General features: G+C 46.6%; 3 protein-coding genes, 1 long non-coding RNA gene and 1 pseudogene across 4 annotated transcripts; 1 reads left to right on the top strand and 4 right to left on the bottom strand.

Annotated features, from left to right (window-relative positions):
• Nucleotides 1-59,019: 59,019 nt before the first annotated feature.
• On the bottom strand, nt 59,020-59,430 carry LOC126001067 (40S ribosomal protein S25-like; annotated as a pseudogene).
• A 4,001-nt stretch (nt 59,431-63,431) lies between these two features.
• On the top strand, nt 63,432-137,632 carry MARCHF10 (membrane associated ring-CH-type finger 10). The gene is made up of 11 exons (XM_049779090.1): nt 63,432-63,598; nt 69,601-69,707; nt 80,085-80,204; nt 100,075-100,249; nt 112,392-112,544; nt 117,992-119,387; nt 123,929-124,095; nt 126,828-126,937; nt 132,263-132,376; nt 134,950-134,992; nt 137,405-137,632. Exons 2-11 carry the CDS (start codon nt 69,618-69,620, stop codon nt 137,461-137,463), a joined length of 2,427 nt encoding a protein of 808 aa, XP_049635047.1. The 5' UTR covers nt 63,432-63,598; nt 69,601-69,617; the 3' UTR covers nt 137,464-137,632.
• A 7,745-nt stretch (nt 137,633-145,377) lies between these two features.
• MRC2 (mannose receptor C type 2) lies at nt 145,378-198,287 on the bottom strand. Its single transcript, XM_049781626.1, has 29 exons — nt 198,183-198,287; nt 169,169-169,570; nt 167,568-167,741; nt 167,295-167,459; nt 167,091-167,204; nt 166,585-166,728; nt 163,495-163,683; nt 163,240-163,394; nt 161,196-161,303; nt 158,419-158,534; nt 157,956-158,104; nt 157,160-157,377; nt 155,948-156,090; nt 154,993-155,095; nt 154,581-154,719; nt 154,437-154,475; nt 153,611-153,771; nt 153,426-153,493; nt 152,828-152,928; nt 152,500-152,642; nt 148,748-148,862; nt 148,495-148,658; nt 148,226-148,334; nt 147,641-147,879; nt 147,351-147,519; nt 147,110-147,259; nt 146,791-146,910; nt 146,476-146,661; nt 145,378-145,825 (listed from the first exon to the last, which is right to left on the bottom strand). Exons 1-29 carry the CDS (start codon nt 198,271-198,273, stop codon nt 145,578-145,580), a joined length of 4,422 nt encoding a protein of 1,473 aa, XP_049637583.1. The 5' UTR covers nt 198,274-198,287; the 3' UTR covers nt 145,378-145,577.
• A 9,927-nt stretch (nt 198,288-208,214) lies between these two features.
• On the bottom strand, nt 208,215-266,548 carry TLK2 (tousled like kinase 2). The gene is made up of 16 exons (XM_049780377.1): nt 266,474-266,548; nt 257,291-257,386; nt 255,205-255,297; nt 253,753-253,863; nt 250,993-251,129; nt 243,838-243,990; nt 240,815-240,881; nt 239,484-239,581; nt 236,547-236,628; nt 232,791-232,882; nt 225,557-225,646; nt 221,851-222,020; nt 219,671-219,809; nt 212,913-213,024; nt 210,943-211,050; nt 208,215-209,317 (listed from the first exon to the last, which is right to left on the bottom strand). Exons 1-16 carry the CDS (start codon nt 266,546-266,548, stop codon nt 209,144-209,146), a joined length of 1,797 nt encoding a protein of 598 aa, XP_049636334.1. The 3' UTR covers nt 208,215-209,143.
• A 22-nt stretch (nt 266,549-266,570) lies between these two features.
• Nucleotides 266,571-282,485, bottom strand: LOC126020478 (uncharacterized). Its single transcript, XR_007499597.1, has 5 exons — nt 282,412-282,485; nt 281,607-281,676; nt 280,429-280,472; nt 279,598-279,693; nt 266,571-266,644 (listed from the first exon to the last, which is right to left on the bottom strand). It is a non-coding gene; the product is annotated as an uncharacterized LOC126020478 (long non-coding RNA).
• Nucleotides 282,486-288,358: the final 5,873 nt, after the last annotated feature.

Raw genomic sequence — 288,358 nt, 5'->3', positions numbered from 1 at the left:
GTTTGTCTGTTTGTCTGTGACGTGGGAAGGCTAACTCTGAAGCCTGTATCTGTAGGGCTGCAAAAACCCCACAGTTTGGGTAAAAAGAATGCAGTAGTTTGGCTCTGGGCGCTCCCTGTAGATAATATCATGTCTACTGATCAAAGACTATTCGAGGGCCAATGTCACCTGTAAGGGAACAAAACTTAAGGAACTGTATTCTGGTTTGATTTGGCCTTCTGTATCCAAGGTTCACTTTTGTTTGCTTGATTGGTTTTGGTTTTGGTTTTGGGCCACACCTGGTGATGCTCAGGGGTTACTCTTGGCTATGTATGCAGGAATTACTCCTGGCAGTACTATGGAGAAAATATGAGATGCCAGTGACTGAACCTAGGGTGTCTTAACTGATGTACTATATCTCTAGCCTTCTCCAAGGTTTAATTTTATTTATTTATTTATTTTTGGTTTTTGGTTTTTGATTTTTGGCCATACCCAGCGGTGCTCAGGGTATGGCTCTGCTCTCAGAAGTTACTCCTTGAAGGCCCCCGACTGTATGGGATGGGATTGAACCTATGTTGGCCGTGTTCAAGGCAAACGCCCTATCTGTTGTGTTATCACTCCTGCCCCAAGGTTATTTTTAAGATAAAGGATTTTTATCTTGATTAAAGTTCTGGGGAAAGAAACTACATTTTAAGTCTGATTCCTGGCAATGAAACTTACAATATTACAATTGTATTACCGGAAGTACCCAAGAGCCACTTCTGGTAACACACAGTCAATAGGACCAAATAGTTCAATGTTTGGGCCCAGCAGGGAAAAAGCCACTAAAGTCACTTAAGTAAAACTTGAGGAACCATGTAGCTCTTTCTGGAACATGTTACACGTGCTCTTGATCCATACGTGCCCTGAGCCACAGATTCTTGTTGAGATGTAAACTGCTAATAGGAGAAAGTTGTCTACCCAGAGCAAACTAACTCAACTTCTTGCAATAGGCACCAAAGCTGAAGAGGGACCTAATCGAACCTTTGCACATTTTTTCCAGGCATGAAATAGCAGCTAACACATGGTCTTTAGGAAAACAAATGTCTTGCTTATTCTGGCAAGATAAAATCAAGTTGTAATAAAATCACTTCTTTCAAGAGGAAACTCTGCTTTTATTGCCATTGTTAAAAGGCTATCCAAGAAATACTATTAAGGCTAATTTTGATGCCCTTTTGAGGAAACTATTTTTTTTTTAATGAATGTACAAGAAAAAAAAAAAAAAGACTAAAGCTGAAGTGGAATTGGAGCCTCCCAGGCAGTGCATGTTAAATTATCTTGGATACACGAAGCTTGGGATCTTTGGGGCCGCCACCCCTTTCCTTGACAACCACTATCCCATATTAACAATAAATGAAGCTGACAGGCTACTTGGCCAGCTTGGGAACATGCCTGAACTTCTGCAGAACGACAGCACTGGAGTTCATTTCCCTGGAGGCCAGGCTACTGCAGCACCTAATGAAAACAATGATGGGCACATATTTATTCCCAAGGCCTGCGTGCTGGGTCCACTGTGACTGCAGAACCAAGATCAATTTTCAAGTCTTTTCACTAAATGGATGGAATGTGAAATGACTCCCATCGACAATAAGCATTCTCCAGGGCTCTGGTAATTGTGGAGCTCAGCTCTGCAGAAAAGGGGCGCAAACAAAAGCACACAGACAATTGGTCACCATCAATTTCCTCCTGTGCTCGCACATGTAACTGCAGTTTAATAAAAAAAATTATGTTTTGGGTAAAGCCTTTTCCTGTCCAATTCCAACTAGCAGAACTCAGGTCATGTATGATTTCTTCTTCAGCAACCTTCAGAAAGTTCTAAGTAGCCAGATCTAATTATGGGCAGGATTTGTACGCTGGGAGTCCTAGAGGCTAACCACTTATGTGCCTGGTAATTTCTGCATGGCCTCATCTCCCTCCCCCATTTGACACCGCTCCTCCCATCTTTTCTTTCCATTTGCGGGATGAGTGCCAAATGACCTCTCTCACAACGGACTGGAGGGGACAGCTTCATTTTCATTTGCATCTTTAAAAGCTTGACCTATGCACGATACTTAGCTTGGAGACAGTTTCTTGCTGCTGCCTTCTGAGCGGTTTTGTTTCAAATCACTGGTCTGTCTAATAGGGACAAAGCGTGACAGTAAAAGGAAGCTACTGCCGAGGTGAATCAGGGTCCAGGCAAAGAGAGTACAGATGTGGGCACCACTGCTACAGGGGCCCAGACCACAAACTGTCCTAGAGCCCCCAAAGGCTGATTCCACACTCCTGAACCATCATTCTCAGTAAAGGGGCCTGTCGGGTCAACTTCCTCGCTCCTATAAGAATGATTTATTTCCTCTAAAAGATTCCATCTAATTCCACCAAACGTAAATTTAATAAAAGGCACTTTATATGCTTGTATAAATAGAGCTTAAGTAGGAAGCTGCTATTTTGACAGTTTGACAGGAAAGGTATAGGCCATGGGAAAAACAATTCTCTTGAAATACACAGGAAATCGGAGGAAAATTGTTATAAGATCAGCTTCACCTTAGGAAATTCTGACCCAGCTTGGGATCTAAACTGCCAGCCAATCAGCAGGAGAATATAGTCTGTCTTTCCTTTGCCTTACTAAAGTTAGGGGAAATTTTTCATTTGAAGTGAGGATGAAAGTGATTCTGAATAAAAAATCAGATTTAAAGCTATATGTTTCCTAGCTATGTTTGCTCGCAGAGAATTCCCTTTTTTGCAGTCCCATAAAACCCAAAAGAAGAAAACCACCAACGTTGACTGCAAAACAGAGATTGTGTTAGATGCTTTGTCTACAGTATATATTTCATAAATGCAATCTAATTCAATCTCTCACAACATTAAAGACTGATTAAACCCCAGGGGGGCCTGTTTCCTGTGCATGGCTCTTCCCTCTCTATGCCATTATGGCACATGGTTTGCCAATTTTCATAGAAATAAAATATAATGAAATTTACTTGACAGTAAAATCATAATAAAAATAATTTAATCTTGTGACCAAAAAGGCACTTTATCCATTTCTCTTTCTAAACAACAACTATCTTGACTTAGTTTCAGCTTTTTTGTATCCCTTGTTGCTAAAAATAGGTTAGGCTGACTCTATCCTGCGCATTCCAGGATTACATTATTTTTTTTAACTGCCTTTTCTAAGAAAAATGAGAAGGCAGAAAAATTAGTTATTTGAACTTGGGGGTTCTGTATAGCTTTTGGTAATATTGACTTGACCTTGCGCTTGCAATGGATCTCTCACAATTTGGGGGCCTTGGAAACTTTAAATAAAAACAATTTCAGACCTAAATTCTAAGAGACATTTCATTCTTTAATAGATCACATTCAACTAAGAAGGGTTCAAGAAAGGTTGAGAAAAGTGTGTGGATCTCACTTTGAGGCATCTAAACCCCCACACTCCAATTCAGAAATAGATATGCATATCTATGTTGATTACAGCACTTAATGCAACTGGTACCCTACTTATTGTCCTATAGAACCAATCCTAAGATCCAATGACACATGACTAGAAAAAGAATTTGTAGCATCTAAATCCACAATGGAAAACTGAAATTATATCATTTGCTTTAACCTGGATGGAACTAGAGAGCATCATAGTCAGCAAATTGAGTCAGGGGAGGACAAACACTGGGAGATCTCACTCATCTGTGAAATAAGAAACAAGTGAGAGAACAGACAATATCAAACAATGACAAACCTTCAACCTTGGATTACAAAATGATGTTTGGGAGCTGGAAAGTATAGCAGGGAAGGTACTTACCTTGCATGCAGCAGACCCAGGTTCGATCCCTAGTACCACATATGGTCCTCCAAACACAACCACTAGGAGTGATCCCTGAACATAGAGTCAGAAATAAGCCCTAAGCATAGTCACACATGACCCCCAAAACCAAACCAAAAATCAACAAACAAAATAATGAACAAACACAAAACGGATTACCAAGAAGTCAGGAGAGAGTTGTGGGGAATGAAGTTGAGAGAAGACATGACACAGGAACAGTAGGGGTTGGTCTTGGGCCCTTTGGTGGTGGTAAAGGTGCAGTGACTTTGTACATCAAAACCATAAACATTAACACTATTGTGCCCATGTACCATAACTCTGTGTGTGTGCGCACGCGCGTGCACAAGGGCACCTTAGCTGCCTCATGGATTGACAAGAATGATGGGATTTAGCCCTACATCCCTGACTTTTGAGAGCAATGTCATGGAAACCACTATTCCTCTTTATAAAACATTATCTGTAGAACATAAGATAACAATTACATTTAAATCCCTTTTTTGAGGAAGGGGGCCACACCAGTGACACTCAGGGATTACTCCTGGCTATGTGCTCAGAAATCATCCCTGGTTCAGGGGACCATAAGGATGCCAGGGATCAAACACCATGGTCCGTCCTAGGTTAGCGCGTGCAAGGCAAACACCCTACTGCTTGCACCATGGCTCTGAACCTAAATGCATTTTTAAGCTTATTTCTATCATGTTTTCTTCAGAAGTCATTTTGATTCATAACTTTCCCCACTTTTTGTAAGTTTTATCATGATTTCTAAGTCTCCCAAAATAAAAAGATTAGAATAGTATTTTCCAAAATAAGCTCTATAAAATAGTTTGGTAAAACACTTGTACAAAATTATCTAATAGAGAATCTTCTCAGGGTATGAGAAATTAATGGAAATTATATATAAATTAAAAGAAAGTAGGGCTGGAGCAATAGCATACAGTAGGGCATTTTGCCTTGCACACGGACGACCTGGGAGAGACCTGCGTTTGATCCCCGGCATCCCATATGGTGCCAGGAACAATTCCTGAGTGCAGAGCCAGGAGTAACCCCTGAGCATTTCAGGGTGCGATCCAAAAACAAAAAGAGAGGGATAGATTTGACAGGTTCCATTGCTGGTGATGCCAGGTAACTCATATTAGAATAACTCTCCACAGTTAAAAAATAAATAGCAAAGAAACTTGAGGGACAAAGTAAATGTGCATGTGTTTTGCTTAAAAAAAAAAAAAAGAATCTTTAAAAATTCTCAAAATATAAATAACTACTTGAAAGCACTGCAGAATAACCACCCCCATCCCCAAATAAAAGCAAGCAGCCATTGACAGAGGGACAACATGGTGGAGAGTGACTTTGGATGAATTTTCTTATTTTTACAACTTTGACCCTTTGTTTTTATTTTGGGGACACAACCAGAGATTCTCAAGGATTACTCCTGGCTCTGCACTCAGGAATCACTCCTGGCAGTGCTCAGGGTATTATAGGGGATTTTGAAGATTGAACCAGGGTCAGCTTTATTCAAGGCAAGCGCCCTACCTGCTGTACTTTATCTTTCCTGCCTGGCCCTTTTAATTTTTATTTTATTATTATTATTTATTTAAGCACCATGATTACAAACTTGTTTGTTGTTGGGTTTTATTGCCTGCCCTTATTTTTTTAAATGGCACAACAGGTCCCAAAGAGCATTGTGCTAGGCAGAGTGGCTAAACCTCCAGCAGAAACTCATGATTACTAATTTGATGAATTACAATACACTGTGGTCCTGGTGACCCAGAGAATGCCAAATCAGAAGGTTCTAGTTTCTGTGTCTAGTTTCTGTGTCTAGTTTTTGTTCCACATTCTGTGTATAAACTCCACACAGTCCAGCTAAACTCAAACACAGTCAGCTGAGATTACAGCTGATGCCCGGCTCAGAGAAGATAAATTGTAGATTGAGTTCAGCCAAGTTCTCTTTCTGCTAAAGTAAAACTGAAAATGGGGCTGGAGAGATAATACAGCAGGTAGGACCATTTGCTTTGCACATCACTGACCTGGGTTTAATCCCCAACATTTCATTTGGTTCCTTGAACATTTGCCAGGGTGCAGCATCAGGAATAAGGCCTGAACATTGCAAGGGTGGTTCAGAAACAAACAAAACAAAGAAAACAAAACTGGAAAATTCCTCAAAGAAATGGAAGTTTCGAGTTTTTTCAGTTCATAATTTATAATGTCCAGAATGCGATCAAAAATGAACCATGAAACTAATCAGGAAATGTGACTCATACAGGACCAAAAAAGACAACAGTGGCCCCAGATAGTAGAATTAAAAGACAAGGATTTAAAGTCATCATTATAAAAATGGTAGAAAATATGAAAAGACATAAAATCTCAGACAAAAAAAATAGAAATTAAAATGGAAATTCTCAACATGAAAAATATCTTCAAGAAAACCACACAGATTTCTTTAATATAGAGCTTTAAAATATGTCCATGTGTTTATTGAATTTCAAAGAGAAAAATGAACGATGATTTTTCCCCACACACACACTTCTGATCACAGAACACTAAAGAATAGCTCCATGAATCAGAGTTTGAGAAATTTTGCCTTAGAGATGTTAGCTAAGATAATGGTAATAAAACTATGAACCGAGACAGACCCTAGAGTTTTGGCTTTAGTATTCAGAAGTTATTCTGTAGAGAAGATCTAATTCTGAGTTAGAAGGCAGAAACTTATGTATTCTTGCTTTGTGGCAAGCAGTATTATTTTCATGTCAAGTGCTGGGAAATTGAATCTAGGTTGGCTATCTGCAAGGCAAAATGTCCTAACTGCTATATTATCACCTTATCCCCAGTATAGACTCTATTCTGCCTGACTTAAAAACCTGTTGTCTTCAGTTTGTACCCTTGTAACCCAAAATGTAATGTGTGCCTAGTGTAGAAGGAAGACTATGCAGTTTGTAAGAATTAGAAGCCCAAGACAGGAGCAATAATACAGTGAATGGCATAGGATACTTGCCTTGCAATCAATTCAGCCAAGTTCAAAACCCAGCATCCCCTCTTGTCCCCTGAGCACTGGTAGGAGTGATTCCTGAGTGCAGAGCCAGGAGTAAGCCCTGAGCACTACCAAGTGTGGCCCCAAAACAAACAACTAAGAAGAATCAGTCCCTCGGGCTCTGGTGAAGGCCTACAGAATTAGAACCTTCACTTAACATGATGCTGGGGCAATTTGTGTGTATCCTAAAGCTTGGAAAATATTAGTTTATACCAAAGTATGTTCCCTGCAGCAAGAGCATCGCTGAGGGATTTATTAGAAATGCTAATTTGGGAGTCTAATACCATAACTACCAAACCAGAACATCTGCAATTGAACAAACTCTTTGGGTGATTCGTCTGCACACTAGAGTTTGGGAACTACTGGTCTATAGCAAACAGCTGACAGCAATTGGTATTGCCTAGAAGAGGGAGTGAGCACAAGCTGAGGGTGACTGAGTTGGATCCTGGTGAAGATAAACTAAGATCCATCAGGATCAAGTTTCCAGGATGAAGAGACAGGAATAAAAGCAATTTAGGGACCAGAGAGATAGCACAGTGGTAGGGTGTTTGTCCTTGCATGCAGCCAATCCAGGACAGATAGGGTTCGGATATTCTAGCATCCCATAGGTTCCTCATGCCTACCAGGAATGATTCTGAGTGCAGATCTAGAGTAACAAAACGCACAAAGTGCCACCCAAGTGTGACCTAGAAACCAAAAAACAAAAAGAAAGAAACAATTTAGACCTACATAGATACTTGATAAGCATAACTATAAAGAGAATAATCCTCAAAGCTTTACAAATTAGCATTTCAATTTAGAAGAACCTAGAATGAATAAATAACTTAGTGAGAAATAACTTGGTAAAGGGAAATTTTAAGTTGATATAAAAGAATAAGTATTCAAAGAGTCAGTAAATATCTGACAAAAAAAATAAAAAAAATAAAAAAAATAAAAGGGAGGGCCGGAGAGATAGCATGGAGGTAAGGTGTATGCCTTTCTTGCAGAAAGTCATTAGTTTTGACTCCCAGCATCCCTTATGGTTTCCCTGAGCCTGCCAGGAGTGATTTCTGAGTGTGGAACCAGAGAGAACCCCTGAGCACTGCCGGGTGTGACCCCAAAACCAAAAACATAAAAAAATAAAAAATAAAATAAATAAAAAGGATAAATGAGGAGACTACTAGAATGAAAGCATATGACTACACTACAATAAGCAAGTCACAAGAATGAATTACTTAACTGAAATCCACTTTGGATTAATTTTTGTAAGTAATATAAGGTAGGATTTTAGTTTCATTCTTTTACTGGTAAGTATTCCATTTCTTCAAGCTATTTGTTGAAGAGACTATCTCTGCTTCAGCAAATATCTTTTTTTTTCTTTTCTTTTTCTTTTTTATTTGTTTTGGGGGCCACACCCTAGCAGCAGTACTCAAGGGTTACTCCTGGCTCTGGTGCTCAAAAATTACTTCTGTCAGGGCTTAAAGGGATCATATAAAATGCAAAGGATCGAATCCAGGTCAATGTCCTATCCACTGTGTTAGCCCTACCCATGTCTGGCCCCTTCATCAGATGTTCTTGATGTGCTCCTTTCACAAACATTACTTGACCATATGCAGAGTTTTACTATCTATATTCTTGATTCCATTCCTTTCGTCTCTGTAGATGCTTTTATGCCAATGCCTTGCTGGCTTGATTATAAAATATGGCTTTATAATATGAAGTCTAGGAACATGATTACTTCTCCTTTGTGTTTTTTCAGCATTACTTTGGCTATTTGGGGTCTTTATGTTTCCCAATATTTTTAGGATTGCATTTCTTACTTCTGTAAAAAGTGTCATTACAAATCCTATAAGTGATTTCATTTAGCTTAATAATTCCTTTAGACTAATACTATCAATATGGAAATTTTTTTTTTTGGTTTTTGGGTCACACCCGGCATCGCTCAGGGGTTACTCCTGGCTCTATGCTCAGAAATTGCTCCTGGCAGGCTCGGGGGACCATATGGGATGCCGGGATTTGAACCGATGACCTTCTGCATGAAAGGCAAACGCTCTTACCCTCCATGCTATCTCTCCGGCCCTGATATGGAAATTTTTACACTTTACATTTGTTTGCATCTTCTTTGACTTTTGCTAGTAATGCTTTCTAGTTTTTTATTTATAGAGATTTTTCATTTCCACATTTGTTTTTATTCTTAATTTTAAAAAGTAGAGCTAATTTGGAGTTTTGTTTGTTTGGGGACCATACCCAGAAGTTCTCAGGACTTACTCTTAGCTATGTGCCCTGGGATTATTCCTGGGAAAGCTTGGGAGACCTTAAGAGGTGCCAAAGATTGAACCCAAGTTAGCCGTGTGGAAGGTACTTTATCTACTGCACTATTATCTCTGACAATATACCCATTTTTAAGTGTGAAAAACTGAGGTTTATAAGTAACAGGAACAAACCAAGATGTAGTCAACTTCCCAAACAGAAACAAACACAGAAAGGGCTGAGGTGAGAATTCAAGTTTGTATTTTCTCTTTTTTTTTTCCCGCTCCCCCCAACTTCAAGTTTGTAGTTTTTCTATGCATTTAAACACACATATTGCTTTGTCCCTCTACCATAGTAATATTTAGAAATTACAAAAACTATTATGTGAATTTTAATATAGTCCTATAATAAAATAATTATAAAATTATGGCAATATATTTCATGCAAATATATACCTTCATTTCATCTATGGCAATTACCCAACTTGAAAACCTAAGAACAGGAAAATGGTTAGTAATTAGGTATTTACATCGCAAATATTCACATTTTATTCCAAGAAACATAGTCCATCAATTACTTGCATTTGATAACATACTAATCACATAATCAGCCCTGAGACTGGAGAGGAGCATGGAAGTGTGGTGAATACTTGTGCTAATGGTTCATCTCTGTTATGAAGTTCCCGATCTGAAGTGCGGAGAGGCCCCATAATCTGCTTGTAAAACCCTTTTAACTGTAGAAAAATTCAACTCAGAAATGAGAAGTCAACTTCCTCTGTCAATCCAACATGAAAGCACAGGTTGAAATGCTGGGAAGAGCATTGGGGGGGGGGGGGGGGGGCTGACAGAAATGCCCATTTGATTGCTACAAGTGAGAGTGTAGGCTGGTTGCAAGGGGAGCTAAATAGTGTTGTTCTCTGGCCTGAGATGAAGCTTCATGTACAGAAAAATGCCCTTCAAAGGGGCAGAGCAAAGCACTGGCCCTCCCGCTGCCTTCCCCAGGTGGGCAGACACACATTATGTCCGGGGTGAGCCCCTCAAGGACTCTCTCCTACTGAGAAAGCCATCTCAGGTCTTACACAAATTAAAAGTGCCAAGTGCTCCAAAAGTAATAGAGATCAGAGGAAAGAAAGGACTATTTATAGTAGCAGGGAGGGGACAGGGCACAGAGATGGAGCCAATATCCTTATTAAATTGGACCTTAAAGGACTTCTAGAAATGGAATGGGGATGGGGCATGACAAAGACTGGGATTTCCTTCCAGATTTTGCAGAGGCAAAATTCTTGCTGAAACAAGAAGTGAAACCTCCAGGGGTGATCTACAGCTGGGGGAGTGGGTGAGGGCGGAAGAATGGGGAAGGGGGGGAAGGGAGACAAGTATAAAACTGGGGAACAAGGGCAGGTTCAGGAGCACTGGATTAAGAATGTACTAGCTGGGGCCGGCAGCCGACCCAGGATAGATGATGGTTCAAATCCCTGCATCCCATATGGTCCCCCGAGCCTGCCAGGAGCAATTTCTGAGCACATTGCCAGGAGTAACTCCTGAGCGCCACTGGGTGTGACCTCAAAACAAAACAAAACAAAAGAATGTACTAGAATCATGTCTCTCCAGGTGTGGTCACAGACTTCAAAAGGAGCCTATTTGGAGGTGACCAAAGGAGCCTGTGGTCTGTGGTTTAGAAGATGGAGAATCATCTAATTAAAAACATAAACTTATTTCTAGACCTCAAAAGTTTTCCATCACAAAAGTCTCAAACTCGGTAATCATAGACAAGCTTTTCTTGCTGTTGCCCACGAAATGGATGCTATGAAGGAACCTTCTGAAGGGAGGGAACAGGCACAGACTGCCTTAGTGTCTGGTGATGGAGAAATTGCTTGCTCTTGGGAGCAGGAACCTGGAGAAAATTGGTCTGTCCCCTAGAAGGCCCCAACAGAGGCTCTCACTGTTTCCCCTTAGGGTCATTGCAAGGATTTGCCTCCAACTCTGACCCCTTTGGCCCCTTTTAAGCCAGGTCCCATTGTATTGCTCTGACCCTGCCTGCCCCAGCTTGGTTCCTGCCCTAACAAAAGCTTTGCCTTGTGTCAAGTTGCTGAAGTGTCATTCTGGTTTCAGAGGTGCTGCCTATTGGGCCCTTGGCTGTCTTGGGAACCTTTTCACTCTTCCACAGACCTGCCTAACCCCTCCTTGGTCACTGTTCAGACCTGACCCCTACATACATCAAGTGTTTCTGTTTATGGTCAACCTTGAGGGGTTTCATCTCCTGCTGTTCTGGGGAGCAACTTCAGCTCTTTATTCAAAGAATATGTTCCTGTGTGCCACATTCTGGGGCACTGGGCTCAGGCATGTCCAATAAACACTTCTCTGTCCCCTTTCTTAGATTTCCAGTTTAGATTCTGTAGTTCTGCTTGGGAAGGACAAACTAAAACTGCCTCTAATCTGATCTTTATTTAATCATTCCTAGGAGTGACTTGCCTGGAGCTACTGCTGTATGATTGTGCACCATTGGGCCATTCCTTGTCAAATTGTGGTATGTGAACCCAGGTAGGGTTGTAAAAAAGTGAGACAACAGCAGAAGGTTTCCTGAATGTGTCATGACTAAAAATTGGTTCAGTCTGGAGTATCAAATCTGGGGGTATTCCTGGCAGTGCTTGTCCATGTTGCCTTTCTTCCTCGGTGGAAAGAGGCACTTGTGCAAAAATATCTAAGAAGCATTGCCAGAGGAAGTGAAATCTTTGCACTCTTAAGACCCCAGGCTTCATGACACTGTACAACTAACTATATGATGAATGAAACCAGGCAGAGGGCAAACACCATGCTCATGAGAATGACCCTGATAGGAACAGGGGGTGGGGGAGAAAAAGAACAAACTTTAAGGAGGCACCCTCCCTATGTAAACTCCCACCTCCTTTTCAGAAAGAAAAAATTGCTCAGAACCCCCAGTTGCATCCAAGGCCATCATTGCAGAGGTCCCCATTGTAGTGTGGGGTGGTACCAGCCACTTTGGGAAATTCTGCAAGAGAGTGAAACACTGCCAGGAGAAACCAGTTCTTGTCACAAAGAGAAGCACCCAGGACACCCTGTGGTGCTCTCCAGAGGTCGATCAACTATTTTTGTTGTTGTTTGTTTTTTGGGTCACGCCCGGTGGCACTCAGGGGTTACTCCTGGATCTGCATTCAGAAATCACTCCTGGCAGGCTCGGGGGACCATATGGGATGCCAGAAATCAAACCATGGTCTGTCCTGAATCAGCCATGTACAAGAAAAATACCCTATTGTTGTGCTATCATTGACCAACTGTCAGAAACTAGAGTTTTGGTTCTTCACTCTTCCCAGCCAAGAAAACACTACTTGGGTTTCAAACAAATGGGATGTGCAGCTCTGGTGAGTGCTTTTCCAGAGAGCAATAAGGGGGTTCACATGAGATGAAACGGGGAGTTGTGTTTGACGTTGGGGTGGGAGGATGCTGACAGATGCGTTGCCAAGAGGAAAAAGCACTGATCGTAGTGTCAGAGACCAAACCCAGCTCATTGGTTACGCCACGAAATGATTCTGAGATATTCTTGAGAAATCCAGCAAGTGAAAAATGGTTACACAATGTATAGAATTCGTTACCCCCGTGAGGGAGCACGGGCTGAAAATAGAAATGACTTTAAAACTGCTTACATAATGTCACGGCCACTGGATCTATCTCAGGTCAGGGAGGGAGAGGTGAGGGTTGGAGGCGAGCTTGTCTCTCCACTCTCGTGGGAAGAGGACAGACTTGAGCCACACTGACTCATCTGTCCCAGTGGCACAAAGTTGCGTCTGTGAGTGCCTGTACTGTGGTGACCAGCTGCCTACCCAGATCCAGGACTTTGGGATTTTTTAAGGCATTTTGATACATATTATCTTTATTGCTTATCATGCTACAAGAGACAATAATTATCCTTGTTTCAGAGGTGAACTACTCAAGGTCACACACATTAGGACCTGAAGTCCTTCCATCCTATCTATTTCTTCCCCCATCCCTTCCCACTCTGTTGCTGTCGGGACAGGGGTTCTCCACATGCCTGTTTCTGGGGCTCACAGATCTTTAGCTAGAGTGCACAGCCCTGCCTGAACCCGTCCTTGGTCACACTATTCAGACCTGATCCCCACAGACATCAAGTGCTTCTGTTCATAGTAAATCTTGAGGGATCCCATCTCCTGCTGCTCTGGGGTACAACTCTAGCCCTATGTTCAAAAAGGATGTTCTTATGTGCCCATATTCTGAGGCACTGGGCTCAGGCATGTCCAATAAAAACCTCTTTGTCCCCTTTTCTAGATTCTAGGTTAGCACATTAGGTTTTGTCACTCCCTGGGAGCATGCACACACGTGCTAAGGTTGCATACTTAGTTGAGGGTCACAAGTTAGAGTCGTGGTGCTCAGTGGGAGGCAGCTACAGTGCTCGCACATGATGTGACTTTTGAGTTGTGGTGATTAGCAGGCCACACCCCATGTTTGCTACTCACACACCCCTGGCTATGGTAGAATCAGAAACACCTGTGGTGCCAGGATGGCAGAGAGCTTGGTACATGTGGCTTTGAACTCATGACCAAACACTGTCAAGAAAGGTGCACTTGGGGTCCATATGCTTTTTCTCTGGGCATCTCTCTGCCTCTCACTGCACTTGTCTCAGATGCTTCTGCTCTACTGCAGAGACTTATTCTGGGATCACCAGCCCCAATTCCCAGAAAAGGCCCTTGCCCTTTGCCTAGCACATTGGCTCATATTCCTCAGACTTCAGAGCTCTCAGCAGGAGAGAGAGAGAGAAGAGAATTAGTGCCTTGGTCTGAGACAAAAAGGGAAGTAGGAATAAGGGAAGACATGGGAGGTAAGTCTTTCTGGGGTTCTTCCTCACCACACCCATTTTAGTGTCTACTGCCCCAGAGGTGGGGTGAAAGTATAATATAATAACATGCAAGTGGGAGTGAAAGGCAGACCCCTGAAGGGGGGGCATCTGTGGCTCCATTCCCTCTCCCCAGAAGCCCACACACAGAGCTTAGATCCACTGATCACCTACACCAGCAGTCTTTGCTCTTTAGTTTGGTCTGAAAGTGCTTTTTTGTTGTTTGTTTGTTTTGTTTGTCATTATTTGGGAGGTGCACTCAGCAATATTCAAGCTTACTTCTGGCTCTGAAGGGAGTGGGGGACCATATGGGATGCCAGGGATTGAACTCAGGTTGGCTGTGTACCAGGCAAGTGCCTTTCCCTCTATATTATCACTTCAGTGCTTATAGGATAGAGACATTCCTCTTCAGACATGAATGGAGGACAATGGCATCTGTTGAATGGATCTAGGCAATGTAAGTCAGTCCTCATTTACCTTTTCAGCATATTTCTTCATCAGCCCTGGAACAGATTTCTAGCAGATGGATTTTCCTATTCTTCTAACGCCAGGTTTTCTAGCCTTGAACTTACCATTGACATCAAGGGCAGGAGATATCTTTGGTATTGGGGGGCTGTTCTTCATACAGGAGGCTGATTAGCAGCATCCTTGGGCTTACCCCTACTTGATATCAGCAACAGCCCTCCCTCATCTGTTGTAACACCCCAAAACATCTTCAGACCTTGCCAGAAGCCCCTTAGAAGGGGAAGAGGTATGCTCTGAATCATCTCTTATTGAAAAATCATTTAATCTCAGGGACTGGAGCAATAGTGCAGTGGGTAGTTTGCTTGTCTGACATACAGCCAACCTGGGTTCAATTCCCTGTACCCAATATGGTTCTTGAGCTGGGCAAAGCTGATCCCTGAGCACAGAGTAGGCATTGAGCATAGCCAGGGGTGACAAGAAAAGAAAGAAAGAAAGAAAGAAAGAAAGAAAGAAGAAAGAAAGAAAGAAAGAAGAGAGAAAGAAAGAAAGAATGAATGAAAGAAAGAAAGAAGAAAGAAAGAAAGAAAGAAGAGAGAAAGAAAGAAAGAATGAATGAAAGAAAGAAAGAAAGAAAGAAAGAAAGAAAGAAAGAAAGAAAGAAAGAAAGAAAGAAAGAAAGAAAGAAAGAAAGAAAGAAAGAAAGAAAGGTCACTAGAACTCAAAGGAGCTGCATGGCTTCCTGTCATTTCTACCTAAACCCCAAGACACCAACTTGCTTTTTGCCCTCCAGGTAAACAAGGAGGCTGGGGGGACAGTGAAGCCTGTGGGGCAGGGGTGGGAACATGGCACACAGGTTGCTGGCCGGGTACTTACTACCTGCTCCTGTGAACTGTGAGCAACGCCAAGCATCCACGTACAGATGGCACTGGCTTCACTGCCAGCCCAAAGCCTGCTTGCATTTCCCCTCTGCCTTCTGCACCAACCGCAGGAGCTGGGGAAACATGAAGCATGGGGAGCGATTGCCCTTTCCTGCATCCTTATCGCACACTAATTATTTTATTCTAAGGAGACAAAGTAGAGAGAATGCAACATATGATTCTGACGACAAACACTCAGGGAAAAAAAAAAAAAAAAGACCTGTCTATGCTTCCTGGTGACTAGAGCATAGGAGCTTGTTGCTAAGCAACTGGGAAACTGCAGACTTGGTACTGGCCATGCTGGTTTCGGAAATGAGCCATAAAAGGAATTCCCCAGCGAGATGGGATCCCATCCCATCGCCTGGTTGCCATGGACACCATACAGCAGTGATGGAGCCCAGGTTAGAGGACCCAGGTTGGAGGGGGAAAAGGCACAGGGGTGAGGAAGGTGTGCATCCTCCTTCCCTGTCACCTCCTTTCCACCAGCTGCCCCTGAAAGTGAGGTTGGAGATCTGAGCAGCTGAGGCATTCCAGGCGATTTCGGCTCTGCTTTTCTTTTATTTTAATATGTTCCAGTCTTCGCTGGAATTGGAAGGGAGTCTGCAATCTGGAAAGCAAATTCTTAAGCAAGAAAAGATGCCTTGGTGGCAGGCTGGCAGGCTGGCTGCGGGAGGCCATGCAACCCCGAGATCAGGCTCAAGGACAACTCTCTAGGATGTTCACACGTCCAGTTGGAATTTTGTGACTTGAGAGAGATTAGGGGAGGGAGAGGACAACGGCCGTGAAGCCCAGATGAAACTGGCATGTCTTGCAGAGCCAGGCGCAATAGGCCACTCAATCCTGCCAGAAATTAGAAACAGACTCCAGAGATGGGAATGAGCTCTGGGAGGCTACATGAGATGCGCAGGTCTGTGCTATCCTGCCAGGCTGGGAAGAGGCCTCTCTAGGTCTTGCTGCTGCAGCCTCCGTCCTCCTGGAAGGGAGAATGGAGTGCAAGACTTCCTCTTTACTTCCTTCTTCCCTCCCTCCCTCCCTTCCTTCTTCCCTCCCTCCCTCCCTCCCTTCTGCCCTCCCTCCCTCTCTCCCTCCCTCCCTCCCTTCCTTCCTTCCTTCCTTCCTTCCTTCCTTCCTTCCTTCCTTCCTTCCTTCCTTCCTTCCCTCCTTCCTCTGTCCCACTTCCCTCCCTCCACTCATCTTCTTCATCCCTCCCTTCCTTTTTATCCCTCTCTTCCTTAATTCTTTCCTTTTATTTTGTTCTCTTCTCTCTTCTTCTCCTTCCTCTTCTTTTTTCTTCCTTTTCTTTTTCTCTTCTCTTCTGTTCCTTCACCTCCTTTCTCTTCTCTCCTCTCCTCTCCTCACTCTCTTCTCTCCCTCCCTTTCTTCTTCTTCTTCTTCTTCTTCTTCTTCTTCTTCTTCTTCTTCTTCTTCTTCTTCTTCTTCTTCTTCTTCTTCTTCTCTTCTTCTTCTTCTTCTTCTTCTTCTTCTTCTTCTTCTTCTTCTTCTTCTTCTTCTTCTTCTTCTTCTTCTTCTTCTTCTTCTTCTTCTTCTTCTTCTCCTCCTCCTCCTCCTCCTCCTCCTCCTCTATTTCTCCTCTTTGTTTCCTGTCTCTCTCTCTCTCCCTCCCTCCCATGCCTGTCTCACTAGCATGGCAGATCCTGGAACCCAGAGAGTCACGTGGTTTCCAGGTCAGGATTCCTCTAGCACATGACCCAGTGCTACGGATTTGGGGTGCCTGACAAGCTACCATCAAGAGGGGTTGCAGTAATCTTAGGGATCATCTGGAGGAGAATTATTCATAGTGAGGGTGGGGGACCTCCACACTCCCTGATGTGAACCAGAGATTTCTGCTCCTGTACCATGGGGCTGCTTATTTTTATTTATTTATTTATTTATTTATTTATTTATTTATTTATTTATTTAGCTTTTGGGGCCACATAGGGGTTACTCCTGGCTATGCGCTCAGATATCACTCCTGCCTTGAGGGACCATATGGGATGCCGGGGGATCAAACTGTGGTCCATCATAGGCTAGCGCAGGCAAGGCTGTTGCATTAAATAATTAACGATGGTGGTGGATTGAGGTGGATGGATGAAGGGATTTTTCTCTGCCATCCCAGGCCACGTGGCTCTGCAACCCCCATTCAGCTGGCGGGTCCCAGGTATAGGTGAACAGCGGAATTAGATTCATCCAGAGACAGGCATCAGGAAGCATCAACTTTATTCATGCCCTATCCACCACATGTGTGTCCTATATCATAACCTTTTAAGCATTCAGCCATTCTTAGCTAGCCCTGCATCTTAACTCCTGTCAGCCATCTTCCCTTTGACCTCCATGCTGGCAAAAGACCAAAAGGCTAAAAAGCGCCCCCATCCCCTCTGGTCAAAACCTTATCTACCCTTTCCAAGATCCCTCCCAGGAAATGGGCGGGGTCTTGCAGGTAAGGTCAAGTTACCTAGGAAGAATGGGTGGGGGATGAGGCTTCACAAGGCAAATGCCCTACTGCTTGCGCCACCCCACCACTCCGGCCCCCTGAGGCTGTTTATGACACGGCCTCTGCCATCTCCCTCAGAGCCTGAGAGTGGTGAAATTTCTGAGTCTCCACTGAAGCCTTGTTAGGAGACATCCCATCTTTCTTTTCCTATTTACACACTTGCTTGGAGGTTCAAGTTCCAACACAAGAAGAAGGGGACCTGGGATCTGTAGAGAGATCTTGAGGAGGTGGTAGCATCCCTTTTTGGTACTTCAGAGACTCGAGAGGCTTCTCTGGCTAAGTTGGTGTAACATAGGGGCAAGTGGGGTGGGAAAAATCTTCAGAGCAGATACAGAACTTGAAAAACAAACAGGGGCTTGGGACAGAGCTGGGGAGGGGCAAGAGAGTTGGGGAGCTAGGGTGAAGATCAGACATTGGAAGAAATTCCAGAAAAATGAATGTAGATGGAGGTGAATGGAAGTACCAGAAATAATATAAAGGTGGGAAAAGCCCAGGCAGGAAGAGTTCAGGGGGATAGAGCACATGCCTGGCATGAGCCAGAGCCCAAGTGCAATTCCTGGGACCAGAGTGGTAACACAGCGATAGGGTGTTGCCTTGCATGCACTGACCTAGGAGAGGACACAGGTTGGATCCCCAGCATCCCATACATACAGTCCCCTGAGCCAGGAGCAATTTCTGAGTGCAGTGCCAGGAGTAATCCCTGAAAGATAAGGTGTGGCCAAAAAAACCAAAAAAACAAAAAAAACACCAAGTTCAATCCCTGACACCTCAAGTTTCCAATTACTACCACAGGGAGTGGCTCCTCAAAGAATAAGGGGGGAAGAAGGGAAGGGAAACTGGGAACAGGGAGAAAACTAAGAAGCAAGAAGGTTTGAGAGTGTAAGAGAATGAGAGAGGAAGTGTCAGGAGGAAGAGAATTTGGAGAATGCTAAGAAAGCATGATGGAAGGAACAAAAGTCTCTGTGGTGACCTCATGGTAGCAACTTGGGGACACCGCAATGTCTAATGCTAAGAATTTGAAGTGTGTTCGTGTTGTGTATGTAAACATTTTTATGGGATTATTATGTTACTTGACCCTACCCTGATTGTGCTTTACCTAGGGTGTGACCTGGCATTCTGCTCCCACCCTAGGGTGGTACCTGATTCTGCTCCCACCATTGGGTGGTACCTGATTCTGGGCATAAAAGCAAGGCTCTGTGGAAGTTGAGGGGCTTTTTTCCTGGGGTCTATTCTTAGGTCTTTTGGCTTCGGGCTCTTCACGGAATAAAGAGCTGTTTTCTTCAAAAGCCTGAATGCCTGTTGGCTTTCTTCCTGCCGCATTCACCTCAGAACCACCGGCTGAACAGGACAACAGACGCATGGTCCAAGCTGGAGGAGAAAGGCCTCACCCTCCATCCCTACATCAGTCAACCTCATCAGGGGTTGATTTGCAACATGTTCGTTCTTCACTCACTGCCTGCCCATTGATGCCCAACCAGGCAGTGACTGTGGGGGGCGGGGGGAGGGCTGGCAGTGGGGCTGGAGTTCCTCCCCCACCCCGGGGTCCTCAGACAATTTTGCATGGGCTGAAGGGGGTATTAATTGGCTTCTCCTGGATGTTGCTGTCAGGTCCTGTTCCTTCAGCTACCCTTCTTCGGAAGTTCTGGATTCCAGCACAGGCTCCCAAGGCTGGTTCCTTGCCAGCAGCAACAAGGTATATGCTTTCCTTTCTGCCATATCCCACTCATTACAATAAAACTACTGGCCTGTCCCCCCACCAGCATCATAGGGGCCAGGAGGGCATTGTGTCTTGCTCTTCAAGATAAGACAGTGCCCCCCCCCCATGTCCAGTACTGTTTTAAATGGGGATTAAAAAAATAAACAAACCTAAGGCTGGAGAGATAGCACAGCAAGTTGGGTGCTTGCCTTGTCTGTGGCCAAACTGGCTTTGATTCCTGGCACCCCATATGGTCCCCCAAGGACTGCCAAGAGTGATTCCTGAGTACTACCAGGTGTGGCTCAAAAAAACAAGACCAAAATCTTTAAGAAGCCAAATATTTACTCTACAGAATCCAAGAGAAAGGGAATTGTGTGGCGTACGTGCTGCACAGGAAGTGGGGGAAGACTGGTTCTCCCCAGGTCTAGCTCAGCTATGACTCTGGGCGAATGATGACTTAAGCATACTGGAACGTGGCAACCTTATCAAGAGAACAGACAAGTCGGGTCTGGAGACACAAATCACATGTGACCAGGGTAAAAGAGGAACAAGAAACGATTAGTGGGTCCAGTCAAGAGATAGGCAGTTGGAGGACTGTTCTGTATTCCATTTTGCCAAGATGCCAAAACATCAGTAGTTCTCTGGATGAGAAAAGGGACATTCTACTGTTAAAGAGATTCTCTGGACTCTAGATTCTGTCAACAGTGAGATTCATCTAGGACGCAAGCTTAAGAACTTAGACTAAGTGATAGCATAGGCATTTGCTTTGCATGCAGACAGCCTGGGACAGTCCCGGGTTTGAGCTTCTGCATCTCATAAGGTCCCCTGATCCTGCCTGCCAGGAGTGACTTCTGAGTGCAAAAGCCAGGAGTAACCCCTGAGCACCACAGGGTGTGGTCCCAAAACAAACAAAACAAACATAAAGAGATCTTAGACTAGAGGTCTCTCATGACACTGGATCAGCCCAAACCCAAAAAGCTCCTCTGCCAGAAAATCCCTGGGATAAAAGAACCTCAGATTTTTGGAGTCCAGGACCCCTAAGAGAAGGCAGGAGATTAGGGGGACTGGTTTACCTATTCTCTAGTAATCAGTATTTTTTTTTTTTGAGCAGGAATAACAGACAACAAAGTGCCCTACCTACTGGAGCACTTTCCACCTGGTCCACCACATGGTCCAGAATGTCACAGAGACGACACTCCTCAAGCATGAAGGGGTAAGATGCATTACAGACCTGTGCAGTTGTGGCCTAGAATTGCCAGCATATTGTGCTGCATCTCCTGGATGAGAGGCTTTCTGTGCATGGTTAGAAGATGATTGGGCCACTTCGGAGCAGTATTCCCTGTTTCTGTATCCTAGTATTTCTATAGAAAGGAATTGAGGGAATGTCTCGAACTTTCCTCATCAGGAGACTCTAACCCCTTTTCCTGACTTAGAGAACATGCACACAGCAGAGTGAGGTTTTCATCTGCACTGTGGTCCTTTTCTCTTCCATGTTGGGAAACCATGGTCTGTGCTAATAGGATTCCCTCCACCCAGCCCATGCAGTCAGTAAGCGACCCCTCCCAGAAAGCACCTCTCCATGAGCTGGGGTATAAATTACTAGATTTCCCTCCTCTGCTGGCATCAATGTGAGTTGTCTCATCCACACTACCTCCTGTGGTACCCCCATGCAACAGAGCCCACTTTTCTGCAGTGCTAATTTGCTCCCTTTGACATCCATTTTGGAATTTCCATCATATCCCCTTCCCTCTGCTGTGTGCTGGCTTTATCTCCCTTATAAAATGAAACTTCATGGCCAGCTGCTAGGAAACCCAAACTTTTGGTAGGGCAATGAGAGGGGAGAAGGGAAAGGGTGTTTCTTTCAAAGAAGGATTTCTGCCAGCCACGTGCTCCCATAAATGCCATACAGAGTGATTTGCAGAAGGCTCATGCCTGCAGAGAGCTGAAGTAAGGGCAAGTGTCTCTGAAACAGTCACGGTTTCTGAAGACGGGGGAGAAACATCAACTGGGGTCATAGAACTATCTTTAGAAGGTGCTTCCAAGCAGTGCACAGGATACTAGGTGCCTCTCCAGCTGGGAAGTTCAAAGCTCAGCCCTGCAATATGACCCAACAATGCTGGGGGTTGGGCAGGGCATGCAGTTCTGAGTATCACTGAGACCTTATGTATATAAGAGCCTCTGAGGGTTCTCCTAAGTCCTCAAAAGGCTTCATGCCTCAAGTGAGAGCCAGTCCCAGCATTATTTGGGACTCAGCCATGGAGTCATGGGGACACCCACTGCCCGAGGACAAGAGCCTGTTGAGAGCAGCTGGTGCAGTAGTTGGTGGTACTGGCTGAATCATCTGGTTTGCTGTTCCCAGGAACAGGTGGTCCTAGGGGACAGGGAGCAGAGACATCCCAACTTGAAGGGCAGCTGGATGGGAAGCAGTTTCCAGCATGTGGGCTCAATTTTCCTCCAAAAGCTCATAATATAACTGTCAAAAGTGGCACCATGAACCCCAATTATAAGATAATTATGTTCAGCCTCAGATCCAACACAATAAAGGTTATTCGCTCTCCTGCCCTAGCAACCATCTCATAGAGGGGGGAAAAATACCATACAAGACAAATGTGAACTCACAAAGCAGTAATAAAACTAGCGCACAACTATTCATTTCAAGTCTATTTTGAAAAGCCTTTGATAATACCAGTAATTCCCCATAAATCTTCTATTCTCTTGCCACAATTTCCTTCTGGGCATTAAAAAAATTGCTGTTCTATGGTCAATCCTTGTAGGGAGATAAAGTCCATTTTAGTTTTCAATTTGAAATTTGTATCATTATTTTTTTTAAAAAAATGAATCCCTATTTTTAGCTGAACATACCACAAAGGCAGGTAGAATGACCTTTTTCACATGAGACCTCCATGCATTGCAAAATTGACTTAATGGTCTTGACAAGGTATTTGGAACTTTATCCAAAAGCTGCTGAAAAGTTTCAGTAAAAGTTGGAAATGCAGGCCTGAGAGCTAACATGATGGGTAGGACTTTGTTCTTAGATGCAGTTGACCTGAGTTCCATCGTCAGTTCACCCATATTGTTCCCTGAGCCCTTCTAGTAGTTATCCTTGAGCACAGAGCCCAAGTCAAAACAAAACCCAAGCTGAAAACACAACTAACCTTCTCTCCATTTCTAAATGTTCTGATGCTTCATTATACAAAGACAAGTCAATAGCAGTAGCCTTCTTATGTCCTGAGTAACATAGGGAGACTGAGCAATTTCTTGGGGTGCCATAATAGGGCGCCTGTAAATAGAAGTGAGACAAGGGCTTGAGACTTCTTGGCTAGGATTCTACTTAGATGAGCCTCAATCAGAGGGCAATGACCCTAAGGTCACCTAGATTCCAAGAGCAGTCAAACCTGGAGGAGCAGCAGTTGACAACAGTGGCTGTGAGGGTGTGCTAAGAAGTGGGTGGGATGGGCATATAGCTATGTGTAGCTGTCTCTATCATGGAGTTAACATGGGGCAGTTACTTTCGTATTTAAAAGAAATATGAAAGGAAAACAAAGTATAGAGGAATGGGAAAGAAAGAAAATAAGAGGCAAAGTGGACAGGAAGCTAAGTGTAAATGGGGAGATGAAAGGTCAACACTTCAGCCCCAGTTACACACCAGAGTAGTCAAGTGGTGCTCCTTGCACCCCCAGAACCCAGCCTACAGCATATACAGAGAGATGTGGTGAGACTGGAATTGCATCCTCAGTTACAGAGTTGTCAGTCTACTTCAGGCAGGGGTCTTCAAACTACAGCCCGAGGGCCACATATTGTATTTATTCCCATTTTGTTTCTTCACTTCTAAATAAGATATATGCAGTGTGCATAGAAATTTGTTCATAATTTTTGTTTTTACTATAATCTGGCCCTCCAACAGTCTGAAGGACAGTGAACTGGCCCCCTGTTTAAAAAGTTTGAGGACCCCTGAATTCAGGCAACTGATGTATGTTTAGGGCCCAGTTTTTAAAAAGAGAGAATTGTAAAAAAAAAAAAAAAAAAAAAAGAAAAGAGAGAGAATTGTATACTAAGAATATGTACCTGATCTTAAGGAGATCTGTGTGTTTTGTGTGTGTGTGTGTGTGTGTGTGTGTGTGTGTGTGTGTGGTTTTTGGGTCACACCCAGCAGTGCTCAGGAGTTAGGGGTTATTCCTGGCTCCATGCTCAGAAATTGCTCCTGGCAGGCACAGGGGACCATATGGGACGCCGGGATTTGAACTGATGACCTTCATGAAAGGTAAATGCCTTACCTCCATGCTATCTCTCCGGCCCCGCAAGATCTGTGTATTTTTAACACATTTTAAAGATGTAGTTCTGTGTGTGTGTGTGTGTGTGTGTGTGTGTGTGTGTGTGTGTTTTAGGGCCCATCACTCTATCAAAAAGCCTTCAGCTGATGCTAGTTATAGTTAATGGGAATTTCACTTTCCTTCATCTGATTGACTTTTGTAGATACTTTTTGTAGATACTCTGTCCCAAGATGACTCCTAACCTCTAAATAAATTGGTATTTAATTTCCACTTCCACCTTTATCAAAAACATTTCCTGAATCCCTCTGATGGTCAAGACTGGGCTGTATCGTTTGATGGTACAAAGCTGCAGAAGACAATAGCCCTGCCTTCCTGGATCCGATCATTGGAGGAGGAGCATGGCAAGAGAGTTAGACATAATCAGACATATTCCCAGTACCCAGGAGGCAGTAAACACCATTCCCTGGTTCAGCAAGAGCTTTAACCCCTGAAGTCTCTGGGGGTGGTGGTGAGGATTGACCACTCCTCATCTCTTAAGCCTCCTCCATTCCTTTCTATCTCTGTTCCCCTCATACTTTTATCCTGTTCTTCTTGTGAGCACACAGTCCTGTCAAATTATGCTGAAGTTTGTGATCTCAGCACCTTGCGGCTTCCATTTGTTCCACTGCTGTGATGGATATTATTACTGAGACATCATCTCCTCTTGTCTTTAAGATGCCCTGAGCTGCAGGGGCCAGAGCAATAGAATAGCAAGGTGCTTTTGCCTTGTAAATGGCCAACCTGGGTTTGATCCCTGGCACCCCATCCGGTCCCCTGTGCCTCCCAGGAGTAATCCCTGAGTACAGTGCCAGGAGTGTTCAGGATCACTTGACCAGATTCTAAGTCTCATTTCAATATAAGATGCTGATAATAATTTTGCACAGGGAGAAAGAAGCTCAGGGACTGAATAGAACTGGACAATAGAGCTGGATCCCTCAAATGCTGCCTCTCTCAACCAAACCTTCCTATGTAGCCATCAGAAGAATCTATACTCATTGAGGACAGTGTCAGCAAAGAGACATGTTTAGCTGGTCCTTTGGTACATCTCTGTCGTGGAATTTCAGTGACTGGCCTGGATGCTGAAAGGATTTCCTCCTGCTTGAGTTACAGCCAAAGTGTAGACCCAACCCCAAGATCAAATCACACCAATGCAAGAAAAAGCCAAGGCACAAGAGTCACTGTGAGCAGAGACAGAGGTGAAGACAGAGCACACAAGGTAGAGAGAACCCAAGAGGTAGAGTCAGTCTGACTGCTGGAGCAAAACCCTCTTATCCCACAGCCCCCCTGGAATCACAGGCATCCCAAAGAGACAGTGGTGGGTCTTTAGGACATGATTAATTCTTCTGAAATTCTCCTAGGTTCATTCAATAGAGAAAATAACATGGGCTCTTAGATTAGAGGCCAGTTTGTTTCTAGTGTTGCATTAAGATGGCCTCATCTGATCAATTCATCAGGTTAGTCTTCTAACCTGTGGGCCCCCTTGTGATGGAGGATGTGATGAGTAAACTGGGTGGGGCTGTTGGGCAAGAGCTTGGAGTTTTCTTAAAAGCTGCCTGTGCCTGGCCAGAGCTGAAAATCATGGCTCAGTTCCCTGATTCTTTTTCCCCTGATTGGACTAACCTTCTAGGAATGAGCTCTTTTACAGTTTTCTGAACCCCTCCATCTCACCCTCTCCTCGTCTGTCTCATATACACACTTTCTCTGAATGCCATCTGAGACAGTAGAGTTTGGGCAAAAGGAAAATACTGTCCTTTCTGCTCAAACTATTGACATTCTGTACTTCACCAGGGTATTTTGTTTTTGCTTTTTAGCATAGTTTGCAGTGTTTAAAGGATTGCATATAAATGTTAATCCATGGGGCAGGAGAGACTATACAGGAGGGTTTGGGCACTTGGTCTTACACACTTGTCAAGCAAAGTTTGATCCCCACACCCCATAGAATTCTCCTAAACCTGCCAGGAGTGATTGATAAGTGGAGAGCCAGGAGTAAATTTGGAGCACCGCCAGGCAGGGTCTCAAAAACACATAAACAAGAAAAATCCATCCTGGTTTCTGAGTTTTGGAGCCCCTTACATTGTATGCCCAAAACATGTGCCTGCCACCTTTAGTTCAAACCTGCATGTGTAAAGCGTAAGAGAAGATGGGGGTGCAGCTCAACAGAGACACTGTCCCCACATTTGACAAAGTGCCTGTTGCCAGCCGAATACCTGTCTAACCCACCTATGATTTCAAGGCGTTTCTCTTGCCCCAAACTAAAAATTATTTGACTTTTTCGGACCCTCCTGACTGTGTTCTCTTCCCCTTCAGTCTCCAAACTCACATGCCCAGTACCCAGGTGAGCACTATGCTCTGGAATTGAAGCCCCAGGACCTGCCTGAACTCAGCCCTCACCTCACCCTCTGCCTCTGCTCAGACAGCAACTGACCATTCACTATCCTCAGAGAGTCCTGACAATAGAAACTCAGTGGCTGGAAAAGCCAGCAAAGGAGAGCAGCTGTGGGGTCACAGTGTGACCAGATCTTGACAAGGAAATTTGGGGTTTCCTTCCTGTTCTTCCCTTTCTGTGCCCGGAAGAGCAGGGGGAGGTGTGTGGCAGACAGAGAAGCTAAAAGAATTCGAGGAGCATGTTTTAAAAACCTCTACAATTAAAGCAAAGCCTGACTAAGTCTAAATTTACCAATAAATAAAGATAAAGTATGCCTTCCTTAATGGTCTTTGTATTCCTTGGTGAAAAGAAATTAGCTTTACAGGTAAGTGTGTAAATACAATTACAAGAAAATGCTTCAAAATACAATCGCAGGGTTAACCCTAGCATCGTGGATGATTTGACTTTTTTTTAGTGTCCTAAAATTTATATAATGTTGACGTGTTATAGTCTGAAAAGCACATGACAGTAAAACAAACAAAATCATCCTAAAATTAGATTGAAGAGCTTTACAAAATCAGGGGCTGAGGCAGTGATGACCAGGGAAGGATCTGGAGCTTCTGAGTGTCCTACTGTCTAGTTCAGGGGTCCTCAAACTATAGCCCGCCGGTCACATGCGATCCACCGAGGACAATTATCTGGCCCATCAGGTGTTTTTACCACTGCTACCTGTCCTGCTTAGCTGCCAACTCATCCTGGGCCACAGTGCACATGTGTGGAGTGGACGTCACATTCGTCCAACTCTCCTCCTTTTCTCTGTCTTTCGACTCCTCTCAGTCTCTGGCAGGCATCCTCAAACTATGTCTTGCAGGCCACTATTGTTCATAGTTGTTTTTTTTTTTTTTAACTATAGTCCAGTCCTCCAATGGTCTGAGAAACAGTGAACTGGTCCCCTGTTTAAAAGTTTGAGGACCCGGGGCCAGAGAGATAGCATAGAGGTAAGGCGTTTGCCTTTCATGCAGAAGGTCATTAGTTCGAATCTCAACATCCCATATGGTCTCCGACCCTACCAGGAGCGATTTCTGAGCATAGAGCCAGGAGTAACCCCTGAGCGCTGCCAGGTGTGACCCCCCCCCTCAAAAAAAATGTTTGAGGACCCCTGTCAATCCTGAACAGGATTTTTCTCCTAACAATCACCTGAGTCAGGGTTCAAACTGGCTTGGGATGGTCAGTAAAGAGTCTGCACTCGTTGGCATTTCTGAAACATTCTGTTTCTTTGCATTGGATGCATTAAAGTCTACCAGCTTTAAAAATGAACCAGAGCTGAAGAGATAGTAGAGTAGATGGGGCACTTGCTTTACACACACCAACCCGGATTGGATCCCTGGCAACCCATATACTCTCCTGAGACCACTAGGAGTGATTCCTCAGTGCAGAGACCATAGTAACCCCTGAGTACCACCAGTGTGGCCCCAAAACAAAAAGCCAACAACAAAAACTAGAAATGCACTGCCAGATTTTTTTGGAGTACACAAGACATCTATCCCTGGTGTTTAGTTTTCAGGGAGGATGGCACTTGGTCTCTTAGCTGACCACTGGCTGTGTGTCCTGAAGCAGCAAATCACTCCTCTTCTCTCTTTCATTTGCTTCCTCTGCCATGAAGGTGCTCGTTGGTCCAGCTGTAGCCAACGTCCCTTGCACCTCTGACATTAGAGCATAGGGAGGTGGGGTTGTTTGTTAAACATTCCCTTCTGCTGCCTTTCTGCCCTCTTGGCCTTTTTTCAGCGTGAGTGTCAAGATTCTTAATGACTAGGTTTCAAACTACGCAGAAGGCAAAGCTTTGCTCTGGGAAGAAAGATACCTTTGAAAAGCAGAGAAATTCTGAGCTTGACCTGAAGCAAGCAAGCCCCGCCCCCTCAAGACTAAAAGCAAGTGGGAGGAATTGTGAAAATCTCCAGCTTGTGCAACCCAAGAACAAGAACATGTTGGTCTTTTTAAAAAGATTTTCATTCCATTTGCAGCACCTTTGTGCTTCCTTTGTGGATTCCTCCATCTTTTTCAGCTCTACAATGAGCTATTTTAAGACTGTTTTCCTTCCCTACAGTAACACTGTTCAGGGAGGCAATTTAATTGTCATCATACTTTGTTCTTAGTCTTCCAAGACCCTTTGTTATGGTGAAATAATTTTAGGCGCACCAAGCACAAACCCATTAAATACTTTCCTTATTTCACTAATGAACTATTGTGGGCGGTAGAAATTAATTTTATTCCACCCATGATACTCACATATCTGTTCAATTTTTAGAGTTGAGACATAAAGGTTGCAAATAACCTAAGTCAAATGCGAATCTCCCCTTAAAATGTGAAGTCTGTTGTTGCATTAATGCCAAGTACATACCTGAAGAAAAATCTAGAAAAATATTTCACAGGGTAAAAATGGTCCAACAGGTCCCATCCCAAGGTTAACATTACAGAGGTATTTTCAGGTAGGGGTCAATGTAGAGACCAAGATCCCCTATGTCAGTGAGCTGGAGGAGAATGTAGTAGATAGTTTCAGCTCCATCCCATGGCACTCTGGACATCAGCAGGCTGGCTTAAAGCATGGCGTGGAATGTATCAGTGACCTGGATGGAATCAGACACAGTCCGGCCACTGTGGCTCAGTTCTGTAGCCCAGGCCATAGCTCTGTCTCCCTCCCTCTGCAGCATCAAAAGGGACAGGCTACAGGGGACTAATCTTTGATGATGGGGAACAACTCTTGATAACCAGGATTGAGAAAGGAGAACATTCCTCACAGAATTACAGGCGACAATAAGGCACACATTGGTAAGAGGGGTGGAAGGGGTTGGGAGGGGGCATACCTTCAAAGAAAAAGGACAAAGCCTGCATCCCTCCAGGAGCAGCCCCTGGATATCACTGCATGTGTCTGACAAGGCCCAACCCCAAATCCCAGAACTACCAAGGACCTGCGGAATGTGAAGTTGGGATTAACTAGAAAGTGCTTCCTTATTTATAACCAGCCCCTCCAGAGTCAGCTGTAATTTACTGCAGCTCATAGCAGGGTTGAGGGGAGGCAGACCTTCCTGTCAGCAGATTTGACTCCAGTTTCTGTCCTGCGTGTGTGTAGACTCTTCCAAAGGGTCCCTGGAGCCCAAGACTTTTACCCTTCCTCATTCCCTCTCCATCTCTTTTCTTGATTCCTTTTTCATCTCTTTGCTTCTCTCTAAGCCCCAAAGGGTAGACTGATATATGAACAGAATCACCAAGAGTAGAAAGAAACCAGACAAGTCCCCACCCACCACCAAATTTCTGAACCTCAGCCTTGAGGTCCAGTAAATTCAGGACTTATCAACAGAGCAATGAAGATCAGTGACATCTTTAAAGGAAAAAATATGAAGAAAAGGGGAAATGAGAAAGCAATGGTCTGTTTTTCCAGTCTGCAAAAGTAATCATTTTATTGTTCTTCTATATACACACACCTTTATTATTTTTTTAATATTAAATGGCAGTGAGCCATGGAAGACTGCAGAGAATTATAAGTAGAATCTGACTCAAGGAAAGAAAAAAAATAGATTTCTCTCCTCAAGTGACAGTAAATTGGATAAATACTATTTTTAGATAAAATGTATCTAACTAATGTCCAGATGTGATTCTACCACATGAAGAAAAAAAAAAACATACACAAATCTATCTAAAGCACCGAGCTGTACTTGAAAACGTTAAAAATAAATTGTCTGGTAATAATGATTTACAGTGGAAAGACTCAGATGTGTGTACTGTTCAGTGGTCTGTGTAGTGGTCCCCATGGGGGTGACATGCACACATGGCCTCAACATGTAGCTGATCCTAACATGTAACTGATTTCACTAACTCTGGGCTTGCAATTTATCAGCAGTTGGACTCCATGTGCACTCCATGAAGAAATAAGGAGAGAGGAATAAGCATATCAGCATTTCTGGCTATGCTGTTGAGATTGGTTGCTCTGATGGTGTCCCTTCTGCTCTGGCCCTTCTTGGAAGTCCTCCTGATTGTTCCACACATATATGAAGCTCCAATGATTTTCCAAGTCCTCTTCTTGGTGCCAAACATAAATCAACAATTAGAACAAGCAGAGCCCCTGTCTTAGTGCTCAGAGTCAAGCAGAATTTCTTTGGGAGCCTAATTTGCCAAGTACAAAAAAGAAAATCAATCTATCACTCAAGAGACACAAAGGAAGGAGTCCGGTCTGATCTCAGGCCTCATTATTGCGCATGACCCTGGATAACATCTGGTCATTTGGGAGAAAAAACATCAATCCCTGGAATATAGGCATTGAAGAATTTCAAAATAGCGTGACAGAGGCTTTTGGAGAAGAATAACAAAGAAATTAGTAGGTAATCGTCACCGGTACAACTTTGGAGAAGGTATGACTTCTCCAAGTGACTCTGCCCTTTATGGCTTTGCAGAAGGAAAATGGGCAGAGAAGGTGCCTATCCCTCAGGGGCTCAGACCAGCCCCCAGGAACACAAAGCAGAGCGAAGCCCATAGGATAGTGATGTCAATTCTGTTGATCTCCCAGCAGCCATTGAAACAAGTTCCTGGATTGAGAGTTGGAAGAGGAAAAGGTTGGCCCCAGGGACTATATACTCAAATCACCTGGAAGAAAAGGAGCATAAATGTTCCCTCCTTGTGGGGCTGTACCAATAGTACAGTGTGAAAGGTGCTTGCTTTGCATGTGGCAGGTCTAAGTTTTGAACCCTGAGTTCCTTTATGGTCCCCCAAGCTTGCCTAAGAACCACAGGGTGTGGGTCAAAATGAGCAAAACACAAACAAGTTTCCCAGTCTCCAAGAATCAACCAGATCCAGGATTCAGCTGGTCTGTAGCAGGGACGCCCAAGGTCTTGCTTGTCCCTGAGGCTGGGGAAAGGAATACAAACTGATTCTCCTTCTTCTCCCACGCCCAGCACAGCCTGTCGCTGTGGCTACATTTATCACAATGCCTTATCATTAAGCAACACACAGGACATGCCGATGGGACAACTTGCACAGAGCATCAAGGTTATGCTAAGGAGTTTCAGCTGTAATTGAAGGCAAAGGGCACCGATCGAAGGGTTCTCAGGAAAAGTGGTGGCAAGAAGGAATGTGTCGCTTTGGAAGGTTGCTGGGTTTTTGTCCTTGTGATATCCTTTAGTGTTTCTCACCCTTTTGTGTCTGTCTTCTACCCCATTTACCAGTTGGCTCCCTAGTCTCATACTATGGCCCCAATTTGATGCAACCTTTGACCTGCTTGGAATATACTGTGGGTCTATAGAGAGACACTGCTTTAGTGCATAATGAAATCCAGGCACCTTTCTATTTTGTTTTGTTTTGTTCTGGGGCCACACCCAGAAGTGCTCAGGGGTTACTACAGGCTCTGTACTCAGAAATTATACCTGGCACGTTCAGGGAACCATATGGATGCTGAGGATCGAACCTGGATTGGCTGCATGCATAGCAAACACCTGACCTGCTGTGCTATTGCTCCAGCACCACTCCAGGCACCTTTATTTTAAAAATTATTCTAAGTGATTTCATTGATTTTTATGAACTTGGTATTTTGGCAGGATCTGGTCAGCTATTTTGCAAAATGGCTCTTAATTTCCTTTGTGGTGTTTCATTGCATGATACTCAGGTTTTGCATTGCCAGCTAGTCACTCCCAGGGCAGCCTGAGTCATTCCAGCACAGATGGCTGCAATAGGCCCATTCACTGTGGTACTACTTTAGAGCCTTATATTGAGGGTTGCTACCCCCACTGGGGCACATAACAAAATTTTTTTCTCACAAATAATAATGTTAATTTATGATTTTTTTTTAATTTTGGGGTCACACCTGGCATCACTCAGGGGTTACTCCTGGCTCTGCACTCAGAATTTGCTCCTGGCAGGCTTGGGGGACCATCTGGAAAGCCAGGATTCAAACCAGGGTCTGTCCTTTGTTGGTCATGTACACAGCCTTATTGCTGTGCTATCGCTCTGGTCCCAATTTATGATTTTTTTAAATCAGCAAATGTTTGAGTTGTATCCCAGGGTCACCAGGGTCACATAAAAATAACTTGGATGAAAAGGAAATTTGAATGAAAACTGTTTAAGAAGCCCAGAACTAGATTACCTGACTATGGGCATATCTGTTATGTGTCCTCACTGAAAAAGTTCTTTTCCCCTTTTGCAATGTATATTGCAAAATTTTACTTTGAAGTGAAAGTTGGATTAAAAAAAAGATGAAGAGAGCTGATAGCACAGTGATAGGGTGTTTGCCTTGCACACAGTTGATCTAGGATGGACTGTGGTTCGAATCCCGACATCCCATATGGTTCCCCATGCCTGCCAGGAGTGATTTTCGAGCACTGCCAGGTGTGACTCAAAAACAAAAACAAGAAAGATAAAGATACTATTACTACTCAAGTTTTTAGCCCCTTGTTTTAATAATAAGTCCTATTTGGGTTGGGAAGATAGTATATCATGGCCTCCACATGGCCTTCCCTAAACCCTCCAGGAATGCCAATAGCCACACAGGGCTTGGCACCCAGTTCCTATGCAACACAGCATCCTGGATCTAGGAATGGCCAGAAATAGGCCCTAGACCAGGAGGTCTAGGTTGGGAGTCCTCCCCCAAATTAATGATTGCATGCATCAGTCATTACTGTGATGGTTGCCAAAGGGTCATTTATAATTTTCTTTATTCTTCCCATATGTATTAGCTAGCCAAGCAAAGATTTCTCTTCTCTGTCTTAATTTAAACACACACACACACATATACACATTTACACACACTTATTTTGTTCAATAACTCCCTTGACTTTTCACTTCTGCACCTGTTTGTTTTTGACTTTTAAATATTTTATTGGGGCTGGCGTGTAAGCCTTACAAACTGGAGGTCCCAAGTTTGATCCGCTGGACCCCATATGCCACCCCAGGTATCCCAGGAGTTGACCCTGTATAGGGGCTCTTCAAAATAACCTATTCTCCCTCTTTTTCTCTCGTTGTTGTGATGACTGGGGATTGCACACTTGGATGTGGCGCTCATGGGATTGGCCCTTTAACTGCAGCACTCTCTACACACTTGGCCATGGTGTGCTACAGATTGTACATGTGTAGTGTGCAGGTCCCTATGAAAGTGCTGCTGGGATCACATCTGAAGATGTTATATATGGTTCCAGGACCAAACTCATAGTATCAAGCTTCAACACAGGAGCTCTCCCATAGCCTCACAATTGACTCGCTAACCTGTAAATGGTTTTATTTGCATGAATTATAAAAATAGTATAAGCAGTTTTTCCTCCACAAAAATAGCTGTAGAATTACATGGGATTGATGTAGAAAATTGTCCGAGATTGGTTTTAAGAGAAAAAGTGGATGGTAGAAAAGCCATAGTATGAGGGCTGGAGAGGTGGCGCAGTGGTAAGGGCCTTTGCCTTGCACACAGCTGAACACAGGACAGACCTGGAGTCGATCCCCGGTGTCCCATATGGTCCCTCAAACCAGGAGCGATTCTGAGCATCACTGAGTGTGGCCCAAAACATCATGTGACCCTGAGCGTCACTGGGTGTGGCCCAAAAACAAAACAAAACAAGAAAAATAATCTTATGAACCTATTTGCTAGGGGCAAGAATATATGTTCATGTGTTTACATAGTTAGAAAACTTTCTGGAAGATTCACAAAAAGTGATTGGTGGCTATATACTTAGTAAAACCTTAGTATACTGGTAACTTCCAAGGAGCAGAGCTGGTCGTAGGAGTCTATTTTAGTACATGTTATTTGTGGGTTTGTTTGTTTTTGGTGTTTGGGGAAAAACCTGATGGTCCTGGGGGTATTTTTGGGAGTATTTTCAATAGTAACCTCTCACATGCAAAGCATGCTTTCGGCCTATAGAACTATCTCTCCAGTCCCATAGTGTACCCTCTTTGAATTTAACATGTATGAACAGGTATTACTAAAACACTTCAAAGGTCCAGCATCTTTTTCTAGAAGCTCACAGCACAGGACAGAGACATATGAGCACTCACGTCCATTGACTAGGATGTTAAGGACATCCCATACCATAGGAACAGGCAAGACAAGGGACGAGATGAGGCCTCTGGGAGAATGCAGCATCTGGGAATCTGAGGAGAAGGCTCTTGACTTCCTGCATGACTGTGGACTCTGGAACTAGGCAGGCCCTGGTTAGAGTCTCCATTTAGGTACTCATTAGCTGCATTAACTCCAACATATTTTGTGAATTCCATGGGATCATTGAGAAGATTAGAAATTACAGTACCCAAAACAATGCCAGCATAAACATTCCATCTATTTCTGAAGAGTGAGATGGTAAGCAAAAGAAGAAAGGTAGCCAAGAGAGGGAAGCCATCATTCAGAGGAAGAAAACCTGGTTTGCTTGAGACCAGTCTTTGGTGCTGGCCTGGGAGAGGAAAAGATCCTTTAAGGAAAGCTCTAAATTCTGTGCTAATGAGTTTCTAACTGTATTTGAACTCAAATCATTCTGTTGAAGAATAGTCACAACATTCAATATGAAATTCTGAAAGGTCATTGGCAGCAGATGGTGGGGCCGGGCATTGACTCTGGAAGGTTAGAAAAATTTGTTAGGTTGCTGCAGTCAATCAGCAGGAAAAAGGAGAAAGAGCTGAGTTGAACTAAAGGGCTTAACTATGAAGGAGCTGGAACGCTCAGGATCTTAACCTCTCTTGGATGAGAGCAGAGAAGGGAGAAGTTAAAATATTTGTGTTGGGTGCTGTGTTCAGTGGCAAAGTCAGAGAGAAAGGATGGATCTGGAGCAGAAAATAATTCACCTCTAAGCTTCTTGCGTTTCAGTTGTCTTTGAGGCACAGGAATGTTGCTCATATGAAATCCACTGGATATGTGTGACAGTGGAACTTGTATAGAAATATCTGGGCTGGAATTAACCCTACATGATGCAAGAGAAGGTGAATTGGCTTCAGAGAGATAGGGGTTAAGGCACTTGCCTTGCATATGGTTGACCCTTGTTTCATCCCTGACACCCACTAATGTTCCCACCAAGAGTGACTCCTAGAATACAGGGGCCAGGGGCCAGAGCAATGGTGCAGCGGTAGAATTTGCCTTGCACACTGCTGACTCAGGACAGACCACAGTTGGATCCCCGGCATCCCATTTGGTCCCAAGCCAGGAGTGATTTCTGAGAGCATAGTCAGGAGTAACCCCTGAGCATCACCAGATGTAACCCAAAAAAAGGCGGAAAAAAAATAATAAAGTGTCAGAGCTAACTCCTGAAACTTCTAAGAGTGACCCTCAAAATAAAAAAATAAATAAGTAGATGGTGAGTGACCAGAGAGACCTTTAGCTGGGGGTGATGATCAGAATGCCAGAGCTATGAAACCTGGTGGTTTAGGGTTCTGAATGAAGACTGATTAATGGCTGATACCAATAATAATCAAAGCCTCAGAGACAAGAGGTTTGAGGACATCAGGAGATTATGGCTGTTAATAGAGCTTAATAAATTTGGATCCCTCTAGCAAAAATCTCCGTAGCTTTTGTGCTATGTCCAGAGGAGACCCACTAACAGTGCAGAAGTTGAACCATATCAGCATGATATGTCCCATGAAAGACAATGACATTATTTCTTCAGATAGGAGCTAAAGATATAGCTTGGAGAACAGTACAGAAAAGCTATCAAAGAAGGACAAGGAGTAAATAAATCAAATAGGTGAGTAAGAAGAGGCAACTAGAAGTAATGAGTGGGGTGTAGGGGCTCAGGTACACTGGTGAGGTAGAAGGTATGGTCTGTTTACCTCTCTAAATGATGGAACCAACAACACTGTAACTAGGAGACCCAAACTATGACTAAACTTAAAAATGTGTCTGCCCAGGTGGATGGTACCAGGGGCGAAGCAGTCTCATGAGCATTGAGTAAAAATAAAAAATGATCAGACTTAAATACCTGACTCAAAGCTAATGACAATAGAATCAAGAGACCCAAACCACAGTAAGCTATACACAAAAGAGACCCTGTTACACTAGCAATCCAGGGGACTAAGGGTGGACATATGGGATGCATCCTGAGAATGGTGGCAGAGAGAGATTATCACTAGTGGTGGAAATTGCCCTAATTCAATGTCACTATGTACTTTAAATATAACTGTGATAGGGTCAGAGCTATAGCCCGCAGCCAACACAGGATGGACCATGGTTCAAATCCCTGCATCCCATATGGTCCTCTGAGCCAGGAGCGACTTCTGAGTGCAGAGCCAGGAGTAACCACTGAGCACTGCTAGGTGTGACCAAAACAAAACAAAACAAAACAAAAACTATGAAAGACTTGTCATTCACGTTGGTCTCAATAAAAATTAAAAAAAAAGTGTCTGTCAAGGAAAGTGGGTTGAGGGGTGGGTGGAAAGTTAAGGACAGAGGAGGGAAGTTGAGATTGGTGGTGGGATTCATGCTGGAACATTTTATGTTCTATCTTTGATTAACTCTGTAAACCACAGTGCCTTCATAAAAATAAAAGTAAAGCAACAAAAGTAATAAAATCTGAGCCAGAGAGACGGTACAATGGATAAGACATTTTTCTTGCATGGGGCTGACTCAAATTCAATTCCTGGTACTCCATATAGTCCTCTAAGCACTACTAGGAGTGATCCCTGAGCAGAGTTGAGAGTAAGCACTGAACATAGCTGGATGTGGCCCCAAATACAAACAAAAATTGATAAAACCTTGGGGTAAAGAAAAAACTATTAAATTATATCCAAATTCTGAGTAAACTATTTGAAAGCTCATGTTCCAAACTTTGGGTACAATTCATAAAAGCAGAAGGGGACTAGGGACACCACCAGAGCTGCATTCAAGAAAAACTAAGAATGCCTCTATTTGCCTTATTTATCTGTTCAGGTCCTCTCACAACAAGACTTAATCCCTTGACCTCATTAGAACTCTACTTCTACATCTATGGGTTATTTACAGATCTTTAGGGGGACCCTGTATGTGGGTCTGTTTTCTAGAGTCAGCCCCCAACACTACTATGGACATTCATTCTTTTCCATTCTCTGACTTTACCTTCTCTTACTATTTCCATTTCCCCTCCTTGTCTACATTTGGGCTCAACAGGCCATGAGCAGACTTGGCTTACCCTATTATCTATCCCTGTCTATTCCATTTTTAGTTTAAATGAAAAGCCTCTCACCATCTTTTAAAATATAAATATATATATATTTTTTATTTGATTCTTTTATCTAAAACAAAATCTTGCATAGAGACCAGTTTAGAAAACTGATTTAAAAATAAAAAGGTATAGGTGCCCAAGTGGGGATGTCTGGATCAGAATGTCCTACTGATATAGATTTGAGCTCTAGTTGAAAACACTGGTGCAAGGCAGGAGCTTGGGCTTTGGGGGTCCAGAGAAAAACTCCAGAGAGTCCCCACAGGAACTAGCATGATCCAAGGTATCAAGGAGCATTAGGCAAGTATATGAATGATCTGCCAGGCTTAAAAGATCATGCTGGATGGGGAAGTTTTTTTTTTTTTTGGCTTTTGGGTCACACCCGGCAGTGCTCAGGGGTTACTCTTGGTTCTACACTCTACACCTGGCAGGCTTGGGGGACCATATGGGATGCCGGGATTTGAACCATCATTCTTCTGCATGCAAGGCAAATGCCTTACCGCCATGCTATCTCTCTGGCCCGGATTGGGTAGTTCTTAAGGAACCCAACTCTAGCACTTCTGGCTGTAGAGCATAATGTGGTGAAAGTGATACTGCCCAGCCAATGGCATCATCAGTTTGTTCATCTGTTTCCCACCTACAAAAAGTACTGTGGGCAGCAGACTTCTCCCAAAGAGGGCTATTCGTGAGAGATTTCGTGTAGGAGAATTAATGGAGTTCCATGAATGGGGTTAAGCATGAATGCTGAAACGTGAAAACGTCAAAGCAGAATATCTTGTTTGTCAGTTATGGAAAGAAGATCCTTTTGTATGTCTGCATCTTCAAATGGTCTGTGGATATCTAAGCATCATTAAGAATTAATATCAGGAGCCAAAGATAGCATGGAGGTAAGACATTTGCCTTGCATGTAGAAGGATGGTGGTTCGAATCCCGGCGTCTCATATGGTCCCCCGTTCCTGCCAGAAGTGATTTCTGAGCGTAGAGCCAGGAATAATCCCTGAGTGCCACCCAGTGTGACTCAAAAGCCAACCAAGGGGCCAGTGAGGTGGCACTAGAGGTAAGGTGTCTGCATTGCCAGTGCTAGCCAAGGAAGGACCACGGTTTGATCCCCCGGTGTCCCATATGGTCCCCACAAGCCAGGGGTAATTTCTGAGCGCTTAGCCAGGCGTAACCCCTAAGCATCAAATTGGTGTGCCCCCCAAAAAACCAAAAAGCCTAACAAAAAAAATTAATATCAAAGTCATTAGTTAATATTAGTGCTTTAAGGAGGTACATCCCACACCTCACTGACTGCCAAAACATGTATTTAACTACGCTTCATTGTCTTTGTCTTTTTCTTGGGACTAAGGTGGGATCAACCAGTCTTGAAGGTTTTACACAGTGGTGGGTAATTTCATCAAAAGTCAAAGTACTGACACTAGGCCCTTCTTTCCCTGATCCTAGGTGATTCCCCCCTCTTGCCAATTATGTCTCAGTCAAGTTGTTCAAGAGAACAAGAATTTATATTCCTCTGGCTACTGCACCCAGCTTCCAGACCTAGTCTCTGCTCTTGGACTGGAGATTCTCCAATTCTTGGCCAAGAGCCTTCCATCAGAGCTTCAACTCGGCTGAGGCTGCCATCTCTGGAGGCTTCTCTCTGTCACAGAAGTTCCGTTTCCTCCTCTAGCCAGGGATTTGTATTACCTGCTTGGACTGTGCTACTAATTCTCTGCCTCCTCCCTCCTCCCATTGTGTCCTCATAACCACTTTGCAGCTGTCCTTGAGGTTATGTGTGTAATAGACTCATCTCAAGGTAGACCAATGAACAGCAGGTTCTGTACTGCACCAGAGGCTTGGGCTTATGGAGGATCAAAGCAAGAATCTCCTGGAGGGGCCGGAGAGATAGCATGGAGGTAAAGCGTTTGCCTTTCATGCAGGAGGTCATCGGTTCAAATCCGGCGTCCCATATGGTCCCCCGTGCCTGCCAGGAGCAATTTCTGAGCCTGGAGCCAGGAATAACCCCTGAGCACTGCCTGGTGTGACCCAAAAACCAAAAAAAAAAAAAAAGAATCTCCTGGAAAGGAACACCAGAAAGGCCTCCTGAAGGGCTTAGCCATCAAACCAGGGTGGGCTTCACAGCTCAGTCTCAGAACTGAGCTTACTCTTACTTGATATACGGCTTCTAAATGCATCTCTACCACTTTGCCCACAGTAATTACCATGGAATTGGCATTTGAGAGCATGATTTTGAGAATCTGTGAGCAGTGGGCTGGGCCTCTGGGGCCTCCTCAGAGGACTGGGCTGCAACCGGAGATAACACAGAGCTCGGAAGGCAGCAGTGTGACAGTTGCTCTGAGGCGGGTGTGAAGCAGAGCAAAGCTGAAGGGCTCTTTCCTAAGACATCTGTGAGCTCCTCATCCTAGCTGCAAGATGTTTTCTAACTCCTCTGAATTAAATGCTTGGTTTGGAGGCCACTGTAGATTCCTAGGTTAGTTAGAAGAACTGCAGGCAATCTCCTCTACCTTGTAGCCAGTTTCTCTAGTGCTAATATCTGACGAAACCAAAGCTCAGTGTCACCACCAAGAAACTGACAGTGAGTGACATAGTCAAAATATAGAATATTTCCTTCACACAAGGATTTCCCACATTGCCCTTTATAACTACATCCTCCTCCCTCCTACTCCGGTCCCTTCTTAATTCCTGAAAACCACTCATTATCTCTAATTTTGTCATTTCAAGCCTGTCTCATAAATGGAAACATATTATACATAACCTTCAGAAGTTGATTTTATTCACTCTGGAAAGTCATGTAGTGCAGTTATGCTTAGTAACTGTTCATTCTTTACTGTCATTTGCTAGTATTTAGAACGTACCAGTTTGTTCCGCCATTCACCTGTTGAAATACATCTGAATTGATTCCCAATTTTGGCCGAATTCAGTAACACTAAAATTAACATTTATGTTTAGGTTTTTGTGTAAGTAAAATAGATTTTTTGGAGGGTGCATACCCAGGGATGTTCAGGACTTACTGCTGGCTCTGCCCTCTGGAATCACTACTGGCACTGCTTGGAGAACCACATGGGATGCCAGGATTGAACTGGCCAAATACAAGGCAAGTAACCTACCCACTGTATATCTTACAGCCCCTAAGTATTTTAATTAAAAATTTAATGTCGATTGTAGGGTTAATTTTATTTTATAAAGGCCGCACTGAGTAATACTTGGAAAATCTTGGGGCCACTCCTGGTGACAATTGACAGTTCATGAAAATAAGTGCTTGGGGGCCACCAAGGCCAATCCAGCAATGATATGTGTTGATTTGGAAGGGTTTTGTTTTTTGTTTTTGAAACTGCATATTTTCCAGAGTGACTGTACCCTTTACGATCCTACTCATAGCATATGAGAGATGAAGTTTCTCTGAACCCAGTCAGCATTTGGTGACCTTAAAATTTAGTTATTCATCATATAGTCAACTACAGTGTTTTTGGACCTCTTAAGTCTCAGATCAGCCCCTGTTCCGCAGAACCAACACAGCAGACCAGTAGTTTTCAATCTTTCTACATCTGCAGGCCTGCACCAATCAGCAGACCAGTAGTTGAAGACCATTGATCTAGTTAGTACTACTCATTGCTCAGAGTTGCTTTCATCTGAATTTGCCAGCTGGTCAAATTCAGTTAGTTTTGCCAGTTAGAGCCAAAATATTTTTATGGGCAGAGTTACCATCTTTCATGCCTTCTTTATGTTTCTTGACAATCTCTAATAAGACGTTTGCTCATGTCATTGACTTTTGCTCATGTCATTGAATGCTTTATGTATTCTAGATACTAATCCTTCTTGGGTATGTGCCTTGCAAATATTACTTACATATACCACACTGCCCTCTTTATCCTCTTCTGTCTTTTTTAGTGAAAAAAAATGTAACTTAAAGTTTAACTTACCAATTTTTACATTTTTACGAACATTGGTTTTGGTGTCAAGTATGAGAAAGTATGAGAGCTCTTTGTCTGATCCTAGCTCAGGTTGGTTTTGTCGCTTTTTCTGTTTTCAAAAAGACTCACATTTACATTTCATGTTTAAGTCTGATTTGGGAGGAGGACCTAGGGCCACACCCAGTGGTGCTCAGGGGGAACTTGACGTCAAATCCAGGAGTCTTGTGTGTGAAACTTGCTCGCCACCTTATTAAGCAATCTCGCTAGCCCTAAGTTTGATCTTCTTAAACTTAATTATTGGGGGGCAACAGTCCTTGGGGACCATTTGTTGTCAGGGATCAAAACTGGGTCTTCTGCATACAAACAATATGCTCTTTGTTTATTGTTTGTTTGTTGTTTGGGGGGAGAGTTAGGATCATACCCAGTAGTTCTCTCAGCTCTGTTCTCAGAGGTTGCTCCTGGCATTACTCGAGTGACCTTGCCATGCCAGGGCTTGAACCCCTGCTTCAGCATGCAAAGCATGTGTTTCAGCTCTTGAGTCATCTCTCCTACCCTTGTTTGTTTTTCCCAAGGACACAATTGATTCAGCACCTTTACTTGAAAAGTCTTTTCTTCACAGAATTGTTTTTATAATGCCAAAAGTCATTGAGCACATTTGCATGGATTTATTTCTAGATTCTCTATTTTCTTTGTTAATCTATCTGTGCAATATGTCTGTGAATACCGTGAGATCCTAATTATGAGAGCTATAATCCTGGAAATGAGGTATACAGTAACTTCCACTTCACTCTTTTTCAATATGTTTATTTTTTGTTTGATTTTTCCCTGTAACATTTAGAATAATCCTGTCTTGAGCTGCAATTTTGGTCAAAATTACAGTAAACTTTTATATTCAGTTGGAGGGAATTAACAACTATGTTGAATCTTCTAAGACAGAAACATGGAATCGCTTCCAATGAGGCCTTCTTCATTATCTTTCATCAGATTTATTATCTTTCATTATATTATATAGTTACCACACATGTACAGCATGCAAATCTTGGGTTAGTTTTGTTAGGCTTATAAATAAGCATTTTAAAATGATTGTAACTATTTATATAATATAGATGTGGTAGGAGAGGTTCCCAGATGGTGCCTAGGAGGCCTGGGAGCCCTTCCCACAATTCTCATGCCAGCGAGGCCAATTAAAGAACCCCAGGATGTGATGCTGCAATGCCAGGGATTCCCTTGGTCACCTCAAGTAATTAGGGGTCTCCAGGTCTACACCTAGCAATTTAGAGGATTGTAAGGCACCAGAAGTTGGAACTGGGCCAGCCACATGCAAAACATATGCCTTAACCTTTGTATTATCACCCTGGCCTCACTAATATTTTTAATATGGATATATATACATATACATATGTTCATTGCTTATATAAAGACATGGCAAGTTTTATATGTTGATTTTATATCACACAACCTTGTGGGATTTATTAGCTCCATGGGTTTCTTTATATCATTGACTAGACCTTTTAGCATCAATTTGGGGGTGGGGTGGGCCTCACCTGGCAGTGCTCAGGGGTCACTCCTGGCTCTGCACTCATGGGTCACTTCCGGTTTCTTTTATGCTCAACGAGGATCTCAATCCTCAATGCTCAGAGGACCATATGGGATGCCAGGAATCAAACCCAAGTTAGCCATGTACAAGATAAACTCCCTACCCACGGTGCTATTGCTCTGGCCATTAGCACTATTTTTAATTTTAGCTACATCAATTTGCAGTGCTGCCTAGCTATGGTACCCAAGCCTGTGGATCCTTCTCCAGGCCCTGATACCAGCACATTCTCAGTGGAAGAGCTCACACATTCCTGGTTATACCTGAGGCTTAAGTACAGTTGCTGCTCAGGCCTCAGAAAACAGCTGCCAGAACCAAGTTTGGTGCATGAGAACAGTACCAGGGATTGAGCTCATGGTCTCATGTATACCTGTAGGTGGCACATTTTGCCCCTGAACTTCTAACTTAATTTTTTTTTACCTAGAGTACCTATTCTCCAAAGATTTCTATCATTTCTTTTTTTTATTTTTTTGGTTTTGTTTTGTTTTCAGGTCACACCCAGCAGCGCTCAGGGGTTACTCCTGGCTCTACACTCAGGAATCACTCCTGGCAGGTTTGGGGGATCATATGGGGTGCCGGGATTCGAACCACTGACCTTCTGCAATCAAGGCAAACACCTTACCTCCACGCTATCTCTCCAGCCCCAGATTGCTATCATTTCAAGAGCACTTACAAACCTCAACAATTAGAATAAATCTTGACTAAAATTTAACTTACCAATGAATAAAGATGAAATATGCCTTCCTCGTTGGTAGTTTGTTACTTGGTGGGAAAAAAATAACCATAGCTTTTCAGGTAGGTATGCAAATATGATTACAAATAAATAATTTAAAACAAAATTCTAGGAATAACACTAGCATTAAGGGGGATTTAAATTTCTTCGGTGTCCTAAATTTTTTATAATGCTCACATGATATCTCTGAAAAGAGCAAAGCAATAAAAATTGCGACCCTCCGTACAACATTTTGTGGCCCTGCCCTAGAGGAATCTTTTTTTATTTTGTTCTTTTTTAGTTGTTTGGGTAACACTCCCCAATGTTCAAGGCTTACTACTAACTTTGCACTCAAGGATCACCCCGACTTTGCCTCCTGCAGCCCCAGGTAAATTGAGTTTGAGACCCCTGGATTAGATAGAAGAGCTTCACAAATTTAGTGAGTGGCCTGTGACAGTGATGACTAGGTCAGATCTGAAGTCTGAATTTCCTGCTGTCTAGTTATTGCTAACCTGATCCTGATCAACTTAGAAAGAAAATGGGAGCCTAAGACTGATGTATTGTATCTCTCACTAGAAATACCAGTGCTTGAGGGCAGGAGTGATAGCACAACGGGAGTATTTGCCTTGCATGCTGCTGGCCTAAGTTCAGTCCCTGGCATCCCATAAACTCCCCTGAGCCTAGTAGGAGCAATTTCTGAGTGCAGAGCTAAGAATAACCTTTGAGTGCCACAGCATATGGACCCAAAATAAAATCAACAAATCATAATAATGGTAATAATAACACCAGAGCTACTGATATGAGAGAGGTCAGCCTTTATGTGAATGCAAGCTTTACAGCTGGACTCACGTTGGTCCAACGAGCCAGCAGCATGGAATAGAGGTGGTCAAAGGTACATCCATCCAACCCTTACCTGCACCCTGTTCATTCAGATGCTTTCCAGAATGTGCTTCTCCAAGTAACACATGGCTCCTCTTCCAGATGAGAAGGCAGAGTAAAAACTGGCACTGGCAATTGTCCTAACCACACGGATCAGACAGAGAGCTAATCTTCAACTGCACAAGTAATGGGACCCCAAAATCCAATATCTAATGGGGCAAGAGTCAAGAAGTACTCTGCTGCTCTTTTGACTATCTTCTGAAATGTGTTGTCAAAAACAGCAAAGAGGATGAAGGAAGAGAAGTTGCAGCCAATCTTGTTCATTGGAGTCTATCCAGGCAAATGTCTTTCTGTGATATTTACCTGGTGACTTAGCCCTAATTTTCTCCTCCTATTACTTCTGGAACATATACATTATGATCTGTTCTCATTCCATCTTTTTATCATAAAATTTTTTGAGGGGGTAGAGCCTGAGATCATCACACCCAGGGCAGTGGTACATACAAAACATGTGCTCTTTCACTGGGCTGCATACTCAGCCTTCCCCTTTACTTTGGACCATTACTAGAGCTTTGCTTAGGAACAGGTCCCAGACCTTCCATCAATGTATATCACACTCCTGATGGGGCCTCAGTCTCGGGTTCAGTTCTACCTGCTTCTCATGTTTATTCACCTCCTCATACTATGGATCTTTTTTTCTCTCTCAAATTTTGATCCCTGTGAAAACAAAGTAATGTGGGAGGGTATATTGAATCTGATTGGCATTTTTTGTCAGTAAACTCACTAAGACCTAAGTTCCCAAAGTAGAAAATAAGAACAGACTATAAACCTGCTAGAAATGGGGGAAATTTTTTTATGATGTTGGTTATAATAGTTGATGATGATGACGTAACTTGTAAAGTTCTAGACCCTTCACAAACATTGCCATATACATGTGTGTATATATATACACACACAGAATATATATGTGTAGATATGTGTATGAATATATATAAAATCTTCACAGCCTTGCTTGTGAAATTATATCATTTCCCGTGAACAGATGGAGAATGCAAGACTCAGAAGATAAATTAGATTACATTGCCAAGATTCAAATACAGCTCTCTGGTTTGCAAAGCTAGAATTGTTTTTCCACTTCTATGCTTATTGCACACTGATGAAAGAGAAGGATGAAAGAAAATGATTGGGGACCCTTATATTGTCGATAAATACAAATATATTTGTAAAAGCTCTAACTTCAACTGAAATATTTATTCATATATTTTTCTTGACAACAATTGCAGGGAACAAAATAGACTGGTCGATAAATTAGAACATTAACTTTGGCACAAAATATTTTTTCTTATGCCTTTTAAGTCCTTTTCACAAGAAACTGTCAGCATCTCACATTTAGAAAACTCAGATTTCTAATTACATTTGGACTTTCTAATTCTTGAGCTCAAGAATGGTATATATTATAATGTTTGCTCTAGGCTAGTAGTTCTCCAACAGGGGTCTAGGGCCCTGAGACTTTTATCAAAAAACAAAACAAAACAAAACAAACAAACAAAACACAACACTTTCTCAGTACTACTAATATGCTCTTTGTATTTTCTGTGTTGAAATTTGCACTGGTGTTACACGGTTATGAAGGGTAAGATTGCTGGTGTCTTGGCAATGAGACTGAAAAGACAAAGACTTGAAGAAATATTTACAAAACACAGCTAACAGTGATGATGCTTCTTGGCACCTCTCCCCAAAACACAAAAACATTAATTTAAAAGGATATTATGTATATATACATACCTATGTTCATCACAGAACAGGGTACAACAGTCAAGATATGGAAGCAAGATAAGGAACAGTAGTCATAATGTAGAAAGAATCCAAATGCAATTTGCAGTAACATGGATGGAACTAGAGGATATTAAGCTGAGAAAAGCTCGTCAGAAGAAAACAGATAGATACAGAACGATCTCTCTTGGGTGTGGAACTTCAAGGCAAAAAGACTCAAAGACAATATATTGGGAGAATTGATCTACACAACTGAGTTGGGGGAGGAGAAATTGAGAGTTGGGGTCCCTGAGAGAGACTGGTAGAAGAGTGTGGTGTTGGAATTAGGTATATGGAAACCATTATCAATAGTATTGTAAATCAAAAAATCTCAATAAAAAATTTTAAATCATAACTGACAAAGTATTATATCCAAACTCTACAAAGAATTTTCAGAACCCAACCATAACAGAATTCTCTTCTTTACTGTGACAAAGCATGTGTAGCTAGGTATATAATTCCTGCTTCACACATATCAAAATCATAAGGCAATAGAATACCAGTTCAAATGATGAAGCAACTCAGTTTTGAAATCGACAGAAGATCTCAATAGCACCTTAGCAAAGAAGATACATAGAGAGCAAATACGCCACTTGGAAAGATGCTCAACATTACATGCCATCAGAGTTGCAAATGTAAATGAGATTTTACTACACACCTATTAGAATGGCTAATATCCAAAAAAAAAAAAAAAAAGATCAACACTACCCAATATCAGATAAGGATATGGAGCAACAAGATTTCATTCATTGTTGATAAGAATGTAGAATAGTGCAACCACGTTGGAAGCAGTCTGGCGATTTCTCACATAGCTAAAAATAGTATTACTAAAGAATTCAGCCATCATACTCCCTAGTATTTATCCATATGAGTTGAACACTACATCTACACAAAAGTTTCCACACAGATCTTTATAGAGGATTTTCTCTTAATTTCTCCAAACTGAAAGCTGCCTTCAAAAGGTGAATGACTTGTGAAATGTTCATCATAAGATTTTTATCAAAGGAATATTATTCAACTATAAAAAGAAACTATTAGGCCATGAAAAGACAATGGTTCATTGAATGAATTTCTTAGTGAAAGTAGCATTAGTTGTATATATTCCAACTATATATATATATATCTATGCATATATATATATGCAAAGTATAACACTGGAAAGAAGAGAAAAAGATAAAAGTTTCCAAAAGTTGAGGGAAGAGTAGGCAAGACTCAATGATTTTCAGGACAGGAAAACTCATTTAAGGAACATGTAGTCATGGTGGACAGACATTTGGAAAAATTCATACAAGTATACAGTACAAGAATGAACCCTAACGTAAGCCATGAACTCTAGTCAATAATAATTCAATATTGACTCATCAGTCAAAAAAAAAGTACCACACTAACACAAGATTTTAATACCGAGAAAATGTGGGGATAAAGAGTATGTGGGAGTGCTGCAATATTTTTTTTACCATCCTTCAATGGATTAAAAAGAAATCTGTCCATTGTATCTTTCAAAAGTCCACTGATGCCTCATTGCAACTAACCTTTAAGAAACTACCATTTGTCAATTTTTGGTTTGGGATTAGAGAAGAATATTCATAATTATTTAAAAAGCTGTTAAAATACTCCCCTTTCCTACTACAGATCTGTGGAATATCAGATTTTTTTTTTCAACCAAAGCAACATATCACAACAGATTGAGTGAAGAGGCAGATAAAAAGCACCTTCTTTTAAGGCACAGAAACTCCGAAACAATCCCTCTTCTCAGACTTCCTTTTAGGTTAGAGATAGAGTTAATGTGTGTGTATGTCTAATGATGTAAAGGACACTTGGGTGGTGGGCAAACTCAGTGCTTTGCACATGTACTCTATCACTTGGCCCATACCCTATTCAAACACTAACCCTAACCTTATACTTACCTGGTCCAAACCATAAATCAGCTGCCTGAATTCAGCTGCCTAAGTATTAAAACCTATCTAACATGCTTATAATTTCTCAGGGCTGGAGAGATAGTACAGTGGGTATGGTGCTTGCTTGCCTTGTACTTTTCCAACTCTATTTCAATCCCCTGCATCCCATATGGTTTCCTGAGCACCTCAGGAGTTTTTATTGAGTTCAGATCCAGTATTATAATCCTTGAACATTGTCAAGTATGGTCCAAAAACAACAAAAACAGCAAAACTAAAAGAAAATATATGACTTACTTTTTATATAGTAAATATTAATAGATATAATACACACAAGTAAAAGCTCTTTGAGTGTTTCAAAAACCCCCTAAGAATATAAAGGGATCCTGAGACAAAAAGTTAGTTCTGTCCTGAGCCTATGCAGGCTGTTTAGACTTTAATTTTCAGGCTATTTTCTAGCCCGTTTACCAAGAGATATATTAATAGCAACCGACTCTAATAGTTAGTTGCAAGCAAGCTGCCGTTACTCAGAAAGTGGCCATCAGGATGGTCCGGGAGTATGTTTTCCGGGGTAAATGTGTATGTTAAGCCTCACTCTTTTTTCTAAGCAAGAATTTGGAATTTGTTCAACTTTCATTCTTCTGTTATCTTTCTTTAAAATGAAACATTTTAAGGCACATAATAAAACACAGGGGTAAATAAAAAAAAAACAGTGCAAGTCAAATTTATGGTGTGGGAACATAAGGCTTGCTATTACAGCTTCTAATGGCAGATAGTTTACAATAAACATTGGGCTTAGCCTGGTAGAAAATAGTCGCAGACAGGAGGTAATTACTTGTCCATCTCCAAGCATCAGAAACTCTGGCATCCCTCCAGCCAAATAACCCAAATCTGCCAACTGTCACTCAGTTGGACTAACGTGCCATTTTTGGGGGGGTGGTTGTTATTTTAATTAAATTGGAGGGTGTGGGGGAATGAACACAGCTAAGCCTTTCCCTGAAAGTGCTAGAATTCTACGGATGGACAAATCTAGAGGCCATCCTGCTCCCCGCTGTCTGTATTGGTCTCATGTAAATCACATTGTTTTCCATAAATAAAGTGTATGAGGTGGGGGTTGTGGAATGTATATACTGTATTTGACAGGGCCTGCTGCCAGTTAATCAGAATATTGCAGTGAGGGTTCTATAAACAGTAAGAGAAAAAAACCCAGCTAGATCTCCATGCAGATAATAAGAATATAAACGGACTTTTCAGTGAGCTGTGCATCATCACATATGAAATAATAATAAATACACCCAAACAGAGATAAAAAGAGGAAGAGCCAAATTATGCAAAAAAATCTGTCATTAAGATATGTGGGCAGCAGGTCTCCAAATAGAAACTGAGCAGCTTTCCAAAGAATCAAAGGTTTTAGATAAAGAAAATATAATTGCTCTAATTCCTGCCTAATCCTGTTCCCTTCAGTGTCTTTGAGAGAGGCTACCCTCCCTTTCAGGTACTTGAGGACAGTGGAGCTGTTCACAGAAAAACCTGGAATAGATTCTTACATGTACATATTCTAATTTAAGAATTCTACATTAGGGGCTAGAGAGATAGTGCAGCAGTAGGGCTTTTGCCTTGCATGTTGCCAACCCAGGATGGACCGGTTCAATTCCCAGCATCCATATGGTCCCCCAGCCTGCCAGGAGCAATTTTTGAGTGCAGAGCCAGTAGTAACCACAGAATATCACTGGGTTTTGCCCAAAAACCAACCAACCAATCAATCAATAAAAATAAAGTTTAAAAAAAGAATTCTACATTAAAAACACAAAAAACAGGCAAAATAGATGAAGAATAACCAAGATACAAATGATATACCCAGTTCATATTAATCTCTAGTGGGTTTCAGAGAGCTTACCTTTATTTTTTCTGTCTGAATACTGGAAATGAAAGGGGGCAATTTAGCATCAACTTCTAAAGTGCTAGTGAAAAAAGTGTCACCTGTTTTTATTTAAAGCCTCGGATTATTTCAATCAAGGGCTCTCAATGTCATGCTGAGTACTTATCCAGAGTGTTTTCTTCTTGAAATGAAGAACACGGGCAAGAGCGATTTTGATTTTTATTTGGGTTATCATATCCCTGGCCAGGAGGCTGCCCCGCACTGCAATGGAAACTTCCATCTCATTTTACAGTGAATGCAAACATTTTCTCCTAATACAGCTGTGCGAGCAGAACAGGTCCAGCCACCCCATCACCTGACTCTTTCTATGTTCAAAGAGAGTTTCAGAAGAAATGTTGCAATGATATAGATGGAATTTGAGGTGGTTGTGCTCAGGGAAGTCAATCAGAAAGTGAATGATGTTTTCCAGATGATTTCTCTCTATTTGGAATAAAAATAACCAAAGCAAACAAGTGAACACATCACAACAAAAATAACTCTGAGACTCTTGAAAAAGCTGTTGGCTCAGAGAGCTGGAAGGAGAGAGGAGCAAGAAGTGAGAAGGTTCATCTGATCATAAAAATGACCCTAAAACTTTAGGATATGTAGGATGAACCCTATGCAGAGAAAGGGGTGAAGCTGGGCTACTAAAATGTAGACAACACTCAAACGTGATCTCATCTTAATTTAAAAAATTTAAAAACTCGATGCATCTTATAAACCATAATGATTTCACTTCCAAGAAATAATCTCCTGGCCAGTGAGACAATGAAGAAGGCACAAAGAGAACTGGGATTGACTTTCTAATGGACACCCATTGGGCTGACCCTTTATCAGCCTCACAAGGTGAGGGCAAGAAGTTGCTCCCTGGTATCAGACCAACTCTTTGCAAGCCAACGAAACTCAAGATGGAACCTGGAGAAATCTAGGAGTGACCTAAAGGCAGCATGCAGAAGCTTACAAAGAGATAGTGAGCTTGACGAAATCCTTATTTCTAATAATCAAATGAGCCACAAGCATTCACAAATCAAGATATTTCACAACAGAAATGAACACAAACATGAATGGCATCTACCTGGAGCAAGTGATTAGTCGGCAATACAGCCCCTGGGTCTCTGTGTCTTGGCAATGAGAGGTTGAGCCAGGCAGAGGTGGGTCCCCCTCCATAGCCTCTCATCAAGAGGAATTTCTTGATATATGTATGTGTATGTGTATATATATATATGCAAGCAAGGCCCTGTGCCTGAGCCACCTCTGTTTCAGCTGTGGTCAGTGAATGAAAGAGAAATCAGATTCAGATGTTCCCACCTCAGTGGTTTTATTCCTCGTAAAGCAAAGGGTTTAGGATCCCAACTGGACCTAAATAGGGAAGCACTTAAGGTCATTGGATGAGTTCAGACTCACTTCAAACTTATCATTGTTCTGAAGATTGCCTGGGAAATCAGCTTCAGATTCTTTCTTGAAGTCTTTGACTGAAGTTGAATGGGGTCAGTAGCTCCATTCCCACTGAGAGCAGCTCAGAACCAAAAAGGAAAAAAAGACCCAGAATGGAGGTGCTGGGTAAAGCACCGATTCTGGGGCCCACACAAACTTGGGACCTTCAGACAGTCACTTATGCCTGACTCTATTTCCTGATGAATAAAAGAGAGAAACTGTGGAGAGGCTCCAAGGGCTTAGATGAGCACAGCCTGGAGTAAATCCCCCTCCCCAGCACAGTCAAACCGATCCCCCCCCCCAAAAAAAAAACTAACAAACCCAAATCGCGGAGCTCTTTCTGTGTCAGTGCCCAAGTCAGACGTTACAGGCACCAAGGGCCTTTAAGAATCGATGACAACCAGGCTCCACTCCACCCAATGGGACCTGACTATCTATAACAGAGACACTCTGGAGTTACTCTTCTCCCTGTTCCTCTGTGAATCTGCAGCACCCCTCTTTTTATTTTATTTTATGTATGGCTCCTTTGAGCTTCTTTTCAGTTTCTCCGTCCCTTTTATGGATAGAGTGTTTTGTTTGTTATTATTTAGTTTGGGGACCATACTCAGTGGTGCTCAGAGTTTACTCCTAGCTCTGCATTCAAGGATCACTCCTGGCAGATCATGGGACACCCTACATATCAGTTGTGTATAAGGAATAATACACTATCTGTACTATCTCTCTGACCCCTAAATTCCTTTCATATCTCTTTCTTGCCTAATTGTTGCAGCTGGACCTCCCCAAACCATGCTAAATAACTGTAGTGAGAGTGGACATCCCTATCTCATGCTTGATCTTAAAGAAAAAACTCCATATTTTGCTATTGAGTAAGATGTTAGCTATTAGTCTGTGATATAAGGCCAATGACCATATTGAGGAAAGGTCCTTTCATCTGCATACTGATGAGCATAAATGAGGGTTGGATCTTATCAGATGCTTGAGTGAAATACTTTTAAAAAAATAATCACTAAAAAAATAATAAATTTTATTTAGTAATTTTAGTGAACTAACAATTATTCATGGTTGGGTTTCAGGCATGAAATGTTTCAGTGCCCATCTTTTCAGCAGTGTCCACTTCCCCCCACTTCCTTGCCACCCCGATTTGCCTCCCACGCATAAGTCTGCTTCTACAAGAGGCACTTTAAATATATATATAAACTTATAAATATATATATATATATATATATATATATATATATATATATATATATTTGCACCGTGGCTTGCAGTACTAATGCTGATAGGCTTTCATAATAACACTTCAGCACCTTTCAGCACCACCGAGTGCTAAATATTTCCCCCCACCATAGGCATCGCCCCCTTCCTGTCATCCCCGCCCCCTTAAGCTGCATATTTCCTATGAGGACTGTGTTTTGGATGTACCTACTTCTTCCTGCTCTTTACCCCATGTGCACACTCTGTGCCAGCTCCCATCAACAACAGGTAACCCCCACATGGCCAAGGAAGGAAGGAAAGGAGTGAACATTTTGGGGGCCAACACCCTCTACATGCCCCTCACTGCAAGGCCTCTTCCATCTGGGCTGCCTCACAAGCCTCAAAGCAGTTTCTGCAGCCTCCTGGGATTTCCAGCCCCAAAGTCTAAGATTAGCAGTTGCCAGTCACCACCCCCGCCTTATCAAGCCTTATCAAACAGCCACAATAGAGGCTGAGAGGGAAAAACATGAGAGGGGGAGTGTTTGGAAATGGAGAAGAGGCAGCTGTCTGCAAGGTGTGAAATCAGAAGGCAGAGGGTCCTTCCTGGTGAATGCCCACGCTCTGCATGTCCCAACCGTGGTCACTCATACCTGATCCCTGATCGTGTGAACTTTTAAGACCATTACCCCAGAATAAAAGCATTACTGGGGCTAGATAGATAAATAACTCTTTAGTAAGGAATAAGCATTGCCTTAATTAAAGCAGCATGCTAGGAGTTGACCTAACAGAGGGAAAAGAAAGGAAAAGGAGGGAGGTCCAGAGCAGCTGTGGGCACTGATGAAAATGGTCCAGAAGGGCCGAAAAGATAGCATGGAGGTAAGGCGTTTGACTTGCATGCAGAAGGTCATATGGTCCCCTGAGCCTGCCAGGAGCCATTTCTGAGCATAGAGCCAGGAGTAACCCCTGAGCACTGCCAGGTGTGACCCCAAAACAAAAACAAAATAAAACAAAAACAAAAACAAACAAAAAGAAAATGGTCCAGAAGGGCCGGAGTGGTAGCACATTGGTAGGGCGTTTGCCTTGCATGCAACTGACCCAGGAGAGATGGGGGTTCGATCCCCAGCATCCCATATTTTCCCCCAAACCAGGAGTGATTTCTCAGAGCAGAGCCAGGAATATAACCCTGATCACCACTGGGCACGGGCCAAAAAAACAAAACAAAACAAAAAACCAAAAAAACAACAACAAAACTGTCCAGAGCATAAGACCCAGCCTGAGCCCAGTAGAGCAGCTCTTCTCCCCTCCTCCCCGTGAGAACCTTCCTCCCGGCTCCTCATTCCCCTCTCCAGCCCACACCTCCCTCTGCTGCAGAACTTACTCCTCATGCTTCCTCTCCCTCCTTCCGCTTCCACCCACAGGCACCAAGGCCCCCTCCTTTCTCCAGCACCCCAGATTCCCACACAGTACCCAGCACCCTAGTAGTATGCCCGAAGCCTTTAAGGCATGAACAGAGGCATCCACCTCCTTCTCTCTCCGAGACACCCAAGAAAGAGTCCATCTTGGTTCCAAAGCTCAGCACCAGGCCACACCCGTGTTTCCACTCTCTGGACACCACCTCCTAAAACCAAGCGGAAGCGGAGAAGGTGCGGACAGGTTGGGGCATGAAGTTTGGGCCTGCACAATCCAACTCAGTCACTGCTAAGCTGTCCCTCTGCCCTGGGGGCCACAGCACACAGGCCCATGTCACTGCTCTTCCCATCCCTACCCGACCGAGGGAGGTTCCTCTGAGACCTTCCTTATGAATGGTCTTGTTCTCTTTCGTATCAAAAGAAATAGAGGATATCAAAACGGTGCCCCAACTCCCCTCCCCAACCCCTGCAGATTAGTCTACATTTGCACAAACTGGCCGGCCACTGGTTTCTAGCACTGGGGATTCGTTGCCAGGAAGTGCCTGGCACGCTGCGAGCTCAAGGTTCCAGCTCTGGTTGTGTGGCCTTGACAAGGAACACAGGGAGACGCTTTGTACGCTGGTCTCCTCGGGGTGTTAAAGGGAGATAATGGGATATTCAGTGGGTATGAAGAAAGCTTAACATGCGTCTCATGGAGGCTCTTTGAAATGCACTGAGGGCAGCGGCGCAGTGTCTAAATTTAACACTCACCCTAGTGTTCACACAGAACCCTTGTCGGAACATTTATCAAACCTTTGTGTGGGGGTATGCTCGCCCCCCTTCAGCCCCCCCCTCCACATGTGCACACAGGCATATATTTAAAATGGCTTAATTGCTTTTCAAGTTTTTTAAGTAAACACACTGAAATGATTAGAAGGCATCTGTCTAGTGTAGCCAATGCCACTCTGCGACAAGAAGAGCTATTTGGGAAACTAAATCATATCAATGAAAGAATAGCAATGAGTGAATTGATGAAATATTGCATTAGTGGCGGCCTCTGACCCCGATGATGCCAACCAAATGCTTTTTCCTCTCTTTGTAATTGAATCAGCTTCAGTTAAATTAATTTCTTAAAATCTACTCAGATAAATCACTTGAATCGTATGTGTGTGCACGCAGATACTCTCTCTTTCTCACACACACACACACACACACACACACACACACACACACACACACACACATTCTCTCTAGATGTAGGTGAAATAAAGGATAAACTGAAGGTGTTCTGACTCTACCTCTGCTTTATTCTGGAAGCAGACAATATCCTGTCTCTGACCAGAATTTTCCATCACGACTTCCTGCTAACGTGTGATGTCAAGGATCCCCCAAAACTCCAAGATGCAGCCACCACAATATGCAACAATGAAAAGGCAGCCAGGAGAGGGAGGTCCGCAGTGCCAGGCTAGTGGACTGACTTTTAAAAATATATCGTTGAAACGTTCTGAAATACAAACTAAGTAGCTCAAGTGGGCGTGGTAAAGGTGGCAGAGTAAGAGGAGCTCTCTGGGCCCCCGCATGTCTGTGCTCAGGCTTGCTGGGAGAGCGTGTTCCACACACATCCAGGAATTTGTTTGAGGCCTGAGCATGGTTAAGTCATGTTTGAAGAATGTTCTCTCATTATCCTGGCTCAGAGGGTGCAGGGAGCCACGCATGGGAGGCTGCACAGGGCCACCTCTGTCTGTCTAGTTTTCCAGCCCGGCCTTCCACTGTACCCACAAATGGACTGATGTCACGGAGGATGATTCCTCCACGGGGCTAGAGCAAAGGTGTGGGACTTTTGTTTTTTCTTTTCCTGTTGACAGTTTTTAAACTGCTGCAGCCTACATACAAGTAATGCTTGATGAGGAAGGGGGGCGTGGGGAGCAGAAGGTCTGGGAGGGGTGAGTGGAACCAGAGGCTGGATGAGCGTGGCAGGAACATGGGACAAGAGGAGAGAATCAAGGACCAAAAAGACCAGCCAAGAAATTTGTTTGGGAAAATAGAAATCTAAGAGCTGTGGTTTGGCAAGAGACTCTGCCCCTTAATGAGAAAGGCAGAGAGGAGAGAGGGGATGTGGGGTAATGAGGGGAGGGGAGCAGAGAGAGAAGAAGGGAGGGAGAAGAAAGGAGGCAAGGAAGCCAGATGGGGGTGGGGTGACAGATTCATCTGTAAGGGACATCAGAAGGAAATGCACGTAGGGAGGAGACTGAAGTTCAAAATTAGGATAGGGGCTGGAGAAACAGTACAAGAATAAGGTACTTGCCTTACATGTGGCTGCCCCCAATTCAATCCTCAGTATTACATAATCCCCTGAGCCCTCTAAGAGTGGCCCCTGAATACAGAGCCAGGAGTAAGCCCTTAGCACAATCAAAACACGACTCCCTAAACCTGTATGGGTTATTGTTGTTTCCTGGCCCACTGAATAAGAAAGGACTATTTTTCTGTCTGGTCTGAGCAAATAGCTCTCCAGAAACATGTTTAAGGCTCATGTGGAATTCCACACACTGTCCGAGGCTTGCTCGGAGCTCCATGGTCAGTCCACAAATTAAACTCTGGGCCAAACATGTGTGCCCTGAGTTTATCCAAAGTCCAAACAAAACAGATACTTCTTCTGGACAGAAGTCAAATTCTTTCCTTTGGTAATAATTTCTCAGAAATTTAGAAAAGCAATGGGCTTTTTTTACTCAATTTTTTTTTTTTTTTACCATCACCTCCAATCTTGTATCAGAAGCAGCAAATTGCCATAATGGAGGGTTTTGAAAAGTGTGAGGTTTCTAAAATGAATCAAGAAATCAGAGTCTATTTAAACTTTTGAGGAAAAACCTCCACCCTGCAGGATCCCAAACCTTTAATGAGGTTTGTCCTCACTCTATGAAACTGCATAAGAAAACCAGCTATGACTCCAAATGAAGAAAAGTCTTAAAGGACCCCCCCCCATAGACATGCTTTTTAAAATTAACTTCAGGTTGTTTGCCAATTTCTCTATTCCACAAGAAAATCAGATCTTGAATATTTGACCCAAGAAAGTCCAGGAGGCGTTACTAAATTTCATATAGTTCATGGACCATTGCTAGGTCCAAATTGGATACACCTTCACAATTAGGGATAAGGAGATAAAATGTCACACTCGGGGCTGGAGAGATAGCATGGAGGTAAGGCGTTTGCCTTTCATGCAGAAGGTCATTGGTTCGAATCCCGGCATCCCATATGGTCCCCCGTGCCTGCCAGGAGCAATTTCTGAGCCTGGAGCCAGGAATAACCCCTGAGCACTGCTGGGTGTGACCCAAAAACCACAAAAAAAAAAAAAAAAAAAAAAAAAGTCACACTCAGAAATTCAGGACAGGGGCCGGCCAGCGAGGTGGCGCTAGAGGTAAGATGTCTGCCTTGCAAGCGCTAGCCAAGGAAGGACCGCGGTTCAATTCCCCGGCATCCCAAGTGGTCCCCCCAAGCCAGTGGCAATTTCTGAGCGCTTAGCCAGAAGTAACCCCTGAGCATCAAACGAATGTGGCCTCAAAAACCAAAAAAAAAAAAAAAAAAAAAAAAAAAATTCAGGACAAAAAAAAAAAAGCATCAATATAAAATGAAGCACCAGGATATCAGTAACACAAGACTAACATTTTAAATAAGTAAGTTTTTTGAAAGATGTTTTGTGCCTGAGGTAGCTTGAGATATCCTCTGATCTTAGCAAGGGGAATTGAGTCTACATAATGCAAAGGATAATGTCAATATTTGTCAAGCAGCTATGATGTCTCGGGGAACAATACAGAAACTGGGTACTTGCTGTTTCCACCCACCTCCATGGCTAATGAGGAAGTCTGGACTCATTCCCCCTTCAACTCTGAGTATGCTCAGTTGCTAAGGATGTCAAATTTTCTCATTTTTGAGGGTCTGGAACAATAGCACAGCAGTAGGGCATTTGCCTTGCATGTGGCCGACCTGGGACAGGCCTGGGTTCGATCCCCGGCATCCCATATGATCCTCTGAGCCTGCCAAGAGTGATTTCTGAGCACAGAGCTAGGAGGAACTCCTGAGCACTGCCAGGTGTGGTCCAAAAGCCTGATGATGATGATGATGATGATGATGATGATGATGATGATGACAATTATAATAATTCTCAGCTTCATCCTAATCAGTACTACTGTGAGAATTCTGACACAGGTCCCAAAAATGTTAATAACAGTACAAATAGAAGAGAATGGGACCCAAACATGAGCAAAATGACACAAAACTTGAAACAAGTTCCTAAATGCTTTGAGGTGACTAATCCCATTCTTTTTTGTGTGTTTGTCTGTTTGTTTTGTTTTTGTTATTGTGTCACACCTGGCAGTGCTCATGGGTTACTCCTGGCTCTATGCTCAGAAATTGCTCCAGGCAAGCTTGGGGGGGACCATATGGGACACCGGGATTCGAACCACCATCCTTCTGCATGCAAGGCAAACACTCTACCTCCATGCTATCTCTCCGGCCCAATTCTTTATCTGCATGGAAACATCTCTGACAGGAAGGAAGGTTATTCCTTAAGGGCTCCTCAACCTGCTAGAAATATCCCTCAAGAACACTCAATTCCCTTTGATCTAATTCAATATTTGCCAAACCCTCTGATCTTTAATTCTATCTCCTGGGAATGCTGTTCCCCTAGGAGGAAATGCCTCGTAAGCATCCCTAGGAGGGAGTATCTGTAACCCAGGCATCTAGCACTGTGTTGTATGATAAAATAGCTTGCTAAGTGGGAGACAGCAGGCCTCTGCTGCATGAGATTGTTGCTGTTTGGGTACTGGGGATCAAACCTAGGGCCTCAAATATGCTCTACATTTGTAGCTGAGCTATATCCCCTACTGAGTGGTATCATTGGCAATCAATTCCTAGAATGATAAGCTCCATACTATCTAACATGGCATTATTTTTGTTTGTTTTTGACAATAAAGTGTTATTTTTCAAAATGTACAGTTGGGACCTTCTCACACATCTTTCCAGCAGCTGGGGCATCTCCGCCCTCAGTGTTTCTGGTGTAAATCACTTGAGCTTTGTGCTTGCACATGAGTTTAAAAGCCCTTTACTCAGGAGCTCCTGAAGGGCTGACTGCCTAATTAGAGACCCCTGAATCTTTAGCCTCTCAGAGACAACAGCAGAAGTTATGAGCTTATAGTCAGGGATTTCCTTGAAGAGCTTGTCATAGATGGTTCTATCAAACAACACTAAGTTATTGAGCTTGTCCCGAACTCCGCCTTTGGACCACTTCTTTTTGGCCTTGCCCCCAGACCAGACTTGTTGACTGGGTCCTTGTCTTCCTTGGCCGACTTTTTGGCATCTTTCTTTTCTTGTCATCCTTGGGAGGCATTGTGAAGCTCGGAAGATAGCAGCTACCACTACAGCCCCACTAAGATATCAGACGAAAAGGACTAGCATGGGGCCGGAGCGGTGGCACTAGTGGTAAGGCGTCTGCCTTGCAAGTGCTAACCTAGGACGGACCACAGTTTGATCCCCTGGCATCCCATATGGTTCCCCAAGCCAGGGACGATTTCTGAGCACATAGCCAGGAGTAGCCCCTGAGCGGCACGAGATGTGGCCCAAAAAACAAAAGAAAAGGACTAACATGGCATTTCTGATGCTACAAAACCAAGAGTTCAATACCAGGTCCTCATTTATAGTCCAAAGGACTCACCCTGCCACACTTACCAAACTATCTCACCACCTCAATCACCTCAGTGTGAGAGCTCTCTTGGTGGGTGCCAAAGATAATGCTGCATCCCATGTAACAGCCTGGCCCAAATGTCACTGCAACCCCTGGCATATTCAATAAGCCAGGAGGCACTAATTGAAACAAGTCAGGTAAAGCCCTGCACAGGAGGACCCATGAAGGGCTAAAGGGCTCCCACGCCACGTTTCCCTCCTCAGGAAAGCCACTCCTAGGGGTGTTTCCGGGAGACTTACATCCTCTCATGGAATACAGTCTGCATCACCACCCTGGTGTGCACTGATTAGAACAGAGCCTGTTAGTCGTGGTGAGGTCCAAGGTAAAATACTATCTAGAAAGGAGGCTGCCTGCTTGGACCACTTGGCATGAAGCGCTCTGCTGTTTGGAGGAGCTCCTGGTTAAAGCAACAGTCACATTGTTAGACTCTCCTCGGAAGGGGGACTATTAGGGAAGTTGGAGTGTCTCAAATCAATAGGTCATCTCCATGGATAAGGGGGGCATCAGGCCCCCAGAAGCTAGGAATGCTTAGAATACACAGATGCCCCTCTAGAGAGAGAGAGAGCTTCCTCTTTGCACTGAATTAAATATTTCCCCTCAGAAATGCTATTTCTGAAACTTAACACATGGTCTACTTCTGAAATTTTATTCTTGAAGCTGCCCTTTATAGAGCTCTTAAAAGGAAGAAATCCTTGATGCTTATTTGCAAACACCAAATAGCTCAGTCGTTAGATTTCACTCTCTAGAGTATGTTAATTTTTTTTTCTTCATGTATTTGTCTTCTACCAGGAACACTCTACAAAGAACAAGGGAAGAATCCTTTCCTTAACCAGGAATTGTGTTACCCTGTAATATTTCTCTTTTCTAACACTGTGCTTTTGAACATTAGAACTTATCTGGGACTTATACACCAAGCATCCATTTACTCATTAGACAATAACCTTGTTCCATAGCTTTGGGCAAAGCTGGCCTCTGGCACCCCTAAGGGAATTATACTTCTTTCAAGAGAAATTTTATTCTTTTCATAGTGTTTACTTTCCAGAAACATATGCAACATAAAAGGATTTTAAACATAGAGGACAAGATGTTTCCAAACCTGTTAAAATTCTTAAATATTTCTGGTGTACATTCATGAAAGTTAAATAAAATATTGAACTAGGTCTCAAAATATAAAGCAACTAGTTTTCTCTTGTTTGTTTGGGGGTTGGGGACACACCTGGCTGTGCTCAGGGTATATTCCTGACTCTGCACTCAAGGATCACTCCTAGAAGTGCTCAGCAGACCATATGTGGTGTCAGGGATCAAGCCCAGGTAAATTATGTGCAAGATATTATTTCTCCCATCCCAGTAAAGCAACCAGTTCATTCATATTGAGTATATACCAAATGTTTGATATTGTTTGTCCTTTTCTAATCTGAAGGCCATTTTTGTGGTAGATACTGGTTTTGGGTTGTTGGGTTTTTTGGGGGGGTTATTTATTTATTTATTTTTTGGTTTTTTATTTTTGGGCCAGACCTGGTGATGCTCAGGGATCACTCCTGGCCATGCACTCAGAAATCCCTCCTGGTTTGGGGGACCATATAGGGCGACAGAGGATTGAACCTCAGTCTGTCCTAGGTTAGTGCATGCACGGCAGATGTCCTACCACTTGCGGCACCACTCTGGCACCAGATACTGTTATGTTATACAAATCATTGGAGGGGCACGCCTAGGGATGTTCAGGAGTCATTCTCTATGATGCAGGGGTCTGTGCAGGACTGAAAATAGAACTTTGGCTTCCTTCATGCAAAACCTGTGCTTCAGACCTTTGACTCTCTTCCCAGTGTTATCCACAGGTTTTAAAGTGGAACGAGAAGACTCTAGGTCCAACTACCTTACTAGCCGACAATATGAGAAGGCTGGGAACAGAAAGCCCCTTTTAAGCCCTATCTACTACTTGTCACTTCTCTCTACTACCTCTCGCCTTCCATGTTCTTTCTATACATCATTAAAATTAAAATTATTCTGATTATAACTGCTTTTGAGGGAGATCCTCACTCCACTAGACTAAATTCTCAGCTATCCCTATTCTAGTTTCAATCTGGTGTATTTTAAAGATCTTCTCTAAGAATCTCCTTTAGAAAAGCAAATAATCAAAAACTCCAGGATAGGGAGAGGAATTGTCAGTGATGGCAAGGGGGAATGCCCCAGTCTGTTGCAGCTGAAGCATGAGTGAAAACATACCAACAGAGGGAAAAATCAAGAAAGCGAGTCTGGGTGAAGGAGAGGGAAAGGCTTGACTCCATTCCACAGACAGTGTCTGGGCCTTTTTTCCTTAGCAGGGAACCAGCCACAAGAGACCTGTGTTGGTTACAGAATAGGATTATGATTGCAGAGAGGGTGTAGAAGACTGGAACCCTGGGTGTGGTTAAGAGACCTTCAAACAATCCACTTATGCAGCAAGGAGCCCCAAGCCAGGGTGGTGATGAATAGCACTTTCTAGAAGAGTGCCAAGCTGCTTGAGACAAGTCTACCCAATGGAGACACCCCAAACCTGGAGACACTTAAGACATTCTATGCACGGATAAAAGAGCCAAGAGTTTCTATCCTGCATTTCTTTCTGTGCTCTCCCCAAATAAAACCTTCCTGACGTTTGTCAGTTAATTTCTGACAAAAATAAATGCACAAATAAATGGAAGAGCCCTTTCTGCCTGTGAAAACTGGACAGAAGTAAACCTGGCAGCGAGAGGGCGAGGCAGGCATGGATTCTAAGCCTGTCTTCCAAACCTGGATAGAGTCTAACCCTCCTTGTCAGTCAGGAAAGGCAGCCTAGAGTGCAAAAAAGCAGGGGCGGGGGAATCATGGGCTCTGGATTGGTTCTGTCTCCCCTTTGGGAGAGGCATTTCTGTCTTCCTTTTTATTGTTATCATCAGCAGCATTATCGTTATTGTTATTTGGAAAGGGCCCACACAGGGCGGTGCTCAGGGTTTATTTACCCTTTAGGGTGCTCCAGGGACCATCCAGGATTATCAAGGATGAAACCCGGGTCAGCTATGCAATCAAAATGTCTTAACCCATGCATTATGTTTCTTTACTCCCAGATAACCAGCACAGCTCCCACCACTCAGTAGCAGCACTCTCCTTTCTCAGTACCCAGCTAGTATCCTGAATTCCTTTTTTAAAAAAAAATTTATGCCCTTAACATATCTTTCTCCTCTCATTTCCTAACCTCAGCCTTTAGGAGGCACAGCATAGATGCGGGGTTCAGAGGAGGAAGGCCTGGATGCGGCCCTGCGGCCCACCCAGGCCTCCACCTCCGAGCAACTGCGCGCCTCCAGCTCGCAGCGCTCGCACTTCCGCCCCGAGGCGCGACGCGTTCCCATGGCAACCGGCGCGGCGCCCACGTGCGCGCCTAGGATCCCGGGCCGCGGCCCCGCCCCCGAGTCGCGTTCTCGCGGCTCAGAGCGCGCGAGAGTTGGGAGGAGGCCGCGTTGCCCGGGCAACGGGAGGACGCCCAGCAGCCGCCCCCTCCGCCTCCGCCCTGAGGAAGCCGGGCTCGGGCGCCGCGGAAAGCAGAGCCTCCGGGGAGGAGGAGAAGGAGGAGGAGGAGGAGGAGGAGGAGGAGGAGGAGGAGGAGGAGGAGGAGGAGGAGGAAAGCAGGAGGAAGAGGGGCTGGCTAGAGGGAGGGGAACAGTCAAAGGAGGAGGAGGAGGAGGAGGAGCAAGAGGAGACCAGGCATTGATGGGCGGTTCCTGCGCCCCGCGCTTGCCCGCCGGCCCCGCCCCTCGGCCCCTTTAGCCCCCGCCGGGGAGAAAGGCCTGGACAGACTCGCCAGGTAACGGCCGGCCCGGGTGACCTGGTGTCCGGATGCCCTTGTCTTGCCCCCACACACTGGACGGCTCCACAAGGGGACGGTTGCCCCCTTGTCTGCTGTCAGTGGGAGGCAGGTTGGGGATGCTGGAGAGGAGCCAGTGGACCCCACCCCATTTCATCACACACACACACACACACACACACACACACACACACACACGAGGAGCCAGGGCCCCCCATTTCATCACACATACACACACGAAGAGTCAGTGGCCTCCACCCCATTTCATCGCACGCACACACAGAAAGAGCTAGTGGCCCCATTTCATCATACACAAACACACACACACACACACACACACACACACGAGGAGCCAGTCCCCCCATTTCATCACACACACACACACACAAGGAGTCAGCGGCCTCCACCCCATTTCATCACACACACACACACACACACACACACACACACACACACACACACACACACACACACGAGGAGCCAGGGCCCCCCATTTCATCACACATACACACACGAAGAGTCAGTGGCCTCCACCCCATTTCATCGCACGCACACACAGAAAGAGCTAGTGGCCCCATTTCATCATACACAAACACACACACACACACACACACACACACACACGAGGAGCCAGTCCCCCCATTTCATCACACACACACACACAAGGAGTCAGCGGCCTCCACCCCATTTCATCACACACACACACACACACACACACACACACACACACAAGGAGCCAGTGGACCCCACCCCATTTCATCTCACAGACACACACACACACATACATACATACACAATGAGCCAGTGCCCCCATTTCATCACACACACACACACACACACACACACACACGAAGAGCTAGTGGCCCCCACCCCATTTCATCATACACAAACACACACACAAGGAGCCAGGGCCCCCCCATTTCATCACACATACACACACAAGGAGTCAGTGGCCTCCACCCCATTTCATCACACACACACACAGAAAGAGCTAGTGGCCCCCACCCCATTTCATCATACACAAACACACACACGAGGAGCCAGTCCCCCCCCATTTCATCACACACACACACACACACACAAGGAGCCAGCGGCCCCACCCCATTTCATCACATACACACACATACACACACAATGAGCCAGTGGACCCCACCCCATTTCATCTCACACACATACACACACAAGAAGCCAGCGGCCCCCACCCATCTCATCACACACACACACACACACACACACACAAGGAGCCAGTGGACCCCACCCCATTTCAACACACACACACACACACACACAAGGAGCCAGCGGCCCCCACCCCATTTCATCACACACACAGACACACACACACACACACACAGACACACACACACCATCACCACCGCTCACTCAGGTTTACCCCAGTTACACTCTGAGTCTCTCCTTTGGGTTCCACGGACAGTGTGTGGTTCACAATTGAAGTCCTTGCACAAGAGCTGTCCTGCTCAGCAAGTTCTTATGCCAACAGAAGGACTAAAGGGACTTCTGACCCCCTTACCCCACACCTCCAGGCCCTCCTAGTTCCCTCTACCTGAGAAGTGCTAGGGCAGTTTTAAAACTGCCTCTTATTTGTTTATTCATTTGTTTATAGTTTGGGGGTCACACTCAAGGGTTACTCCTAACTCTGCCCTCAGAAATCACTCCTGGTAGGCTTCTGAGACCATATGGGATGCCCAGATCGAACCTAGGTCCATCCTGGGTCAACTGCGTGCAAGGCAAATGCCCTACCGCTGTGCTATCTAAAGCTGCCCCTCAAGCTGTCTTTTAAACAGTTCCTGTGACCTCTGTGATTACTAATTAATTATATATAATAGGATCTTCCTGAAATCCCTCATCCAAGCCCCCAGATGTGAAAAATGTGGGGGGGGTGTGGATATATAATATGTAATACCTGAAAGAAACATCCCTTTTGATTCAAAAGGACTTTGAACCTAAAGAGGGCTTTATATCTTTTTTATTGCTATATCAAATAGTCACCTTAATTGGTCTATTAGGAACAGACGAAAGAAAACAGTAGAACAACTTGATTGCTATTAAATAGAACTCTCATCTAATCAGTTCTTTGACTGCTGTGGCCATTGAAGAGAAAACCTGTGTAATACAAATATGAAGTTAATTTTAGAGAACTGAGAAAATCTGTCATAAGATTCTGTCCTCTTTAAGGAATTTTAATCTTATATCATTGGAAATTTATAGGCAAGGGATGTATATGTCACAAAATTCTTAAAATAGTCCTCATTGAATGTGCAGATACTAGAATTTTGAGGCTAAAAGCCAGTCTCTCTTGTTTTCAGCAAACCTTTCTTCCTTCTCCACAGGCATTTTCTTTGGTCCCCTTTTCCTTCTCCCTCTCCAAATTCAACTGGACTCCTTCTGTTGGTTTCTAAAGCCCAAAGTTAGCTCAATAAATTATCACCAAAGACTTAAAACAGAAACATGCAAAGACCATGAGGCAATTTTAAATGGAGCAGTTCAAAGGTGAAGAGAACCCAGGATGCTATTTTAGAAACACTGAGCTCGCCTACATTTTACCACCATTCTCCCTCACCCTTTACCCCCTTCCACCTGTCTGTTTGCTGTAGAAAATTTTCTGACTTCAAATGGCCATCTGGTTGAGTAGGCCCACAAAGCAAAAATTCACAAATTAAGCACGATCTTGTGCCGATTGTATTTCAATGCAGCAATTTCTGTTTCATGTTTGCCTTGATCCGTTTATCAAACCAGAATTGCAGCATGAAGCTCAAGTGACCCTTCAGAAACATGAAGACTGTTTGCCTAAACTGTAGGACCTACCCAACATCTTGATTTCATTCTTCTAGATCAAGCTTAGCTTCCTTGGTGCCCATGGTATGTGCTTAATCTCACAACGAATCAATGGGCCTTCATGAGAAATTACATGTGGCACTAGCAAGCTTCGAAAGAATCATTTATATAGTCAAGTACAGTTTTAGCCCATAGGAGGGAAGAGATTGTTGGCAGCTTTCAAATCTTTTATTTGCTAGGTGATTGTGAAGTCGGAGGTGGCCTAGCAAATATTTCAAATGGTTATTTCCTACCCACTGGGACAAAGCTGTTTCATGCCTCATGATTGAGATCCCTGAAAAATAACACTGTTTGATAATTAGTTGGCATTTCTCTGTTAACTTTGTGAACAAATTGCGTCACCTACATGGACTCCTGTTAGTGACCACTGATGTATTTTCTTTCTGAATTCTTCTGTTCTTGCCTGATTAATATTCAGACACTTCTTTCCAACAGTAACACTGGGGGTTCTTTTGTCTGTCTTTGTCTGTCTCTGTTCCTCTTTTACCAATACCTGGGAATATTAACTTCATTCTACATTGGTACAGATTCTTGGGGAAATTACTCTTTGAAAATCAAGTTCAGGAAGGACATTGAAATACTCAGGGTCAAAATCTAGATTTGTGCTTGCCAATCTCCCAGACTGGAGTTTCAGATTCCAGTTCTCAAAACCACTTTCTAGAGCAAAGGGAAAATAATCCCTGAGGGACTTGAGTTTGAGTTCTTCCCTTTGGCTTCAGGGCTCACCAGTAATGCTCTCAAGATTTTACAGGAGCCTGGTCAGATGAAGGGTGATCTCAAGGCAGGCCCAGCCTCCACCAGTGCAGCAGTAGGGTGTTTGCCTTGCACGGCTGACCTAAGACAGACCACGGTTCAATCCCCGGGTGTCCCATATGGTCCCCCAAGCCAGGAGTAGCCCCAGAGCATCAATGGGTGTGGTTCAAAAACAAAAACAAAAACAAAAAAAGAAGCAGAAAAGAGAGTGAAAAGCAGAGCTAGGGTAGGGAGGGACTTTGTCTTGTCTGCTGTTTCCCAAGCCTTGACACCACCAAAAATATACCAGAATGTTTGGAAGTGCTGCCCTTCCAGAGAGAACAGGAGTGGTGTGGCCTGGGATGGCCTGAGAGAAATGATCTTGAATACTTGTATAATTATTCAGTGAACCCCAATATTCGCTCAGACAAAGCAGCTTGTGAACATTGTCCTATTCCCTCTGATTCTATCTTCAATTCCATTGCCCTGCTCAGTGCTCTTAGCAGAGCAACCTCCACGAGGATATACTGTCTTCTTTGCCTCCAGGAATATCCCATATTCTGGGGCTTATCTAGCTCTCTAGTTCCCTCTTAGTCCCTCAGAGTTTTATGCTGGGCTTGCCTCCTTCCTCAGTGCCCTTTCTGTCATCACCAGTCATCACCAAAATGCCAACAGTGTCATCTCTCAGACAATCTGCTTCTCAACGGTTTCATTAGCCAGACCCCAGTCATCTCAATTTCCTCCATTTCTCTCCAACTGGCTCTTCTGGGGCCAGAGAGATGGCACAGTGGGCTCTCCTGCCTTATAGGCAGTCAACCTAGGTTCAATCCCCAGTATTCCATATGATTCCCTGAGTACCACCAGGAGTGATTACTAAGTGTAGCAGCAGGAGTAAGCCCTGACCATTGCTGAGCAAATCCAAAACCTTCAGAGTTTTCTACAAGGAATGTCAACACCTACCAGCCTTCCTGGAGGTCTATGGGTTCTCTCCTGAGAGTGTATATTCTGGCTGAGGGCTGGGCACAGCTGGTTAGCTCTCTGCAATCTCTGGAACCTCAGCAAGTTATGCAGCCCCCTTGGTCTCAGTTTCTTAGTTCCCTTTCCTGCACAATAGAGCCCCCCCCCCCCCCATTGTGGTGAAGATAGAATGAGTCGCTGTATAAATGCTTGGTACAATGCCTCAGTTGCTTAGATTACATTTCATCACCCCTACTTAGGACCCTGATTAGTTAAGTCAGCTTGACTATATTCACTTTCCTCCAGGGTCTCAATGTACATTTAAAAATGTATAAATTCTGGAACCAGAGCAATAGCACAGTGGTAGGGCATTTGCCTTGCTGGTAGGGCATTTGCCTTGCACACGGCTGACCCTGGACAGACCCAGGTTTGATTCCAGCCATCTCATATGATCCCCTGTCAAGGGATATGAGCCTGCCAAGGGAGATTTCTGAGCACAGAGCCAGGAATAACCTGAGTGCTACCTGTTATGGCCCACACACCCCAAATAAAAATGTATAGATTCCACCCCTTTTATATGCCAAAGGGCCTTTGTAAATGTGCAAAACTAATCATTACCCCTGCCCCCACACCCCTCGCACACAGTTTGAAACCTTCCCCAAAAGTTAGAAGGTACCTCAAAATCAGGGTACGTATGTGCAGAAGTAGGAGGCTGTCCCTGGAAGTAGGAGGCTGCTGTGGTGCTGCTCTGACTCCCCTAACCCCACTCACACCAGCCCCTCACTTCCCCTCCTGAGTAAAGCCTCCTCACTCTGCCGGGGTCCTTGTCAAACCTTGTGAGGTTAATTCCCTACAGAAACCAGTGCTTCCCTTGCCAGGGGTTCCCTTCCCTACTAATTCCCTCAGAGCCAACCTCACATCTCCAGAGCACTTACCAACCCCATTTGGGTCCCCTCAGCCCATATTGGTCTCTCATGCTACACGGTGAGCAACAGTAGGCCTGGGGTCACGTTCATTTTGCTGCCTGCTCCATCCCAGGCCCTGGCATAGCGCCTGGGCTGGAACAGGAGCTCATTCATTATTGAATCAATGAATTTAAGCTACCAGGGGCTCATAACTTTGGCCATTGCTAATTTAGCGAGGGCTCTTAGTGTGTGTTTGTTTATATCACATGTAATTGCTTCTGAATCAAATGTCTGTCCATCTAACTCCCCACAAATAATCAGGACAGGCTCCCTGAAGCCAACTGATGAATACAGCTGCATTATTTATACCTGGAGCAGGGGGGGCACCAGGGGTGGTGACACCATACAAAGAGGCCCTTCAGTCTGAAAAAGGGCAGCTGTGCCTTTCAAACAATGGAGATTAAAATAAGAAGAGAAATCAGACTAAGATAAAGACAACTGGGCAAAGCAACACAGGATTATCTCACAGCCTGTTTATTTATCTTTGACCTGCAGGTTGGGGATTAAGAATCATGTTGCATGAAGCAAAGGACAGGCAGAAGTTCGTCAGCGATGTTCAGTATCTGCGGGACATACAGCATAAGGTGGACTCTGAATACCAGGTAACTGCAGGGAACAAAAATTGCTCACACCACCACTGACAGGGAGTGGAGTCGGGTTCCAGAACCTGCATAGGATGAGCAGGAAGAATGTGGTGAGCTCCCATCCCTGCCACTTACTGGCTGCCTGACCAGGGAATGTCACAATATCTCTTAGATCACAGTTTCCACAGCTGCACAGTGGGACTGATGGTAGCCACCACTAACCCACTCCCCCCCCCACAACAGTGAAATGAGAGAACATTTGGGAAGTATTGGGTCCTGAACTCCACATACACACCCTACCCACAAGTGACACCGGGGTTTAAATTTGAGAAAGCAGCTGTCAAGGGAAAAAGGCAGGACGGAGTTCATTGGTTCTCCGCCGTCTCTTTAGAAAACATCTTGGTTGTCATCGGGCCAGAAGAAAGGTAGTTGGCACATTGTACAACTAGCAAGAACTGTTGTCACCCTAGTTACAGTGTTTACAGGCAAAAACACAACAGACGGAGCTCTGGGGCCAGGAGGCAGTCCCCTAGAGCGGGCAAAGGGCAAACTTGCCAAACTGGGTTGTGGGGTTCTGGGAGCTGTTATAAAGTGTCACTCACTGTTAGCTGGGGGTCAGGTCACCTGTCAGGCCCCATAGGGACCACCACATACTCCTTTCCTGAGGAAAACAGAGCTGCCCCATTTGTCTCCCCTAACCTCGTGGCCTATAGCTCAGAAATTTTTCAGAGCAATTTCAAATGGAATCAATGCCCAGGTTCCCCAGGGTAACCAGACGGAGCTCCCATAGTTCATCTGATTTCTCAGTTTATCTCTACTGAGCTCAGGGTCTGAATATGGAATTCAGTTGCATGTCTCCTCATCATATCTAGACCCACCTACAGGGCAATGAAACTTGGTAATTCTGTCCAATAAATGGGAAGAGATATAAGGACTGGGCCACCTTGGGCTCTCTCTGCCCCCAAATTCCTGGTTGGGGTCATTGGTCTGTACCTCTCTCAGCAGGAGACAGGAATCTCACCACGAGTGTCTCTGCCTAAGACACTCACTGCACAGGGTGACTTTGAGACACATCTTAGATTTCATTTTCTGACCTCAGCTGGGTTTTCCCTGGCCCTCATAAAACAAGAACACTTATTATGGGCCTACCACCTTCTGAGCAAAAGTCCTTCTCTTTTGGAGCTCTTTCTTGATAACTGATAAAAATAGACAAGTAACTACGTAAGAAAAGGCCCCTTCTTCCTCTAAATATCTAATAGGGTGAAAACAATCCTCTTCAAACACTGCCAGAAGTGATGGAGTGTGGAGACGCTCCTTCTCCCAGGCAAGAAAGGTCTCCTAGAGGACACAGTGCTGGGACAGGTCGATGGGTGATGGGACGAAGCCAGCACAGTGGCCTGAGCACACAAACAAGCCAGGCTGTGGCCTGGGATAGCCCGAGTGGCCAAACACAAAGGAACAGTATGGTGCCAGTGCTGGAGTCCCGTCAAGGCAAGTCTTCCAGGACAAGCTTGGTTTGTGATGTTTTCTCTTACTCTTATCACACAGAGTATTTATTAATGCACCCTTTGGCTGCTGGGTGGGGGGCACGCTGAAAGACAGAAAGACAGAATTTGCTGCAGAACAAGTCAGGAAGTCACAGGACATGTTGGGGAAGAGAAGCTTGATTGAAGCAGGGCACTGGGGTAGTGAAGACCAGCCCCTGGGACCCCAGGGAGCAGAACAGGCACAGGGCAAAGGAAAGAGGAAGGGTGACTCATTCCAGCCCCCTCTCCAGCATAAGCCTTTCAACTTCTCCACTTTTTCAAATCTCCGATGCCTATACTTTCAACCAGGAACTTTTCTTCCTGTTTTACACAAAACAAAGAACTCGAGGTCCCGGGGTGGGAAACTGCCAGCCGCTTCCGTGTCAGGCTGCACACCCATCTATCTTGCCTCCACCCCTCTGCTAGACCCAATCCCTGCACCCTGTTCTGCATCCTGAGCTTCTCTTCTGTTTCTGTCAAGCCTCCTCCTGGACTGAACCCACTGCAGGCCTGACTCCCACCTCCCAATAGAAAAACCAGAATCTCTGTGGACCACGTGTTCTCCACTGGATGCAGCCTTGGCATCTGCCAGCCCCCAGATGTCCTCAGATGACCTTTCCCCCACCACAGCCTCCCCTTCTCCTCAACCTCTAAGTGTTGCTTGGATCTCACCTCCCACCTCCTGGAACCAGCCTCCAGAGAACCCATGCTGCTCCGTCCACTTTCTGAAGCCACTGTTCCTGCATTTAGTCCTCCCTCTCTCCTTACTCTCCTTTCTGATGTCACATTCTCCTCCATTTTTCTCCTCCTGCTTCTCTCATATTCTCCCTTCTTCTCTCATATTCTCAAACATTCTGGTGGCTTCCATCAGTCCAGTTTTCTTCTGATTCATGGGGTCTCTTTGTTTCGTGTTCCATCCCTGTGGTCTTAGCCACTGCTCAGTGTCTGAATGACAGGCCTGGGATGTCTGTGGGACATTGCCTGGATGTCACAGGGACACCTGAAAGTCAGTATGTCCACAATGATTCCCACATGCTCCTCATCCCGCCACCTGCCTCTGTACCTCCCTCTGATGGGAAAGGCAAAATCCTTCCCAGACTCCTTCCTCTGCCTTCTCACCCACTGGCCTGAACACTGCCAAGTTTACCTCAGGGCTCATGAGCTCATGCCTCTCTCTACCACCTCCTGCTCCCTCCCTGACTCTACCACCATGGGTTATCTCCAGGACTATAATAAAGTCCTTAGAATTACTCCCCTTTGCCTCCCATCTTGCCATCTCTCTACTTGCTCTCTACTGCTCTCGTGGGAGTTACTGGAAACATGAATTGGATGTTGCCAGCTGAGAGCATGAAAACCTCTCCATCCTTTTGCCTCACACACAGGCAGCTGCAATAAGACTAGCCAGAAGGGCATTTATCCATTTATCCATTCCTCCAGCCATTCCTCCTGTTTCTTCTCTCTCTCTCTCTCTCTCTCTCTCTCTCTCTCTCTCTCTCTCTCTCTCTCTCTCTCTCTCTCTCTCTCTCTCTCTCTCTCTCTTTTTGGTTTTTGGGCCACACCCAGCGATGCTCAGGGGTTACTCCTAGCTGTCTGCTCAGAAATAGCTCCTGGCAGGCACGGGGGACAATATGGGACAGCAGGATTCGAACCAACCACCTTTGGTCCTAGATCGGCTGCTTGCAAGGCAAACGCAGCTGTGTTATCTCTCCGGGCCCTCCTTCTCTCTTTTGACAAGCGTGGTGAAGACCATCATTTACAACTAAAGGGACCCTCTGTATACCCCTAATACTCTTTTCTTAAAGAGGCTTTTATTAGGACCCAAGAGACAGTTACAGCAGGTAGGATGCTTACCTTGCATGCAGTAACTCAGACTTGATCCCCAGCACCCCATATGGTTCCCCAGAGCTCAACAAGGAATAACCTGAGTTCATAATCAGAAGTAAGCACTGAGCAAAATCAGGTGTGGCCCAAAAACAAAAACAAAGAGGCCTTTATTGATAGTACAATGGACAGGGCTCTTGCTCTGCACGTGGCCCAATTGACTTTGATCCCCAGCATACCATATGGTCCTCCAAACCCTGCCAGTAGTGATCCCTGAATACAGAATCAGAAGTACATCCTGAGCACCACTGGGTATGACCTAAAACACACACACACACACACACACAAACACACAGGCTCAAACTCACACACACACACAGAGTCCTTTATTGATTTATAATCTACATGTCATAAAAATACACCCACTTTAAATGTATATTACAACAACTTGCCAAGTCTGCAGCCATGACCTCACACAGTTCCAGAAGGTTTCATATTCCTGAAACCATAACCCTCCCTCTAGCTTGTCACCTATCTATTGAAACTGTCACCTCAGTGACAGAGCTACTGAAGTCTGTTTCCTGGGTGACCTTGCATCACACTGGACCATAATGTCCTGAGTAAGGGCAGAGCAGGATCTCACTTCTCTGTATGGAACCCAGGACCTTACTCAAGAAGGCCCACACCTACTGCCATTACCAGCTGGGCTTGGTGGTCAGACTCAACTGACCTGTCACTCTTCCTTTAGGTCAGATCTGTCCTCACTAAGCACTTTGAAAACCACATGGCCTACAGAAGCAAATATGGATGATGCCACCCACCCACAGAAACTGCCCTATGGGCAATAGCCACGAGTTGTGCCATTTCCTCTATCCTTTGCCTTGTTCTAGAAAGGACTGAAAATAGTGATCCAAAAATCAGTTGCATGATTCAAATGAACTCTCAGTAGCCTGGCCCACATATAACTCAGGTGTGTTGGTGTGTTTAGATAATTTACAAGGTAGATTGTATTGAGTCTGTATTGAGACTGTATTAAGATCAGTGATCTTAAACAATTACCTCCTGCAGAAACCCCAACTTTTGCTTGCAGTCCAGAGATCTGCTTGGACATAAGGTTTCTCATTTCAGGATGTCCAAATAGCACACAACCCACTAACTAGATTGGACTTCCAAATAATATATGCTTGCCACATATTCCTTCCTGTGCTTGTCTCGCCTTTAATGAACAGGCTGAAATTGGCGCCCTGAGAAACCTCCTGTGTTCACTCCTCCTGGGGCACCCTACACTCTGCTAAGGGTGGGTCTGCACCAGATTGGCAACGCTGTCACAGGTCTCTGAGTGAGCCATCAGAAGGAGTGCTAAAACTACCCTGAGTTATTTTGATGCTTCTCCTTTCAGTGGCTGGGTGGGACCCTTTTGAGAAAACGAGCGGGAATAAACATCTCTTTTGGCATATTACATGCTATTTCAGAATCTGGTAACTAGTACATAATTATATGCCATCTCAGAATTTGGCTCTATTTTTTTCAAGGATGTTCGTGCTACAGAGCTTTTTTTCTCTCTCTCTCTCCCCCACTTCTTTTGGTCAGAAGTATTTATATAACAGGAGGCAGGATTTAGCCATTAATGTCCACTGAAAAGTTAGAAAGATTACGCTCGGCACTGTAGGATGATTTTCTGTAATCTATCAAATGAGTTTCCTTTCATGTCACTTATTCATCTGGATTCTTTCAAGTGTAGATCAACTGAAAACAATGATATCATGTTGTTCAGGGACATGAGCAGTGGCATGGGTGTGCACCCATCCACTTGGGACTAAGGGACTGGAGATGTTTTGGCTGACCGTGGTGGCTGACCATCCCTGCTCATCTCTGTGTATGTGTTACTGTAGCCTACATAGAGAAAATGGAAAGTAGACTGGCTTGAGGGAAATAGCATGCCTCACTGTTTTTGTGTGGGGGGGGGTGAGGTGGGGAAGCAATGGTCTGGAACTTGGGGATCCTCATCCACAGCAGGAATGCAGCATTGCTCAGGCCCAGCAGTGCTGAGGTCTCCAGAGCCCATCTGATGGTGCTCAGATGGTGCCAGGGATGATCCAAATGTAAGTGACTGTCCCCCAAACCCTGAACTGTCACCCCAGTCTTATTATTATTTCTATTAAGACATGGCTTTATGTTAGCGGGTCACATGTCTGGTGATACTCAGGGGTTACTCCTGGCTTTGCACTCAAGGATCACTCCTGGTGGTGTTCAGGGGATCATATGGGATGCTGGGATGACCACATAAAAGCTAAATGCCCTCCTACCCACTATACTATCTCTCCAGCCCCGGCCTTGACTCTCTTAATCTCTCAAAACTAAATTCCAAACTTCTGAATTTTGAACTTATCAGATAAGAACAATAACCAAAGAAGAATCTACTGAAGGAAGTAGCAATTCTACATTTCAAAGCAGTAACTTCCACAGAGGCCACAGCTGACTGGAATGGAGGGTTGGGACATACCATGGTTTTATTCAAGAACTGAGAATGTTGGTGGGGGGAAAAAAAAGAACTGAGAATGTTCTGATGGAACTTCATTAGGCCCCAGGAGCCTGAATGCTGAATGGTGGGAACAAGTAATGAAGTTAAAGAAATACTGAGTGTTTTTGAAATGTGGGTTTAGGGACCAGAGAGATAGCATGGAGATAAGGCATTTGCCTTGCATGCAGAAGGACGGTGATTTGAATCCCGGCATCCCATATGGTTTCCCGAGCCTTCCAGGAGCGATTTCTGAGTGTAAAGCCAGGAGTAACCCCTGAGTGCTGCCGGGCGTGACCCAAAAAAACAAACAAACAACATCAAAAAGAAATATGGGTTTAGAAAGCTGTAATAATAGGGGCTAGTGGGATAGTCCAGTGGGCAGGGTGCTTGACCTCCATGAGGTAGACCAGATATGATCACATATGACCCCAGAGTCCCGCCAACAGTGATCTCTGAGCACAGAGCCAGGAGTAATCCCTGAGCACTATTAGATATGGCCCCCCCCCCCAAAAAAAACAAGCAAATGAAATACTATAACGTGAAAGAAAAAGTGGCTTATAAGGGAGACTTGAAATGAGTGAGAGCACATTGTAGGAGGAAGAACTGAGACAGGTGGAAGTGCAGGCTTAAGAAGCAGAGCTCTGCTTCTGGGCAGAAAAGAAAGAATGAGCCCTCAGTCTAGATAAAAAAGAGTCTTTGTTCTTCTGTGACCAGATTAGAGTCATGTCATTTGGCAAAGATGAACTGAAAATAGGAGTAAACCAAGAAATAGAATTAGGAACAATTACTAAGAGCCTGATGCTAATGAGACTAGTGGTGATGGTGACTGTGATAGTAATAATGCTGATAGCAGTGGAAAAATGATGATGGTGGTGGTGGTAGATGTGATGATAGTGGTGATCTGGTGGTCAGGATGATGACACAGTTGTGATAGTGGAGATGGCAGTGGTGACAGTGATGGTGCTGGTGGGTGATGGATATAGAGGTGACGACAGTGGTGATGGTGGTATAGTGATAGTATAGTGATAGTGGAGGTGACGATGTTGGTAGTAATGATGGTAGTGGTGGAAGGTGGTGGTGATGGTGATGGTAGTGATAATGGTGGTCATAGTCATGGTGATGGTGGGTAGCGGTGTGATGGGGAGTGATGGTGATGATGGTAGTGGTGGTGGTGGTGATGATGGTGGAGGTGATGATGCATGCCTTTGGTTGAGCCCACCATAAACCTGAGACTCACTCTGCTAAGCATCTTGCCAACAGTGCCTTGTGCTTTCCCCAGACTTCTGCAGCACTGAGGTATCTCCCTTTACAGACAAGAGAAGCAATAATATATGGGAATAGTCAGTTTGCCCAAGGCCACTGGTGCTAGAAAATGGCAGGACTATGGTTTGTGGCCTTTCTCAGAGTTGAATTACAGTGAGTCGCAGTACCCACATCACCCCCAGAGGTCTGTACGCACATTCTGCAGCCAGAGGAATGGGGGTGCAATAGGGGAGGTGTTGGGGTGGCACTATCAGAGAAGAGGAGTTAGCCCTTATACTCCCAAGGATGAAAAGGAACACTCACCTGGTGCCTCCCCTTTCAAGTCTGCCCTCAGCCAGGCTGTCACAGAAACAGAATTATTTATAGTACCCAGGTCCTGGCAGGAAAGGAGAGAAGGTTTTTACAGCTCCAGAGGTAAAGGGAGCCCCTAGTGATTCTGAATTACAAATCCATTCCTCCTCCTCATCCTGTAGATTTCATACTCCTCTGCTGTTGTCACTCAGCAACCTCCAAACATGAGCCATGAACTCAAAAAGTTTGCATTTGCAAATCAGAAGAAAATAGGGCGGGACGGGAGTTGGGGGAGATGGCAATTTTTTGTTCTTCTTAGGCCCAGGAGTCTGGTCTTGGCTCTCTGCCCAAGCCCTTCTTAGCAGAGCTCTAAGTCTGAGTGCATTCGAGTTTGATTTGCATAGAGAGATTGCTTGGCTCTATCAAGATAAGGGTTCGGAAGGAGCTACCTTGGCTCTGGTCTGTTCTGGTTCTCACCGACCAGTGGGATAAGGGATATTTTTTTCTTTATTTTTTTTTTTTTAACATTGCAAACTGTTCTTTCCTCCTCCCCTTTGGTAAAGAAATATTTAAGTTGCATGCATTCTTGGAGAGAATTTTCAAAAAACACTCAGCCCACAAGAATTCTGTTCCTCCCACAAAGTCAGTCCTGGTCCTGCGTGCATTTGCAACGCAGGCGCCTCAGCTTTCAGCCCATCAGCATTTCCTTCTAGCGTCTTTAATCCCAGTAGGTCACACAGGATCACACAGACATAGCTGCTTTAGGGAACAGGCCCCCCCGCACTTGGTCCCTACATCAGAGTCTCCCCACACAGAGGTGAGCTCTGGTCTGAAATCTCTGCAATAGGAACAGCAAAAATTCCGTATCTAGCTGGACCTTACTAAACTATCTGATTCTCTTTGAGCTTAACATTTGTTATCTGTGGGTGTAGTTGATTTATTACAGCTACTCTCCAGCATTGGGGGGGGGTGTCCTTTTTCAGTTATTTATTAAAACTCTTCCTGGTATTTATTATAATGGTTTATCATCAACGTGGCGTCGTGTTTTAAAAGGTAATGAGCTGTGGAACAGAAATAAGCCAAATGACCACTTTGGAGACCTTGCCCTCTCCAAGTCAGGTGGGTTCTCTGCACCTTTTTTCTATGGATACCCCCTTGTGCAGGTGGCCAGTGGCCTCTAGAGTGAGTGTGGAGTCAATGTAAGGCACAGTCAGCCTGTGTCCCCTCAGGTCCCCATTCCAAGTGCAAATGTTGGGTTTATATCAGGTCGTTTCTGTTCTGAATCTCCTAGCATAACTAGGCTTTTCCCATGGCATGAGATTTTTCATATCATGCACAGAAAGAAACACATTCTCCAACAGAGGAAGAAAAGGGAAAACATGCCCCAGGAATCCTTCCTTTCTCAGCACCACTGGGAAGAAGGGGACAGCAGCCTCCTCCGACACAGTGTCCTTGGCTGTGGCATGTGGTACTGAGTTGGGCTGTTCCAGCAGTGCAAAGCTGAAGCCAGTCTGGAGTTCTAGAACTCTTTCAAGACATGTGTCTGTTTTACACTGTTTAAAATATTCTTTGAGACCTCCCAAGGTTTGGGAAGGCAGCTCAGGGGCTTGGCACCTGCCTTGCCAAGTTTCATCCCTGGCACCACATAGACATCCCTGGGTACCAAAACATGTCACCTAGGGGGCCCCACACCATTGGGCCCTGGCATTGAAGCACTGCTGGAGTGGCCCCAGGGCTGCCTGAGCAGACCTGCTGAAGAGCCCCTTCCCACAACAGAGACCTACCTCTGAGCAGCACCCTGAGTGTGTTCGGTACTGGAGGAGAAACAATTGGTGCTAGTCTCTGAAGTTTGTTTTTAAAAATTGGAAAAATTGTTTTTGTGTATTATCTTTTTTTTGTCATTTTCCTTGGGAAATTGATCCTTTCTTCCAACACACACACACACACACACACACACACACACACACACACAGCAATTCAAGTGAGGTTCAATGCTAAATCTGCAGTGGGTGGATAGAAGCTGTTCATAAAATAAGAGGTAATCCTTTCTCTCAGGTTCTCTCTGATCAGCAAGAGAGAAAGACTCAAAAGTAAAACAACTGAATAGAGTAGGGGGGTTGCGCAATTCAAGTAATATAGGTTTATATCAGGGAACCAATTAATCCAGCCAATGGGGAAAGTAAGTAATGCGGCAGGAAAACAAGAGAGAAGGCGCATGAGCTGGTTCAGCCTCAGGATTTGATGAAAGAACTTTTGTAAGACATTTCCCCGCCACATTGGAACTCCTTTCTGAAAATCCTGGACCAGCATTTGGGAAATAATGCAGAGTACAGAGTGGTGGAGGTGTCTGTCGGGGAAGACCAGAAAGAAACCCCAAGAGGACTAATGGGGGGCCCAGGGAGACAGGGAGATGTCTCAAAGTACTTGCCTTGCAAACATGAAGCCATGGATTTGACCACACATACACACACACATGCAGGCATTCACACATACATGCACACATGCAGAGATTATTGGCAGATACTAGATCAAATGTCCTCTAGTATGCTTACTGTTAGGATTTATTAAAGCAGTTAAGATCCTTCAGGGTCAGCGCGGTGGCGCTAAAGGTAAGGTGTCTGCCTTGCCAGCGCTAGCCTAGGACGGACCGAGGTTCGATCCCCCAGTGTCCCATATGGTCCCCCAAGTCAGGAGCAACTTCTGAGTGATTAGCCAGGAGTAACCCCTGAGCGTCACTGGGTGTGGCCCAAAAAAACAAAACAAAAAACAAAAACTTAAGATCCTTTGAGCTGGCACTTGGGCAAAGGGCCCAGGAAGTGGTAGTGAGATGGCCATCTTCCTTGGTCCAAGGGCTGGTAAGCCCCAAAGATAAGTCCAGGTCATGTCGTTAAGGTCCACAAAGGAAATGAAGCAGAAACTAAGCTAAGCCAGCTGTTGACCTAAAGTAAAGACACACTGCTTTTTGTCTTTTAGGAGTGTCTGAGACAGAAAAACTCTAGAAAAGACTCAAATGAGAAGAAACAAGATCAAATTGAGGAACAAGAGACCAATATGGAGAAATCCTGGTTATCAAGTGGGTCATCTTCCAAACAGGTACTCCACGAGACATTCTGCAGCTGTGAGGGTGGGGAGGCAGAATATACAACCTAGGGAAAACCCATTAGAAAAGGAAATATTGAGGTGTAGGGAGGACAAATCGGTGATGGGAATCCCCTGATTTTTTTTTTTTTTTTGTGGTTTTTGGGTCACACCCGGCAGTGCTCAGGGGTTACTCCTGGCTCCATGCTCAGAAATTGCTCCTGGCAGGCACAGGGGACCATATGGGACGCCGGGATTCGAACCGATGACCTTCTGCATGAAAGGCAAACGCCTTACCTCCATGCTATCTCTCCGGCCCCGGGAATCCCCTGATTTTATGTAAATATGTACCTAAAATAATATTGTCAACAATATGTAAGCCACTATGTTCAAAATAAAAATTATATTAAAAAAAAAAGAAAAGGAAATATTACACGGAGAGAAGTAGGGCAGGAGCTTTTGTGCTGGCACCACCTGGCTCCTCCTTAGTATGAGACCTGGGAGGCCCTGGCTCCTCAGCCCCCTGCCTTGCATTTCCAGTTTATAGGCCAGTACACCAGTACCCTGGACTGATGGGTGACCCAGGCATCACTGAGTCAAGTTTTTATTTTAAGGGGAAAAGACTCAAAGGTAACACCATCATGTAGTAACTAGCAACTGTTGCCATTTTTGTTTAGGGTGGAAATCATAAAAAGTAATAAAACCAAAATAATAGCAACATGATGATGACAATCACACACCCCAGGAGAGTGAGTGGCTAGTGTTTGAATGGTCACAGTGTTCCAGTGTCATCATTTACATTTCATAAATTTATACATATTTGCCTAATTTTATTGATGAGAAATCTGAGCCTAAGGAGAGATCAGAAACTCCAAGGGGATGAGGTAGGACTTCCATATTGGCCAGTTTGAATCCAGAAACAATGCTCTGAGCCATAGGCTCTATGTGTAAACTCCTTCATGTGTAAGCTCTTCCCGGGTGAGAATTTTACTTAACCTAGGTAAGCACCACATACCGCAAATTGCCTTCAACACCAGCTGTCCACAGGGGGAATTGATTTAAGATGACGAATATGCCTTTTATGAATTCCTAGTTAATATTTTATGGATGAAATGTACTCCAGAGGATGGTCTCTTCCCCTCTCTCAGTGTCCTGGATCCTGAGATAGAGCCTGGCTACCTGGTATCAATCAAGTTCTGGTTGGGATTTCTTCCTTAATCTAGAATGTTCACACTGTGGTTATTTAATGTTCAAAGGAGCCCTTAGAAAACGTCTGTGATTGATGTTCATGGATGTGGAGGTTTCCCCAGGAGAGAGCTGAACTCAAGATTAAGGAACATCGGCAGAACAAGGCTTGAGTTTTCTGTGCACTGGATGCATCTTTCCTCCTGCAGGCTGTACTCCAGGAGGAAGCGAATCCAGACGTTTGGTCTAGTTTGGCCAGAACAAACCTTTTTAGTGTCAGTCAAATCTCATACCTTTTATGCTTGCAACAGAAACCAAAAAATGAGGAGAAAACTTTGTTTTCTTCCTTTCCTTCCTTTCCTTCTTTTCCTTCCTTCCTTCTTTTCCTTCCTTCCTTCCTTCCTTCCTTCCTTCTTTCTTCTTTCTTTCTCTTTCTTTTCTCTTTTCTTTTTTCTCTTCCTTTCTTTCCCCTCCTTTTCTTCCTCCCTTCCTCCCTCCCTTCCTCCCTTCCTCTCTTCCTCCCTTCCTCCCTCCCTTCCTCCCTCCCTCCCTCCCTCCCTCCCTCCTTCCCTCTCTCTTTCTTTCTTTCTTTCTTTCTTTCTTTCTTTCTTTCTTTCTTTCTTTCTTTCTTTCTTTCTTTCTTTCTTTCTTTCTTTCTTTCTTTCTTTCTTTCTTTCTTTCTTTCTTTCTTTCTCTCTTTCTCTCTCTCTCTCTTTCTTTCTTTCTTTCTTTCTTTCTTTGTTTCTTTCTTTCTTTCTTTCTTTCTTTCTTTGTTTCTTTCTTTCTTTCTTTCTTTCTTTATTCTCTGTCATGTCTGTCAAATGGTGGTACTAACAGTGGCAGGTTTTTTTGTTTTGTGTCAGGAAGACAATCAGGCAGGGCCATGGCCATGCTGTATGTGGGGTGGGGGAGGACAGGCATACAGTTAGGGAATATTCTAGGACTTTCAGTGTCATATTTCATTACAAACTTTGGGGGACATGATGGTGACAGATTTTTCATATTGTGTGAAGCAGCTTCTTCCACATATTGGGGGGATCATTATCTTCTTTATACTGTGAAAAATCACCCATTCCATAATTCCTATTTGTGAAGTATCTGAGAAGGACCATATTTGGGGCTGGAGGTTGGTATAGAGGTCAGGGGTACTTGCCTTGCATGACCAAGGCCCCAAGTTTGATCCCCAGCACCATATGTCATGTGCTAAGCACTGCCCTGACAGCTACCTTCACCCCTGAGTGGACATTAAAGTATCTGGTCTGCTGGCTGGGGAGTCTCAGGAATCACCCTGAGCATTGCTTAGGAGTGCACTCTCGGCCCGGAGAGATAGCACAGCGGTGTTTGCCTTGCAAGCAGCCGATCCAGAATCAAAGGTGGTTGGTTCGAATCCCGGTGTCCCATATGGTCCCCCGTGCCTGCCAGGAGCTATTTCTGAGCAGACAGCCAGGAGTAACCCCTGAGCAATGCCGGGTGTGACCCAAAAACCCAAAAAAAAAAAAAGGAGTGCACTCTCCCCTAAGAAAGGGACCCAGTTGTACATACAGAAGTAGTTCTGAGGTAAATGCCACCCTCTGTGGTAAAGCTCACAGGAGGGCACTTTCCCAAGTACCAACCATCTTGTGTCTGCACTGTCAGGGTGCCTCACTCTGCTGGAGAGCTCGACAGCATTTCTTACATAATCTCAGTTCTTGCAGATAATGACATCCCAAGGGCTAGGCCTGGAGTGTACCAGAGTCTTCAAGGTCATATCTTCTCAACCAGGGAGGGACAAAATTAGAATTTTCCACAGTGAAAGTTCACCTCTGCCTTGCTCCCTGTATCACAGTACTCTTTGGGGGGATCCTGGAGGCTCTTTGTCCGGATGCAGAAATGCGGAAAGGGCAGAGGGAGAGAAAATGTCACCAAATCCGTCCCTCCTGGCTGTCTGAATGGTGCCTCCAGATTGTCATCCCTCATGACTTCCATGTGGAGGCGCAGAGGCCAGACCCACGAAAGGGTCACCCACTTTCCTATTCCCTTCCTGTTCCCCAAATACTGAAGATTGAAGCCCAACTTTCAGGTTGGGTTGGTGTTGCCCTTTCCCAGATTCAAACCTCAATTTTAGCAAAGATCTGCTGTTTGCAGCTTGCAATGAAGGCCTGTGATGCTACGTCTCACTTCCTAAAGGACAGCAGAAGGGATGGCCCCTCTTCCTGCAGACTCCTGAATGTTTGGGAAGTCACAGAGCTAGACCTGAGGTTGTGGCAAGCAGAGAGGCTGCTAACTCCCCAAAGAGAGTCAGGTCAGCCCAAACAGATTTGTAGAGCTTGGAGGATTGAATGTGATGTCAGAGTTCAGGAATCACAAAATCACAAAATCACAAAATCTCCATTGACCAGACAGAGGCAGGAGGAGCAGAATTTTTCCAAATCTGCACTGGGATAGACCCATTGGAGCTCTCCACCCTAGGTAAACATTCCTGAGGTGATTCTTCCTTAAGACACCAGTAGCAGGAGCTATGAGGAGAGCCAGGTCCCACTCCCATTCATCAGGCAGTGCCAACCCTGAGTGGAGTAGCTCTGACAACTTTTCCATCAAGTGAAGGCTGCCCTCACCACCACATTTTGACACTTAGATTGTAATTTCCATCACTTGTTCATGCCCCAGCCCTGGCTCAGACTATCCCAATTCTGCCAACGCCTGAACAGGCGAGGTACCTACCATCAAGGATCAGGTCTAATAGCAAGTTATCACCACCAGACCCCCATCTCTAACTAGACGGGTCCCCCAAAATACTGTCTACTTTGTGGCTATTTCTCCTGGGAATTTCTTCACTTCGTTGCCATCAGTGACTTTCCCCTCCAGCAGGGCAGGGGCTGTGTGAAACAGTGCCCAGAGGAATCAGTGCCTAGCAAGAGATGCTAAGAGGCTTTTGTGGCTTCTTGCCACACTCCTGTGGGTCCTTGGCAGAGTGGAAATGGCCATTTATCATCACCAGGCCAGCTCTGTCCCTCACTGCGGAGCAAACTCTTCACTGCACTTTAATTCCCCATTAAGGAGATGCTGGTTATTATGCTTATTTCTGGGATCACTGGAAGAACAAAGAAAACTGAAATGACAGAATCATATTCAATGAATTTGGATAGTGCCCTGGTGCCCAACTAACTCTTCCTGCCAACTATGTTCCCATGGATGTCCATGAAGGAGCCTGTTTGGAAGCTTCTAGAATGCCTCCTTTGCCACCACCCTGCACTAGGCCACATTCCTAGAAGCCAACCTAAGCAAAGTAAAAAGCTAACCAGCTTCATCTTAGACCCTTTTCAAAGCCCCTTACATTTGTGCATTGTAGGATCAGACCAGAATTTAACAGGGAAATGGATGGCAGCTCCATGGAACCAGTTGGCTCAGTGCTTGGAAAAGCTTCCTGGTCTCTCTCTCTCAAAGACCAGTCTACACCTTGCCTTCTCTCGTGGGACCCCCGGGTGGCTTCTGGCCTACAGAAGCTGACTGTGACCCACAGACCTTCCTATGGAAAGGGACAAGCAGGAAATGATGGAAATAGTTCGCCCCCAATAGGGGATGCAGCACCCTCCATAAAGAGCAATATCCTGTGTCTGTACCCGGATCCTGGCTGAAAACCCCATGTCTCATTGCTTCCTGTGTCACCGCATCAACTTTATGAGCGGAGGAGATCAGCTCTCAGTTTTTCAGGAGCACCTTTCACTCTGCCAACAGGAATAAGATTACCTTCCTCTCACTGGCAGACACTGAGCAACTGAAATATTTAGATTCCGGGTCACGAGGACCCAAGTTAACCCTGGCAGGAGCCAGAGGCGATGAACCTGACACTCCGCCGTGGCCTGCCTGGATGAGATCAGTTTCCTAGGAAGTAAGGTGAGCGGCAGAGCAGTGTGAGGGCTGCTCCCCAACACAAACATTTAAGCTGTTTGGTGGCTGATAACCTTCCCAAACTCGGAGGTGAAAGGGAAAAATAAAGCCTCTTCAAGCAGCTTTCAGTGTCAGAAATCCCACCCATATGTGAAGACCCATATGGAAATCTAAAACTAAGCCCCTAGCTCCTACTGGGGATCTTTAACTTTAAGTTAATTAAAATGAAATTGAGGGGGGCAGGGGCCGGGGAGATAGCACAGCAGCCTTGCAAGCGGCCAACCCAGAACCTGCATCCCATATGGTCCCCAGTGCCTGCCAGGAGCGATTTCTGAGCAGGGAGGGAGGGAGGGAGGGAGGGAAGGAAGGACGGAGGGAGGGAAGGAGGGAGGGAAGGAAAGAGAAGAAGAGAAGAGGAGAGGAGAGGAGAGGGGAGGGGAGGGGAGGGGAGGGGAGGGGAGGGGAGGGGAGAGGAGAAGAGAAGAGAAGAGAAGAGAAGAGAAGAGAAGAGAAGAGAAGAGAAGAGAAGAGAAGAGAAGAGAAGAGAAGAGAAAAGGAGAAGAGAAGAGAAAAGAAAAGAAAAAGAAATTGAGGGGCTGTAGCGATACACAGTGGTAGGGCGTTTGCCTTGCATGTGGCCGAACTGGGATGGACCCAAGTTCAATCTCCGGCATCCCATATGGTTCCAGAGTGATTTCTGAGCACAGGAGTAACCCCTGAGAGCTGCCAGGTGTGATGTGACCCAAAATAAACAAAAACAAAAAAGAATAAAAGGAAAAGAAAATGTTTTTTAAAAAAATGAAATTGAGGGGCCGGAGAGATAGCATGGAGGTAAGGCGTTTGCCTTTCATGCAGGAGGTCATCGGTTCGAATCCCGGCGCCCCATATGGTCCCCTGTGCCTGCCAGGAGCAATTTCTGAGCCTGGAGCCAGGAATAACCCCTGAGCACTGCCAGGTGTGACCCAAAAACCAAAAAAAAAAAAAAAATGAAATTGAGAGCTGAAGAAATAGTACATTGGTTAGGGTGCTTGCCTGACTTGCAGCAAAACCCGAGTTTGGTTTCTGACACCCCATATCCCTGAACTGAGAGACAGGAGTAAGTAAGCCCTGAGTACCTCTAGGTATGGCCCCCAAACAAACGAGCAAAAATTAAAATTCAATTGAAATCCTATTCCTTTGTGGTGTTAACCCTGCTTACAGACTCTGTGACCTCACCAGACCATGCAGATATGCAAATGGTAGGATAGGTTCAAGTTCACCCCAGCCCTGGCCCTACCTGGGCACAGCCCGTGCACTGCTCTCTCTCTCCTTACACATGCTGCTTCCCTGTGGTGACAACGATGCTGCTGTCCGGGGCTGACTTTGCAGTTGCGGCTTTTCTGCCCACCTGGGCATGTTTGCATGACTCTTTTGTTACCTGTTTATTCAGCGTCTGCCTCCTGGGAAGCCTTCAGCTTCTCTTTCAAACAGTTCTTGGGGAGTCGCTCTCCCATTAATCTGTCACTGTCAATTTACCGACACCCGGAAGGTGCCGTGTCTGTTGTGAAAGCTGCCGCAGCTCAGCTTAGCACACGGCATACGTGTTCCATGAGTCACACCTTTCATCTTCTCTCCCTGTCCATTGTCTGATTCCTTGGGGCTTGGACCACCCCCTCTTTCTGGCCCCAGGCTGGTGTGCTGATGAGTTGGGTCCCAGCTGCTCAGCTCAGTTCTGGGGTTCTGGCTGCCAAGGGCCCCCACCCAGGAGGCTGTGAGTCATCTCTCACACCTGGCTGGTGCTTGTCACAGCGGCCTCTTGCCTTGGGCTCAGGCTCTGTGCCCTAGAGGTGCACCTGAGCTGAGGCAGAGATGAGCCACCCGCATCTGCCAGCCTAGACACACACGTCATAGTGCGGGAATGTGAGGCCCCGGGGTGGTGACCGTCTGTGGGAACTGACCTTGGAGCTCGGCTCCCCACTGAGCCCTTGATGTGGTCTCTGTGGCAGGTCTCAGAGCCCCCTGAATGTATTGCCTTCACCCCTCTGATTGCTTCCTACTCAGGAATCTATGTCAGCCCCCAGGATCATGTATGTTGTCATCTGGCTTACCTGCTCCCTGCACTGCCCCCACACCTTACTAGTGCAGATATGAGGAAGCATTTAAGGACTGCCTGAGGCCCAGGGGGCTACTTAGTTATTCCAGCTGCAGGAGGCAGTGGTTAAGAGGTGCTCCTGTGAGGAGGTGATGACCTTGCGACAGTCACCAGGCCTGGTGAGGCTCCCCAACCTGAGTGAAATGAAAGAGGATGGGCCCCAGGAGTGATGAGTGCTCCCTGACCTGGCTTCAGACTATCCAGAGGCCAGCAGCTTGGCCTGTGCTCAGTGGCCAGCTCGATGGGAAGGACAAGCCCCTGCTGAGTACTGCCCATAAAAGCGGCTTACTGGCCAGCCACTATGCAGAGGGGCTGATGCTGCTTGAAACACAGGCTGAGCTGCCTTTGTTATAGGCTGGCAGGACCATAGGGGCAGGAAAGTCCTACCTACCTCACTGAGCTGCTGCCACTAAGCCAGGTGGACAAAGGACCCATTGGGACACTGAGCATGTGGGAAACTCAGGGGCAAATCCACTTGGACACACTGCAAGAGTTTTGCTTGGTCTGTGCCTCACCCTCACTCTTTAAATAGGATCTGGAAGGCAAATGGGGCAACTCTTCCTTCCAGTGTGGCTGCCCCCAGATCATGCCCTGCCCTGTTCAACAGAAGCCTTCTGCTGGGCTGAGTCAGTCCCACACGGACTGCTGACCCAGTACTCCCCAATGTTCAGAGCATGTCTGCAGGAGAATGGGGGGCTCTGGTCCAGTTTCTTGTGTTCACTGGACCCACCTCAAAATGTACATGAGAATGTAGTGCTTCACCTTTCCTTATGTAACCCCACTTTTAGAAAAGTACACTTTCCCCTACTTTTAAGTATAAGCCTTCCCTACTTTTATGCAATAGCTTGCATTTCATTTATTATCTTATTAAGATACCCTACTTTAAAAAAATAGTTCTCATTAATTTTAAAGACAACAAAAATTGCTTGTTTAAAACTTATTAAAATTCAGGTTTCAAAATTAAAAATGTTTGTCACTTGGAAGAGGTATGAGTCCAGGGCCTACCTGCATTATATCCACTTTATAACATTCAGCAGCCCTGCAGGCTAAAATTTCCCTTGTTTATCTTGTTGCTTTCTTAATCAAGTCATTAGAAACCACTCACAATCAAGACCCCATGTGAGTTGCGAGTAGTACAGTGACCACCACATAGGAGAGGCAGCCCTGGGGCAGCTGCAAAAGGACCTAGGTGGATTGTGTGTGTGTGTGTGTGTGTGTGTGTGTGTGTGTGTGTGTGTGTGTGTGTGTGTTAAGGCATGGGTAGGATCTGGAAGGCAACTGGGATTTGGGAGCTAATAGGGAGGAGCAAAACGAGGAACCCTAGTTGAGGGGAGGCCCAGGTAGGATCTAGCGAGCACTCCATCTCCCTGCAGCATCCTGACATGCACTTGCACCTTGTCCTCCCAGATCCTTGTCCCTGAATCCCTGCTCACCATCTTTCTGTACCCCCTGTTAAGACTAGGAGGCAGAAGGAAGCCCTTCCTGCTCCCCAACAACTGACCATCCCCCAAAGCTTCTGTGCTTCTCTCCTGTCACCCCCTTACCCTCCTCCTCCTCATCATCATCATCACCCTCCACCCTCCTGCCTGGTGCCCATCACAATTCATCAAGGCTTCCCCCTATACCCCATGAAATCAACCTTATGTGAATAAGCAACCCCCCAGTTGGTCCTGAGGCTGTACCACGCATGTCCCAGATGGGCCCAGTGTCCCCTGGTGGGTGGGATCACCCACTCCGCTGTAGATGCTCGTCTCAAAATAACCACTTCAAATGCATGGAAATAAGATACATAAGATTTCAAAGGAAACCACTTTTATTGGAACTGTCTTCCAAATATATTTAGAAATCTGTGATTCAGTAATATATGTGGCTCTTTATTAGCACATTAAAAAACAAGTGACGGGCGGAAAGAGTATTTTGAGACATCAGCTACCAATTTAAGGAAATGTGAAAGTATCTGTGATTCCTATTGGTAACAAAAATCACAGGTGCAGCTAATACTACCAGAGGCTGTCGCCTGAACTGGTGGGTGAGAGAGAAACTTAGATTTCAGCAGAGGCTGATGGACATCAGGGGGCCATCTGCCCCTTCCCAATTTTCACCCTGCCCCCAAGAAGCCCTGCTCTAAACATCCTCCTTAAGGTTATCTCATCAAAATGTTAACTGCCAAAGGCAAAATGTCAGCTACCCCTGAACCCCACATCTACATAGCCTATTGTTTATTCATCATCTTTCTTTGAATTCCCCCAAGAACTCAACAGTATCAACAGATACTGATGTTCTTCAGTCTTCCTTCTGTGAGGTCACCTCAGAATCTGATACTTTCCTCCTATTTTCCTCTAGCCAATCCACTGCCAAGACCTATGGACTCTACTTGCCTATGAACTCTGAGAGGCCTGTAGACTCTCCATTTTCCTGTCCTCTGGCCTTTGTTCTTGAGGTGGTGGGGTGTGCTTGGGGCCATCCACTTGGTAGCAGTTCCAAGGGGTCACACACTGCCAGGGCCAGGGATTGCAATTTGCAAGTGGGGCCATGGCAGGGATCAAACTCAAGGCATCACAACATGCAAAGCAGCAACTCTACCCGAGCCATTTATTTTTCCTTTTTGTTTTTTGGGTCACACACAGTGGTGCTCAGAGTTACTCCTGGCTCTGTGCTCAGAAATCACTTCTGATAGGCTCAGAGATCATGTGGGATGCCAGAATTCAAACCACCGTCTATCCTGGATTGTCTGCATGCAAGGAAAATGCCCTATCTCTGTGCTATCTCTCTGCCCACCATCCCTTCCTTTCACTCCATTTTTTAAAAGACTTTGTTTCCTTGGCTTTGTTTGATTCGGTTTTGGGTTTTTGGTTTTTCTTCTGCATGCAAAGTATGCACTCTACCACTGATCTATATCTATGACCCCTATTGCTCCGATATTATTTTATTTATTGAGGGGGGGTCATACCCAATAGTTCTTAGGGGCTATTTCTGACTCTGTGTTCAGGAATGTGCTCTGGGGGACCATATGTAGTACTGAGGATTCTAACTAGGGTTAGGTGCATACAAGACAAGTGCTTTACACCTGTGCTATTTCTCTGCACCACTCACCAGTTTATTTTTCTTTAAAAATTTTTTTGTTTTAGGGGGGGCATACTTGGCTGTGCTCAATTTACCTCTGCTTTGGAGGTCCCTCATGGCTATACTAGGGGACCATATTTAGTACTGGGGATTTAACTCAAGGTTAACCACATACAAGGCAAGTGCTTTGAATCCTTGTAGTATCAATCTGAGCCCCAATATCTTTGTACTCCATCTCTGTGTTCCTCTCTGGTATTAATGACCGTTAAAGTACTGCAGAGTACCTTGTGAGTATGATATCATATTCCTGCCTACAATTTCACTTTGTACTCCACAAGTGGAGTAGTGTTGACTAGTAGAACTCAGATCACTTCACTGGCCTGCTCAAATCCCTGCCTTGATGTTCTGTAGCTTTTGGAATGGGTTGGGGTCGGGGTCAGGGAGACAGCCAGGTCCAGGTGACTAGACATATCTCCTGCCACTAGCTTTTTCTAAGGCAGTTTTGGCGTTCTCTTGCATGACAGATGCTTCCTGCTGGAGTTTCTGTACATGTAGCTCCTCCTCCTTATAGCATCACCCCTTGGGGGAGACTTACCCACCCATTCCCTTTCTCCAAGCTACATCTTCCCTATGTAGATGCCCAATCTACATACTGGCATATTGTCCACTTCCTATGCTAAAAATCATTGTTGACTTATCATTTTATTTTGTGGTGCCAAGTATTAAAGTCAGGCCTTTACAAATGTAAGGCAGGTGCTCTACCACTAACCCTATCTCCAGCCCTATTTAATACTTATTGTGGGTTTGGGAGAGTTTTAGGTGGGGGGGGGCAAGGTTCGGGTCCTACCCCCATGGAATTCAGGGCTAACTCCTAGTGCTGTGCTCAGAGATCACTCCTGACAGAAGTTGAGGACCCATATGTAGTGCTGGGAATCAAACTGGAGTCAGTCATATGCATTGCAAGCAACTTAAACTATTTCGTGCTTCTCTGGCCCCCAAATAATTATGTGATCAATTATCTCCCTCCCACCTAGCCCCATAACCTCCATAAGGTCAGTATTTATTTTCAATCATCCTTTCCATTTACTAACATAGGTCTTGTCCAATGAATTATCTGTCCATGCTTCAAATTCAACCAAGGCAAGAGACAATAAACTCTCCCAACATCATTGGTGATACAATTTAAGTAACAGAATTATATGACAAGGGACAGAGATATAATTCAGTTGTCTGGAAAGTGTGCATTGCATGCAACTGACCCTGGTTCAATTCCTGATACTGCATAATTCCTTAAGCACAACAGGAGTGATCCCTGAGCATAGAACTGGGAGGAGACTCTGAGTACTACCAAATGTGACCCAAAAAACAAACCAAAATAATATTAATAATAGGGGCCCGGAGAGATAGCACAGTGGCATTTGCCTTGCAAGCAGCCGATCCAGGACCAAAGGTGGTTGGTTCAAATCCCGGTGTCCCATATGGTCCCCCGTGCCTGCCAGGAGCAATTTCTGAGCATGGAGCCAGAAGTATCCCCTGAGCACTGCCGGGTGTGACCCCCCCCCAAAAATAATAATATTAACAATAAAATGATATAATTGGGAAAACCATGTCCCTGGAACCAGAATGATAATACAAAAGAGAAAGAAGTAAGAAAAAGAAAAATTATGTAGAGTGAGTCAAAAGAGAAAGAAGTGAGAAAAAGAAAAATTGTGTAGAGTGAGTTAATAATTGCATTAAAAAGGATAGAGAAATCTTTGTTTGCTACCCCAACATCACATATAATTTCAGAAAAGCACATCAAAAGATAAAAAATCATTTGTGAGCCCTTGCTTATAAATCAGCTGAGTGCCCAAGAATATTTCAGATTACCTAATAAGTGCAGAGTTATTGGGGGGTGTACTTTTAAGTTGGGATAATCTGGTGATCCCACCATCCCTGTCAGAGAGGGCTAGCAGACCATCCCTCTTCCACTCAGCATTGCAGGGCCCTGAAGGGAGACCTCATTGCCTAAAGAAGTCAGAATTAAAAATTTAATTGTAAGGGCCGGAGCAATAGCACAGCAGTAGGGTGTTTGCCTTTCATGCAGCTGATCCAGGATAGACCTCGGTTTGATCCCCAGCGTCCCATATGGTCCCCCGAGCCAGGAGCGATTTTTGAGCGCACAGCCAGGAGTAACCCCTGAATATCACTGGGTGTGGCCCATAAACCAAAAAAATTTTTTTAATTGTATGAGACCAGGTCTCTTGAGTAACAAAATAAAAATCATAAGGCAAGAAGATGAAGAGAATAAAATAAAAGACTAAAGAAAAGGGGCCGGAGAGATAGCATGGAGGTAAGGCGTTTGCCTTTCATGCAGGAGGTCATCAGTTCGAATCCCGGCATCCCATATGGTCCCCCGTGCCTGCCAGGAGCAATTTCTGAGCCTGGAGCCAGGAATAATCCCTGAGCACTGCCGGATGTGACCCAAAAACTACAAAAAAAAAAAAAAAAAAAACTAACGAAACATTATATGATATGCAGGTACTTGCTTTGACTTAAAATCTTATTTTAAATTCATTTGAGGGACATTTGATTTGAATATGCTCTACATATTTAAGGATGGTATAACATGAAGTCTGATCATTATAAGATTGCTCAAGAAAATGAGTGGGGGAGAGAGAGCAGGTTGGCAAGGCAATGGGTTTGATTTGTATTATTCTTTCAATTTATAGACCTGAGATTTTTCAAGCTACAATTGAATTAGAGAAAGTTAGTTACAGCACAAAATATTGTTGAGTGAAACACTTAGGTATGATACAATTTCAATTTTGTAAGAAAATACATTTTGGATGTATGTATGTCCATCAGAGTATTTTGTTGTTGTTGTTGTTGTTGTTTTGGACCACTCCTGGTGATGCTCAGAGGGCTACTCCTGGCTATCTGCTCAGAAATCACTCCTGATTTGGGGGACCATATGGGATTCTGGGGATAGAACCAAGGTCCCTCCTTGGTCAACTGCATGCAAGACAAATGCCCTACTGCTGAGCTATTGCTCCTGTTCATCAGAGTATTAACAAAGGGACCCATAATGTGATGACTCAGCCAGGTGTTAGCCTCTTTCCTGCACCCTTTTAAGTGCAGCTTGGCTTGACCAGGCCAGCAGACAGCTCACCTTCTCTCTGACTTCTGGGGACTTAGGTTGATGGTGATCCTTTGTCTTGATATGTGACACACCTAATTGCTGCTGCCTGGGCTCCTCTCAGCAGCAGCCAGCCTACACTGTCGCTTCACACACCTCTGCCGAGACTCACCTCCTAAGCCTCATGGCTGGAACAAGTGGGCCAGGGTGCTTGACCAGATCTTGTCCTCACTCTTAAGGCTTCAGAAAAGATTGCCTTGGAAAACTAGTCTTGTCTCATCAGTCACTGAAAGGGGAGTGATAGATCAAACTTCTGCTTCAAGGTTAATGAAGTTAGAATGTTTTCAAGTCTTAACTTTAAGCCTATCTTTATTTTTCCATTATGAGCACGTATTTCTTTGGTAATATAGAATGATTCAGTGGCTTAAAAATAAGCCACTGGAAGGACCAAAAGGTGACTTCAATGGCAGTTTTTCAGGATGCTTTGTTTCTCTTCTTCTGAAGTATACAAACTCTATCTCCAATACCACTGTCAGTATCTTTTCTAGATACTGGTTTCTCTCTCCCTCATATTCTCTCACACTGACTCAAGCCTTTCCTTGAACTCAGAGTACCGCCCACCCATACGATCCTCAACACAGCAATCCAGCTTCCTTCCTCCCTTCTCCGGAGGAACCTCCATTATTGAGCTTATACACTTTTTAAACCCACTTCTGTCTGGGTCTGGCCTCACTCTGATCTAAACAAGCGCCTGCCCATCCCTCAACAGATAACACCCTCACCTCCACTTCTCCCCTTTCATGATCTTCATTAACATTTCAAAATGGTGCCACTTAGATTATCACAGATTGAATGTTGCACGTAGCATTAATCTGGATTTTTCCACAGTGAGTTGTTTTTTTAATCTTCTTTCCTTGCATCTGACTTGGATTGAAGGCAATGGTGCTTATGATAGTTCTCCATTAATTCCTATATGAGGCATTTTCAATGATGATTTGGCCATGAGTTGGCCAAATCCTGCTCTACAGCAGGATATGTCATATATCCTTGCTATATGTCACTTACATAAGCAAAAACATTCCCCCATTCCAAATGCTGCTTCCAGGCCCCACTCTTGGTTCCCTTTGCAGCACTCGCATTTGAGTATGGTTTGGGGGTACAATGTTCACTTGCCCTCACAGTCCTTACTCACCCTCCCATGTGTCCATATCACTTGGAGGGTTGCAGTGCTGCCTAGATTATTCTCTGTGATCATTTCATGAGACCAACTCTATTTCAAATGTAGCTAACACACCATCTTTTTCAGCCCTAGCTAAATACAGATTTCTGCCTCTTCTCTCTTACTCAAACCAACCACTGAGTCATGCCCTGCTGCACACCATATCATAAGACCCACCTAGCTTGACCTGTCACACATCACATGGGCAAAAATAGATCTTGTGCAAATGGATCAGAATTTGATAGTATGAGTGATGGGGTATGAACTAGCTGAGAAATAAGTTCCTGGGTCTTTGACAAAGTTCCCAGGCTATCAGGAAAACATAAGAAGGTGACTCTGTCTTTTCTGTTTTTGACTGCTTTTGTCTCTTTGCTCTTTGGATTGTCTCTGTACATTGTCCCCTGGCCATTTCTAACTTAACACTGTCCTGTCCCAGGTAAAATCTGTTTTTTTTTTAATAGTCCTAGGAAGAGCAAGCCACAGACCAGTGTTCAGATGTCCCTCATTTGGGAAGTTCAATAGAACTAAAGCTAAGTCCACACTGCAGAGCTCAGTCATTCCACGGGGCTGGGAGAAGCCTCTTCTTCAACAAGAGCTCAGCAAGGGGCAGGCAACATCTCACTTCTATTCTGCCTGATGTCAGGAGCAAGCTGGAGAGTCTTGAAAATGATACTCATAAAAGAAAAAAAATAACAAAAAAAAAAAAAAAAAAAACCTCCAGAAACTATTGAGTAGTTTGGAAAATAAATTCTCATCACCAATATGACTTTAATGACAATTTTTCCATAAAATTTTCAATAGAGAAGTAGGTCTCTACATGAAGTATGTATTTGGGTTTTTATTTGCTTTTTTCAGTTTGTTTCTATTTTAGTTTGTTAGTGATTAAGGCTTTGTTGAAAGATAGAGTTGGTATCTATCTTCCCCTAAGGGAAGAGTGCTGTGGTGTCACCTCCTCCATGTGGAATTTCAACTTAGGCACATATGGGGGAAGAAGTAAAAATTGTAATTAGCTGTTAAAAAAAAAAGTACAAGAAGGGGGGGCTAGAAGGAATCATGGAAGGCTTCACACACCTGCTTTGCCATCGTTCAGTCATGTTCAAATCCATAGAGTTTTACATGTGCCCAGCACAATCCAAGCAGCCTTGCTGCGAGCCCTGGTTGTCACAAGCCATTTCTGACCACAGCATAGCTATGTGTGAAAACATCAGAAAAAGGAGGGAACCCCCAGCAAGCACCAAACTGAAAACAAGCACAAGGACTTATGGAAATGGCACATAAGCAACATATCTGGAAATAGACAGTATTTGGGGCTTAGTGAGAAAGGAACCTGTTGCAGAACAACCCTTGATGGGGTTGACTGATGGAGGGATGGAGGATGAGGTCTTTCTCCTCCAGTTCGGACCACCATCTGTCACCCTCTTCAGCCAGGTGATTCTGAGGTGAATGCGGCAGGAATAAAGCTAACAGGCAGTCAGGCTTCAGTAGATGTCAGCTTTATTCCGTCGATAAGGCTGAATCCAAAAGCCCCAGAATCAGCCCCAGATAAAATGCCTCTACCTTCCACAGACCCTTGCTTTTATACATGAGAATCAGGTACCATTCTAGGGTGGGTGCAGAATCAGGTATCACCCAAGGATGGGAGCAGAATGTCATGTCACACCCTAGTGTAGGGCACAATCACCGATCAGGGTAGGATCAGTAACATAATAATCCCATGGAAATGTTTACATATACAACAGAACCCTCATCCACCATTGGTGGGAATGTCATCTAGTTCAACCTCGATGGAAAGTAATATGGAGATTTCTTCAAAAAATAGGAACAGAACTCCCATACGATCCAGCAATACCACTTCTTGGCATCTATCCCCAAACATTCATTCGAAGCATTCATTCAAAAGAAGACATGTACATATATGTTTAGCACTATGCTCTGTGCAATAGCCAACATACAGAAACAACCCAAATGCCCAATGACAGATGACTGGATCAAGAAGTGGCATACACAGTGGAATACTATGCATTTCTAGGGAGAAACAAACACATGCAATTTGCAGCAACATGAATAGAGGTCTAGGATCTCATGCTGAGTTGGTCAGAACAAAAGGGACAGATACAGAATGAACTCTCATATGAGGGACTTAAAGATACACAGTGAGGGGCACAGTGAGTAGGGCATTTGCCTTGCACACAGCCAACCCAGGTTCAATTCCCAGCATCCCAAATGGTCCTCCAAGCCTGCCAGGAGTAATTTCTGAATGCAGAGCCAGAAGTAACCCCTGAGCACCACTGGGTGTGGACCCAAAACGAAAACAAAAAAGATACACAGTGAAACAGCAACAAAGAACCAAAGACAACATAATGGAGGAACTGACCCACTCAACTGAGTTAGGGGGTGGAGGGGAGAGGGGATGGAGATGATATGCTGGTGATGGGTGTGGGTCACAAAATAACTCCACCAGGATTTATGCCCTCCAGAAGACACAGCACATGGACTGGACCCCAGGATCCCTCAAAGAGCCGAGCCCTGTGGCTTTAGTTTCTGACTGACTCACATCTCAGCCCAGCTACAGTTTCTGGATTCTTGCGAATGATCGTTACCCAGATAGAAGATCAATGAACCAGGAGCCAGAGAAGAATATACTCAGAACAAATCCACAGAGCAGAACTGGATTTGGGGCCTAGGCCAAGGAGTCATTTGAATATGACTAATTCTTGGGGGGGGGGGGGGAGGAAGGGGAGAATGAAGGTCATGCATAGGAAAAGGAAGGATAATCAGGGCCTAATGCCCACCTTGGTGCAGCATCTTTTCACCCTCAACAGTGCTGCTTGCCAGTTCCACCCTCTGAAACCAGCAGGAAAGGGTCTCCATCAGCTCCCCTAACTCCTCGCTGTCTGGGTATGAGCAGGATAGAGTCCCTATCCAGGTGAAGACCTGCTTGTGAAGCTAAATCATAACTTTTGGGAGTCTAAACCTACTCCCATCTGCCTCTCTGCCTGTCTCTGGGTTGGGAAGGAAGTTCTGAAAAATAGGCTCCTATGAGCACTGATAGGAGTTGTCATGGGGGCAGTTTGGAAGCTGAATCTCACCCAGGCTCTCTGCTGCTCCTCTGACCATAACCATTTCAGACACCCTTGTTTGCGTGTGCCCACATTTCCTTCTCTTTTTTGGTTTTGGGACCACAATTGACAATGCTCAGGAGTTACTCCTGACTCTGCACTCAAGAATTACTCCTGGCAGTGCTCAAGGCACCGTAAGGGATGCTGGGAATCAAACCTAGTACAGGGGGTCAGAAGGGTACAAGACAATACCCACCTCGCTGTACTATCATGCCAGCCCCACACACTAGAGCCCTCACTCATGTCAAGAAATAACGTCATATCTCATCTCTGAAATTTCAGCATAACGTTCCAGGATTTCTAGTAGTTCAGAAGCAAGAGGGAAGAGAAGAAACACACACACACACACATACACACACACACACACACACACACACACACACACACACACACACACACACACACACACACACACACCCATCCATTGTTCTTTTCTTTTCCAGGCCTCTCAGCTGAGGGTGGTCCAGTTTCTGGAAATGGAAAGAAAAACACTAGCAGTTTGTTTGCAGGCTGTATTCAGCACGGTGTGATAAAACACAGTTGAAACTCTTGGAGGAGAATGATTGATCCACCCATAGATCTGTGCAGACTTCCTTAGAGAGAACTGACAAAGACAAGATTTTTTGAGGATTGCCTTATGTGGTACCCTGTCATCCATAGCAATTCAGAGTTGAAGCAGAAGCCTCATAATCCAATCCTGAGGAATTGGGAAGCTCGGGCCTGGAAGCAAAGGCCAACACTGGAAATAATCCACACAGGTTGAAGGGAATAAAACAGGTTCAGGAAAATTCCACCACAAGCTTTCTGCTCACAAGCAAAAGATGTCAACTGGCAGATCAACTAGCTGTGGAAACAAACCGCAATCATATACTCCCTGATTCTTGACAGAGGTCTTATTGGGAAGAGAGAGACCACCCACTAGTGTGGAGAACAGGTAGGGTAAGGAACCAATCCCAAGGTACTTCTAGTCCATGAATGACAAGCACCAATAAAGGAGAATTATCCTAAATAGAATGAAAAATGGTTACTCCAACAGAGTATTTCCCTGAGTCCAAAGCTTTGAAAGAAATTGCTAGAACTGTCTGAACGATGACGAGTGAGATCAATACCAGCTGCCAAGGGTGGGAGTGTAGGGACAGTAACCTCTGTGCCCACTAAGGGCTGCATCAGCACAAGGACTTCCTGAGCCCAAGCTGATGTGCAGTCACATGGCCTAGTGACCTTCCAGGGAGAGCAGCAAAGGAACCATATAGCTTGGTCCACTATACCATGCCTTGCCCAGCAAATCCTACTAACCATAGTAAGAGACCATAGTCACCCTTCCAGATCAGGCTTCTCTTCATCATTTCAATTATTTTTGTCATGTCTTAGATGGGTATAAATGTGACCCAAGTCTAAAACCATTAAATGCCTGGATAATTGTTACTGGGTCTGACACTGCAGCCATCACCAGTTGAATGTGCACTGATTTATCGTGACTTCTCTACAGAAGATTTAAAATGGAAGAAAATTTTTTTAGATTTTGCTTTAGGGGAAACTTTTTTTTTCTTATTTGGTCATACCCAGCAGTGCTCAAGTGTTACTCCTGGCTCTATGCTCAGTATTCACTCCTATTGGTACTCTGGGGATCATATGGGGTACCAGGGACCAAACCTGGGTCAGCCACATGCAAGACAAACATTAGCCTCCCAATGGCCCTTAGGAGGAAACTCTTTTTAAAAAGCTCCATCTTCCTTCTCTCTTGCATCCAGAAATTGAGAATTTTAACTGAGCTCAAACTTAATCCAGTCCCAACTCAATCAGCAGCTACAGATAACTTTCATTGTCAAGCGTCTGATTAGCATAAGGAAGCTTTCCTCTTGCCACCCCACAAAGTAATCCAAATACTAAACAGCAGGAAGATTACAAAGCACTGGTGGTTTCTCCTCCTTCCCACGGGTAGCTTTGAATGTGAGCTGCTTATGTGATCGCAGGGACAAACAAATGCCTGCTTTCCATACTGTGCCACAAAACAGATTCTAAATGATGGACCATCATTCAGTAAATTCTAAATGATGGACCAGGTTGATGCTGCCCTCTCTGTCCAGATGCCCTGTGCCAGATGTTCAGATGCCAGGTTCTCCCAGGCTCCTCTCTCCCCTGCCTCAGTCAACTGACACTCGGACCCCTTTCATTTTCGGTAGGACTCTGGAGAAGAGGATTCTCTAACTGAAACACCACCGGTGGCCAAGTGTTCTTTGGAGAATTGTGATTCTCCTAAACTTCCAGCCATTGACCAAACGGCAGTCAAGCAGAAACATAAAAGTACCATGACTTCAAGGAAGTCGGAGAGCGTGGAGGCCAAAACACCCTCTCCCGGTGAGTGGCTGATTTCTTGACATTCTCAAAAATCTAAATGCCTAGTTAGAAAGGTCGGGGCAGCTGTGGTGACCACGGTTACATCTGATTGAGATTTCTGTGTGGGTGAAGGGGTGCCTGAGGATCTGACACTGAGGCTGGGATTCATTTCTGAGTTGAGTATCCAGGCAGGCAGTTGAAACTACATGCGTACAGCTCCTAGCCCAGCTCTTCTATCCAGTCCCAGGCCTAGAATTGTTGCCTTTTCATCTTCCTCACTCTTTTGGTGGAGATAAAGGCATTTGGCCCCAGGTATCAAGTTTTATGACTCAAGCCAAGAGCATGAAAGGAAGCTTTCAAAGGCATCTAACAGGCCTGATTTATGGCCCAAGAAAGAGCAATAAAGTGCTCTGGTTCTGGGGGTCATCCTCTCCAAGAGAAGAGGAGGCTTGATAAATCCTCCCTTTTGTGCAATTTGGTAAATAATTCACTCTTTAGCTGCCTTTGAAGAAGAAGAGGAAAAAAAAAAAAAAAACAGTCCTCTGCTTGAGGCAGGAGTGATTTAATGTATTCAGAAAAGGGAGAAATGTCATGGAAAAGTTAGAGTCCCTCAGGCTCGTCCCATTAAAGGTAACATGTGCAGGACACACTAGTTTCCTCTGGGAATGGAGGCAAGGTCGGGGTCACCAGGCAGCAGACATGAGGTTGGGGTCATTGAACAGAAAGTTCTGTTGCTGCTCCCAGTGGTGTGGGAGCATCCAGATGAGTGGCCAAAGAATTCAGAAAGAACACGGGGTTCATTTAAAATCAAGTCATGGTGACTTTCTAATCCCAAAGAGCTCCTGTCCCTTAGCCACAGGCCAGATAAATCCTGAAACCTCTGGAAGAGCAGATGCCCAGATGCATCACCCACACTGCATTGCTTAATGAAGGAGGAAACAAATTGCCTTGAATATATTGTGTCCTTTCAGCTCTGCTCCTTACCAAATAAGGGACAGTGACATCTAAGCTGACAAGGTCTCATATTGGAAACTCCTGGTTGGGACAAGGTCATTAATGGAGCTACTAAGAATGAAATGAGGGCAATAAGATCACCCCCCCACCCGGCTGTAATTTATTGAATGGGGAGGATCTTTAATAACCTCTCACACATACACCCAAAGAATGGACTATCAGATTAAATAGTAGAACTCCTACCAGAGGCTGACATTTTAAACTTTCCTGTGAAAGTGGGGTGACTTCTGCATCATCCACAGTCTGTGTGGAGAAAAGCCAGCCAGCTGAGCTGTTCAGGGTGTACTCTGTCTTCATAATTTGTCTGCTTAATACAGATGTTTTTCAGATTGGGTCAGCTCCATACAGACTGATATACTGATGGAAAGGGAGAATGAACTCACTTTACATTCTATAAAGCATCACATTGGGAGAAACACTAGGCTAGAAAACACAAAGTTTTAAGCAAAAGAGCCAAGTTGGCAGAAAGCTTTTGCCTTTAGCAAACACTGGACGTTTCTTGTAGCAAAAACCTTTAAAACTCACCAACTCAGGATCAGAGTAATAGTACAGTGGAGAGGCCAGCTATCTTGCATGCAGCTAATACGGGTTTGATCCCCAGCATCCCATATGGTCCCCCAAGCACTGCCAGGAGTAACTCCTAAGCACCACTGGGTATGGCTCAAAAATAACAACAGAACAAAAAACCTACCAACTCAGTCAGTGGAAAATGGCCCCAGAGTGTGATCCAGCCACATATAACAGCCCAGGCTAAAAGGTCAGTTACTACAGAAGCTGAATCAGAGGTGTAGCCACTGGGTTGGCCATGAAGATGGCCAAAAGTCAAAGCTAGATGTATCTGGATCTACTTCCCCCTGTGTAGATTCACCCCAGTGCTCCTGAGGTAGCCCAGGGGAACCAGACAGGCAGGGCAACACCTTCAGCTATGTCTGTTCCAGAAAATGATGTGGAGTGCTGGTGAAGACTCAGAACAATTGGGGGGGGGAGAGTGAGAGAGCGTGTGAGTCTGGGCTTAAGGCATTTGCTTTGCTTGCAACTGGCCTTGTTTGATCTACCAAAAGTATCCCTGAGCACCACCACAGGCCCAAACCACCATCCTCGCATAAAAAGAACATTCAGAGAACCTCCCTGCTATTATTAAAAAAGGATTCGGGGGCTGGAGCCATAGTACAGTGTGGATAAGGTCTTGCCTTGCACACAGATGAGTGGGGTTCAAACCCTGGCACTACATATGGTCTCCTGGCCCCTGCCAAGAGTGATCTCTGAGCACAGATCCAGGAGTCACCCCTGAGCACTGCTGGGTATGGCAAAAAGGTAAAAGGATTCAGTCTTGAAAACCCGATACTCAAAGAGCCATTCCATTCATAAGCATAGAGATGGTTCCTCCACCTCACAGAGAAATTGTGTGGGGAGGGTTGTCCAGAGTTGCTAGTGAGTCTCACCATCTTCTCCCCATATCAAACATATGTGATGTGGGAGCCAACCTGTGGGGCCCAGTGAACCCATCTGTAATGTGGCCCACTTGGGCTGCACTCCTGCTGAGCTAGGCTAGACTTTCCTGAGCAGCACGGGAGGTGGCTTTGTTTCACTGCAAATCTCTAACACCAATTCGAGTCAGAAAAAGGGCTTTTGTCCCCCCATGACCCGCTTTCTAGAACCCCCACGTAGCTAGTTCCACACAGTGTGGCTGGCATGCCCTGCGCAGCTCAGCTGGCTTCTCACCAAGAAGGCGTCGGCTGGCATTGTTCTTCACACTCAATTAGGAGGAATTCACGCATTTTCCATTAAGTTCATGTGTTCTACCGACCTGTTTCCACAGGGGGGGTAAACCTGTGTTTCTCTACCTCCCCCCAATACCGTGAAATAGGTTTGTGAAAAATTTTATAGGCGCGTGCTTCAGACTCGAAATGCTTAGATTAGCAGCTGGGCCCCATCTCTCATTGCTTATTACCTTTGGGCAAGTAACATCACTCTGCTTCAGTTTTCTCATCTGGAAAGGGGTGGAGTGTGTCCAATCAGGACCAACCTTGGGGGACTGCTGGGAAGCATTCCTGATAAAATGGATCCCCAGTCCTTCCAACAGTGCCCAACACGATCTGCACTCCATGACCAGCAGCTGGCAATGCCCAGCACGAGAGCTGAACTGAGGACAACTAGCCAGAAAGCTTTGTCTTAAAGATGTCCTCCCCACCCACACACACTCTTTTCCTTCTTGACCAAAAATCAGAACCCAACATTTCCAGATCCTATCCAGGCAGGAAGAGCTCCTTACTGCACCCTGATTGTCTCAAGGAAAATCATAAATGGTCTGTGCATGGTCACCAACTAGAGGTTCGCTTGCTGCTCTTCAGATAGACATGGATAGTCAGGTCCCAAGGCAAAGCCCCAGCCAGGTCCAGCATGCAGCTGATTCCAAAATCCCAGGTCATGATTAAGATGAACCCTGAAGTAAAAAAAAAAAAAAATAAGTCCAGTAGAGAGCTCCAGGAGTCTCCAAGTCCTGCCTGATGTCAAGACCCCTTGGAGCCCCAGCCTGGGTTGGAAAGGAGACCCCTGACCTTCCAGGGACAGGATGTGGGTGCAGCATCCTATGACAGGTGCAAGACCTCCTCCGGCCTCTCTTCACACATGGGATTTGGTCAGGTCCCCAAAAATGGATCCAGGGGAGCCTCCTCCAATATCTTGCCCTTTAAGACAAAGCCAAGAGTTGGATTAATCACGTAGTATCGCGCTTTCTGCAAATCACCAACCACACCTGCCTCTACCGCAACCTGATGCCCACGCAGCCCAAGAGCAGATGCGTCCCATGCAACCGGTGGAGCCCGGGCATGTAAACAACCTGAAATAGCTATGGTCTCTCAGGAATTTGAAGACCAGCTTAGAAGAGGACATTTCAGGGCAAATCTCATGTTTTCATAACTTACCTTGCAAGTAAGCCCTAATGACAGTCTCCTCCAGAAGGCCAGCAATAGGTCCCAGGCAAGTCCAGTTGGTGTCTGGCAACTTTCCAAGCCACCTTCCTAAGTGACAAAGCAAACTGCATCAGGGAATCTTTCATTTTATGAAGAAAATTACACTTATTTTTAGCCTATTTTTAGGGACACTTCCTAGACAGAGGGCTGGTGTTTGGGGGTTCACTTGGGGGGTTATTACAGAACCTAGAATTTTGAAGCTTCAGACTCCTCCACTTCGTGATAACTTTACATGCTAGGCAGCAACTTCTCCAAGCTGTTTCCTCATCTGTAAAATGGGACAATTACCAGTATGCCATGTGAAGTGAGGGCTAAAATCTTGGAGACAGATAAGGTCTCAGGGAAAGGTTTAGTCTCTGGGATTTCCTCTGTTTCTAAACCAGCTCCTGCTCCCACCTGTCGTCCATCTGTTGCTGGGCTGAGCATCTTCAAAGAGAGAAACTGAATAGCAATGTAGAGAGGAAAAGAGAGAGATCTTTAAATATAGAGGTGTTTGCTTCTCAGTGAAGTCACCCATTTTACCAGAACCTCTGGCAATGTCAACAAAGACATTCACCTGCCTCATAGTTCCAGGGTACAAGCCAATAGCCCCATCACCTATTCATTCCGTGCTCCCATGCTCTTAGGTTGCTTGCTTACCTGCAAAGCAGCCATATGGAAAACAACGCCACATGCAAGTCCTGACCTAGTAAGGACTAAGAGCTTGTGGAGAAAGACAGAGGATTCAGCCAGCCACAGGAAAGAGGAACTGCCCAGTAACTCTGTAGACATCACCAAGACAGACATCAGGAGTAACCATGGTGCCTCCAAGTGTCCCCAGGACTCCTGCAGGGATGCCATCTTGTTAGAAACATGTATTCAGGACTCCACTGCCACACTTCCCAAGGAGGCTGGAATCCAATCTTACATCTAACCATGAGGTGCAAGGTCAGGACAGCACGTCAATGGAACCGCAGCTGTGGCTGGGTTCAAGTAGGGAAGTGAGGTGGACAGGCAAGGATCTGTACTTTTATTTTAGGGATTTTTGGAGACTGTGGGGGCCACATCCAGCAGTGCTCAAGGATCACTCTTGGCCAGGGATTGAACTGTGGTTGACTGTGGGCCAGGCCTTATCCCCTATACTGTTTCTCTACCCCTACACGCATCCCCGCTGGCACTTTGAAAAGCTGACTCTGGCTGTAGCCTGGAAGGGACTGACTGAGGAGGGGGGACACAGAGGCCAAGAGGCCCACAGCAGGAGAGAGAGGAGCCAACTCAAAGAGGGTAAAGGGAAGCCTGGGCTGACGGACTCTTTCCAGAAGTCACCTGGGCAGAACCTGGGGCATGACATGACAATGGAGGGTAGGCGGACGGTGGCTCCAGATGGAGCCCCGAGGCTGAGCCCAGAACATGATGCCAATGGAGTTGGTCAGGGCCGAGGCAGCCCACAGAGGGGGTGGGATTTTTGAGGGCCCTGCTGGCCACTGTAGGACTCGCTGCAGTGAGAAGGCCCTGAGAGCAGTGGGGAGATCTAGGGCTGCTGCAGTAGCAGGGAGTGATATCAGACCCTCAGAGACAAAAAGAAATAGGAGTCCACTATGGGCAGCAGTTTCCATCCAGAGGGCACCCGGCTGCAGCATTTCCTGAACTCCCCTGATGAGAAAAGCACATTCCAGCCTCACACTCCTTACCCTGATTACCTTGACCAAGGGCCTACAAGTCTGTGTCTGGGCAGTTTTGTCCAGCACTGCCCGGGTGGGATCCACCACTTCTCACAACCTGACTTCCTGAAGTTCATGAGCCTTGAGGGCGGAGAGAAACAGAGCAGGTAGCGCCAGGTGTGCGCTCTAGGGTGGCTGGAGATGAGGTGGTGGAGCAAATGAGAGAGGCTAAGACGACTCCGCTGCTCAGCGGCAGAACTGAAAAATCTGGCAGGCAGGCAGGAGGCCGCTCAACAGGGGGCTGGCTCTATCAGGCTCTGCTGTGGGCAGGTGGTGTGGGAGGGTCACGGGCGAATCCTGAGCTTCCCCTGGCCCCTTGTCCTCCACCTGCAGTTTCCCCCTAGGTCCCTCTCCCCAATTATCCCCTCACCCAAGGAACCTTCTGCTCACCCCTTTCCCTCTCCCTCTGTGTCCGGGATAGCTCTGGCCTGCTCACACCCATAGGGTCCTCTGGAGTGGACGCTATACCCAGTGAGCCCCATCCTGCCTCATACTAGGACAGCTCAGCAGATGCACTGCAGATGCCTGAGAAGGCTGGGGCTCTTCCCCTGGAATTGGGGGACAAGGCAAGAGACAAGTAGCACCCTGCGTGGGGTGGCAGGGGGGGGGTGATGGACACTGGGACAGGACAAGGGGGGTGGTGGACACTGGGACAGGACAAGGCCAGGTTGCCTGTGACTGTCAGATGTGGGCCTGCTGTCCCGAGGCTCAAAAAACGCCCCCTGCCCCTGGAAGCCACCCTGAGTCAGGTGCATCCACAGACTCGAATGTTTCTGTCCTTCCCGCCGCCAGTGCAGCTTCCTGATTGCTCTTTTTCTCTCGTGCAGGTGACAACAGCGAGCACCCCCTGTTCTGTGTCGAATATTCCCCTTTCTGCTCCGTCTTTGCTTTCTCCCCTGTCCCGCAGCCCAATACCAATTACTGCTGTCTCCTCCTACCACTGGTGCCACCTGCCTCCTCCAGGGTCCAAAGCCCAGGAGCCCAACTCCCTCCGGTGCCCCCATTTCCCCTCCTCAGGAACCCTACCACCCTGGGCTCCTCCGCCTGCTCCCCCAGCCCCCTGCCCGAGTCTCCAGCCTCCCTCTGCTACTTCCCCATCTCCCATCCCACCCCGGCTGAGACCCCTGTGCTGTGCCTGCCAGGCCCCCGGAGGCCCAGCCGCATTTACCTCGTGTGGTAAGTGCTCTGTGTCACCGAACACCGCACAGGGACTTCGGGCTCCCGCAGGCAGGCGGCTGGGAGGGCCCCATTGTCACCAGAGATGTGGAAGATGAAATGGCTGCCTGCTGCTTCCCTCAACCCTCTACCACCAAGGAGTGAAAGACCAATAAAATTCTACCATCTCTGAGCCTCCTTTGATTTCTTCACTGCTGCGTCTGACCCATTGTGAAACGGGACCCCAGAAATGCCCCATGTCTGATCCCACCCGGGACAAGCCAGCTGAGCCAGTCACAACGATAATGGGGCAGGGACAGGTCGGGGTAACCCATTCAGAAGCACACAGAGGAGGGATGCAGAGGACTCGGGGTGGCTGGCACAGGCCCTCTTCTGCCTGCTTATCTGGCACCCATTCCTCTAACTCCAGATCCCCACCTCCCGGGTTCCAAAAGAAAACATATCCATTGGGGCCAGAGTGATAGCATAGTGGGTAGGGTGTTTGCTTTGCATGTGGCCGACCAAGGTTTGATTCCAACATCCCATAAGCTCCCCCAGGCATGCCAGGAGTAACCATTGAGTGCTACCAGGTGTGACCAGCCCCCCCCCCAAAAATTGCTTCTGTTGGGGCCAGAAAGATTGTACAAACAAGCAATACATTTGCCTTGCATAGTGCCTTACCAGTGTTCAGTCCCTGAGCACCACTGGGTGTGGCCCAAAATCCAACAAATAAACAAATAAACATATCTGTAGTCCCTAATCCAGTTTTTTTTTTTGGGGGGGCCACACCCATTTGATGCTCAGGGGTTACTCCTGGCTAAGCACTCAAAAATTGCCCCTGGCTTGGGGGGACCATATGGGACGCCGGGGGATCGAACCTTGGTCCTTCCTTGGCTAGCGCGTGCAAGGCAGACACCTTACCTCTAGCGCCACCTCGCCGGCCCCCCTAATCCAGTTTTAATGAAAATCTCTGAATACAGGAGACCATGAGGTTCTAGTACCCCAGGTAGGCAAGAAGGAGTAGCCACCATTTATGCCCAGGACAGAAAGTTACTCCAGACCCAGCTTCAATGCTCCCCAGATCTGGCTGCAGTGCTCTCCAAAGCCTAAGGGAAGCCATCCTGCTTGTTACCAAGGTTTCTCCACAACAGAACCCTGGTGCCGCCAAGGAGCTATGCTTGTCTTTTCTATGGTCTCTTAGAAATCATGTCTGTGGTCTAGAGTGATAAAAGGGCCCAGGGGCCATACCTCTGCCCCATATTTTCTGATCAAGTAAATACTTCTATGCCTGTGAGGGACACACTGCATTCAAACCACTGCTAGGTGTCTGTCCCCACAAGGCCTCCCCTAGCTCTGATACTAGCAGGGTCTGTGAGTTCTGTCTCTTCCACAGCCAATTACAGTCTTCCCAACTTCTTCTCAACTTGATTCAGGATGTGAGTTCCTGATGACAGAACAGAGTCCAGCCACCTTCTTTTGCTGCACTGTTTCCTCAAGAGCAATAAGACGTAGTCCTCCTAGAGATGAACTATGTGCCATGATCAATATGAGGGAGTGTTATGGGGGCCTGAGGTCTGCAATATGCCTCGTAGTCTCTGGATCTCTTGGGGGTTGTGATGGAATAAGGGGAAGGTCTGGTATGGAAGCTGGTGTTTGATAGTCTTGAATTCATGTTCATATGACCTACATCATCAGGGCCACCTTGCTTAGGACTCTGTCACTGAGTTTGCTCATCACTAGAATCTAAAGTGCATTGCAAGGAAGAAGTCGGTGGTGTGGCCAAATGAGATTATAATCTCGAAGGTCATGACCAAAACATTTTACTAGTCAATTCTCCAATGATTGCTTTGCCAGGGCACACAGGTATCTGCTGGGGAAATTACATTTATAAACAGAAAAAAAAAAAAAGAAAGAAAAAAGAGTGTTGCTATTTGCCTTTTGGATTTCACAGAAAGGATTTGAGGGGAGAAAGTCAGCAAGAACTACACTGGAATGAAGACTGATGAAGAGATTATTATCAACCTTTGACAGGTTAAATTCAGTCCTCTGATGGGAGTGACTTCAGATTTCCAGTATTACTACTATTACCGGTGTGATTATCACGATGAGAGAAGAAGCAGATACTATATTTGAGCAGTTGATGGGCCCCAGGCTCTTGGTGAGGCCATTTAGACCCATTAGTGCTCAGTTTAACTATAGCCACAGCATGACAGAGATATTCTCGCTGAAGTCCATATTTCCAAAAAAGTCTGAATATCCTGCTGCCACACACCGCATCAAGTTTTTGACCGTCAGACCCACTAAAACAATCCCTAGTCTTTCAGCTTTATATCTTTAGTTCATTCCATGCTGGATCAGAGAAGAGATGGAGTCATGGAAACTAGCTTAGAAATAATTTGTATTATTCTTTGCATTAAGGGGAGTTTTTTTTTTTTTTGAGCTGGAAAGCAAAGTCTCCTTTGCCTTAATGACATCTTGAGGGCCTGGAGAGATAGCACAGCGGCGTTTGCCTTGCAAGCAGCCGATCCAGGACCAAAGGTGGTTGGTTCGAATCCCGGTGTCCCATATGGTCCCCCGTGCCTGCCAGTAGCTATTTCTGAGCAGACAGCCAGGAGTAACCCCTGAGCAATGCCGGGTGTGGCCCAAAAACCAAAAAAAAAAAAAAAAAAAAAATGACATCTTGAATGTCTTGCACCACAAAATTTTGATTTTGTCCTTGGAATTCCTCATAGTTTGAATTAGATGCATACCTCAGAACCCTATGAATCCTACTGGGTGTGGTTAATTTGTCCTGTAGCAGAGAAGAAACGCACAGGCCCTCATCCTACAGGAGTACACAGTCCTGCTGGGCATAAAGGACACATTATAGGCAAGCCTCAACCATCAACGGGTGAAAGGTGTGAGCATCTTGGAAGTTTTGGCTTAAGCAGAGACAGTGCATTCACTTGGCAGATAGAAAACTAGGAAGTGGCCTCCAAGGACTGGTTGGCAGTGCAGGGAGGAAGACCAGGCCTTTCAGAGGGGGTGGGGGGGGGGGTTGAGATGTGGCTTAGTATATGTGGAAGATAGGAAGTTCTGCTGCATGGACGTGAAGGAAATTTTGTCATTCCTTTAGGATGTCTGTTAGGAACCCAAGGAGTCCTCAGGAATTAGGCTTTTAGGCCAGTCCTGAGTATTAGACCTGAGTGTAATAGCATAATAGTCCTGCCCTGCCTGTCCATCTTTGCTCCACTTCTCCCTCAGCTGTAATGAGAACAAGAATCTTGTCACCACTGCCTCGTGGAGGTGAGAGACAGCAGGGCCTTGTTGACAGCCAAGAGCTGGAGAGGGAGGCCTTACCTCAAGAGAACTAAGGCCATTGGTTGGAGGAATGTTGCTGTTAGGGTGCTGGAGTTCCCCTATTTCCTCTGTGCAGGGCCTCCAGCTCAGCCCCAGGCTCACTCTCCACTGCTTGGTGGACTCATGACTGATTATCACCTTCCGCCCACTCATTTCTAGAGAGTTCTTCCCTATCATCCCTATCATTGTCATGCCCACAACCTCATTGGCTGCCACACTAACCTCCCATAAACTGGAAGGGCAGTTCTTTTAGTGTTAATTTCTGTGGAATCATGAGGCTGTATCTTAGGGCACAAACTCCCACCACTGCCTTCCCCTCCCAAGGCCTGTCTGGAACAGTGGATAGAATCTTCTCATTGTACTAAACTAGGCATATTGGACCACCTCTCTGAGATCAGCACACCCCACAAGCACGACTCCCACTCTGGATCCTATACCCAGTCATCTGTTGACTCACATATAGCCTAGGGCCTGCTCAGCTTTGCCCTCTGTGGCCTGCTGGTTATGATGGCTGAAACCTCTAACCTGTCTAAGAGGCTTCAAGCCAGGCCAAACCTCTCCGATTTTGTTTCCCACCCTGGGAGATATCACTCACCCACCCCCGTGATCTGTACTGGGAATGCTGAGATTATTGGGGGCAGGAGGCCCACAATAGTAGCTCAAGTGCAATTGAGGAGCATTTTCTCTCTGTTGACCAGAAGAAGGCATATTGGAACCAGAGTGGGTAGTAGAGCATTTACTTTGTATGCAACCAACCCAGGTTCAGTTGCTGGCATCTCATTTGTTTCTTCAAGCCTACCAGGAGTGATCCCTGAGCATAGAGCCAGGAGGAAGCCCTGAGCACTGCCAGATGTGACCCCAATCCAAAAAGAAAACAAAATTTAGGTTTCTAGGATGATGCTGAGTGATTACTATCTTCCCTGAAAAGATGGGCAGTCGGTCACATTCATTTGAGAGATTCTGGTCTAGTTAACTGCTCTTGTAGGCATGCATGGAAAATACCAAACCTCCTTCCCCAGGCTCACGTGCACTGAAGCTTCATGGGGGTGGAGAAAAAATGTGGACACAGCTCACACTCATGAACAAATTAAGTAAAAATAGGAATAAACAGATACAGGTCAGTGAAAACTCATTTCACATTAGCACCTCAGATGCAGTCTTGCCTCCCAGCACAGATGTGTAGCTAACTCATAGGCAAGAAAGATTTGTGGTTTCCAAATATCTGGTGCTTTCTGGAAGGCCATCTGAGCTGCAAATAATCCACCTGAGGCAATCAATGCACAGGTATGAGAAGAAAAGTTTAAAAAGGCTGGGAGGGCCTGAGAAGTTATACAGCAGGTAGAGTGTTTGTCTTACACAGGGCAGACCCGATTTCAATCCACTCTCTCTGTATGGTCCCCCGAGTACTACTAGGAGTGATCCCCGAGTGTAGAGCCAAGAATAAGCTCTGAGCATCTTTGTGTGGGGCTCAAAAGTTAAAACAAACAAATAAACAAAAACTATGACTTGAACTTTTGGGTAAGTTTAGGAGCAAGGTCTCAAGGCCTGTGCCCATCTTAAGTGTGTTAATAGTGGATCCGTCCCAATATCAACAACCTGGAAGCTAGAACCTTCTTAGCCAAGGGAAAGCTTTCCAGAGACTCAAGTGTTGCAGGGGTCACGGATTCCCATGTCTGGCGATCATCTTAAGGTGCTGGGACATTTACAGTCAGTGCAATTCCCAGCTTGGGGTGTGGGGAAACCCCATAGTAATAGACTTGTGATGTGGATATTAAATAATAAATGGGGAAACTGAGGCTGTGGAAGGCTCACATGCTCCAAGGTGGGAGTGAACCAGGTTTTAGAAGCTCTCTTCTGCTCCCTAGGCCCACTCACTCAGCCTTCCCCTTTCCCCATGCTGGAGCCCACTGAGTATTCTTTATACAAAGGGTTTTTTTTTCCCCTGTGGAAAATTAATTATTGAAAAGACCTTGCACCTTCCAGCAGCCCAGGCACCGCAGATTTTGTTCAGAAAGAGGAGACCAAACCTGGGAAGATTGACTGTCAGCCCAGAACTGCAGAGCTCAAGAGCCACCAGGAACAGAGGCAGACAGAAAGCCCAGCTGCCAGGGAAGGTAGAGGCCCTCTGGAGAGCAGGTAAGTCCCACAGGGCCATTGTCCTAGTCCTTAGAGAGGAGAGCTGATGTGTGCTGTTGCCCAGACAACTCCAGATGCTCCTAGCATGCCGGTATGCTTGTATCTGGAGACACACATACCTTCACATGAGATGCTCTGAAGGGTAGAAACACAAACCAGACTGGCTTTGTTGCTGAGAGAACTGGTGGGGAAAATAAGGCCGAGGACCAGTTTCTCTTCTTTGCCTCAGATGTGACTAAGAGTGGGGAGGGGGGGGGTCCTTCTGGGAAGGACATAGGGTGGAGGGAGTTGGGACAGAGATGCAGGCTTCTTGCAGCTCCACCACATCTCTCCTGACCTCAGAGCCCCCCCCCCCCCCGTGAGGAAAGGGTGTCTGTGGGTAGATTTTTCTCCCTGCCCAAGCACCCCCTCCCCCTATGGTAAGAACCAGAAAGTGTAAGTGTGGAATCAGGATTTTTTTTGTTTGTTTTTTTGGGGGTCACACCTGGCAGCACTCAGGGGTTACTCCTTGGTTCTACTCAGAAATCACTCCTGGGGCCCGGAGAGATAGCACAGCGGCGTTTGCCTTGCAAGCAGCCAATCCAGGACCAAAGGTGGTTGGTTCGAATCCCGGTGTCCCATATGGTCCCCTGTGCCTGCCAGGAGCTATTTCTGAGCAGACAGCCAGGAGTAACCCCTGAGCAACACCAAGTGTGGCCAAAAAACAAAAAAAAAAAGAAAAAGAAAAAGAAAAAAAGAAAAAATCACTCCTGGCAGGCTCAGGGAACCATATGGGATGCTGGGATTCAAACCACCGTCCTTCTGCATGCAAGGCAAACACCTTACCTCCATGCTATCTCTCCAGCCCCTGGAATCAGGATTTTTAATTTATTTGGTTGGTTGGTTAGTTTTGGGGCCACATTCAGCATGCTCAGGACTCACTCCTGGCCATTTCAGGGCATCATATGGGATGCCAGAAACTGAACTCTAATAGGCCACATGTAAGGCAAGTACCCACTGTACTATCTTTCTGTCCTCATGCTGCTTGTGTTTTGTATGCATAAAGCTCAGATTCAATCCCTGGTATCCTCTGTTCCCCTGAATAATACCAAAAATGATCCCTAAGCACTAAGCTGGAAATATCCCCCAATTACTGTCTGGTATGGCGCAAAGACAAAATAAAAGAATGAGCATAAGAAATAACATGACAACAAACCAAAACCTCTTTCCCCAACTCTGGTTTGGTGGCTGCATCTTGCGTGTTCTATCTGTGGCCCAAATGTCAGCCTCTTTTGAGGTGACTCAGGTAACGGGACCAAAGGAGGCACCTGAAACTCCATGAAAGGGACATTTGAAGGCCACCACTTGTTCTCCTCTTTCCCTGGGAATCCCTTGGGGCCTATATCCTTGACACCCACAAACACGGGGCCCCTTACTCAAGCATCACATCTGTATTGTGGGGGCCATGTGTTAATCTGGAACAAGACAGCAGAGTTGGCTAGGAATGAGGGATAAGCAGAGCAATTCTAGGACCATTATTGCAGCTGGAGATCCATCCCACCCCATACCCCATTCCTGATCACCTCTTCCGGCAGTGCAGAACTCACTTCCAGTGGCAGTTCTTCATGCTAATGGGTGCTAAGCAGTCACCCTGAGTTAAGTTCCCTTGTTTTAGAAGGAGGATAGTGAAAGCCAGCACACTGTATTGCTGGAATAATGAAGTGGGATAATAATCCATACAGATTGGGCTGGAGCAAAACCCAAACTATTGGAAGTTTTGCTTCTAACACAGCCCCAAACTCTCAAAGAACTCTCAAGCTGTTTGCAAGATGAAGTTGCTCCTGATGAAATGACCTTGGGCCTAGGAAGGTTGCAAATCTCCATCTGTCTGCATCTGGAGTCATCCTGAAGCCTCCAGAGAACTTACCCACTTTTCTCTTAGTTATATCAGGGCTCCCAACTTTTCCAAATACTTTCCTCACTAGTCTCACAAAGTTCTTTTTCTTGCATTCCGAATGGTTGGCATAGAGTAGGAGGCAGATTGAAACATTTTCACTGTATCTGGGAACTCTCTGAAGCACATGTGGCAAAGGGGTAATCTACAAAAGTTGTTACAAATCAATAGGACAGACAGACATCCTTAACAGAAAAAAATTATGGTTGAAGAGAAATAACAGACCAGCACAGAAGAAGAAATACAGGTAGCTAAAAGGCTCATTTGAGGGGCCGAAGCAATAGCACAGTGGTAGGGCCTTGCATTCGGCTGACCTGGGACGGATTCCCAGCATCCCATATGGTCCCCCATGCCTGCCAGGAGTGATTTCTGAGAGCAGAGCCAGGAGTAAGTCCTGAGCATCTGTGGGTGTGGCCCATAAAAAAAAATAGGGGCCAGAAGGTAGCATGGAGGTAGGGCGTTTGTCTTGCATGCTGAAGGATGATGGTTCGAATCCCGGCATCCTATATGGTCCCCCGAGCCTTCCAGGAGTGATTTCTGAACACAGAGCCAGGGGTAACCCCTGAGCACTGCTGGGTGTGACCCCCCAAAAAAAAACAAAACAAAAAATTAAATTAAATAAAAGACTCATTTGAAAGGGGGAAAGGGCACATTTAGAAGGGGGGAATAGAAGATAGTACAGTGCTTCATATATGGCTGACCTAGGTTTGATCCCTGGCACCACACATCAAGAAGTTATTCCTGTGTGCAGGGCCAGGATTAAACCCTGAGTACCACAGCTGTCACCTAAACAACAGAAAGGAAAAAGAAGAAAGAAAGGGGAAAAAGATATAACTCAACACATTAAAAATGAACTTACAGTAAATGTAGTTTTGTCTACCCAATAGGATAGGTCTTTAGTCAGATTCAGAACTGGGAGTGTGGCTCACCATAGACACTTCCTGGATAGTGCCCGCTGCTATGACCAATCCTGGTGAGCTCAGCTGGCCACCCATTTAGTAGAGGAGCTTCCACATCCTCCCTCGGGGATAATTTGGTGTCAACCATAATGTGGTGGCATAGCAAAATCTTTAAAGAACTCATACCTTTAGCAGTTCCACGCCTGGGAATCTATTCTAGGAAAACAAGGACATGTAGTCAAAGCTGTTTGTGCTAGGACATTGTCACTCTGTAATTTGTGGCAGCCGAAAATCTTAAAATAGGGCTGGAGAGGAGCTGGAGAGATGATAGGACTGTGGGGCAGGGCACTTGCCTTGCACAGGGCTGACCTGGGTTTGATCTCTGGTACCCCAGCTGGTCCCCTGAGCCTTACTAGGAGTGATTCCTGAATACACAACCAGGATTAAGCTCTGAGCACTGCCAGGTGTGACCCCCCCAAAACCAAAAATCAAATTTTTAAAAAATCTTGAAAATAATTTATATATCCAATAACATAGTATAGCCAATAATAGAAGAGTTGAATAACTCATGATGCACTTATATTTTATACTATATAATAAATACCACGTACAGAATTAATGCCATGCTTTTAGAGACTAATTCTTGGCAAGAGAAACTGCTCTTAACAAAATGTTTAGAGAAATAAAAACAAGCCATACTTCACATTTTATCTACCCAAATTCCCAGATTTTTGCTAGAATGTTTCAGGATGAGGTGGGCTATAAATCCTGCTGTCTATAGGGTAGAGGAGGGCATGGCAGAAGAAGTTCATGCCATCGCTGTCATCCCTGAAGTTACCAGAATGCACCCACCAAGAGGTGCTAACTCAGCATCACGCAAAGCTTCGAAGTGTGGCTTCGTGAAGAGCAGCCCAGGTGCACTCTGGCCCAAAATCCTGGGCAGAGCCACAGCTGCTGAGCTTCAGACTATGCCCAACCCACTGCCTCCCACTCCACCTTCAGATCTGCCGAGTTTCCTACAAAAAAGCATCAGCCACAACGTAAACCAGAAGAAAACAGTGATGGACTAAACGTCAGAAACCACAGGTCAAGCCCATGATCAAGACTAGATGAGAGAGAGCCTCTGCGCAGGCCCTGCTGTGCAGATTGTTCCTTTGGGACTCCCTACTGAACCCCTGAGAACCCCAGGCCCTTCCCATCCCAACTGGAGCCTGCAGAGCCAGGGAACGACCAGGCAACTGTGCAGGGCCCAGGTCTATGAATAGCATAGCCCTAGCATACCAAATCGGGCGCTTATTCCCAGCCCTGGAGCGACAGAAATCTGCTCCCTCTTTGATAGACAAAAGAAATAGGATAAAAATAGCATAAAAATAGAATGGTAGAGTCTGCCACCTTTAGTGGAAGGAAATACACACACACACACACACACACACACACACACACACACACAGTACTGGTTGGATTTCTAAAGAGGAAGGTCAGCCCTGGGACCAAGGAAGAAAAGTGCAGACACATTCGGGTGCTCTAATAACCCCCCAGGAACTGTAGCTTGACCCCTCACTTTGCTGTTTCTACTGTCTAGAGACCAGTGCGGTGGACGGCAGCCCAGTGACCTGCATTAAATCATGTGATGACTCATATGAGATTTCCACTTCCTTTGTCTCAGAAGCCGAGTTCAAGAAATTCAGGGATGATTTTGAGCTGGTGTTCCTTCCCATTTGAAGTCTCCTTAGTTTGCTTAGAGCATGGGGGCAGCTCTTGTCTTCCAGAAGCTTCCAGTTCTTACTGGGTTATCTTGGAGGCCCTTCTTCACCTGAGCATCTTCTTCCCTTTGCCTTTGCTTATATTCAGGGGGCAAGAGGGAGGAATATAGTCACAGGCCAGGTTATCCCTGGCCTCAGAGCTAGTAACAAAGAAGAGATGATTTCATGAGAGATTTTCTTTTTTTTTATTTGTACTAAGTAGTATCTAAAACACCACATTACCCCTGGAGCTAAGCTGGACACCACCTTCCAGAGCCTCATCCCCAAATTGCTAGGACAGAGAATGGTTTTGTTAAGTTTTACATGGAGCAGGAGCACTACAAGCAAGCACTGAGTGAGTTTGGAGGAGAAAGCTTTGGAGGTTGTAGTGGAAAGTTTTCCCTTTTCCAGCAAGACTGAAGTGAACTCCCTCTTTGAGAGATTTAATTGGATGGGGAGTGTTATTTTGTTTTGGAATCCCCACCCAGCTATGCTCAGAAGTAACTCCTGACTCTGTGCTCAAGAATTAATCCTGGCGGTGCTTTTGGAACCATATGAGATGCCAGGGATCAAAACAAGTACCCTCCCCACTATTCCATGTCTCTGGGCCCCACCCAGTAGTTTTGATTGACCTGGGCTGGGACAATCCTTCTCAAAGTTGGTGCAGAAAGAATTGGCATCCTCAGTTTCTTCCATATCCCTCAAACCATCATACGCAGTGAAGTGGGACGCAGAGAAGCAGAGCTAACTCTCATGAGCCACACTCATGTCCCTTGACCACCCCTACCTGAGTCCTTCCATAGGGCCAGTGGCTTGCTCTAAGGGACACTCGCTGTGGGGGGAGAATGACAACTGTATCTTTCTTCATTTCAGACTCAATAGTTCAACAAGAAGGCCCACTCTGGGCAGGTGACACTAAGCTGAAGAGGCCACCTCAAGAGAGAAGAAACATAGGCCCCTACTCACAGAATATGGCCATGGCTGAGAGTAACCTTAAGAGAGGCAAGAGGTGGGACCCCAGTATTTTTTCCCATGACAGGCTCCATCCACCCCAAGCTCAGCCCTTCCAGGCCACAAGGAATCCTTGGGGGCTGAGTGAGGCCTTGGGGCCACCGCTCCTCACTGCCTCCTTGGACACGGCCCGGAGGAAACCATTTGGATTCAGAGATAAAGACTTTTATACAGAGATGGCACTGAACCCTGGGGGAGATGGACTGGACACAGATGAGGAAACCCGCACAGAGGAAGAGCTGCTCTCGGCCAGCATGTACCCAGCCAGCTCTCCTTCCCATCAGAGGAGAAGCCGGTTTCTCACGGCCTCGGCTGCTCTGACCAAAAATAAGATTTTTGAAGAAAATCCTGCAAATTGGAGGCCAAATCCCTTTAGAAGTGAGTTCAGCCATGGCTCCTTGGGTGTGAGCACTGCAGGGGAACCAATGACAGCGCTACCTTCCCCTGGGCAGAGACCCTTCTGTGACCCCTTGCTACCTAACAGGAGCACTTCAAAGGAGAATGACAGGGGTGATCGTGAACATGACAAGAGGACCCCTCACTCATGGGTCACCAGATCTGGATGCAGTCTAGACTTCGATGGCCTCAGAGCCGGACCCCAGTCTAGAGAAGCTGTCCCCTTGGAAGAGTGGCCCAGCTCCCGTGATCGTCTAGGAATCTGGCAAGCCGACTTGAACCATTCCAGTAGCTCTCTTGACTACTTTCTTTTGGGACCACGGGCTCCAAGATCATCCCTGAATCCCACATATCACACTCCCAGGTCACTCATTCCTTCTGCTCTAAGCCACATCCCACCAGTCGACTTGTCAACAATTTCAGCTCACAGATCACGCTCAGAGGCCAACTCGAGGTTTAACATGCGCCAGCCATTGTGTCCCATTAGAAACAGGAATCTATTGGCCAATATTGAAAATCAAAGCTCTTCTGAATCTCACAGTGCCCAAGAACAAGATGTCAGGAGAGAAGATAATGCCACTTTATCCAGCCAACCCCAGGAGACCCCATGCCATCCACGAAACCCTCCATGCCACTTTCGCTCAGTGGAACCCACCACCTGGCCAGCAAGGATGAGCTTGCAAGACCATTTGCCCATCCCTGACTCCCTGCAAGAAAATATCCCTTTCACCACCTTTGCGGTGTCAGAATTTCCAGGTCAAAGTGGCCAAGAGAACAGGGCAACAGTCTCTGGCATGGGAGAGGAAAAGGGAGCCCCTGAGATCAAGGCAAACCCCGAGAAACTCAAGAAGCTGCAGGAAAGGTAAGGAGCTTGCATAAATCTGGGTATCTCTGTTTCATGCCATTTTTTTAATGCAGAAATAAGTGGTGTGTCCATTAGTGGGTCTTGCTACTCTTTCTTCTGCATGAAAGAGCAAAAAATAAGCTCTTCCCCCAAGCAGCCCTTTCTTTGATACCCTCTTTTTGTGAAAATATCTTGGGAGGGTTCACGGCTGTGAAACTGACTACTTTTTAAAGCTGCCTTGGAATGCTATGTGGGATCTCACCTTTTCACTTTTCTGGTGTTTGCCCTCTTCTCCCTCAGCCACCTCGACTCTGGAAAGAGCCTTTGAGCCTCAGCCACCTATTAGCCTATCAGTTTTTCTTTGTTACATCTGAAAATTCTGTAATACTTAATTAGACAGGAGGGGAAGAATAGAACATAAAAAGCAAAAAGGCTCTTGTCTGTCTTTTATCCAGTTACAGGAATAAATGAACCTTTTAGCCACATCTTGCTTTCCTATATGAAACAAGGGGCCCCAACTAACCCTTATGGTTAAGAACCAAAGGCCATCAAGCCCTCTCATCCCCACCAATGACAAATTGCAACTTTAGATCCATTTCTGGGATCTGAAATGATGCTACAAATCATGCCTTGAGGGCCAGTTATAGTGCAGTGGGTAGGGTACTTGCCTTGCATGTGACTAGATTTGATCCTCTGCATCCAATATGGTCCTCTCGGCCACCAGGAGTAATTCCTGAGTGCATAACCAAGAGTAATCCCTAAGTGTGGCTCAAAAACAAAACAAAAAAATTTAATGATGCCTTTTAAAAAGGCATTCCTGATGGGCAATGCATTGACATTTGTCATTTGTGCACTTTCTTCATCAAAACTCTCTTTTCCAAATCGAATGAACCCATGCTTTCCATATTTCAAAAATATTCACCTTAGGACCAGAGAGATAGTACAATGAATAAGGTGCTTGCTTTTCACACAGCTGACCCAAATTCAATCCTGGCACCCCAGGGTCCCCATGGTACCTCAAGGAATGATTCCTAGGTGCTCAGGTATAACCTCTAAGCATTGCAGGATGTGGCCCCCCAAAACATATATATTTGCCTTAAAAATACTAAACATACACTGAAACAAAATATTACTATTGGGGCTAGACCAATAGCATAGTGGTAGGGCAAATGTATGTGGCCAACCGGAATGGACCTGGGTTGTATCCCCAGCATCTCATATGGTCCTCCAAGCCTGCCAGGACTTATTTCTGAGTACAGAGCCAGGAGTAACCACTGGATTTGCCCTAAAGCCAAAAAGATTACTATAACTATAATCAGAGTTCAGCACTGCTTAAAACTTTGTTTCCAGACTTTTTACCTCTATATGTAAAAGAAATTTTTAGAAAAACATTGATTCATGGGCCAAAGCGATAGCATAGCAGTAGGGCATTTGCCTTGCATGCGGCCGACACAGGACGGACCCCGGTTCCAATCCCGGCATCCCATATGGTCCCCCGTGCCTGCCAGGAGTGATTTCTGAACACAGAGCCAGGAGTAATCCCTGAGTGCCGCCACCACCACGAGGTGTGACCCCCCCAAAAAAAGAGAAAACTGATTTATGTGTGTGTTGGTTTTTGTCTGGGGCTGCACCTAGCAATGCAGGCTTATTCCTATCAGAGCTGTTGGGATTGTATGTGATGCTACCCCCTGAACTGTCTCCTTGGCCCATGGTTCATATATTATAATATGTTTTATTTTAATAGTTCAAGCCCAGTGCCCAGTGCCACTTACACTAAAAAATTTCCCTTGGTTACTCTAAAATAGATATAAAATAAGTACATAACATACATATATGCAGAGAATCAAGAAAGCAAAATTCAGACAACTCTATGCCTACCTTCCAGCTTAGAGAATATTACAGAAACCCCCAGGAAATCATTCCCCACCCTATTCTCATCTCACCACCCCTAGAAACCTTTCAGACTGCTCTCCCCCAGACCATTCTAGCTCTGTGTTTATTTATTATTCCTTTGTCTTTTGTCACAATGATAGGGATTTATTTTGGGTTTTGTTTGTTTGTTTTGCTTTATGGTTTTCTTCTTTGAAGCTACGTATTTCCAAATAATATATGGCTTTAATTTTTTTTAATTTGTAGAAATGACACAATTATTTTCCAACTCAGTGGGCATGGAATCTCTGTTCTACAACTTGCCTTTTCCACTTTACATCTTCAAAGAGACTCAAACTTGTCGTTGTCTATAACTTTAATTCATTCACTTTCACTGCTGCAAAGCATTTCATTGTCAGGATATGCCACAATTTAGTCATTTCCCTGCCAGCGGACATTTGGCTTCTTTACTGTTTCCTGCAAGCCATATCTCAGGAACATTCCTGTAAATGTCTCTGGGTGCACGTGGGAAGAATTCTCTGGAATACTTTTCTAGGAATCGCTGGGTTGGGGCAACTGTACAACTTCCACTGAAAATTTCCAATTTCTGGTCTCCTCGGTAACTGTGCTCCTGAGCACCTTTGCCAGCACTTGTCGTGATTGGCTTTTCACGTTTTCTGCCAGTCTGACAGGGAGCAAAAATGAGACTGTGACTTGCATTTACATTTTCATGACTGTTAATGAGGTTAGGCATTTTATGTGCTCTTTTAAATGTTAAATGACCATCTGTGTTTCCTTTTCTGTAAAATACTTAGAGCTTTTGCCCATTTTTCTTTGAGAATATTTCCCCTTTATTTTAGGAGCCATTTATATTGTTTGCCTTCTCATCTAATCCTGTGACAGTCAGTCATTCGTTAGAAGTCTCTTTTCCCAATTTGCAGTTTGTCTTTTTCTCTTTCTTGATGTCTTCTAATGAAAATGAACTCTTGATTTTTAACGAAGTCAAATTCATCTATCTTCTTTATGCATTGTGTGATTTGTATCTGTCTCAAAACAACCTGGAGTGATTGATTGTAAAGGGTCTTCCTATTCTTCTAAAAGCTCTACAGTTTTACTTTGTACACTTAGAGCTTAATATCAACTACAGTTTGGAGTTAACATAGAAAACTTGCTTGTTCTGTGGTACAAGGGACATTTTGCAATTACCCTGTGGTCCCTACTGGCCTGCAGAGCCCCCCCACCCCTGTCATATAACTAAGAAGTAAGCCTGTCTCAGGCTTTCTATTCTGTCCTGTTAATCTTCTTTGCTTTTTCCTTACCTACTGGGTCATCTTAATATCTGCAACTCTAATTCATTTTGATCACTGATGGTATGAAAACTCCCTCCCACCTGGTTCTCAAAGAACCCTTTATATATATATATATAGTGTGTGTGTGTGTGTGTGTGTGTGTGTGTGTGTGTGTGTGTGTGTGTGTACTTAAGCATCAGCCTAATGGGATCAAAGTAACTTTCTAGCTTGTTCTGGGAGGTAGAGACATCTTGGAGATAGAGAGGCTTTGACAAGTATGTTGCAAGCTCTCCTTTTGTTTGTGTCTCTGATAGGGAAAAAAAAAAGACAATTCTGCTCCTTTTCACTGAACTTCCTTTTCTTAGAGAGGATCTCAAAAGAAACCCAAACATATGTTTCCTTCTCTCCTGTGACTTCAGCCCCAAATCAGTTAGTTCCCTTTCCTGGACCAGACATTTCCTTGTCCCTTGAGGATACTGAAGAACCAAAAATAGAATGAGAGAGATAGTCCAACAGGCTGCAGTCAATGCTTGGCGTAGAGAAGATCCAGGCTCCATCCCTGCCATGCATGGTCCCCTGAGCACTGTCATGAGTGACCCCCCCACTCTAAGCATTGAGCCCAGAATAGGCCCTGAATACTCTGGGTAGAATCCAAAAAAATCAAACTTTGGGGGCTTCTTAACATCCTTCCTCCTTAACACTCACCAGCTGTTCTTCCCTCACTAGACACAAATATAGTCGCACACAATTTCATTCACTCCATCCTCATTGGAACCCACTAAATAGTAGCTTATACCCTAAATAGTTGGCATAATTTGTTGGTAAATTTAAAGCTGGATGAACTCGGGTTCAGATTTCATCATTTATTGTAACCAACCTCCACAGTATGTTGTCTGTGTAAATCCTTCATCAGACCCTGGCATGAGCCATAGTTTGCAAACAGGTTCACTTCCACCATCACCTGCATCCTGTCCAAGGCTTCCTGGTGCAGGTGGCTCAAGAGGATTAACATCCTAATTCTAAATGACCAGTTCAGAGTCCTCACATCAAAAGGTTAGGGTCAAGCCTTGGGCCCAGATTCTGAGTGCAAATCCCCCGGTACTCACTGATTAGCCCCAGCTTTAGCTCCTTGCCTCGGCAAGGAGTGGGGTCCCAGCCCTGCCCTCCAGATGCCAAGCTTCAGTGCCTTTCACCCTTCATCCTGGGAAGGTGCCTGATGGAGGAATCAGTGAAGTGCATGTCAGCCAGCACTCGAGGAAGGTTTCCAGGAGCAGAGGGGGAACCCTGGGAAGGTGTAGGGAAGAGGAGACCCCTGTTTCCCCCCACCCCACATATCCAGGAATGGATATTTGGGGGGAAGAGCCACTGTGTAGCCCCCTTCGTTGTTTATTTTGCCTTTAGTCTCCTGGAGGAGGACGAAGAAGAAGAAGGAGATTTGTGTCGTATCTGCCAGATACCTGGGGGGTCCCCCACCAATCCCCTCCTGGAGCCATGTGCCTGTGTGGGAAGCCTGCAGTTTGTTCATCAGGAGTGCCTGAAAAGGTGGCTGAAGGTGAAAATCACTTCAGGTAAGTGAGGAAGAAGGAACAGGAATGCACAAGAGCAGCACTGGGCCCAGGATTCCAAGCATTGAGCATCGCTGCAGCTGGTCCCCCAGCCCGGCTCACCTGCTCTCGGAACCCGGGAAGTCAGCTGTATGCAGAGTAGGGGTCAGAAGGGACTTATGTTTTATGCCAAGACTGAGATAACTTTCCTGAACCAAAGGGAGTTGATTTCTTTTTTTTTTTTTTTTTGGTTTTTGGTTTTTGGGCCACACCCGGCGGTGCTCAGGGGTTACTCCTGGCTGTCTGTTCAGAAATAGCTCCTGGCAGGCACGGGGGACCATATGGGACACCGGGATTCGAACCAACCACCTTAGGTCCTGGATCAGCTGCTTGCAAGGCAAACACCGCTGTGCTATCTCTCCGGGCCCAGGCAGCTGATTTCTAACCCCACCACAGGCCTGACTGAGAAGCCAGCTTGAACTCCTTGAAGGAAGGAAGCTATAAGGGGCTCAGTGGTTTAATTCTGGTTAAACCAGAGTCACCCAGCCACTCTGTTCTGCTCCCCTTGATTGGTAGGGGTAGGGGCTGTCACCTAAGACACAGCAAAGCTGCCACTGGGCAGGAGAGCTACAAAAAGCAACCACCTGAAGCCTGAGCCAGCTTGGAGAAAGGAGACCAGAGCTGGCTTCTGGGACTCTGTCTTCAAAGACCTCATGATTGGAGCTGTTGACTCTTTGTCCCCACTGAGATGTCATCCCCTGACTGTGGCCTCCTCACTGGGTTGGCCCTAGTTTTCTTGGCAAAGAGCAGGAAATTCCTTTAAAATATGGTGTTTTCAGGCCAGAGCCCTAGTACAGCAAGTAGGGAGTTTGCCTCAAATGGGGCTGACCTGGGTTTGATCTCCAGCATCCCAGATGGTCCCTTGAGCACCGCCAGGAGTAATTCCTCAATGTAGAGCCAGGAGTAACCCCTGAGCATCACCAGATGTGGTTGCAAAAAATGAATAAGTAGAATAATTTTCAGGAGCCAGGGAGGATGCTGAATATAAGGCACTTGCTTCGGGCACAGTTTGGGGTGGGGGGACAACAAAGCAGTAAAATCTGTACCTTAAGGAATGAGAGACGAGAGCACCATGAACATTCCAACTCTCTGAGCAAACTGCTTGCTTTCAGTCAAAGCTCTCTCAAAGTGCCTTAGCCCCAAGCTAAATCCCATCCCTCTGTTTTGTTCCTCGTTCCTCTCCTTACCCCAAATTGTCTTCCTCCCTGGGTTATCATTTTAGCTAACTCTCCCAGAACTCTCAGGACTTCAGAGAGCACTGGAGAAAAAAAGTGGGCTGTGTCCTGCAAAAGACTCTGACAGTGGCACTTTTATCTTACTAAAAATTTGGGCCAATTAAACATCTAGCACATGAAAAACTATCACGCATTAAATGTGTGGTGAAAGTGCTGCTAACAACTGCTGATAAATGCCAGCTCTTTCCACCTTCACATGGGCAGGCGGGCAGGATTAGACTGGAGTCCTATGAGATCCTCATAGCCTAAAGCATTGCAGCAAGCTGGAACAAACAAAGCAAACAAGAGAACTAAACGCTGATAAGGCAAGTCTCCAGAGCCTTGTGCTCTGAAATGCTCCATTGTTGAGGATTTCTTCACTGTTACAGTGGGGGAGTAGGGGAGGATGGGGGAGTAGTTCTGGAGTATAGAGACTGCACCCGCCTGTCTCAGATTGGTCCTCTTCTTGCAAAAGCACAGAGGAAAAAAAAAAAAAACAAAAAACACCATCTTTGGCCACAAGCAGCTCCCTACCCTACCCCACCCACCACCACTAGAGTAGAAGGTGTCAGCTACAAGTTTTGCTCACAGGCAAAGGTCACAGACAGTCTGGCCACTTCTGGCACAGCATATGCAGAAAAAAACGCTGATCAAGAAGCTTGTTTTTTCAAAATAGAATAGTCACATAGGAAGTGCCTGGTGTGTCTCTCCCCAGAAGGAGTCTGTCTGTGCACAGGCTCTGAGGTGGTCAGGCTGGTACAGTCACAGCCCCACTGCCCTCACTGTTCCCTAACAGGAAGCTGCCAGGGCCATTCTGGAAACCGCAGGGTCCCAGTGATTCTGCCATCACCAAGCCTCGCCCAGATTCTTGGCTTGGAGCTGTCTGAGATGGACAGAAAGCTGAGGCCCAACTGGCAAACACCTGTCTTAGGGGGACAGGGGCCTCCAGATGGTGATTCTGCTGTAAGAATCGGTGTGTTTGTTTATACCTAAACAGAAAGTCTCAGGACTTTCTGGTATATAAAGTTTACATAACAGTGAGAATGATCACAAAGGAACCGGTTCAGATTTCAGATTCAAGGTCATTTCCCAGAACGTGGTTGGCCTTAAAAAGAAGGTTGCCAGCCAGAAAAAGAGCTCAAGGGGCTGGAGTGCATTTCGGGAGTGACCCCTAAGCACTGGGATAAGAGGACCCAGGTGTAAGCCAAAAATAAAACCAAAACACTTTTACATAAAATAATAAATATTAAAAAAAAAGCCAGTGAGGGGTCAGGAAAGAGGCTCAGGGGCAGAGTGCATGCCTTGAGTGTGTGACACCCTGGGTTTGACCCCTGGCGTTGGGAAAATAATTAAAATGGACTCCCATAATTCACATTGTGGAAACACACAGCTCCCTCTCCAAATGCCAACACAAGAACACCCCAAGTGTTGGCACGGAGCAAACCCAGGTCCCACTGGCCAACATTCTCTCTCCTATTTCAGGGGCTGATCTGCACTCCGTGAAGACCTGTGAGATGTGTAAGAAAGGCCTGATCATTGACCTGGCCGACTTCAACATGACCGAGTTCTTCCAGAAGCACCAGCAGTTTCGGGTAAGCTCCTGGCCTATGTGAGTGGCCCTTCCTGAGGGGAGGATGGATGAGGCCTTGGCCAGGGCTTGGGGAGTCTGTTGGGCTCACTTCTAATACAAGGCCTCTTACTAAACTGGTGCCCTGGACAGAAAAAGTCTTAGTCACTGGTTCCTAGAGATAAAAGCAGGAAACTTTGCTAGCCCACTGGACACACATGAATAACCAAATCTGTTTGGCTCCACACCCTTATTTACTGAGCTCATTTAGGTTGAATAACAACAGGAAAATAAAACCAGCTTTGGTACCGTGGCAGAGATAAGAGGCCACAAGTTCAATTCCCAGTATCACTCCACATTACTTAGTGGATCTTCGGCACTTCTAGGTGTGATCCCAGAGCCACAGACAAGTGTGTGATTCTTGAGTGCAGAGTCAGAAGTAACCTCTGAGTGCCACTGGGTATGTCCCAAAAAGCAAAATAATAATTTCGAAGTTTTCAGTAATAATAAAAAAATCAAGGGGGCGGAGCCGTGGCGCAAGTGGTAAGGCGTCTGCCTTGCATGCACTAGCCTAGGATGGATCGTGGTTCAATCCCTCGGCATCCCATCTGGTCCCCCAAGCCAGGAGCAATTTCTGAGTGCATAGCCAGGAGTAAACCCTGAGCATCACCGGGTGTGGCCCCAAAATCAAAAGAAAAAAAAAGAAAAAGAAAATCAGCAGGTATGGCTCTCAATTTATATATCAGGTTACACTGAGGACCTGCTTTAAGGTGAATAAAAAACACCTACTGTGTGCTTTTTTTTGCGGAGGACTATACCAGCAATTCCTGGCTCTGTGCTCAGGAGTGACCCCAAAGTGGTGTCTTGTGATTCTAACCAGGGCCCCTGAGATATGAGACAAGTTTTAACCTCTACACCATTTCTTCTGCCCTCATGTACTTTCATGGCTTGAACTCTCCAGAGCATTGGGTTACATTTCCACTGCTGTGCAGAGTTCCTTCTACTCAGGTGGGGCTGTGAGAATATTTAGCCACGACCAGGACAGTCGTGAACTGCCCAACTTGCAGGCAAACACCTTTCCATCCAGAGCTGCCTTGTCAGTATGAAAGCCACAGGCAGGTAGTCACCGTCAATGTTCATGTAACTAAAGTGTTCAGGACACACCTGCTTCCAAAGCAGGATGCCAAGAAAGAGGGGAAGGAATCATAATTTTGTGTTTGTTTGTTTTGGGGCCACACCTGGCTGTAGCACTCAGGGCTCATTTCTGGCTCTGTGCTCAGAAATCAGTCCAGGCAGGTTCAGGGGACCAAATGGGATACCAGGAATCAAACCTAGGTTCATCCAGGGTCGGCTGTGTGCAAGACAAACATTCTACCGCTGCGCTCTCTCTGGTCCTGGAATCATAATTTCCTATCCATTCCATATTGAGATAACTGTTTGGATCTAGGGGTTAAATATATTACTCAGATATACTCATGTGCTCTTTTTCTGTTTGCTTCTCTCATGTGGCTATGAGGAATTTCCGAATGACATATGTGACTTGTCTTGTGGCTCACGTGGTATTTCCATGTTAATCTAGGAACCTGTACTGGTTAAGCCATAAATACTTATCAAGTGAAAATAACTCATTCTTACTATTTTCATTAATGATATAACCCACCACCATCACCACCCCCACCCCCACTCCCATTCCCCGCTCATAATTTTTTTCTAATAATCATTAGGAAAGAATAATTAGGGCCCTAGGAGAGCTTAGCATGAAGTTGGTGAGGTCGAGTTTCAGCCTGCCCCACTCCACATGCCGGCAGCTCTGTTAAGGGCATTCCTGGTGCTTCGGAGAATCTGAATTGTTTAGTCTGAAATGAGTCCAGGCATTACTTTTTTATTAATGTGCAAAATTCACATCACATGAAAGTTTAACTTTTTTAGTTTGGGACCTTATGCAGTAGTGCTCAAAGCTAGCTAGCTCTGTGCTCAGGGATCAAGCCTGAGGATGCATAGAAACCATTATCAGCCAACTTGGCTTATTCTTGGGGCCAAAGTCACAGTACAGTGGGTAAGGAGCTTGCCTTGCATGTGGGTAATGCAGGTTCTATCCCAGCATCTCAAGCCTACTAGAGTCATCCCTGAATGCAAAGACAGGAGTAAGCCCTGAGCACCATCAGATGTGGCCCCCACCAAAAGAGAAAGGAACATGCATGGGACCCACCTCAGCCCCACTGAATCAGTATGAGGTTGGGTGCAAGGGAACTGGGATTGAAAAGTAACTGTGTTGGAAAAGGAGCCACTCTGGTGCCTGTCTGCAAGTTCAATTCCGTGCCAGTAAAGTCAAAAGTCACAATTGTTATCTGACCTCAAATCAGTCATTTTTGTCATCCTGTCATTGAGCTGGACATGGAGACCCAGAGCAAATAGGTAGGTGTCTCTTCTGTCCCCCAATCTCATATCTAGATACTTGACCTGAATCGTATCTATAATTCTCACCTGGGTGTGGGAATGCTAGGGGTGAGGGCCTCCATCCTCGCTGGCCACAGACTGATGTCCTTGGGCAGACACATGCAGTCACCTAATCACCTGCAAACCTTGGAGCTTCTTGAGGACATATTTATTGAAAGACTTAATGGAGTCCCCGTTCCCCCATCCCCACCATGCTACCTGCTTCTTTGTGCCAGCTACATGGAGAATTTTCAAGGGAGCTAAACTATGAACTAAATGAGGGGGGAAAGGGAGAGAAAATGTCTGCTGAGTGGGCTGAGCCCTGCAGAACACTGATATTAAGGCTCTCATGCCTGTTCTCTTTCAGGGAGATCCTTGTCCCACTCTGCACACCAACTCCCAAGTGTGACCAGATAGGGGTTTTATCAGCGGAGGAGTGGATGGCGAGCTACCCAGAGACTAGCACCTCCAATACAGAGTTTGTTTTGTAACTTGCCCCACACACATGGGGCACCGCTGGGACTCACAGGATGACCTGAAACTGCCCCGTGTTCATGCCCCAAGCAAAGGACATACAGAGAGGAGCCACCGCAGTTTATGGGATTGCGTGGCATGTTCCCTTCCACAGACCAGAAAGGAGACACTGGCTGCTAGGAGTGGCTTTTCCAAATGATCTGCAGAAAACATTAGTGGCTATTTCCCCATCTGCATGCCTCCAGGCCTTGTTGAGTCATAAAACATAAATGATTTCCCTGAGTGCTTTGACAAGCCCAATGGTTCCGTGCCATGTTCCAGCTAATTGATTTGCCATCCAGCCTTGGGTTCACTTCGAGGCTTACCAGGGGACAATATCCAAGGCCAAGGGGAGTGCGAGAGGAGACCAGACTTGGTGCCTGGGGAGGTGCTCAGTGGGAGGTTAGGAAGGCTTCCCAGATGAGGCGGCAAGAGGAACAAATTTGAAGGAAGGCACAGGGCTGCATCGAGAGGTAATTAAGAGAACAGCGAAAGAAGTGGCTTCTGCCTGCTCTTGACTAAGGCAGAGGAGCCCTTAAACAGGACTGAAGGCTGAAAATAGACCAACTGCCAAGGACAATTGCTGGAACTTTTTATTTCATTTCACTTTTGGTTTTTGGCCCACACCCCGTGGTGCTCAGGGATCATACCGAATAATGTTAAAGGGGCCGCATAGGGTGTCACATGCAAGACAAATGCTCTCCCTCCAGCCCAATCTCCCTCCAGCCCCAGGTGTTGGGGTCTGTAAAGGTGGGTCTATGGGCCATGGTGATAGTACAACAGGTTGTGTATTTACCTTGCATATGACCAACCTGGGCTTGATCCCTGACATCCCATATAATCTCCAAGCTTGTCAGTTTATTCCTGAGAAAGTTTTCAGTTGGTGGAGTTCCATGCCTCCCCCTGACCCCTTGACTCGAGCCCTTCCCTTCTCAGTACTTCATCCTGAAAGAAGCACTCTGTATCCGTTCCCAGAAGGGACTGGGGAGTGGCCTTCCCTGGAAGGAAGGTGATCGAGGTCTCCATGTCAAGGCCCGTCTGGCTTCCTCTTTGCCAAGGGTGGTTCATAGGCCACGCCCCAAACTTCTGTTATTTTGGGGTTTTTTTTGGGGGGGGGGACACCCGTCGGTGCTCAGGAGTCACTCCTGGCTGTCTGCTCAGAAATAGCTCCTGGCAGGCACGGGGGACCATATGGGACACTGGGATTCGAACCAACCACCTTTGGTCCTGGATCGGCTGCTTGCAAGGCAGACACTGCTGTGCTATCTCTCCGGGCCCAAGTGCCTGAACTTCTATCCCAGAGATACCCCACAGCTGCAGAGCAGAGATGAGGCCATTGACTTCCTGATGCTCCTGTCCAGGACAGGTACAAGGGTCAGGCCTGGCAGCACAAAACCCAGAACTAAAAGCCAAAAAACAAAAAAACAAACAAAACAAAACAAAAAAAAAACCCTCAGCCCCAGAACCAATAAGAAAAGGAAACTCTAAGAGCCCACCAAATTAAAGCCCAAAGACAACACACCAAGGCCAGCAGAATGGACAGAAGGGAGAGTAATAGGTTGATGGAGATGCCCAATGGTCAGGAAAGCATCAAGCATCACCTGGAAGGGCAGGTGGGAGAGGGCCTTCCAAAGGGACACATAGCATACCAGCTGTCCTTGGGTCTTGGTCCCGCCTCAGGCAGGAAGACCTACCCTGGACACACACACACACACACACACACACACACACACACACACACACACCTGCCTCTCACACGCACCGAGCACACAGGTCCTCGCTCTGCCCCTTCAGTGCCTTCAACCCTCCCTCGTTCTGCAGCATTTTCACATATAAGTCCAGGGCGAAGACCTGGCACCAATGGTCCAGGCACACCAGGGAAGGGACTTCTGTCACTACCCACATACTCTTTGCCCACTGTGGGACTTCAGCATCCCACCACCCTCAATCAGGATCATCTGAAGACTCCTTCCTCTTGGAGGTTTCTCTCACCTCACAACTGCGCCTGCTGCTGCTGACCAAGCTCTCTCTCCCCAGACTGAGGCTTCCCTCACCAGGGGCTGCTCTCACAAGCCACTGCTCAGGCTCTGCTCCTGGCCTGGAGCTTCCTCCAGGGTGCCCTCAGGCTGAGGTGAGAGGAATCTCAAATGGCTGCCCAGGTCTCTGCATTTCCTCAGGGAAGGACAGGAAATGGACTCCAGCCCCATTTCTGCTCCTCCTCGGCCTTGGTTCTTGCATACTTTGGGGCATGAATTATTTTTGTGAAGAGGATTCTAGAACCCCATCCTTGGTGCTTTGAGGTCACCTATGGAGCCTGTGCTCCAGCTCTTTGAGCCACCTTCCTGGTCCAACCATCGTGCCCCTTGTGGAGGAGCCTCAGCGTTTTCTTTTCCTTGTGTAGACACAAAGCCAGCTGATGAATTCAGGCTTGTACCTGGTGCTTCTGCTTCACCTCTATGAGCAACGGTTTGCAGCACTCATGAGACTCAGCTCTAACCTGGTCACCATAGAAAGGGTAAGTCAGGCCCGCCCGAACCCCATGTAGCACCCCCAACCTGCAGGACTATTTATCAGTTGTGCAATCTGGTGGGATAGGACCCTGCCCATGTGATAACATTGACAACATTGATGGAGTGGATGGACAGTGGCCCTCTAGCCAAAGGGGGATGGAGGGATGATGGTCACCTAGTGGCTCATATTAAATGTAAGTGGTCATTAAAGTCATCGATGGTCATCTGAGCAAGGGAGTATAAGGAGAGCTACCTACCGAAACAGAGACCAGCCAGATAGTCCGGGACACACACACACACACACACACACACACTCACACATGCTCTTATACTCACACTCACACTCCTACACACTAATACTCAAACTCTCACATTCTTTTTTTTTTTTTTTTTTTTTGGTTTTTGGGCCACACCCAGTGACGCTCAGGGGTTACTCCTGGCTATGCGCTCAGAAGTCGCTCCTGGCTTGGGGGACCATATGGGACGCCGGGGGATCGAACCGCGGTCCGTCCAAGGCTAGCGCAGGTAAGGCAGGCACCTTACCTCCAGCGCCACCGCCCGGCCCCAAACTCTCACATTCTTACTCACACTAACACTCCAGATCCCATACCCTCACTCTCATATGTTCCTACTACTCACACTCAACAGACACATTTACATTCCTGCTGACGCATGCAGACTCACACTCAGCACTCAGGTTTACTCAGAATCACTCAAGCACACTCATACAAACACGTTAACACACGCACTCAGGAAAACTCAGACTTATACTCTCATGTACTCACACACTGACGTGTACTCACATACACACAACACATGGGCACACAGTGAAGGCTCTTTCCTTTTAAATACACCAGGGTCTCTGCTGCCTGTTTCACTCTGAAATTTAGGGATCCTTAACTAGGGAGTTGGGAGCTGGGGAGCCAAGCAATAAAGGTTACTGGTGCTGTCACCATTTGTTATTAGAGAAAAACGAACTTGGGTCTAGAGATAGCACAGTGGGGAAGGCGCTTGCCTGGCACATGGACATCCTGGATTCATTCCCCAGCATCCTATATGGATCCCTGAGTCCCACCAGGAGGATCCCTGAACACAGAGCCAGGAGTAAGAGAGCCTGGGTGACTAGCCTTCAGTTTTGAGAGAATAGGACAACCATGCTGAGAGGGCCTTTGAATTTTGGGGGCCCTACTTGGGCTTCCCAGCTCATCCTACAGCTCAGGCACCTGGAGTGCTGCAGGTCCTTGTCACCTTTGAAAGCAGGAGGATGGACAGGCTCTTGCCATAGTCCTCTCACCCAACTGATTAGTTCTTCTGGAGGTAGAATGAATTTTACCTCTAAAAGTTAGAAGTTATTATACCTCAGAGGGCCAATTGCACCCCAAAAATAGGAAGCTAGACACGATCTCCCGTTGGTGGAAACTCCCTATTCAATGAGATGGCAGGAGGCGTGTCTCTGCAGCCCTGGGGAAACGGAGGCAGCAGCAGCGCCACCCTCTCCACAACCATGAAGGCTTCTTCAGAAGAAACTGCATCTGTCCATCATGGACAGAAAGAGACCTGAAGTCCAAGATGCTTCCTCATTGGTCAGGCAGCTGCCCTAGTGATAGGGCCCACCCCAATCCACCCCCAGCCTGCTACAAAGCCCCTCTTGAGAGAGGCAGTTCTTTTTTTTGTTTTGTTTTGTTTTGTTTGCTTTTTAGTTGAATCACCATGAGATACAGTTACAAAGTTGTTCATGATTGAGTTTCAGTCATAAAATGACCAACACCCATCTCTTCACCAGTGCTCATTTCCCACCACCCTCCCTCCCCTCTGGCTGCCTCTGCAGTAGTCTCTTTCTCTCAGTCTCTTTGTCTGTCTCTGTCTCAGCCTTCCTTTCTCTCTCTTACTGTGGTTTGCAATATGGTTCCTAAAAGGAGACGCTTATCTATCACTTTCCCTCCTTTCAGCACCCAGTTCTTGTCCAGAGTGGTCATTTCCAACTATCATTGTCCTAGTGGTGCCTTCTCTGCCCTAACCGCCCTCCTCCCCCACGCTTTGTGGCAAGCCTCCTACCCTGGGCCAGTCCTAGAGAGACAGTTCCGAGCACGGGGCCCACACCCTGGCCCCTGGCACAAAGGACTCCCACTGAGTGCACAGGGATTCCCATTGTGGCTCAAAATGCCATAAAGCCAGAACAAAGAGGAAGCGGGAGCCTGGCAGAGAAGACAAGCGCTTGTTTAAAAGCCAGCAGCAAGGCAAGTGGCCAATTAGCACTGCCCTTCACCCCGAGGCCTGCAGCGACCTTCTGGCAGATTTCTGCCCTTCAGCTCGGTGGTCACCCTGCCAGAGCAGTCCTGGTCTGTGAAGGTGACCAGGGCTGATGGCGGCATCCTTAGCCCTGTGGGCACTGAGTGCCACCCCTGCCCGGGTTCTCTCGGCCTTCCCTGGCTCTCCCGACCTTCCCCTTGCCCTTGCCCCATCAGGTGAGACCCAGGACTCCCGGACTTCTGGCACACCCGCAGCCCAGGGGAGCCGCACAGCTGTTCCCAGTTGCCTTGGAAAAACAATTCATTTCTCATTGTCTTCTTCCTCATAGTTGTCAAGAAATTACTCACAGCCCAGACCAGAAGAAAGTGAAAGTAGGTTGGGGGTCTGTCCTGCCGTTTGGGTTTTTTTTTTCTTTTTTTTTTGTCTTTAGGGCTTTTTTTTTTGTATTTTGTTCTGTTGTTGTTTGTTTTTGAGGGTTTACTGTCACTGCGTTGAGGCCATGAGGGAGAAATCGGGGAGCAGTGAAGATTTTAATTCCTCCTGCCAAAAGAGTGGGGGGTTCAAGTCATGTGGCCTGTCTGCTACCTAAACACACACACACACACACACACACACACACACACACACACACACACACACACACACACACACACACACACACACCCTGATTGGGGGTGTGCTTAGCCCTGGGCAGAAATGGGTTTCCCTATCAGTAGCCCCAGTTAGGCAGGGGAGGCCTAATTCTAGCAGGAGGCTGCAGGACTCAACTTTCCTGGGTCCTTGTGCCCCAGCAGATTTTTCTGGAAGGAGTTTGACAAGTGCATGAGAGTCTTAGGACAGGGGATCCCAGCCAGCCGGGCTTTGCCTTTAGGATGTGAGACACAGGGTGCGGGGACACTGGGGCCACACGGGGATGTGGAGGGCAGGGGAGTAAGTGATGGGGGGGGGTGTGTCTATGTGGGGTTTATAAAAATGCAGATCCACTGGTCCTTCGGGTGATGGGCCGGGCCTGGGGACACAAGGCTGACGATCAGGGCCGAATGAGGAACCTAGGAAATCCCATTTGTCATTCAGCGACATGGGCTGCTCTCAGAGCCTCGGGTGCGTCCTTCCCTCGGTGCAAAAAGGGGTCCAGGAGAGCCGCCTGGGCACCACTGTAGGAGTGCAGCCGAGTCCCCAGGGGAGATTGTACGGAGGTCTGCGAGGGCCCTTGTGTCCAGAGTGCACCCCAACACCCCCACCCAGGTCGGGGCGCACTATGGACATATAGCCTTGGATAAAAGCTGCTGAGTCTTGCTCAGGACAGGTCCTGCCCACAGGCCCCGGGAGGACAGTGCCCGCCCGGAGGTGCCCCAGTCTCGGCCGCGCCCCTCCTCTCCGTTCCTGCCGCGGGGGGATCTGCTGCTTGGGGCGCGCCCAGAGGCCTCGGCCGGCCAAGGGTGGCCTCTAGTGCCCAGTGCTGGGCACTGCAGACTGCACTCCGGGAGACTCCCATGGGGGAACACCGGGGTGTGCAGAGGGACACCCGGACACCCTGTGCTCAGGTGCAGCTAAGGGGACCGCTATGCACCGGGGCACGGGGCGACCCCCTGTGAATGAGGGCACGGGGCGATGAACACCTCTGGAGGACAGCAAAGCAACCCTAGGGTGGTGCTTAGAAAGGGGCTTCCCTGCCAGTCCCTTGGGCTCCCTTTTTCACCAATCCTGAGCCAGGAACTAGTGTGGGGGCAGCTGTTCTACCTGGAACTGTCCCTCCTGCCTAGCTGCAAGTGCCTGCCCCAGGTCTATAGGGACCTGGCAATTGGCACCTGAGCCAGGGTGGCCCCAGCGGATTCGCCAGTCAGTGCCCGCCCGAGCATTTCTCCAGGCCCCTGCCTCGACTCACCTGGCTAGCAGCACTTGGCTAAGATCTGCTGCCAGAGCTGAGTCACAGCTGTGATCTGCCACCTTGGCAGGTGACAGAGAGGGAGAAGGCTCAGCATCACGCACACTAGGTGGTACAGAAAGATGCCAACACCTCTGTGACTGCAGTGCTCGTGCCTGCCTGCTTGCTGAACCCTATCTCCTAATGCAGACCGCACATTGGCACAATAGGTGCCACCAAGGGCAGCTGGGACAAGCCCTGGGCATGCCCAGGTCCGACCACTTCTCCTGGCTCCGTGACACTGGTCCCCCAGCTGCCTTTCAGATGCACAAATGACTCTCCCACAGCTAAGCTCAGGCTGGGGAGGAACAGGGGGAACAAGGTGGCCTGCAGTCATGGAGACAGTATGGGTGGGGCAGGAACAAGGACAGGTCAGAGCAGTGCACACATACCCTTTCTTGCACACATAGGCACACACACACAATTTCACCATCACACACACACCCTCATACAGACCCTAATACAAATAAACCCTCATAACATTCACTCAGACACACATCTACACACACACACATATACACACACCTGCTTTGAGGGAGAGCAGGAGGGGTGAGGGATGGGGGCTGAAAGCCCAGGCAGTGATGGGTGTTGAGGCCCCTCCCCAAAGAAGAAAAGAGACAGGCAATGCCTTCTCATCCCCCCACCAGGACCCTGTACCTCCCTCACTAACTCTGAAGGAAGACCTTGGCCCTCTCTGTGGGGGAACACACTCCAGGCCTTTGCCTGCATGGGCAGGGTAGTGTACAGATCCCAGCTGTCAGGCCTCTGTTGCCCACACTGGCCCTGGAATAGGGATCTGGGCTCATGTACCCCGAGGTCAGCCATAGCACTCCAGCCTAGAGATGTTCTTGCCTTCCAGATTCCGAGGTGGGCGATGAAAGTGGACTGCAATCGCCAAGCAATCGCCGGGTTATCTAGCAAGGGAGCGCGCCCAGGAGCTTTGGGGAGCTCTCTCCCCACAGAGGTCCCTCCTGTGTCCCAGCGCCACCCTCCCTCCTCCTGACCCAACAAGCTGGTGTTCACTGTCACCCTATGCTGCTCTCTGCTTGGATGTGGCCAGACAGCGAGGGTCCAGCCGCCAAGCCCTGGAGAGCCATTGACCCTGCCACCCAAGTCCAAGGGGCCCTGTTTGGCAGCCCCATGGCCACTGGACCCTCTGCTGCAGTGCAGGTCCAGGCCTGAGCAGAGCTGTATGCTCAGTAAACTGATTTTATTCAGCCACCTCTGCCTCGTATTTGTGCCCATCTGTCTGGACAAAGGCCCTGGGAACCACAGAGCTCAAAGCCTCCACCACTGTGCCTCTCCCCTGGGAATGACATGGCCTGGATACCCATGGACTCAGATAGGCTGGACTGGCTACCTGGGTGGGTCTCCAGGATCTAGTTAGACCCCCACTTCATATCTTAGGGCCCCAAGACTGGACTGTGCCTTGGAACAAAGAAAGGTCAGAGATTAGTGAGAAAACTATGTGTTGGGAAAGGTACAGAAGAAAGAGGAGATAGATTGGGGAGGGGGGAGAGATCAAGAAATGGAGGAAGCCAGCTTCTGATAATACATGGAAATCCACGATGCTAGGACTAGGAGATGCTCAATGGGTTTTGGGGGTCCTGTATTTGACCCTCAGTACCACATGGTCATCTGAGCACTGCTCGAAGTGATTTCTGAGTACTACTGGGTGTGGTCCCCAAACAAACAAAATATAAAAGTGCAAAGAACCTAGAAGAATCAATCCAGTAAATAGCTCCATTCCTAGAGCCACAGAGAGGACAGGGGTTAAGAACTTGCATGTTGACCCTGGTTTGATCCCCGACTAGGGGATATCTCGGTGACAAACCACTGACCTTGTAGACTTGAAGAAGCAAGCTGAATCCCTGGCAATGCGCCCCCCACCCCACCCCCGTGTCAGGGATGAGCCCATAGCATTGCCGTGTGAGCCCCTAGAAAACTGTGACCCACCACAGTCTCAGCAAGCTCCAAAAGCAAAGGGGTTTGAATATCACAACCAAGAGTGGGGTCTCCCATGGGGCCGGGCGGTGGCGCAAGAGGTAAGGTGCCTGCCTTGCCTGCGCTAGCCTTGGAAGGACCACAGTTCGATCCCCCGGCGTCCCATATGGTCCCCCAAGCCAGGAGCAACTTCTGAGCGCATAGCCAGGAGTAACCCCTGAGCGTCAACGGGTGTGGCCCAAAAACCAAAAAAAAAAAAAAAAGAGTGGGGTCTCCCATCCTGCCCCACCCCAACACAAATGCAGTATTTAGCCCAAATCTTTCTGAGAAAATGGGTTTTTAATTTTCATTTTATTTGTGTGTATATTATGTGTGGGTGTGTTAAAGGGGTGTGTGTGTGTGTGTGTGTGTGTGTGTGTGTGTGTGCAGGGACCAGAGCCAGGGCCTACAGTGCACTGAGCCACTTCCCAGCCTCCGGGGCCTTTATTTTTAAACTAGTTTGAAGTTGACTGAAGATAACAGATGTGTCCCAGAGCTGATGCCAAAAAACATCTGCCAACAAGTCTAGTGGCATCTGGGAATCCACCAGGGCTGCCTCAGCCACAGAAGGGGCAGCAGGTCAGAGCGTCTCCTGGATGGAGACTTTTGCTGTTTATATCAGCCTGGCCTCACGCCTAGGGGGACTCCAGGACTAGCTGCCACACAAGAGTGGCTCTGTGAAAGGGGAGGAGGGGGTATATCATCGGTACCACCCTCCCCTCAGTCATAGGAGCCCCATTGATGAAGATCAGTACTGAAAAGGCTCTCTTCCTTCTCTGACAGATTGGGAATAAAGCCAGGATAGAGAAACTGAGGCACCGTGGGTGAACTCAGGGTGGTCACCACAAACATATGTATTTGTGTTTGGGAGCCACACATGAGCTCTGGGAATGTATGTGGTGCCTGGAATTGAAAATGGTGTGAAGGTGTGCAAGGCAACAAGGAAAGTACATGATGCCCACCGCTGGGGAGCTCAGCCCCACAGGGAAAGCCAAAGGAAGGTGCTGTGTCTCGGGTAATGTCTGGACCAGGCAGCTGGGAGAGGCCTAAATCATCTCACATCTGCAAGGCAGATGTGAACCCATGCATGACTGCTGGAGGAACGTGGAAGAGGGTTCTACGAAAAAACCATCAGGATATAAAGATGAAGGAGAGCCTGAGGCCAAGCTGGTCAGAGATGTGGTTCTGGGTCAAACCTGAGGACCTCAGAACCAGGAATATCAACAGAGACCAAGGCCAGGCCCAGAGTCCTTGGTGATCTAATGATGTCCCAGCTTATGCAGACACAAAATTCCTCCCCCAGCTATTCATATTGTGTCCCCCATCCTTGAATCCTCAGATTGGCTAATACCCATCCACAATGCTCTCAGCTGTCTTCTGAGTCCAAGTTACCACTTATTTTATAGTCAACCATCCCAAGAGCCAGAGAGATAATACAGTGCATAAGGTATTTGCATGCAGCTGAATGTGGTTGGATCCCCAGAATCCATATTGTTTCCCAGGAGTAATCCCTGAGCACAGAGCCAGGAGTAAGCCCTGAGCGCTGCTTAGTGTAGCCCAGAAAGCAAAAATAACTATCCATGAGCATATTAGTGTCTAGAATTTCAACAGAGGGAATGGGGTGGCTCAGTAAATAAAAGTACCTGCTTGGGCCAGACTGATAGTATAGTGAGGAGGACGCTTGCTTTGCATGTGGCTGACCCAGATTTGATGCCCAGCACTACATGTGATTCCCTGAGTCCCCCAGGAATGATCCCTGAGCACAGAGCCAGGAATAACCACTGAGCACCACCAGGCACATCACAAAAAAAAAAAAAAAAAATGAAAGAAAATAGCAACTGCCTTGCAAACTGTGAGGCCATGAGTTCAATCCCCAAAGCACTTCCCACAAGGTCAGAGCATAGTCCATGCAGTTCTGCAGAAATCCACAACCAGAGATGCACAAGTACTAAAGGGTGAGACCCCCAGGGAACAAGGATGTGATTTCGCAACCCAAGGATGATTTGACTCCTCTCCTGCAAGCATCACAATCTAGTGTATGTGTCCCTTCACTGCTAACAAGAGCCCTGGCAGAAGTAATGGGGAAAATTTTTTTTAATCATCCAATCCTGGGGCCGAAGAGAGAGTAGTGTGTAAGATTTGCAAGCTGTCAATCCAAGTTTGATCTCCAGTACCACATAGGGTCTCCTAAGCCTCACCAGGAGTGATTCCTGGGAAAAAGCTAGGAGTAAACCCTGAGAACCGCCAGTGTGACCCAAACTCTCCTCACCCACCCACCCGAAAAAGAAAAGTTCATCCAGTTCCCTGCTTCCCCCCAAACTTCAGGTCTCTGTATGGCCCTATAGTCCCATCCTGGCTACCCCATCACTCCTCTTCCTCCTCATCCTCTTCTTCCTCCTCCTCTTATTCTTCTTCCTTCTCTTTCTCTTCCTCCTCCTGCTGCCTCATGGAAAGAGGTTGGAGAAAACTTACAAGAAGAGGTCAAACTTAGCCCTCACATTCCAATACTCTGGACACTCTCCCAGACATGCTGGGTGGAGACAGTCTGGATCAGATACAAGATCCAGGGTCCCACCAGTGCTTCTGCCTGCCAGCTGCTCACAGAGCAAGGCAAAGAGCCAGGCATAGGGCTGGGCACAGAGCCGGGCACAGAGTAGGGCACAGAGCCGGGCCACTATGTGTGCTGTCTGGCAAGTTCTCTTCAGGCTTCCCATTCTCAGTCCTTGGAGCACAAGGGCAGAGGTTTGGACCACACCTGGCAGTGCTCGGGTCACGCAGTAGTGACTTAGGAATGGCTGGACTACAAGGCATGTGCTTCAATCCTTTACTAACTGACTGGCCCCCTTCTCCCATCTCAGCTGTCATAGCATGGCCCACCACCATGTAAGACAAGTCAATAGCAAAGGGGCAGGAGCACAATGCTGCCAATGTCATGAAGCCTGCAGAAGGCACATCCTTGTCCCTGCAATCCGGTACAGGAAAGATGCCATCCATGGGCTTCCGGGCCTCAGAAAAGCTGCAAAGGTGTCAGCATGGTTCAGAGCACCACAGACCAAGCTGCAGAGACCCTTATGAACAGGGATGTCTCTGGATTATGGAAGACAGAAGATGTGGGTCAATACAGTAGCAAGTTAGCGTGTGCTTAGACAACTTCAGGAATCCAATCACTGCAAGGAGGAACTTTGCTGCATGTTGAGAGATGGCAGGGAATGGCTGGGAAGTGCTTGGATCCCTGACAGGAGGCAGGACCATGTTCATATCCTGCCTGCACCCCTTGAAGCCCCTAACTCCCCCCAGTTCATTTCCCCTTCCCTACTCCTCCCTGCTTGTCTTGGGATCCTCCCTCATTCTTCACTTTATCCCTGCAAGGCCTCAAGAGGCACCAGCTTGGCTGCTTGGCAGGCTGGCACCTCTGGGGGAGCCAGGCCATGTGGCTGGCACAGTCCTGGCCTCTTGTGCCTCTGAGTGCTGCCCACTGGGCAAGAACAACCCGCCAGGATTCGTGCAGGGTGGAGTGGCCAACTCCAGCTGGATAGAGAGAAGCTGGGGAAAGGCCTGCCAACCTTGTGGCAATTCAGGGGTTCCATGAGGGGCCCCAAAGTCCCAGGACCAGCAAGTAGCACTATGCTTTGCAGAAGGGTTCTTTGTGGGTGTTGGACACACCAGAACTTTGACGGTAGCTGTGGTGGTGTGAGGCTGAATAATAGAATCCCCATCACAAACCAACAAGACGGAAACTCAGAAGAGCCCCTCTAAAACTGCACACTCAGCAGCAGCCCAATGCCTGAGGCAGGGGCCCAGAACCTCATTCCAGACTCCTGCACTCAGAGGATGTGCCTCCTGCAGGCTTCCTGACATGGCAGCATCGCACTCCTGCCTCTTTGCTCTTGACTTGTCTTTTTCTTTTCTTTTCTTTTTTTGATTTTTGGTTTTTGGGTCATATCCAGCTGTGCTCAAGATGGGTCTGTGTTCAGAAATCGCTCCTGGCAGGCACAGGGAACCATACGGGATGCCGGGATTTGAACCACTGTCCATCCGGGGTTGGCTGCCTGCAGGGCAAATGCCCTACCACTGTGAAATCTCTCCAGCCCCATTATTGACTTGTCTTTCATGGTGGTGGGCCATTCTGTCCCTCCTTGACTGAGATGGGAGAAGGGGGCCAAGAAGGCAGATGCCACAACTGGAGCTCTCCCACCACAAGGTCCTCATGTGCTCAGTTAAAACACTTGTTGGTGGGCCGGAGAGATAGCATGGAGGTAAAGCGTTTGCCTTTCATGCAGAAGGTCATCGGTTCGAATCCCGGCGTCCCATATGGTCCCCCGTGCCTGCCAGGAGCAATTTCTGAGCATGGAGCCAGAAGTAACCCCTGAGCACTGCCGGGTGTGACACAAAAACCACAAAAAAAAAAAAAAAAAAAAAAAAAAAAAACCACTTGTTGGTGGGTCACAGAGATCTTGGCAAGAAACAAGAATGGAAGAAAAGGGGTTTCAGAAGAACTTTAAAATGGACACTAGGACTAGAGCAGGTACAGCAAGTGATTTGCCTTGCATGTGGTGAACCAGGGTTTGATCCCCAGCATCCCATATGGTTCCCAGAGCCCTGCCAGAAGTGATTCTTCCTTCTAATGGGGAGGTAGGGGTTAGGTCATACCCAGTGGCGCTCAGGGGTTATTCCTGGCTCTGCGCTCAGAAATTGCTTCTGGCAGGCTTGGGGGACCATATGGGATGCCGGGAGTCAAACCGGGGTCTGTCCTGGGTTGGCCACGTGCAAGGCAAAAGGCCCAAGGCTGTGCTATCTCTCCAGCCCCCCAGGAGTAATTCTTGAGTGCAGAGCCAGGAATAACTCTCGAGCATCACTAGGTATGACCCAGAAATAAAATAAAATAAACAGCCCCCAGTTACCATCCCCAGACAGCACCGGGTATTTGCAACCCATTTCTGCAACCCTCTCTCCCTTCTTCCATATCTCTCTGGATCCAGCTAAGATCCCTGAGCAGGATTGCGACGGGGTTGGGGAGGAGGATCACCCTTGACTCCCCAGCAGGGGGCGCTGAACTCACTAGAGAACTGGATGGACTTAGCCATGCAGCTCCCATGCTCTCTCCGAGGGCAGAGGCTAACTAGTGGCTTCCCCCATTCACCCTGCACTTAAAATACAAAACCTGGGGTGCTCCCTGGCTCCTTCCTGACCACAGCACACCCCGTAACCACATCCCCAGGAGTTAGCACAGCTGCCTTACCCCCACAGGCACAGCTGGGGCAGGGCCATGGCACAGTGTCCCCAGACTTTGGAGCCTGTGACTGTGTTACCTGTTCCAGAAGAGTCGAAGAAACTCTGAAAATCATGAACAACACCCAGGCATGCTGTTCATCCACAGATGTACAGAGTTATTACAGAGCCAAAACAGATCCAGATGGCCCCCAGCACCCCTCAGAGAATGTCCACTCTTCCATTGCTTCCAAGGGTCCGCTGAGCCCACTTTCTTATGCTGTAGCACCAGGAGACCCCCCCACAGCAGCTGGCGGGCCTGAATGCATCTCACACCCAAGTGAGATGTTTCTATCCCTAGTTTCTGCTTCTTCCATGCCCTTTAGCAATAATTTAACCAAACAAGCACAGGGTGGTTCGAGCAGGGCCTGGCTTGCTGCTGTGATGCCTCTCAATCAAACACCCTGCAATGGAGACCCCCTTGAACAGAGGTGAAGGCAGGGATAGGGTCCTATAGCCACCCCCAGTCTCCCAGGCCACAGACACTTTCTCCAAATGACAGGTATGCAGTATGAAGTGAAGCCCTCTAGTGGCCTGGTGCCATCACCCCACTCCCCAGGGGCAGGTTATTGCTTACAGATGACCTCACTTAATCCCCGGGGATCCCTCCCCACATAGAAAGCAGAAGTGTGGCTTGGACTATGGTTGTGGAAGGGGACCACCTGGGGCTCCAGCGCACCCACACCCCAGCACATACACACACACACACACATACACACACACACACACACACACACACACACACACACACACACACACACACACACACACCAGCGATCTTTTGCTCTTAAGCCTCTTAAAGGTGTTTTATTTGCTTTCTTTTTTCTTTTTTCTTTTTCATCAATAATGGCACATTACAAAACATCGAACTACAAAAAAAAAAAAATAGGACCATGTGTCTTGGAGTCCGAGTTCACATTGTCCCGCACACCCAGGGCCAGGGTGCGGGCCTGGTGGAAAGGCACTGGGTCAGCTCTCCTGGGCTGTGTGGCCCACCCAGGTATATAGCTGCTGTTCCTCTGAGCCTGCTAGAGGAGGAGCCCTGTAGAGCCAGGAGTCCTCCTGGCTCCCCATTTCCTCCTCTCAGAGTGGAAAACCCCTCCTCTCCCTCCAGGCCCATAAAAGTCTTTTAGGAACTTACTCTGGTCCCCACAGGGGACTCTCCAGGACAGAGCCTCCTCCAGCTGGCAGGAGATGACATCCCTGCCCAGCAGGTCACTACTAAGAGGTTGGGGTACCCTCTCGAGTGGTAGCTGGTTCTCGGCCCTAGTCCAGGCCCCTCTACCACACTCCACGGCCAACCTACAGGCACAGGAGTGATCAATGCTTAACTCTTCACTGTCTCCCCCCAACCCAGGACCCTAGCTCAGAAAAACTGGTGAGGAGAGGGGACAGAGTGAGGGACTCAGAGCTGGGCCCTCATCAGGGAGGAGAAGCAACAGGCTGGCTGAGTGTTCCGGGGAGGCCCCTGAAGCAAGATGCTGAGAAAGGGGTCCTGGAGCGGGTCATAAAGTAGGGGAGACATCAAGGGTACTGACCTGCCCTGGTTCCTGTGGAGGGTGGAGGGTTAGGTAACAAGACCTTAAGATCCCCGAACAGGAAACGCCTTGCTGCACTCAGCCAGGTCCTGGCCCAGCCCACAGAGGGCAGGAGGGTCCCCAGCTCGGTCCCTGCTCAGCCCGACTGTGTCTCCTAGGGTGCCCCCCTCCTCCAGTGGCCCACTGGACTGGTAGCGGTTGCGGGCCCAGCTGCCCAGCTCCTCCTGCCCTGCCGCCCTTGGTCTACTCCTGCTGTTCGTTCATTTCCATGTCGGACACCAGAATGTTCTTCTCGGTGGCCTCGCCAGGGCCCGAGGAGCTACGGCTGTAGCGGGCACCCTCGAAGGTCCCAGGATCCGCACCCCGCCGCCGGCGGTAGAGGACCAGGGCAGCGCTCAGCAGAGCCAGAAGCAGCAGCACAGATATCAGCACCACTGCCAGGGCTGCAGGGTTCTCCGGAAGTGCAGCTGCAGAAAATGGACAGATAAACTCTGGGTGGACCACACCCTGTCACGCCTACCACACCACTCAACCACATCCACTATACCGAACAGGCCAAACCCACCATGCCCACATCATAGTCACATTCACTGCACCCAATAGGCTATGTCACACCAACCATATCAGTAAGCCATGCCTACTGCATACATTCAGTCATGCCTACTGCATCCAATAGGCTACACCCCATCAACCATATGTCATACATACACCCCACTGTGACCATCCGGGTCATGCCCATCAATCCCCTGCTTGGTCATGCCTTGCCACACCAGTGTGCCACACCTCCTCTGCCACAGCCTATGCCAGCCACATCAAGCCTGGCCACACCCGCCACAGCCCACCCACCCACAGTCTAAAGGAGAGAGGGTCTTGTTCTCACCTGAAGGAGAGAAGTTGCTCTCCAGAGCTGTAGGGAGAGGGAAGGAACATGAACATCTACAGGAAAGATGTTCCTTGGCCACCCTTTGCTAATCTAATGGCCACCTTGTTTCTCTCCCCCGTGGGGAGGCCCCAGGAGTTTAAGGACCATAGGGCCAGGTGCACACACAGCGCAGCCCTGCCTGCACTTAACCCCTCCACAAAGACAGTGGTTTGCCATCCAGTCTCAGCGAGGGCCAGTGTGTGTCCTGGGGGCCAGGACGCTCACCTCGGGGGAGCTTACAGACCACCCCCATAGTGATGTTGCTGCAAGCTCCAGGCCGCCACAGCCCGCTGCTGCTCTGGATCCAGTAGCAGCTATTGTGGCTCAGCATGCTGGGGCCCAGGCCAGGGGGCCCCCAGTTGGAGTAGTTCACGGCGGTGTTGTCCTGCCACACCAGGGTGCCTCCTGCGAGAAAATAGGGAATGATTGGGCACAAGGGCAAGTGAGGAGAGCAGGCTGGAGCTAGGACCCTTGCCATCACCCCCAAGTCTGTCCCTGCTTCCCCCCGCTCCCACATGCACACAGGGCACCCACCTTTGGGGTTGAAGTTCATGCCCAGCCAGGCACCCAGACTTGGGCTAGCTGAGCTCTGCAGATGCTCCCAGACAAACACATTCTCCATCTCATCCAGGATGGACAGGACCGCACCACCCACTAGACATAGGGGAGACCATGTCAAGACACACACACACACAGAGGACAGACATGTCTGCAGGTGTGTACAGGGAGGAATGTAAAGGGGTTGTGCCTGAGATACCATACACATGGAACATGGGACTACAGCATGAGCAGCACTGCCAGGCATGGGGACTGACTGTGGCTCAGCTCACCCACCCCCAAGGCCTGTGCCCACCTTTCTGGCAGCGCTGTAGCGCCTCCTTGTGGCCCAGCAGCATCTCCAGGTGAAAGGAATAACAGTGCTCCCGGAAGGGAATCCATGCTGAGTCGACCAGGCCCTGGGGACAGCTGCCGTGGTAGTTTGTCCTTCTGGTCGGAGAGGGCCCTGTGGGGTACAGGAGGGAGGAAGTGGCCTGTCATCCTCAGAAGGTGCTGCCCACCTCTTGATCCTGGGCATAGGAGGAAGGGACACTCACCACTGTTACCACCACACACAGCTCCCTGCAACTTGATGTCACAGCTGGTGGTGCGCCAGGACCCGTCCACATCCATGTAGGCACAGCCCCCTGGGTGCTGAGGCTCCATGTTCTGCCAACTCACGTAGCTCAGAGGCGCCTCTGACACCCAGGAGTACCGCCGGGAGCCCTGGGCACAAGGGGTCATCAGGGCTGGGGGCTGGAGAACTGCCAGCCATGGAAGGGGGCACAGCAAATGGGAGGATGCTTGCCAGTCCTGACCCCATCCCTAATCTGGCACTGAAGCCCACCTCCTCACTGGACAGCCCGATCCAGAGTGGGGTGCGCAGGTCGCGAGCAGCCTGCGTGAGGAAGGCCTGGGTATAGGGGTCAGGCACATGGGCCAGGCTTGAGTTCCGGCTCTCACACAGCAGCAGGGCGTCCTGCCAACGCAATGGCTTCTGCAGCAGCCGGAAGGTGCCATTGAGGTAGAAGAGCTCCATGCCTGGGGCCGGGGTCTCTGCTGCTGGGGCGCTGCTCAGAGAAGGGTCTGCAGGGAAAGGGCTGGGATCAGGTCCAGCTCCCCCATCTGGAGGGAACCATGCTGAGGGAGAGAGGGCTGCCCTAGTTCTGGAAATAACTGGAAATATGGGGTCTCTGATAGCACAGAGACAGGCCTGGGGTTCCCCTTGGTGAGGGACAAGAGCAGAGAACCCAAACATGGGGCCTTAGGATCCCAACACCATGTAGATCCATGTCTAGCTCTCAGACCCTGGATGCTCAGAGCCTTATATACTAGACCCAATCCATTATTCTGCCCATTTGCTCCCCAAGAAGACGCTAGTGTGTGGGTAACCCTGTCTTGTCCCACTCTCTCCAGTCCCTGGGGTGCTCACCTGTGTCCTTCTGGCAAATGAAGCCATGCTTTTCCTCCATGCAGCTGCGAGCATCCCAGCGGCCAGTGAGGTGGGCTGAGGGGCTGTGCAGGACCACGGCACAGCTGGTCTGGGGGAAGAGAGCTGCTCAGGGGAGCAGGGGCAGCTGAGCCCCTGTGGGTTACTGCCCCAGAAGGTTCCGTAGGCACACTGTGGAAGCGGGGGATGTGGGTGACCCCAGGAATGAATACAAGGCTCTTATTGGGAGGTGCAGGGAAACCCTTCCTCACCGGGATGTTCCTACTGGGTGCAGGGCTTGGGCCTGAAGGCTCCCCGGGTGCCCAGTTGGCATAAAGCAGCGGCTCCTTCCCGACCCACTGGAAGTCCCTCTGTGAGGCGTGGAGGCCGATCCAGAGGTCAAAGGTGACATTGGGCAGTCTGGCAGTGATGAAGGCTACAGTGCCCCCAAAGAGAGAGTTTTGAGTGGCAGTTCTGCTCCAGCCACTGCTCCAGTGGGGGGGCTGGACCTGAGGAGACCCCTACCTTGCTCTATGTGGTTGTTGATGGTGACCAGCTGGGCCTCTTGCTGTTCACAGGAGAACTGGGCCTCAGACCATTTCACTCGATCCTGGGGGTCCTGGCCCTGGATCCGCAAACACTGTGGGGTGAAGGAGAGGAGAGGTCGGCCAACTCTACTTCTCTGCACCCTCAGCCCAGCACCGCTGGACCAGCAGCACCACATCCACAGACCCTCTCTACAACAGCTCAGCTAATGGAGAACTACCAAGAGGGACACCCCCCTAGTTCCCTGAGCACTGCTAGGGAGGCTCCTCCACCCCAAATAAAAATAATGGACAATAGGACTGGTGAGGTAGCTCATGGGGCTACGGCACATACATACTTTCCAAGGGAGAGACCCAAGTTCCATCCCTGACCTCCCTCATGGTCCCCCCAGGCCCCACCAAGAGCAACCCCTGAGCTGAGCATAGCCTTGAGCATCTCTAGGTGTGGCCCAAAATACAAATAAAGGAAGTGCAGAGACACAGTGAATAGGAAACCTTGAACCCAGGTACACAGCAGGGTCTGGGGAAAGTTTATCACCAAAGCCACTCTGTAGCCTCATATAGGCAACTAATCAGATTGGTTGAAGTTTAGAAGCACTGAGGTAGACTAGAGCCAAGGATGGGCTGAAGGGTCTTGGTCATTTACTGTTGCAGTACATGCAACCATATATATTTAACAGTACAAGATGCAGTACATGAAACCATATGTGTTAAGACCTTTAAGTATGCTATCTGAATGGCAATAATTTTTTAATTTTTAATTTTAATTTTGGAAGAAATGTAATGGGCAAAATATGATTCCACATAGAATGCTGAACAGAAAAGCAGAAGTTATGTTACAATCATCCTATGTCTATCACTCTCCCTCTGACTCTTTTTATTCAGCATAACACTCTTCATATCCACCCATATATAAGGAAATTTCATGACTTCATTTTTCCTAATGGTACTATTTAATTGTGTAGATGTACCATAGTTTCTTTATCCTCTCATCCGTTCTCAGGCATTTGGGTTGTTTCCTGATTCTGGCTATTAATAGTACTGTAATGAACATAGGAGCGCAGAGGGTTTTTCTGTATTGTGTTTGTGGGCCCCTGGGGTAAGTTCCCAGGAGTGATATTTCTGGGTCATACGGAAGCTCAATTTTTTTTCCTTAGAAATACCCATGCTGTTTTCCAAAAAGACTGGGCCATTCAATTAAAAAATATTAATTAAAGAAAAGGAAAATTGTGTGCCTTCACTAGATGTCAATGATTGGGGGGATGCAGGAAGGAGGTTACCAAACCTGACACAGTTTTTCTCTCAGGAATATTTTCCTACTCTCTGCATTTCCCCCAAGTTTCAGAAATGCATCGTTGTACTTTCTGTTCTGAAGTCTGTGATCCTCTGTTGAATTAGGAGAAGAAAGAGCACTTCCTGCTCTAAGGGGTTGGAGCCTGATATCTGACCCTGATGGCAATCCTCCTTGTCATCTTGGCTTAACTAGTCTCATCCCTGCAGTCTTGGCTCCACAGACTGGAGTGGGGACCCAAGCCTTGTAGACAAGTGGGGGGCTCTTCGCACATTTCCAGCCTCCAGGGAAGGACCACCAAGATGGTGTAAGTCAGGTCAATCACTCTTGCTAAAAACATCCATTAGCAAGAAACTTCCCCTTCACAGGGACATTTGGAAACACTTAGAAACAGTCCTGCAGGTGAAGACTTTTGTCCTAAGTATTCCTCACTGAATACTCAAAACACCAACACAGGAAATTTCTAACTGTTGTTTTACAAAAAAATCTGCCAAAGGGATGGATAAGTGGTGGGTATCCTTGGAGGTCCCTGAACACCACTGGAGGGCCCTAGTGGCCCCAAATCCTGGGACCTGCACAGTGACTAATACTGGGAACATCACATCTAGCTGGCTGGAAATTGCCAGAAAGGGCCTTCAGGACCCCTGAGTACCACGTGAAGGCCCCACCTTAAAATAAAATTAAAATTAATTTTAAAAAGGGACTGAGTAATAAGATAACAGGTAGGGCACTTGCCTTGCACAAGGCCGAACTGAATTCTATCCATAACATATCATACAGTCTCTCTGAGCACTGTCAGGAGTGATTCCTGAGTGCAGAGCAAGGAGAAACCCCCTGAGCATTGCCAGGTATGGCCAAAACAAACAAACAAGCAAACACATTTAATTTAAATAAATCTACCAAAATCTACTTTTCATTTTCCCACTGTTCTTTTTTTTTTTTTTTTTTTTTTTTTTGTGGTTTTTGGGTCACACCCGGCAGTGCTCAGGGGTTACTCCTGGCTCCATGCTCAGAAGTTGCTCCTGGCAGGCACGGGGGACCATATGGGACGCCGGGATTCGAACCGATGACCTTCTGCATGAAAGGCAAACGCCTTACCTCCATGTTATCTCTCTGGCCCCTTTCCCACTGTTCTTGATCAGATCTAACTAGTTTCTGAAGCAGAAATGGGCTAGAGAGATTGGACAATGGGTAAGTTGTTTGTCTGGCACACAACTAACACATGTTGATCCCCAGCACCCCAGACGGTCCCTTGAGCCTGCCAGAAGTGATTCCTGAGCAGAGAACCAGGAGAAAGCCCTGAGCATAGCTGAGCATGGTCCCAAAACAAAACAAAATTAAATTAAAAAAATCACACACACTTTTTTTGTTTTTGTTTTTGGGTCACACCCAGCAGTACTCAGGGGTTCCTCCTGGCTCTACGCTCAGAAATCGTTCCTGGCAGGCTCTGGGGATTACATGGGATGCCGGAATTCAAACCACCATCCTTCTGTATGCAAGACAAAAAACGCCCTACTTCCATGCAATTTCTCCAGCCCCATTATTTTTAAGCTTTCAGAGCCCATATATTAGTTCTGGGCAGTCTTCTACGTGGAGCATAAGTCAATTGACAGGTGTACTTTACTGACACACACACACAAATGCACAGTACAAACACACCCTATAGTCACACTTTTTTACTGACAGGAGCTTTTTTGTTTTGTTTTGTTTTGCTTTTTTTTTTTTTTTTGGTTTTTGGGCCACACCCGGTGATGCTCAGGGGTCACTCCTGGCTGTCTGCTCAGAAATAGCTCCTGGCAGGCACGGGGGACCATATGGGACACTGGGATTCGAACCAACCACCTTTGGTCCTGGATCGGCTGCTTGCAAGGCAAACGCCGCTGTGCTATCTCTCCGGGCCCTTGTTTTGTTTTTGAGCCACACCTGGAAGCACTCAGGGTTACTCTTGTCTCTGCTCTTAGAAATCACTCCTGGCAGGCTCAGGGGACCATATGGGATGTCGGGGATCGAACCCACGTCCATCCTGGGCCAGCCGTATGCAAGGCAAATGTCCTATCACTAGTGGCGCTACCACTCCAGCCCCAATTGGCAGTAGCTTATTATCAAAGCTGTGATCCCGGGGCCAGAGAGATAGCACAGCGGCATTTGCCTTGCAAGCAGCCGACCCAGGACCTAAGGTGGTTGGTTTGAATCCCAGTGTCCCATATGGTCCCCGGGCCTGCCAGGAGCTATTTCTGAGCAGATAGCCAGAAGTATCCCCTGAGCACCGCCGGGTGTGGCCCCCCCCCAAAAAAAAAATCTGTGATCCCTGATCTAGAAAACTCGCCCCACTGAGGACATCCCCATCTCCTGGGGCATCAAGAGGGGCATCGGTCAGTACTGAGAAGCTTCTTCCCAGGTTCACATCCCCTCCCCTGGCTCCCCTGTGCACCCCTTCTTACCTTGTTGAGGAACTTTTCCCAGCCTGCAGGGCAGCCCCCCTGGGCAGTGGAGGGCGGGTCTGGGGATGGTGTTTCTCTGGAACTGTTGCTACGCTTGCAGATGTAGGGCAGGGCAGTCAGACACCGCTGGTCCCCCCAGTCCTCTGCAGGAAGTGCATACAGGGCAGTCACCACAGAGTGGAGCTGGCAGTCCTGCCTCCTGAGAGATCAGGCCCATTCCCAGCTCTGAACTCAAGTCCCTTGCCAGATGTTGGGATCAGCCCCTCCACCCAACCATCACCAGCAGCAGCAAACTGAATGAAGCAAGACCACCCTCTCCGGCCCTCACCTCGGCTGGCTGTCAGGTACACGCACTTCCTGTCCTTGCCCAGGGGCCGCGGTTTGCCTGGCGCCCAGGAGATGAAGTTTATGATGGAATTATCTGCCCACCTGCGATGGCACCAAGTAGGAGTGACCCCAGCACCGGACCCACCTCTGCTAACCCCCACCACAGGCTGAAGAGGGAAGGGAGGCGAGGACACATTTCTCTACCTGGAACCATTGAAGATGCCCAGAACAGCGGTGCCAGGGAAGCAGTATGCACAGACCCGCCCGATCCTCCTGCCTCAGCATAGGCCCCTCTGGGACCATCCTGTCTCCGGGCACACCTCCTGAGGGGGGCCTTACTCACGAACAATGCCATCTGGACAGGCTGCCACTCTACAGTGCCAATAACCCCCTGGAATGTGTACTAAGCTCTCAGACCTTTAGTTCTAGCCCTCACGTTCTTTTTCCAGAAAGGTTAACCACTTGCCCTAGGCCACACAGCCAGATTCAAATCCAGGTCAACTGTCTGCTCCGGATCCTTTGCCCTCTCTGTCCTGGGACTGTAGCTAGTCACCACTACACATTTCCTGACACGCCTGCCCAATCTTGTGGGTCCCTACCGGAAGCGCCCATCAGTTTCTGAGGTGTACAGGCCAATCCACCAGTGCTGCTCCTGGCCCCTAGAGAACTGGGAAGCAGGGCAGGCAGATGAGGCTGGGCAGGATTGCAACGGGGTGTCTGTAGGGGGTGAGGGATGGGAGGGCCCTCCCTCTGCTCTTGGCCTCCCCCAGGCTTGCATGCCCACCTTCTGTAGATTGTGGGCCAAGAAGTCCAGCTCGGCCTGGCTGTGCACCGAGGCCAGATGGGACTGAAACCACGTGCAGATGAGCTGCGCCTGCACCCATGTGGAGTGGTGCTCGAAGAACTTGTATTCAGCCTCCTGGAAACGCAGCCATTCCATCCGGCCTGCGGGCAGCAAGTGATGTGGCAATGAAGAGTGAAAGTGGCATCAACGTGGGCATGGCGATGCAGTATGGGGGTGGCCATAGTGTGGGCGTGGTTGTGGCAGCTCAGCAGTGAACTGAGTGGTGTGGGCATAGCAAGAGAGTGGGCATGGTATCGGTGTGGGCATGGCGATCTTGTGGGTGTAATAATGGTGAACTGGCAATATTGTGGCCATGACATATAGCATGGGCATGGAAGTCCATGGGAAGGGCAGGCTGCCAGGGTACCTGGAATCTACTGCAGATGGAGGTGTGAGGTACCACCCTTAGATTCTGGCTGATCACTCTTTTTTGTTTGTTTTTTGTTTTCTGGGTCACACAGGGCAATGCTCAGGTGTTACTCCTGGCTCTGCGCTCAGAAATCACTCCTGGCAAGCTCAGGGGATCATATGGGATGCCAGGAATCGAACCAAGGTCTGTCTAGGGTTGGCTGCATGCAAGGCAAAAGCCCTACTGCTGTGCTATTGCTCTGGCCCCTAATCACTCTTTTGAGTGAGAAGCCAACCCAACCTGCTGGCCAGTGCCCAGATCAGATTCTCTTCCAAGCCCCTTGGTTCTGCCCTTGCACATAAGGAGACCATCCTTCCCTCTCGGATGGGGTTTGGGGACAGCAGCAGGGGTCCTCACCTTGTGAACTGCCATCATCAGGCTCCTGCACATCAGTACCTATGAGGACAGCATGGTCAAGGGTGCTACAGGGGAAGGCATCCCTGATTCCTGGTTCTGCTGCCTGTCCCCAACCCTGACCCTTAGCATCATCACCCCACTCACCTCGGGGGATCTTGCAGATCCAGTCCAGCTGCGTGTCGCACTGCATGGCCACCCACTGCAAGGAGGCAAGGTCGAGCACTGCACAACCCCGGATGTCGTCGTCATCATGGCGGCTCCGGTCAAAATTGTGGTACGAAAACTGGCAGGTTCAAGTGGGAAAAACAGAGGCTGACTCCCCACGCTAAAGCTGTCTCCAACCCCAAAAGAGATGGACCAGAAGTTTGACCTGAGCAGAGAACTCCCCAATCTGATAGATATGCTCTATCCACTGTGTCTTTACCTGGCAATTTCATCACATGTCCTACTTTGAGCCCCACCCTAGAGAGGTCTTGGGGTCCCCGAGCAACACTCTACCAGGTCCAACTCTTCCTCACCCCCACCATCCTGCATGCCCCTCACAGGGCTCCCTCACCCCAAGTCCATCACTCCAGTGCCAGTTCTGTCCTGCTCCAGGGTCCCGCCGGTTCAGGCCAATCCAGAACCAGTGCTGCTCGTGGATTTCAGGCTCTGATTCACTTTAGCACAACCAGAGGTGGGGGGGGGTAGGCAGAAGAGATGCAGTATGTGAGGTCAAGGGGTCACTGGCCCCCTGCCCCTTGCTGCTGTCCCAGGGTCACAGTCTCTCATTCTCAGAGCCAAACAGTGTTGGGGCCACTTTTAAAGGTTCTGTCACCAAAGAACTGGGCCAGACACAGAGCTCTGGGGCTGTGGCTTCCAGGCCTGCAAAGAGAGACTGCCAAGCCTCTCTGGCATTCCTAAGTGAATGGAGCAGAGATCTGGGCTCTGGATCCCAGACCTGATTCAACAGCTCTGGCATCTTGGGTAAATAAATCCACTTCCAGGTCAGGAATATGGCTCCTTCCCAAGGTAGGTACCAGATGAGGTTTAGAGCAGGTGTGGTGGGAGAGGTTAGACTGTGAGCAATCAGAGCCACTTGCCAAACTGTCTCCACCAGATCCTGGCAAGCCTGGGCACCCTCTGGATGTCTACCAGTACTTGGGGGTTATAATCTGCAGGAGGCCAAGCCTTCAGGACAGAAATGAGGTCCCCAAGGGACCCTCAGGTGACCCTTTGTCTTTTTGATCCTCTTTTCTGGGGAAGAGGATCTTCCTTGTGAATCTGAGGGAGCTTATTGGTTGTGGCAGTGATTGGCAACACAAGGGAAGAAAGGATAGGAAGACCCAGCATTCAGAGCAGAACTTCAGGTCATTGAAGGCCCAGCTATGCTATTTGGGCGAGCCAGGACCACCTCCCCTCCACACACACAGACACACACAGACACACACACACACACACACACATACACACAGACACAGACACAGACACACACACACACACACACATACACACACACGAATACTCAGTACCCAAAGATCTTATTGAGCATGTTGGCCACAAAGTGTTCCTCTTCGTAGCTGGCCAGGCTCAGCAGCTGGGCCCCCAGCTCCTTGCAGGCACCCTGGGCCTGCACCCAGCTCTTCTTGTCCTGCAGCTGCTCAGAACTGAACACCTGAGGGAAAGAGTCCATGGTCTGTGTGGTCCTGGGTTTGGTCCACCATGAGAAGTAGGGTGTGAGGTAGGTCCCAGAGGGAGCCCAGGAGAGACAGAGAGGGAGCTCTTGGAGCATGGCCCAGCTATGCTGGTCCTACGGACAGCAAGCAGAAGATCTTGGCTAGTCCCAGTTCAGCCAAAATTAGCCATGAGCAAGTCTGCTGCCTTCAGCTTCCTTCTGGAGTTGGGACCGCCCACCTATTGGTGAAAGCCTATACCCCACCATTGCACCAGGCCCCCTCCATGCTTTGGGGACTCCCTACCCCAGCAAGGTTCCGAAGCAGTGATTGGCCCCTCCCCTGCCACTGCAGCCTCATGGAGCAGCCAGAGCACTTGAGAGCCTGGACATTTGGGAGCCTCTAAGGTCAGTGACCTCTATGGTTTCTTCAATGATTTCTTCTATATTTTTTCTGTTTTGTTTTAGTATGGGAGGGAGGTCACACTTGGCTATGCTCAGGGCATATTCCTAGCTTTGTACTCAGGGATCACTCCTGGAAGAGCTCAGGGAACCACATGTGATGCTGGGGATCAAATTCATTGGCTGGATGGAAGGCAAGTGCTTTAACCCCTGTGGATCTCTCTGGCGCCATGCCTCCATTGTTTATTGAGTGTCTACTATGCGCCAGAGTCTACTGAGACAACCTGTCTGCAGCCACTAGGCTTTTGCTCTTTTTTTTTTTTTTTTTTTTTTTGGTTTTTGGTTTTTGGGTCACACCCAGCGGTGCTCAGGGGTTACTCCTGGCTGTGTGCTCAGAAATAGCTCCTGGCAGGCACGGGGGACCATATGGGACACCGGGATTCGAACCAACCACCTTTGGTCCTGGATGGGCTGCTTGCAAGGCAAACACCTCTGTGCTATCTCTCTAGGCCTGCTGGAGGGCTACACCTGGCTCAGAGTTTGGGGGGCTACAGACAGCTGCAGGTCAAACCAGGGTTCCCAGTGGGTAAAGCCCGCTAAGCCATCTCCCCAGGTTGCTTCTGTGCTCTCATCTCTTTTCCTACCATTCTACCAACAATCCACAGCGTACCTTATAGCAGTGCCTGAGTTTGGGGTCTGAAGTCCATCCTCTTGGGCAGGAGCCAGTGAGGCTGGGTGTGGGGTCCGGCCCAGGTAGTTCGGGTGTCACAGGCGTGCCCAGACTTTGGCGGCAGATGTAGCGAGCTCGGAAGGCTGTACAATTCTTCACCTCCCACAGCCCCATGGCACTGCCAGTAGCCAGGGCCACACAGCCTCCCCAGCTGTACCCTGCAGGGAGACAAGGAGATAGATGAGGACTCAAGGCCGGGCCCTTGTGCAAGTTCCTGTGGGGGGTAGCAGCACATGAATACTCATGGAGCCAGCTCAGGGCCCTGGGGTGGATGGGGAGAAAAGCAAAAGCCAAGCTCTGTGATTCGCCCTCTCTGCAGGGGGGGGTCACCGCATGCTCCCTGCATGAGTTAAAAAAGGCCTGGAGAGGGCCTCTAAGAAGGACCGGAGCAATAGAATAACAGGTAAGGTGATGGCCTTGCATGCAGCTAACCCAGGTTCAATTCCCAGCATCCCTTATGGTCCCCCATGCCTGCCAGGAGTGATTTCTGAGCACAGAGTCAGGAGTAAACCCTGAGCACTGCCAGGTGTGGCCAGAGAAACAACAAACAAACAGAGTGAGAAAGAATCATAGAGCAAACACACGCAATGCTCTCACTCCATTGGCCCATTAGCACCTCCCATCAGCCTTAAGAGGAAAGGACCATTACCCCTCCTGGACAGATGAGTAAACCGAGGCTCAGAGGTTCACAGTCGCTCTTTAGAAGAGCCAAAGAAGTCACAGAGCAGGGGCTCACCAGGCTGGTCCCGGTTCCAGTGGGTGTACATGACCTCGTCGCCGCTGAGCCAGCGGAAGGCACCGGTGCTGTTGAGGTCCTGCAGCGCTGTCCAAAAGAACTCCCCATCCCAGCTGTAGATGAGACTGCTGACAAAGGCCTGCTCGAACCTACAGAGAAGTGGTCCAGCTCGGGACTTGCAAGCCGGGCGCTCCACCATCAGGGGCTCAGGGAAAGAGGGAGTCCCGGGGACCTGCAACAACTCATCCCTCCCTCTGTGTCTGTGTCTGTGCCTTACTGAGGAGAAAGCAGAGAAACTTTGACATGACAGGCCTCTCATGCCCACCCCATGCCCTGCCCACATGGGGTCCATTCAAGAGACACAAGGAGAAAGTACAGGATGCAGGTTCCTCCGTGCCTGTTGGCAGGATGCTGCCTCCCTCCCCCATGTGTGTGTCACAGGACACAGCATTGGCCTCCAGACCTGTTGGTGATGGTGACCAGCTGTGAGCCGTGCTCCATGCACAGCCGCCGGGCCTCGCCATACGTCACTTGGTCCTCGCCCAGCCAGTAACAGGATGGGCTGTGCCACGTCCAACCCTGGCTCGAGAGAGTGAGCAGAGGGGCAACTGTGAGGTGCCCACCACTCCCTCCCCTGCCAGTCCACGCCTGACTGAGCTGCAGGACAGCTGTGGTAGAGTTGGCCCTTTCCTGGTGGCATTCTGTACCCCATCTTTCATGCATCCCCTCCTGACCTTACCCACCACTCAGGGCCCGGAGCGGCTGAGTGGCGCCTGTCACAGGGAGGAGTGAGACCTCAATACCAAGGCAAGAACCATTGCAGCACCGTGTCCGGTGGGACAGCAGAATGGAGCCAGGAGGGCTGCAGGGAGGTAAAGGCCTGGAGAAGCTGGAGTGGGCATGGCTGAGTTGAGGTGTGGCTAAAAGGGGTACAGTGCGGTGTGAGCAAAGCTTACCCTCTGCTGAGCTTCAGGACCTAAACCAGCCTTTCTTCCCCCATATCCTTTCTCTGCACTCTGCAGGGTTCAGGTTCCTGCTCCTTCTCTGAGGCCAAGACAGGCCACCTGTGGGGGGGTCATGGCCTGCTCCTCCCAAACACCAGAATCCTGCTTGTCAGCCTCTAGCCTCTGGGCCACTAAATGGGGTCTCTGGGAGGCATGGGATGCCTGTGTCTAGGAGAATTGTGGCCTAGGTGGCACTCACCACTACACACACATATTCCAAGCCACCCCTCCCTGCAGCTCTGTGCGCCCCACCCCGGGCCTCGTAGGTCCCCTCCACGTAGGCTCGCTGCTCGCCCTCCTCACCAGAGGGCATGCCCGCTGGCATTTCCTGCTCCTCCCTGGGAAAGAATGGGGTACAAGTTGGGTGCAGTGTGGTAAAGGGGCTTAATCCAAAGGAAAACAGAGCGAGGAGCCAGACTGGCAGCCAGGCTTGTGGGAGGGGCCCAATGCCACAAAGTGTCCTTTATGGCCGACTCCACACCAGCCAACACACACCCACGGCCAAGCCGTGCACACACACAAACATAGGTACACACAGAGCCAGACCATGTGCACAATCATACAGTCATACACACACACACTCATGCACAGCCACACAATCACACAGCACACACATTCACAATCACACGCCAGACCACGCACACACATTCATAGTCGCACACACGTTTATACTCATAGTCAAACCATTCACACACACACAAACACACATTCACAGTCAGACCACACACACATGTCACTCACGCATTCCCATGCACAGTCGGACTGTGCAGACTCACTGACAGTCACACACACATACACATTCACTCTCACAGCCAGCCCATGCAGACAAGCACTTTCACATCCATCCATAGACAGTTCTGTTGATGTAGTGACATTTGGACCTCAACACGCCCCTTGGATAAACCCACTGTAATGACAGTTGAACCTAGACACGCTCCTGGACACGCCCCTTGGACACACCCCTGGTTATGCCTGGTATTAAAGGAAAAACTTGGACTATACAGGGAGTCCAGGATAGTGGCAGAGCAGCGCCTGCTGATCTGCAGGGGGGACAGAGATAAAGCATCAGCAAGATGCTACCTGCTTTGTATCTAACCTTTCTTTCTTTCTCTATTGAACCTGGGCCTCCCCTCTGGCCCTTCAATCTCTCTCTCTCTCAAACCCTCTCTCTCTCTCTCTCTCTCTCTCTCTCAAACCCCCAGGCGACAGCGGCAGGCTTCAGACTCCAAAAAGAATAAAAAAGATACTTGATGGGGCCCAAGTGATAGCGCAGCGATAGTGACTTTGCCTTGCACGCAGCTGACCCAGGATGGACTGTGATTCGATCCCCCATGTCCCATATGGTTCCCCAAGCCAGGAGTGATTTCTGAGCACATAGCCAGGAGTAACCCCTGAGCATCATCAGGTATAGCCCCCAAACAAACAAAATAGATGTTTGGTTTCTCTCTCTTTCTCTTAGTCCAGGGCTACAAGTTGGTGTCCCTGGGTGGGCACGAGGCCACAGGCCCCTACGAGCCTTGAAGCACCAGGCCCTTGCAGCCCTTGATCCTTGCAGCTGAGCAGCAGCCAAGCAGGCCTTGCAGCTTACTGTGGTAACCTGCAGAAGCCCAGCAACCTTGAAGCCTACTGCAGTAACTTTGGCGAGGAATTCTACAAAATTCTACACAATTCTAAATACAGTAAAAGGCACACACATCCACACTCATGCAGCCACACCCACCTACAGAATCAGCCCATGCACATCCACTGTGCCAGGGTTCGAGGAGCAGGGAGGCCTATAGGAGCATAAGTACCTCATTGCCCCCCTCCCTGACTTCTGAAAATTTGGGGCAGGGAATGAATGACACAGGACTTCAACTGGCCTCCCTCCTCCCAAGGAGATGGACAAAGAGATCTCAGGATCCCAAAGAGAGCCTCTGAGACATATCCTGACTCAGACGATATGGCGTCTGCCAAAAAATACTGGGAAAAAGCAAATCTTGGGGCACATTAAGGCCTGCCCCCCCTCCACCCTGGAAGTCTGCACACTTCACCACTTCTCTGCAAACTCAGGGAGGTGGAAATGGCTTCCCCAAGGAAAGGGGCTCAGTGGGACCAGCAGCAGCTCCCACCCCACCTATGCAGCAACTTCTGGTTGAAGCTCGGAAAGCACAAGGAGTGGCCCAAGAAGTGGAAGTGTGTGGCCATGAGATGCCACCTCCTGCTCCCTCCTGAGGTGCCCTGGAAGCCCCCTCACCTCCCGGCAGCCATGGTCTTCCTCAGCAGCACCCTGGCTCAGCTGGCCAGCCTTCTTGCAGATGGATGGCAAGGACTGGTTACAGGGACTGTCGTTCCAGCGGCCCTCCTAGGGACAGAGAATTAGGGGGTGTCTCAGTTATCTCAAACCCAGTCTTGCTTTCTGAGCCTGCCTCTGTGTGCTGGATGATTCTCAACAAAAGATGCAACTTCTGCAGGCCAAGTTGCAAATGGGAGTGAGCAAGTTCTGCTCCACAGGCACCACTGGGCTGATGCCTGATGCCTTGAAGCAGACGCACTATCTGTATCTCTTCCCTTTGGGCTCCACTCCCTGCAGTCCTCAAGACTAATCTTTGTGCCTGGGCAGACCATGGACTGCTGGGAATGAAGCCTAAGCCTCCTGGAGCTTAAGAGATAGTACAGGGGTTAAGGCATTTGCTTCTCACACAGCTGACCTGGGTTCAATTCCCTGAGCACCTCCAAAAGTAAATCCTGAGCACTACTAGGTATGGCCCAACCTGCTGTAACCCTCCCGCCCCAAAAGAAACCAAACAACCTGGGCCTGTTGCATGCAAAGACTGTGTTCTGCCTCTCTAGCTCACAAGCAGTTAGTTTGGTGTTCTATGATTGTTCTGGGGGTAGTGTTGGGAGTCAAACTCAGGCCGAACACATGCAAGGCAAAGCACTCTATTTCTGAGTCACAGCCCTGGTCCCCAAAGACACTCCTCGACATCACTTCAAGCTCATCCCACATATCAAGGACCAGGTGGCTGAGCACATCTGGGCAGCTGCAGCAGGCGGGACAGACTCATTCCTAAGCCTCCAAGGGTCCATGCAGGACTGCGGGAACTGTGCACCCAGAAATGAATCTAGCCCAGTGAAGCCAAAGAGAAATTGAGTCCTTGGCCCCTGAGCACCATGCGTTTCCCTTTGTCCACAGTGTCTTGGCCAGTAACTTTCTGGGGAGCACTGAGAACACGGTGTCCCACCACAGAAGATGATCCTGGCATGCAACAGGTGCTCCACAATGCCATTTTCTGCAGTTGGGTTTTGGTGCTCAGGGGTTACTCCTGACTCTGCACCCAGAAATCATTTCAGGCAGGCTTGGGGCACAACAAAGGATATGGAGGATTGAACCCAGGTTGGCCATATATAAGGCAAGAGCTAGAAGGAAGCAGCTTAGGGCAGAATGTTCAATCTGTCTGTAGAAGGGGAGTCAATCCCTAGGACTTTGTATCTCTCTAAAAGGTCTCATTCTGCTGAATGTTCAGAGCAACTCCTGTGTTGGCCCACAGAAACCAGCCAAAGCCACAGGGAAACATCACCTAAGGGCCAAAGAGAGAGTCCAGTGGATAGAGTGTTTGCCTTGCACTTGGTCCTGAGTCTACTGAGAGTGATCCCTGAGTGCAGAGCCAGAACTAAGCCCTGAGCAGTCCTGTCTTCTTAATTAAACCTTCCTCCATGAAAAACAAACCTTCATTACCTCATTATTACAGAAGAGATAGGACTCCGTGCTGGGAAGGCCAGGGAGTATCCTGCCATAATGTGGGTTCTGATGTCACCTGCTGGTGGGGACAGGCAGCTGGCAGGAGGCCCAAATGGTACCAGACATTTCCAAAATCTCATGAGAATTAACTCCTGAGTTTTTTGTGACTTACTATTTTGGTGTTTTTTTTTTTTTTTTTCCTGCTTTTCGAGCCATACCTGACAGTGGTCAAGGGTTACTTCTGGCAGGCTTGGGGAATTATGTGAGATGCCAAGAATTGAGCCCAGGCCAACTGTGTGTAAGGCAAATGCCATCCTATCCTGTGACTTTCTGAGGTTGGCACTGTGAGTGTCCTCTGCACTCAGACGAGCAAACCAAGTCATTGAGAGTTTAAGTAACTTGCCCAAAGTAGCTCAGGGCAACTCCAACCCAGGCCCTCTCTCCCTGGGAGAAGGTGGGAAAAGTGGACCACTTGGAGGTCATGGGTGGGGGGTGATGGACAAAAGTGGAGAGTAGCCTCAGGGTGGGGTGGATCTAGGACAAGGTGTGGGGTTCTCACCGGCCCCCAGATGGTGACACAGTCCTCCAAGCTGTCCCGGAAGTTGTTGGGCTCAAAGGGGTGCCAGTGTGTGAAACTCACAGAGCTCCCATCGGACCACTCAAAATTCATCTGCTGCTTCAGGTCATTGAGGCCAATCCAGAGTTCCTCCACCTCTGGGGTCACCGTAGGGGAGAGGGCAAGAAGGCAGGAGGGTGAGTATCCCCTGGCCCTTGGTGATCTCTGCCCCCCAGGGCCGGGCATGCTCACCCTCACCCTGCTTGATGCGCTTGCTGATAAACTCCAGCTCCCCCAGGCTGTGGATGCTGAGCAGGTCGCCCCCGCCACGCAGACACGCCTTCTTCGAGTCCTGCCAGCTGCGTTTCTCGGTCTGCAGGCGGTAGCAGTGGCCCTGGAAGGGCTGCCAGCTGGGCTCGCATTCCACCTTGACGCTGGCCCACACATCTGCGGACACCGCACAGTTCAGGGATGGCCAGTGGCTGCGGTCCCCAGGTCAGTTCATCCCCCAGTCTGGCCCTTATTGGCCCTTCCCATCCAGTGGGTCCTGAGAGCTTAAATAAGGCTGCAAGACTCAAACTCCCAGGACAGAGGCCTAGGACAGAGCCCAAAGGAGGGGACCAGACTGGACAGCCCCTGAGAGGCCTCTCAGAGAAGGTAGATGAGGACTCAGCACAGACCAGTTTTCCCCCCACCCCACCCCCAGCTCCAGAGGACCTCCAAGTCGGGGTTCTGGTTTATTTCAAACTCAGCTGACATCCACCACACACTGGGAAGATAGTCCCAGGGGCCTAAGCTTGGCTTTGCATGCAGAAGGCCTGGCTCTATCTCTGCTCTACTAGTCTTCCCCTTATCTGCCCAACACTGCCAGGAGCAATCTCCTGGCACAGGGCTGGGAGCGGTGCCTGAGCACCTCTGGGCATGACCCAAAAAAACAGAAAAAGAAAATAAAAACTATCAGTGTTCTCTCTCTAGCAGTTTCTCTTACATGTGGACTCCACTGGGCTGCCTGTGACCACTGCAGGAGGGGGCAGTGGGGTTCCCAGTGGCCACATAGGACATCATTGATGGTTTTCCTCCACTCCCTCTGTACCCCTAGGACTGAGACACAGACCCTTCCTTACTTCCACATCCATGTCCTTTAGGTTCCCCCCTTTAAAGTCTGGGGTCCCAATAGTAGAACAAGGCCAAGCCAAGATTCAATCCACCAGGGGTCATGTCCGACTCAGCAGGGCCCTGCCTGGACAAGCATATGCTAACTGGAAGCCTCAGCCTACTTGTACATTCTATAATGGGCCCAGCCACACAGGTCGAGGGGTTGAAGTAATGTGGAGGGCTGGGTCACACACAAACCTGCCTATCTCCCCAGAACCTGCTCATCACCTTTTGCTGGCCACTGAGCTAAGAGCCCAGAGCAGACAAAAATGTGGAAGCAGCTTCATGGGGTGCCATAGTAGCTGGCTTTGAGATGACATAGCTTGAGCCCCATAATCAGGATGACAGAACCCACCAGAAGGGCCTCAAGGGACTGAAGCAATAGTACAGGGGACAGGCGCTTGCTTTTGCATGTGACCAACCCAGATTTGATCCTCAGCACCCCATAGAACCCTCCTGAGCTTCAGCAGGAATGATCTCTAAGTGCTGAGTCGGGAGTGACCTCTGAGTTCCTCTGGGTGTGACCCACAAACAAGAACAAGACAGAACCTCTGCCATGAGCAGAGATGTATGTTGGGAAACAGGAGGCTGTCCAGGTCCCAGAAGAATGGGCAGGGCTGGAGGCCCAGAGCTCACCTCTGGGGCCGGGCAGGGTAAAAGACTGGCCAGGCCCACCCACATCGGAGCCCTCTCAGAGTTGCTCCCTCCAGCCAGAGGTGAGACATAGTGCCAGTATCTAAAGCTCCCAGGTCTGCTACTGACCCCTAGTGGAGGAAAGGCTGTGCCGGAGCACAATCTGGACCTACCCAGAGCCAACTTGTTTGGCATTCCCTAAGTGCTTCGTTTTTCATGTGTTTGTGAATTGCTTTGACTTTTGTTGCATTTTGCATTTTAAAAAATCCTCTCTTTAAGAGCAAGAGCCATAGAATACAGGGCAGGGTATTTTGCCTTATGTATGGCTTGACCCAGGTTTATTTCCTGGCACCCCTCTATGATGCCTCAAGCCTACCAGGAATGCTCCCTGAGCACTAAACTAGGAGTGAGTTCTAAGCACCAATTGTGGCCTAAAATTAAAAAAAAAAAAAAAGTCCACCCTTTGAGGGCTGAAGAGATGGTACAAGTGGTACAGCATGTGCCCAGCATGTATGAGGTCCAGGTTTGATCCCTGGCACCCCATGCCTTCCTCCCAGAAGTGGCAGGGGAGGTGATGAAACACCCCCCCCCCCTTTTCATCACTCCCTCTGGATCCCTGCAGTCCTCCCTCCCAGCTGTGGAGACCTCCAGCAGGCCAAACCAGGCCCCTAAAACCCCTAAAGAGGGGAAGTCTTTTTTCCATGGAGAGCAGGAACTGCCTGTCTGAGGGGCAGGAGGAATGAAGAGCTCCCAAAGCAGAACCCCGCCAGCAAGCAGCTCCTCCTCCTCCTCTAGCCCCAGAGCTGAACACCCCCCCACCCCACCCCACCCCCGTGTGAAAAAGATGTGCCTAGCTGAAATTCCTGCAGCCTCGGCCTCCCCACAGAGCCCTCTGGAGGCTCCTCCCCTCGGGCTTGACCAAGGGGTGCTTCTCAGCCCAGACCCGAATCCCATATCAGAAGATTCTAGTGACACACAGGCTCAAACGCAGGGCCTGCAGCAGAGTTAAACCCAGCAAAAAACAAGGTGCAGGGCACGCACCTTGGTGTGGGGTGGTCCAGGCCCATACCTGATGTGACCTCAGCACCTTAGCCAAGTTATTTAAGGCTGCTATGAGTCTCTGCACCTCCACACTTTTGCATGTGCTGAGCCTTTTGACCAAAATGCTGTTCCCAGCACCTCCTCATGCCTTTCTCCACGGCTGCGTCATGAAGCCCTTCTTAACTCTTAGAATTTTCTCTGAAACATCACCTCTAGAACTTATTACACTTTTGGGAGGGGGTTTTCTTGTTTTGAGGGCCACACCCAGTAGCGCTTGAAGTCTTCCCTCCATTTGGCACTCGAGGGATTATCCAGTGCTGAGATTAAACTCAGGCCTCTGGCCCGCCAGTCACGGACTCCGGCCCTCTGTGCCACCTCCTGGACCTTGCACTGGGCTCTGTTATGCAGCATCCCTGGGAGGCTCTGACTGCCTTATGCTAAGTCTGCCATCTCCATAACACTGAGCTTGGGGCAGCTTGCAGACCCCCAGAAGAGAGGCATTGAGGGGACCCCACTCACCAGGGGGGACAGGTTCAGCTGTGGCATTGGGCTTCTTCTTGCACACATAGGGCAGCGCAATGCTGCAGTCACGGTTTTGCCAGCCCCCCGAAGACTCGGTGCGGATCACCCCACAGTTCTCCTCACTTGGGTTGTCCGGCTGATCTGTGGGGAGGGCAGGGTGCCAGCACCCCAGCACAGAGAAACTCACTTCTAGCCCCTGGCTGATACCCTCAGATCCCCCATGAGGCACCAGGACCCCAGTTACTTCTCACCTCAACCTTCTCCTCAGCACCTGTACTGCCCCCCCCCCCCAAGCCCTCCCTGGCCAGTCTGTGGGGCCTGGAATTCAATACCCCAAAGTTTGGTTGAAAGTGCAGGAGAAGGCTGGGATCCAGGCCCCACAATCACCCATGCCTGTGTGGAAAATTTGGGAAATTTGGGAAATGCACCCTTGCCGAATCCTGGCTAGCAGGAGAGACTCCTCCTGTAGGAGTAACCCCAGTCTGCCCCACACTCTGCCTCACCACTCTCCCAGTTGAGGAACTTGAGGGGCGAGTTATCCGACCACTGCCAGGCCCCGCTGGTGCCCAGATCGTTCAGGCCCATCCAAAGTGTGGAACTGTAGCCCGTGAGAAGCCCTGCAGGCAAAAATGGCCACAGCCAGAAGGGTCACCTGGGCCAAGGGCCCACCTATAGGAGGAGAGGAAGCAAGTACAAGGGACCCCCACCATTGATGTAGGTCTGCTCGTGGATCTCGGTGATGCTCAACAGGTCGGCACCCTGCTGCTCACAGCTGGCCCACGCTTCCCTCCACGACAGCGTTGACTGGAAATTGAACTGGTAGCAGCTGTCAGTCAGCTGGTCCTTGTCCCAGAAGGTCTCACAGTCGTTACCTGCCGCCAGGACCACGACAGCCCACCTGGGTCCTCCCTCCCTGCCACCTCTCCCCTCCCCACCATGAGGCCCCCCCCACCCCGGGACCCCACGTGGGTGCCCCTCACTCTTGATGGGACAGAAGCCCCAACGTTCATCCTTGCCGTAGTCCTGGGTAGTGGCGCACCACAGGTGCCCGTCCTCGCGGCCCGTGCTGGTGCAGCCATGGAACCACTGGTTGTCGTATTTGAAGGGGATGGTGCACGGTTTCCCATGCGAGTTGCCCTGGATGGTGTAGATCTCTGCAGGGAGTGGGGCCAGGCCCTCAGCATCTGGATCTGAGAGCTGCCCAAATGCTCAGCACCCCATCCCCCAGGACACAGAGTGGACAGACGGTGGCTTTTGTTTGTTTGTTTTTGTTTTTGGACCACACCCAGCGTGCTCAGGGGTTACTCCTGGCTGTCTGCTCAGAAATAGCTCCTGGCAGGCACAGGGGACCACCTGGGACACCGGGATTCGAACCAACCACCTTTGGTCCTGGATCGGCTGCTTGCAAGGCAAACGCTGCTGTGCTATCTCTCCGGGCCCCAGACAGTGGCTTTTAAAGCTCCTCCTTAGGGCGGGAGTGATAGCACAGTGGGATGGACCCGCATTCAATCCCCAGCTTCCCATATGGTCCCCTGAGTCTGCCAGGAGCGATTTCTGAGTGCAGAGCCAGGAATAACCCCTGAGCCCCGCTGTATGTGGCCCCAAAACAAAACAAAACAAGCTCCCTCCCTGACCCAACATTTGGTTCTGGGAGGGAGATCTGCTGCTCATCCCATGGGGTAGGTGGGCTTCCTCCCATGCCCCCAAAACCTGTGCAAAGCCCACTGGGTGAGGGACCTTAAGGTGCTCAGCTATCTAAGCTCTGCTCAGTTTACAGTGCAGCAATTCCCTGACTCCTCATTCACCCCATCTCAACCAGTTTCACTGGAAAAAGACACCAATGGGCTGCCTCTCCAACAAAGGCCCTTCTGGCATGGATGAAAAAGGGACAAGACAACCTCTTTACCCTATGGGTAAAGAAACAGGAACAAGACAACTTCTTTATCCGGTGGCCTGCAAGAAGAGAATGATTGCCCACCTGCCCATTTAATTTTAATGGATGCACTTTGGTATGGTTTTAGGCTTTGTAGCACCTGCTCCTTATGTAACCTTTTGGAATTGTGCATCCAGTGCTTTAACATGAGCTTCTTTTGTTTGTTTGTTTTTGTTTTTTTGGGTCACTCCCAGCAGTGCTCAGAGGCTACTCCTGTCTCTACGCTCAGAAATAGCTCCTGACAGATTCAGGGGATTATATGGGATGCCGGGATTCGAACTACCTTCCTTCTGCATACAAGGCAAATGCTCTACCTCCATGCTATCTCTCTGGCCCCAACATGAGCTTCCTTAAACCATCAGATAATACAGCAAGGAGGGCTTTTGCCTTGCACATAGCTGACCCAGGTTTAATCCCCAGCACCACATATGATTGGTTGGTCACCTGAGCACCACCAGGAGTGATCCCTGAGTGAAGTCAGGAGTAAGTTCTGAGCATTTTCAGATGTGATCAAAAAACAAAATTAAAATAAAAGGAATAATATAAACTCCCTTCAGAATTATTTGCCTCACAACAGGCAATGTGGCTGTCAAAGAGGCTGATAGCAGAGCCTGCCCGCCCAGGCCCCTGCCTGCAGCAGCTTCTCACCGTAGTAGGGCCGAGCACAGAGGTCCTCCTCGCTGCCATAGATGCGCCACTGGCCAATGCGGGTCTGGTCGCCTCGTTCTGGGGTGCCAGCCTTGGACGTGTTGCTGGCCCGGCCGCCCAGGAGCAGGGAGAGCTGGTCCCCCAGCGTGCGACAGTGCCAGCGGAGGTTCATGGCCTCACGGTCGCATTCATACATGCCTGGGGAGCCCGTGGCATTGGTACCCGGCCAGCCGGTGCCCAGACACTGCATGGTGCCCAGGTTGAAGAGCCGGTTACGTGAGACCCACTTCCAGCGCTGGGCAGGCAGAGTGACATTGCAGTCCGGGGAGACTCGGACCTGGGCACCCTGGGCTTCCACACAGCCCTGCAGCCCATGGCTGAAGATGAGGAAGACACTGGGGTCTGGAAGAGAGGGTAGGGCGCCCCAGTGAGCCCCAACATATGTGATCCTAGTGAGCGCCAAAACGCTCGCTCTGGTCAGCCCCAGCACAGATAGCCCTGCTGAGCCACGGTACTTGGCCCTAAGGCTGGTTTGAGGCTGAGTGTCCAGAAGCTGAGGCACTCAGCACCTAGTACCTATCCTCTGACTAAGAGAAGCACTTTGCACTCAGTACCCACTCTCTGAGTGAAAAAGAGGCACTCAGCTCCCAGTACCCATCCTCTGAGTGAGAGAGGCACTATGCTCTCTGGGTCCCCTCTGAGGCAGAAGCAGAAGACTCTGATGTACCTATCCCCTAACCCCTAAAGGACAGACTCAGCACCCCAGACCAGCTCCAGGAACCCCCCCCCCACATGACAGACAGGTAGCAACATGTGTGTGCTTAATCACGGGATATCTTTTAAGCCCAGGATATTGGATGACCACGGGGCGACCCATCCCATCATGAACATGCATGACAACAATGGGGTTGTCCCCTCCCCACCATGTATACACATCCCACAGCATCTGGATCCTTTTATCATTTTGTTTGCTTTGTTTTTGGTTTCACATTCGGCGGTGCTCAGGGGTTACTTCTGGCTCTACACTCAGAAATCGCTCCTGGCAGGCTTGGGGGATCATATGGGATGCTAGGATTCGAACCACCATCCTTCTGTGTCTAAAGCAAACATCCTGTCACCGTGCTATCTCTCTGGCCCCTCCTTTTTATTTTTATTTTTATTTTGGAGGGGTTTTGGGGGTCACACCCAGCAGTGCTCAGGGGTTACTCCTGGCTCTACACTCAGAAATCACTCCTGGCAGGCTCAGGGAACCATATGGGATGCTGGGATTCAAACCACCGTCCTTCTGCATGTAAGGCAAACGCCCTGCCTCTGTGCTATCTCTCCTGCCCCCCTTTTTAATTTTTTAACTTTTGTTGTTTGAGAGGGGAGCACACAGGCAGTGCTAAGGGCTTACTCTCGGCTCTGTGCTCAGGGATCACTCCTCAAAATGTTTGAGGGACCATGTGTGGTGCCAAGGATCAAACTAGGCTTTGCAATCTGCAAGACACACACCACCATGTGTGTGCTTAATCGGGGAATATCATGTAAGCCCAGGATAGTGAATTACCACGGGGGGGGGGGGGGGACCCATACCCATCATGTACATGCATGACAACGAGGGGGGTGTCCCATCCCCACCATGTACACACAGCCCATAGCATCTAAATCCTTTTATCCTGCAGTGCCAGATTTCCAGTTCCTGGTCTAAGATATGTTCGAGAGTGAATCAGGTTGTGTTGTTCAGTGATGCCACCTCAGTGCGACGAGGGCTGATTGTTTAACCTCTCGGAAGCTAACCAATGTAGGTGAACCCTTCCCCTAACTTCCTTTTTCCTACCCTCTTCCTTTGAGATGTAAACCCCACTGGATAGTTGCTTGTGTATCTGATTTGACCTTCCCCTACCTGGGATAGGGAATTGGTTTGAACTGGCTTTGAGCTTGACATAGCATATGGCAGAGAGAGCTGACTCCAAGATCTGCTCACGATATGAAGCTCACCACAAAGAGTGGTGAATGCAGTTAGAGAAATAACGACACGAACAACTACCATGACAATGTTAATGAGAGAAGTATTGTATTTGCCGGCGTATAAGACGACCCCCTAATTTTGCAGTTAAAACATAGGTTTAGGCCTATAATCGCTGTATCAGACAGACTGTTCCTGTGCTGCAACTGTATGTACCACAGTGAGCCAATCACAAGAAGCAAAGGTTCAAAAGTCATACTGGAACAGACTTCCTCTCTGACTCTGGCCAATCTCAGCAGGCTTTTGACAGTGTAGATTCGGTCCAAAACATTGTCTAATTTGCATGCATAAAAAGCCTGCTTGAATTGGCTGAGTTGGAGAGGAGGTCTGAGCAGCCTGGCAGTGATTGGTGCAGGATCGAGTTGGAAAATTCGTTTTGTGGCAATATTCAGACAATTTTCGTTTAGCAACATATTGAAACATTTTTCAGGATATACTCGGCGTATAAGATGACCCTCGATTTTTGGTTGACTTTTTTTTGTTTCAAAAGTCGTCTTATACGCTGGAAAATATGGTAGAATGCCTGTCTCGACAGGGGTGGAGAAGGAGGGAGATGAGGAGCATTGGTGGTGGGAATGTTACGTTGGTGGTGGGAATGTTGCACTGGTGAAAGGGGGTATTCTGTTTATGACTGGGACCCAATTACACTCATGTTTGTAAACATGGAGCTTAAATAAAGATACTATTAAAATTAAAAAAAAAAAAGAGGGGCCAGAGTGATGGCACAGTGGTAGGACATTTGCCTTGCCCACGGCTGACCTAGGATGGACAGCGGTTCGATCCCCCACGTCCCATATGGTCTCCCAAGCCAGGTGCTATTTCTGAGTGCATAGCCAGAAGTAACCCCTGAGTGTCAACGGGTGTGACCCAAAAATAAAAACTCTGGGGTCACAGGGCCACACATCCCTCTCTGGCTCATTTCTTTCAGAGACCCAAGTAGGACCCAGGAAAGGCTCTGGTTGGAAGTGGCCTTGTGAATGGCAATCACATGAACCCAATGGCATCCACCCATCTCCCTCTCCCTAACAATGCCATCTCTGGCACACAGCCAGGTGTGCAACCAGAAAACATGTGTGGGGCTCAGGGGACTCGCTCAGGGGCTTAGAAACTTGCCTGACAAGTATATGGTCATGAGGTCAAAACCCCAATGTTCCAATAAGCCAGCACCGTCCTGGAAGCTCTGCAGGCTGTGACCTGACACTGCTAGTGATTTCTAGACACCTAAAGTCCCATGTGTAAGTACCCCAAAAGGTGAGAACTCTAGTGAACCCCCACACTCAAGAAGAAGCATAAACTCCCTGACCAAAAAGTGCCACCACTGGTATGGTCTGCGACCTGCAGTGAGCACCACCATCAGGACTAGGAGAGTGAGCCAGACAGTATTTTTGCAAGCAGAGCACAGGGGTACAGATCTCAGCAAGCAGCTCGGCCAGGGTGTGCACTCTCACACCACCCCCGTAAACCCCCAAGCCAGAATGTTGTCAGTACCCCCAGCCAGGCAGTATAAGCCAGCCAGCCATGGCTGAATTTACAGAAGGAAGGAATGACAAACACTGTGCGATTCCAGCAAGACACCAACACCGGAATGTGTGAGCTCTGAGCTTAGAGGCCCCACGGAGCATTGTAGCCACCCTGTCCATGCCAACATTACAGTTAGAATGTGCCTTTGTGCCCACCAAAGGCCAGTGACCCCGGGATGCCCCACTCCAAGTACTGCAGGTCATTGCAGTAACAGCAGCAGTGAGTACTGTCCATGACTGTATGTGTTTTTTTTGGGGGGGGGGTTGGACCACACCCAGCAGTGCTTAAGTGTTACTCCTGGCTCTGCACTCAGAAATCGCTCCTGGCAGGCTTGGGGGACCATATGGAATGCTGGGAATCCAACCCAGGTCCATTCCTGGTTGGCCGTGTGCAAAGCAAACACCTTACTGCTGTACAGTTCACTCTGGAGCCAGTGACTATAGTAACAGTAGGAGTGAGTACTGTGGGTCACTGTAGTGATGCAGCAATGAAGGAAATGGGGGAAATGACATCACTTCTGAAAATGCTTTCACCATTGCAGATTTGAAAATCATAAAAGAAAAAGTGGGGGCCAGAGCAGTGGTGCAAGTGGTAGGGCGTTTGCTTTGCACGTGCTAACCTAGGACAAACCATAATTCGATCCTCCAGCATTCCCTATAGTCCCCCAAGCCAGGAGCCATTTCTGAGCGCATAGCCAGGAGTAACCCCTGAGTGTCACTGGGTTTGGCCCGAAAAGAAAAAAAAAATGATGAGGGGCCCAAGAAACAGAACAGTGGGGTAGGTACTAGTCTTGCATGCAGCCAAACGAGTTCAAATGCTAGTACCTCATAGCCCTGAGCCCTGTCAGAAATAATTCCCAGGGCTGGAGAGATAGCACAGCAGTGTTTGCCTTGCAAACAGCCGATCCAGAACCAAAGGTGGTTGGTTCAAATCCCGGCTTCCGTGCCTGCCAGGAGCTATTTCTGAGCACACACCCAGGAGTAACCCCTGAGCACCGCCGGGTGTGGCCCAAATAACAAAAAAAAAAACAAACGAAAAAAGAGAAATAATTCCCAAGCACAGAATAAGAAGTAAGCCCTGAGCACTGCTGATGTAACCCCAAAACCAAAAATAATAGTGATAAATTCAATTTTGTTTGGTTTGGGGCCACAACCAGCTGTGCTCCGAACTTAGTCCCGGCTCTATACTGGAGGGTTCATTGCTGGGGATACTCAGGGGGCCTGTGGGGTGCCAGGTGCTCACCTACATGGCAAATGGCCTCTCTGCTGTACTGTCTCTCTGGCACCATCATCTTTGTTTTGTGGGGCTGGGGTGGGACCCAGGGTCTCACACACAACACCAGTACTCAGCCCAGCCTCCTCCTAGCCCCCACACTGCCTGCCTTTCTGCTGTAGGGTGCTGCGGTTCCTTCTCCCTGGCATTTCATCTTTCAGAACTACATTGCCTCTGACCTCCTGACATCAAGCAGCCACACCCAGGCCGTCGTGTGTGTTCTAAATGATCCGCTGCATATCCCCGACAATGACCTGCGCGGCTCAGTCCTGGGATTACTCAGCAGTCTTTGCCTCTGCCACTGCTGCTACTGCTTCTCACACCGACACTTTTTCCTGCTGCCACAGGCCCAGTGAGTTTTCTGCTGGACCGGACACTGACTGCTGCGATAGAATATTCTGCGGCACAGTGGGGGTTGCGGATGAAAGGTTGGAGGGAGACGAGCCCTTTTTCCCTTCATGAAAGAATGCCGAGTTTTGTCCTGACAAGCCGCTCAATTATGCCATCCCTACTCCAGTTGGGGCTTGGCCTCAGGCTCCACCCGGGTGGGGATGGCTGGGGTTTGCTTTGCTCTGAGGGTTCGGCTCTTAGTAATCAGGTGAGGCCAGGCTGCACCTTCAAAGCAAAATTTTCGGCGATTACCTACCCACCCCTGACTTGACAGAAGCTGGATTCCAATTCGGCTTCCCCAGCACCAGGCAGCCCCTCCTTCTAGGCCGCTGTCTCCTTTCTCTGCTCACATGGCTGGCAAGTCCCGGGGTTTCAGAACTGGCAGGACAGAGCTCTACACCTCCCACCTTTTTAAGATCCTTTCTTAAGATTTGAATTTTTCTAGTCACCCTAAATATGAGCAAACCTGTTGGAAGGAGCTGCATGCATGAGGAAGGGAGTAGCCACACACATACAAACACACACAGAACTAACACACAGACACACGCATGGCAAATACACACACCAGCCACACAGACCACAGACTACACAGCACACACATAGGCCCACACGCACACAGAGCATACAATTGCTAACTACACACAATATGCATATACTCCAACAGTTACACCTCACATATGTACATGAAACAGAGACCCACAAACATGTATCCACCTACATAGATACACTCATATACATATACTGTATACATAGACACATCTGCACATATACCGAGACATACAAAGACACACTCTGACACAATCACACATGTATGCTCATGCACACACACACCAGGACCTTGTCCGCTCCTCTCTGAGGTCTCCAGATGCTGCCATGATGTCGTGACCGAGGGTGTCACACTTTGTATGTCCTGCACATACAGGACTCTTTGGCGATCACCTTCTCATTTGTGCTGCAAAAGCACAATAGCATGGAGGTAGAGCGTTTGCCTTGCATGCAGAAGGATGGTGGTTCGAATCTCGACATCCCATATGGTCCCCCGAGTCTGCCAGGAGCAATTTCTGAGCACACCCTGAGCGCTGCCGGGTGTGACCAAAAACAAAAAAAAGGGGGGGGCACATTGGCACATTTAGGGGTGCACTCCTGGCTGCAGTGCTCACACACTTTAGCTGCAGGCTCCCACATATTTGGCTGGGTGGTGGAGCTCATCCATATACTTTTGTTTTAAGGTTTTGTTCTGAGCCACACCCAGTGGTACTCAGGGCTTATTCCAGGCTCTGCACTCAGGGATCACTCCTGAGGGCTCGGTGGACCATATGGGATGCTGAGGATCAAACCTGGATCAGCTGCATTCAAAGCAAAGGAGTCTTAGCACCCGCCATGTTATGACTCTTCTGTGACCAGGGATCCCAGACAGCAGAGTCATTGGAACTGCCTGTATTACACATGAGTGTCATCAGGGATCAAACTCTCAGCTTTGAGCTCACAGGGCAGACACATTTGCCAAGAAGCCAGTACTTGATGCTATCCCAAACATATACACATAGTCCTAGCCTGAGAGGTTGACTGCTGCCAGCCCCATCCCTTTCCAGAACTTATTCCCTAGTATACTCTATTTTCTGGGTTCCCTTCGATTCCTTTTTTTTTTTTTTTTTGGTTTTTGGGCCACACCTGGCGATGCTCAGGGGTTACTCCTGGCTGTCTGCTCAGAAATAGCTCCTGGCAGGCACGGGGGAAGATATGGGACACCGGGATTCCAACCAACCACCTTTGGTCCTGGATCGGCTGCTTGCAAGGCAAATGCCGCTATCTCTCCGGGCCCTCCCTTCGATTCCTAAGCAGTACCTGACACAGCAGAGCTTCAAGCCACTGAGCGAAAAACCTGGATCCAGCCCTGCCTGCCCCAGCCCACTACGAACAGCTCCTATCTGACAGCCCCAACAGCGGCCTTGGGACATGGTCCCTCTGTCCTTCCTTTCTGAGCAAAGTGCAGATGACTTCCTGAAGGTCGGCACTGCTCCACACCCTGCCCAGCCCCATCCTGCTCCTCCTTTGAGCTCACCCCTGTGGGGACTGCTACAGGTGGCCCAGCAGGGCAAAAAGGACCCAACCCACTGTTTCGTTAACCGGTCTCCATCCTATTGAGGATATGCTTGTAACTTATTGGTTGGAAGCATCTCTGGATGGAAGCTTTAGATTGATCCAAACCTTTGGATTGATGCTTTAGATCACCTGTTCTCCACCCCGAAGGTGTGGTTTGGCACGTGCTAATAAAGACCCCGGATCTCAGGGGAAAACAGCTGGCAGTTTCCACCTCTAACCTATCTGTTTCTTAGGAGTGGATGGCTTGCGAGTGGGAGTTCCTAAACGTTCTTTATCCCCTTCAAGCATGTGTGGTTTATTTCCTGTGTCAGTGTTTGCTTCCAATGCCCTGGATTTGGGACATGCCTTCCACCTGCCTTCAGAGATGCTTCTTATGCGTGTTCCAAGAGTGATGAGCAATGCCCACATCACTAAGGGCAATGCTCACACAGCATCCCTAAGATGGCCCTAACTATCTGTGTGTCCATGTCTCCAGACCTCCCCTGAGACCCAAGTAGACCAGAGATTGGCCAGGCCTTAATCCAGCCTGGGCAGGCACCAGAGGGTGAACCCCATCCCATGGCTGAACAGAAGTCTTTTGCCTGGCAAACTGCCCATTCTCTGATTCACAAGGCTACACCTCAAGCCATGTGGGTGGGTACATATGCCCAAGCCATAGGGACAAGGCATCTCAGCTCACAGAGGACCCTGCCCTGAGGATGAGGCTGCTCACCTGGGAGCCATGAATGTGCTCCCATAAAGAAAAGTGCTCCCTGCTACAGACACTGCAGAGCTGAGAATGAAAGGCCAGAGCCACAATGGACAAGGGTGTGAATGGTGGAGCCCCTGCCTGCTCTGAGGGTCTTTCACTGCCCTTGGACTCCGGCACTACCTCTCCACTAAGCTTGTGTGTCCTGAGCTTCTAGAAGATTCCTGAGAAAATCCAGCTCAGACCTCTCCGCCTCTCTCTCCCATCCAGCTGCGAGCCTGGCCCGGGCCCCATTGAGCTTCTGCTTGCATTTCCAAGGCCTGTCTGTAACCGAGCTGGAGAGGCCATGCAGGAAGCAAACCCATCCAAAAGGCACAACACCAACCCCAGTTCCCCAGTGCCCACGTCAGGCCTCGTTTATCCTTAGGGCGGGGAGAAGGGGTGCTCTGGATACAGAAGGGGGTGGGAATCCCAGACATCCAACCCACACACCCCAAGTCCCCAGGGGTGATGTCTAGGGCGACCCCGAGTAACCTCATCTCTTCATTCCTTGCTGGCCCCATCGCTTGCTTCAGGCATATGACGGAGCTTGGTGGGGCCCGAGTTGAGGGCAGGCACAGGCTCCTGGCTACAGCCTGGCAGCAAAAGGAGCCTCTAGCTGGAGCTGGCCCTGCACCCAGCTGGCCAGGGGAGCCAGAGCTGAAGGTGACGCTGCTGAAGGAGGTGGCAGGACCCACAGCTGCAGATTGGCACTGAGCCTGACCCCCAGCAGCTTCTTAGCAAAGATCTGCTGGGTATGAGACATGACCCACAATATATCAAGGGTCCTGCAGAGACCTGGACCAGGAGGGCATTTCAGAATGCAGGAACAGCAGGAGTGGTAGTACAGTGGGGAAGATGCTTATTTTGCATGGGGTTGAGTGGGGTTCGATTCCCAGCATTCCATGGCCCCTGAGCACCGCCAAGAGTAATTCCTGAGTGCACAGCCAGGAGTGACCTCTGAACATTGCTGGTGTGGTCCAAAAACAACAACAAAAACAACCAAAAAACAGTTGCAAATGCTGGCCTCATAGGGGCACCAATCCAACCCGTAGGTTGAAGGAAATGGTTCCGAAGAACATAGTGGCAGGGCTCCGGCCACTGAGCCTCTCCAGAGCTGGTCCCCCTCCTCAGGCCTCGCTGAGGCCCGGGTCAGCCCAGGGGGAGAGGCAGGGGCCGCCCCGCCTCACAGGGCACCAGCCAAGAGGAGCAGCTGTTTTCAATGAGCCGCTGGGCCCTGAGGCCAGGCCGGGAAATGTCCCTGAGTCAGCAAAGCTGCCAGCCCGCCCACTCCCACCCGACACCCCCACCCCCCACGAGTGCCGGTGCATGCACAAGGGGTGTGGGTGGCACCCCTAAATTTCCAGGTAGGGCCAGAGAAAAAGCACAGGACAAAGAGACCCAAGAACGGTCCCCCAAAACCCTGCTCCTTTCCGCTGCCTCCTGAAGTACTGGCAGGTTCGAGCTTATAGAGCAGAACAACAACAACAAAAAACAAGGTTTTATTTTACTTATACATTTTTTTTGGTGGGGCTGGAACCTCGGGCCTCAGACGTGCAAGGCAAGTGTACTGCCACCCTTTCCTCAGCTCCCATTTTTAGAAGTTCTGTCCCCCACCTGCAGTGGGGAGAATGTGGTACCCAGGACAATGAGTGGACAAGAAGAGGATGCAGCAAACTTGGGCAGGAGATGGGTTGAGAGGCAGTTTGTCACCTCACTGGATGGGTGGGAGTGGTGGGGCCCCTGTCCATGCTGAAAGGCAACTTGTACCCTGCCCAGACTCTTCTGAGTTCAGGGGTTTGGGCTTTGAGGTGTCTGGGAAGGCAGACTTCTCCCCTCTGGCTGCCCTGATGCGAGGTCTCACCCCCTGCTGCTGCCTTCCAGGACAAAAGTTCTAGACTTTTCATTTCCTAGGCCCCTCTGGTCTATGGAAGGGGCATGGGACAGCGGCACCCTTAGGGACGAGGAATTCTCTCACCTCCACACAGACCAGGTCCCCAAATCTCTTTCTCATCCAACACCCACTCCCAGACTTTGAGGCGTTGGAACCCGCCAAATCTCGGGGTAGTAGCTATTTTCCTCCAACTAAGCCACGAGATCCGTGAGGCCCAGGATTGTAGCGATATGTCCAGCTCTTGGACTCCCCCTCGCCTGTTCTGTCTGCCAGCCTGCAGCCAAAATAAATCCTCCAAACCACTTCCTTGGGGGGTGGGGGGAGCTTTCACAATCCAGTGGCTCCTGACACGGCAGGAAGTGGCTTCTGAGCTGATATTAGCCTCGCTGACCTGGCCTGGCCCTGCCAAGACTGACTGCTGCAGCCGGCACCCCTAGTTGTGAAAGGGCAAGGGGGTTGGGGGACGGCCAGCCACCTGCAGGCACCAAGAGCAAGTGGCCCCCAGGGCCTCTGCTGAGCCTCCCTCTGCCTTGATTTGTTGGAGGGAGGCCTGTGCAATGTTTGATGAAATCCTCGGACCCCACATCCCCTTTGGGCCCCGGTGGAAGGCAGGGCTGCCCTACACCTGCCCAAGATGAATGGGTGAGTGAGAGGACAGATTCGGAGACAAATGGGCAAATTGAAGGAGAGCAGTAACTTTTCATTTGTAATGGGAAATCTAGATTATTTTCTTTTGCATTAGCCAGGGACTGAATATAGGACTTATGCATGCAAAGCATGAGCTTTACCATTGAACCAGCAATTAAAAAAACATATACAAACATTTTTGAAAAAGGGGCTGCCGAAGAGTGGGGGGGGGGTTTGAAGCCTACAAGCGAAACCGTTGGTGCCCCTTCCCCCACTGCAGCACAAACACTGCTGAAGAGTGAGCTGGCTGGCAAGGCCTTTCGGGCTAGTAGGAAGGATGAAATGGTGCTTCTGCAGCAAGGACTGAACGTGAGGCGATTATGCAAAGTGAGGCTGTCAGAATGTGAGGGGCCATCAGAGGGGCTCTCACAGCTGGAGGAGAAATAAAGCCAAGGACCAGATCACATTTCCACCAGCAAGTTCCAGACTTTCCTCTGCGGCCTGAGGCAAGGGGCAAGGGAAAGAGCAAGGGGGGGCAGTCTAATCCTGGCTGGTGCTCCCTAAGTTTTGTGGGGTGCCATGATGTTGGTACACATCCAGAGGGGAAGCTGTGCTCCCACCCATGCACCTAGGACTGCAAACCAATAAATAAAACAGTCAGGAGCTGGGGCTAGTGGGGGGTTGCAGTTTGCCTTGCAACCTAGGTCTGATTCCCTGGCATATGTAGATATGGTTGTTGCCATGAGCATCATCGGGGTGTGACAACCCCACCACCCCCCAAAAGAAAAAACAAATGGGAGTCACAGCTCAATCGCTCAATGCAAACTTTGCATGCAGGAAGTGTGAATTTTATCCCAAGCAACACATAGCCTCCAGAGCAACACTGAGCAGAGAGTAACTCCTCCAAATTTCAATAAACAACAATCAATTTTAAAAAAGACAGAGCAGGGGCTGGAGAGATAGCATGGAGGCAGGGTGTTTGCCTTGCATGCAGAAGGACGGTGGTTTGAATCCCGGCATCCCATATGGTCCCCCGAACCTGCCAGGAACGATTTCTGAGCATAGAGCTAGGAGTAACCCCTGAGCGATGCCAGGTGTGAACCAACCAACCAACCAACCAAACAAACAAAAGACAGAGCAGGGGAGAGGGAGTGCTGCAGAGGCTACTTCTGCCTTTTGACCATGAAGCTATGACTCAATCCCCGGTGTTCTATGCAGCCTGATGCATGATCTTGGTGCAACAAACCTTTTCCAGTGGCCCCACAGCTACATGTGATCCCAGCAATGACATCAACACAGGGAAGTGAAAAGAAAGATTTCCATTGATTCTTTTCAGTATTTTCCCACTTTCCAGAGGAAAATATTTTAATGTATTTATTTACTTTTCGTTTTTGAGCCACACCCAGTGAGAAATCACTCCTGACTCAGGAAACCATATGAGATGCCAGGGATCAAACTGAGGTCCGTCCTGGGTCAGCCGTGTGTAAGGCAAACACCCTACCGCTGCGCCACCACTCCGGCCCCTAGGGAAAATATTTTTTTAAACATACAACAAAGAAATGTGTGGAGAATTATACTGACATGTTAATCATTTGTTCCTGAGAAATGAGAGTTCATATATAAACATGCAATCCACATGAGACATTTCTTTTCATAATTCCCCAGGGGTAGTCTTTGTTTTATTTATTGGGGTTCTGGGCCACACTGGGATCTACACTCAGGGGAGACTCCTGGCTCTTCGCTCAAGGATCCTTCCTGAAAGGACTCCGGAGACCAAATGTGGTACCTAGGATCCGATGGGAGTTAGTATTAAGCAAGGCAAGTGCCCTACCCGCTGTATCATCTCTGGAAACAAACATGGACAATTTCTAGATTCATCGTTCAAATGCCCTTTGGGAAGTCACCCCAGCCCACCCCGAACACAGGAGGTTCTCACTGGCCAAATAGCCACAGCTGATGGATTGAGTTCTGACCTGAGACTTTGCTGACACAGCCTGGACTCGGGGAGGACATTCTGAAGATTGACAGGCAGAAGGAACTGGAGGTGTCTGGACACCATGTGCCTCCTTTCAAATTTGGAAATGGGAACTGGCGAAAGCAAAGTGCTTATCTCCGAATCACGGCTCCTCCACAGGACCAGCACGTGTTCAAGCCTGAGAGAGTGACTCATGCTCCCTGACCTCAAACACCTGAGTCTTCAATTGAGTTCAATCCACAGCACCAGATTTTTTTTTTTGAGGTGGGGGGGGGGGGGAAGGTCACACCCAGCATTGCTCAGGGGCTACTCCTGGCTCTGTGCTCAGAAATTGCTCCTGGCAGGCTCAGGGGACCATATGGGATGCTGGGATTCGAACCACTGTCCTTCTGCATGCAAGGCAAATGCCCTACCTCCGTGCTATTTCTCCAGTCCCCAGACATTTTTTAAAAGATGACGTCCCAGGGGCCAGAGCGACAAAACAGTGGGTAAGGTTTTTACCTTACATGTGGCCAACCCAGATTCTATTCTCGGCATCCCATATGGTCTCCCAAGCCTGCCATGAATAATTTCTGAGCACAGAACCAGGAGTAACCCCTGAGCACTGCCGAGTGTTGCCCACAAACAAACCAAAATAAGAAGTCCTGAGCCTGATAAAGTTCCCGAGGTCCAGGGCCTCCCTGAGGCTGAGAGTTGGGTTCCTTACCTCTGCATCATCTGCAGATGTACGACCAACCCCCATCCCTGACCACTGCCACCAAGTGCATAAATACCACAGGAAAGACGTGAACATCAGAGCATCAGCAGGAGTGCGAGCCCAGACGTCACATCCACAATGAGGAAATGCTTAAAGTATCACACCAGGACACACTCCCAGGTCTTCTCCATGAACATCTGCAATACTCCGAATAACCCATGTCAGACCAAGTAACCCCTAAAATTAAGGGCCATGGTTTGACTCTGTGGCCAAAGGGCCTGACTTGCAAGCATGAAGCAGGTCCCCTGTGGTAATGAGAAATCCTCACACCCCAGTCTGGGGGGGATTGGGGATTGGGGAACACAGATCTGGAAGCAATGCTGACACAGCAAATAATCCACACTTAATTAAGGAGATGAAACAGGAATTTCTACCCCTAGCGAGCTGCAAGCAGAACAAGCTGGCAGATAGGTAAGTTGTGGAACAAGCCATGGAAACCTCTCTGACCTGTGTTCTTTATTGGTAAGAGTAGGACTACCCCCATGGGTGGAGAACAGGTAGGGGTAAGGTCAAATCCGGAGGCTCTTCCTGCCCAAGTGGAACAAACATATGCAAAGAAGCCCTCCTGATTAGGGAGAAGACCAAGATCGGCTATTCCAACACTGTGGTGCCAACCACATGCCAAGGGCCATCCCAGCAGCTCTGCCACTAAGTTCCAGTCCCCTGTAGTCTGGGCTGAACTCACACCCCGCCAAAGGTTGGGGGACCAGGAACGACCAGGCTCGAACCCTGCCACTCCTGAGAGCAGGCAGAAGGTTCCAGCAGGTGTTCAGGACACAGGGCTGAAAGGGGTCTCAGCTTAGAAGTCTGAGTTTGGAGATCTGCTGCTCCAGGTCTCATGGCAGGAGCCTGGGAATCAGCTAAGCAGGCACTGCATCGAATAAGAGGGACAGGGGACAGCAGAGGGGGTGAGGACGTGAGTGTGGACACTGCTCTTCAGAAATGAAAAAGAAAAACAAACAAAAAGACATTATTGTAATAATGCCCAGAGATAATAGAGATGAGGGCTGGATGGACCAGCCCATGAAATGAAGCTTACCACAAAGAGTGGTGAGTGCATTAGAGTAATAACTACACTAACAACTCTCATGACAATGGTAATGAGTGAGAGAAGTAGAATGTTTGTCTCCAATACAGGCAGGGGTGGGGAAGGAAGAAGATGGGGGGGGGCATTGGTGATGGGAAGGTTTTACCGGTGAAGGGGGTGTTTTTTTTTGTGTTTTTTTTTTCTGGTTTTTGGGCCACACCCAGCGGTGCTCAGGGGTGACTCCTAGCTTACTGCTCAGAAATAGCTCCTTGAAGGCACGGGGGACCATATGGGACACCGGGATTCGAACCAACCACCTTTGGTCCTGGATCGGCTGCTTGCAAGGCAAACGCCGCTGTGCTATCTCTCTGGACCCCTGGGGGGTGTTCTTTTTATAGCTGAAACCCAACTATAATCATGTATGTAATCATGGTGTTTAAATAAAAAAGAAATAAAAATAAATAAGAATAAAATAAAATATTTGATTCAGTGAAAATTATGCAGATAATATTAAAAAGAAAAACAAACAGAGCACAGATGTGGTGCCTGCTCTTGGCACCAATGGGCACCCCAGCCTCTTATGGGCCCTCTTCTTGGAGATTCCAGAAGGAAAGCTTCAAGAAAGGACCATGGGCAGCCTGCAGGGCCAGTGGGGGTGTTTCTAGGGCTGTTGGGGAAGCCTGGAGGGGCCTGCTCTCCCTGTTATTCTCTGCAGCAAACACCCAGAGCAGCTGAAGAGGGAAAATGAGGTCAAGAATGGGCTGTTCCGGAAGGATGTGGGGAATGACCCAGTCCACAGGGAGGGACGGGGGCCATGTCTGAGATAGCCTTGATGGTGACATAACACGCCTTCACCAGTGGGGACACAGACATGACCTCTACTGCCCCATCCCATAAGCAGGAGGCACACTGGAGCTGGGAGGTCCATGGGCGAGAGGGGTCCTTGTTCCCCAAAAGAGTGAAGACACAAGGCAGCTGAAAATTCTTGAAGGAACCAAATTTCCCAGACTCTCCCCTCCTGAGAACCCCCTTCACTTGATAGCTTTTTTTTTTTTTTAAATGGGGGCTTGGGGAGAGTCAGAGCAATAGCATAGTAGGGAGAGCATTTGCCTTGCATGCAGTGTTCAATCGACCCAGGTTTAATCCCCAGTATCCCATATGGTCTCTTGAACCCGCAAGAGTACAGAGCCAAGAGTAAACCCTACGCACCAATGGGTGTGACCCAAAAACAAACAAAAGAGCAGTCACCCTTGGTAGTGCTCAAGGATGCCAGAAGTGGAAACAAGGTCGCAGCTGCCATACAAAAGGTTCTATTTGATCACTTTCAACAAGCTGTGTCCTGGACAACATCTCACCCCCACTGACTTGAATGGCATAGCTGTGGTGGTCCCTGCAAAACGCTTCTCTTTTCCTACCCCTTTATCTCCCTTTTGAATTCTTCCTCACTTAATTTTTATTTTGAGGCCACACCTGGTGGCACTCTGGGGTTACTCCTGGCTCTGCATTCAGAAATCACTCCTGGCAGGCTCAGGGGACCATATGGGATGCTAGGAATTGAACCACCATCCGTCCTGGGTTGTCTACATGCAATGCAAACACCTTACCGCTGTGCCCCCTTCCCCCACTTTCAGGAACAGACAGGATGTTCTCATTCCTCTATCATCTTGATTCTAAGGAAAGTCCAGAACCTGGACTGAGCTCGGACTCTAGAGGGGTCTAAACCCCAGTTCTGGCTGTAACCAGACTCTTCACTCTACTCAGAGCAGCATCCCCAAACTGCACAGAGCATGTGAGGTCCCGGGCATGCTGAAATGGCCCCTGACTGAGGAGCCACAGATCACAGAGGAAAGGTTGCAGCATTCCCTGGGGGTAGAGGGGCGATCTTTCTGGAGGTCAGTACAGTAGCATATTTCAAGAAAAACAGCACGCATCTTTGATTCCAGAATTTATGGGTATCATTAAGATAACGTGCAAAAACATTTTTAGCTATGTTACATAATGTAAAATAGCTGTGACGGGGGAAGGGGGAACGGATGCCCCGGCATAGGGTACTGCGGCAGAGGAAATGGATGGCTCAGAGGGCTGGAGCACAGGCTTTGTTCCAGAGTTTGGTTTCTGGCATCACAAGATTCCACAAACTCAGAGCAGAGACATAGTATGGTAGGCAGGGCATGTGCCCTGGGTATGATACAAAAACCAAACCAAAAGATTCCCAAGTACCGAGCAAAGCAGAATTACTAGCACTTAGGAGTGCAGTCTTCAAAACAAACAAAATATAAGCGTTTGTGTGGATGGGGGCATAGGGGAGAGAGAGTGAATGACACACTGGCCACTCCTGGTTCTGCTTAGGGTAGGGATGGACCCCAGGTGGTGCTGAAAACTGAACCGAGTCAGCCACATGCAAGGCAAGCTCCTTCCAGTACAATCTCTCCAGTCCTGTGTTCTTATTCTTTTCTTTTTTAAACCCATGATAACATTGTGTTAAAATGATTGAATCACTGTGAAACACTAAGTTGTTTGATGGTTGAGTTTCAGTCATACAAAACCCAACATCCACCCTTCACCGATGCACCCATCATCCCTTCTTCCCACCAGCGATGTGATGTCCCCAGTTTCTGTCCCGCCTCCAGCCTGCCTCAGCAATGAGAATGTCAGCATGGAAGGAAGTGGCTGGCGGTATAAGGTTATCAAGTGCCTCATCAAGAGAAACAGCAGTTCATGTGGACAATGGCTGGACATACTGACTTAGTGTTAACAGTGACCCCTGGCTTAGGGGTGGCTGGTGGTATTCATTTTTTGCCTCTTTATTTTCTACAATTAACATACTTGGTCATTTGAAGAAGATTAAAAATATTCAGGTGAGGGGGCCAGAGTGATAGCGCAGCAGGAGGGCATTTGCCTTGCACACAGCCAACCCAGGACAGACCCGGGTTCTATCCCCGAAATCCCAAATAGTTGTTTCCCAAGCCTGCCAAAAACGATTCCTTCCTTCCTTCCTTCCTTCCTTCCTTCCTTCCTTCCTTCCTTCCTTCCTTCCTTCCTTCCTTCCTTCCTTCCTTCCCTTCTCTCCCTCCCTCCCTCTCTCTTTCTTTATCTCCCTCCCTCCCTCCCTCCTACCCCTCCTTCCTTCCTTCCTTCCTTGGTTTTTGGGCCACATCCTGTGACGCTCCTGGCTATGCGCTCAAAAATCTCTCCTGGCTTGGGGGTCCATATTAGGATGCCGGGGGATCAAACTGCGGTCCATCCTAGGCTAGTGTGGGCAAGGCAAACGCCTTACTGCGATTTTTGAGCGCAGAGCCAGGAGTAACCCCTGAGAGTGGCTGTGTGTGGCCAAAAAGCAAACAAACAAAAATGCAGGTGTTTTTAATTTCACACATGTCACTTTGAGTCCTACACTAAATCAGCCCATACAGTGGTGGTGTGTGTGTGAAGAAATAACCGAGAGACAATCCCAGGAGTGTGCACAGACTCTAGGGGCCTCTGGCAATGCACGAGCTGGGGAGATTCCACTTACGAGGGCCCCACAGAGAGCTGCCATATGAGCTAGGAACCCCCTGGTCTGCAGGCCTGACTGAGCAAGAAGGCTGCGCGTGCCAGGACATGTATGGCAGGGGCATCCCAGCAACAACGAGCCCAGCAAAGGGAAGCAGCGGGACTACGTGCAGCTGGGGGCATGCTCCAAGGTGGCACTGGCACGCAGGAAAAGAGCTGAAAGAGTATGCGGGCATCATAAATGGCACCTGAGAAGGGGCGGCTGGGGAGGATTCTGCCCAGTGTTCATGGTGTATCTTAGTGGCAACATCTCATGCTGCTTCTCTTGTTTTCTGTTTAGTTCAGCAGTCATGTCTGGTGGTGCCTCCAGTGACACAGAGCTGGGAGACGTTGCTGTCGTGCTGGACCTGGGGTTCAAGTCTCCCGCATGGAAATTCTGTCAAGTTCTCTCTTCAGCTCCTCGTTTCTCTTTCTCAGTCACCTTTTCATTTTCTTTTTTTTGGGGGGGGCGGGGAGGCCACACCGGTGACAATCAGGTTACTCCTGGCTCTACGCACAAAGCAAATGCTCTACCTGCTTTCATATGGCTCTGGACCCTCAGCCACTTTTTCTATGATTCGAATTTAGATGTGGGGGATGGGGATCCTTTTTTCTGTAAATTGGCAGACACTGTCCCTATGTGCATCCCATGGACCCATATCGGAAACACTGCACATAGGTCACATAGTCAGGAGGGCAGGAGAAAAAGGGGGCAGTGGCCCCTGAGAACAGTGAACACAAATGACCTGATCTCCCAACTGTCTTTTTAGACCTCACCAAAGAGTCCACATCTTTATATGGGGAGCAACAAAGAAAAAAAAATGCTTTCCAAACAAAATTTTAATACTGGAATTTTCTGTTTGTTTGCTTTGGAGGGGTATTACAGGGGTCACTCCTGGCTCTGCACTCAATAATTACTCCTGGCAGGCTCGGGAGATCAGATGGGATACTGGGAATCAAACTTGGGTCAGCTGCTTGCAAGGCAAACGCTTTCCCCACTATCCTATTGCTCTGACCCCACCAAATAAAAGTTTAAATGAACATCAAACAAGAAAAAGTAATAATCATGGCAGGAAGCATAATGAGCCTTTGAGAAAAATAGATTCTGATCATGGGGGTGGGTAGCCCTCCTAGCTCGTGCTCTCTCTGTGTCTCTCTCTGTCTCTCTGTCTCTCTCTCACATACACACACACACACACACACACACACACACACACACACACACACACACACACACACACACACACACACACACCATACGTCCTTAAGTCCCAGCAGCCACACACACATCCCACAGCCACTGCCATATCAGCTTCAAGGCCCAGTTCTGGAGTTCTTAGAGAGCGAGATCATAGATGCAGGCACACAACACCTCCAGCAGGAACAAACCAAATTAGATGGGAAAATAGCATAGAAGCCGACAAAGCTCCATAAACAAACAAACAAACAACAACAACAACAACTACAGCACAGAATACTCACCAAGCAACAAAAGCCTAGTAAACCTTAGACAACGATTTAATGGCCCAGGATGAGATATAACAGTTTAATTTTTTTTTTCTTTTACTGAAGTATGTTTTGGAAATTCCATTATCATTTATTGTAGCAAACAATATAAATAAATTACTTTGTGCTCACCGTAGGGGCAGACTTGGGGATGGATAGGAACTGGGGACAATGATAGAGGGAAGGAGATACTGGGGGTGAAATTTGTATTAAAACACTGAAGGACAGCAACTGTATAGCGAACAACTTGGTAAGCCCTGGTGTCTATCTAAAGTAATAAAATAAATAAAAAAAATCAATCAATCTGAACAGCAAAGACCTGAGAGAAGATAATCAAAGCCTTGACTGGGGCGGTTGGGGAGGTAATCAGTGGCTAAGGAGCTTTGCCCCACTTGCCAACACCTTGGTTTGAATCTTGGGCACCATATATGTTTCCCTGAGCACATTCTGGGGTGGCTTCACTTTAATGTATAGAGCCAGGAGTGGCCCCTGAGCATAACCAGATGTGACCCAACCCTTGCCCCCAAGAAAGAAGCCTTTCCCCCAGTCTATCTGCCCCTAGCTTGACCAGCCCTGGAAGTGAGCCTGCCCTGGGAGGGCTCAGACAATCTCGCACCCAGCTGTGCTCTATGAGCTTCCAGTGACATTAAGGTCTTCTGTTTTGTTTTTGGGTCACATCTGGCAGGGCTTAGGGGTTACTCCTGGCTCTACGTTCAGAAATCACACAAGAGACCATATGGGATGCCGGGATTCGAACCACCATCCTTCTGCATGAAAGGCAAACGCCTTACCTCCATGCTATCTCTCCGGCCCCGACACCCAGGTCTTGCCCCAGAACTTTCTGTCAGAGAAGAGTGTTACGGGGACAGCCAGGGAACAAGGTGACAGCCATATCTATGAGCCAACTCTTGCTTATGGTGCTTTGTGAGCAGATTCAGAAATGCAGCCTGAGGACACCCCCAGTAGGCATAGTCACTGGCAGGTGCCAGCCTCCTGCTCACTATCTTCAAGGAGTGTGAGTCACTCGAGCAATAGTACAGTGTGTAGCCTTGTGCACGGCTTACCCAAGTTGGATCCCCAGCATCCCATGTGGTCCCCCGAGCCCTCCAGGAGTGATCTCTGAGCACAGATCCAGGAATCACCCCACATGATGGATTCGGCTCAAAAAATAAAGAGTTCGAGCTCCACTGAGCACTGTCCTCACAATCCCACAACATGAGGAGAGAGCCCTGGAGTCCCAGATCCTGGGACTTATGGATATGTACAGACCAGTTTGTAGCTGGGCTATTGGGGGTGTGACTTGGGTCATTGCCCTCTACGGTCTCCAATCCCAGAGGCTGAGACTCTGATGAGCACCGCAGATGCCAGCAGACACCATCACCAACATCACAGCAGCAAGTGCATACATAATAAGGGCAGAGAAGGGAAATGGGAAAACTGTTATGGGTGCCTCATTCATGAAGTTCCTGCCAGTGAACTCCTTCATCTGGGGGAGGCTTGGGAACAGGAGTTGGCAAAACCAGCAGTGCTCAGAGGCTGTTCCTAGCTTTGTGATCAAAAGTGATCTGCAGAGGTGCTCTGGGGACCATCCGTGCTGTCAGAGATAGTACTGGAGTGGGCCATATTTAGAGACATCGTTTTTGTTTTTGTTTTTGAGTAACACCCGTTTGATGGTCAGGGGTTACTCCTGGCTAAGCACTCAGAAATTGCCCCTGGCTTGGGGGGACCCTATGGGATGCCGGGGGATCGAACCTCGATCCTTCCTTGGCTAGCGCTTGCAAGGCAGACACTTTACCTCTAGCGCACCTCGCCAGTCCCAGGGACATCGTTTTTTGTTTTGTTTTTTTGGTTTTTGGGTCACACATGGCAGCGCTCAGGGGTTACTCCTGGCTCTACGCTCAGAAATTGCTCCTGGCAGGCTCAGGGACCATATGGTATGCTGGGATTCAAACCGCCATCCTGCATGCAAGGCAAACGCCTTACCTCCATGCTATCTCTCCGGCCCCAGGACATCGTTTTTTAAGAGTCACACTTGTCTTTTGTTCAGGTCTTCCTCCTGGTCCTGAACTCAGAGTCATTCCTTGTGGGGCTCAAAAGACCATATGGGGTGCCAGAAATGGAAGCAGGGTTGACTGCATGCACGGTAAACACCATGCATTCTGCAGTGATTCTCTAAACCCTGATTTTCATAAAGTATGCTTCAATGAAACATATTTATACCCAACTTTGTTAGATGCAAATCATCTTTCTTTTTTTTTTTTTTTGGAGGGGGCACACCCAGTAGTGCTCAGGAATCACTCCTGGTGGGATACGGGAAACATATGCAGTGCCTGGAATTGAACCCAGGTCAGCCATGTGCAGGTAAATGCCTTACCTGCTATACTATCACTCTGGCCCCAATCAGCTCCTTTAAAAAAATGTTTTTGATTGCAAGTGATTTAAAACAGTTCCAGGGTGGAGGTAGGGAGGGGACAGCACGGAGAGATAGTACAGTAAGTAGGGTTTGTACACAGTCAATTTGGGTTCGATCCTGGCATCCCATATGGTCTCCCAGCACTACCAGAAGTGAGGCTAAAGTGCAGAGCCACCAGGTTTGTCCCCAGAACAAAACAAAACAAAAATGTTGTTTTCAATAGTGCAGTTCATGGTATCTAAATGGGAAAAAAAAGGGATGAGGGAAAGAGATAAGAGACAGAGAGACAAAGAGAGGAGTTATATGCCTCAACCCTGGCAGGCAGGGGTGGGAGGGAAATTGGAGACATTGGTGGCAAGAAATGCTCACCAGGGGGCCGGAGAGATAGCATGGAGGTAAGGCATTTGCCTTTCATGCAGGAGGTCATCGGTTCGAATCCCGGCGCCCCATATGGTCCCCCGTGCCTGCCAGGAGCAATTTCTGAGCCTGGAGCCAGGAATAACCCCTGAGCACTGCCGGGTGTGACCCAAAAACCACAAAAAAAAAAAAAAAAGAAATGCTCACCAGTAAAGGGTGATGTACATGGCGCAAGAAGTAGGGCATTTGCCTTGCACACACTGACCTAGAACGGACCCTGGTTCAAATCCTGGCATCCCATATGGTCCCCCAAGCCTGCCAAGAGCGACTTCTGAGCACAGAGCCAGACGTAAACCCTGAGCACCACCGGGTGTGACCCAAAAACCAAAAAAAAAAAAAAAAAAAAAGGCAACCTACTTTTCTAATCTTGGTCTGGCTTCTTCTTGACATCGGTGGAAAGGACTGTCTCCTCCAGACTCTCACTTTCTCTGCAGAAGTGTGGGATATAGGATGCACCCAGAAACAGCTCTGGCAGAAACACAACATCCCTCAAAAGGAGCTGCTGGGTATTCGACGGGTTCACTTTGGGGTGACTCAGAGTTGTGCTGGGGACCCAAGAAATAATAAAACCCTGCACACTGCAGGGTTTGAATCCTGACCCCCTGCTGACCCTGCCAGCTGAGCTCAGAGCCAGGAGTAAGCCCTGGGCACCACCAAGTGTGGTTCCCCAAAAAGGTAAAAACAAAAGGAATCATGCAGCCATAAATAACCACATATTTCACCCATCGATGCCACTGAAGTCCTGATGGAAGGGACAGGCTCCTTTTGAGAGGAGAGGCAACTGGAACATGAATCAGCCTGACCTGGCTTTTGGGGAACCACAGGGGTCATCTACACACCCTCTCCTAGCAAAAGCCTCACAAAAATGCAGGAGGAAATGGTCAGGCAAAAGGAGAGACAACTGTTACACAGTTTACTAACAACTGTTACACAGTTCTCCAACATGTAAAGCCATAAAAGACAAAAAGACCAAGCTTGTAAATGAAAGGATAAAACAGGGACCCGAGATGGGAAAAGCAGTTGTAACGGACATTCTGGGGACAACCGGTGAGACAATTTGTGTTCTCAGCACAGAACACAAATCAGAGAACAGGACTGGATCCAGGACTTCTAGTTATTAAGGAGCATGATCACAGGGGGCTGGGACTGCCCGCTGTTAGGAGACAGATATATTGAATTTGACTCAGACAAAACACACACACACACACACACACACACACACACACACACGGGACAGATATACTGAATTTGACTCAGACAACTCTCTCTCTCTCTCTCTCTCTCTCTCTCTCTCTCTCTCTCTCTCTCTCTCTCTCTCTCTCTCTCTCTCTCTCTCTCTCTCTCGGGACCGGAGAGATAGCACAGCGGTAGGGCATGTGCCTTGCACACAGTCAATCCAGGATGGACAGTGGTTCAAGTCCCAGCATCCCATATGGTTCCCCGAGCCTGCCAAAAACGATTTCTAAGCGCAGAACCAGGAGTAACCCCTGAGCACTGCCAGGTAAGGCCCCCAAACAAAAACAAACAATCAAACACACGCACACACCAAAGCTCTCACATTCTTCTTTCTGAAACGAGGCTGTGGAATAAGATTGACTGAGGCTGTGCCGTTTCTGGAGTTAATATTCAGCTTAGGCATGTTCTCCTGCTGGTGGACAAACCCCAGCTGAAAATCACAGCAATAAATGCCTTTTTCTTCCTTTCCTTTGTGCACAGCTGGGGATCTAACCCAAGGCCTCACCCGTGAAAATACCCTACTACTGAGCCTCCTCCCTGGCCCAAGAGTTCTCATCTTCAATAGATTTAAAGATTGCATCTATGGGGGCTGGAGCGACAGCATTTGCCTTGCATGTAGCTGACAGGGTTTGATTCCTGAGCACAGACAGACCCAATCCCTGAACACAGTCAGGCACAGCCCCAAAACCCAAACCCAAACTAAAAACCAGAAGAGAAACCAGCTAACACCCATTTTGGTTTTCCGCAGTCTCCTCAGCACCAATTACTCTGCCCTCCCTCAGCCTTTGTACATTGTCAGAACAAGCAGGTAAAGAGCAGGGTGGTAACTGAGTGGCTAAAGGCACCAGTTTGGTCAGCACAAGGCCATAAGTTCAGCCCCAGTATGGCCCACATGCATCACAACTGAGCCCTCTGCAACCCCCCAAGATGCACAGTGCCACCTGGGCCCTCTGGCACCACCCCCAAAATGCACAGAGCCAGGGAACCAGCTCCATTCCAAGGGTTGCCCACCCTGGGGCACTGCATCAACAACAGGGGAGGGAGAAGCAAACAAAACCTGTAAGGCAAGGCCTGTTATAGGGAATCCATTAATGGTGGGGAGTGATTTTTCTTAGCATCAGGTCTGGGGGTGTCCAGCCCCATTGGGTCTCCGTGAAAGTCAGGGAGGGAAGCTTCAGGGCTCAACCATGAGGATAACTGAGAAACAAAGTCGTGCTTTCAGTTTTGCCTTTTAAAGATTTCTTTCCTTACTTTTTGTGTTTTGGGGGCCACCCTCGTGGTGCTCAGGGACTAACCTGGTGGTGCTGAAAGGAATCACATTCAGAGCTCAGGGTTCAACCCAGGATTAGCGGGATGTGAGGCCGGTCCCTTACCTCCTTCAGTGTAAAATAAATCCCCTCGTTATGAAATCACCTCACACCCTGGCCCCATTTTCAGGAATTTGCTTTGAGTCACTTCAGTGAGCAAAGTCTCACCAAGAGATAATCGGTTTCTATTTGCTCTGATTAAAGAAAAGGCTGTCGGGAGGGCGGTCTATGCAGGGCTCCCTGAGATCAGACCTGAACTCCTTACTCAGACTTTCTCTTCTCAATAAAGCCAGCAATAATTCCCAATAACTCGTGAAGCAGCCAGTGTCTAGAATTCTTCCAGGCCAGCACTGCGCGCGCGCGCGCGTGCGTGCGTGCGTGCGTGCGTGCGTGCGTGTGTGTGTGTGTGTTGTGTTTCCAGCACATCTATGAAGGGCAATTATTTTATTTTTCTCATCTCACGAACCGTGAGCTCTTGCCTGAGGTCACAATCCCAGAGATGATGCACGTATCACTGTGGCACCTTCCAGGTCTCTGTTTACATTTCCAGAAGACAGACCAGCCCGCTTCTGACCACACCACAGTCTACACTGGGGAGCAAACCTTCTAGTGCAGAAGGGGCCAGAAAAAGCCGGGGAGACTGACTTCTCTTATTTTTCCTTACCAAAACAGCTCCAAGACCAGTGCCCCCAGGGACAGCACAGGAGGTAGGACACCTGCTTCCGAGTCCAAATCCTGGCCCTGCCCTGTCCTGCGCTGAGCTCAGTCCTGGCAGCCTTGCCAGCTGTGACCCCTGGGGAGCACCGTGAGCACTCAGACAGCCACACCCACTACCCACGTATGCATGGGTTAAGTCCTGAGCTAAGGGGCACAAACTGAGATCCTGTCCCTGAGAAAGATAAAGAGGAGACAACTCCTCTGGGCAGAGCCATAGTACAGTGGGGAAGGCATTTACCATGCATGTGGCTGACCCAGGATGGACCCCCAGTGCTCCACGGGGTCCCCTGAGCACCGCCAGCAGTGATCTCAGAGAACAGAGCCTGAGTGAGGCATGAAAGGGAGGTCTGAGAGAGAGAGAGAGAGAGAGAGAGAGAGAGAGAGAGAGAGAGAGAGAGAGAGAGAGAGAGAGAGAGAGAGAGAGAGAAGGGAGAGAGAACACCCCCATGTCTCACTGTGGGTGAAGCCAGAACTGTCTCCTAAGCACAAATGCAACCATAGGGGAAGGACCATGCCCTTGTTCCCCTTAGACTCCTTGAAGGATGGGCAAGGGAGACTAGGAAGGGAGAGTGCTGGGCACAGAGCCACAGGGGCAGTCGTGCAGGGGAGTTGTAAGGAGGACAATTGTAGGGAGACGGTCTGTGCGGGAGAGTCATCGAGATGGGGGGGACAGTCATGCCTGGGACATTCATGTGCAGGACAGTGTGTGGGGGACAATCATGTGTGAGAGAGTCAACCAGGGGATTTAAACGGGGTCAGTCGTGCAGGGGACAGTTGTGAATGGGATCGTGTGCAGTGGGAGGAGGCTGAGCAGGGACCCAGCCAGAAGGGTGGATGGAGGAGCCAGACAGGAAGTAGTGGGGCTCTCAGGGTGGGGTCGGGGGGCCACCCATCTGTTCCCAATGGCCAGAGTTGGCTCTGTTGGGGAACACAGCCCCTTCCAGGGTGCGACCCGGGGTGCAGTCCAGGGCTTCGTCACCACCACCAGCGTCCCACCCAGATTTATAGGACAGAGGATGGAGTCACAGGAGAGACCCAGTCTATGGCACCAGGCAGCACAGACACCCCCTGCTAGCATAGCATGGGAAACCCAAGCCAAGGGGAGTGATGGGAGGATGCTGACCTGGGGTCGATGCATGAGCCCCCTCCAGCAGCCTCTTTAATCATGTTTGCGACTCTTCTCCAAGTAGCCTCAGATGCCAATGGGGTTTGGGGGGTGGTTCCCTGTCTTGGGGGCTATGTCGGAATTGGGGGAGGGACAGAGGAAGCAGAACTTTCTAGTCTTCCCAGAAACAGGAAAACGTGGGTGGGAACCACACCTGGTGCCAAGCAGGGCACAAGCTTGTTCTGGTTTCTCCATCCTGGAACCTTGGTAAGTGGAACCGTGTGGATTGTGTGTGTGGGGCCCTTGGGGAGCAGAACTGCTGCCTGAAAGGTACCAGGTCCACCCCCAGGCATGGGGTCCCAGAGAAAGTTCTCCTGGAAATAACTGATACACCCAAACCACTTCATTGTCTCAAATCACACTTGCACTATAGTGCCAGAAATCCAGATTTCTCTCATGAGCAGGAGACCAGGATGGCATCCTCCTCCCCCTGCACCCCACTTTTTCCAGATGAGCCCTCGGGGAAGGGAATGTTCCAGGACCAACCAGCTGGGCTGACAGCCCCCAGGTCTGACAAGATGGTTCAAACAAGAACTGCTGGTTGTTGAGGGGCAAGAAGAACCCCCTCAAGATGGGAGTTCACTGTCCATCACCCACTGTGCTCACGCTCAGGTGCTGCGGTACCCTCTCCCCAACCCACCGCTCATTCCTCTGTGTAGAAACCCCACTCCCCTTTCTCCCCCATTGCTCCCATTCTGTCATCTGAAGCACCAGATGAACTTTCTTTCACTTCATCTTCCTGAGCCCTCAGGATCCCACCCTGGCCCTTGGAGCACTGCAGACTCTCTGCCCCCCCTTACCCCACACCCCAGCCCCTTCAGGCTCCCATTTGTGGCTCTCTGGGAAGCCCCAACTGGGAAGCCCCAACTGATCTCTGGCCTCCAACCTCCAGGGAGCCCGGAAAGGCAGCCGGTCCCCTTAACTTCCATCTCCACTTGCACAAAACAGGCACACATGATACCCACTTCCTTGGGTTCTGTCTGCCCCATTATGGGGTAACCTGGCTATAAGGAGTGGGGCCCTGACTTGGGATCTGCACCCCCTCCCCAGGGTCTGAGTGGAGAGCACAGAACAGGCAGCCAACACTGACTGGCTGCAGGAGCTGACAGCAGGAGTGCGTTTCAGGTACACCAAGAAGGCACAGTCACCCCGCTGACAGCAACCGGGGGTGCCACTAAGGCAGGACCCACATATCCTATGGCAGGCAGACTCCCACGCATTTATGGACGGCCCCTACATCAGGTCAGGGGACCACAAGGAATTTGCAGGAGGAGGGGACTTCGGTAGGGGCGCCCCGTCTTCTCTGCTCCCCAGAGCTACAACGGGAGAGCCAGGGCCCCCCAACTTCCTCCAGGCCCACAGCAGAGCTTCTCTGCAAGAAGCCCAGGGATCAGAGGGGAGACTAGAAGGCCGGGGCCGGCTCCTCCTCCAGGCGCAAAGCTGGGGGCTGGGGCTGGAGGGGGGGGGGGAAGGCTGGCCCAGGCCGGCTCCCCGCGGTTCTCCAGCACGCCCGCCTGGAGGTGGGGTTCTGCTGGCGTGTCTGCCCCACACTCGGGCCCAGGTCTGGAATCCGGGGGTGGGGTGAACGAGCCCGGAGGGAACATGGATTGGCGACAGTGACCACAGCGACATACAGGGGACCCCCACGGGTGCCTAGTCCCCACTCTCCCCCCAAAAAATCACACACGGGGCCCAGCTCGGGGTGCCCTGGCCGATCCGGCTCCTGCTCCGAGTCCTTGAAAGCCCGCCAAGGGGTGGTGGACCAAGCCCGGGGGCTCCCCTCCTCGACCCCCTAAGGAGGCTCTCCAACTCCTCTGCCCCCCAACTTGTACTGTCACCTTCCGAGCTCCACCTTCTCTTTCTCCCAGTGGGATTTTGCTCTGGGGCGACTTAGACATTTGCCGCCAAGGGGGCTTCCACGCTGCAGCGGTGCGCCCCACTAGCCCGGCGCGTGCCACGCACGGTGCCCAGCCTGCCGCTGCGTCCCGGGTGGCACAAAACGGACCCCACGGAGGACCACCCACCCACCTACCCACCCACCCAGTGGGAAGTTAACACCCCAAATCCCAGAAACTAGGAAACGTCCCAACAAATCCCAGAACCTCGGGAACTTCCCAACAATCAATCTCCCGGTTGCAAGGGTTTTGGGGGCCACCCGTTCGTTCCCCGCCTGGGACAACCCACGCGCCCCCCAAAAAAACTTTGGGGGTGCAGGGCGGCCCGGGACCCCCGCGCCCCTCCCCCGCCGCCGCCCCCAGGCCACATCTGGTTCCACTCAGGTCCTCCCGGCGCCCGCGCGCCCCTCGGCTCCCCGCCTCCGCGCCCCGGGTGCGCGGCCGGTGTCCCCCGCAAGGAACGCGCGCGTGTGGGCGAGGGGCGCGCGGCTCCCCCCGGCCCGCCGCCCGGCAGCGCCTGCCTTACCCGGGAGGGCATCGCGGGGCTCGCCGGGGTGCAGCAGCGCGAGCAGCAGCGCGCAGCCGAGCAGGTGGCGGGTCCCGGGCGCGGGGGCCATGCCCGTGGGGACGCGGGGCCGAGCGAGGGGCGCACGCCGCGCGGGGCTCGCTCCTCCTGCTCGCGGCCGGCCGGGCCGAAGGGATGCCTCGCTCTCTCTCTCTCTCTGTCTCTCTCCCGGGGCGAGCGGGAGGCGGAGGCGGAGGGCGGGCTTGGGGAGGAGAGGAGGGGCGCCGAGCCGGGGAGGAGGGCTTGGGGGGCCGCGGCCGCGTGGGGGGCGCGCAGGAGGAGCGGGGCGGAGGCAGAGGGTGGGCCGGGGGCGGGCCAGGAGGGTCGCGGGGCCTCGGGCCGTGCCGCTGGGGTGCCAGACGCTGCGTCACGGGGCCCCCGACTGGCGGCGGCCAAACTTTGCGCAAACTTCGCGGCGTGGCGTGGCGTGGAGGGCTGGAGGCGCGGCCGGGCCTTGGGAGCCCGCTGCGGCCCTTCCCTTCCCTTCCCTCCCGCCTCCTGCTCCTGGAGGACCGGCCCCCCGGAGGGTGGGAGAAAGGTCCCCCCCCTCCGCGCTCTTGCTTTCAGCCTGGCTGTGACACCCCCCTCCCACCTCTGGCCCACGTCTCCGGCTGCTTTTTTTGATGCTTCTTTGAGGCCCCCGTGTCCAGCGCCAGCTTTCGGGAAAGCGGCCGGTCTGGCCGAGCAGAGCGCGAGGGCGGCCACGGTGGACCAAGTGGAAAATCCGTGGATGGAAAAACTAGGGAGTGAGCCCCCAGGCTGGGTGGGACACTCGGACCCGGGGTGGCCCTGCCTGGAGAAAAAGCTGTTTCTCTCCGGGCTCAGATCCATGTTCTCAGACATTTTGGAGATCCCCTTCCCCGAGTGTGGATTCGATTCGTGTTTCCCATCCCATCCAGTCCCGAAACTGTAGTGTAAATAAACGGGTTTATTTCCTGTGTTGTCTGTTTTTTTGGGAAGAACAAAAACCCGTCTTTCCTTTCCCTGCCCTTGCAAAAAAGTAAGGCCCAGGGTCTTGATCATGTTCCACACTGGGGCTGGATGGCCGCTAGCTTTCCTCTCTGTTGGGCTGTGCTCAGGGGTCACTCTTGGGAATGCTGGAGTTGGAAGTGGGGTCCGCAACATTCAGGCAAGCACCTCCACCCCTTCACTTCCCCGCACTGGGTTGTGATTCTGAGCAAACCTAAGACAGTGGGAGACGGCAGGTCCACACGTGAGCTTGGGAGAATCGCCCGGTGTCATGAAGTTCCCACAAGCTACACAGGGGCCTGAACACAGGTTGTGTGGCCAGGGCACCACCACCCTGTTGCCTGTCCCACCAAGTCACGGTCACTTCTGCAGGATCCGTCGTAGAGCCGTGTCTTGGGTCCTGTTTACACCGGAGCTCACACGGAGGGCTCTCTGCCCCCTGTGCCTCTCCTCTCCTAACTCAACAACTCAACCTTCCCACACCCAGGGGCAGGGGCCTGTCCTGCATAATGGTCCCTGGACAGGCAGTTAGGACCAGGGTAGCTGGCCAGTGGCTTCCCATCTTACCACACCGTGCTGTGGACGGGTGCATAGATGCTGCCCAGGGTTCCAGATTTGCCAGGGGCAGGTAAGCTTCCCTCACTTCTTTCTCTGTGCCCGGGTCACTCAAGTCCACTCCGTGGTCCTTCTCAAAGTCCTCAGCCTGGTTCCAGCCATCACCCAGAGCTTCAGCTCCTGGCACGGAGGCTGGTTGTCCCTCCATCCTTCTTTCTCTCCTTCCTCTCTCCCCTCCTCCCTCTCCGTCTCTCTCCTCTCTCCCCACCTCAGATGAGCGGCTCTGGACTTGTACTGACTGGAGAGACACACACACACTCTCACTACCGTCCATCTTCAAGCCCCAGACCAGCATCCGAGACCAGCTGCTTCTTTGGTTCTCTGAGGCCCCGGGAGGCAGCCGGGGGCGGCTTCCTGCTGCAGGATGGGCCTCGCAGCCCACATCTGCCCTCGGTCTGCACCCCCCCTCCACAGCCACCATCTGTCTTTGCTCTTGAACTTGCAGGGCAAGGCGCCAGGCTGCATCTGGGCAATTCTCCCAGTTGAGTCCAGCGAGGTCTCTGATGCTTAAAGATCCTACCCAGGACCCACTGTCACTGGGAGGTGGTCAGCATGCCAGGTAGTGGACTTCAGAGGGACCAGCCCTCGCACCCTGACCCTCCTCTTCTCCTAAGAGGCCCATGACCCTGCCTGCTGACCCTGTCCACAACTGTCCAAGTTTGGCTGGCACTTGCCTTGTTAGTGTGAAGCCTTGTTTGCTCCTTTCCACCCACCCCTCATAAAAGTGGACAAGGGCACTGGTGGGTGGTGACCAGCATGTGAAAAATGAGGCTGGGTCTGGAGAACAGACAGGGTTGGGGAGTTTGTGAGCCTGTGGTGACCTCAGTTTGGTCTCCGGCACATGGCCAGGTGCAGCCCTGGAGGCCTCTGGCCTGGGTCATCGCCAGCACCACATCCTTGGGCAGCCGCCTTGAGCCACCCCTGGTTACCCACCAACTGCTCTAAGGGGCCCCCAGATCTCTACTCACCCTAAGAAATAGAACAGTGAATAGCCTCAAGCTAAATTCGGTTCCACCAGGCAGATTAGTTTCTTGCTGATCCGATGCCATCCAAACCATGTGAAAACGACTGAAGAGGTGGACAAAGGCTGGCTGGTGGCCAGCTGACTAACACCCCTGCTCAACCCACTCCTCCTTCCCTGGGTCCCATATTCCCCAAAGACTGGTTCTCGGTATCCACAATGCCTGGAGTCCAAGGAAGACTATAGAAGTGCTTGAGCTGAAGTTGAAAGATGGTGAGATGGTAAGGCCAGGCCTGACAGCAAAGCATCCGCCTCCTGGGCAGAGCGGAGAGCCCTCGGGAGCTCTAACGTCTGTCCCACGCCACCCCATTTATTCTGCCGCCTTCCAAAACCAGCCCAGCACCATCTTCGGAGCCTTGACCTACCTCCAGCAGAAGCCATGGCTGGTCCCTTGTGGCCTTCCTAGATATGCTGTTAGGGAAGCAGAGGCTCATGTGAGCACACCTGGTCATCTTCTCCAGATGGTTGTCCAGAAATGCCCGACATAAGCCTCTAGGACAAGACTGTCCTCATGTTTCCTGAGTTTCCTGGGTGCTAAGCCAGGCCCAGGAGCTAGGCTTCCTACCTGAAAGCATCTCTCCAGACCCTCCAGTAAACCAAGGAGGCAGCAAACAAGACCTCTGCTTTCTATTTTTCCAGCTGCCGGATACATCTACTATCCTGCCCCATGGGCCTCAGACAACTGCAGTTCTGGGAGGTCTGGGAAGAGCAGGGCCAGGGCCATCCTCCTGTTCCCAGATCCACCAAGCAAGAATGTCTGGAAGCCATGCCCCACCCCACGCCAAGTTTGGTGCTAGCCTGAAACAGAGGTGGTAGACTAGAGGCAGGAGCAGAATGGAAGGACAGAAGGATGTTAGTTCACAACCGGGAGAGCAGGGTACGAGAGGCCAGGAGCAGGAAGTGAGGTGTGGGTTGGCAGGAAGCCCCTCACTGATACAATCTTCTCATCTGTAAAACCAGGGAGAAGTGCTAGGAAACTTCCAGAAGTGCTATGAGGAGGTATCCCCACCCCCTGCCCTGAGAGGTTGGACACCCCCCCCCCTCACCACCACCACAGCAGAGGCTGCTCAGAGGCCTCTAGTCAGCTCCAGGCATCTGACCCTTGGCCACAGTGGATGGGGCCACCAGCGAAGCAGATGCCCCTTGACCCCTGCACACCACGGAGTCTCTTTCCCCACACTCACATATCCTTCATATCTACACACAACCCTGACTCCAGCCTGTCTCAAGGCCCTGCTGAGCTCCCCCAGCACAATAGGGCTCTTGTACTCCCTGTCCCCTCTGATCCCAGACCTGCTCCCAGACCTGCTCACTGCAGCCGGACTGTCCCACCCACAGGTTCCCCCATCATACAGCACAGGCCCCAAACAGTCAGCCAGGGTTGTTCCCTCTGGAATCTCTTGAGTCCCCCCTCCCACCCACCCATCCCAGCCCCATCCAGATGGACCCTGAATTCCCTGCCCAGGTAAAGGAGGAGCAGAGCAGTTCATTCATGGGGTACTGCCTTTTATGGTTACATCTGTCAATCTACTTATCTATCTACCACTTTGGGGTTTGGGGCTGTATCTGGCCATGCTTGGAAACTACTTCCATGCTCAATGGCGTCATGTTGTGCCAGGAACCGAACCTGGGCTTCTTCCTTTGTGCTTTCCCCATTGAGCTCGCTCAGCTCACTGCTGTGTATTTGGCAAGAAGGCCCAAGAGTGAGGCATCACCCAAAGGGGTGCCTGAATTTTCAGTTCACCGCCTGCAGTCAGGGTGTGTTCTAAAGCCTTCCACATGGGAGCATGAAAAGATAGTACAGCAGCTCTCGGTCACAGATATGATGCAGGGTTTTATTCTGCAAGCAGGAAATGCCAGTTTCCTGTATCTTGCAGAGGGGTGAGGCTGGGACAAGGTCTGAGAGCAGCATCGCCACTGCTCACCCTCGCTGCCCTGGCGGAAATGTAACAGGACCCCAGCTTCAGTGCCTGTGTTACCTGAGAAAGGGAAAGCAGTGCCAGGCCCAGGGCCATGCATTTCTGGCATACCCCAAGTCCACAGTGGCCTGAAAAGATGCTGTTGCCTCGCATCGCACTGACCCAGGTCCAATCAATGGCAGCACATATGGTCCTCCCTTGCATCACCAGGTGCAGCCCCTTAGCCCCTTCAAAAATAAAAGATGGATGCGCCTTCTAGACATCGTCTCCAGCTAGGGAAAAAGGCGTCCCAACTGCCCTCATCACTTACCAAGGCCTGAAGTAAAAGACCAGCAAAGTTGGGACCCTCCCAATTTTGGATCTTGTAGTCATTTTAGCTGCTTGGGTTAGGCCACGCCCAGTGGTGTCCAGTGCCAGAAACTGTTCCAGGCAGAGCGGGACAGATGACAACGTGGTGCCAGAGTTAACAGCCAGGACTCAGGCCCGAGACAAGACACATGTCCAGCCCCTCCCGTGATCTTCCTAAATCCCTGTTTTTCCCGTGGTCCACGCACATAGTGAAATACTAGTCAGCTACAAGAAAAGATGAGATCATGCATCAACTACGTGGACGGAAATGAAGGGGATGGCGCTGAGTGAAGTCAGCCTGGGCAGATACTGAATGATCTCGTATGTGGCATATAAGCTAGAATAAGGAAATAACGAACAGCTAACTGCAAAAGAAACTGGGAACTACTTTATAGAACTGGGTGAGGTGGGAAGTGTGTTTGAAAAAGGAACCCCAAGACAAGCAGACACTCTGGTGGAGTGTGGTGTTAGAAATTTCTAAGCATTGATAGCATTGTACATATTGTGACTAAAAATTTTTTATTCTAAATGTTTTTTCTTATTTCCCACTCCCCCCACCCTTAATTTTTGGTTTTTGGGCCACACCCAGCGGTGCTCAGGGAGTACTCCTGACTATGTTCAGAAGTCACTCGTGGCAGGCTCGGGGTTTGGGGGGGTGGGTTGGAAATCAAATGCGATACCAGGAATTAAACCTGGGTCTGTCCCAGGTCAACCATGTGCAAAGCAAATGCCTGACGACCCCTACCCCCTTTTATAATTGGATCACACCAACCAGTGCTCAGGAGACCACATGTAGTGCTAAGAATCAAACCTGGATCAGCTGCATGGAAGAGCTTGAGTCACAGTACTCTCTGGTCTTACACTCGCCTTTATTATTATTATTATTATTATTATTATTATTATTATTATTATTATTATTATTATTATTATTTTGGGGGTTTGGGCCACACACTATGGTGCTCAGGGTTTATTCCTGGTTCTGCACTCAGAAACCACTCCTGGCAGGCTCAGGGACTTACGGGATGCAGGAGATCAAACCCAGGTCTGCTGCCATATGAGGCAAACGCCTTCCCGGCTGTGCTACTGCTCTGGCCCTGACACTCACTTTTTAGCTCTAGGATTTTAAAAAAGGATTATATTGAAAAAGAAAAAGAATTATTGCCTAAATTAAGAAATGCAAGAATGGGGCCAGAGAGATAGCGTGGAGGTAGGGCATTTGCCTTGCATGCAAAAGGTTGGTGGTTCGAATCCCGGCATCCCATATAGTCCCCTGAGCCTGCCGGGAGCGATTTCTGAGCATAGAGCCAGGAGGAACCCCTGAGCACTGCCGGGTATGACCCCAAAAAACAAAACAAAAAAAATAATTTAAAAAAAGAAATGCAAGAATGGGGGCCAGAGCAATAGCACAGTGGTAAGGAGTTTGCCTTGCACACAGCTAACAGAGGATGGACCCCGGTTTGAATCCCAGCATCCCATATGGTACCCCGAGCCTGCCAGGAGCAACTTCTCTGAGTGCAGAGCCAGGAGTAACCAAACTCTGAGTGCTGCTGGGTGTGACACCCGGCCCCCCCCCCCCAAAAAAAAATGCAAGAACTCCTTGACTGCTAGTCCTCTCAGCTAAAGAAACACCTGTCCTTTCTGGGAAGTGGGGAGGAAGAAGGGAGAAAATACACAGGAAGGAAGAAGGAAGGGAAGGAGGCACCAAAGCATAAATGTCTCTAGGTCAGTCACAGCAATGAGGCCACAGGCTCTTCTTGGCAGACTCCACCAAATGCTCCCAGGCCTCACCCCTGGGTGAGCAGAGCCAGACCGTCTCAAACCTGTTCACTCTATCCCCTCTTTCATGCAGCTGAGGCACAAGGGTGAGGCAGAGATGCTGCAGAGCGACACAGTCCTGTTGTGCCTGAATGGCCATGAGACTTCCTGACCCAGCTGGGCAGACTCAGAAACTAAAGCAACAGGCTGAGAAAGTCACTTCTTAAAACCCCATTTCAAATGCCCCTGATCCCAAACTGGCAAAGGCAAAAACATCCTAGCTGGGTTTTGTTGCACGTGCAAACACCAAAGGGCAAGAGAGAGATACAGCAGGTAGGGCACTTGCTTAACATGCAGCCAATCCAGGTTCAACCCCCAGCATCCCATATGGTGCCTAAGAGAGATAGAAGGGATCCCCTAAGAGAGCAGAGCCAGGAATAAGCCCAGAGCACCGCTAGGTGTGGCCCAAAAAAGAAAGCAAAACTAGTAATTTAACATTGTGGTCCTAAAAGGATTGTCCCTGGAAAAAGTGAACCAACCTTCTGTTAATAAACCACATCATGGAAAAACCTTAATGATTTCACTGGTTACTTTTGTTCTGTATATGGCTTGGGCCTTGTCCAAGCAGTGGCCAGACTTGCCCAAACTCAACCAAGACCGGTCCACTCCCAACTGCAAAGAACCCCTCACAAAGCCCCAACCCCTGTGAAGGACTGGGGAAAGGCATCCCTTCCTCTGAGATGGGGCAGGACGAGTAGGTGACCTACCTATGGGAGAAAGGAGGCAAGAAGCCAGAGGGGAAGCATTCTAACTATCTTCAAAGAACAGGTGAAAATGTAGCCAAGGGGACAGAATGTAGAGAGGAAAGGGGACACTTAATTTCATCTATCTCTTCCCATGTAAGATGCAATCCACCCTGCCCCCCCCCCTTTTTTTGAGCTACATCTGGTGACGCTCAGAGGTTACACCTGGCTATGTGCTCAGAAATTGCTCCTGGCTTGGGGGACCATATGGGACGCCGAGGGATCGAACCATGGTCCGTCCTAGGCTAGTGCATAGCAAGGCAAACACCCTAACGCTTACGCCACTGCCACTGCCCCAAGATACAATCCTTTTGATGCGTTCAACCTCTGTACTCTCTGCTAGCAGCGAGCTTGGAAAACTGGGGTTTGATCTACAGCACTACACGGTCCTATGTACAACTGTGAGTAACCCTCCAACCCCCCCCCCAAAAAAAACAAGGCAGAAGTAGAACCTGAGCACTATCATATGTGGCCCCCAAATCAAAAATAAATAAATTTGGGCCGGGCGGTGGCGCTAGAGGTAAGATGCCTGCCTTGCCTGCACTAGCCTTGGACGGACCGCGGTTCGATCCCCCGGCGTCCCATATGGTCCCCCAAGCCAGGAGCAACTTCTGAGCGCATAGCCAGGAGTAACCCCTGAGCGTCACCGGGTGTGGCCCAAAAATCAAAAAAAAAAAAAAATTAAAAAGTGTACTACATACTCACATGTGTGTCAACATGTTTAATAAAGATCTGGGGGTCCAAGAGACAATAGATGGTCCAGGCATTGTCCCTGCTTCAACCTCTTGCATTTCATGGTCCCCTGAGCACAGAGTTGGGAGTAGATTCCAGCACTGCTGGGTATGGTTTAAATTCTGCCACCTCCACAAAACAAAATAAAACAAACTGCTTTGGGGAGCTAGGGGAACCAAGGGCTAAGAACCGATTTCCTTTTATTAGGAATTCCCAAGACAAAACCTACACCAAGGAACTTCTCTTAAATTTGCTAGACCCTATCTTCCTTTAAGATTGCCTGATTAGGGGCCAGAGAGATAGTACAGGGGTTAGTGTTTGCCTTGTATGTAGTTGAGCCAGCTTCCCAGGTTCAATCTCTGGCACCACGTATGGTTCTCCCAAGCCCCAAGAGTGATTCTTGAGTGCAGAGCCAAAAGTAAGTCCAGAATTTCACTGGGTGTGGTCCAAAACCCACCAAAAATGCTTGCTCGGGGCTAGAGAGGTTCAAAGAGAGCAGATGCCTTACATGTGGGAAGCCTGGGTTTGAGCCTTAGCACCCCAAGGTACTGCAGCACCATGCCAGCAGCGGCCCCTCCGCACACCAGATGTGGTGCTCCAACTCAATTAGACTGCTTAAGATTGGTCAAGGTTAGGCCACAAAACAAAGGCCCTAGGAAATGTCACCGCTGACACTGCTCACATCCACAAGGAATACTCGCGTCATGAGTTATTTGAGAACTCTCTGCCCTTCCTGACTCCCCACCACCAGCACACACCAGGGAACTCGCATGCCTGCAAGCTACATCTTCAAATATTTCTGGCTGAGCCTTCTTGCCAGCCACATCTGTCAGTCACACTCCAAGCTGGCCACCACATGTTCAGCTCTCTAGCAGCCCCGTGTTATTTCAAGGGCACGGTCAGGCCAAAGGCTCGCTTTTCAGCTTCATCATCAGTTGAGCATAGAGCTTAGAAACAAGCGAATTTTTGAAGATCTCAAAGAATGTTCATATTGCAAACACCTAGTTTCCCTTGGGATTAATTCCATTTGATGAACCTATTAAAAATGATTGTTCTTGGGGCCAGAGGAACAACACAGCAGGGATGGTGTTTGCTTTGCACATGGCCGACCCAGGTTCCATCTCTGGCATCCCATATAGTCCCGAGCCTGCCAGGAGTGATTCCTGAGTGCAGAGCCAGGAGTAGCCACTGAGTACATCTGGGTGTGATCCAAAACAAAAATACTTGTGCAGGGGCCAAAGTGATAGCACAGCGGGTACGGCACTTGCCTTACATGCAGCCTACACAAGTTCAATCCCCAGCATTCCACATGGTCCCCCAAGCACTGCCAGGAGTGATGACGAAGTGCAGAGCCAGATGTAACTCAAGGATCTCCAGTGTAGCTTGCAATAAAAACAAAATCTATTTCTCCAGCAGGGTCTAAAGCAACAGTATAGTGGGTAGGGCACTTGCCTTGTACTCAGAGGACCCAGGTTCAATCCCAATAACCTATATCCCAAGCCTCACCAGAGTAATCTCAGAGCACTGAACCTGAGCACCACCAGGTGTAGCCCCAAAATCCAGGGAGTAATTCAAGTGTGAGGACACAAACACCCCTCACCCAGCAAGCATCCAGAATCAGAGGATGTTACCTGCCAAAAGATCTAACAGAGGAAAGCTTATGTGCGGATCAAGTTTTAATAATGTGATTAACAAGGAACGTACACCATTTAGCAAGCACAGAGACGTGGGTAGGATGTCCTGATCCCAGAGCCTGGGGCTCTCCAGCCTGTGTTCTGTTGGCCTTTAAAGCAGTTTTTATAGTTTCTACATTCAGAGAATCCAAGAGGACTGCATGGACAGATGAACCTTTATTTAAAAAAATAGCACTTCAAATAAATTAAAAGGGACAACCGTCAAGTGTTCAAATTATGAAGAAATCATTGAAAACCCAGAGAGACGCCACGCTGCAGTCTTCTGACCTCCCCCACACATCTCAGTCTGCCCACTTAACCCTAACCCTCCGGAGTCAAGGAAAGCAACTGCAACAGGAGACCAGACAGAGGAGAAGGATGCGTCTGATTGGAATGAACGTTGCCAGGTACTTGCTAAGATGGTTTTCACTTTAGGACCAAATGTATCTTTCCAAAAAGAAAAAAAAAAAAAAAAAACAACCCAGGGGGGAGGGAAGCTGCATGTTTTTAAAAATGAAAATTATTTAGGGGATAAAACACTAACTCTAGTGCCTTTAACGGGCAATAGCAACTTTTTTTTTTCCTCCACAGTCAAACACCATCCCCAGATGAAACTTTGTGCTACCAGCTTTTCAGGAGATGTCACCTAAACTTTATTAAAGGAAAAGAACAATTTTAAATATAGACACTGGACTAGCCCAGTCTGTATTTCAAGTCCACATTCTTCACTGAAGCACTGCGTCAGGGACCCCCTGAGTCTGCGTGTGTTCATGTTCACAGTACATGGAACCAGTTTTCCTTTTCGTTTTTTTCCTCACTCAGAGCAGCCACTCATAGTGGCCATTGACGCTGGCGCCCTGGGCAGGGGCCTTTGCCTATGAGGCCTGGCCAGAGCTGCCCAAGGTTTCTCCTCAATGAGAATCAATGCTGTCATGCTCTATGGATGGGAAAAAAAAGCAAGAAAATAAAAGCACCTGGTACAGGTTTCATGAGATCCATTCGGATTCGCTATGTTCCAAACCCGCCGCTGAATGCCAATTGTCCACTGTGTGCGCGGAACAGTCTGTGCACAGCCCCGGAGTTGGACTCAATTCGAAGAACTGTTATTGGTTGCCCCAGACGTTGACGCAATAGCAGCTCCAGCAGGGCTACTTGTGGAGACCGACTTCCGAATGTGAGGCAGCAAATAGGGGTCACAGGCCAGCTGCTGGACGTCAATGCGATCCTCTTTTCGGTAGGCCAAGCATCGCCGAATAAACGCCTGCAAGGAAGGGATCTTAGAGCAGCCTGACACAGACCAGGCAAGCCCTGAGAGGAAGCCTGGCAAGCACTTCCACAACAAGCCCTGAAACCATTGTGAGGCAGAGAGATGACAGACCTGGAGCAGCAGCACCTTCTAGGGTCACCTGAGTCATTTTCCACAGAGTAAAGGGGACAGAACATGCTCCAAAACACACAAACACCAGCTACTAATTGGCCCCTTACTGTCGCTCTGCTTCGGCTGTTGTGCAGTCCTGCACCTACGGAACCCAGCCTCGTTGACTGCCCTAGGAGGTATCATGGCAAACTGTTGCCATATGCAGGGCAAGGAGCCTGACATGAGAGGGCCACAGAGTGGCAGATATATTCCCTGCATCTCATTCTTCCCACTCATTAAGTGAATATCAGGCACACAGCTAAGTCATAACAAAAGGCCTGACTGGACTAGCTGCATGTGGTCTTCAGAGCCCCACCAGGAGTGATCCCTGAGTGCCAAGAGTCAGCGCTGAGCACCAGAGAAACAACAGAAAACAATAACAACAAAAACCAACCCTCTTTTGTGATAGTTGGAACTGACAGTCTGGTCAATTCCCCTATTCTGAGTTTTTCTTTCTTTGTTTGGCTTTTTTTTTTTTTTTTTTGGTTGGGGGGGGGCATACCCGGTGATGCTCAGGGGTTACTCCTGGTTATGCACTCAGAAATTGCCTCTGGCTCTGGGGGACCATATGGGATGCCGGGAATTGAACCAAGATCCATCCTAGGTCAGCTGCGTGCAAGGCACTGCTGTGTTATCGCTCTGGCCCCTATTCTGGGTTTTTCTCTCTACAACGTGGCTGGTGCCAGAAGTCACTGCCTCACATAAACCCTTTAGCCTGCTCCCTCACACTGAACCACCTGCCCCACAGCCTGCACTGCCCACCCGAACGCAACACATGCACCCGCTGGGAGTTTTGCTTGCTTGTCCCCGGGAGCAGTTTTCTCCCTGAACTAGACAAGGTTTCCAACCCGGGAGCAGTTTTCTCCCTGAACTAGACAAGGTTTCCAAGACCGCATCATTCAAGACTACTCAAGTCTGGCTTTATCACAGAAGCTTTCCCTGACAAACCATCAGGAAAGAGATTCCTAGTACTCCACCCTTTGCTCTCATTAATTTTCTTAGTAGTATTTGTCATTAACAGAAGGTCACGCTGGTGACGAAATTGGTGCTTGAATATTTAGTGTCTGAAATGATTGTATTGTGAACAACTTGGTAAATCATGGAGTTATAATAAAAACGGGCGAAGAATATTCATCACCAACCAGAATATACTCATTTCTAGTTACTGTTTGTCCCACCTGTGGAATGTAAATTCCTTTAGGGCAGGGACCTTGTATGTGTTGCTCATTCCTACATACTTACAGTTCCATTGCTACTACGTCAAACAGTGTCTGGGACTTTAGACACTAAATTGTTTGCTGTGGGGGGAAAGGGAAAGAAGGGGGGAGGAGCGGGAGAAACACACATGTAGCAGGAGGAGGAGGTTTTTAATAACTTGTGAATTTTATGTGGGATAATCCATCCACCGTCACCCACCCGAGAAATAACAAGCAAAGGAGGACCAGTGACCTCCAGATAGAACAACTCACCTTTGCTTCGGGCGTTACTACTGGCTTTGGCGGAAACTGCACCTCAGTAGCTTTAAGGATAGTATTTTCTTGTAGGATGTCTTGCTGGGACTGGTTATGGCCGAAGGGCTGTCAGAGAAAAGTAAAACAAAGGAATAACAGTGGTGGGATTTTGGTTAATGGGAAAGAAAACCCACCTAATAAGTACAGGGCAGAGAGAGGGGAAAATGACCAAATCATCCTGAACTGTCCTACTTTATGGACAGTACACTTGGGGCAACTTCTAAGTGAAGGCAGAGCTGGGACGGGCAGCAGCAGTGGCTGTTATAACTCATGAGCTGTGCTGATGATACAGGGAAAAGGATTCAAAGCAAGAGCAGAATTCCTTTGAGTTATCACTGTGGACTTAATAAGCAATAGATATATACCACTGGCATAGTTGGTGGAAGAATTAAAAAAAAAATCTTTCATTTGTGGATAAATTGCCATGAACTTTGAACATCTGAACTATGACGTTTGAATAAGTTCTCGCCAGTATTGCTACTGAGATCATGATTAATACATTCAAGATAACTTCTACAACCATTGTCAGCCACTTTCCACATTAATACAAATACTCAATCCCTTTAATTCCAAATAATTTCCTCATCTGAGGGGTAGGATAAAGTCTCAAGGGACTGGAGAGAGGGGGGAGAGCAAACAGTGTAAGTGCATTGCATGTGGCCAACGTAGGTTCGATTCCTAGCACCCTTTATGGGACCCTGGGCCTGCTAGGATTACTCCCTGAGCACTGCCAAGTGTGGCCCAAACATAAAACAACACAAAATAGGAACTAAAATTTACTTAAAGAGGAAGCTAAAATGTGAACTGAAGTTTCATCTGGATTATAATTAAATTATTTAGAGTCGAGCTAGAGAGACAGTACAGCAGATAGGGAGTTTGCCTTGCATACAGCTGACCCATGTTCAACCCTCAGCATCCCATATGGTCCTGCACCCCATCAGGTACAATCCCTAAGCACATGGAATGTGGGCCCCTCTCTGGCCCCCATCCTAAAATAAAGTCTTTTTTTTTTTTTAAGTGCAAGTCTATTTCGCTTTTACACAGTCCAAAAGGGAACAGTGGAACATAAGGGCACTTTGACAACAGAGTAACATATGAACATAAGTAAAATTGGATCCTAAAATGAGGCATTAAACACACACAGAAAAAGCAAGAGTGAATATTAGGGATAATTTATCACTGTTATATTATTATAAGTTATAGAACATTCTTGTTATATAATTATAGCATTATAATCACATAATTATATTATTGATGGACTATTGTTCATATGACAAATCAGAGCTAACAAAGCTCTGACCTCCCCCCTTGTACAGAAATATAAAACAACTGCTTTTTAAAACTTGTAGCTTTAATAATGGGGTGGTTGAGTCTAAGAGGCATTGTAAACATGTCATTTCAGTTCTCGGAACCCTGAATAGCTCCTGGGAAGCTGTCTGTTTACTGGAGTAACAATCTCACATTATTAGAAAAGAACTTGTCCTGAGCTAGAGTCAGTACAGTGGGTAGGCCCATGCCCTATATGTGGCCAACTGGGGTTCAATCCCTGGAACCTCATCTAGTCCCCCCAAGTCCTGCCAAAAGTGGTCCCTGAGCAGAGGCTGGAGTCAGTCCTGAATTCAGTTCCCCCAGCTGCACTGTATCTCAGAACCCTCTTATTTTCTTTACAACTCTCAGGACTTTGGTTTTGAGGGATGGGGAAGGGCTGGTTCACATCCTGTGGTGCTCAGGAATATTCCTGGCTCTAGGCTCAGGAATAGTCTGTGGCTATATTCGGGGACCAGATGTGGTACAGGGGAATGAAGTGGGGTTGAGCATGTATAAGACAAGCACCTCAACCCCTGTATTACTTCCCCAGGACTCCGTTTTGTGCAAGCAAAGTTTAGCTTCGGGAGAATCGTCCCCCTACCGCCTTGGCTTCCTCTTACCTTCCTTCCATAAAGACACTGATAGAAGATCACCCCCACTGACCAGACGTCAACTTTATTGGAGATTTTTGGTGGTTCTTTCCCAACCACAAAACACTCTGGTGGTAAATACCTAGGAAGAAATGGAAACAAAAATTCTTAGAAAAATCTAAGACATGCACCAAATGGCAAGGAGAAAAACCATGCTGAAAATAAAAACAACCATTTAACTGCTAGAAAAGCGGTATAATCTAGCTGGAGAAAAGTCAGCAAAAGTGACTTCCTTCTAATTTAAACAGTAAACTTGGTCCATTAAAAGGCTTACATGACATTTCTCAATTTATGAGACCAAAGTATTCTCCTCGGTCCCTACTGCACCCACCCTTGCCTCATGAGAGTCAATTGAATTCTTTTTCAAAAAGGGGGTGAGGAATAGGGTCCCTTTTATGACAGCTACATAACAAACGCTCAAATCCAAGTACAGGTGATATGAGCATCCTTTCTTGTTGGCTGAAGATATTCCGAAAGTAACTGTTGTGTATGTAAATATTTTGGGGGATTACTATGTTGCTCACCCTAATCTGATTAGGTGATTGTGCCCTACCCTAGGGTGTGACCTGGCATTCTGCCCCCACCCTAGGGTAGGACCTGATTCTGCTTCCACCATTGGTTGGTATCTGATCCCACCATGGAGTGGGACCTGACTCTGGAGTATAAGAACAAGGGTCTGTGGAAGGCGGGGGCTTTTTGCTGGCTGGAACTGAATCTGAGTCTTTGGACTTCAGTTTTGTCCATCCGAATAAAGCAAATATTTCCACGAGCCTGATTGTCTGCGAGCTGTTTACCCGCTGTTTCACCTCAGAACCGTGGGCTAGACAGGGTGGCAGACGCGTGCTCCGAGCTGGAAGAAAAGGGCCTCATTCTCCATCCCTCCATCAGTCAACCTCTTCAGGGGCTGACCTGCTACAGTAACCATTTTAGAGACCCAAGAGACAGTTCGGGGACTAAGGTATTTTTGCCTTGCATGTGTCCAACCCCAATTGGATCTTTAGTACCACACATGGTCCTTCAAGCACAGCCAGGAGTAACTCTGGAGCACAGAGCCAAGAGTTTAGTATTGAGCATCCCGTATCCTGAGTGTGGGCCCAAAACAAAGAACAAAAACGTAACATTTCAAAGTCTAAAGGAATCTAGAACCCAATACAAATCTCTAAGGCTCTTCTGTATTTTTTTTTTTCTTTTTTGGTTTTTGGGCCACATCTGGTGACGCTCAGGGGTTACTACTGACTATGCGCTCAGAAATCGCTCCTGACTTTGGGGACCAAATGGGACACCAGGGATCGAACCCAGGTCCATCCTGGGTCAGCCTCGTGCAAGCCAAGTGCCCTACTGCGCACTACCACTCCAGTCCCTATTCTGTATTCTTAAGATAATTTCTAGAAACATGAACTAGAACTTCTACCTATACTCAATAATGCTAAAGTTTAAGTTATCAAAGAATACTTTATGTGAGTGTTCAGGGACTTACTGGAAGGCTCACAGAGAACAGAAAACTCCAAACATAAATAGTTGCCAGCACAACTCAACCCCATCTGAGTTCCCTCCCGCCCATCTCCCACTCAGTCTCGAAAAAGACTAGCTGGCCAGCCAACCACACCAAATTGAACGGTGCGGTGCGGAAGGTAAGTGCCTCCTGGCATTTAGGAAACCAGACAGATTCCAGGCTCTCAGTACTGGAGTTTCAGTTCTGGTGCAGCTGGAGGGCAGCTTACTCAAGACAACAGATCAATTGCTATAGATTCCGTTCTGGCAAAATCAATTCTGCGAAAAACTATTTTAGTCCTGCACTGCTTCTGGTATAAAATCAAAACATAGCTTGAAGAAATCACAAAAGCTGAAAAGCAGAAATTATCAGATGACAGGTTTTCTTTTTTTTTTTGGGGGGGCCAACACGATGAAGTTTACTCCTGGCTCTGCACACAGGAACCACTCCTGGAAATACCCAGAGAACCATTTGTGTAGGATGATGCTGGGAATCGAACCCGGGTCAGTTGCATGCAGGACAAATGCCCTTCTAGCTGTACCATTCCACTAGCCCTTTCTTTTTGAAAAATTTCAGGGGCTTGGGGGAAGGGAGTAATACATACAGTGATGTTCAGGGCTTAGTTCTGGCTCTACACTCAGGGATCACTCCTTGCAGGTTCGAGGTACCATATTATGTGCCTGGGATTGAACCAGGATCAACATCGTGTAGGACAAGTGACCTCCCACTGCACATCTCTCCGACCCCTTCATTTCTTATTTTTTTATATTTAATAGTCACTTTTGAAAGTCTTTGAGCTGGGTTATTATTCCACATCAAAAAATATTTAGGGGGCCGGGCGGTGGCGCTGGAGGTAAGGTGCCTGCCTTGCCTGCGCTAGCCTAGGACGGACCGCGGTTCGATCCCCCGGCGTCCCATATGGTCCCCCAAGAAGCCAGGAGCAACTTCTGAGCGCATAGCCAGGAATAACCCCTGAGCATCACAGGATGTGGCCCAAAAACCAAAAAAAAAAAAAAAAAAAATTAGAACATGGGAAAGAAAACAAAGCACTAACAGAAAGTGAAAAAAAAAAAAGCAAAAATTAACACATAGGAAAAGATTGTTTAATTAAAAAAGGGTGGCTGCGATAGCATAAGGTGTTTTGCTCATTTCATATGATTCCCCAGTAATGACCCCAGAGTGCAGAGCCAGGAGTAATCCCTTAGCACTGCAGGGTATGGCGCCCCTTACCCCCTCCAAAAAAAAAATAATAATAAGAGAGGGAGAGAGAGAGAATACACTGGCTAGTGTGCCAGTTCCTGGGCTAGAAAAAGCTGAATAAAATGGGATGCATGCAGGAGGCCTGGATTTGACCCCAGTTGCATGGCCTCCACAAGTACCACCAATTGTGGTGGGATCTGGGAGTAGCCCACCCACCTCCCTAGTACCCCAGTTGTGACTCCAAAACTGAAAGCTTCCAAAATTCTGTTAAAATCCCCTGAAGCTTGGGCCTAGAGTGACAGTATAGTGGTAAGACACTTGCTTTACACACAGCCAACTGGGGTTGATCCCCAGCGTAATTTCTGAGCACAGAGCCAGGAGTAGCCTCTGAGCACTGCCAGGTGTGGCTTAAAACCTAGCCAAAAAAAAAAGAAAAAGAAAAAGTCTCCTGAGATCTAATTTTAATGTTCTTTTTAAATAAACATAAACAAAAAAAAGACAAATTGTATCTTGATGCAAAAATCACTACTGCATGTCTGGGTTGGAGGTTTATTGTGGGGCTCCCAAGTAGCTATAAGGAGAGCCAGAGTTTCCTTGATGATTTGGGGGAGAGGTTGGTATTGATGGTGCTCAGGAATTGGCTGAGGCTCTTGGCTGACTCTTGGCTCTACACTCAGGAACCACTTCTGGAGGACTCGGAGGAACATATAGAATGGCCATGTACAAGTCAAATGCCCTCTCCGCTGCATGATTGCTCTGTGCCCTCTCACCTCAACAGTGACTCTTGATTGACCCAGCCTCACAGAGGTTCAATGCAAGGGCCCCTGAAAGTGATGTGGTGCTGGGGTTACCAAGTCACTCTGCAGGTGCTCAAGGGCTTCCAGGGTTGCACCCAACAATGTTCTGGGGAACAGACGATGCTGGGAACCAAACTTGGAGTTCCTCCAAGCTAAGCATGTGCCCGAGCACTGCATCATCTCACAGACCATTTCCTTACTCTTTATTGTGAAAAAATCTTCAGATAGGAACTAGAAAGAACAGTGGAAATCAGTCCCCAAGTAACTGGCCTCAAGAGTCATCAACATGAAGCTTATCTTGTGCACAGATAGACTTTCCAGATCCTCCAAGATAAGCAAATTCCAAATGCTGACAAAAATAAACAATTTAAATGAACACCAAATGCTGAATATATAGGTTAGGAAAGATAGCAAAGTTAGCAATGAAACAACTAATTTAAATATAAAAAAGCCTCAGCTTTTAAAAAGAACAAGCTGTCAACCAGAAAGTTCAAATCCAAAGTGCAGGAGTTTACTCTGTAGGGGGTCTAGACTTGTTTCCAGAACTTCCAACAGCAGATATTTTATATCATTTAGTGACAGTAACACAAACCCATAATAACTACCATAGTGAATAAGTATAAATGTAGTTTCTATTTTAAACCTGGAATCTCAAGAGTTTGAGAGACTGATTTTTACTATGAGAATTGTCTATACAAACAGCCAGAAGCAAAGGAAATTAAAACTTTTGTGTACATGGCTTGGTGGTTTGGTTTTAGGGTGGGATTTTTTTTTTGAAGTGAGTGGCTAGGGCCACATCCAACAGCACTCAAGGGTTACTCCTAGCACTTGGGATCAAACAGGATGCCAGGAATCGAACTGAGATTGGCTGTATGCAAAGCAAATGCCCTATCCGCTGGTTTTAATTTGTTTGTTTTAAGCAAAATTTAACTGATTCTGTAATTTACATGTAATTTAATTTATATCATCTGGCTAATGAGACACACCAGTCTTCTCTTTAGGTCAATGTCCTTTATCCCATACTATGCTTTAAGCTATGTGATCCGACTACCAAACCCTGAGGTCTAGTGCCTTAGTGCTGGTGGGACGTCCCCATGTCTAGAAACGCAAGTTCCAATATGCAGTGTGTGTTAGCTACACTTTGGTCGTTCCACAATGCTGAATAAGTATCTGAGCTGCAGGCACCTCCCAGGCTTCTCAGAGCACAGTGGTTTGAGCACAAAGGCACAGGAGCCAGGGGTATGGGTCTGACCCCCACCGTGCATCCCCAGCCCACACTTGCATATCATCAAATGTAGAAGGAACAGTAATGATAGGCAGAAGTAGGGAGGGCCAGTGGTTCTCACACCTGCATGTCAACACCTGCTCTGACAGTGGTAACAAGGTAATAGGCCCGAGTTTCCAACCTCTCTCACCTGTGAACTCTGCTGGTTTGTGGACTGGTGGCTGCAGACCATTGGGGCAGGTCATAGGACAAGTGAAAAGAATTAGCTGGGATGGTACTTGAGGGAAACAAGTGACAACAAAAGGGAGAAATGTGCTGGCACAGGCCTGGCTTCAGTGCACTGGAGATCATGCACCCAGTGGCACAAGGAGGCTAGTAAGCAGGAGGCAAGAGTGGCAGGGCTGGGGCCCAGCATGGCCTTACCAGCCTCAGGTTAGCAAGGTAAGTGGCTCTGGGCACACCACACCTTTCAGAATGGGGCTGACCAGGTAAATGGGTCTAGTTCTTGGCAAACTGTGCTCATCTTTTCCTATTTAAATCGAGGGCCATGGTGGCTACGTTGTACCGTAATCTTCGCACCTTCTTGGTTCTAGAGGTCCAAACTACACAGCATCCGAGTCTGAGTCCAGCTCCCAGGAACCCACAGTACCACCAGGGAAAAGGACCTAAGGCCATTCCCGCCCCAGCCTGTTCCTAAAGCAGGCAGCAAGGCATTGAAGAAGAACTTGGGGCTCAAAGACTGTCCCCCTAGAGGGTGGCTTAGTGCTCCAGAGAGCTCATGTCCCATGGCACTTTTATCTGGGCAAATAGGTAACTTCTCTGAACAAGAGCTTTCTTTTTTTTTTTTTTTTTTTTGGTTTTTGGGCCACACCCGGCGGTGCTCAGGGGTTACTCCTGGCTGTCTGCTCAGAAATAGCTCCTGGCAGGCACAGGGGACCATATGGGACACCGGGATTCGAACCAACCACCTTTGGTCCTGGATCGGCTGCTTGCAAGGCAAACGCCACTGTGCTATCTCTCCGGGCCCTGAACAAGAGCTTTCTGTCTATTAGGAAACAAGGATTCCAATACTGTAACTGTTATCATACATATTGAACTTTAAAAAGCTGATATGAGGAAAATAAACCTTTGAAACCCTTGCTAGGAATGACAACTGTATTTTTATACCAACTTAGCCTCCAGTTTGGTATTTTTAACTCAGTTGCGGTTAGCAACATCTGGTTTCACATAAGCGCACAGCTCTTTTAGAAAGTGCTCCATCACTGCTGACATTGATCACTTTTCCACAGCTATTAGCTGTGCTTCCTCGCAACAAGAATCACAAGACACTCTCGGCAAGGCTCACACACACATCGCTATGTCAACTACCACCGCCATAACTGGGCATCATAGCCCAGGACTGAAATGCTATGTGGCTGTAAGTCTTTTTGTTTGTTTGTTTTGGGGCCACACACGTGATGTTCCTGGGTCACTCCTGGCTATGGCCTCAGAAATCGCTCCTGGCTTGGAGGACCATATAGGATGCTGGGGGATCGAACCACGATATATCCTAGTTTAGTGTGTGCAAGGCAAATGCCTACTGCTTGTGCCACCACTCCAGCCCCATGGCTGCAAGTCTTTACCAAAGATTTAGGGTACCCAACTTTCACTCATTTTGCCCCTGCATACCATTCATCTGCTTCTCAGTATCTAAGAACTTGGCCTTTATTTTCTTGGTTCCAGTGTGAGACCTATGATACCATCTCTCTGACTTAACACAATTAGCACAGTGTCTCAATGCCCACATGTGTCTCCTATGAGCAGTTCACACGCACATTTCTTGGCAGTGCCAGCAATGGAGAAGACACTCAATCCAAACTCGTGGAAATTCAGAGCCAAACTGCTGAGAGAGTTAACTGGGGACCAAAGTACGCTTAGGGTTACAATGTTCTTGCCTAAGGAGCAAACCCTGCCTGGGCAGACACCCCACCACCACGTCTCCCCAGCCAGCTTGGCAGGTGGCCTGGATACCTACCAGTAAGTACCAGCACCTTGTGATGTTAGCTCCATGCCGTCCACTGAATTGTAGCTATCATCATCCATGATCTTGGAAAGACCAAAATCTGTGATTTTTATCTCTCCACATGCTGTACCATTTACTAAAAGAATATTACCTACAAAAGATAAAAACTCTTCATGAATAATTTAAACGCACACAAAACCTTGCCAATTAAGAGAACAATCCAAAGTGTCGAGAGATGAGAAGGGAACTCTTGCAGGCCACGCAAACATCTGAAACTGGACTAAACGAGATGGACTCCGGATGCTGGGGGAGGTGTTGGTGGTGTCTGGCTACAAATTTTATTTTCCAAGAATCATCTGCTTAGTGTGCCAAAACCACTAGTATGAGCAATAGAGAAAAACACTTGCCAAAATAAAATATCACTTGGTCAGTCACTCAAGAGTGGTAAGAAAGTCTGATCTGAACTTCCAGTAAGGGTCTCAACCATTCTGTCTAGGTAGTTTAAGGGAGGGAGAGGAGCAATCTTAAAAGACAAGGGACCCAAAGCAGGTCCCACAGCGCCACCTACAGCTCCTATAGCAAGAAAATACTTTGGATCTGGCCATGAAAAATCCAATTATACAACTGCCATCTTTTTTTATTTAAACTGAGGGATGAAGGGTTTGCTGGGGCTACATTCAGCACAGCTCAGGGGTTACTCCTGTTTCTGCACTAAAGAATTACTCCTGACAGTGCTCAGGAGACCATATGGGGTATCAGGATAAAACTTAGCCAGTCTTGGGGCCGGCGAGGTGGTGCTAGAGGTAAGGTGTCTGCCTTGCAAGCGCTAGCCAAGGAAAGACCGTGGTTCGATCCCCTGGCATCCCATATGGTCCCCCCAAGCCAGGGGCAATTTCTGAGTGCTTAGACAGGAGTAACCCCTGACCATCAAACGGGTGTGGCCCGAAAAACCAAAAAAAAAAAAAAAACTTAGCCAATCCAGGACCTCAGTTCTGTCTCATATGGCCCTCAAAGCCAGGAGTGATTTCTGAGCACAGCCAGGAGTAACTCCTAAGCGTCACGGGCATGGCCCGAAAACAAACAAAAAACCCAAAACAAACAAACAAAAAGATTATCTAATAGTGAGAATCAATATGTAGCAGCTACAGGAGGAAAGCAAAGTAAACAACTGCCTACACATCATCTCCTAAGTGGAAATTCTCTTTCTCTTTTTTGAGGGGACGTTGGCAATGCTCAAGGGCTATTCTGGAAGAACTGAGCATTGGGGATCTAACCATTATTCAGCCACATGCAAGGCAAGTGTACTATCTCTTGAGCCCCTGGAGTCACTCAGAAAGATTCTGGTCTTGGACCAGAGATAGCACAGCAGTAGGGCATTTGTCTTGCACGCAGCCAATGCAGGACAGATGTTGGTTTGAATTCTGACATCTCAGATGGTCCTGCATGCCTGCCAGGAGTGATTTCTGAGTGCAGAGCCAGGAGTAAACCCTGAGTGCTGCCGGGTGTAACCCAAAAATAAAAAAAGGAGAGAAAAAAAAAAAAGATTCTGGTCTTTAGCCTCAGCTAGTTACAACTGGACAAGAGAACATTCAACAGTGATAAATGAAGGTAGGAAATTTAACTGGCCTCTAGTCTGTGCTCAGAACTCTGGGAATTTAGATAGTGTTCATAGAAAACATAAAGACCTTGGGGTCTGAGAGAGTCCAACAGGCTGAAGTATGGGCTTCACATGCACGATGCCTAGGTTTGCCCTCAGCACTGCTAGGAGACTTTGCATTCCTAGGCCAGTGTGACCCTCCCATCATATGTCCCTTTCCCCAACATATATGAAAACCTCTGCTCAGAATGTATGAGAACAGCAAAATAAGTCTGGGCTTAGAGAGACTCGAAGTAGAGAAACTGCTGCATATACAGTGAGAATAATGGGATAAAACCAAACCAAGTTTGCCAGAAAGTTTCCTCAGGGAACTGACATCATGCCCCAGGTGGCTCTGGACATAAGGGCATCGTTTCTCCAGGCTCTCGCTCCCATCTGCCCCTTAAGGCCAGAGATCTGTGACCAGGACCTGCTGGTTCCTGAACTGCCCACCAGAAATCCACAGTCAGATACACCAGCCAATTCTAACTTTACCGAATCAAGATAATGGTAAGACCAAAGGAAAGCCACCAGAGTCTCCTCAAGTTGGGCATACCTGGTTTGAGGTCATAGTGTATGATGGGAGGTTTTATTTCATTTAAGTACTTTAAAGCATTCACAATCTGCATGATAATGGATCGGGCTTCTTTCTCTGACATTAATTTGTGCTGTTTCAGGTAGAAGTCCAGATCATTGCCCTCACAGTATTCCAATACTGTACAAAACCTAGAGGGAGAGAAGAAAAATTCAATGTTTGACTATTATAGAGGATAGGGATTAAATACAATATCGTTTTTAAGCCCTGGGAAAAATTCAGCTTTTTAGTGTCACAATCCTTTTTTTATTTTTTCCTGGCAATACTCTTACTTTTTTACACAGTCTGAGTCTATCTGAGTGGCTGATAGGAAGAGAAACAATTGATTAGTGGGGGAGGCACTGCTGGCTCCACATGAAATGTGTCTGCTTATGTTTCCCCCTGACAAACCTCTTCTTGAATCCAGACAATTGAGAACACTGACAAGAATGATGATATATTTCTAAACATGTCTTTTTTGGAAGTGTCTCATTTCTATAATCACACCATGTTCCATTTCTTAACAAACATATGGTCAAGTATCCAATTTTCACAGCACGTACTTCATATGACCCCAAGTGCTGACTGGAGGAGACTCTAGTTTGCCCAAGCCTCTAGCACTACTTGTTTTTACTTTCCATAGTTCTGGCACAAAACTGTGCTACAATTTCTCCTTCCTAAAAAGATACTTTAAAAGTATCTGTGGTTTAATAGATATTCATCACATGGTAAGTTTTTCCTTATTATATCAATTTATCATACAAACCCCTATTTGCATACTATTAAAACCTGCATATAATTTGTGGCATTTAGAACCAAAAGTTTATCATCCAAGGCTGTTACAAGTTGAAATAAGATTTTCTAAACTGGGGCCGGGAAGGTGGCGCTAGAGGTAAGGTGTCTGCCTTACAAGCGCTAGCGTAGGACGGACCGCGGTTCGATCCCCCGGCGTCCCATATGGTCTCCCCAAGCCAGGGGCGATTTCTGAGCTCATAGCCAGGAGTAACCCCTGAGCGTCACAGGGTGTGGCCCCAAAAACCAAAAAAAAAAAAAAAAAAAAAAAAGATTTTCTAAACTGAATATTCCTGAGAAATGAAGCCTTTTGAACATTCTAATTTGTGACAAGAGTAGGTCTCACTCTGGATCTAATCAGGACATAAAAACCAGTTTGATAACAGAAATACTTTAGTTCAAAAAGTATCACAAATCACAAAGATGCAAAAAGAACTGCGAAGACAGCACCCCCAAAAATCTTTAAAAACAGGAAGCCATTAGCACCTTAAAACTGAGGGCCAGAGGAAGAAATGGCACCACTAAGGCTGTTTTACCACTGGCTAAATCCAGTTGAACAACTAAAGAGGATTCTGGTGAGCACAGCCTCTGTGTGTTGATGCATCTAAGATGCAAAGCTTGGGAAGACCTGATAAAAGACAGCTTTGTGATTAGTGCTTGGGGCAATCTGAGGCCTGCCACAATGAGTTTTGGATGTATGTAGCCTGTTGGATCTTGAAACTGGACAACCGCATATGAGTCTTATGAAAAATCTTAGCATCTATTTGAGAAAAAAAAATCTCTGAAGTTCACAGTTCCTCTAACTGAAGACTGAAATTTGAGATATAAATGTTCATGCTAAGAGAAATTTTATTTTTTGACCCAAAGACAAAATGGAAATTAAGATCTTATTTTTCATACCCAGACAACTCTCAAAAGACCATGACAGTCTGACTCATTTTTGTTTAAAAAAATACTTAGTGGGGCCAGAGCAACATCATAGCGGTAAGGCATTTGCCTTGCGCGTGGCCAAATACAGGATGGACCCCGGTATAAATCTCAGCATCCCATATGGTTTCCAGAGCCTGCTAGGAGTAATTTCTGAGCACAGAGCCAGGAATAATCCCTGAGCACCGCTAGGTGTGACCCAAAGACAAACAAACAAAAAACAAACTAAGCATATATACTAGAAAGAACAAAGTAAACTTAACTCAAGAATAACATAGAATAAACTCAGTAGCCCTGGTACATGCAATAATACAAGTCATCATCTCTGAACTGTTTTTTTCTACTTACATTACAAAGTAGAAGGGGGAGCAAGGCTAATCAGGAATTTACTCAAGCAAAAAATGAAGTCACTCTGTGGAGATCTGCTAACTATTTTTCTGCTATTTTTTCTTAGTCCCATCCCATGTGAAAAGCTGAGAAAATGGCTCATACAAGACGCAATGGTCCTCAAACTATGGCCCACGGGCCACATATTGTATTTGTATCTGGTTTGTTTCTTCATTGCAAAATAAGATATATGCAGTGTGCATAATAATTCGTTCATACGTTTTGTTTTTACTACAGTCAGACCCTCCAATGGTCTGAGGGACAGTGAACTGGACCCCTGTTTAAAAAGTTTGAGGACCCCTGTGAGGAATCGGGTAAAGGGTAAGGGGAGCCAGTGTAGATGGTAAGTGAATGATTTGCAGAGAGAATTCTGAGCTCTCTTCAGGTCCTGTGGGTGGGCTCTCACATAGCAATTTCTGAGAGGAATGCTGTCCGGAACAGGTGCTTACTCCTAAAACCATGCTGGGAGCCTGAAAGGGCCAGCTCGAGCTATCCTTTGAGATTCAGTTTAGACTCTTGTGAAGCATCTACAACATGCTAAAGTTTTACAAAATCTTGCATAAATCCAGAGGTGTTAGAGCTTACCAGATAATAAAACAAAGCTTAAAATGATAGATCTAACACATGACGTAACTTTTCTGGCCTTCAGTTTTTCCCAATAAAGTCCTGAGAAGGCTGAACTGAGAGATGTCGCAGTTTGAATTTCTATAAACTCCAAACCTGTATTAGTTAGTATGTAAGCAATTGTCATCTCTAATAGTGCCATTTTCACTCTCATTCTAGAATAAACTTCACACTTCTGGTGCTTTAAAAAAAAAACACCTGTTGGTGTTCATTAGAAGCCCCAAAGTAAGGCCGTCCACATTCATGAGTGCTTCTCTGTGGTTTGCTGGAACCAATTAGTAATGCCAGTTCCAAAAAGCTTAAGCTGTATTTTGAGAAAGGTTGTGTGCTGGTCATTAAACTGCTGGGAGGATGAATTTAAAATTTAAAATCAACTCAGTCATATGAAACGCTTGATGACTGATACACAGGTTGGGATAAGAATGAGCCTTGAAAAACATCACACTGGATAAAACCAGTTAGCAGAGTTACAGGTTATTGTGATTCCATTCAAGTTAGAGTACGGAACAGGAGATCAAGAGAGTACATCAGTTATTCCAAGAGCTAAGGGCAGGGAAAGAAACAGAAAGGATATAGAAAAGGTATAAGATTTATTTTGGAGACAGTGAAAATGGATTACTGCGATGGATGCACATTACATGTGAATATGTAAAAACACTGAATTTCATACCTTAAATGAGTAAATTAAGAGTATCCAAATGATATCTCATAAGGTTGTTGTTTTTAATTTGATAGCTCAAGACTGGAGTCACAACATCAAAAATTAACACACTCTTTGTATAATACAAGTGCATAAATACTATGGCTAAAAAGTATTGTTTTCCAAATCTGAATTCTTTTTGTTATTTCTGTCCATAAATAAATATATTTATTTTGCTCAGATGAAAATGAGTCCAGAGAAGCTCAACATGCTGCAAGGAAATAATATTAATTGCTGTTAAAAAGGCACAATACTCACGAGTCAGTGTCCAGTGAAAAGTAATCATACAGCTTAACTATTCTGGGGTGATCCAGTTCCTTATGAATCCGGTATTCCCTACATGCATGCCTAAAAACAAAATGGAAAAATAAAGCATAGTGGGGGGGTGATGTGTATTTGTGTCTGTATGTATGTGACTCTCTCTTACTCCTAGCTCTGCACTCAGGAATCTCCTGGAAGTGCCTAGAGGACCATATGATATGCTGGGGATCGAACTCAGGTTGGCAACACACGACAGGCTCCCTACCCTCTGATTTCTGTCTCTGCTTTCTTTTTATCATTGTGTCCACATTTCATCCTACTTCTGGTCATCTGGCTGGTTCTATTTTCTTTCCTCGTTCTATTTCCTCAACTAGTATCTATATATCAAGCTGTTAGGAGAATAGTATGTGCTCAAAATCGATTGAATGAATAGATGCAGCAATCTTTTATTCTCCTCAAAATCATTCTATAACATTTTTACCTTTTGAATTCATAATCAAATAATTAAAAATTACAAAAACAGCTTTTTTTCTCTCCTTCAGACTGATAGTCCCATGTATAATAAATGTTTATATAATGGGGTCACACCAAGAGAATCCATTTGAACACACAAATTCCTTGTGTAGAAGGATTACAGGTTACAAAAGATAATTAAAAGTGCTTCCAGCTTCTTTGCTTTTGTGGTGGCATGGAAGAATTCAGAGCCACACCCATGCAAGGAATGCATTCTAGCATATCCCATCACCCTGTATTTAAATTTGTTTGCTTTATGATCTTATTCCTGACCAAAAAAGTTGTTTGGTTTGGTTTTGGTTTTTGGTGTGTGGGCCACAATTAGCAATGCTCAGGGCTTACTCCTGGCTGTGCATGCAGGAATTACTAATGGTAGTGTGCAAGGGGCTGTCTGGGGTGCTGGGGATCCAACATAGGCTAAACCACGTGTAAGGCAAACATGCTATTCGCTGCTACTATCCATTCGGCCCACAAAGAAGATTTTAAGAACAATTCATTTTATTGTCATAACAAATTTGAAATTTTGGAAATCCTAGTGTTTTAAGAACAATGATATATATGTACGTGTGTGTGTATATATACAATCAGAAAAATACTTAAATATATATACACACACACACACACATATATATATATATATATATTAAGTATTTTTCTGATTGAAAAGCAGTTAACAAGATTAGGAACAAAAAAGTGCTATATATAGCATTCATACAATACAATTTTTTTTTTTTTTTGGTTTTTAGTTTTTGGGCCACACCCGGCGGTGCTCAGGGGTTACTCCTGGCTGTCTGCTCAGAAATAGCTCCTGGCAGGCACGGGGGACCATATGGGACACCGGGATTCGAACCAACCACCTTTGGTCTTGGATCGGCTGCTTGCAAGGCAAACGCTGCTGTGCTATCTCTCCGGGCCCCACGACTTAATTTTTTAAAGTATCAAGTACCTATTTACAAAGAGGGCAGCAGGAAACGACTATATTTTAAATAATCTAACATTTTGTTTGAGGCATTTAGTTACACAGTAAAATAAAATTAAAAAAAATAAAAGAGATGCTTTCCAAAACTGGCCCAGTCCAACATATCCTTAATACACAGGAAGATTTTACCCAAAAGAGGCAAAAAAAACCGCTATGGCAGCCCAGTACAACCTTAGGCACAAACTACAGTAGTAATACTATGAAAAGACAAAACTATCATTTCAAACGGATTCTGGTTGATTTAAATGTTTTGAGCCACACCCGGCAGTGCTCAGGGGTCATTCCTGCCGGTGCTCAAAGGACCATAGGGTTACCGGGATTGAACCTGGGTCAGCCACTTAAAAGGCAAACATCCTCTCTACTGAGATATCACTCTGGCCACACCTGGTTGATCTGTTTTTGTTTGGGCTACACCTGGCGGTGCTCAGAGGTTACTCCCTGTCTCTGTGCTTAGAAATCACTCCTGGCAGGTTCAGGAACCATATGGTATGCCAGGGATTGAAACTGGGTCGGCTGCTTGCAAAGCAAAAGCCCTACTACTCTGCTATTGCTCTGGCTCCTTGATCTAAGTTTTTGTTGTTGTTGTTTTGCTTTTTGTTTTTGGGTCACACCTGGCAGTGCTCAGGGGTTCCTCCTGGCTCCACGCTCAGAAATCTCTCCTGGCAGGCTCTGGGGACCATATGGGATTCCGAGATTCGAACCAATGACCTTCTGCATGAAATGCAAAGGCCTTACAGCCATGCTATCTCTCCGCCACCCCCCCCCTTTTTTTTTTTTTTTAAGATTTTTTTGATCTAAGTTTTGATAATTCCATTTGACTTGGTGTTGTAACAAGCAATATGAAGAAAATTTGTGTCCACAAAGAGGCAGGCTAGGGAGGGGGTGGGTGGGGAAACTGGAGGTCATTGGTGAAGGGAAGGTCACACTGGTGGTGAGGACTGGTGTTGGCAAAATGAATGCCTGAAACAAATTATATTATAAACAACTTGGTAGATAAGTGTTATAATAAAAAATTAGAGAAAAAAATAGAGAAGCAACAGATGCTTCTGAAAGTATGATTCGGCAAAATAAGGAAAAGCAACAATAACAAAGTTTTGAAATAACGGTCTTAAAAGATATTATTAGGAAAAATGATTTTATTAAAAAAACTGCCGTGGGCAGGAATTACTGAAAAGCTAGATGTAAAGAGCAATTGACAATTGCAAAAACAAGCAAACCCACACAGAAAAGGGGTGGCTCCGTTCTTCACATCAGTAAGCCCTCAATTGTCAATGGACTAGACCAGGGGTCTCAAACTCAATTTACCTGGGGGCCGCAGGAGGCAAAGTCGGGATGAGGCAGGACCACATAAGGGATTTCACACAAAAAAGTCCTCAAACGTAATTATTAACAGTTTTAATTATTTCTTCTGAACATGAATAGAACATTGAGTGAAGATCATGAACAGTTCTTCTGAACATGGCATCTTTTGCCAATTCCCTTGCTGCCAGAGACTTTGAGCAGCGCTTCTTCTCACAAATCTGAACCACATTTGGCTTTAGAGAGGAAGCAGTTGAGACCCTCAGTATGGCTTGAAGATGATCATCATTAAGTCTAGGCCTGTACTTTGACTTATTGAAGTTCAATGTGGAGAATAACTTTTCACACAAATATGTGCTCCCAAAAAAGCACATGGTGCGCTTGAACATTCGGGAAAGCTCAGGGAAGCTGGGGGGCAATTCTCTCAAAAATTGCCCATGTATGTCTGCTTTTCCACTAATCTCCCTGAACTTGCCTTTGAGATCAGAGTTGCATTGCAGGTCAATGAGCTCCATTTGAAGCACAGGAGGGGCATCTTGCACGTCAAAGGAAAAGGGGTCCACAAAAATTTGGAAAGTGGCTCTGTGCTTTTTGAAGTCTGCAAATCTGTGATCAAATCCTTCTCTAGCTTCAAAATAGCATCAACATATTTCTCACCACTGAATGGTATGCCTGCATCCACAAGTTCCTTGTATGCTGGGAAATGGCAAAGGTTTGTCTGAGAGAGCTGGGATTTCCATAACACAAGTTTTGTGCAGAATTTCTGTCACGTTGTCATAGGCAGCACTGATAAGCTGCCCCGGGCCTTGTAACATCTTGTTTAGTTCATTCAGCTTATGTGTGATGTCAACAAGAAAAGCTAAGTCCATGAGCCATTTGTGATCACTCAACTCAGAAACAGCATTCCCATCCTTCTCCATGAAGGCTTTCACTTCTTCTCTCAACTCAAAAAAATTTTTTCAGGACATTTCCCCTGCTGAGCCAACGTACCTCGGTGAAATAGAGCACATCTCCATATTCTGACTCCATTTCCTATAAAAAAAAAAAGCACGAACCTCCTGTGCTTAAGCCCCTGGATCTGATTTGGTTGATGCATTTCACAACAGACATCACATTGTCACATGGGCAGGCATTTACTGCAAAGGGGCCTGCTGATGGATAATGCTAGTGAAGAGCAATGGCCTTCTCTACGCCCTCCTCTTCAAGTTTTTTTGAACAAGTGCCACCAGTCTATTTTTCCTCCCTGTCATCAATGGTGCCTCCATTGGTTATTATTCCCAACAAACCTCTTCCATGGCAAACCTGCATTCTCAATGCATCACACAGATGCCAAAATATCTCATTAGTGGTGTGGTCTGGCCAATGCATTGAAATTATTGTGAGCAGCTCCTCTGTCAATTCAAAATTGCAATCAACAACATGGACATAAATTGTGAGCTGCGCAGTGTCTATTATATCTGTGCCCTCATCAAGAGCAACTGAGTATGCATCAAAACATTTGGCTTTCTCACATAGTTGATAATGTCACTTGACATGTCAGAAATGCACTCTGCCACAGTGTTGGCAGAAAGGCTGATTTTGCTACAACTGACCATTTCTTTTCCGGACAGATAATACTTGCAGCCTGTAACATGCATTCTTTAACAAACTCTCCTTCTGTGAATGGTTTCCCTGCCTTAGCAATCATCTCACTAACCATGTAACTAGCTTTCAACTGATGCAACATTCTCTTTGGTTGCTTTCTTGAAGAAATCTTGTTGCCTCATTAGACATGCTTTAAGACTGACAACCCGCTTGGCTCTCTCATTTCCTTGATATTTTGCACATTCCTCAGCATGTTTAGTTGAATAATGGCATTTCAAGTTGTATTCCTTGTGCACTGCAACTTTCTCTGAGCAAATAAGACATGTGGGGATGCCCCTGGGCTCAACAAAGAAATACTGCGTCTCCCACTTTTCCTGAAATTGTGCTCGTCATCAATCTTTCTCTTCACTGCAGGCTTTGATGAAGTCATGATGAAGGTATGACAAGATCTAATTCTGTAATAAACTTCTCTCCCTTAGGCCTCTGATAATGCAAGAGACAGTGGGCAGGGGCAGCAGAAATGACGTCTGCGCTAGGCGCAAAGTATTCGTGATTATTCGCTTACCGAATATTCGCAATGAAAAAATCGCATTAGTAAGAAAAAAATCGCAAAAAATCGCATTAAACATTGCATACCCCAAACGGAACTGCTCGGGGCATGCGAATGTTTAATGCGACTTTTTTCTTACTAATGCGATTTTTCATTGCGAATATTCGGTAAACGAATAATCACGAATACTTTGATATTTGAAGGCCAGCAGCGGGCCACAAAAGGCCCATGGGCTGCAAGTTTGAGACCCCTGGACTAGACTCTCCCATCAAAAGCCATAGAGCAACTGGATGGATCAGAAGACAAACCCATCTAAAAACCAGTATCATTATTATTAGTGAAAACCTGAGAGCACTCGGAGATCAGGCACAAGGAAAGGATATCTATCCACTGTCTGCACTTTCATTCATTATAGCATTAGAAGTTCTAGTAACAGCAGTCAGGCAAGAAAAAGAAATCCAAGTTGGAAAGGAAGAATTTTAAATCAAAACTATTTGCAGATGACATAATATATAGATGACCCCAAGGAGTTCACTAAAAAGCTATTAACAATAAGCCAATACAGTAGTTGGCTACAAAGTCAATATGCATTGATCACGTGTGGGAATGTCAATAACATTCCTACATGCAAGTAATTAACTAGGAAACAAAGAGATCAAAGAGAACTCTGCACCAATTAAAATGTGTCCAAAAATATCAAATACCTAGGAATCACCTTAACAAAAACATGAGCGCTCTATACTATGAAATGCATCGGTAGGGGCCAGAGAGATAATATGGAGGTAAGGTGTTTGCCTTGCATGCAGAAGGAGGGTGGTTCAAATCCTGGCCTCCCATATGGTCCCCTGAGCCTGCCAGAATTGATTTCTGATCATAGAGCCAGGAGTAACTCCTGAGCAATGCCGGGTATGACCAAAAGACCAATAAATAAATAAATAAATAAATAAATAAATAAATAAATAAATAAATAAATAAATAAATAAAAGGTTAATGAACAAAAATAAATGGGAACATATCAGATCAAAGAGTTTCTACATGATAAAAGAAACATGGGCTAGAACTCAGATACCTAACTGAATGGAAGAAAATATTTGCACTCAGATCAAAAGTAATTATCGAGACATATAAAATACTCACAAAGATCAACAATAACAAAGATGTAGAAATGTTCCATTTTTCCCTTGAGATTTAGAAATCAATGAAAAGATGACTTCATAGATCACTGCTTTTGCCCCTTGAAATGTCAGTACTGAGAAAAATAAAATCAAACTGCTTTTATATAAAGAAGACTCCTTTCAGGGATTGGGCTCTAATTCAATGTGTTAATACGCACAACAAGGAAACAATACAAGGCCCGTGGGAATCCTAATAGTAAACCAGGTGCCCACACTGTCTCCTCTATAATGAAACTGAAGCAGCAGAAAAGGGCCCACCTACGCTCCCTGGGGTCCTTGGGCCATGGAGCTGACATTCCAGATGGTGATGACAGATAACAAACAAGGGCTTCTGAGACTTGACTTGGTGAGTTGTTAGTTTTTTAATATTATAGGAAATTGATAGGGCCAGAGAGATAGCACAGGGTAGGGTGTTTGCCTTGCAAGCTTGCCAGGACCAATTTCTGAGCAGAGAGCCAGGAGTACCCTGAACGACGTCGGGTGTGGCCCAAAACCAAAAAAAGAAAGAGCGAGAGAGTGAGAGAGAGCAAAAGAGGGAAGGGAGGGAGGGAAGGAGGGAGGGGGAGGGAGGGAGGGAGGGAGGGGGGAGGGAGGGAGGGAGGGAGGAAGGATTGAGAGAACACAGTGGATAAGGTGCTTGCCTTTCACAAGGCTGACCTGGGTTTGATCCTGAAATCCCATATGGTCCCTTGAGCACTAATAGGAATGATTCCTGAGTGCAGAGCCAGGAATGAACCCTGAGCAATGCAGGGTGTGAACCCAAAACAAAACAAACAAAAATCTTAAGAACTGTGATTTACAAAGTAACTGATATTTGAGTTTTAGACATACAGTATTCCAGCAGCAGTCCCACGACCAATGGAGCCTTGACTTGTTTACTGTAAACTAAGTTTAGACACCACTGGAGGGGAGGCAATTTAAACTCATGGGCCTGGAATGAAGTCTATGTTTCCATACAAGCTCAGCTATTTCTTAACCACATCTCAAACTCCCTTAAGTATCAGAAGAGAATAAAGTCACTTTCGGAGGACAACTGTGAGGATGCAATGAAATAACAATGGATATAAATCATAATGCAACTGCTGAAATTATAGACAGTACCAAAAAATGAGACATTTTCGTATCACTTACTTGTGGTAATTCTCCTTTTTCTCATCTCTCCAGTTTTTATTTAACTGGTGAATTTTCACAGCTACGTATCTTTGTTCTGTTAGATCAAATGCCTACAATGCAAAGGAATAAATCACATTGTGGATAAAGGCTAACAGGAATGACAGGCAACTGATTTGAGCTTCAAAACAGCAGCGAACAACAACATATCACGCTCTGGTTTACGGTGGCAAGCACCTTGAAGTGCGTGGACAGAGCACCTGGAAGTCTCCAAACACATGGGCACCCAGTGTTAGAAAGTAAAACCAAGCAGACACCACCTGCTTGCACCCACGAGCAGTGCAAGTCTCAGAAGTCATTTCCAAACAATTCTCTTTAACATCATCTTCTCTCTTCATTAAGATCCTTTTTTCTTTATTTTTAAACTTAATTAAAGAACAGTGATTTACAAAGTTATTGATAGTTGAGTCCTAGGTATGTAATATTTTAATACCAGTCCTACCACCAGTGTCCCATGCTCCATCACCTCCACAACTTCTCCCTCCCCGACTGCCTGCCCTCCACCTTGGCAGGCACATTACTAAGTTCAACGGTTGCAGCTTAGACCTTCTTTTTGGTGGACCAATGGACAACAAAAATGATGTACATGCACGCAGAGAAATGCTATTCGGCCTTCAAAATGGGAAAGGAATCCTGTGATACTCTTCAATATGGACTAATTTCAAGAAATACTGTATTTCAGAGAAGTCCACTATAGAAAGACTGAAACTGGATAATTCTTCCTAAAAGAAGCATCTAAAAGTCACCAAATTCAGAGGACTACAAACAAAGAAGGCTGGTGCCAGTGGTGAGTGGGAGAGTGTATGTTTCAGTTTTGCAAAAGGAAAAAGTTCTGTGGGCTAAAGGAATACTATAGGGAGGAAGGCGTTTGCCTGGCAATCCTTGTGGTTCCCCAAACCCTACCAGAAGTGCACCCTGAGCACAAAGCCAGAGCCAGATGTGCCCCCCCCACAAAAACAAACAAACAAGGAAAAACAGGAGAGCCCCCTTCCCTCTAATGGCACAAATAGGTGCGGGCCAAAATGTTTTTTTTTTTTTTTTTTGGTTTTTGGTTTTTGGGCCACACCCGGCGGTGCTCAGAGGTTACTTCTGGCTGTTTGCTCAGAAATAGATCCTGGCAGGCACGGGGGACCATATGGGACACTGGGATTCGAACCAACCACCTTTGGTCCTGGATCGGCTGCTTGCGAGGCAAATGCCGTTGTGCTGTCTCTCCGGGCCCAGGCCAAAATATTTTTAAGAACTGAAGCATTTGCCTTGAATGTGGCTGGCCTAGGTTCAATCCCTGGCATCCCATATGGTCCCCCAAGACTGCCAGGAGTAAGTTGTGAGCGCAGAATCTGGAGTAACCTCTGAGCAATACTGTATAAAAGGAAGGAAAGAAGAAAGAGGAGGGAGGGAAGGAGGGAAGGAGTAAAGGTGGGAGGGTGGGAGTGATCAATCAGGCCTGACAGGCTGGGCCCAATGTTTTCCTCCAGGACACTGCAAGGTGCCTAGAGGAGCTCAGATAAAGCGTGTGCCAGCATGTGTGGGTTTCTAGGATCAATCCTGCACAATGAAATGAAAATGACACCAACAACGGTGATTTTCTCAGTCAGCTCTAACACACTTTCAGTGAGTCAAGGTCCATTTAATATAAAAGCGTTCCCCAGGGCAGAAGGAAACTCTGACCTAGAACCATGATGTCAAAGCTGGATAGCGCTGCCTACACAAAGAAAAGGACTAGGGTCCAGATCCACTTAAGAGCACGTAAGAAAGTAAGACACTGGAAAATCACACCAGCAGTACAGTTAAAATGGTATGACACGTCTGGAAAGGAATGATGGTGACAGTCACGTAACACTGAGAATACACACTGAACTGAATGCTTAAAAATGGATACAGGAGCTAATTTTATGTTTCTATCATAGATTACAGTTTGCTCTCCCTAGCCTGTGTCCGCTCTTGAACATGTATTTCTGTCTCTTTGCTTGTTACTCTTTTTTTTTTTTTTTTTTTTTTTTGGTTTTTGGGCCACACCCGTTTGACGCTCAGGGGTTACTCCTGGCTATGTGCTCAGAAATCGCCCCTGGCTTGGGGGGACCATATGGGATGCCGGGGGATCGAACCGCGGTCCTTCCTTGGCTAGCGCTTGCAAGGCAGACACCTTACCTCCAGCGCCACCTACCCGGCCCCTGCTTGTTACTCTTGATCAAGCCCTTGTTCTCCCTTAAAAATACTCTCCTCTCCTCTCCCTTCCTCCCTCTTTCTCTCTATTGCTTAGCTTTCTTTTCTCCTCCTTCTTTCCCTTCATATCTTCCCTCTCTCCTCTCTTTCTCTCTCCCCCTCCCTTCCTTCTTCCCTCTCAAAATTTCTTAAAATACAATTTTATTAAAGCCTCACGACTTACAATGTTCCTCATAGTTGGGTTTCAGACACACTATGTCCCACCACCAGTATCTTCTTTGCTCCCACCACCTATCCCTAACCCCTGCCCTCACATCTTTCTAAGTATATTTCATTTGATAAAACACTGTCTTGTTTCACTTCTAAAAAAGAGGGAAGACAGGGGCCAGGAGTTAATACATCAGTTGGGGCGCATGGCTGGCAGGTCACCTTTGTACAGCAGGGACCCACCACTGCCAGCCCCAGCAGCATCAGGACGCAGAGAGGACCCAGGGTCCGAGGACAGCCCATGTTGAATCTCTTGAGCACCGGCTGCTCAGGATGCCAAAGAAAGGCAGGGGGGCACAGCAGAACTGCTTGCTTCTTTTTATCTGAGATAAAAACCAATTACTTCAAAGAGTTCTCACATGTAGATTCACATAGGTGTAATGCTCCAGAAAGAAGAGAATCACCAGGCCTAGGCAGTGAAAACCGCTTCATTCACCATTTGGCAGTGCCAGAAACAGAGAGAAATTTCAAGAGCTGAGGCTGGTAAACAGGAGTTAGGTTTCCTCCTCAATTTAGGGAAAATCAACTGGGAGCATTAATAATTTGTACTTTGCTGGCCCTGTGGAAAGACTGAGTTTTCAAATGTGTGTGCAAGATGCCAGCATGACTAGACACTCTGTTCTCTGACGTAAAAGGTCACTTGACTTTAAACAGAATGCAGGGTTCCGAATAAAATTAACTTTAAGAAGAGGGCCTAGGGCGAGGGAGATGGGGTGGGGTACAGGAGAGAGGGGAGAATAGAGAGAGGGAAAGAAGGGATGAGGGGGAGCGGAGAGGGAGCTTGGGTAGCGCAGAGGGTAGAGGGAGGAAGGAAAAAATGTTCGTAAAGAGAAAGAAGGCCAGAGGGGCTGTGGGAAGACAGGGAGAGAGGGTGGAAGGGAAGAAGTATAGGAGGGGGTGAAAATGAAAGTGGGTCAGACAGGAAGGATGAGGAGAATGAGAGTCACATAATTGTACCACCCAGAAAGGAGTGCCCTTTCCTTTCCTGTTTGTTCCCCTTTGGGTGCAAGAGATCAAACCCAGGGGCTCATAGATGTACTTTACTATCCCCAATCTCCTGGGTTTTTAATCTTTTTTTTTCTTTAACTCAAAAATAGGGTAAAAATATTACATCCTTATTTCCTGAAGTTCACTAGGAACATTTCTCCCAAGTATACAGGTTTCTTAAAGTTTTTTATTTTTATTTCAAACAACAAATGTCACCTAGAGTTATTATTCTAAATGTTCTCCAAGCTGGTAATAACAAATAAACTTCGATCTTTGTGCCCGATTCTTCATACTGACCTTGTAAACTTCACTGAAACCTCCTCTACCCAAAAGATGTAACAACAAATATCTGTCATTTAGCGTTGGATGGTCTTTAAATCTGTGGAAACAGGAATATGTCACAGCCTATAGTAATGAACCATAAACACTCCCATATTTGCAAAACTTCTATATCATCAAACATACTAAGCACATGATTACAGCTCAGCCTGTAATCTCAGTCTGGCTGGCAGACAATTTCAACATGGCTATTTCTGAGCACAAAGTAACACAACTCAACCAGCCAAATTAATGACACTGCAGTTCTCTGGCTATAGAGTCACAACACAGATGAAGACCTCAGCAGGGCCACAGCTAGAGTGGTAACCTTTCATGACTTCCTCCTTTCCTGCTCTGCAGTCAGTGAAGGCTAGATGCAAACTGCACAATCTGGTTCTTTTAAGAACCACATGTTTTGCTTAGAACAAAGTCTTCGATGGCCAAAGTGATAGCACAATGGGTAGGGTGTTTGCCTTGCACATGGTCAACCTGGGTTTGATCCCAGCATCCCATATGGTCCTGTGAGCCTGCCAGGAGTAACCCCTGAGCATTACTGGTTATGACCCAAAAGCCAGGGGGTTGGGTGGGGAAAACAAAACAAAAACAACAAAATACCTGGAGGCCAGAGAGATAGCACAGCAGTAGGGCATATGCCTTGCACATGGCTGACCAGGTTCGATCCCCGGCACCCCATATGGTCCCCCGAACCTGCCAGGAGCAATTTCTCAGTGTGTGGTCCAAAACCAATTTCTGAGTGTGGCCAAAAAAAAAAAAAAAAAATTTTTAAAAACCAGCTGAAAAGTCTAAAAAAAAAAAACAAGACCAGCAAGTTTTAATCATACAGCTGTTTTCCACATACAGGACTCCAACTTGATATTGTTTTCTAAGAAAAAGAAATGAGAGATCCTAACAAAAATCACTGTACAATGTTGCTACCTATACAGCTAGAGCAACAGTACAGCAGGCAGGGCATTTGCCTTGCACGTGACGGGCTTGATCCCTGGCACACCTGATCCCCCAAGAACTGACAGCAGTCACCCCTGGGAACAGAGCAAGGAGAAAGCCCAGAACACCATTGGGTGAGGCCCAAACACCAAAACAGAATGTTCCTACTTGCCCTTGGTCTTTAATACACAACCAGATTATTAATTTAAATTACTTATCTTTATTTTCAGACAGTAGCATGTTTATGGGAAGACTCTACTAAATGGGAGTCAGTTTTATAATCTGACACCAGGTAAACAAGTTTATTCCTATGTTCAGACACACTAGGTATGGATCTCTGGCCAGGGTCACACAATTTTTCTATTTCTGTTTCCAGAGGTTCTAGAGAACAGAGACAGTGCCCAACACTGAGAGTGATGAGTAACTACCACTGCCTATTTTTTAAAAAGCTGTATCCCACACTCTCTTTCAAAAGATTTTGGAGTTAGAAAAATGTAGAGGTATGGGGCCGGAGCAGTGGCATGGAGCAGTAAGGTGTTTGCCTTGCCCGAGTTAGCCTAGGACGGACCACGGTTCGATCTCCCCTAGGACGGACCACGGTTCGATCTCCCCGCATCCCACATAGTCCCCCAAGCCAGGAGCAATTTCTGAGCGCATAGCTAGGAGTAACCCCTGAACGTCACCGGGTGTACACCCAAAAAAACAAAAAGAAAATAAGAAAAATGTAGGGGGCTGAAGCAACAGCACAGCAGGCAGGGCATTTTTGCCTTGCCCATGGCCGATTTGGGTTCAATCCCTAGCATTCCAAATGGTCACCCAAGCCTGCCAGGAGTGATTTCTGAGTGCAGAGTCAGAGAGTAACCCAAGCGTCGCTGGGTGTGTGACCCCCCCCAAAATAAAAAACAAACACAAAAAGTAGTAAAAATCAGATCACGGATAGGACTATTTTCCACTTGCAATCTGTTGTGCCCAATTTTCATCTGTTAAATGACATTTACCTGTAAATGTACTAAAATTAAAGAAAAATTTTCCTGTACTTTGGTGGAGGATGTAGTGCTGAAATGATTTATGAAAGAAACCCCACCATTAATAGTATCGGATACCAAGGTGTTTAAAATAAAAATTTCTTTTTAAAAGGTTTACTTAGGGGCCGGGCGGTGGCGCTAAAGGTAAGGTGCCTGCCTTGCCTGCGCTATCCTTGGACGGACTGCGGTTCGATCCCCCGGTGTCCCATATGGTCCCCCAAGCCAGGAGCAACTTCTGAGCGCATAGCCAGGAGTAACCCCTGAGCGTTACCGGGTGTGGCCCAAAAAAAAAAAAAAAAAAAAAAAAAAAGGTTTACTTAACGGGGCCTGAGCGACAGCACAGCAGTAGGGCATTTGCCTTGCACGAGGCTGACTCAGGATAGACCTGGGTTCAATCCCCAGCGTCCCATATGGTCCCCCGAGCCAGGAGGGATGTCTGAGCGAATATCCAGGAATAACCCTTGAGAGTCAGTGGGTGTCGCCCAAAAACCAAAACCAAAACAAAACAAAAAAAGGGTTTACTTAAAATCTCAATATACAAATGGGTCTTAGAGGACACCCTGAAACTAGGTATCATTTCAACAATACTCAAATGGTACAAGCTTCCCTTTACTAAGCATCAGTAGGTGAATCTGATACAATGGTTCTATCTACCCAACCATAAAGTCAGTTTTAGTGGCTCTCCACTCGTGAATAATGTTGTAATGTCTAAATATATATTTGTAAATATCCAAACTAAAACTAATTTTGGTCATAAAACTCTAGTTCATGATCACAATTATTTCAATAAAATTTAAACAAAACAAAAACCTCTATTTCACCCTGTAGTAGTCAAAGACAACACGGAATCATTTGCCCAATTTATCTGAAGCAACATCATTGTTCTACTATTTGGGTCCGAAAGAGCCTAGCAATCTCCACCCCAACATACTCCCAGTTTGCTTACTGTGAATTATCTTCATTATGTATTCTTTTTAGTTCCCTGATATGTAGATTTCTAACCCTTTCTAGCCTTTCCAGCTCCGCCTGGATCTCCGCTTCTTCCTAAAGGAAAAAGGAAAATAACAGCTCAGAAAACAATAGCATACATTCTCCCGGTGAACAATTAAAGGACATGTCTATCACTGAAAAAGAACCGTTTCCGAATTCAGTTACTCTACAGTCAAAGCTGCATGTTTGTTTTAGGACTGGACTGTTTGTTCCCTGCCCACTCCCTCCATTCGGTCTGGAAGACTCCAGGTCCAGGTGCACCACCACTGAACATACCCCAGCCCCTGAAAGACTTCCCTTAGGCGCTAGAATTCTTTTTTTTTTGTTTTTTTTTTTGTTTGTTTGTTTGTTTTTGGGTCACACCCAGCCTGGCCTCTACGCTCAGAAATCGCTCCTGGCAGGAGCGGGAGACCATATGGGATGCCGGGATTTGAACCTTCATCTTCTGCATGCAAGGTAAACACCTTACCTCCATGCTATCTCTCCAGCCCTAGGAGCTAGTATTCTTATAATATCATCAACCCAAGCCCAAGCAAACTTAATAAAATTCAAACCATATACAGGAATGCAGAAGTAAAAGTCCTCTGCCTACACCTACTCCCTTTAAACTGTTTATGTTTCTAGGTAATTTTCCAGAAATACTTTGTATATATACCCATGCAGAGTATGACCTTTTTTATAAACAGCATAACTCTGATTATCTTGGTTCTCTTCTGTAAGTGTAGATTACATTTAGTACCTTAAATTCCAACGATTTAATGAGATCTGAGGACTCAGCAGGGGAAAACACCAACAGTAACTCACTACAAATGTTTACTGACTGGCTGGCCAGTCTTATCTAGCGAACCATCTGAAATGGCCAAAGGTCTGCGGAATTAATAGAAATGATCTCTCCATCGAGACACCTCAGGAGCATATTAGTATCAATTCCACAGGGGCACATCGCAATGCCACAGAAAGTACACAGCCTCACAGTTGAGGCACTAGACAAGGGCTGTTTCAGTATCAGTTTCCCAACTCTTACTGTATGTTTAATTTCTGCAATAAGGTTAATCATTTATAAACTTTGAACACAGAATTATCTATTGGCATAGACTGGTGGCAAAGTGATGGCAGGAGTTGGCCTGAAGACAAAAAGAGGCAAGTACCATCTTAGAGTGGAGGGCCTGGCCGAACATTCACAATTCCTGAGCTCAGGTTACATTTGGCAGAGGACCGAGTCATCTCAACAACAAATACAAACTCCAAATAGCATTTTCCAGACCGGTTTTTTTCACTTATGTTTACCTTTTTAAGATGACCTAATCTGAGTTTGAAAATTTCTTCTTGTTCATGGTATTCTGCTAATGTTAACCTAGGGAGGAAAAAAAATCAAAGTTTTAGTAAATCTCTAAGCACCTTTCTAAAGAGAAATACTAATGAATGCTATATGTCTTATTTACTCTTAGTTCAAATAACTAAAAAATAGGTGATAAGTTATCATACAATTCCTTAACAAGAGAAAATATATGTGCTTTATATATGTGTTGCGAAGGAAGGATTTCAAACTAAAAAGTCTACTAATTTTTATTTAAAAAAAAAAAAAAAAAGATAAAAATAGGGGCGGTGGCACAAGCCATAGGGCATCTGCCTTGTGTGCGCAAACCTAGGATGAACCATGGTTCAATTCCTCAGTGTCCCATATGGTCCCCCAAGCCAGGAGTAAATTCTGAGCGTCACAAGGTGTGGCCCAAAGAGGGGAGAGAGGGAGAGAGTAAGGGAGAAATAGAGGGAGGGAGAGAGAGGGAGAGAGAGGGAGAGAGAGAGAGAGAGAGAGAGAGAGAGAGAGAGAGAGAGAGAGAGAGAGAGAAATAAGCTACATATTTATAAAAGGAAGTTTGTCTCCCAAACACTCAACACAGAAGAAAATCCATTGAAGAGATAGTCAAAAGTTTATGTCTAAAAAAAATTTTTTTTTAATTTATTTTAAAATCATAGCCTGCTGTTCTGGCTCTGCACTAAGTAATCATTCCTGGCAGGCTTGAGGGACCATACCGAATGCTAAGGATTGAACCCAGGTCAGCTGCATGCCAGGAAAATGGCCTCTCCACTGCCTATTACTCTGGACCTTGTGCCTTCAATTTTTTAAGGAGCAAAATATTAAACCAACAAATTTGATCATTCTTGAGACTATAATAACAAGAAGCGAAAAGACAGTGGAAAGAGCCAGGATTTAGAGTGTGAGACCTAGAGTTTAAAGTACATTGCAGGCCTCTCACCATCTGGCCTTGGCAAGCAATTTGATCCTCTCAAGTCTCAGTTTCCTGAAAATGTAGCAAGTAACGATAACACCTATTCTAACGAAACTACTGGCTATCAATGAGCCTATGAAAAGAGTCTATCATTTATAAAATGCTAATTATACACATTACTCAAAAAGGCTGTCTTGATGGGCAATTATTACTCATATTATACTCTACCAATCCCAATCTCAAGAATCCTATGAGTGTACATATAAAAAGCGATATCTTATTCCTCCATCTTCACCCTCTTCACATTCTAGAAGCAAACACACATACTTCCCGAAGTTTGAGATGTCACTGTTTAGATATATTCGAACTAGCTGGAGAAAGAAGTAGCTATCCTACCAACCAGGTGGGGCTACAAAACAAGAGCCTTTGATGTCTCACTCAAAGAAAACCAAGGATTAACAACAAGTATTCCCACTAGGGCAGTTCTAACTATCTCTCTTCAGTTGCTTACTTCATTAGTCCATTGTAAACTGGTAAAACAGGGGAAATGAAAAAATCATTACCTAAAGAATTCTTTCTGCCTGACATGAGTTTAATACCAGCAATGGATAATGTGACTCACTCCACAACTCCAGGCTGTTTTTGGCTTCTGGTCAAAGGAATGAGCCAAGTCAGAGACACTCTAATTAAAAAGTGAACCAAAGGCCTTCCAGCTTGGATTTTACATACACAGGACTCCAGATGCCAATTGTTTACTGACACACTATTAGTCTGGAGTGAATCGAAATTACTGCATAATGGCGAGGAAACAACCTATGCCCTCTTTATAAATGGCTTAACATCGTGCAACTCAATACTATTCAAGTGGTACTCCTAGGGAGAGAATTCATTGGCAAGATAAATACAAGAGTAACAAAAGAAGACAAAGGTAAGATTAGGAAACACATTTTTTGCCTTGAGACTTGTTCAAATCTCGGCTCCTAATTTGGAATGTTTAATGTCTTTTCATCTTATTGAGAATGCGATCTTAAATATTTGTAATTACAGGAAAGATGTCCTCCCAAATTTAACTGCTATGCATAAATGATTAATTTACTTATAAGTAAATATAATATGTGCTCCTGACGCTTGAACATTATCTCTATACCATTATCTCTGTATCCCCAGGCACCAAAACAGGGTGCATCTGAACATGTAACACAGGCTTACTAAATAAACATCAGGAAAAAGGCCTCCTAATATATACAAAATCTACAGAGGATTGATAGAAGTCATCTTTCTCATTAGAATGAGAAAAGGTTAATTTCCAGAATGTAATGGACTTTTAATGATGGTGATAATACAAGTAATAGTGGTGCAATCCACTTGAGAACTATGGCCTGCTTTTGTGAACTGAGTTAAAAACACAAAAGATGTATTATTGGTCAAGAAATACAAAATCACTATCTTATATTTGTGGGTATATATATACCTTGAACAACAGCGTAAAAAAAGTTAACACTTGTTCTTAAGATATTAGTATTTTTCCTTTGGTCCCAGAACAGGGGAAAAAATACTGCCTGTGTCAATTTGACTTACTGGGAAAAAAAAATGTCCTCTTCCTAAAATAATAGCTGTTCTTACTCAACTTACTGAGTTTGTGATTGTTCCCAAGTACTCCCTAACCAATAAAGAACATCCTTCAGCTGAGCATTCTTCAATCTGAAGCAGCAGCCAGGCAATCTCCACACAGTCATACCTATTTTCCAAACATGGAGCTACATACAAGCAAGTTTCTTGGAACTTCATTGAATACAATAAAGCCATCACATTTGTTGTAAGAATGGCCAAAGCTCAGTATGTCAAGTTAAATGACATTACCTTCCTACCTTATCCAAGACTTTCCTCAATGAGAACAGTATTACAAAACTGAGTTAATAGTGAAGAGTTGGGCAGATTCATTAGCATAACTAAAAATAGATAAACTAAGCTTTATAAACGGCCAGCGCACTGTTTTTTTTCCATAGACATTCAGTGGGACACACTTGTATTTTGGAGAGTGCAGTATTCAAACACGATTTGCATCAATAAAGAACATACGTTTCATTTTCGGCTCCATTGGTCTTGCTTTTTCGCTGTTTCTGCTCGTTGGTTGCTGGAGGGGCCTGTCCCATGGCAGGAGGTTTCCGCTTTGCTAACATTTTCCGTTGTCTTTCTATCTCTTCCCTCTGTGAATTTATCCTTTCCTGTTGCCTAGAGATACATAACATAGTGCAGAGGAAGTAAGTGTAAATTAAAAATGCCTATAGAACAATCAATCATCTGTTATCTGTTGAGAGACCATATGGATGCCAGGGATGATCATGGGCAAGGGGAAAAAAGCCTTCCCACTGTGCCACCATTCTAGTTCCAAGTAGTCTAGTCTAATGTGAGCCTATAGGTTGTAACAACTCACCTAAACCAAGGTTTTTAAAATACAAGGAAATTCAGAAAAATACAAGGAAACTACAACTAGTTAAAAACAAACAAACCAAAACAGAACTTTTTCTTGAGGAAATGGTGCGTGAATTGTATAAGAAGATGCAGAATCTTCAAGTATCTACCCAACATGGTTAGTTACCACAATCGTATTTCCTAATATTTAAATTTTATAAAGTAATAATAAAATATTTAATTTTATATAATAAAAGTTTACAGGCTAGGAATTAAAAAATACTGGTATTAAGAAAACCACTCTGAGAGGTAGGGTGCTTGGCTTGCGTGTGGCCAACTCAGGTTCAATTCTCAGAATCTCAAATGATGCCCTGAGCACTGCCAGGAGTGATTTCTGGGTGTAGAACCAGCAGTAGTAACCTCTGAGCATCATCAGTAGGACCCAAAAGCCAAAAGAAAAAAAGAAAAAGAAAACCACCCTCTCCATTAGCCTACCACCAAGCACATAAAGATTTTCCAGGATGGAAGCAATAGTACAGCAGGTAGGGTGCTTGCCTTGCATGCTATCAATCTGGGTTCAAATCAAAACTGCCAATGTGGTCCTTCCAAGCCCACCAGGAATAATTTCCTGAACATTGTCGAGTGTGGTAAAAAAAAAAAAAAAAAAAGTTTCCAGACTTGATATATAAAAACAGGGGCCTGGGCAGGAGTGAACACCTGGCATGTGGTAGCCCCAGGCTAGATCCCCCACATTGCATGATCTACTGGTCACCTCTATACAAAGAACTTCCAACGTATAAAAATATACCAAATACTGACAGCAGCTGCTTAACAAACTCAAATCTTTTTCTGGAATGTCCAAAATGTCCAGCTGACATTCCAAAATGCTAGCTCCCTTCTTTCCTCTATCATTCCCATCTTTTAATACAATCTTCATTTCTGCAGCACAATGAATCTAGTAACAATTTTTAGCCACTTTCAAGTAAAATCACCTCTCTCAACCTCCTCCTGAGTTCAGTATATTCTCCTAGGATGACTACCACCAGAAATTGAAGACTATACTACAGGTCTAGATACAACTAATGCTATATGGCAATATTGTATAAGTGAGATAAGCCTAATCAAAGTGCTGCAAATAACTCTTCTACTGGTAGTACAATCAATTCTCTCATTTTGAGATGAGTTGGTTCACTGATTAGATGTCAATTTAAAGCCAGAATTTAATTCAATAATTTTTTGCTTGCTTAATAAAATATTAACTATCACGAGAGCTATCTATTCCCTACCAGCAGCACCAAAATGTACGTGTATGAATAATTCATGGCTTGATTTGCAATCTTCCTTCCATTTCAATGACTGTCCTTGAGAAAAACATTTATCTTCTCTGAACATTAGTTTCCCCAACTAAAAAAAATTGCTAAAATTATCATTAGCTCATTTCTATCCTTTCAGAGCCAAATGACTTGTACAAGTCAGTCTGAACTCTCTGGAGATAACCAGAATAATATATAGCTTAAATCAGTGGATTTCCATTTTTTTTAACCCCTGCAAACCACCACTAGTCCACAATGGCTGAAAACCAGTGGCTTAACATATAAACTACACTAAGTCAGTGAAGTGCATGGCATTTTGCCTTTAAAGATCAATAACTACTTTGGAAGATCAAGGTTTTAGCAATGCCTTTTATGAACATAGAATAAAACTGATTTTCTATTTTTTTCAGGGAGACGCCATAATTTTATCTTGGAAGATTCACCAAAAAAGGACACCCATTGGGGCCAAAGCAATAGTACATCAAGTAGGGAGTGTGCCTTGCATGCAGACAGCCTGGGTTCCATCCTAAGTATCCCAGATGATCCCCCATACTCACCAGAAGTAACTTCTGAGTGCAGAGCCAGGAGTAAGCCCTGAATATCACTAGATGTGGCCCAAAAACCAAAAGGAAGAAAAAGGAAAGAATACCCATACCCACAGCCATCATATATGTAAGAAATAAGCACAGGATGCATTGAACATGTTTATAAAATTTAAATTTAAAAATCTAAGAGTTTGACATAAAACAGCACCAGACATCAGTTATTACAGATAGGTTATAGATAACACATAATATATATTATAGCATAATATATATAGTGTTATGTATATACCTTATACTAGGGATTTTTCTTTGTTCGTTTTTGTTTTTGGGTCACACCTGGCAGCGCTCAGGGGTTCCTCCTGGCTCCACACTCAGAAATCGCTCCTGGCAGGCTCGGGGGACCATATGGTATGGGATGCCGGGATTCGAACCACTGTCCTTCTGCATGCAAGGCAAACACCTTATCTCCATGCTATCTCTCTGGCCCTTGTTTTTTCTTTTCTTTTTTTTTTTATACTAAGGATGTCTATATTAATCTTAATTGCTGAAAATAAATTTTACTTAGGTTTGTTTAGGGAGTACAAATTCTGAATCATGTCAATACACTTAGAGTAAGAACTAAGTTCTCTCAGCCCCTATGTCCCCGACTTATATGACAATCCCTTGAACAGGATTTTAAAATATTTCTTGCACCGCATCAATTTTAAAGAGTATTCGTTCTTCACAAGTATTCTTAGAAAAAATAGAATACTTTATTGTTATTTTGTTTGCTTTGTTTTAGTGACACTAATGATGCTCAGAACTTTTCCTGGCTCTGCACCCAGGAATTAATCCTGGCAGTGCTCAAAGGACCATATGGGATGTTGGAAATCAAACCAGAGTAAGGTATGTAGGTCACAAAACAAGCATCCTACCCACTGAGCTATCTTAAAAAGAGTACTTCTACTGTTATTTATTTGATATATTGTTGTTGTTTTTTTTTACTATATCCAATGGTGCTCAGAGCTTACTCCTGGCTCTGTACTAGGGTTCACATGAGTTACATGTGATTGAACCTGGGTGGATGGTCTACAAGGCAAACACCCTATCAACTCCATTATCTCTCCAGCCCCCCCCCCCCTTTTTAAAGAGCAAAGATATGTTTATCAAGACTCAGCACTGAGGGCCTGGAAGTCAGAGAGACTTGGAGCCTATTATCTTTTTTGGTGGTGGTGGTGGGGGGGGGGTGTCACACATGGTGGCTCTCAGGGGTTATTCCTGGCTCTGTGCTCAAAAATTGTTCCTGGCAGGCACAGGGGACCATATGGGATGTCAGGATTCGAGCCACTATCCATCCCGAATCGGCTACATGCAAGGCAAACACCCTACTGCTGTGCATCTCTCGGGCCTGAGCCTATTATCTTTTTTAAAAGTACTCAGGACCAGGTCTGGAGCAATAGCATAGTATGGTGTTTGTCTTGCACATGACTGACCCAGGTTCGATCACAGGCATCCCATATGGTCCCCAAGACTGCCAGGAGTAATTTTTGAGTGCAGAGCCAGGAATAACCACTGGCTGAGTACAACTGCTTAGTACAACCTCCCAAACCAAATAAAAGTACTGAGGGACTAATAATTAAATCTCACTCAAATCTACATACCCCTGATTTAAAAACCTTTCCCTAGACAAGAAAACAAGAGTGTCAGTTTGAATGATGTCACCCAAAAGGATATATTAAGTCCCAACCCCCAGACCTGCCGATTAAGCCCTTTGAAAGGTAAGATGTTATTAAATAAATGAGATCATCCTGGAGTGGAGTGGACACTTAATCCAATATGATCCTGTCCCAAAGAGGAGGAGAGAAGAAAGAGAACAGAGACCATGTTAAGAGGGGTTGGAGCTGAGGCAGAGCTGCCACAAGCCCCAGAAGGTCAAGGGAGGATCTTCTCTAGACAAGTCAGAAGGCTCATGCCTTCTGAAGGTCAGACAGTCATGGTACTCCTGATTTTGGAGTTTAGGGTTTCTCAGCAAGGAGACCTAAGTGCCTTGTTTTAAACTACCCAGCTGATAGTTACGTTCTGTTACAATAGTCCTAGTAAATGAATACAGGCACCTGCAACAGTCAAATTGCCCCATGGGCCCCAACTAAATATAAGTAACTGGAAAAGTATGAATAATTAAATAACAGAATCAAATACACATAATTTCACACACAAAAAAAATTTTTTGGTACCAGGAACTGAATTCAGGCACACACATGCAAGACATGCATTCTATCACCAGTCATAGCCCTGACTCCTTAATCAAAATATCCACCAATAATAAGTAGATAAACTCTGAATAGCCACAGATAAGAATTTTTAGAGATTCCCATGATTTCCTATGATGATCTGCTGGAAAATTTGAAAAAAGTTAGTGGAAATATCAACAAAAATTGTAATCACTTTTTATTTTCCTATCAACTTGTGCATTTTTTTGTTTCGTTTTGTGACCACACCTACCAATGGTCAGGAGGTTACTCTTGACTCTGCACTCAGGAATTACTCCTGGTGGGGCCTGGAGATCTTACAGGATGCTGGGAATTTAATTTAAGTTGGCAGCATGCAAGTGTCCTACCCACTGTAATATCACTCTAGAATCTTGATGCATTTTTCAGAGATGCCAATTCTGATTAGAAATAGCACTTGGGTCTATTTGAACCTAAAAAGTATATTCCATCTCTCCTCCTATGAGGTTTTTAGGCTGATTCAACTGTTTTGTATTTTACTCTATTTTCTGGGGTTCATTTCTCTAAGCCCAAGTTTGCAAAGAGTGGAAATAGAGATCATGGTGTTTTTGTTGCTGTGCTCGGAGGACCATATAAGACACCAGAGATCAAATCTGGGTTGGGTCTGGCATATGTGCAATCAAGTAACCTACCTGCTGTACTATTTCCCTGGTCCTTAAGAATGGAGATTACTTGTTACTTATCTCACTAGATGTTCCAGTTAGAGCTTTCAGGACTCAGAAAACGTTAAGGTACAAGGACTCTCAATTGGATAAATGACAAAATGACAAACCCCTAAGAAAACAAACCAATCAGGGGCCAGTTAGTACAGCGGGTAGGGCACTTGCCCTGCATAGAGCTGACTGGATTTCATCCCTAGCAACCCATAAGGTTCCCTGAGCACTGCCAGGAGTAATTCCTGAGCACAAGAGTCAGGGTCTCAAAGCAAAAACAAACGAAAGAAAACATTGCATTCAATTTAGCTATCAATCAGGAGTGTCAAAGCTGTCAACAAGGGCCAGGAAGACAGTTCAAAGGCATGCACTAGGAGCCAAATTCAATCCCGGGCACACAGAGATGACTAATACACATAATCAGAAATTAGTTTAGAAAAAATATTAGTAACAACTAGGGATGTGGCTCAGTGAAGGAGTACATTCCTTATCTACATGAGGTCCTAAGTTTAATTAATGCCCAGCACCAGACACAACACCACTGCCAGGGGCCGGGAAGGTGGCGCTAGAGGTAAGGTGTCTGCCTTACAAGCGCTAGCCAAGGAACGGACCGTGGTTCGATCCCCCGGCGTCCCATATGGTCCCCCCAAGCCAGGGGCGATTTCTGAGCACATTGCCAGGAGCGTCAAACGGGTGTGGCCCAAAAAACAAAAAACAAAACAAAAAAAAAGAATTGTCAAAATACTACGGGGATAAAGATATTAGGGGCCGGAGAGATAGCATGGAGGTAAAGCGTTTGCCTTTCATGCAGGAGGTCATCGGTTCGAATCCTGGCGTCCCATATGGTCCCCATGCCTGCCAGGAGCAATTTCTGAGCCTGGAGCCAGGAATAACCCCTGAGCACTGCCGGGTGTGATCCAAAAACCAAAAAAAAACAAAAACAAAACAAAAAAAAAAAACAACACCACTGCCACCACACACATGATTTTATAAAGATGAGCATCTACATTTCTAGAAGGTGTGAGTGTGCAGTGTATGTTTCAATGTTGTTCCAGAGTAGCATCATACCCTCCAACCAATACTCAGTGATTCCAGTCAGAAAAAGCAGGAAAGGCAGCAGTCATCAGTAAATCAGAGCTTTCAAAGTCCTGTTCCTACCCTCCTATTTCAAATGACATAATCTAACATATTAAGCTAAACTAAGCTACACCAAAAAGTAATGTAACCCAAAGATCCAAAGATCTCTAAATAAAATACTTACATCTTAGAGGTTTTTGTTTGGTTTGATTGCCACACCCAATGTTGCTCAGGAATATCTCCTGGAGGTGCCTGGGGGCATATGGGATGCCAGGGACTAAAGCCAGATTGGCCATGTACAAAGCAAGTGCTCTACCCGCCACACCATTACTCCAGCCCCTAAATAACTTAGAATTCTAAATGTGAGTTATCTCTTTAGAGAAAACTACTTGAACGTTTCAAACCGAAGGAAAAGCCAAGATTCCACGTCATTGACTGTGATGACGGGCCAGTATCTGCCTTCTAGGAAATATGGCTGCTAACTGTATAGTGTCTTATTAAAGAGTCTCAGGACAGCATGACAGGCATTGTGTGCAAGAAACTACGGTTCAATTCCAGGCACCACAATGGTCCTCAAATCTGGGGCGACCATATGCAAGGCAAGCACCTTACCTACTGTGCTATCACTCTGGCCCCAGATTCTTGAAGGTCTGTGGTCTGTAGCTAACTCAGGACATTTATTTCTCCAGACGTACTTGTCTAAAATATACCAAGTCCTAGGGTTTTCTTTCTTAGCTAGCTCCAATTCTGATTTTACTTTCTTGCAATTCTAACTCCTAAAACAACTGTAATGGGGAACAATTTACTCCTCTGATTACCTACATCACATTTGTGAATGAAAGTGAAGATGATGACCACTATCTGTTGTCACAACTGCTGTCTTAGTAAGGACAACTCAGAAACTGGAAAAAAAAATCCCCCCTGAACTAAATTTAAATTCTCCATCTCATCATCACAACCCACTTACTTGATGAGGTTCTGGAAAGCATAACCGTCCGTCCACTGTTCAGTAAAAGAGGCCCCGTGTCGGACGGTGGTGAAGTGGCCCAGTCTCAAGCGGTCTTGCATACTCTTATCTCTACATGCCATCTTCTCTTGTTTTGACTGAAAAGGACATATTAAAAATAATTTTGTTTTCCTGTGGGAATGCAGTGACAATATTCCAGTTAATTTTTGTACTGTTGCGTTCAAATTTTCATACCAGCAACTGAATATTCAACTAAAACGAATATTCCAATTTCAAATTATTTGTATTAAAATGTCTTCTTGTTTCTGTGATCCAAGTGGAGAAAAGTGCTTTCATTTCATTTTTTGTGCGGGGAGAGGAGGCAGGGTGAGAGAGGGATTATACCCTGCATTGGTCAGAGCACACTTCTGGCTCTATATATGGGATCATTCCTGGCAGTATGTGGGTATCATATGAGGTGTCAGGGATCAAATCCAGGTTACCATGTGCACAGTGAGTGCCTTATTCTCTGTACTATCACTGGTTTCATCTCTACAAAATTAATGAACAACAAAGCAGAGTTCTCAGCATCTCTAACATCCCTAATCTGTTTCACCTTCTGTACGAAAGATTGGTGTTTTTATATGGTAACCCAAAGGTTTCAGTAAAAGTCTGTCCCAAACCTGTGGCTGGTAATTCATCTCTTTAGGAAGCACTGCCAACTTAATAAAAGATAAGTGAGGGAGATGTTAAGATGTAATACAGATAAACTCTTTTTTTTTTTTTTTTTTTTTTTTTTTTTGCTTTTTGGGCCACACCTGGTGACATTCAGGGGTTACTCCTGGCTGTACGCTCAGAAATCGCCCCTGGCTTGGGGGACCATATGGGATACTGGGGGTCAAACCACAGTCCATCTTAGGTCAGCAGAGTGTAAGGCAAACACCCTACCATAGCACTACTGCTCTGGCCCTCAACATTTTAGAACTTTTTTTTTTTTTTTTTTTTTTTTGGTTTTTTGGTCACACCCGGTGATGCTCATGGGCTACTTCTGGCTATATGCTCAGAAATTTGCTCCTGGCTTGGGGGACCATCTGGGATGCCAGGTATCAAACCCAGGCCTGTTCTGGGTCAGCCGTGTAGAAGACAAACACCCTACCATGGCGCTATCGCTATGGCCCCTAAAAACTTTTAAAATATCTACTAAAATAAATTGAAACTAATAACTTACAAAATGAAGAAGATGTCCATTAAAGTCATATGTAAGTGTATGGCAATTTGATTTGTTTGTTTGTTTGTTTGTTTTGGGGCCATACCCAGTGATGCTCTGGGGTTACTCCTGTCAGGCTTGGGGAACCACATGGGATGCTGGGGTTTGAATCTGGGTTCGTCCTAGGTTGGCCACTTGCATGGCAAATGCCCTACTGCTACGCTATTGCTCCAGCCCCAGATATTTAATTTTATAGCAATAAAACATTCAGTTATGACATTTTATATGAAAGCTACTCTGAATATCACCTCTGAAACAGATTGGAGCAATAGTACAGTGGCTATGATGCTTGTCTTCATGCAGCTGATCTGAGTTTGAGACAACATGGTCTTCTAAGACCACCAGGAATAAACCCTGAGTGCAGAGCCAAGAATAAAACCTGATTACTGGGCCAGAGTGATTGGACAGCAGGGAAAGCTTTTGTTTGCAATGGCAACCAAAGCCCTGGTTTCGATCTCCAGCATCCCACATGGTCAATTCTTCCAAGTCCATCAGGAGTGATTCCTAAGTGCAGATCTAGGTGTGTCCCCAAAACAAAACAAACAATAACAACAACAACAAAAACCATCTGTGCACTGTTAGGTGTGATCCAAAAACAAAAAGAATAAAGAAAAAATACAACTCTTAGGTTATGCTGGAAGAACAATGGGGATGTAGCTCAAGAACAAGTTGTATGTCTCACCTGGGTAAAGTCCAGGTTCAATTCCCAGTGCTCACACACAAAAAGGAGGGCACACACTTAAACTGATTAAATGAATGTAAGAATTCAGGAGAGCAACATCCTAAATAAAGTCAATATTAGCCCTCTTATCCAATCAATAGCAAAAAAAAAAAAAAAAAAAAAAGGAAAGCATAAACAGAAAACATGCCCCATATTATCATCTTAGATGTCTGATCCAGGTCCTGTGCAAAAGAAATTGTCATATAGGAGTTTTTCCTTAAAATAAAAAAAAAAAGAAAGCCCTTCTTGGCAAGTGGAATCCAACTGGCTGAACAGATTTAGGAGCCCTAGTTCAATCCTGGCACAGAACAGGATACAGCCTTAGAGAACTATTGGGAGCGCCCCAAATGGAAGTGGGTAGTCCTCCCTTGGGGGCTGGGGAGAAAGCCCAGAGTTGATCCCCAACACAGCAATGTCCCCCAGCATCACCAGGAGCAACATGAATGTAGGAATGACCCCTGAATTTCACAAGAAATTTCACAACCAAAAGGCATACAAACAAGCAGAAAAACCTACTCTGACATGAAAATCCCAGGCAGTGAAGCAAGCTAGGAGCTTGCCTTAACACAGTCAACCCAGATTTAACCCCTAGCATCCCATACAGTCACCCAAGCCCCAGCAGGAGTAACCCCTGAGCACAGAGTGAGGAGGTAGCCACAAACACAGCTGGGTGCGGCTCAAAACTTAAAATAAATTTAAAGACTAAAATAAAATAAAATGAATATTCAGGTAAAGATAAGATGTCCCAACAATGCCGCTGAGCATCCTGGGTCACAACCTGGGTCACTCTCACCTTTTCAATGAGGAGTTTCTTGCTCATTGTTACACACCGATTTAATCGCTCTTTGTATTTTTCTAGCATCTTCTGCTGCTCATCGATCTGCCGCCTCAAATCACAGTTGGCCTTCAATGGAAATAAATTATTTAATTAGTTCCAAGGAAGTTACATTAATACAAAAGCAGTGTCTAAGGAGTCCACAATTCATTTCTGTTATTAAATTAAAAATAAAACTGAGGGGCCAGAGCAAATAGCACAGCATTTTAGGGCATTTGCCTTGCAAGCAGAAGACCCAGGTTTGATCCCCTGCATCCCATATAGTCCCCTGAGACTGCCACGAGTAATTGCTGAGCACAGACAGGAGTAAACCGAGTGCTCCATGGTGTGGCTCAAATACCCCCACAAAGGTAAAATTGAGATTCAAAGAACCAAAGTAAATTTTATTATTTAAAATTTAAAAAGAGGGGGATCAGAGAGATAGATAGCACAGTGGTAGGACATTTGCCTTGCAAGCAGCTAACCTGGGACGGACCCGAATTTGATTCCTGGCAACCCATATGATCCCGAGAACCACAAAGAGTAATCCCTGAGCAGTGCTGGGTATGACCCAAAAACCAAAAAGAAAAAAAACTGTAATTCACAATGCCAGAATTGGAACACAGACCTAAGTCTCCAGTGCTCATTAGGATGGTTCCAGCTCAGGGACCCAGATGCCAATCCTGACCAGATGGTTCAGTGCTAAGCAACAATGCCACCTGCAGTGCTCAAGGAACCAGGGGTCTGGGTGGAGAAGCATGTAGTCTTGGGATGGGACTTAGGGTGTTATGCATGTGAGGGATGTGGCCCATCCTCTGGGCTCTCTCCCTGATCATATATTTAATGGGGCTGGGGAGTGCACACCAGGCTGTGCCTGTTGGTGATGGTAATGTGGTGTCAAAGACTGAACACAGGCAAGCTGCATGCAAAGAATTCCAGACCACAGAGCTACCCAGTCAGTCCTTGGTACCTGGTATGAAAATTCATGATGTATCTGATTATAAATCTTGACAATTTGGGGCTGGCGCGGTGGCGCTAGAGGGTAAAGTGTCTGTCTTCCCAGCGCTAGCCTAGGATGGACCACAGTTCGATCCCCCCGCATCCCATATGGTCTGTCCCCCAAGCCAGGAGCGAATAGCCAGGAGTAATCCCTGAGCACTGCCGGGTGCGGCCCAAAAACCAAAAAAAAAAAAAAAAAAAGAATTAAGTCACATGGGGGCTCTAGTACTCACCACATCCCTCCCAACACAATAAACCTTGCTTCTTTGCCAAAATAGAGAAATAAAAATAAAACCAAAACATTTACCATCTGGCTGTAGTTATTATCTGATACTATATATACTCTCTACTCAATGATAGGTAATTAGAATATAAGTAACACTTTGTATAGGTCCTCATTATAAAAAACTCTTACCACATTTGAATACTCACTCTTAACAAATCATCTATTCTTCCCTCCTTCTTCTCTAAGTCAGAATTCTTACTGTTTTCTAGTGCAGATATTTTTTCTAATGTGAGGTCAGACTATAGAGATGAGAAGAAAACAAATTTAGGATTAATATCAAAATATTATGTCATCACATTTTCCCCATTATTTTCCTGGAAACAAGCACTAATTAATTAGCACAAATAGCATAGAATCACCTGACTCAAGAAATAAAACATGCTGTTCCTAGACCACTTTTTTGAGACTTTTGTTCCACTGTATCTGCACTGCAAGAACAGGTCAACTTTAGAATCAAACTGCATTCTCAAGATTTTGTGACTGAACTGTGACATTGTAGAAACAAAATTTGCTGAACAGAAAAGCACCTCCCATACGTGACCCTGTGTCTACATGATCCAACCTGCCACCTAGTGGAAACAAAAGGTAGTGAAAATGGTCTTCAGAAAAATAAATAGCTTTGTGTACTGCTAAGAAATGTTATAATGCACTACAATCTGGGGACGTGTGGACAAAGTAATTGTACATGGGTTCTGCCTTATTTTTCTTAATGTTTTTTTGACTCTAAGTTCAATATTTAGGCGTCAGCAAGGGGATTTCTTCTGAGAACTCTGTTTATGGGCGATTGTTCTTTCACTGTAACTTTACCTTGTCCTCTTGGCATCATTGTTCTCATAATTAAAGAAAAAGAAATAATATCTGCTCCTAAGATTTAGCAAATCCTTCTCGATTACAAAGCAGCCTATTTTAAAGTCGACACAGTGCCAGGAGGTTTCAAGAAAGCCCAGTAGGGTTAAGGAGAGAGCTCAGGTAGGGGTACATGGCCTGCATCAGCTGGCCTCAAGTCCAGCTCTCAATACTACCTGGGCCCAAGCACTGTTGGGCAGGAGTAGCGCCATGTCTCAGTGGCCTGTACATTGAACTATCTGGCCCCGTGGGTTAAGGATCACCAAAGTGGCCCTAGCATCCCTGAGCATGATTTAGGAGGCTCCCCAACCTTAGACACTTCTCAAAACAAAAAAAGGAAGGCCCGCTGACTACTTGGCTAGCTCAACTCTGCAAACTCGTACACTATTATTCAGAGGTATTGAAATGTTCACATACATTCCTGCCATGGGGGTTTGGTATCAGAGCATCCTATATGGTCCCTGAGCACAACAGGGGTAATTTCTGAGCACAGAGCCAGGAATAACCCGAGTGCTGCTGGATGTGGCCCAAAAAAACAAAAACCCCAAAAGTGGCTTCTAGGAACTAGCTAAGAGAGAATGCATATTGGTGTGCTATATTCTTAAATTGCTAGGTTGGGTCAAATAAGCAGGCTCTTTCAAAAATCAGGAATCAAGATTCACAAGTCCACTGGTAGCACCATCCTAAAGGACATTTTGTACATAGAAATAATCAGAATATAGCACTTTTTAGAAATGATCTGTACTCAAAATAACTGAAAGGGCCAGAGCTATAGTACAACAGGTAGGGTGCTTGCCTTTAATGAAGCCAACCCATCACTGATCCCCAGTATCAGATATGGTTAACCGAGTCTGACAAAAATAACAAAATACCAAGCCTATAGGGCAAGAGCAATAGTACAGTGAAAAGGCACTGGGTATGATCCAAAAACAAAAGTAAATCACAATATCAAAACTGGGACCCAGTTCTAGAAGTCTCCAGTGCTTTCCTTCATAAATACCATCCTGCAGTGTATTTCATCTCAAAAAAATTAAAACAAAGGTCAGAGCAATATGGTACAGCAGCTAGGTAGGGCATTTGTCTTACACATGGTAGTCTCGAGTTCAATCCCTGGCATTCCATATGGTCCCGAGCCTGCCAGAAGTATTTTATGAATGCAGAGCCAGGAATAACCCCTAAACACCACAAGGTGTGACCAAAACACAAAACAAGCAAACAAAAAAAAAAGGGGGGGGGGGTTTAATACACATAATTTAAACTCCAGACACATGAATGAGGGAAAGCTAAAGAAAAAACTGAAGCGTTGAGGATTCTAGACTTTACACGTGGTTAGCATCTACTCCTGAGCTGAGCTTTTCCTCCTCTGATTCTGACCCACCAGCATACCTGGGTCTGTCTGTGTTGGATGGAAACAGGTTTCTGGGAGCTGCAGGAATGCTCTGTATTGACAGATCCCGTAGACGAGGGGCTATTTTGCTGAGCCTGTAATAAAAGGTCAATCAGAAATTTTGCAGCTTTCTTTATAGACATTTACATAAATGTAAACAACTCTATAAAAAAACTCCTCTCATTAAAATCTTATGTCCAGGCCATGTAGTCAGGATGCAAGTATAGTAACTGATCAGGGCTGCAGAGATAGTAGGTAGAAAGTAAATAAGGCACTTGCTTTGCATAAGGCCAACCCCTGGTTTAATCCCCAGCACCATTTATGGTTCCCCGAATGCAGAGCCATGAATAAGCCCTGAGCACCACCAGGTGTGAGCATTCCCAAAAATAAATAAGACAAGAAAGTCTAATAATTCAGGACTTGAGAAAAAGACACAAAGCTTGGGGATAGGAGTTAAAAGCCTGAGGTCTGAGCTCAATTCTCAGGGCCACCTCAGTACCAGGGAAGGCAGGCAGCCCCTTAGTCTAAGATACTGATGAGGGAAACAAAACTACTCAGATGAGGGGGGGGAAGGCTAAACAAGGTGGCTTGGATGGACTATGTTTCTAAAAAAAAACCAAAAAACAAAACAAAACACATTGGCGGAGGGGACCCCCTTCACGTAATACTCTGCATTCGAATCACTCCTGGGAGTGCTCAGGTGACCTTATGGAATGCTGGAATGCTGGGGATCAAACCTGGGTTGGTCACATGCAAGGCAAGCACCTTAATCCCCTGTACTCTCTCTCTGGTCCTCTGTAAACATTTTACAGTAAGAAGTACTTACTGGGTGAGTTTTTGTGGGGTTTTTGTTTTGTTTTGTCTTGGTTTTTGGGTCACACCTGGCAGCACTCAGGAGTTACTCTTGGCAGGCTCGGGGGACCATATGGGACGCCGAGATTCAAACTGGGGTCCATCCTGTGTTGGTCGCATGCAAAGCAAATGCCTTACCACTGTGCTATCATATCACTCCGGCCCATGTGTGAGTTTTTAATTAGACAAAGTTTTAAGCTATTCCTGAAGGTTAGGAATATGGCTCAGGTGTGCACACATGCAGGCACATCCACTTCATTGGATGCGGCTCGTGACTCCAGGCCGAAAGGTTTGTAGCGTCTTACTCAGAAGAGTCTCCTGAACCCTCCAACCCCTCATGGACAGATCATGGGCCACAATCCAGGCGGATTTCCAACAGTCACCTGCTGTGACTTTCAACATTAACAGGACATTCTAAAGCATTCTACAATGTCAGAGCTGGAGAAAGAGCACAGTGGGGAGGCGCGTGCCTCACTCACAACTGACGTGGGCTCAATACCTAAAATCTCCGGCAGTCCCCAGAGCATCTCCAGGAGTTATTCCTAAATGCAGAGCCAGAAGTAATCCCTGATCATCACCATGTGTGGCCTCCAAACAAAATAAAAATAAAACATTCTAAGGTCTGGAGCCATAATGTAGTGATAGGGTGTTTCCCTTGTATGCGGCTGACCCAGGACAGACCTGGGTTTGATCCCCGGTGTCCCATATAGTCCCGAGTGCAGAGCCAGGAGTAACCCCTGAGCATCACTGGGTGTGGCCCAAAAACCAAAAAAAGAAAGAAAAAAGACTAAAACACTACCTTTATGTGCTCATATATGTGGATTTTTCTTCTAATACTATGCCTATACAATCCTTTATTTTTCCTACTTACAAGAAAATATGAGTTACTAAACAGCAACAGTAGAAGAAGATTGAAGTCTACCTAGATCCACAACCAGGCTCAGTAATCACAGGAGCCTGACTGCATTCCATTAATGGGATAAAACCAGGTAGGACCGTGGACGTAGACCACTTCACACACAATTAGACTGATGCTCAGAAAGGTAAGGAGGGGGGGGGGGTTTGGTATCCATTTTTAATTTATTCATGTAACATCTACTTTCTATGTATATGTATATGATATGCATATGTACAGTAATAGTATAATATATGTATGTATAGCTTTAAGGGTCAGAGCAATAGTACAATGGGAAGAGCATTTGCCTTGCACGTGGCCTACCCAGGTTCAAGTCCCCACATCCTGCCAAAAGTATGTCCTGAGTGCAGAACCTGAAACAGGCCTAGCAATGCTCTGGGGCCAGATGTGCCCTAGGAGAATCGAGTCCTTCTTGGCTGTGTGCAAGGCCATTGCTTTACCTGCTATGCTAGCCCTCTGGCCACTCATATTTGACAAGCTATCTAAGGTACGGAACCAAAGATAGAATAAAAATAATCAAGCTTTTAAGAATATTCTGTAAGTCACATATTCTGTGTTGCCCAAGTATATGTTGCCTGCATCTATCTCCCTCTCTCCCTTTCTTTCCTTTCTTCCTTCTCTCCATCCCTTCTCTCCTCTCTCACTATCCTTTCCCTTCTCTTCTTCAGGACCTCCAAATAAAATCTGCTTTTACTTAAAAAACAAATTCTGCGGGGCCGGGCGGTGGCGCTAAAGGTAAGGCGCCTGCCTTGCTTGCGCTAACCTTGGACAGACCGCGGTTCGATCCCCTGGTGTCCCATATGGTCCCCCAAGCCAGGAGCAACTTCTGAGCACATAGCCAGGAGTAACACCTGAGCATTACCGGGTGTGGCCCAAAAAAATCAAAAAAAAAAAAAAAAAACAAATTCTGCATTATGTTTAAGGACTTCTTGTTTTTGTTTTTGTTTTTGGGTCACAGCCAGTTACTCCTGGCTCTATGCTCAGAAATCGCTCCTGGCAGGCTTGGGGGATCATATGGGATGCCGGGATTCGAACCAACGTACTTCAGCATGCAAGGCAAACACCCTACCTCCATGCGATCTCTCTGGTTCCTAAAGACATATTTTTAAGATATACCACCTTACATTAAAAATAAAAAATGATCCAGGGGCCAGAATAACAGCACAGCTGCTAGGGAGCTTGACATATATGTTACCGACCCCAGTTTGATCCCCAGCACTCCTTATGGTCTCCTGTGCCCACAAGAAGTGATTCCTGCATGAAGAATATAACCCCTGAGCATTACTGGGTGTGACCCAAAAATAAACAAACAAATATCCAGGGCCAGAGATGTGGTTCTGTGGCAAAGTAAAATAATTTGCATGCATGACCCAGGCACTTCAATTCGTGACACTGCAAAAAATAAATGAAAAATTAAACAAGTTTAGTAACACTAGTTGTTTTTATGAATCTCAATAGTAACAACCATAACATTATAAATTCTCCCTTAAATTACTTCAAGTTCTAGAATAATTTATTCTGAAGCAGGAAGGAATTATAGGGGTCAGAGGGATAGTACAACAGGGTAAGGTACTTGCCTCATACATACACTATTATGTATTTGTAATGATAGCTTAAAAATGAAAGGTAAGAGGCCAGAGCAATAGTACAGCAGTACAGCAGGGCAACTGCTTTGCAAGCGACTGACCCAGGTTCCATCCCCAGCATCCCATATGACCTCTTGAGCTTATCAAGAGTGATTTATGAGTGCAGAACCAGGAGTAACCCCTGAGTACTGAGAGTGAGTGAGAGTGAGAGACAGAAAGACAGAGAGAAAGAGAGAATAGACTGAGTGATATGCTAAAAGCATAATATCAAGATCTTTTGATTAAAAGAGTAAAACTTATTTAGTAAGACATTTGAAGTTAAATAGAAATCAGTAAAAAATATGAAGTGTAGGGGCCAGAGTAATAGCACAGCAGGTAGGGTATTTGCCTTGTGTGCAGTCCTGGCAACCTGGGTTCAATTCCCATTATTTCACATGGTCCCCCCAAGCCTGCCAGGAGCTAGCTCTGAGCACAAAGACAGAGTAACCCCTGAGTGCTGCAGAGTGTGGCTCAAAACACAGGGAGGGAGGGAGGGAGGGAGGGAGGGAGGGAGGGAGGGAGGGAGGGAGGGAGGGAGGGAGGGAGGGAGGGAGGGAGGGAGAATCTGAAGTATAAATGAACAACAGATATCCTGAGAGATGTAAGAAAAAAAAACTTCACTTTCCATCACTTCATTTTTTTTTTTTTTGGCTTTCGGCTTTTAGCTTTTGGTCCATATCCAGCAGCGCTCAAGGGTTGTTCCTGGCTCTGTGCCCAGAAATTACTCCTGGGTGGCTCAGGGGACTGTATGGGATACAAGGGATCGAACCTGGGTCGGCTGTGTGCAAGGCAAATGCCCTACCTGCTGTGCTATATAGCTCTGGCCCCTCACTTCAATTTTTTTGTGAAGCATGCATATATAAATACTAGTTTTAGCATTCATAAAACTATATGCCTATACTTAAAAAATAAAATCACTTACTGTAAAAAATAGAAAATTATGTATGAATAGAACTTTGAATACTTAAGAAATCAAATTTATAATATTAACACCACCTATTTTTATTTAATATATTTAGATGTTTCAAAATTTGTGTGTATGTGTGTGTGTGTGTGTATATATATATAGTTACTTCTTTTGTGAACTATAGCATTCCATTGTATATATGTACTATAATTATTTAACTAGCCCCTGCTATGTAGGATGCTTTTGTTAATCTGTGTAACATAATTATACTCTGTGCCTCTTAGAATAGATCCTGTTCTTCACTGGAGATACAAAAATGAACAAAGCGAAATCCTTGACCCAACAGAGGGGGTGGAAGGAGGAATAAGACAAAGAAGTAAATTATAGCAGATCAGCTGGTTACAAGATTCAGGAAAGTAAAGCAGACTAAGCAAGCAGGTGGGCAGGGGTAATGTCACAGCAGGTCTCCCTAAGGAGGCAATTGAGCAGAGACCAGAGGAAACTGAGGAAAGGGACATGATGCTCCTGCTAGAATGACGAGGCCAAGGAAACACATAGATAATCCCAAGGTGAAGGGTGGAGGTACAATTACAGGGGTTAATGTGACTTGCTCATGGCCAACCCAGGTTTGATCCTTGGCACCACGAAGGGCTACTCAAAACACAAAACAGGAAGTAAGGAAGTAAGGGAGCTGGAGTGGTAGGGCATTTGCCTTGCATGTGTCCAACTCCAGATGGACCCAGGGTTTGATTCCTGGCATTCCATATGGTCCCCCGAACCTGCCAATGATGATTTCTGAGCGCAGAGCCAGGAATAACCTGAGTGCTGCCAGGTATGACCCACCCCCCCCCCATCCCCCAAATTACCAAAATTGGAAGTAAGTCCTGAGTCACCGCTAGATATGGTAAAAAAAAAATTTCTTCAGGTGAGGTAAGTATGCAGACAGTATTCGAGATGAAAGACAGGCCAAGGCAACAGGCTCTTGTGAGGCAGAGAGCACAGAAAAAGATGGACAGTGGTGGAAAATAGATCATGCAGGGCCAGAAAAATAACTCACAGGGCTGCAGCAATATGCTTTGCAAGCAGGAGGCCCAGGTTCAAGTATGACCAGAAGCAAGTTCCAAGCACAGGTAGCAGCCCCTGATCAATGTCAAGTAAGAGGCCCTTGTAAGGGCTTAGGGTGGCCCAAACCATCATATTCCCATTACACGCCACATGAAAATCAGTAGGATTTGCTTCAACAATAACAAATATATATATTTGCTTCCAATTTGGAATCAGGGTACAAAATACAGAGATAAGAGTAACTAAAAGGTTTTTTAGCATAAAACAAGTTGAAGAAATTTGTCATACTGACATGAGGAAGGACAATGAGAAATAAGGTTGGAACACGGACACAAAATGAAGAATTCTTTTGGACATGTTAATTTAACCTGCTTATTAGACATAAGGACAAGATGAACAAAGGCAACCAAGCACCCAGGCCTGGAATTCAGAAGATAAAACTTGCAAGTCCTACTTGCAAGCAAAAAACTAAATGAGATTACACAGAGAGAATAAAAGTTAACAGGATTCTGAAGACTAATGCATTCTGATATTTAGAGATATGGAAAGTGAAGGCAAAAAAGCCTACAGCCAGAACAGCGTGTGGCTGGAAAAGGAGAGAGGGATCAAGTATCGCTTCTAAACCATGTTGGTGAGTTCTGAGAACTGAGAACTTTGCACTATGAAGGTCACATAAAACCTTATTCTCTGGTGAAGGGGGTGTTCTGTTTATAACTGAAACTCAATTACAATCATACTTATAATCATGGTGCTTAAATAAAGAGTTTATATATTAAAACAAATAAATAAAAATAAAAATAGGGGCCAGAGGGATGGCACAAGCGGTAAGGCGTCTGCCTTGCTTGCACTAGCTTAGGATGCACTGAGGTTTGATCCCCCGGCGTCCTATATGGTCCCAAGTCAGGAGCAGTTTCTGAGCACATAGCCAAGAGTAATCCCTGAGTGTCACCGGGTGTGCACCCCCAAAATAAATAAAAATAAAAACCTTATTCTAAATTCCTGCAAAATTATGTGCAGGGAAATTGCTCTCAAATTTTTACAATAGGGGCTGGAGAGATAGCAAAGTGGTAGGGCATTTGCCTTAGAAGTGACAGACCCGGGCCCGGAGAGATAGCACAGCGGCGTTTGCCTTGCAAGCAGCCGATCCAGGACCAAAGGTGGTTGGTTCGAATCCCGGTGTCCCATATGGTCCCCCGTGCCTGCCAAGAGCTATTTCTGAGCAGACAGCCAGGAGTAACCCCTGAACACCGCCGGGTGTGACCCAAAAAACAAAAAACAAACAAACAAAAAAAACAACAACAGAAGTGACAGACCCAGGACAGAGGGTGGTTTGAATCCCGGCATCCCATATGGCCCCCCTCATGCCTAGCAGGAGAGATTTCTGAGCACGGAGCCAGGAGTAACCCCTGAGCGCTGCCAGGTGTGACCCACCCCCAAATTTCTACAATAAACCACTTTCTCCAGCCCCCCCCAAAACAAGGCATTTTTAGGGGAAGATTTTAAAAACTTTATATACATATATATCAAAAGGAGGAGGTCACAGAGAGTACAACAGATATAGTGCTTATCTTGCAAGCAGTCTATTGCCTTTTAACCTCCCACACCCTGCCAGGAATGATCTATGAGCATCACCAGGTATGGTCCAAAAGTCAAAACAAACAAAAAACCCTACATTACCATTGATGAAAATGGGTCAAACTTTCAGGATCTCTCTTTCTTTCTTTCTTTCTTTTTGGTTTTTGGTTTTTGGGTGACACCCGGCAGCACTTAGGGGTTACTCCTGGCTCTATGCTCAGAAATCGCCCCTGGCAAGCAGAGGGGACCCTATGGGATGCCGGGATTCCAACCACCATCCTTCTGCATGAAAGGCAAACACCTTACCTCCATGCTATCTCTACAGCCCCAATGATCTTTCAATTGAGAAAAAAAATCTAAAAAACAAACAGGCACCCAAACATTCATAGGAGATGTCACTCTACCAATCCTATGTGTGGGTGGGAGAAATAGCAACTAAAGAACAGTGCAGAAGAAAAGACAGCTGAGATGCTATGGGACACCTGTCTGCAAGCTGAAACTGACTGACCTATGTCATGGCAACGGTTTGGAGGGTTTGATTTAAAGTATGAAAATGTTGGGCCAGAGAGGTATACAGCAGGTAGGATGCATGCTTTGTTCGCATGCCTTGCACTGTGAACATATATATATGGTCACAAATTCAAAAGTACAGTATCTCGTAAGTACCAAGCACAATCCTGGCATTTCTACCATTTGAGCCTGGAGAGCTCTGCTGTCTGTGACCATCAGCACCACAGGCTGTTTTTAAACTGCACTATAGTCAGATTTGAGTGAGCAGTAAGATAGACTGAGAGAGGGGCATGACTTGGGAAAAGGAGCAAGCCTTTCCGGCTTGAGGTCGTGATTCAGTACCTGGTACCACAAACAAAACCAAAAGACAGATGTGCTAATGCCTTGGCCAGGAGTAGGAAATCTAGCCAGTACACATGTGAGCACAGCATATTTTTGACTATCAGAGAAGTGAAAACCTTGGCAAGCACCACAGCTGCTTGTTCAAATGCTGCAACCAGGGGACTGGATAAAGTACGGCAGGGAGGGCACTAGTTTTGCATGTGGCCGACCTGGATTCAATTCCAAGCACCCCATATGGTACCCAGAGTCTGCCAGGAATGATCTCGAGGTGCAGAGCCTAGGATCACAGTTAGATGTGGCCCCAAACCAAAAACCAAATAGACAAAAATTGAAACCTGATGGATGTATGGGCCTGGTGAGCACAGCCAGGCCCACGTGCAACCTGTAGTTTGGCTACAACATCAACAGAAACAGTGAAGAGAACAGATAGGGTTAAGAGCCGGGGTCTCAAACTCAATTTACCTGGGGGCTGCAGGAGGCAAAGTCGGGGTGAGGCAGGGCCGCAGAAGGGATTTTGCTTACCGAATATTCGCAATAAAAATCGCATTAGTAAGAAAAAAATCACAAAAAATCGCATTAAACATTCGCATACCCCAACAGAACTGCTTGGGGTATGCGAATGTTCAATGCAATTTTTTTCTTACTAATGCGATTTTTATTGCCAAATAATCGCGAATACTGCGATATTTGAAGGCCGGCTGCAGGTCACAAAATGTTGTACGGAGGGCCGCAAACGGCCCGAAGGCTGTGAGTTTGAGACCCCTGGTTAAGAGACTTTCATAAGACGGGGCCTTGCAAGCAGCCAATCCAGAAGGGAGGGAGAGGGAGGGAGGGAGGGAGGGAGGGAGGGAGAGGGAGAGGGGGAGGGCGGAGGGAGGGAGGGAGGAGAGGGAGAGGGAGGGAGGGAGGGAGGGAGGAAGGGAGGGAGGGAGGGAGGGAGGGAGGAGGGAGACAGGTCGGGAGGGAGGTAGGGAGGGAGGGAGGGAGGGATGGGAGGGAGGGAGGAGAGGGAGGGAGGGAGGGAGGGAGGGAGAGGAGGAGAGAGAGACTTTCCTAAGAATCATCAAATGGGGCTGGAGCGATAGTACAGTAAGTAGGCACTGTCCCTGCATGTAGCCTGACCCAGATTTTGATCTCAGCGTCCCATATGGTCCTCTGATGCACCTGCAGTCGTAGATGTCAGGAGTTAACCCTCTGAACAATGTCAGGAATGGCTCCTCAATCCACCCCGAGGAAAAAAAAAGAATCCCATAGAATCCTATAGAGTACTCGATGCTAATGAGCAAGGGTAGAGTTTGATCCCTGTCAGCTGTGATATGACTCCCTGTGTAATCTAGATGACAGGGGTGGAGCTCTTCCCCCAAAAAAATGTCCTTGGTCTCATACTCACTGAAACAAAAGTAAAGCAGAGGCCGCCTCCCCTCTGTGCAGCTGCTCTGTGTCGAGCCGACGGCTTCGCCAGCATCACTGGACATCAGCTGTGGGCACGGGCCGACTGCTCCTCAGCCACCTCCTTCGCCGCATTGCCATCTAAACCATACAGGGGCTGCTCTACTCGCCGCTGAAAAAAGACCAAAGAAAAGCATCAATTACCAAAGAAAGGATAGAAACACACTCAAAACCATGAGACATCAAAAGGACAGAGCTCGGGAAACAAAGTGACATTTCCCCCACAGAATACGTTCTCTAAACAAACACAGAGAACATGATAATGTGGTACAGCCTATCTAGAAACCTGAGCTAACATCTGTGTAAGATCACATTTGTTTACTGGGGGGAGGAGACACTCCCACTAGGTTCACACCCCCAGCAATGCTGAGGAGATGGGAAACGAGCGGGATGGAACAAGGGCCTCCTGACCAAAATGACACTTCTATTCAATAACTCTGAATTTTGTGGATGGAACAAGGGCCTCCTGACCAAAATGACACTTCTATTCAATAACTCTGAATTTTGTGCTGCTTTGTAGACTCTACAAATCAATTCCTAATAATCTCAAACCTACAAAGGAAATGTTATTTCAATCCTGTAAGTAAATGACAATTAAGATATTTGCCCCATAATTTTCTCGGTGATGTTTATTTTACTCTTAACAACATTACACTGCAAAAAATCCAATATAAATTACAAACAGAAATGTTTTACATCAGAGATTAAAATACCATAATTCTGTATGGTTTATACCAAAAAAAAATAGAAGAATGGTATATATCATTAGTAAATCTACCTATGCAACTTATTAATGTTGGGTGGAGGGAAATACTATCTCACCATCTTTAAAACAACAAAGAGTACATTTTTTGGAGGTCAAAATAAATACAATTAACCATACTAAAGACACTTTAAATAGTTAGGAATTGGACAGGGGTTAATACATGAATATCAAGATTAACACTCAACATTATTATAGAAGTTTTAGCCATTGGGATAAGAAAGAAAATTATAAGGCATGACCATGGGAAAATATTGAAGATAACAAAGTGTCCTTTTTGATGATATAACTATTCACAAAGGAAACCACGCAAATCAACTGAAAAGCAACAGATGAGTGTCCAGTAAGATGGCCAAATAGCAAAGCACAAAAAAAAAATTCAGTACTTTCCCCATAAACCAACAATGATGGTTATAATCAGTTGAAATATGTAATTTAAAAATGTTAAATCTCTACAAAATACTTGGAAATAAACTCAAAAAATATTCAGACTAAGTTAGATAAACTCCAGATTCGCAGACGTGAGTGAAGACCAAAGTTACGTCGCTGATTTCGAGAGTTCTGAAATGTTAGGTTCCTCTGAAGTCAATGCTGAGGGACTCAAGGAACATCACAGGGCTGAGAGGTCTGCCTGCAATTGTGACCTCAAGTCAAAGTTTCTTAAGGGTAACTCTGCTGTTGGCCATCCCGGTACCACAAGTGATTTCCAGCAATACCAAAGTCAGAGGTGTGCAAGTACCACAAAAAGAATAGCACCCTGTGAGCGAAATTTATGAAAAGTGCTAGCACCATGGCCAAGAAATGTGACTTCTATGGCCCATATGAGTGGGGCAGGGAACTCGGTGACTATAGCTGTGTGCTTCAACTCAGTGTTAACTGCCAGCAAGGCGTGTGCAAGCACCATGACTAATGGAGTGCAACCCTCGGGAGGCACAGAGCCACGGTGCCAGGACCACAAATGATGTGGAAAAACTGAGTGCCACAGCCAGGTCTGTACTCGATCGCTTGCCACTGAAACCAACACTGCCACCAAAAAGAAAACGTTTTGAATTCAAAGAAAAATTCAAAAGGTCATTAAATATTTTGGCTTGTTTTATTCTGGGCCACAACCCAGATGTGCTCAGGGGCTTACTACTTTGGCTCAATGACTACTCTTGGCGGGGCTTAGGGATAATATGGGGTGCTGGGGTTCAAACTCAGGTCAGTCAAGCACCCTACCGATTACTCTCACTTTAGACCCAAAAGTAAGCATATTTTTGACACGGAAAGTATACTTTATAAGGAAGGAATGCATAAATTCACTATGAAACACAAAAATTTTATAGAATATTGCTTTCATAAACACAACAAAAATAAAAAAATGATCATAAGAACATACACATTTTCACTCAATCATCCCACCCATTAAACTCTTTAATGGTGATTTTTTCAATTTTGTTTTATTAAAGCACTGTAATTCACAATAGCTGAGATTTAGATATACAGCATTCCAGCACTGATCCCTCATCAGCCAAGACACCATCTTCCCACCTCTGATTACTAGATTCTCATAATACACACACACACACACACACACACACACACACACACACACACACACCCTTTGATAAGGGATAACTACTTAACACTTTCATTTAGGAAAGTAAGGGATGAGAAAATTCGCATGACGGCACAAAGGGCTGAACCAGACTGGGCACATCTGGCGGCCCCAGCACAGCTGGAGAAGCCCGGTCAAACAAACAAAAAAAAAGGGATAAAATAGCAAAAGTGAATTTTCCTCCCCTAAATTTAGGTCTATTGGAAGGCCAGAGAGCGCTCAATGAACTGAGCATATGCTTAGCATGAGAGAGGCTCCTTAGCACTGAATAGTCCCCTGAGACACCAGATATGATTTCTGAGCAGAGGACAGAGAAGTACTGACATAGGTGTAACCTAGCACAGCCAGGTGTGACTCAAAAATAAAAAATAAAAAACCCATACTCCTACTCCACCATATACAATAGTTTAAATTCAGGCTCCGGGACTTAAGATACCATTCAAATATTCTTACCAACTGGGAGAATATAACTCTCTAAAGCCATAATATAAAATCAATCATTCTGTCTATACTCTGAAAATAAGTATCAAGGGCTAAAGGACTTAAATATATTCCTGGAATTTAAGCAGATTGGACTGTTTAAACACCCTTCCCTTAGAAAATGTTGAAAACAAAATAAATTAAAAAAGAAGAGAGGCCTGGATGGGGCCAGAGTGGTGGCACAGCAGTAGGACATTTGCCTTGTATGTGACTGACCTACGACAAACTGTGGTTTGATCCTCCGGGGTCCCATATTGTCCCCCAAGCCAGGAGTGATTTCTGAGTGCATAGCCAGAAGTAACCCCTGAGTGTCACTGGGTGTGGTCCAAAAACAAAAACAAAAAGAAGAGGGGCCTGGAGTGATACATAACACAGTGGTAGAGGATTTTGTCTTGCAACCAGCTGACCCAGGTTCAATTCCCAGCATCCCATATGGCCCTCTGAGCTTACCAGGAATAATTTCTGAGCACAGAGCCAGAAGTAAAACCCGAGAATGGCCAAGTATGGCATAAATAAATAAACGGGAAAAGAGAAAATTTTGAAAAGAAAAAACTATGAGAACAAGACCAATTACAATCAGGGCAGGGGACAGAGCAATATAGCAAGTAGGGTACTTGCCTTGCACATAGCTAACCCAATTTAATCTCCAGCATCCCATAAGGTCCCACCAGGACTGATTCCTGAGCCCAGAGCCAGTAGTAAGCCCTGAGTATGACCCACAACAGAAACAAACACTGGGGCTAGAGAGACAGGACAGTGTAGGTAGGACATGCATCCAACATCAAACATGCAGCTGGGTTTGATAACCAGCATCCCACACTCCCAAGCACCATCAGGAGTAACTGGTTTCTGAGTACAAAGCCAGAAGTGACCCCTAAGCATCACCAAGTATGGCCCCAAAACAAACAATAACAAACCATCAGATATTAAAAGTACCAGATTTGGTAGACAGTAGATCTGCCAGGGCAAACAAATAAATAGAGATGGGATGAGGGTGATGAGTTTGCTTTGGCCACACCCAGCTGTACTCAGTGCTTACTCTTGGCTCTGTGCTCAGGGTTTACTCCTAGCAGGGTTAGGGGACTTTATAAGATACCAGGGAGATTGACGCTGTCCAATGCAAGTGCCCAGCCCATGTACTATGGTTCTAGTCTCCAGGGTAAAAAGATTCCTAAGGGGCCACAGAGACAGTAGTGTGTGAAACTCCTGCCTTGCATACAACTACCTTATGTCTACAAATGATCCCTCAAGCACTACCAGTGTGACCCAAAACCCAAAATATTTTTTGAATTTGGGACATAGAAAAGTTAGTAACTTTTTTCAAAAAGTACCAAAGAGCTGGAGATGGGGCTCAAGGTAGTGTGCATACCTTACAAGTTTGATCCCGGAGTGATAACACAGCAGTGAGGGCATTTGCTATGCACACAACAGACCTGGGTTCAATTCTCAGCATCCCATACAGTCCACAAGCCCACCAGGAGTAATTCCTGAGTACAGAGCCAGGAGTGACTCCTAAGTATTGCCAAATGTGGGCCCAACCCTCACCCTACTCTCAAAAAACTGAATGTGGAGACCAGAGAGATAGCACAGTGATAGGGAGTTTGCCTTGTATGTGGCCAACCCAGAGAGAGCCAGTTGGATTCCTGGCATCCCACATGGTCCCACTGCTGCCAGGGGCAATTTCTTAGTGCAAAGGCAGGAGTAACTCCTGAGTACCACTGGGTATGACCCAGAAATCAATCAATAAATAAATAAAGTTTAAAAAAAATGAGTTTGATCCCAATGAGAAAGGCACCATAAGCATATTCACACTATGGTTACCAGCAGTCTTAGAATTTCCATTTCCAGGTGGAGAGATAATACAGACCTTTGGCTTAATGTGACCAACCCAAATTTGATTCCTCGCAGATCAGAGTTAACACTGGCCACTGCAGGGTGTGGCCCAAACAACCCTTGTAAAAAATGTAAAAAGAATTTCCAGGGCCGGCAAGGTGGCGCTAGAGGTAAGGTGTCTGCCTTGCAAGCGCTAGCCAAGGAAGGACCGTGGTTCGATTCCCCTGGCGCCCCATATGGTCCCCCCAAGCCAGGGGCAATTTCTGAGCACTCAGCCAGGAATAACCCCTGAGCATCAAACGGGTGTGGCCCGGAAAAAAAAAATTACCATTTCCATGGACCTCAGGTGACTCGATTAACAAACAAAATAAAACCACGAATAAAAAATGAGAATTCATCCAACTAAAGATTTTACATGGCCAAAGAAATGCAAGCTAAAACATTTTTCACAAACATCCTACTGAGGGAACAGGCAGTACAGAGAACCCTTGCCTTGCATGCAGCAAATCCAGGTTCAATCCCCAGCACCTCATATGGTCCCATATATGATACCTTAATGCAGAACGAAGTGTAAACAGCACTGCCCAGTGTGGTGTAAACCAAAAAAATGATACCCTACTAAGAGAAAACATCTGCACACCACACAGCAGCTAAAGGGACATAACTATGACACTTCATTGCACTCATCAAGCTCAATAACAAAATCTAATAATGATCATCAATGGGGAGAGGACACCCACTGCTGGCAGGAAGGTAATTGGGTCAGCCTCTGTGGAAAGCAATACTGAGATTTATTCAAAACTATAACAGAGGGGCTGGAGTGATAGCAGTGAGTAGGGCATATGCCTTTCATGAGGCCAGCCTGGATTTGATCCCTGGCATCCCATATGGTCCCCTCAGCCTGCCAGGAGTGATTTCTGAGCATACAGTCAGGAGTAACTCTGAACACGATAGGGTGTGGCTCAAAATAAAAAACAAAAATAGATAAAAAAAATACATATAAAAATATATAAAAATACACCTGCAGTATCTTATACATTATACTGCAGTATAATACTTACATATTATACTGCAATATAATACATTCTGCAGTATCACTTCTTGGTACCAATATTGCCCCAAAACACAAAAACATCCACTCGAAAGGATCTATGCACACTTAGGTTCATCACTATACTTAGTACAATAATCTAGATACAAAAAAAATGTAAATGCTGAAACACAGATAAATGGATCAGAAGTTGTGTATGTATTTAAAAAAAAAAAAAGGAATACTGGGGCTGGAGCAGTAGCGCAAGAAGTAGGGCGTCTGCCTTGCATGTACTAACCTAGGACAGACAGGTTTGATTCTCCGGTGTCCCATAAGGTCCCCAAGCTAGGAGCAATTTCTGAATGCATAATCAGGAGTAACCCCTGAGCGTCACTGGGTGTGGCCCAAAAACAAAAAACAAAAACAACAAAAAAGGAGTACTGTGCAACTCTAAGAAAGAACAAAATCAACAATCTGCAGCAATGTGGATAGAACTAGAAGAGATCAAGCAGAGTGAAGTCAGTCAGAAGGAAAGAGAGCGATACAGAATGACCGCTCATGCAGGACTGAAAGATACACAAGCAAGCTAAAGGAATAATATAGCAGACAGGGCATTTGCCTTCCACAGGGCAGACCTGGTTCAGTCCCTTGCACCACATAAGAGTGATCCCTGAGCCCCACCAGGAGTGATCCCCTAGGCCAGAGCCATGAGTAAGCATGAGCATCGCCAGGTGTGGTACAAACAAAACAAAACAAACATCTTTATCCAAGAGTTTAAAGAAACTTCACAGATAATATTTTAGAAATGAAACACTGTTAAAAATTAAAAATGAAGCATAAAGGAAAACAAAGGCATGATAAGAAATAAAGCCGTATCTGGGGAAAATAAGAGACAACAGAAACTGATCAATAAAAACTTCAAATATTGGGACCAGAGTTATAATACATGCAGCTGACCAGGGTTCGATCCCTGGCATCCCATATGGTCCCCAGAGCACCACCAGGAATGACCCCTGGGTGTGGCCCAAAAACAAACAAACAGGGGCCGGGCGGTGGCGCTAGAGGTAAGGTGACTTGCCTTGCCTGTGCTAGCCTAGGACGGACCGTGGTTCGATCCCCCGGTGTCCCATATGGTCCCCCAAGCCAGGAGCGACTTCTGAGCGCATAGCCAGGAGTAACCCCTGAGCGTTACCGGGTGTGGCCCAAAAACCAAAAAAAAAAAACAAACAAACAAACAAAAAAAAGGCTTCTAATGAAAATCATCAATTCTACTAGTTTGAACAAAAATAGTAAGAGCACTGTAAAACAAGGCAGAGTAGGAGAGCGCATTTATAAGATGTCAGGCCCTATCTCCAAAACCCAAACCAAGTCTCACAGGAAACATTAAGGCCTGGGCTAGCGTGATGGCTCAACAGGCTCATGTGTGCTCTGCACAAAGAGGTCCAGCCGTGGTCCCCAAGGCACTGCAGGGAACAAGCCTGAGCAGAATAAGGAGCAACCTCTGAGAACCACTGGATATGACTCTCAAAGCAAAAGTAAACTGACGTCCTGCAAATATATGAAAGAAATAAAAAAATCAAGAACCCAGTGGGACTTACAAAGATCAAAGACAAGAAAGCAAAGAATTTGGGAAATTAAACTCTCCAAAAAGAAGCTTACGAGACAAAGGGGAGAAAAAAGAAGAGGCATGCTGATAAAAAGAGATGATCCAATATGATTAATTGGCATCTCACAGTAGGAGAAAAACAGTAACAGGGCAGAGACACTGAAGAGACAATGACTAATAAACACCTGGGATTGGGTGGAAGACATCAACTCACAGAAATCAATAAATCATAAGATAAATAAAAGGATGTGTTGCAATGAAACTGATTACAAAGATCAAAAGTTTGAGGGTTTGTATTTTGGGGCCATACTCATAAGATGCTTAGTACTTACTACTAGTTCTGTGCTCAGGAATTAGTCCTAACAGTACAGAGGTTGCTGGGGCTCGAACCTAGGTTAGGAACATCCAAGGTAATGCCCTAACTGCTGTATTATCATTAGTTTGGCCCCAGATTAAAGTTTTAAGCCACCAGAGAGAAAAAATTACCTTGATTTTTCAAAACAATAAAAAGTAACAAGTAAATAAAAGCTGTTTTCTCTATACTAGTAACAATGGGAGATACAAAATACTAATGCCCTATTCTATTGTGTTAAAGGAAAACTGCCAACCTACAAATACACACCATTTTTCAAGAAAAAGGACAAAGCAACTCAATCAAAAAAGCAAAAAAGCTGTAAGTCTTAATCCCTAGAAAATACATACTCAAAGAACTTTGAATTACTTCTTCAGAATGAAGAAAAATGATCCTACATGCAAGATATGAGATGCATGTGGAAATAACACACAGCAACTAAAACGACAGCTTGCCACTGCTACAAATGATGGACCTTGAAAGTAAACACTAAGTGAAATAAACGGGGCAGAGAATGGTATCATGTGATCTCACTTTTACGAGAAAGCTTAAAGCAAAACAGAGATGTGTTCCTAGATAAAAGAAATTAGTTCTGCCAGAGTTAAGGGGTGGAGAATAGGTAAAAGCGGGTCACAAAATACAAACTTAAGAGTTATGAAATTGGTCACTCTTAGGCCTGAGACAGAGCCGAGTGCAGGATCTTCAGGCAAGAAGGCCAGAACTCAATTCAGTGCCAGGCACTACATGATCTCCTGAGCCCCTCATGGAACGACCTCCAAGCAAGAATCAGGAGCATGCCTCAAGCACTAACGGATACGGTCCAAAATCCAAAAAAGGAAAATGTCAAGGAGAAATAGATGCAAAAACATAATTAAAGCTAATACCATAGGGGCAAGAGCAGATAGTACAGGAGGTAGGGCACTTGCCTTGCACACAACCAAACAGGTTCAACCCCCAATATCCCAAATGGTCTGTCCCCCACAAGCACCACCAGGAGTCCAGGATTAAGCCCTGAGCAACACTTCCAGGTATGCCCCCCCAAAAAAAAGCTAATACCATATTCCATTATTTCAAGGAGAACAGATATTAAGAGTTCAAAAAATGGGGAGAAGAAATAAAGACACTTTGATAAAAAAAAAAAGAAGAACTACAAATAGCCAAAAGGCACATGAAAAATGCTCCTCATCACTAATCATCAGGGACATGCAAATCAAAACAACGATGAGATACCACCTCACACCACAGAGATTGGCGCACAACACAAAGAATGAGAACAATCAGTGCTGGCGGGGATGTGGAGAGAAAGGAACTCTTATCCACTGCTGGTGGGAATGCCGTCTAGTCCAACCTCTATGGAAAGCGATATGGAGATTCCTCCAAAATCTGGAAATTGAGCTCCCATTCGACCCAGCTATTCCACTCCTAGGGATATATCCTAAGAACACAAGAATACAATACAAAAACCCCTTCCTCACACCTATATTTATTGCACCACTATCCACAATAGCCAGGCTCTGGAAACAACCAAAATGCCCTTCAACAAACGAATGGCTAAAGAAACTGTGGTACATATATACAATGGAATATTATGCAGCCATCAGGAGAGATGAAGTCATGAAATTTTCCTATACGTGGATGTACATGGAATCTATCATGCTGAGTGAAATAAGTCAGAGGGAGAGAGAGACACACAGAATAGTCTCACTCATCTATGGGTTTTAAGAAAAATAAAAGTCATTTTTGCAACAATCCTCAGAGACAATGAGAGGAGGGCTGGAACTTCCAGCTCACTTCATGAAGCTCACCACAAAGAGTGGTGAGTACAGTTATAGAAATAACTACACAGAGAACTACCATAATCATGTGAATGAATGAGGGAACTGGAAAGCCTGTCTAGAGTACAGGTAGGGGTGGGGTTGGATGGAGGGAGTTTTGGGACACTGGTGATGGGAATGTTGCTCTGGTGAAGGGGGTGTTCTTTACATGACCAAAACCTAATCACAATCATATATGTAATCAAGATGTTTAAATAAAGAAAAAAATTTAAAAAAAGAGTTCTCTCAAGAAAAATATTATAGTTATGTATGACAAGTTTAAATAAACTTGCAATAATCACAGCTATATGTCTTTATATATATAAAATCTAGTGTCTTTTTTTAATATGCAAAGTTAAAAGAACAAGTATACACAAAACAAAACACTGACAGTATAAACAAAGACATTTTATGAGAACTAAAATATATATTTCAGAGAAATAGTAAGGTGCTTGCCTTGCAATGGAGCCAGCCTCAGTTATATTCCCAGCACTACCTGGTCCTATGAACACAGAGACAGGAGTAAGCCTGGATGTGGCCCAGACCTACCCTCCTGAAAACACAAATGAAGGAGCTGGAGAGATAGCATAGCAGTAGGGCGTTTGCCTTGCACAAAATTGATTCGAACAGATGGTGGTTCAAATCCCGATATCCTATATGGTCCCCCGTGCCTGCCAGGATCGACTTCTGAGCACAGAGCACAAAGTAACCCCTGAGCACTGCCGGGTGTGACCCAAAAAACAAAAAAAAAAAAAACAAAAAAAAATTTTTTTAATAAAAATGTAAGCCACCAAGTAATGGATTTAAAGTTTTTTTGTTTTTTTTTTTTCCTTTTTTTGGTTTTTGGGCCACACCCGGCTGTGCTCAGGAGTTACTCCTGGCTATCTGCTCAGAAATAGCTTCTGGCAGGCACAGGGGACCATATGGGACGCTGGGATTCGAACCAACCACCTTAGGTCCTAAATCAGCTGCTTGCAAGGTAAACACCGCAGTGCTATGTCTCTGGCCCCGGATTTAAAGTTCTAAGTCATTATTTATTTGAATATAAAGACACCAGTAACATCAAAATTTAGCATATGCAAGATGCAAGTGGTGATTTCTATTTTGGGAAGGTGGGAGAAAGATCTCAGGCTTCTGGGGGCCTCTCTCACAGTTTTTGCAATTCAACACAGGAGCCCATGGATGGCCAGAGGGTCTTGGGCCATCCCAGCTTGCTCTAGGGCCTCCAAGGGGACATAGGGAGGAATGTGGGTCCCCCAGGATCGGGAGAGAGCACAATGTACGGCACATGCTCAGCGCATGCTCAGCCTGGACTTGATTCCCAGCATCACGGACTCTCCTGAACACTGCAGAGTTCTGGGCCTGAGTGACATGAGGATCTGCAACTCTGCTGGACCCATCATGGTTCTGTATCCTCGTGTCCTGTCAGCCTGGTGAGCCACGTATTGCTGCAAGAGTCCCCAGGACCCACTGAGTACAATTGGGAGGTCCAAAAAATATAATAAAAAATACAATATAAAGGGGCCGGTGAGGTGGCGCTAGAGGTAAGGTGTCTGCCTTGCAAGCGCTAGCCAAGGAAGGACCACAGTTCGATCCCCCAGCATCCCATATGGTACCTTCAAGCCAGGGGCAATTTCTGAGCACTTAGCCAGGAGTAACCCCTGAGCATCAAATGGGTGTGGCCCGAAAACCAAAAAAAAGAAAAAAGAAAAAGAAAAATCAAACAGCAAGTGCAAAGGGCTAGAGTGAGAGTACAGCAGGCTGGGAGTTTTTCTTGTACGTATGTGGCCAACCTAGATATGATCCCCAGCACCCCATATGGTTCCGTGCCCTATGAGGCATGATCCCCGAGCACTGCCAGGTGATACCCCAAAATATAAAATAAATAACAAGTGGCAGTGATTAACTGGGAGTTGGCTGGATCAGTAGACCCCTCCATTGTGTACTTGAGGACGACGGGCTGCATTAGTGGACTCCTCTAACATTTGGGGAGAAAAACAAAGGGCAGGCAGGGGAGCGAGAACCCTCTGTGGAAGTAATAGCAATACTGCTGCAATAAGGCTCTCTGGAAGACAGCTATCTCTAGCTGCTCAAGGAGAATGTGTTTTACGCTGATCCTGAGTTCTTATTCAGTCAGGATGAAACCTCCTGACCTTACAAAAACCTTCTCCTGCTATTGCAAGATACAAGAGCAATACCTAAAGTATCATTGGAACCTTCAATACAGAGGTTTTTAATGGCACCAAGTTATATGGCACCAACAAGGCTGTGCTACAGATAAGTAATAGATGAATACACAAAGTGCTATTCAAAGTAACCTAAGCAAATTAATACAAAATATACTAGCTACCTAGATGTCAGTCTCACCATTAGCAACATTTTGGACCCAGATACTTCTTTGTTGTGGGGAGTCTGCTCTGTGCATTGCTGGAGACTGGTCTCTGTCTCAATGGATGCCTAGGGTACTCACACCTTCTAGATGTGACCAAAAATTGAACCAATCTGCCTAACAGCACATAAAAAGCACCTGTACTCGGGCTAAGAGTCACTAACTTAGGAACCAAAAAGCTAGCATAGAGATAAAGGCATTTCCTTTACATGCATCTGATCTTAAATCAATCCCTGATCAAACATATGGCATAGATATACTCTCCACCCCCACCAGGAATGATTGCTGAGCACAGAGCCTGAAATAAGTACCAAGCACCATCCAGTATGGTCCCAAAACCAAATCAAAATAAAAATCACTACCTTAGCTACAATATTTTAAAGGCCTTTAGATCCCAGTTGAGAGCAAGAAACACATTTATCTCAAATTTATACAATATTATGGGGATAGAGATATAGTATAGCAAGTAAGGTAAGTAAGCTTTGCACATATCTGACCCAGATTCAATCCCCAGACTCCCCTGAGCACCACTGGGTACAGTCCCCCAAAACAAAATAAAATATAATAATAATAATAATAATAATAATAATAATAATTTATACAACACTAGTTTCTCCACTACATCATGGTAAGCCCTGAAAATAGTGCAGGTCGTAGGAGCTCAATAAATAAACACAAAAAAATCAGTTATAAAAACAGGTAAATTATAAGGAGGAACGGAACATAAGTTTGACACACAAAAAATGTAATTTTTGGGCTGGAGAGATAGCATGGAGGTTAAGGTGTTTGCCTTTCATGCAGGAGGTCATCGGTTCGAATCCCAGCATCCCATATGGTCCCCCGTGCCTGCCAGGAGCAATTTCTGAGCCTGGAGCCAGGAATAACCCCTGAGCACTGCCGGGTGTGACCCAAAAACCATAAAAAAAAAGAAAAATGTAATTTTTAATATGTGAACTGGAAATCACTTCTTTGTCAAAACATTGATTAGAAACGATTTATTATGCCGAGAAAATAGGGAGTTAGCACTTATAACAAGTTAATGTACTGATCTATATTGGAACATAAATAAGTGATTCCTAAGGAATACTATAAACCTTCCTCCTTAATGTCCCACTCATTCCCTTTGGGAGACTGTGCTCATGTGTGTCTGGGCTTCTTGTCTCCTATAACAGGTGTCGGATTTCTCCAGGTGAATGCTTACCGGCAAGGGATTGGATAAGGAATGTTGCGGTGAGGATCGTGCAACTGGTGGAACACTTCTGCCAGGGCTGGTTCCTGGCCCGCTTCCCCCAGCAAACTGGCCAACAGGGAAAAATGGATATGAATGATTCAAAACAATACTGTGCTTCAGAGAAGGAGAGTAATAGGTTAATACACAAACAGATCATAATCACATATGGCCCCCTGAAGTCAATACGACCATGTCAGAGAAATGCCACGGATGTTAAACTTTGCTTTTGGGTGAGGTTTTTTTTTTAAGAGCACCGGCTAAAGGATACCGAGACACAAAGAAAACATGGCGTGAAAAGCTGAGGGTACATATGGCTTTACAAAGATATAAGCAAAGAACCTTTTCCCTTCACATCTCATGATGCACAAAGCAAGATCCAGAGATATAGTGGATGTTTGTGTCTATGTTAGGAATCATAATGATAGGTCCATTGGGCTAATAATGTAACGGGAAAAGGACAAAAGAGTCAAAATCCTTCCACTTCCAGCTTTGTACGATGGGAGTCCTAGGCCTGGCCTGAAGAAAACCAGCTCATTTGTGAATGTTTATATCATCACAGACAAGACACAATGAATTTAAATACAGGAAATCAGCGACAGTTTCCTCTTACAAGAAAGGAGAGGTGGGCAGGTTATATTAATGACACTGGGGAGGACAGGAAGGAGAGCAAAGTAAAGGCAAAAATAGTACTTCCTAAAGCCTTAAATGGACATAAGGAGTTAGCTTTAAAAAAAAAAAAAAAGAAAGAAAGAAAAAGAAAAAAAAAATCACTGAAGTTTTTTTTCTAAAAATTAAACTTACCTCAAAGTAATCACTAATTTTATGTCCCCTAGGAGTGCCTTTCCCTGAAAATGAAATCAAAGTAAGTATGATTTTCCAATATACATGTAAAACACTAATATGTATGTAGTACACAATCAGAGCACCAGGGGCATCAATTCAAATGCTGGCTTTACTTTTAACAAATGTATAAAAATATCTATATCCTAAGAACAGGTTCTTGTTTATAATAAAAGACTGAGTAAGCTAAAGAATTTTATTCAGTTTAAGATACCCAAAATAAAACTATCTATAATGCATATCCTGTCCTCAATTTAGAGAACAAAGGAACATAAAGACAGGGCTGAGAGAGAGTCTCAATAAGTAAGATTATACTTCGGATGTGGCAGGAGCCAAATTTAATCCTGACACCCAATGTGATCCTCCAAATCCTGCATACAGAGCCAGGAGTAAGTCCTGGATACAGCCAGATGTAGCCAAACCTCTGCTCCCCTCAAAAAAAAAAAAAAACTCAGCAGAAGTAAAGGGTTTATGCTGTTTCACATTAAAAACTTCAAGCGATCTTATAAACTTTAGGAGGATCCTCACCCCAAAAAATAAGATGCGTTGTAAAGTTCAGAAAAAGAAGAAAACTGCACTAAGACAGGAATTTTAATTTCTTAGAGTGGGGGAACCTAAGCCATTTATTCTCTATTTAATTATATAAAGATATTTGGCAGTACAACTGCCATGTTTACACATTTATCCTACTGGGTCCCAGTAGGCAACTAAATAAATTTGGGAAAGAAGAGCCGGGGAAAGGACAGCCATGCCAATAACCAGGCCTTGTCGCCCATTACTAACAAATCACTGAGTTAATTCAGGAAGGTGAAAACTCCAGTGGAACCTCTTCTCTACATAACACATGCTTTAGCCTGAAGTAAAACCTGTGTGAAACCAAGATCGTTATCTTTCGACTGGAAAACAAGAGTCCCCAAAGAGACTGACAGCAGTGTCAAGTGTATATCTAATATGCAGTCTCGGATAACAAGTTTGCCTCGTTCTACCTGAAGAGTCACAAATCTCCTTTGTTAGGAATCCCTGGACACTATTTAGTGTGGAGCTGGAAGATCCTGCCTATGTACATAAGAATTCGAGGTTGTTCTTTTCCTCTTTAAAAATTATTTCAGTAATTTTCTTTGTTGTGAGATGATTACTACCTTGCTTAGTTTCATATGGTTCAGCTTTTCCTTTCCGATTTCGCTGGTCATTCTGCTTTTTCTCAGGAGTCTGTTAAAAGACATCACAATTAGTCATTCCTGTTGAATGTTTCACATTAAAAAAAAAAGAGAGGCTCTGTACAAAATATCAACTTAAAGTAAGATTCATCTGGCAGCTAACAAGCCCTAAATCACAGTACAGCATCAGGAACCAAATTAGCAACACAATTTCTGGCAGAAAGCTTACAACGTCAGAGCTTCAATTTACTCATCTGGAAGTCAGGGGGTTGTCGAAAAATTTAAATAAGGCCATTTACTAAGTACCTAGCACAAAGAGCTAGCATATAGTAAGCTCTCAAACAACAGCTGTTACAATACTTCTACTTAAGAGATTAAGCCCAATCTCTTTCTTTCCTTTTAAATGATTGAAAATTTGGTTTGCAGATTTGGACACAATGGTCCAAGCAGCTAAATTATCTGCCTAAAAATTCTCCAAACACTGCGAAGGCCATAATGGCCCACTCCATGATAGAACTGAGAGTTAAAAGCAAGAGTGACTAAGCTGATTTAGCTAAAGACTACAAATCTGTTATGTACTGACAGCAATTAACAAAACAACGAGGCAATATCCACAACATGATAGATGATGATGAAACCCACCAGGGCCACATGCAGCTGGAGAGCACGACAGCTCCCCGGGGGATCACTCACAACAGACCCTAACTGAAGTTATGCACGCTGATTTGTATCCAGGCAGAAAATGAGAGGAATGAGAGAAGCTTTTCAACGGCCATGAGCTCCTTACCTCTACTTCTTTGTCACTCAAGGACCCCACGCTGCACAAGCTCTGGTTGGAAGACTCACTAATTGAGTGGCCCCTGGGAAGAAAAAAATAAAGGTAATCAAGAGATTAAGATGACAGCAACACTGAAGAATCTGCTGATTTGAGGTCTAAGGGCCAAAAAGGGCAGGGAGTTAATTAACGACAAGGTAAGCCAAGCCAGCTTGGAAAGAACTGGCCGACTGGAAAACAGCTAAGTGCCACATGTCAACATTTTCACTTATTGTCATTTCCTCTACAGACTCTGGATTTATGCGCGTTTCCCTTCCCGCTGTTAATTCACTCTGCTTACTGCTAACTGTGGCCCAAGAACTAAAAAATAAACATCATCAAAAGTCCCTATTTGATACTCTAGAAATAAGTCCTTATGGGCAAATTACAATTTAAATCAACTTCGATATAGTCCACAAAAACCCAACTGAAGATGGAAGTCTATGATATTTGAATGAAGCCCAATGCCTGGCGCCTTGCTCCATCTCAACAAGTTTTCAAACCGCTACAATCAAGAAGATGGTCAAAGCCAGAGATAAAACCTAGTGGGTGGGGCACTTGTCTTGCATGTGGCCGACCCAGTTCGATCCCTGGCATTCCTAAGTGCCCGCAGTCAAGAATATCACCGCTGAGCATCAAAGGGTGTAGCCACCCCTCCCCTTACCCCAGATGAGAAGCAGCCTAAGTCCATCTTAAATCACAGAAGTGCCTTGAACTCAGCCTGGGATGTCCCTGAGGAACAACAGCAGAGCGTTAATGCTAGGGGGAATTACGGCAGTTTAAAACAGGACTACCAAAATAACCCTGCAGTCACCAAATATATTAAGCACAATAATAATAGAAAGTCCAAAGGGTATAATGAGAAATTAGTACCCAAAGTGATTTAATATAAATTCATAATTTAAAACGTTTCCAGGCAACAAAAATTAAAAAAAAAAATCATGATGCAGGTAAAGAAAATAATGGGTTTTTAAACAGGGGAAGGGGAAGAAAAAACTACCTACAAGAAAGATCTTCTGTTAGATTTAACAAAATACTTCAGGATAGCAACCAGGACCAGAGAGTTCAGCAGGCTGAGCATGTGATTTGCATGTAGGACACCTCGGTTCAATCCCCAGCAATCGCATGGTCCCCAAATACTGCCAGGAAGCACCCCCAGAATACAGAACTCAAAGAAGCCCCAAGTATAATCAAGTGTGGTCAAAAAGGAAAGCCACATATACATACAAGAAATCATAATTCAAAAACCAAAAAAAAAAAAAAAAAAACAGTCGGGCCCGGAGAGATAGCACCAGCGGCGTTTTGCCTTTGCAAGCAGCCGATCCAGGACCAAAGGTGGTTGGTTCGAATCCCGGTGTCCCATATTGGTCCCCCGTGCCTGCCAGGAGCTATTTCTGAGCAGACAGCCAGGAGTAACCCCTGAGCAACCGCCGGGTGTATCCCAAAAACCAAAACAAAACAAAAAAAAAATTGGTAATTAAAGAACACAGAAAGATTTGGATGACAATTAGGACTATCTCTAGATATTTAGAAAATTATATATCTGGCCCGGAGAGATAGCACAGCGGCGTTTGCTTGCAAGCAGCTGATCCAGGACCAAAGGTGTTGGTTCGAATCCCGGTGTCCCATATGGTCCCCCCATGCCTGCCAGGAGCTATTTCTGAGCAGACAGCCAGGAGTAACCCCTGAGCAACCACCGGGTGTGGCCCAAAAACCAAAAAAAAAAAAAAAAAAAAAAAAAAAGAATAGAACTAAACTGCCAGAAAATACATAGCAAATATAAAATAGATTATAAAAATTAGAGAAAATTAAAAAAAAAAAAAGAAAAAGAAAAAACTCCAGGGAAAATGTAGGAAATTGTAAAACACAACACAAAATTGGGGAACCAGAAAAGAGCAGGAACAGTAAAAAAATATTCTAAAAAAGATGACCAAGGGGCCAGAGAGGTACTACAGCAGGTAAGGTGGTTATGCTGCAATGTAGGCCAACCTAGATTCGAATCCGTTCCATGGGCCCCCCTTAACCCACCAGAAGTGACTCCTGAGTGCTTCTTGAGTTGATTCCAGAGTAACACCTGAGCCATACCATACAATAAGGCCCCCCAAACAAACAAAATACAATAAATAGAAACGGGTTCTGTGGCCCCTAAAACTGCAACACTAGGCTGAGCATCACTGGGGCAGAGGGGATTACACCCTACAAATTTTTTAAAGGGAGGGGGGAGAAGCACAATGGGTAAAGCATTCGCCTTATACACAGCTGACCCAGGTTCGATTCTCTGCACAGGTCCCCATCGCTGCCAGGAGTAATCCCCTGAGCACAGGCCAAGTGTTGAACCCAAACGAACGCCCTAATTTTTAAAACGGTCTCCTGGGGCTGTTTTTATCAATCCAAGCACTGATTTAAGCTTACATGCAAGAGCCAAGTTTGAGTCACTGTTAACCAAGATTCTCAGGAGCAGGCTTGGGAGCAATCTCAGAGCAAAGAGCTGAAAGTAGAACCTTAAGCACCACCAGCGGGCCAAAACAAAACAACAACGACAACAAAATTGCTCGAACTTTTAAAACATATGTAAATTCATGAGGCCAGAGTGGTGAGGGCATTTACCTTGCACACAGCTGACCTAGGATGAACCGGGGTTTCGATCCCCCGGCATCCCATATGATCCCCCAAGCCAGGAGGTGATTTCTTGAGTGCATAGTCAGGAGTAACCCCTGAGCATCAGCACAATGTGGCCCAAAAAGAAAAAGTAAAATAAAATAAGCATAATAAATAATAATAAATAATAAATAAACTCAGTCTAAGACCCTTGATATGAACACATACCTAAAACAAAGCAAAACCATTTAGCTATACATGACATTATTAAAACCAAGCCAGAAACAGATTGTAGACCAAGTCCTTTTACAAAAGTATTGCTCTTAAAGGGTAAAATATTCTATTTGGGTTTTTTGTTTTGTTTTGTTTTTGTTTTGTTTTTACGTGGCCGACACCCATTTGATGCTCAGGGGTTACTCCTGGCTAAGCTCTCAGAAATTGCAACTGGCTTGGGGGGGACCATAATGGGACAGCAGGGAATCGAACCGCAGTCCTTCCTTTGGCTAGCGCTTGCAAGGCAGACACCTTCCCTCTAGTGCCACCCTCGCCGGTCCCTCAGGATTTACTCTTGACTCTATGCTCAGAGATCATTTCTAGTGGGCTGGGGGGGCCATTGTAGCAACAAGGGACAGAATCCAGGTCAATCACATACAAGGCATGCACTCCACCCCACTCTACATTGCTCTATCACTCCTATTTGTTGCATCTTTTTATTTCTTTTTTTTTGGGGGGGGGGGGAATCACACCTGGCAGCGTTCAGGGGGGTTACTCACTGTTCTACGCTCAGAAAATCATTCCTGGGGCTGGTCCGATGGCAGTGGATTATCAGAACTTATTAACGTTAATATCACAAAAGTTGGTAATATAACCCCCCCACTGCTCAATCTGACTGGCTAAAAAAAAAAAAAGAAATCAATCAATCAATCCCTGGCAGACAGCTGGAGTGATAGCACAGGTGGGGCATTTGCCTTGCACATTGCCAACTCTGGACAGACCCAGGTTTGATCCCTGTAATCTCATATGGTCCCCAAAACCTGCCAGGAGCAATTTCTTAGTGCAGAGTCAGGAGTAAACCTTGAAAAAGCCGAGTGTGTGGCCCAACACCCCCCCCAAAAAATAAAAGAAAGAAAAACATTCCTGTCAGGCTTTGGGGGACCATATGAGATTACAGGGATCAAACCTGGGTCAGCCATGCACAAGGCAAACTTCCATACCCACTGTGCTATCTCTCTGATCCCTTTTTATTCTATTTTATTTATTGGGGGAGCCATATCTGGTGGGTGTTCAGGAATTATTCCTGGCTCTGCACTCAGAAAGTCACTTCCTGGTGGCTCGGTGGACCACAAAGAATGCTGGGACTAAACCTGGATTGGCCGCCGTGCAAGGCAAGAAGCCTACAAGCTATACTATCACTCCCAACCCTTTTCACATCTTTTTAAAAGGTGCTTTGTGTCAGAGTAGCTCAGTGGGCTGAATTCACTCTTTGCATATAGGAGGCCTGGGTTCAATCCCTAGCACTGTGTGTTCCCATAAACACTGAGAGGAGTGATCCCTAAAACAGAGGAGTAACACTGCTGGATATGGAATCCAAACAAAAGTTACATAGAAGAGGAGCCGGAGAGATAGCACAGCAGTAGGGTGTTTGCCTTAGACACAGAAGGACGGTGGTTCAAATCCCAGCATCCCATATGGTCCCAAGCCTGCCAGTAGCGATTTCAGAGCGTAGAGCCAGGAGTATTTCCTGAGCACTGCCGGGTGTGACCCAAAAACAAACAAACAAAAAAAAAACATAGAAGAGGGCCCGGAGAGATAGCACAGCGGTGTTTGCCTTGCAAGCAGCCGATCCAGGACCAAAGGTGGTTGGTTCGAATCCCGGTGTCCCATATGGTCCCCCCGTGCCTGCCAGGAGCTATTTCTGAGCAGACAGCCAGGAGTAACCCCTGAGCACTGCCGGGGTGTGACCCAAAAAACTAAAAAAAAGAAAAAAAAAAAAACAAAAACATAGAAGAACTTGATCACGTCCTTTGCTTTATGGACCTAAGCAATCAGGTTTCAAAATATATGTTCCTGGGGCCCACAGAGACAGCATAGGCCATAAGGCATTTGCCTTGCACGCAACAGACCCGGGGACAGACCAGGTCAATTCCCAGCATCCCTTGTGGTTCCCCAGAGCCTTGCCAGGAGTGGATTTCTGAGTGCAGAGCCAGGAGTAACCCCTGAGGCAACCACCCAGATGTGGCCCCCCAAAAAAACTTTTCAACTATATTTACTGTAAGTATATCATGTTCTTTTTCATTTTGGTAATTTGAGAGAGGGGCAAAGAACACATCCAGTGATTCTCATGGCTTACTCCTAACTCTGAACTCAGGATCACTCCCAGAGGTGCTTTGGGGGGGTACCATACGGGATGCTGGAGGTTCGTATGCAAGGGACAAGCACCTACCTGCTGTACTACTGTTTCCGGCCCTATGTCATGTTAATACTAAACTTGCATAAACTTACTATAAACCTACTCAAAACAAATACTGATAAGATTTACTTTTGAATTTAAACATCTATTATATTCATGAATGAAACATAATGTTACTTTTTTTTCTTTCGGGGCCACCAATGTTCAGAGGGTCACTGATGCTCAGGGGTCGCTGTACTATTGCATCGGCCCCAATAAGGTCACATTTCTACTTCACATTTGTCCAGTTGTGGTTATTAAAGTTGGTTTTGTGGTTATTAAGTTAACATTATGAGAATTAGCTGTTCACTGAAAGATTAAAAGAACAACCAGTAACCAAAGAGGTAATACCATGCATGGGTAAAGCCAATCTGAGTTCTCTCCTCAGCACCACTTACCCTAAGAGCCCCACACCAAGAGTGGTCTTAAGTACAGAGCCAGGAGTAAGCCCTGAGCACTCGCCAGATTGTGGCCCCAAATTCCCATGCCCTCAGAAAAATAAGAAACCTCCATTAGATGGAGTAGACTGGTTGCGAGCCCCTGATCTCCACCTCAGAAGAATATGAGGAAGGGGCAAGTTTTATTCTAATTCTGGTTCTTTTGTTTTAAATATATATTTTTACTTAAGTAACATGATCATAGTTGGGTTACAGTCATGAACAGAACACCCCCCTTCACCAGTGTAAACATTACCTCCCTCCCCCCGTCCCATCCACTGCCTAGTATTCAAGACAGGCTCTAATTCTGTTCTAATCTACAAGGCCCAATTTTTGTCCACCACGTTACCATCTTTTTTCCTCCCCTGATGTTGAAGACTAAATCCAGGTTACCTTATCACTGAAGCCACATCCCTGGTTCTATTCCTACTAACCT

This window comes from Suncus etruscus, chromosome 1, assembly GCF_024139225.1.
Source record: "Suncus etruscus isolate mSunEtr1 chromosome 1, mSunEtr1.pri.cur, whole genome shotgun sequence".
NCBI lineage: Eukaryota > Metazoa > Chordata > Mammalia > Eulipotyphla > Soricidae > Suncus > Suncus etruscus.
This window is presented reverse-complemented; position numbering and strand designations above follow the sequence as displayed.

Coding starts and splice junctions, on each gene's coding strand:
- TLK2 (XM_049780377.1), bottom strand. CDS start 266,548: ATGCTGGCGAAGCCGTCGGCTCGACACAGAGCAGCTGCACAGAGGGGA. Junction 251,130..253,752: donor AGAAACTCCTCATTGAAAAG/GTGAGAGTGACC, acceptor TGTCCTTTTCAG/TCAAAACAAGAGAAGATGGC. Junction 239,582..240,814: donor GATTAGGTCATCTTAAAAAG/GTAAACATAAGT, acceptor TTTTTCCTTTAG/GAAGAAGCGGAGATCCAGGC.
- MARCHF10 (XM_049779090.1), top strand. CDS start 69,618: ATGTTGCATGAAGCAAAGGACAGGCAGAAGTTCGTCAGCGATGTTCAG. Junction 69,708..80,084: donor AGGTGGACTCTGAATACCAG/GTAACTGCAGGG, acceptor TTTGTCTTTTAG/GAGTGTCTGAGACAGAAAAA. Junction 134,993..137,404: donor CAGACCAGAAGAAAGTGAAA/GTAGGTTGGGGG, acceptor CTTGCCTTCCAG/ATTCCGAGGTGGGCGATGAA.
- MRC2 (XM_049781626.1), bottom strand. CDS start 198,273: ATGGCCCCCGCGCCCGGGACCCGCCACCTGCTCGGCTGCGCGCTGCTG. Junction 152,929..153,425: donor GAAACTGATGGGCGCTTCCG/GTAGGGACCCAC, acceptor GTGCCATCGCAG/GTGGGCAGATAATTCCATCA. Junction 148,659..148,747: donor CAACAACCACATAGAGCAAG/GTAGGGGTCTCC, acceptor GGGGCACTGTAG/CCTTCATCACTGCCAGACTG.